This window comes from Lycium barbarum, chromosome 3 (assembly GCF_019175385.1).
Source record: "Lycium barbarum isolate Lr01 chromosome 3, ASM1917538v2, whole genome shotgun sequence".
NCBI classification, from domain to species: Eukaryota; Viridiplantae; Streptophyta; class Magnoliopsida; order Solanales; family Solanaceae; genus Lycium; species Lycium barbarum.
In genome coordinates, this window is record NC_083339.1 from 59,656,764 (window position 1) to 59,945,121 (window position 288,358).

A 288,358-nucleotide genomic window follows, 5' to 3' on the forward strand; every position below is an offset into this window, starting at 1 on the left:
AGATGATATAGAATATGGGGAAAGTAGTATAAACAAAGGAAGTGCTCCCCAATTTTCCCTAGAAATAGTAACACGTTCTTGTAGTCGATTAATTAATGATAATGTGAATTCTCTCTTGAAGGTAAAAACGTGGCATTGAAGAAGATCGAGCAACCAATAGATTAGTTAAACGTAAAAGGTATGTGAGGCTAGTCCTTTCTTTCTATGGCATGAATCCGATGGTAGGATTCTCCTTTTTCTCCATGAATTCTCTATATATATTCCGAAAAGTCAAGGGTCTATGATCATGAATAGCTATATGAGATAAGAGCTATGTTATGAGTCCAATGATGATGATGATGATAAGCTTGAGTCTAAATATTCTAGAGTTCATGATATGACGTTCCTATAACGCTAATGATGTCGTATGCTGTAAACTCACCTCATACATTATTCCCTTCGAGGTGAGGCAGAATACCATTAAGTTAAGTATGTCATGTATTGTATACACTCACCTTATGTAGTATCCCTTCAAGGTGAGGCAGAGTATCATAGAGGAGATGATGATATGTATTGCACACACTCACCTTATATACTACTTCTTTCAAGGTGAGGCAGAATGCTCCATAATGAAATCGGGGGATCACGACCCTACGTCACCCCGATAAAGTATAGTTGTCCTTGAGTCTTCATGAATGTATTATGATGAGCATATTATGATGAGCATATGATATTGATATTACACCGTACCTATATGGTCGGGCAGATATACACACCACTATAGTCGGCAGCTTATACCCCGGACGCGGGAGGCCTGGACGCAAGTTACTTATTATTACACCGTACCTACATGGACAGGCAGCTTATATTTATACATTTATGCATATATGATATGATGACGAGTATGAGTAAGATAGCATGATTTATTTCTTCTATGATTCACAGTCAGTTACAGATTGCTCCTCATTTGATGCCTCTTCATTTCATTGATTTTCTATTATGGTTTATGCCTCTCATACTCAGTACAATGTTCGTACTGACGTCCATTTTCTTTGGAAGCTGTTTTCATGCCCATAGGTAGACAGGGAGGTGAGCTTGATCCGGACTCGTAGGAGCCAGCAGCTGATTTGAGAGCACTCTATTGTTCGGAGGTGCTTATGATTATTCTTTTGTGTACATGTATATTTTGGGCATCACGGGGTCTTTTCCTGTCCTTATGTCTAGCACTCCAGTAGAGGCTCGTAGATGCGTAGTGTGGGTTATATGATCTCACGAGATTGCTACTAGGTATATATATTATTTTGATGGCTGAAAGGCTTTTGTATATAAAAGTATTTATGTTTTCAAATGAAATATGACTTTCTGATGATTTGAGTATAAATTTGATAAAAAAGCGTTTAATAAGCATAATAAGTAGCAAAATGAGCGGTGTTCGGTGGTTAGCCCCGGGTACCCGTCGCGGCCCCTAGTCGGGTCGTGACAAAAATAGTAATACTTGAACCTACCAGGTTCAACCTTCGCCTCCAACAGTTTATAAAACAAAGGTAAACAAATCATGAATATATGAATTAATTCAGCGAAAGTCTTTAGTAATCAATATTTGTCAAACATAACAACGTGCCCGAGAGTTAATCAATAACTCAATAACTACCCACAAGACTATATACTGTGGAGATTCTAGGATAAAGAGATAGTAGTTTGACTCATCGGGACGCAGCCCAAAAGCTAATAATAAATGATCGAATAAATAGGGTGTCCCACGAATGAACGTGTGGGCTCACCAAATCAGCAACAACAGCAAGTCCTTCATAAGCCCCTGAAGTATCAAGAACCTGCTCTTCTCTGTTACCTAACATACCATAAAAACAACAATGGTATGCATGTGTACTTCATACACAGTGAGTTTCTCGGGACAATAAGTAATATGAAGATAAATTGTAATAATACATAAAGAAATCAGTCCAGAAAAGATAGTATAAAAACAGTTATTCCACTTTGTGATTCTTAATATCATTTGTCAAATAGTTTACAAGCCATTTCAAAATCCCAGTTTCCATTATGCTTTAAATCGATGAGGCATAAATACCAGTTCCATAATAAAGATAGATATCACGATCGCCCATATAGGCCCAACTCAATATCAACAACACTGCGCAATACACCAGAATATGGATTCACGGTGGCTACTCTTCCTCCCGAACAGCAAGGCCATTAATACACCCCAGGTAGCGAACCAGGAAGTGGTCACTCTTCCCCCCGAATGGCAAGGCAATTAATATACTAGGATCCACAGTGGCTACTCTTCCTCCCAAATAGCAAGGCAAACACAACAACAAAGTCCATGGTATAGAAGCCGATTCACAATTTTTCTCAAAGTAGTCACACCATCAATTACATTAAAGTTCATTATGCCATATCGAAAGAATAAGTCATTCCGATCAATGTTTTGAAAACGTATAACTCCTTTACAAAAGATTTCCATGTCTCAATTCATCAATAAGAATGTCATTACCAACCCTTAACCATCATTATTAAGCATCTCTCATAGAGGAAAACATTCATAATATCTTATACATATATAGGGTTTGTTACAATCTAGGTTTAACGTTGGCTTGTCCCCTCACACACATTAATCACCATTTAGACATGAATTAGTGTTAAAGAAACAGGAAAAGATTAATTTTCCTTTCATTCATTAAAGAACCTTGAAAAAAAATTATACTTCCAACAATAGTTTGAAAAAGTGATTTTCATTCAGAATAAGTTTTCAAAAGAGAGACATACAAATCACCTTTACAGTAAAAAATGATTTAAAAAGGGACATACCTTACTATGTTAAACAAAGTTTAATAATTCACTTCCTAATAAAGAACACCCAAAACCTAGCTTGAATCACTTTAGGAAGAATTATGCTGCAAACCCTAGGTTTTGATCACAAAAATCATGATAAGAGTCATGGGTTTGGTGTTAGAATAGATTAGTAATGTTAAGGGTGTTCTTACCTTTGATTTGAAGACATGGAGGGATGATTTTCGTGCTTAGGGTTTGGAAGGATAAAAAAAATGGGAACAAAATAAGACCATACCCATTTTAAACCCAAATTTTCTACCAGAAATGGTGAAAGTACGACCTACAAGTACGTCCCGTACTTTGAAGTACATCGCGTATTTGTAGCCCGTACTTAGGCTGCAAAAACCAGTGAGGAACGGAAGAAGTACGGCCAAAAGGACGTCCCGTACTTTCTGCGCGTACTTTGGGCGAAATCTCCAGCTTTTGTGCCCTTCAGTAAAACGGACATAACTTTTGGTACATAACTTTTCTCGGGCTAGGAGACCTACCATTGGAAATCTATTTCAAAGATCTACAACTTTCATCAAGGAAGTGTTTCCAAATTCGCAACGCATTTTCATGCAAATCGCCCAGAAGACAGACCCACCAAAACATAGACGAATTTAAGAGCCCTTAAGAACTTCAATTGTTGGTTTGACTTCAAAACGACAATCTTCCACCCGAATTCATCAAGAATGGATTCATATAGATATAATATCAAGTTAACACTAGGTTTTTACACATTCACACCTAACTCGAATTTACGGGATGTTACATTATCCCACCCTTAAGATCATTCGTCCCCGAATGAAAGTCATGGCCTAGGATTCCTTTCTAAACCTCAAATTTCAGAATTTCAAGAGTTCTTCTAGCAAGGTGAAACATCATCAGAGATAACATACGACTAAACATATAACGAATGCATCATTCAAGCCTAAACATAATTGTGAGATTTATACTTCACTTTAAACTTTCACAGAAAAAGACATCCGAAAGATTCAACACATACCTGTAGTAGGGAAAAAGTGAAGATATCTTTTCTTCATGTCCTCCTCTACTTCCGAAGTAGCTTCCTCTGTGTTATGAATTCTCCATAACACTTTAACTGACGCTACATCCTTTGTTCTCAACCTTCTAACTTGATGATCTAAAATCTGAACTGGCTCTTCTTCATAAGATAATGCCTAATTAATTTCAATCTGTTCATGATTCAACACATAGGAAGGATCAGGTTTTTACAATCTCAACATCAAAATGTGAAACACCGGATGAACCGTGGACATCTCAGCCGGTAATCTCAACTCGTACGCTACCTTTCTAACCCTTTTCGTAATCTCATAAGGACCAATATAGCGAGGACCAAGCTTTCTCTTTCTGCCAAAACGCATTACCCCCTTCATAGGTGACACTTTCAAGAAAATCTTGTTACCAATAGCAAATTCTAATTCCCTACGCCTCATGTCCGTACAAGACTTTTGTCTACTCTGTGCGGTCTTCAGTCGCTGCACAATAAGATTTACCTTCTTGATCGCCTCATGAACTGAATTAGGGCCCAACAATTCTACTTCCGTTGGTTCAAACAAACCAATTAGAGACCGACAACACCTCCCATAAAGAGCCTCATAAGGGGCAATCTGGATACTCGCCTATTGTTGTAAGTGAATTCCACCAAAGGTAGGTGTTCATCCCAACTTCCTCCAAAATCGATTGCAAAACTCGTAGTATATCTTCTGTAGTCTGGATAGTTCTCTCCGCCTGCCTGTCAGTTTGAGGATGAAAGGAAGTGCTCAATTTCACTCTAGTTCCCAACCCTTCCTGAAAGGATGTCCAAAAATTAGCAGTAAATTGCGTACCTCTGTCAGATATAATCGATGTCGGAACACCATGCAATCTAACTATCTATCACGACCCGATGAAGGGCCAGGACGAGTACCCGGAGTTAACTACCTAGCACCACTCATTATAATACTCATCAAACTTATCCTGCATACATTTATTATCTTCACACATCTAATCATAAGGAAAACCATTTTTCCATTTCAAGCATATCTGCCTTTATATACATAAGCCCTTCGGCTATCAAAATAATATATATACCATGAGGGAAATCATGAGACCATATCACCAACACATACGTATCTACGAGCCTCTACTAGAGTACTAGACATATGGACGGGACAGGACCCTGCCGTGCCCAAATATGTACACAAAATAATAAATCAAATAGCACCTCCGGAATAATTGAGTGCTCTCGAAAATCTGCTGGTCAGCTCCTATGAATCTGGGTCGCCTCCCTATCTACCTGTGGGCATGAGCACAACGTCCAAAGAAAAGGACGTCAGTACGAACATTGTATTGAGTATGTAAGGCATAAGCAATAACCACATATCAATAAATAAGAGACATCAAATGGAGAACAACCTGTAACTGACTGTCACTTAAGAAGGAAATAATGCATGCTAACTTACTTCATAAACATTATCAGTTCATGTATGCATATACACATATAAGCTGCCCGACCATATGGGTACGGTGTGATAATCATTATCCCGTGTCCAGGCCTCCTGCTTCTGGGGTAACCATCTCATGCCGCCCACTAGTAGTGTCTGCCCATGCCATCTAGACATGGTGTATACGCTACCCGCCTTAGCGGTGTCTGTCCGGCCATATAGGCATGGTGTAATATCATCATGATGTACTCATCATAATGCATGCATAGGAACTCAAAGATAACTATACTTTATCGGGGTGATATAAGGTCGTGAACCCCCGATTCCATTATGGAGTTTCATAAGCATTCTGTGTCACGACCCAACCCCGTAGGCATGACTAGTGCCCGATCTGGGCACCCAAACCCATCTATCAAATGCTATCTCTAATTTTTGTCAAACGCATTCAAGTATATAACAGAAGCCGACAAGGCTATATTCCAAATTTAGATAATTTCCAGAAAAATTTCGGCAGAGTTTCCTTTGTTTTACAGACTATCCAAAATAACCCTGCGCACAGAAAATACCAACAAAGGCCACACCGGCCAACAAGGCAACATGTAAACATATGCGGACCGGCCGCCGCGGCGAATGGGATCGCCCAAACATAACAATCACACATCCATACAGAAAGACCCCAACCCACAAACATGTCCACAGACCTCTAAACAGACCGACAGAATCATATGACGGGACAGGGCCCCGCCGTACCCAAATAGTAAAATATACAGAAATATATACATAGCAAAAGATGTAGGTACCAAAAGTGGACTCCGGATCAAAAGGGAGCCCTCTGAAATAGCAGAAAGTGGGGCCTACAGTGGTGGATCACCGGTATCTGTACCTGCGGGCATGAAACGCAGCCCCCGAAGAAAGGGGGTCAGTACGAAAGATGTACTGAGTATGTAAAGCATAGAGTACAGAAATATGAGCCACAACTGAAAACAAACAGGATACAAAGGGGAAATACCGAACAGTATATCAGAATCTGTATCAAAACCATATATACATAATGCAAACAAAATCATGCAAAGCTCAAGAACGTGGTCACCACTCCGACGCTGGTGCCATACACAGCATAACACCAGAAGGTTCAAATCTCCGTATATCCCCGAGCACACATATCAGCATAACATATCACCAGCCATATCACAGCATAACTCCAAATGGAACCCGGCCCTATGGCGAGGTCTCGAGAACCATAACACAACATATGGCCGAATTTATCATAGCGCGCACGAATCATAACCGGTCCGGGAACCGGTGAACGAAGTCATAATAAGGCACGAGTGGAGTCGTGAGCAAACAATGCAATTTATAAGTCAAAATATCTTTTGGAACTTAATAAAATCATTAGTCAATCCTTAGTCAAAATAGTCGAACAATTAGTTAGTACGGAGTTCGTTTCACAAAAGTGTTCCTAAAAGGATATTTATAGCCCAAAATATAGTTTAGCATATTGTTTTAATCGAAACATTATTTTATAATAGACAGTTTCATGAACAAAGGTCCCTTATGAGAATTTTACAAAAAGAGAGCCTAATAGAGCAAACGAAGGCATCTCGGAGTTAGCGGGCCCACCTCAGGTCAATTCGAGGTGGCGGATATGAATCACGGACATTTGGGGTCTATGGGATCATACATGAAGGTTTCGAAGTGGTCCGATTATGTTTGCATAAGTTTCAGACATTTGGTCACTTTCCAACAAAAATAAGAACTTTAAGGTTCAATGCGATTGAATGAATAGTGCGCATTTTTCTAATTCGGATTTCGAGGATCAGGATTTCTCCCGGGACCCCGATATTGACCTAGCATACTTAAGACATGCCAAAAGAAGGAGTGGGTAGCCTTACATACCTTAGATGCGCCTTACGCTCGCCCAAAACTCAAGTCCTATTTCGCTCAGAATCTGCAAATGGTCAAAGTTACCAATTAGAGATTTCAAGGCTTAAGAATTCACCTAACCTCATTTTTGTCTACCAAAATTTCGGCAGCACCTCCCCTATATATATAACACCCCGAGACTTAGCTCGGCTCCATATACAACAACAACAACCCACAATATCACAAACATCACAAGTCGTAACAAAGCCACTCTAACATCAATATTCTTTCTTTCTACATAAATCAACAACTTTCATCCAAACTTCACAACACTAAACTAACATCCACATTATCATATTCATTTACTCATTCAAAGTTATTCAAACACATTCCAATAATATTCCAAGCGATGCGCATGAATTCAAGTATGCCGTCAATTTCCATATTCTATCCAAAACTTCAACAAATGCGACAAACTACCAACTCGCATTATTTTCATCCAAATTCATTAACAACGACCATAATTCACATTTAGAATCTCACTTCAATAATTATATAAAAATTATATAAAATTCACATAATTTCCCATATCGCCATACAACCAACTTCAATGCCAATTCAACTCGTTAAACATTCATTTGAGTCATAAATGCCACAACGGCGCAACTAACAAACTAAACAAAATAAAATTCGTCTCCTTCACCATACATGGCTCACGGCCACCTCAACACACACACACACCCACGGTTTCACATACACCAAAACTATGAAATTCTCGTCTATTCTCAATCCTTATAATATTCATAAAATTTCCATAACACAAAAGTGGCAAAAATTCTTACCTTTTCTTGAAATTCCGACTTGCCGCCACCGTGATTCTTTCGCCAAACAAATGGTATCACGTCGGAGAGCGTCTTGAACTTACTACAATACAAGAAGGACACGATTTTTGGATTAAGATCAAAGCTAGAAAAAAAAATTCTTTCTTTCTTATGTTGGCCGAAACCCTCTCTCTTGGGTGTTCTTCAATTTACGATTTGCTTCTTTCTCTTGAATGTTCTAAGGCTAGCAATATATAGTACTCTCTTTATTAAGTTGTCACATGCTAATCACATGACAACTTGTTATGGGTTTGGGCCAAAGACATGGCCGGCCACCCTTAACATTTTGGGCCTCATTTCTCTTAAATTTTTGTTGAGCCCAAATCATTTAAACTCTCGTATTAACAATTCCCGAAACTAATTTCCGAAATCCCAATTTTGCCCCTTGGACTTCCTCCACATTTTCACACCAATATTTTTTCATAACCAACCTAGACATATTAACTAAAATCAAAATATTTCCTTATAACATACAAGTCTTAATTATTTCCAAGACCTTCCAATTATGCGAAATTACGGGACATAACATTCTCCCCCCCTTTAGGACATTCGTCCCCGAATGTTAAATTAATCTCATAAGGTCTTATGAGCATAACGGGGGAGTCCCTCTCTTATAAGTAGTACACATGATTCATCCATCGATTAATACAACAAGTTTAAAAGGTTTAGATTACTTGTGGGCGTAGGAAACAAGTGGGGATATTTCCTCCTCATCTCCTCCTCCGACTCCCAGGTCATCTCTTCCCGGTTGTTGTTGCGCCATAGGACTTTAACAGAAGGCACTTCCTTAGTGCGTAGTCCCCTGACCTGCCGATCCAGAATAGTTATAGGCTGCTCTTCATAAGACAAATGCTCCGTTACCTGAATATCATTTACGGGGAATATTCTGGAAGGATCACCAACACATTTGCGCAGCATAGACACATGAAATATCGGGTGTACGGCCTCCAAATCGGATGGTAAGTCCAGCTCATAGGCGACCTCGCCTATCATCCGAACGATCTGATATGGCCCAATATATCGCAGACTTAACTTACCCTTTTTACCGAATCTCATGACACCCTTCATAGGCGACACCTTCAGAAATACCCAATCGCCAATCTTAAACTCTAATGGTCGACATCGTCTGTCTGTATATGCTTTCTGTCGACTCTGAGCAGCCAATAATCGCTCCCGAATAAGTTTTACTTTATCCACTGCTTCCTGGATCACATCTGGTCCAATTAATCTGGTTTCGCCCACATCGAACCAACCAATAGGAGATCTGCATTTTCAGCCATAAAGAGCTTCGTACGGTGCCATCTGAATGCTGGAGTGATAACTGTTATTATAAGCAAATTCAATAAGCGGCAAATGATCATCCCAGCTACCTCTGAAATCAATAACGCAGGCCCAAAACATATCTTCCAACGTCTGAATAGTGCGCTCGGCCTGCCCGTCGGACTGAGGATGAAATGTTGTACTAAGGCTCACCTGAGTCCCTAATCCCTCCTGGAATGACCTCCAGAAATTTGCCGTAAACTGGGCACCTCGGTCGCTAATAATAGATACAGGGACTCCGTGAAGTCTGACTATCTCTCTGATGTATAATCTAGCATAGTCCTCGGCCGAATAAGTAGTCCGGACTGGAAGAAAATGGGGTGATTTCGTCAATCTGTCAACAATAACCCAAATAGAATCATACCTGCGTGGAGTGCGCGGTAACCCAACAACGAAATCCATATTAATCATCTCCCATTTCCAGGCTGGAATTTCCATCTCCTGTAATAATCCACCGGGCTTCTGATGTTCAATTTTCACTTGTTGACAATTCGAGCACTGGCCAACGAACTCAGCAATATCTTTCTTCATACCGTCCCACCAATACAAACACCTGAGATCATGATACATTTTAGTGGAACCAGGATGAACAGAATACCGTGCATTATGCGCCTCGCCCATAATTTATCGCCATAAGCCAGCAACATCTGGTACACAAGATCTGCCTTCATATAATAATACCCCTTCAGGCGAAATTTCAAACAGAGTCTTTTCTTTATTAAGGGCCACATCCCTGTACTGAACCAGAATAGGATCTTCAAACTGTCGCTGCTTTACTGCTTCTATGATAGATGATTCAGCAACCGCACGAACAGAAATCACAGAATCTCCAGAATCCGCCAAACGAACTCCAAGGCTGGCTAACTGATGAATTTCACGAACCAAATCTTTCTTACCAGATGGTACATCAGCCAAACTGCCCATAGACTTGCGGCTAAGTGCATCCGCTACCACATTGGCTTTTCCAGGATGGTACAGGATATCAACATCATAATCTTTCAATAATTCGAGCCATCTTCTCTGCCGCAAATTCAGTTCTTTCTGCTTGAAAATATACTGGAGACTCTTATGGTCCGTATAAATATCAACATGGACCCTATATAAATAATGCCGCCAAATCTTCAAAGCGTGAATCACCGTGGCCAACTCAAGATCATGAGTGGGATAATTCTTCTCATGCGGTCTGAGCTGCCGAGAAGCATAGGCTATGACTCGACCGTGCTGCATCAATACACAGCCTATCCCAATACCAGAGGCATCACAATAGACAACATACCCGTCTGATCCTTCTGGAAGAGATAAAACTGGAGCTGTAATTAATTTTTCTTTCAACATCTGAAAGCTGCGCTCGCAAGCATCAGTCCACTAAAATTTCGCTGCTTTCTGAGTAAGCTTCGTAAGTGGCGCTGCTATAGAAGAAACATTCTCCATGAACCTCCGATAATATCCGGCTAACCCCAGAAAACTGCGTACCTCTGTCGGTGTAGTAGGCCTGAGCCAATTCTGTACAGCCTCAATTTTCTGCGTATCGACCCGAATGCCATCTGCGCCGACAATATGCCCCAAGAATGCCACAGAAGTTAACCAGAATTCACATTTGGAGAATTTAGCATATAATTTCTGTTGACGAAGAACGCCAAGTACGGTCCTCAAATGATCCGAATGCTCCTCCGCCGATCGTGAATAAATCAAAATATCATCAATAAACACAATCACGAACATATCCAGGAAAGACCGAAATACCCGATTCATCAGATCCATAAATACCGCTGGAGCATTAGTGAACCCGAAAGACATCACTCTGAATTCATAATGCCCGTACCGGGTCCTGAAAGAAGTCTTTGGGATGTCTGATTCTCGCACTCGCACCTGATGATAATCCGAGCGCAAATCTATCTTCAAAAAATATTTAGAACCCTGCAATTGATCAAACAAATCATCAATCCAGGGGAGGGGATATTTATTCTTTATAGTCACCTTATTTAGTTGCCGTTAATCAATACACATTCGCAGTGACCCATCTTTCTTTCTTACAAATAATACCGGCGCTCCCCAGGGTGATGTACTGGGTCTGATAAAGCCTTTATCCAACAGATCTTTCAGCTGCTCTTTCAATTCCTTCAATTCAGCCGGTGCCATTCTGTACGGAGGAATAGATATAGGCTGCGTATCTGGCTACAAATCTATAGCGAAATCTATCTCCCGTTCAGGCGGAAGACCCGAAAGCTCATCTGGAAACACATCTGGGAATTCATTAACAACCGGAACAAACTGAAGAGTAGGTGTCTCGGCTGTAGTATCGTGCACACGAACCAGATGATAGATATAACCCTTCTGAATCATCTTCTTAGCCTTGAGGTACGAAATAAACTTACCCCTCGGCGATGCTGTAGACCCGAACCACTCTATAACTGGTTCCCCTGGAAACTGAAAACGGACCACCTTTTTCTGGCAGTCAACATTAGCATAACAGGAATCTAACCAGTCCATACCCATAATGACATCGAATTCCAGCATATCTAATTCTATCAAGTCAGCTTTAGTGCAACGATCACATATAGTCACAGAACAATCCCTATATATCTGCCTCGCTATAATACAATCCCCAACCGGTGTAGCTACCTCAAATGGATCTATGGGCTCAGACACTATCCCAATTTTACTAGCAACGAGCGGGGAAATATATGATAAAGTAGAACCAGGATCAATCAGTGTATATACAGATCTGGAGAAAACCAGTAATGTACCTGTGACGACATTCGGCGAAGCCTCCTGGTCCTGGCGACTGGCTAATGCATATATGCGGTTCGAGGGACCGCTAGAACCTGAAGCGCTGTCGCGGCCTCGACCGCGTCCCGCCGGTGCTGGCATACCTTGCCCCGCAGGGCGTGCAACTGATGGAGCAGATGATGAACCAGCGGCCGATCCCATCGGCTGAGCTACACTACCCGAATCGCTCGCCAACGGACAATCTCGCATAATATGGCCCTGACCTCCGCATGAAAAACAGGCTCCAGTAAGTCGGTAACACTCTCCCGGGTGCGATTTCCCGCATTGGGAACAACGGGGCCTGGGTGGTCTGGGCTGACTGGGACCTCTGGATGTCTGTGACCCCGACGCTCTGGAGCTCTGACCGGCCCCAGACTGTCCTGCACTGTCAAATCTCCTGCCGGCCGACTGAGTACCCCGGCCGGACGGAGGAAGATGCCTGCCTGTCTGCTGCTGCTGAGGCTGTCCGCCTCGAGAGTCTCCAGAATAGCCTGCGGATCTGGCCCTCTTGAGCGGCCACCTGTCCCGATCTCTGCTGGAATGTTCAGCTCTATGTCGGTCCTCCATACCCAGAGCATAAGCCTGTAGTCGGGCAATATCCATGTCTGTCTGCAATGCCACCGCCATACAGCCATCAATCAAGTAACGGTCTAACCCCATCACATATCTGTGCATCCGATCAGCCATATCTGCTACTATGGCAGGTGCGTACCGGGCCAGAGAATCAAACTCCATATTATACTCACGAACACTCCGACCCCTCTGCTGCAAATGTAAATATCGGTCAACCCGTGCCCGCCGTAACTCTGGGGGCAAAAAGTGGCGGGTAAAAGCAGCCACGAACTCGTCCCAAGTAGCTGGGGAAGCACCCTCACCCCTAGATAGCTCCCAGGACTCATACCAGTGAGCAGCAACATCCCGTAGCCTATGCGAAGCCAACTCAACAGACTCAGTCTCTGAAGCCCTGACCAAGTCTAGTGAGCGCCGTATCCCCCGAATAAAGTCATGGGGGTCCTCGTCGGGCTTAGACCCGTAAAACTCTGGAGGGCCACATAATAGGAACTCTCGAACCCTCAGGCTGTCACGTCTGTCGTCATCATCATCATCTCTCCGCCCGCGCCTGCGAGCCTGTCCCGCTACCAGAGTGGTCAATAACTGCACAGCCTCTCTCAGTGTCCTGTCCTCCGCCCCTGGCCGAGGACCTAGAGGCTCGGGTGCGGGTACGCGGACCCCTGGAGCTGCTGATGGACCTGCTCCAGGCTTCGCCATTGGTGTAGTGGATCCCTCTGAATGGGGCACAACCTCGGGCAAATCATAAACACGAGCCCGGGTAACTCGCTGTGCCTGACTAGTCCCTGCCATCCCTGCCTTGCCCTTCTGGGCCGCCGTTGCCTTCTTCGGAGGCATCACTGCAAACACAATAACGAATCAGATCAAAATCATCCTAATAGCACGGCTCTAACGCACGATCTAAGATTCCAAAGAAAAGTAACAACCTAAATGCCTTGTAGCCTCCTGTTTATAGATGTGGTGCACTACACACCGATAAACAAGACTCTACGAGACACGGCCTGTAGACATTCCGAGGACAAACCGCTCTGATACCACTTTTGTCACGACCCAACCCCGTAGGCCATGACTAGTGCCCGATCTGGGCACCCAAACCCGTCTATCAAATGCTATCTCTAATTTTGTCAAACGCATTCAAGTATATAACAGAAGCCGACAAGGCTATATTACAAATTTAGATAATTTCCAGAAAAATTTCGGCAGAGTTTCCTTTGTTTTACAGACTATCCAAAATAACCCTGCGCACAGAAAATACCAACAAAGGCCACACCGGCCAACAAGGCAACATGTAAACATATGTGGACCGGCCGCCGCGGCGAATGGGATCGCCCAAACACAACAATCACACATCCGTACAGAAAGACCCCAACCCACAAACATGTCCACAGACCTCTAAACAGACCGACAGAATCATATGGCGGGACAGGGCCCCGCCGTACCCAAATAGTCAAATATCCAGAAATATATACATAGCAAAAGATGTAGGTACCAAAAGTGGACTCCGGATCAAAAGGGAGCCCTCCGAAATAGCAGAAAGTGGGGCCTACAGTGGTGGATCACCGGTATCTGTACCTGCGAGCATGAAACGCAGCCCCCGAAGAAAGGGGGTCAGTACGAAAGATGTACTGAGTATGTAAAGCATAGAGTACAGAAATATGAGCCACAACTGAAAACAAACAGGATACAAAGGGGAAATACCGAACAGTATATCAAAATCTGTATCAAAACCATATATACATAATGCAAACAAAATCATGCTAAGCTCAGGAACGTGGTCACCACTCCGACGCTGGTGCCACACACAGCATAACACCAGAAGGTTCAAATCTCCGTATATCCCCGAGCACACATATCAGCATAACATATCACCAGCCATATCACAGCATAACTCCTAACGGAACCCGGCCCTATGGCGAGGTCTCGGGAACCGTAACACAGCATACAGCCGAATTTATCATAGCGCGCACGAATCATAACCGGCCCGGGAACCGGTGAACGAAGTCATAATAAGGCACGAGCGGAGTCGTGAGCAAACAATGCAATTTATAAGTCAAAATATCTTTTGGAACTTAATAAAATCATTAGTCAATCGTTAGTCAAAATAGTCGAACAATTAGTTAGTACGGAGTTCGTTTCACAAAAGTGTTCCTAAAAGGATATTTATAGCCCAAAATATAGTTTAGCATATTGTTTTAATCGAAACATTATTTTATATTAGACAGTTTCATGAACAAAGGTCCCGTATGAGAATTTTACAAAAAGAGAGCCTAATAGAGCAAACGAAGGCATCTCGGAGTTAGCGGGCCCACCTCGGGTCAATTCGAGGTGGCGGATATGAATCACGGACATTTGGGGTCTATGGGATCATACATGAAGGTTTCGAAGTGGTCCGACTATGTTTGCATAAGTTTCAGACATTAGGTCACTTTCCAACCAAAATAAGAACTTTAAGGTTCAATGCGATTAAATGAATAGTGCGCATTTTTCTAATTCGGATTTCGAGGATCAGGATTTCTCCCGGGACCCCGATATTGACCTAGCATACTTAAGACATGCCAAAAGAAGGAGTGGGTAGCCTTACATACCTTAGATGCGCCTTACGCTCGCCCAAAACTCAAGTCCCGTTTCGCTCAGAATCTGCAAATGGTAAAAGTTACCAATTAGGGATTTCAAGGCTTAAGAATTCACCTAACCTCATTTTTGTCTACTGAAATTTCGGCAGCACCTCCCCTATATATATAACACCCCTAGACTTAGCTCGGCTCCATATACAACAACAACAACAACCCACAATATCACAAACATCACAAGTCGTAACAAAGCCACTCTAACGTCAATATTCTTTCTTTCTACATAAATCAACAACTTTCATCCAAACTTCACAACACTAAACTAACATCCACATTATCATATTCATTTACTCATTCAAAATTATTCAAACACATTCCAATAATATTCCAAGCGATGCACATGAATTCAAGTATGCCGTCAATTTCCATATTCTATCCAAAACTTCAACAAATGCGACAAACTACCAACTCGCATTATTTTCATCCAAATTCATTAACAACGACCATAATTCACATTTAGAATCTCACTTCTATAATTATATAAAAATTATATAAAATTCACATAATTTCCCATATCGCCATACAACCAACTTCAATGCCAATTCAACTCGTTAAACATTCATTTGAGTCATAAATGCCACAACGACGCAACTAACAAACTAAACAAAATAAAATTCGTCTCCTTCACCATACATGGCTCACGGCCACCTCAACACACACACACACCCACGGTTTCACACACACACCAAAACTATGAAATTCTCGTCTATTCTCAATCCTTATAATATTCATACAATTTCCATAACACAAAAGTGGCAAAAATTCTTACCTTTTCTTGAAATTCCGACTTGCCGCCACCGTGATTCTTTCGCCAAACAAATGGTATCACGTCGGAGAGCGTCTTGAACTTACTACAATACAAGAAGGACAAGATTTTTAGATTAAGATCAAAGCTAGAAAAAAAAAATCTTTCTTTCTTATGTTGGCCGAAACCCTCTCTCTTGGGTGTTCTTCAATTTATGATTTGCTTCTTTCTCTTGAATGTTCTAAGGCTAGCAATATATAGTACTCTCTTTATTAAGTTGTCACATGCTAATCACATGACAACTTGTTATGGGTTTGGGCCAAAGACATGGCCGGCCACCCTTAACATTTTGTGCCTCATTTCTCTTAAATTTTTGTTGAGCCCAAATCGTTAAAACTCTCATTTTAACAATTCCCGAAACTAATTTCCGAAATCCCAATTTTGCCCCTTGGACCTCCTCCACATTTTCACACCAATATTTTTTCATAACCAACCTAGACATATTCACTAAAATCAAAATATTGCCTTATAACATACAAGTCTTAATTATTTCCAAGACCTTCCAATTATGCGAAATTACGGGACATAACATTCTGCCTCACCTTGAAGAAATTAGTACATAAGGTGAGTGTAGCACAAAGAACGACATCAATTAATCATAATTAGGATCATTAGCTTTGTAGAAGCATCATATCATGAACTTTAGAATCTTTATACTTAAGCTCATCATCATCATTATCATGCTCATAACGTATCTCTTATCTTTATCTCATATGAGGCTCTTCATGAACATAGACTCATAATTTCCGGAATGTAAGAAGGTCATGGAGAATAAGGGAAAATCATGTCATAAGATTCATGCCTTAGAAAGGAAGGGACTAGCCTCACATACCTTTTCGTTTAGCTACTCTATCACTTGAACGTTCCTCTCTAATATTCACATTTCTACCTTCAAGAGAGTTCATACTAATATTAGATAATCAATAGCGTAAACACACTTGAACTAAAGCTAGAGAAAATTGGGCAGTATCTCCTTTGTTTATAAAACATTCTCCATATCATATATCGACTCCCAATCATCAATGATAACATTCATAATATCTTAATCAATAACTTTTGTCAAGTTCATCATTATCCAACTCCCACAACTCCCTTTTAAGGTCATCCATAATCATGATCATAACACAACATTACATTCATACTCATCTAATGTTTCTCCTATGTTCTTAACATCAGTCATAACATAATTATAATCACAACATATCAAGAATCCTGATTCATATTAATCTACTACTCAACAATGTCACTATTCTCATGTTTGTAACCCATTTTCTACTTCCTTCCATAATCCAGGTCTTTCAAACTCTCAATACTTTAAACAACATGGAATGATCATAAAACTTACCTTTGATTGAGTAGGAATGAGTTTTGGATAGCAATACTCCACTTGAGGAAAAACCTAGTTCCACTTCCAAAGGGATTTATTGCCTTGGATGAACCCTGGTGAGCTTCTTGCATTTGATTCACTTGAATTTATGATATGAACCTTTGATTTCCTTTGTATTCTTAAAGATGAAATGTGTATAACCCTCTAGAAGGCTTGAGAAAGATGGAGAAGTGGAAAGAATGAGAAAATAAGAGTGGGAATATGTAGTTATACTTGTAACTTATTCGGCCCGTCGGGTATTATACGGACCACTTATACGGTTCGTATAACATTGTACGGTCGTATAAGTATCAGTGGTTCACCATCAGGGAAAACATCTTCCTATTGGGTGTTATACTGACCCTTATACGGACCGTATAATGTTATATGAACCGTATAAGCGGTCGTATAACCCCATTTCTCATAAATTGTTTCCGTTGTTCGTTTGATCTCCAATCCTTATGGAACCTTCTTGACACTTATTTGGCACGTTATTACCAATATAAGGAGCATTATAACTCTTCTTTAAGACATCATCAAGTTAACATTAACATGATACTTTCCACATCCTTCTTCAAAATACAACTTGTGCTCAACATTCTTTAACGAACTTTCTTCTCTTACTTCCAACGTCTTTGGAATCTTAATTAAAATCATTAAATAACATTTCTTACTTATAGAAAGATCGTATACTCCTTACCCTGCGTTAGCCTATTCACTAGGCAACGACATGAAATTTTCCGAGGTGTAACATCCTTCCCCCCTTTGAAAACATTCGTCCTCGAATATTAAGTTCTCGGGAATTCTACGAAAATTTTGCAAGAGTTTCCCCTGTAATATGGTTCTATAACCCTGCCACAACAGCCCACAATAAACATGCCTCACAGGTTCACAACATAATAGCTATATTTTTATGGCCACACACAACCAAAAGCATGAAAAGAAAGCATACATACCTCATAATGTTGATGTTTCATCTTGAATATCTTCCGGGGGTAGAAACAAGTGCAGGTACTTGGACTTCATATTTTCTTCCGCTTCCCAAGTCATTTCTTCTCTGTTATTATTCATCCATAATACTTTGACTGATGCTACTTCTTTATTCCTAAGTCTCCGTACTTGCTTGTCTAGTATAGTAATAGGTATCTCTTCATAGGCTAGCTTTTCTGTCACTTGAACATCATCTACTGCCATGATCCTAGTAGGATCTCCAACACATTTTTGAAGCATTAAGACATGGAAAACTGGATGGACTGATTCAAGTTCTAAGGGTAAATCCAATTCATAAGCTACTAGACCCACCTTCCGGACAATCTTGTAAGGGCCAATGTATCGAGGACTCAATTTCCCTTTCTTACCAAATCTCATCACCCTTTTCATCAGTGATACCTTCAGAAATACTCAATCATCAACTTGAAATTATAAGTCTCACCGACGATTGTCCGTATAGGATTTCGGGCGACTTTGGGCTGTCAATAATCGATCTCGGATAATCATTAACTTTTCCATTTCTTGTTGAACAAATTCTGGACCTATTAATTGTGTCTCCCTGACTTCAAACCACCCAATTGGGGATCTACACCTTTGTTACATCCCGTATTTTGCACATTCGGATGTTTCAAGATAATCGCGATAAGTTAAGGGCAAGGCTATTATTTTCCTTCCGATTTTATTTTATTACACAAGTTGTTTATTAATGGTATGGAAATATTGAGAAATGGTAGGGGTAAAAATGTAAAAAAATTCAAGAAGGTTCATGACAATAGCCACCATGGCCGTGTGGCACAAGTGGGACCCACCCATGGCTTGGCCAATTAACTCAAGCCATGAGTGGGGGCATGTGTTCACTTCATATTTGTAGGAGCAAGTATATATATAGATAGAGATGACCAAAGAAAGACATATTCTTCATCTTTGCAATTCAAGAAACTTCAAGAAAAAAAATATAGTAGTATTCGGCCATGGCTAAAAAAATTTGATGCCTTGGAGTTGATCAAGAAAAATAATTTTTTTCTAGCATTTCAACCAATTGGAAGGCCCTTATTAACGTGGAGTAGTTGTTCGAGCAAGCAAAGCATTCATTTGTGCAATTTGCAAGCCCTAGCCAAGTTGAGAAGTTAAAGGATAAAGGTAAGAATTAATCTCCTTTCTATGTGTTAGGGATGGTTTGTGAGTGTTGTAGTATGTAGAAATGGATGAAATTCATGAAATATGTGTGTGTTGGTTGTGGCCGAATAGGGGCTATGTTGTTAAGATGTGATGAATTGATTTTATTTAGTATTTATGGTTGTTGTTGTTGTGGATTCCATGATGAAAATGAAGGTTTGATGGCTTGAAATGAAGTTGTAATCGTTGTGGATTGTTGTAGAAGTTAATGTGATGCTAGCATGGTTTCTTATGTTTGTATGAATGATGTTGTTAACGTGTGGTTGTTGGTGTAATTCATGAACTTGGAAGCGAGGAATGTGTCGTTGTTGTTCTTATTGAGTTTGGAAGATTGTAAGTTGGGTTGTTGTGGTTAAATTGCATGTAAATGAAATGCCGTCGAATTAGGTAGAAAGGGTTGCTAACGTTGGAATGCATTTTGAATCAATTGTTGAAGTTGTTAATGCGGTTGTTGGTATTGTTGTTGATGATTTGGCCGAGTTGAATTCTCGGGGTTGGTTGAATTTACAGGGGAAATGCTGCCCAAATTTTTGTAGGTGTATTGCTAGCTTGGAATCGGATTCCTAAATACCTATAGCTAATGTTTGCTATCTTCTGATGTTGTTGTAGATCTTGGGAAAACCGAGACTTAAATTCAGATTTGCCTAGGAAGCAGGCAAGGTATGTAAGGCTTACCCTTTCTTTCTTTTGGCATGTCCAAGAGCTAAATAAGGTATGACATGCACCTTGGGGTAACTCTATTCTTGAATTCCGAGCTTGTTTACAATTCTTATTTAGTTCTTGACATGAGCATACTTGGTATAGTCGAGTCTATTGTATGATTGAGTAACGGGCAAAACATAAAGAGTCCCTGTTCCTAAAAGGGTTCTATAAGGATTAATGTCCCTAACTTTCATAGGCAGTCTCGGATTGCTCGGAAACGTTCATAGAGATTTCTCTAATGAATAACGTCCATAACTTTCTTATGCTAACTCGGATTGACTCGAAACGTGTTTATGATCCTTCAAGTGTCGATTATTGTACTTACCTATCGAGTCTTAAAAATTGATTTATATGCATATAGTTTCTCACTACTCTGCTCGTGCATGCCTCAATATATCTTTCACTGAGTCCCGGGCCAGGACACGTTCTCGTGCGTACTCCACTGCATTGTTCACCGAGTCCCTCAATAGAGGGCCGGGACACGTTATATGTATATACATTCTGGAGTATGATGTGTTATGGAGTTATGATGTGTTATGGCGTTATGATGGGTTACAGAGTTATTCCCTATTCTGGAGTATGATGTGTTATGGCGCCAACGACGGGGTGGCGACCATGTTTATTTCACCGAGTCCCATAAGGGGCCGGATATGACATATGACATTGACATGCATGCTTTGTGTTTTAAAAGTTAGCATTTTGGTATTCTGGATAGTGTACTTACTTTTATATTTCTTGTTCCGATTATGGCTCTGTTTACTGTACTTCATGCTTTACATACTCAGTACACATTCCGTACTGACCCCAGCTCTTCGGGGGCTGCGTTTCATGCCACGCAGGTGTATACAGATGCGTAGAGGACATTGGTAGGAGATGTACCAGTGGGATTGGCGAGCTCCATTCCCTTTCGGAGTGTTGCCGAGTCAGAGTATTCATGTTGTGGTATCTTGATTGATGTTAGAGACTTTGCAGACAGAGTCACGTGTATAGGATGTCAGTCTTGTAAGCGGCTCTGCAAGCCGACGTACCATTATGCATTATCTTACAAATTCCATATGATTACAGATTTTACTTGATTTGAGAACGACGAAAAGAATGGTTTTGGCAAATTTCTATTATGCATATCATTTCGTAACTTAAGAGTCCAGTGAGGTTATGAACATAACGAGAGTTAACGGGGTTCGCTCGGCTCTGAGTATGGGGTCGGGTGCCCATCATGCCCTATCAAGATAAGGGTGCGACAAATTGGTATCAGAGCAGTTCGTCCTAGGGGTTGTCTGCAAAGTCGTGTCTAGTAGAGTCCTGTTTATTGGTGTGAAGCCGGCCACACTTATAAACAGGAGGTTGCAGGGCATCTAGGAATCGTTGACCTTCGTTTTGTCTTAGATCGTGCGATAGAGCCAAGTCATAGGAAATGAGATTCCTTGCACTAACCTTTGATCTCAGCAGAAGCACAGTATCGACGGGAGAAGGTGAGTGATGATATGGGAAGTCACAAAGGTAATTTCTGATATTTTTGTTCTTTTACCTGAAATTGGAGGCCCTGTGTGGCTGGAATATGTCGTATATATATATGCCCTGTGAGGCATTGCTGGTAATTGCTGCATGCAGGTTTTGGGTAGTGAGAATTGTAAAGGAGACTGCCAGAATTTTTCAAAAATTAGGCCATTTAGTTAGGTACATCTAACAGGAAGAAGCGTGGAAAGGAAATATCGTAAACAGACAATAAGTGGGATGCGTTGTTTAGAGGAGTTATGGACTTGGCATGGCATGAAGAATAATTGCGAGAAAGACGATTGACAGTCCGAAGGATTTAAATGGGTTACATTCGAGGTTTAGTAGGAGCAAGGTCTGTTGGGGGATTCAGGGAAAGTCGATAAATGAGTTATATTGTAGATTATTATATAAGAGTGGCGAGCGGAAGTCCAAAGAGGTGGATAATCGGGTATTTATAAGTAACGGCGATGAAGGTGTGTTTTCTACCATCGGGAATATAGAAATCCAGGATGAAAGGTAGTCATACACACAGGTGAAAGGTGAATATTGAGGATTGAAAAGGTTAAAATAGTAATTCTTAAAGGAGGAAGATGTGTTACGAGAATGTTTTGGAGTCTGTTAAGACTTCAACTTGTTCCAGATTATGCGGTGAAGGTCATTTGGTGAGGTGGATGCGATTATAGCAGCATCAATGTACCGGATTTCATCGGAGTTTCAAGGTTAAGCGTGCTAAGGTGAGAGAAATCTTAGGATGGGTGACCCCCTGGGAAGTGTGCAAGAAATCCTATAAATCCAGACATGAGAGACAAATGAGAAGCTAGAGCATCCTAAAGGAAGTCAGAGTATGTGGAGTGGTTAGAAACCTTAAGGAGGTCGCGTAGGAAGAGGCGGACTAGACCGGTGAAGAGAAAGAAAGTGCATCACATCTCTAGAATTAGCATGAGCTTGAATAACGTTTGGAAATATTTTGTAGGCGAGATGGTAGTAATTATATATAGAAAGAAAGTGCATCACATCTCTAGAATTAGTATGAGCATGAATAACGTTTGGAAATATTTTGTAGGCGAGATGGTAGTAATTATATATACATATATATATATATATATATATATATGAATGCGTATGATATCCCATATGTGATTTTATCAACGGGTATGGGTACCCCAGCAACCGGCGTAGTGGTATATTGAAGGCATTAATCGAACAGGGTAACGGAGTTCAAGGGACAAAACAAAAGATATGGTACAAATGTTACAAGGTAAGCTGATGCTGTTTCCACTACTGGTTCAGATTGAAAAGTCCTAATACAATGATATTCGGAAAAGGACAAAGTGTGGTAATATGGAACAAAAGAGGAATGTGTGGGGTTCGAAAACCGATTTCAATAAGTGGGGCTAAAAGAATAGTGACCACGACAAGGAATGTGAAGTAAGAGAAAGAATGATTAAGCCTTGCGACGATGTTAGGAGATTTCGGCCCTTGAAAGGTATATAAAGGGATAAATGTGCAGCCATATTAATGTGGTTGCCTCGGACATGAAGGAGCTTTCCTGAAAGGACGACTTAAGAATAGGACGGATTTGCACGTTTAAAGAAATATTTCACGAACGTCAGAGCCGATACTACAAATAACAAGAGAAGAAAGGTGCTCGAGGAGGAACAAACCCAAGGAAGGTTAAAGATGAAAGTAGGAAAGGTGTACCAATGGGCTGATTGAAGGATAAGGAGAGTATTTAGAAGGAAAGTAACTAAAAATCTCTAATCACGAGAGTAAGGAGGATACTTTAACGAATTAGCGGTAGGAAACTGATTACTCACTGAGATAAGAACAAAGAGGGTGAGTCGACACGATTGATTGGAAAATTAATGGCATAGAATGAGAATTCATGTGAGGACCGAGGGATTTGATTATAGAGGAAATGGAATGAAATGCAAGGAACGTGCATGGGAGACCGCTCGGCCGTAGCATCATAAAGACAAATAAAGGTTCGATGAACGAGGACAGAGAGAGTGTAAACGACAAGAATTCTGTGCCAAGAGCGAAAGTAGCAGGACGCTCGAAAAACATGGATGCACCGCTACAACATAAACGCGTAGTTAAGAAGAATTATGAGTAAGTGAGCTAAATGGGTGAAAGGATTAATAGTGGATGGAATGATATGGGAATATTGACAAGAATGACGATATAGGCGCTAATGAAAGAAAAACTTATGGTAAGAAGTTTTCGATATGTTATACACAGAGAAAGACGAGGAGTAAGGTATAATCGAAGACTTCATAAAAGGACATAGTGAATCTTGACGTCCCCATGAACTTTTGAATCCAGGACACCGTTAGTCCTAAAAGACAGAGGTATGAAAAAAAACGAAAAAGAAGGCATCAGAATTGGATACCCTTATAAGTATTCTAGTTAAATACGAGAGTGTAAGTAGCAAGAAGATAGACAGGCCAGACCATACGATGACGGAACCCCGACCTTAAGAAGATAATGAAGGGCGGTAGATAATTATCGAAGACGAGGGTACTCGAAAACTATTGGAGTATAAGGATCTCCTTAATAAGCGGGGGGGGGGGGGGGGGGGGGCAGAACATATTATATTAGACTTAAAAGGAATCGCGACATTTTCAAGGTCCAGAGGAGGAAAAATTTATTAGTTCGGGGCCAGAGTTCAAAATATATCGGCACATCAGGAGGATACCTGAAAGAAGTAGAAACGAATTGACAATAAGTGTACCATGAGGCATACATAAGGGGAAAGTATGGAAGACATCTTAAGAGAATGTCCCATACCGACATGAGTTGCAATAATTCTAGATCATGGGTTGAATCCCCCGTATCGAGCAAAATTGCGCAGTACCTAAGTGGGCAGCGGCGTGTTCAAAAGGGTAATAAAGAGAGCAAGAAAAGGCTACAAACTAAGTTCACAAAGGATATTTCGGATGACAATGACCATTATAACGAAAGTACCAACGATTGGTAGTCTGGAAAAAATTTTGAAGGAAAGAAAGAGCGCTGCTCCCATGAATGGAAATAAAAGAGTTCACCAGATATTAAAGGTTCATGGACCATTAACTATATTTAAGATGAGAGTATACGCTATGGAATTTTATGAACCATCAACGTGAAGCTATGCCCAGTTATAATTGTAAGAAGTCCACGCCGGAGATCCAACAAGGAATAACGATTAACGAAACGATCGCCAATACAAAGAAATCAAAGACAAGTATACTGGTGTTGAGAGATGTGAGGGAAGGAAGTAAGGAAAAAGTTGCGAGCTAAGAAATTAAGTGAACTCAGATCAAAAGTTGCCATAAGTGTAACTAGACTGCGAAGAATAATAAATGGCGAAGAAACATTACGTATATACGTTTTGGACATTGATATAACTGGCCTTGGGAAGGAACATAACCATTATGCTCATTAACGACAAAGTCATGATTGGATAAATATTTAGAATGCAAGATGGAAAGGGACAGTGACAAAGAAGTAAAGGAACAGGGAGTCGATGCAGTGTACATCTAAGATCAATAGGTATAAAAAGGATAGCCCGAGATGGTACCGAAAAAGATAAACACAAAGAGTATGCTGTATATAAGAAAGGTAATTGCCCACTAGCAAGGAAACAAGGAGCGAAAAAAAAATACTTAAAGGACGATGAATATTTATAGCACGATAAGTCAACACTATAATAATGGAGACATATGAGAACAAGATGCTAGTTAATTTCCGACCATGTACATGAGGATGAAGAAGTGGAAGAAACGGACTGGAAGCAATGAAAGAGTTAAGAAAGGATGTTACACCCGCAGTCTGACGGATAGGCCGAGCATACTATTCAGACGCTAGAAGATATGCTGCGGGCCTGTGTTACTGACTTCAAGGGTAGCCGGGATGATCATTTACCACTTATTGAGTTTGCCTATAATAATAGTTACCATTCTGGCATCCAGATGGCGCCGTATGAGGCCCTGTATGGCAGGAAGTGCAGATCACCGATCGGTTGGTTCGATATTGGAGAAACTAAGTTAATCGACCCAGATATAATTCAGCAGGCAGTTGATAAAGTGAAACTCATTCAGGAACGGTTACGGGCAGCCCAGAGTCGGCAGAAATCATATGCCGATAATCGACGTCGACACTTAGAGTTCCAGGTTGGCGATTGGGTACTTTTGAAAGTGTCAGCCATGAAGGATATAATGAGATTCGGCAGGAAGGGAAAGCTCAGTCCAAGGAATATTGGACCTTATTAAATTGTCCGTAGGGTTGGCAAGGTCGCCTATGAATTAGAGTTACCACCTGATTTAGAAGCAGTGCATCCAGTCTTCCACGTGTCTATGCTTCGTAAATACATTGGGTACCCTTCCAGAGTGTTTCCCATAGATGATATCCAAGTACCAGAGAAGCTATCTTATGAGGAACGGTCTATAGCCATACTGGATCGTCAGGTGAGAAGATTACGTACCAGAGACGTGGCTTCTGTCAATGTATTGTGACGAAATAATAACAGAGAGGGATGACCTAGGAAGCCGAGGATGAGATGAAGAAGAAGTGCTCCTATTTATTTCCTGTGCCTACGAGTAATCTAAATTTCTAAAGCGAAGATATGGATTGATGAATGAACTGGATGTGATAGCTATAAAAGAGATCTCCCCGAAGTGTTATAAGACCCCATAAGACCAGTTCAACATTCGAGGATGAATGTTCAAAAGGGGGGGAGGATGTTATATCCCGTATTTTGCACATTCGGATGTTTCAAGGTAATCGCGATAAGTTAAGGGCAAGGCTATTATTTTCCTTCTGATTTTATTTTATTACACAAGTTATTTATTAATAGTATGGAAATATTGAGAAAGGCTAGGGGTAAAAAGGGAAAAAAATTCAAGAAGGGTCATGACAATAGCCACCATGGCTGTGTGGCTCAAGTGGGACCCACCAATGGCTTAACCAATTAACTCAAGCCATGAGTGGGGGCATGTGTTCACTTCATATTTGTAGGAGCAAGTATATATATAGATAGAGATGACCAAAGCAAGACATATTCTTCATCTTTACAATTCAAGAAACTTCAAGAAAAAAAAATATAGTAGTATTCGGCCACGGCTAGAAAAAATTGATGCCTTGGAGTTGATCAAGAAAAATATTTTTCTTCTATAATTTCAACCAATTGGGAGGCCCTTATTAACGTGGAGTAGTTGTTGGAGCAAGCAAAGCATTCATTTGTGCAATTTGCAAGCCCTAGCCAAGTTGAGAAGTTAAAGGATAAAGGTAAGAATTAATCTCCTTTCTATGTGTTAGGGATGGTTTGTGAGTGTTGTATTATGTAGAAATGGATGAAATTCATGAAATATGTGTGTGTTGGTTTTGGCCGAATAGGGGCTATGTTGGTAAGATGTGATGAATTGATTTTATTTAGTATTTATGGTTGTTGTTGTTGTGGTTTCCATGATGAAAATGAAGGTTTGATGGTTTGAAATGAAGTTTTAATCGTTGTGGATTGTTGTAGAAGTTAATGTGATGCTAGCAGAGTTTCTTATGTTTGTATGAATGATGTTGTTAACGTGTGGTTATTAGTGTAATTCATGAACTTGGAAGCGAGGAATGTGTCGTTGTTGTTCTTATTGAGTTTGGAAGATTGTAAGTTGGGTTGTTGTGGTTAAATTGCATGTAAATGAAATGCCGTCGAAGTAGGTAGAAAGGGTTGCTATCGTTGGAATGCATTTTGAATCAATTGTTGAAGTTGTTAATGTGGTTGTTGGTATTGTTGTTGATGATTTGGCCGAGTTGCATTCTCGGGGTTGGTTGAATTTACAGGGGAAATGCTGCCAAAATTTTTGTAGGTGGATTGCTAGCTTGGAATCGGATTCCTAAATACCTATAGCTAATGTTTGCTATCTTCTGACGTTGTTGTAGATCTTGGGAAAACCGAGACTTAAATTCAGATTTGCCTAGGAAGTGGGCAAGGTATGTAAGGCTTACCCTTTCTTTCTTTTGGCATGTCCTAGAGCTAAATAAGGTATGACATGCACCTTGGGGTAACTCTATTCTTGAATTCCGAGCTTGTTTACGATTCTTATTCACTTCTTGACATGAGCATACTTGGTATAGTCGAGTCTATTGTATGATTGAGTAACGGGCAAATCATAAAGTGTCCCTGTTCCTAAAAGGGTTCTATAAGGATTAATGTCCCTAACTTTCATAGGCAGTCTCGGATTGCTCGGAAACGTTCATAAAGATTTTTGTAATGAATAACGTCCATAACTTTCTTATGCTAACTCGGATTGACTCGAAACGTGTTTATGATCCTTCAAGTGTCGATTATTGTACTTACCTATCGAGTCTTAAAAATTGATTTATATGCATATAGTTTCTCACTACTCTGCTCGTGCATGACTCAATATATCGTTCACTGAGTCCCGGGCCAGGACACGTTCTCGTGCGTACTCCACTACATTGTTCACCGAGTCCCTCAATAGAGAGCCGGGACACGTTATATGTATATACATTCTGGAGTATGATGTGTTATGGCGTTATGATGTGTTATGGCGTTATGATGGGTTACGGAGTTATTCCCTATTCTGGAGTATGATGTGTTATGGCACCAACGACGGGGTGGCGACCATGTTTTGTGCACCGAGTCCCATAAGGGGCCGGATATGACATATGACATTGACATGCATGCTTTTTGTTTTAAAAGTAAGCATTTTGGTATTCTGGATAGTGTACTTACTTTTATATTTCTTGTTCCGATTATGGCTCTGTTTACTGTACTTCATGCTTTACATACTCAATACATATTCCATACTGACCCCCGCTCTTCGGGGGCTGCGTTTCATGCCACGCAGGTGTATACAGATGCGTAGAGGACATTTCTAGGAGATGTACCAGTGGGATTGGCGAGCGCCATTCCCTTCCGGAGTGTTGCCGAGTCAGAGTATTCATGTTATGGTATCTTTATTGATTGTAGAGACTTTGCAGACAGAGTCACGTGTATAGAATATCAGTCTTGTAAGAGGCTCTACAAGCCGACGTACCATTATGCATTATGTTACAAATTCCATATGATTACAGATTTTACTTGATTTGAGAATGACGAAAATAATGGTTTTGACAAATTTCTATTATGCATATCATTTCGTAACTTAAGAGTCCAGTGAGGTTATGAACATAACGAGAGTTAAAGGGGTTCGCTCGGCTCTGAGTATGGGGTCCGGAGCCCATCATGCCCTATCAAGATTAGGTTGTGACAACCTTCTTCCATATAGAGCTTCATATGGGGCCATTTGAATACTAGAAAGATAATTATTGTTGTGTGCAAACTCAATAAGAGGTAAGTGGTCATCCCAACTACCACTGAAATCTAGCACACATGCCCGTAACATATCATCAAGGGTCTGAATAGTGCGTTCGGCTTGCCCGTTAGTTTGTGGATGAAATGATGTGCTAAGCTTTACCTGAGTACCCAAACCTTCTTGAAATGACTTCCAGAATATGGCTGCAAATTATGCCCCTCTGTCCGTGATAATAGATATTGGAACACCATGAAGTCTCACAATCTCCATAAGGTACAACCTTGCATAATCTTCTGCAGAGTATATGGTTCTGATCGGAAGAAAATGAGCGGCTTTCGTGAGTCTGTCCACGATCACCTATATGGAGTCATACTTGCTTCAGGAACGAGGTAACCTTACAAGGAAATCCATGTTTATTGTTTCCCACTTCCAAGTTGGAATTTCCATTGCTTGCAATAATCCTCCTGGCTTTTGATGCTCAATTTTCACTTGTTGAAAATTTGGATATTGAGCCATAAAGTCTGCTATATCTTTCTTCATTCCATCCCACCAATACATTAGCTTAAGATCATGGTACATCTTTTTCGCTCGTGGGTTAATAGAATACCGAGAATAATGAGCATCTTCTAGAATTCGACGACGTAATTCCACAACGTTTGGGACACATAGCCTGTCTCGGTATCTAAGAACTCCATCTATAGAAATTTCAAATAGTGACTTTTCTTTCTCATGAAGTGTATCTCTATAATGGTCAACTGAGGATCTTCATATTGACGCTCTTTCACCTCCATATCTAAGGATGAAACAGTTGGATTATCAATACCAAAACCTGCACTGCCTGAGTCGATTAAGCGAACTCCAAGATTAGCTAGTTGGTGGAGCTCATGGATAAGTTCTTTCTTCTCCAAAGGAACTTCACATAAACTACCCATTGATTTGCGGCTAAGTGCATTAGCCACTACATTCGCCTTTTCGGGATGGTATAGAATACTCACATCATAATCTTTCAGTAGCTCTAACAACCGCCTCTGTCGTATATTTAACTCTTTCTGCTTAAAAATATATTGGAGACTCTTGTGATCTGTATATATATTGATATGTACACCATACAAGCAGTGTCTCCACATCTTTAGTGCGTGGATAACCGTAGCCAACTCAAGGTCATGGATCAGATAATTCTTCTCGTGTTTCTGCAACTGCCTTGAAGCATAAGCAATGACTTTACCGTGCTGCATCAATACAAATCCTAACCAAATGCCAGAGGCATCACAATATAAAACATAACTATCTGGCCCTTCTGGAAGTGTCAAGACTGGGGCCGAAGTCAGCCTGTCCTTCAATTATTGGAAACTGTGTTTATAAGCATCAGTCCATTGAAATTTTGCTAATTTCAGAGTTAGTTTTGTCAATGGTGCTAAAATAGAGAGTTTTGTCAATAGTGCTAAAATTCCACAAATCTTCTATAGTAACTTGCCAATCCCAGGAAACTACGAACTTCTGTAGGTGTTGTGGGCTTTGGCCAAGTCTTCACAGCTTCAATTTTCTGAGTATCAACTCGAATGCCACCAGCTGAAATAACATGTCCCAGAAAAGTCACAGAATTCAACCAAAATTTGCATTTTGAAAATTTTGCATACAATTCACGAGTATGAAGAATCCCAAGAATGATGCGTAAATGGTCTGCATGCTCGGATTCTGTCCGAGAATATACCAGAATATCGTGAATAAACACGATCACGAACAGATTTAAGAGTGGCCTTAATACATTATTCATCAAATTCATAAACACTGCCGGAGCATTTGTCACCAAAATGACATTACCCGAAATTCATAATGGCCATATCTTGTTCTGAAGGCTGTTTTGGGAATATCTTCTTCTCTAATTCTCACTTGGTGATAACCTGACCTCAGGTCTATTATGGAAAATCACTTGGCACCCTGTAATTTGTCAAACAAATCATCGATTCTTAGTAGAGGATATTTATTCTTTATCGTCACCTTATTCAGCTGCCTATAATCAATACACATCCGTAGGGAACCATCTGTCTTTCTCACAAATAGGATAGGTGCTCCCCATGGTGATGAACTGGGCCTAATAAACCCCTTCTCAACAAAATCCTTCAATTGTGCCTTTATATCTTTCAACTTGTCGGGAGCCATTCGGTACAGAGGAATAGAAATAGGCTTAGTGTCTAGTAGTGCATCAATAGCAAAATCAATCTCTCTTTCCGGAGGAAGGCCTGGAAGTTCATCTGGAAAAAATTCTAAAAATTTGTTCACTACCGGGACGGATTGAAAAGTCGGCGACTTTTCTTCGGTGTCACGAACTCGGACTAGGTGATAAATATAGCCTTTAGCTATCATCTTCTTCGCCTTAAGGTAGGAAATAAACCTACCTCTAAGAGACGTTGTATTACCTTTCCATCCAAGCGCGGGCTCTCCTAGAAACTGAAAACGAACTAGTTTCATTCAGCAATCGACATTGGCATAACAAGAGGCCAACCAATTCATACCTATAATCACATCAAAATCTAGCATTTCCAGCTCAAGTAGGATCAACTTTATTCTGACGATCACATACCACAATTATACAATTCTTATATACTTGTCTAGCTATCACGGGATCATCAACCGGGGTAGATACCTCAAAAGGTTTTATTAGCTCGGATCTCACCCCAATACGACCAGCAATATAAGGAGTAATGTAAGATAGCGTAGAACCCGGATCTATCAATGCATAAACCTCATGAGAGAATATAGATAGTATACCTGTAACCACATCCGGGGAGGACTCGAGATCCTGTCGTCCGGCTAAAGCATAGATACTTGGCTGGGTGCCACCTGAACTAGATGCTCCCCCTCTGCCTCTACCTCGACCTACTGGGGTTTGGAGAGTCTGCCCGAACAACCAGCCGCTGATCTTGAGGGATGAACCCACACTCTACCACTCATCGAGGGGTAATCTCGTATCATATGTCCAACCTGGACACAGGCATAACAAGCATCTGAACCTCGGTGACACTGAACAGAATGCAACTTAGCGCACTGGCTACATCGTGGTACTAGTGGTCTCCGCTGGCTAAAATCACCCCCAAATTGAGAACCTGAGGCTCTCGAACTTTAACCCTGTCCTGAATGAATGGAGCGATCAAATCTCTTTCCTGCAAACTGAGGAGGTGAAGTAGTCGCTGACCGGCCTGAATATCTAGAATGTGTCTGCCTCGATCCCCCTCTATAGTCGCTACCGCCACCCATAGATCTGCCCCTCTTAGTTTGCCCTGTATCAATATCGCACTCACCCCTTTGCAGATGTTGCTGCTCTTCTAAATTCTGGGCGGGGGCCTGAATACGGGAAATATCCATCCCCTCCTGTAATGAAGCTGTCAAGCAATCTTTGAAAAAATTTGGCCTTAGGCCTCTCACGAACTAAGCACTCTATCTCCCGAGCACTCATATTTTCTTGCTTCAAATTTAAGAATTTATCCGCTCTTGCCCGAGGAACCTCGGGTGAAAAATAGTGGCGGATGAAGGCATTTACAAATTCTTGCCAAACCAGGGGAGGCGCATTTTCTTTTCTTGAAGATATCCAATTATTATACCAAAGAATCGCCACATCCCGGAGTCTATAAGATGCCAACTCCGCATATTTCGTTTCGGAGGCATGAATAATTTTCAACGTTCTCAACATCTCATCAATAAAACCTTGTGAGTCTTCATCCGACTTTGACCCAAAAAACTCTGGATGGTTTAAACTCACGAAATCCCGGGCTCGAGTGCTAGTCGCCTTGTCACCTGAACCTGCACTCTGCCGCTGTGCCTGAGCGGCAACTAACTGTGTCAATAGATGAATAGCATCGGTCATTTTTGACCCGAAGCAGCCGGTGGAGGGACTATAGGCATAGGAGCTGGAACTGAAGCCCCCTCTTGTTCTTCTATAATGGGTGGAGTATGAGAGGTGTTTGATGGAGCCTCATTACGTGATTCACTTTCCTCTACATTAGTTGGTGGCTCTTTTTCTATCCGCCTTTCGGTCATTGCCTTGCCCTTCGGGGCGGCTGTAGCTTTTCTCTTTGGCGGCATCACTGAAATCATAACGAACAATTAGGGAGGAGAAAATATTATAACGTGGCTCTATCGCACAATCTAGTAAGGAGAAGAATGGTCATTTTTCCTAAATGCCTTGTAGCCTCCTGTTTATAGATGTGGCACACAACACACCATAAATAAGACTCTACTAGATACGGCTCGTAGACACTTCCTAGGACTGAACTGCTCCGATACCACTTTTGTCATGACCCGACAAGGGGCCATGACTGGTACCCAGAGCTAACTACCGAGCACCACTCATTCTAATACTCGTCAAACTTATCCTGCATACATTTATTGTCCTCACACATCTAATGATAAGGAAAACCATTTTTCCATTTCAAGCATATCTGCCTTTATATACATAAGCCCTTCGGCTATCAAAATAATACATATACATTGAGGGAAATCATGAGACCATATCACCCACACATACGTATCTACGAGCCTCTACTAGAGTACTAAACATAAGGACGGGACAGGACCCCGCCATGCCCAAATATGTACAAAAAATAATAAATAAAACAGTTCCTCTGGAATAATGGAGTGCTCTTATAAATCTATTGGTCCACTCCTATGAATCTGGGTCGCCTCCTTGTCTACCTGTGGGCATGAGCACAGCGTCCAAAGAAAAGGACGTTAGTACGAACATTGTACTAAATATGTAAGGCATAAGTAATAACCACATATCAATAAATAAGGAGACATCAAATTGAGAACAACTTGTAACTGACTGTCACTTAAGAAGGAAATAATGCATGCTAAATTACTTCATAAGCATCATCATGTCAGGTATGCATATACATATATAAGCTGCCCGACCATATGGGTATGGTGTGATAATCATTATCCCGCGTCCAGTCCTCCCGCGTCCGGGGTAACCATCTCATGCCGCCCACTAGTATTGTCTGCCCATGCCATCTAGACATGGTGTATACGCTGCCCGCCTTAGCGGTGTCTATTCGGCCATATAGGCACGGTGTAATATCATCATCATGCACTCATCATAATGAATGCATAGGAACTCAAAGATAACTATACTTTATCGGGGTGACATAAGGTCGTGAACCCCCGATTCCATTATGGAGTTTCTGTTACACCTTGGAAATTTCATGTCGTCGCGTAGTGAATGAACCAATGCGAGCTTAAGGGTAACAGGAAGTTCTTAAGACTAGAAGACGGATATTTTGTCGTCTTAGAATGCATACGTTAAGATTTTGAAGTCATATGAATTGACAAAAGTAACGATTGGTAAGGACAAGTGGAGTATAAGTGGGGTTTAGGAAAGGTTTCGTAAATTATTGCGTTATAAGGATGTTTAGATCATTAATGAAGTATTAAATAAGTGTTAAGAAGGTTGTATAAGGATTGGAGATCAAACGAAACGACGAGGAAACCTTCCGAAAAACTGTGAGTTACACGACCACATTACACGGACCGTGGAACTTTTTACGGACCATATAAAGGTCCGTATAACCCAACAGCAAGAATTCTTTCCATGGTGGTGAAACACGGACACTTATACGGGCCGTACAATGTTATACAGACCGTATAAGTGGTCCGTATAAGTCCCGACAGGCTGAGTATTTCCAAGTATTTAAATGCTTTCCCACCTCATTATATTCATTCTTCTCACTTCTTCACTTCTTTCCAAGCTTCTAAAATATTCCATACATTTGATTTTCAAGAATACAAGGGGAAATCAAAGGTTCATACCATAAATTCAAGTGAATAGGGTGCAAGGAAGCTCTTTGGGGTTGCTAGAGTCAAGAAATCCCTTGGAAGTTAAAGCTAGGGTTTTCTTCAAGTGAAGTATTGCCAACCAAAACCCATTCCTACACATTCAAATGTGAGTTTTATGATTATTCCATGTCGTTTAAGGTATTGAAAAGTTTAAACATTTGGATTATGGAAGAAGATGGAAAATGGGTTACAAAATATGAGATTAGTGGTATTTGTGAGTAGTAGATTAATATGAATCATGATTCTTGATACACTGTGATTGTAATTACATTATGAATGATGTTAGGAGCATGAGAGAAACATTAGATGAGAATGAATGTAACGTTGTATTATGATTATGATTATGGATGACCTTGAGAGGAAATTGTGGGGATTGGATAATGATGAATTTGACAAAATTTATTGATGATGATATTATGAATGTTATTATTGACGTTTGGGAGTTGATATATGATATGGAGAGAGTAGTAGAAACAAAGGAGATGCTGCTCAATTTTCTATAGCTTTAGTCCAAACACGCTTATGTTATCAATTATCTAATATGAGTATAAACTCTCTTGAAAGAGGAAACGTGAATATTTGTTACACCTCGGAAATTTCTCCATGAACGTAAAACGAGTAGACCAACGAAGTGTATGAGTGTGAGATGTTTTACTAAGTAGGGAATGACTATTTATGAAATTTGGAAATGAGAAAGTTACAGATTTGCACTTCGACCCAGTGAGTCGTAAAATAGAATTCGGCCCGTAAAGTGGTTTACGGACCGTAAACTGCCATCGTCCTTCAACATTCCAAAAACTTCAACTTTCTACCAAATGACGAAATGGTTAAATACGACTCATAATACGGACCGTAAATCGAAATACTGCCCGTAAACTGTGACCGTAAACCACCATGACTCCAGCAAACCTTTCTGTTTCTGATATGCTTAAATACGGTCGTGAAGGACGGACCGTAAACTAGAATACGGCCTGTAAACTGGGTTTACGGCCACTGTGCACCCGACTACTGTTCATTAAAGATCAGGTTTTGAGTTATTAAAAGGGACCCTAAGCTCATTTATTCATTTCTCATCTACACGACTCAAGAAGTTTCTAGAACACTCTAAACACTTCATTCACAAGAATTCAAGACGACTAAAGGAAAATCAAGGTCAATAACATCAAATCCATGAAATCAAGTGTAAGAATCACATCAAAGTTCATTTACACAATGAAATTGCAAAGAAGTGAAATAGGGTTTTTGGTATAGAAGAGTATTGCTACTCAAGGCTCGTTCCTACAACATCAAAGGTAAGCTTGATGACCTTCTCATGATGATTGAAGTATTAAAACGTTGAACCACTTGGATTATTGAAGAGTGTAGTAAATGGGTCATAAAACGTGAATAGTGCCATAATTGAATGATAGTTGGATTGAATTATGAATGTTTGGTAGTTGATATAGAATATGGGAAAAGTAGTATAACCAAAGGAAGTGCCGCCCAATTTTCCCTAGAAATAGTAGCGCGTTCTTATAGTCGATTAACTAACATAAATGCGAATTCTCTTTGAAGGTAGGAACGTGATATCGAAGGAGAACAAGCGAACGATAGCTTAGTTAAACATCAAAGGTATGTGAGGCTAGTCCCTTCTTTCTAATGGCATGAATCTTCTAGCATGAATTTCCTTCCTCTTCATGAGTTCCTATATTCAGGAAAGCTAAAAGCCTATATCTATGAATGGTAACTTAAGATAAGAAATATGATATGATGATCCTAAATGGCATAATGATATTTATTGCTCACACTCACCTTCTACATCAGTTCCTTCAAGGTGAGGCAGGATGTCGATAATTGCTACATAATGAAATTGGGGGAAATCACGACTTTACGTCACCCCGATAAAGTAAAGTTGTTTATAAACCTTATGCATGTATTATGATAAGTATGTTACGATAAGCATATTATGATGAGTATGTATGATGATGATATAACACCGCGCCTAGTTGGCCGGGCAGTCACCGCTAAAGCGGGCAGCTCTACGATACACCCTGGCCAAATAGCATGGTTAGACACCACTAGTGGGCGGCATGACATGATACCCCGGACGCGGGAGGCATGGACGAAGGCTAATGTTATGATTAGCACACCGATCCGATATGGACGGGCAGCTTATACATTACTACACCGCACCTAAATGAGCGGGCAGCTTATACATTATGCATACATGATATGATGACGAGTATGAGTAAGACAGCATGGCTTAATTCTTTTATACATGATTGTTAGATACAAATTTTCCATATTGATATTTCCTTTATGTCATTGTTCTATTTCATTGTTTATGCCTCTCATACTCAGTATAATATTCGTACTGACGTCCATTTTCTTTGGACGCTGTGATCAAGCCCACAGGTAGACAGGGAGGAGAGCTCGACCCAGACCGGCAATAGCCGTCAGCTAATTGAAAGCACTCCTTTGTTCGGAGGTGTTTATGACGATTCTTTTGTGTATATTCATGTATATGTATTTTTGGGCATGACGGAGTCTTGTCCCGTCCTTATGCTTAGCACTCCAGTAGAGGCTCGTAGACGCAGTGTGGGTTAGATGGTCTCACGAGATACTATTATATGTATATATTATTTTGATGGCCGCGAGGCAAATGTATTTATAAAGTATTTATATTTCCATTTAAAATATGATTTTCCTACAATTTGATTATAAAGCTGATAAAAGACCATTAAATGAGCAAGATGAGTAGTAGCACGAGTGGTGCTCGGTGGCTAGCCCCGGGTACCCGTCACGGCCCCTAGCCGGGTCGTGACAAAAGTGGTATCAGAGCGGTTCAGTCCTAGGAAGTGTCTACAAGTCGTGTCTAGTAGAGTCTTGTTTATGGTGTGTTGCGCGCCACATCAATAAACAGGAGGCTACAGGGCATTTAGGAAAAATGACCATCTTTGTTCTCATAAGATCGTGCGATAGAGCCGTGTGAAGATTTAATCCTTCCTAATAGTGTGTTATGATTTCAGAATGCCACCAAAGGGAAAGGCTACAGCTGCCCAGAAGGGCAAGACTACGGCAAAGAGGCGGGTAGAAAGAAAGCCTCCGATGAATATAGAAGAAGGCGAATCACATAATGAGGCCTTGTCTAACACTTCTTCCACCCCGCCTAATGTGGAAGAGCAAGGAGGAGCTCCAGCTCCAATTCCTCCACCGGTTGCTTCGGGTCAACAAATGACTGAGGCCATACATCTATTGACACAATTGGTCGCCGCACAGGCACAACGAAAAAATGCGAGCTCAAGTGATCGGGCAGCATGTACAAAAGCCCGTGATTTTATGAGTCTAAATCCTCCGGATTTCTTTGGGTCAAAGTCGGATGAAGACTCGCAGGGTTTCATAGATGAGATGTTGAGGACATTGAAGATTGTCCATGCCTCTGAAACTGAATCTGTGGAGTTGGCATCTTATAGACTCCGGGATGTGGAAGTTTTATGGTATAACAACTGGGTAATGTCACGAGGAGAGAATGCACCTCCTCCGGTTTGGCAAGAATTCGTGGATGCTTTTATTCGTCACTATTTGCCACCCGAGACTCGTCGAGCTAGAGCGGATAGATTTCTAAATCTGAGGCAAGGGAATATGAGTGCCCGGGAATATAGCATACAGTTTAATTCTTTGGCTAGATATGACCCGGCAATTGTGGCCGACATGGGAGATCGGGTACATAGATTTGTAAGTGGCCTAGGGCCACATTTATTCAAAGATTGTTTAACGGCTTCCTTGCAAGACGGGATGGATATTTCCCGAATACAGGCCCATGCTCAGAATTTAGAGGGGCGACAACAACCACCAAGGAATGACCGCGATAACGAAAGAAGGCAAGGCAAGAGGGCGAGATCTATGGGAGCAGGTAGTGGTTATAGAGGGGGATCAAGGCAGACATATTCTGGTTACTCAGGCAAGTCGGTGACCAGTGCACCTCATCGATTTACAGGTAGGAGATTTGATTGCTCCTTCCACTCAGGACAGGGCCAGAGTTCGAGGGCCCCTGATCCCAAATCAGGGAAGATTATAGCCAGAGAGGACCCCCAGTACCGCGATGCAGTCAGTGCGGTCGATTACATTCCGGACAATGTCGCCAGGGTTCAGACGCTTGCTATACTTGCGGCCAAGTTGGGCACATGATGAGGGATTTCCCGTCGATGAGTGGTAGAGTTTGAGTTCAGCCCACAGGTTCGGCAGATGGTTCTTCCTCAGCACGCCCGACAGGACAGATTCCCCAGATGACAGCAGGCCAAGGTAGAGGTAGAGGGGAAGCATCTACTTCAGGTGCCATTCAGCCCCGTGTATATGCTTTAGCCGGACGACAGGATCTTGATTCCTCCCCGGATGTGGTCACAAGTACATTGTCTATATTATCCCGTGATGTATATGCATTGATAGATCCGGGTTCTACCTTTTCTTATATTACTCCATATGTTGCTGGTTGTATTGGGGTGAAACCTGAGCCAATCAAACCTTTCGAGGTATCTACTCCGGTTGCTGATCCCATGATAGCAAGACAAGTGTATAAAAATTATGTAGTTGTGATATGTGATCGCCAGACCACAGCTGATTTGATTGAGTTGGAAATGATAGATTTCGATGTAATTATGGGCATGGATTGGCTGGCGTCATGCTATGCTAATGTTTATTACCGATTAAAAGTTGTTCGATTCCAATTTCCGGGAGAGCCCGTGCTGGAATGGAAGGGTAATACAACATCTCCAAAGGGTAGGTTTATTTCCTACCTTAAGGCAAGGAAGATGATAGCCAAGGGTTATATCTATCATTTAGTTCGAGTTCATGATACCGAGTCAAAGCCGCCAACTTTGCAATCAGTTCCGATAGTGATTGAATTCCCAGATGTGTTACCAAACGACCTTCCAGGTATTCCTCCAGAAAGAGAGATTGACTTCGCCATTGATGTGTTGCCGGACACCAAGCCTATTTCTATTCCTCCTTATCGGATGGCTCCGGCAGAGTTGAAAGAGTTAAAGGCACAGTTGAATGATTTGCTTGAAAAGGGGTTTATTAGACCCAGTTCATCACCGTGGGGAGCACTAGTCTTGTTTGTAAGGAAAAAAGACGGATCTCTACGAATGTGCATCTATTATAGGCAGTTGAACAAGGTGACGATAAAGAACAGATATCCTCTTCCGAGGATTGATGATTTATTTGATCAACTACTGGGTTCCAAATGGTTTTCAAAAATAGATTTGAGGTCGGGTTACCATCAAGTGAGAGTTAGAGAATCGGATATTCCCAAGATAGCCTTCAGAACGAGATATGGCCATTATGAGTTCAGAGTGATGTCGTTTGGATTAACTAATGCTCCAGCCAGGTTCATGAATTTAATTAATAATGTGTTCAGGCCACTCTTAGACTTATTTGTGATAGTATTTATTGATTATATTTTGGTGTATTCTCGCACGGAATCCGAACATGCAGATCATTTGCGAATTGTTCTTGGCATTCTTCGAGCCCTGGAGTTATATGCAAAATTTTCAAAGTGCGAGTTTTGGCTAAATTCTGTGACATTTTTGAGCCATGTTATCTCAGATGATGGCATTCGAGTCGACACTCAGAAAATTGAAGTTGTGATGACTTGGCCGAGCCCTATGACGCCTACAGAAGTTCGTAGCTTTCTGGGGTTGGCAGGTTATTATAGAAGATTCATAGAGGGCTTTTCATCTATTTCAGCCCCATTGATGAAGCTAACCCAGAAGTCAGCCAAATTCCAATGGAATGATGCTTGTGAACGTAGTTTCCAGGAGTTTAAAGGAAGATTGACCTCAGCCCCGGTCTTAACACTTCCAAAAGGGTCAGGTGGCTATGTTGTGTATTGTGACGCTTCCGGTGTCGGATTAGGATGCGTATTGATGCAGCATGGAAAGGTTATTGCATATGCTTCGAGACAATTACGGAAACATGAAAAGAATTACCCGACTCATGCTCTCGAATTGGCCGCGGTTATTCATGCTTTAAAAATATGAAGGTATTATTTGTATAGTGTGCATGTTGATATTTATACAGATCACAAAAGTCTTCAGTGCATTTTCAAGCAAAAGGATTTGAACCTGCGACAGAGGCGGTGGTTAGAATTGTTAAATGATTATGATGTGAACATTTTGTACTACCCCAGAAAAGCAAATGTAGTAGCCGATGCGCTTAGCCGCATATCATTGGGCAGTTTATGTGAAGTCCCTCCGGAAAAGAAAGAAATGGTTCTTGAGCTCTACCAACTAGCAAATCTTGGAGTACGTGTAATCGATTCGGGTAATGTGGGGGTTAGTATCAATGATCCCACAATTTCATCCTTGGAAATGGAAGTGAAAGAACGAAAATATGAAGATCCTAAATTGTGTCGTTACAAAGACGCATCTCATGGAAAAGGAAAGTCCTCATTTGAAGTCCCTATGGATGGAATTCTTAGATACCGAGGCAGGCTATGTGTGCCGAATGTAGCAGAATTGCACCGACGAATTCTAGAAGAAGCACATTGTTCCGGTATTCTATTCACCCAGGTGCAACTAAAATGTATCGTGATCTCAAGATGATGTATTGGTGGGATGGCATGAAGAGAGACATAGCCGAATTTGTAGCACAGTGCCCAAATTGCCAACAAGTAAAAGTTGAACATCAGAAGCCAGGAGGCTTATTGCAAGCAATAGAAAACCCTACTCGGAAATGGGAAGTGATTAACATGGATTTTATTGTGGGATTATCTCGTTCCCGTGACAAGTATGATTCCATATGGGTGATCGTGGACAGGTTGACGAAAGCAACCTATTTTCTCCCAGTTAAGACTACATACTCAGCTGAAGATTACGCAAGGTTATATCTCAAAAAAATTGTGCAACTTCATGGTATTCCATTATCCATTATCACAGCTAGAGGAGCACAGTTTACAGCCAGGTTTTGGAAGTCCTTCCAAGAAGGTCTAGGCACTCAAGTGAAGCTTAGCACGACATTTCATCCGCAGACTGACGGACAAGCCGAGCGTACTATTCAGACCTTGGAAGATATGCTACGAGCATGTGTGCTGGATTTCGGTGGAAGTTGGGATGATCATTTACCGTTAATCGAAGTTGCGTATAATAACATCTATCATTCCAGTACTCAAATGGCTCCGTATGAAGCTTTATATGGAAGGAAATGTAGATCCCCAATCGGGTGGTTTGAAATAGGAGAAGCATAACTAGTAGGCCCTGAATTAATTCAACAAGCGGTGGAAAAAGTTAAGGTGATCCGAGATCGGTTGCTGACAGCCCAAAGTCTCCAAAAGTCTTATGCGGACAATCGCCGACGAGACTTGGAATTCCAGGTTAATGATTGGGTATTTTTGAAAGTATCACCCATGAAAGGGGTGATGAGATTTGGCAAGAGAGGAAAGTTAAGTCCTAGATATATCGGACCCTATAGAATTATCCGCAAGGTGGGTCATGTAGCCTATGAACTGGATTTGCCTTCGGAGCTTGAATCAGTCCATCCAGTCTTTCACGTTTCGATACTCCGCAAGTGTAATGGAGATCCCACAAATATTGTCCCGATATATGATGTGCAAGTAACAAAAAAGCTAACCTATGAAGAGGTGCCTATCGCTATTTTAGACAGGAAAGTACGAAGACTCCGAAATAAAGAGGTAGCTTCAGTCAAAGTCTTATGGCGAAACAACAATCGGGAAGAAATGACTTGGGAGGAAGAAGGGAAGATGAAGTCCAAGTACCCGCATTTATTCCAACCCCCAGAGGAGATTCAAGATGAAACGCCAACGATATGAGGTACGTATGCTTATTTTTTTCATACTTTTGGTCGCGTGTGGCCATAGATATGTCGATGTTGTGATGTAGCCCTGTGAGGCGATGATATTATGGGTTGTTGTGACAAGTTGGTAGTGCCAAATTACAGGGGAAACTCTGGCGAAACGTTCGTAGAATCTCGAGTGTTTAACATTCGAGGACGAATGTTCCAAAAAGGGGGAAGAATGTTACACCTCGGAAATTTCTCCGTGACCGTACAACGAGTAGACCAACGAAGTGTATGAGTGTGCGATGTTTTACTAAGTAGGGAATGACTATTTATGAATTTTGGAAATGAGAAAGATACAGATTTGCAATTCGACCCTGTGGGTCGTAAACTAGAATATAGCCCGTAAAGTGGTTTACGGACCGTAAACTGCCATCGTCCTTCAGCATTCCAAAAACTTCGACTTTCTGCCAAATAACGAAATGGTTAAATACGACTCAGAATACGGACCGTGAATCGAAATACGGCCCGTAAACTGTGACCGTAAACCACCATGACTCCAGCAAACCTTAAAGTTTCTGATATGAATAAATACGATCGTGAAGGACGGACCGTAAACCAGAAAACGGCCCGTAAACTGGGTTTACGGCCACTGTGCACCCGACTACTGTTCATTAATGATCAGGTTTTGAGTTATTAAAAGGGACCCTAAGCTCATTTATTCATTTCTCATCTACACGACTCAAGAAGTCTCTAGAACACTCTAAACACTTCATTCACAAGAATTCAAGAGGACCAAAGAAAAATCAAGGTCAATAACATCAAATCCATAAAATCAAGTGTAAGAATCACATCAAAGTTCATTTACACAAAGAAATTGCAAAGAAGTGAAATAGGGTTTTTGGTATAGAAGAGTATTGCTACTCAAGGCTCGTTCCTACAATATCTAAGGTAAGTTTGATGACCTTCTCATGATGACTGAAGTTTTAAAACGTTGAAACACTTGGATTATGGAAGAGTGTAGTAAATGGGTCATAAAACGTGAATAGTGTCATAATTGAATGATAGTTGGATTGAATTATGAATGTTTGGTAGTTGATATAGAATATGGGGAAGTAGTATAACCAAAGGAAGGGCCGCCCAATTTTCCTTAGAAATAGTAGCGCGTTCTTATAGTCGATTAACTAATATAAATGCGAATTCTCTTTGAAGGTAGGAACGTGATATCGAAGGAGAACAAGCGAACGATAGCTTAGTTAAACGTCAAAGGTATGTGAGGCTAGTCCCTTCTTTCTGATGGCATGAATCTTCTAGCATGAATTTCCTTCCTCTTCAAGAGTTCCTATATTCCGAAAAGCCAAAAGCCTATATCTATGAATGGTAACATAAGATAAGAAATATTATATGATGATCCTTAAATGGCATGATGATATTTATTGCTCACGCTCACCTTCTACGTCAGTTCCTTCAAGGTGAGGCAGGATGTCGATAATTGCTCCATAATGAAATCGGGGGAAATCACGACATTACGTCACCCCGATAAAGTAAAGTTGTTTATAAAACTTATGCATGTATTATGATAAATATGTTACGATAAGCATATTATGATGAGTATGTATGATGATGATATAACACCATGCCTAGTTGGCCGGGCAGTCACCGCTAAGGCGGGCAGCTATGCGATACACCATGGCCAAATGGCATGGGCAGACACCGCTAGTAGGCGGCATGAGATGATACCCCGGACGCGGGAGGCCTGGACGCAGGCTAATGTTATGATTATCACACCGATCCGATATGGACGGGCCGCTTATACATTACTACTCCACACCTATATGAGCGAGCAACTTATACATTATGCATATATGATATGATAACGAGTATGAGTAAGACAACATGGCTTAATTCTTTTATACATGATAGTTAGATACAGATGTTCCATATTGATATTTCCTTTATGTCATTGTTCTGTTTCATTGTTTATGCCTCTCATACTCAGTACAATATTCATACTGACGTCAGTTTTCTTTGGACGCTGTGATCATGCCCACAGGTAGACAAGGAGGAGAGCTCGACCCAGACCTGCACTAGCCGTCAGCTGATTGAAAGCACTCCTTTGTTCGGAAGTGCTTATGACGATTCTTTTGTGTATATTAATGTATATGTATTTTTGAGCATGACGGGGTCTTGTCCCGTCCTTATGCTTAGCACTCCAGTAGAGGCTCGTGGATGTGCAGTGTGGGTTAGATGGTCTCACGAGATGCTATTATATGTATATATTATTTTGATGGCCGTGAGGCAAATGTATTTAAAAAGTATTTATGTTTCCATATAAAATATGATTTTCCTACAATTTGAGTATAAAGCTGATAAAAGACAATTAAATGAGCAAGATGAGTAGTAGCACGAGTGGTGCTCGGTGGCTAGCCCTCGATACCTGTCACGGCCCCTAGCCGGGTCGTACAATATTGGAGAGGAACGTTCAAGCGATAGAGTAGCTAAATGAAAAGTTATGTAAGGCTAGTCCTTGCTTTCTAAGGCTTGATTCTTATGACATGATATTCCTATCTCTTCATGACTTTCCTACATCCCGAAAATTATGAGTCAATCTTAGTAAATAGCTTCATATAAGATAAGATAAGAGATATGTTACGAGCACGATAATGATGAGTCTAAGTCTAAAGAGTCTAAGGCCCATGATATTATGTTTCTACAAGGCTAATGATTCTTATTATGATCCATTGATGTTGTTCATTGTATACACTCACCGTATATGCTAATTCATTCAAGGTGAGGCAGAATGCTTATGAATACTCCATAATGAAATCGGGGGTTCACGACCTTACGTCACCCCGATAGATGTATAGTTTGTTTCGAGTTTTATGCATGATTCATGATACGTATGTGATAATGATATTACACCGTGCCTACATGGCCGGGCAGACACCGCTAAGGCGGGCAGCGTATACACCATGTCAAGATGGCATGGGCAGACACCACTAGTGGGCAGCATGAGATGGTATCCCGGACGCGGGAGGCCTAGACGCGGGCTAATGATTATCACACCGTACCTACATGGTCGGACAGCTTATACATATATGCATACATGATATGATGACGATTATGAAGTAAGTTAGCATGCATTATTTCATTTTTAAGTGACAGTCAGCTATAGATCGTTCTTCACTCGATGTCTCCGTATTTCATTGATATATCATTATTGTTCATGCCTTACATACTCAGTACAATATTTGTACTGACGTCCGTTTTCTTTGGACGCTGTGTTTATGCCCACAGGTAGACAAGGAGACGGTGCAGATCCATAGGAGCCATCAGCAGATTTACAGGAGCACTCCATTATTTTGGAGATGTATTTGGTTTATTCTTTTATGTACATATACGTATTTTGGGCACGACGGGGTCCTGTCCCGTCTATATGTATAGTACTCTAGTAGAGGCTCATAGATACGCATGTGTGGGTAGTATGGTCTCACGATGTCCTTATTATATATATATATGTATTATTTTGATAGCCGAAGGGCTTATGTATATAAAAGTAATTATGTTCCAAATGAAAAATAGTTTTCCTATGATTTGAGTATGATGAGTAATAGAATGAGTGGTGCTCAGTGGTTAGCCCCGGTTACCCGTCATGGCCCCTAGTCGGGTCGTGACAAAAGTGGTATCAGAGCAGTTCAGTCCTAGGAAGTGTCTACGAGCCATGTCTAGTAGAGTCTTGTTTATGGTGTGCTACGCGCCACACTAATAAAGAGCAGGCTACAGGGCATTTAGGAACACTGACCATCTTTCATCTTAAGAGATCGTGCGATAGAGCTGTGTTATAAGATTATCTCCTCCTTAATAGTGTACTATGATTTCAGAAATGCCGCCAAAGGGAAAGCTATAGCTGCCCAGAAGGGCAAGACTACGATGAAAAGACGGGTAGAAAGAGAGCCGACAATGAATGTAGAAGAGGGTGAGTCACATAATGACGCCCTATATAATACTTCCTCCACCCCACCCAATGTAGAAGAACAAGGAGGAGCTTCACCTTCGATTCCTCCACCGGCTACTTCGGGTCAACAAGTGACCGAGGCTATTCATCTATTGACGCAGTTAGTTGCCGCCTAGGCACAGCGGCAGAATACGGGTCCAAGTGATCGGGAAACTAGTACCAGGGCCCGTGATTATATGAGTTTGAATCCTCTGGAGTTTTTCGGGTCAAAGCCGAATGAAGGCCCGCAAAGTTTTATTGATGCAATGTTAAGGACGTTGAAGATTATTCATGCCTCCGAAACTGAATCTGTGGAGTGGGCATCTTATAGACTCCGAGATGTGGCGGTATTATGGTACAATAATTGGCTATCATCAAGAAAAGAGAATGCGCCTCCTCCCGTTTGGCAAGAATTTGTAGATGCCTTCATCCGCCATTATTTGCCACCCGAGGTCCGCCGAGCTAGAGCAGATAGGCTTTTAAATTTGAAATAAGGAAATATGAGTGCCCAGGAGTATAGCCTTCAGTTCAATTCATTGGCTAGATATGCCCCGACTACGGTGGCCGATATGGGAGACAGAGTGCACAGGTTTGTGAGTGGCCTAGGACCACATTTATTCAAGGATTGTTTGACGGCTTCGTTGCAAGATGGGATGGATATTTCCCGTATTCAAGCCCATGCCCAGAATTTAGAAAGACAACAACATCAGCAAAGGGGTGATCATGATATTGATAGAGGGCAAAGTAAGAGGGCCCGATCTACGGGGGCTGGAAGCGATTATAGAGGGGGATCAAGCACTACTAAAAACCCAGCGTTTAGTGACGGAATATTAGCGATAGACCATATTCTGTCACTAATTAACGACGGATTAGCCACGGAATGCTCATTTTATCGCGAGAAAAGCAACTAAAATTTTATCTCATTATATAGTGACGGATTAGCAATGAAAACTGAATTTCGTCACTAATTATTAGCGCAAAATTTTGGCTCCTTAAATTTCACTACAGATTTAGCAACAGAAGAGGCGCGACAAATTTTATTTTTATGTAGTGACGGATTCAGCAACGAAAAATTCATTGCCAGACCTTTCAATTTTTCTCCAAAAAATATATATTCGCAGCAACGAAAAAATTCGTTGCAATATTAATTATTAAAAGAAGTCAATGTATTATTTAGCGACGGAATATAAAATTCGTCGCTAGTCCGTCGTTAAATATTAAAAAAAAGATATATCCGAGGGCACTCATTTATTTCCTCTCACTGCAAACACACCCAACATAGATAGAGAGAGAAAGAGAGAGAGAGAGAGAGAGAGAGAGAGAGAGAGAGAGAGCACAATATAGAGAGAGACAGTGTGCGAAATTGTGAATTTAGATCAAAATAATGTGGATCTAGGGTTTCTATTGTGTTTTTCTCTTCTTCTACTGCATCTTTTATCTAAAGGACAGGTATGTTTTGCTTTTTCTATGTTTTATAGGAAATTTCTTTCTTCTTTATTTCTTTCTTTGTGTTTTCTGACATTAAATTTGAAATAAAAGTTAAGAAATTTGTGTTTTTTTGCTTATTATCTAAAGGACAGAGCATTGTTAAGTGTTTTCTTGTTAAAATCGAAGTTGGGTGTCTTGAAAAACTGTTGGGTTATAATTTATTTGAAGGTTAAGTGTTGGGAATCTCTATTTGGGCCAAAATCTGATGAAATTGGAAATTCGACCTTTGTTTGTGCTAACCCTTGTAGGGTAATATTATTTGGTGCTTAAAGTTTGTTTTAATTCGTTGCATGTCGAGAAAAAGCTTGAAGAACTCAACATTTTTTATATTCTGTGATTGGAAATCAGTGTTAGTGAACTGGGTTTCTTACTCGATTCTTAAAACTCATCTTATTCACATCTAAATATTGTTATGATAGTGGCATTGATTGAATATTTTAAGATTTTGCTGTACTTTCTTCTCTTGTTCTTTGTTTATTTTCTCAGCCCTTTTTCTTGACTGGTAAGAATTCATTCTCTTTTAAAATTTTACTATGTTTGGTTCATTCTAGTGTGGCTGTAAATTGAAAGTTTTTTTTTGTGAGAATTAAAATTGGGGAAAAAGAATTTCGTTGGTGCTAGAATCTTAGTTTGGTTTTGCTGAAATTTTGTGTTTCAGTTAGATATGTGATTGATCTTTTCTTCATTTTGTAGTTTTTCATTGTATAGCAAGTGCAAAATAATTCACCGGGGGGAAGATTAAGGTTTCCAAAAGAATCATACATGTCAACTAATTTTTTTAAAAAAAAATTAAAGTCCACTAGGCATTTTGGTGCCTAGGGCTAATTTTATAAATTTTTCTCAAAGCAAATCTAAAAGTTATTTACAAATGTATCCAAAGGATAATAATAAGAGCACATTAAACTAATGACCAAATTAAGACTTATAGTTGTCTTAACTTGATACTACAAATTGCTAAAGAACTAATTAAAAGAAGTAGAATTAAAAGTGTAAAATGAAATGAATAACTTGATCTTGAACAGTTGATGATCAAATCAAGAAAAAATTACTGCTACTTGATGCAGCAGATGAAGTCTTGTGATCTTGACCAGAGGTGCAGCATGTAGAAATTGCTAAATTAACCAGCAATCATGATCATTAACAATAGAGTAGTAAATCCCTGAAGATCAACCAACAACTTTATCACCTCAACTTGCATTCTAAACTGATGTAAGTTTCATTGGCAACTGAATTTCCAATGTCATTGTAACAAAAATCCAGCTGCTTCCTGCAGTTTTGACAGTCCCTTGCAGAAAATACACCTGCTGAAAAATGCAAAAAACCAGCAATTTTCCTGAACTGCTACTGGTTGCAGTTTTCTTTTGAATCCTTATCTTGCATGTATGGCCCGGTCTTGAACTTTCATAGAACCAATAGTCTCCCCCTTAGTGGAATGAGTACCATAAGGTACTAATACCACCACTAAGGAAGATTCAATAAGTAGATCATGTATGGCCTTATTCTAAGATAGTAGCATCAGTGCCTTGCCTCTTTCTATTCTCAATACCTATTCAACACAGTCCCATATACTGTTCAAAATGGATTAAATCCATAGAACAATAAGAAAACTCAGCTGCAGTCAATATGTACTGAGTATATACAGCTGCATCATTTGATACTAATTAATCGGCATTGGAACTTAGAATGTTACAGAAAATCATGACTCAAAAACCGTAAAGTGCAGTTCTGTACCTGAACATGATTTAGGTCCACATCGTTCTCCCTGAGAAACAAATTGAAGTCTTGAAAGTTTTCTAGAGTAGGTCAATAATGTCCACTGTGAGGCCTCACAGCCTGCTTGAAAACAGCCAAAATAAGAAAAAGAGTTACTTAGCATTGAAAGAAAGATTTGTAGCGATTCAATACCTTCAAATCTCCTTGTTCCATAACTATCCTGCCAACAGTTAAAGTGGCGCCTCCGGCCAAGAAACTAGAATGTTGAAACGTTCCTTTCCTTTTCTTCCCAACATATAAGGTTTTAGAGGTGCTTAGGACAAATATCCATTTAGTGCCTTTTGTTTCACCAATGGTGTCAAGGAGCTTCCTAGTTTCTTTGTACAAGAGCTTTCCATCTATTTTCAAAGAAAATAAACCAATCTTGGTATGTAAAAGTTAAAAGTATCAAATATGCAAGAAATTATTTATGAGAAGACTGATAGATGGACTTAAGACATACAGGACCAAGGTACTTGATGTATTGCTGATGTAGTTTCCATCGCAGGCATTTCTCAACAAGATTAACTTCTTTGCCTTCTCCAATATCCAACATGCTTCAGAGTAAAATTATTAGCAAATGAAAAAGAATTTTATGTTATATGATCATTAAAAAGATTGTATAAATTTATTCAGACAATTACCAGTAGAAGAAAGGTTCTTTGCTTTGAGAATGCAATCATTGAACATAATGGAAATGCAAGTTGTGTCCATAATGATGTTGTGGATCGATCTATTAGACATATAACCACCTCCAAGTTAGTCCAAATGACATAAAATTGACCAAAAAGACAATCAAGATAGCATAAACAATTTACTTACAGCTTCAAGACAATGTTGTAAAGCAAGTTTTGGGGCTTTACCATTCTTAGATAAGCCTTTGCCTACCTGCATGAAGAAACAGAAAAGGTGTGTTTTTGGGCTTTACTTACCTAGGTTTTTGAAGATATGTCCTGAAGGTAAAGTTCCACTTATTAACCTTGATGAAAATGGGTTCCGGATTCAGATGTCATCACACAAGCACTGGAGGAGAAGTTTCCTGAACCTCCACTAACAACACCTCCTGAGAAGGCATCTATGTAGGGTCCACCAGTTGTAATCATTGATGTACAGTGTTCTATTCCAAATAAAGCATGCATTTATATATTGTCTCTTATTACTGAATCTGATTCGACAAGCTGTCTTTGAAACTCCTTTCAGAATTAAACTTTTTATGTTCATCTCCTGCAATTATATGACGACAAAATTTCTGAATTTTTCATCATCTTTCTTATGTTTTTAACCTTTCGGTGACATTTGTGTTTTTGTTCCATTAAATGTTAGATCTTGTGACAAAGAATTACCCCGACGACCCGACGCGACCCTTCATTTGCTCCTAATAAAATGATTGTTTTTCTGAATAAAGAGTAAAAGCTGGTCAGTCACAGACTTGAAAAATCAATTTGGAAATTTCACGGAAATTTCACTTCTGTGTGCTTCTTTTCCATTAGGATTTGAACATAATGGTACAAAAACCTCTTTACTAGCAGCCTGCTTGCATTTTACTAGTTACTTTTTTACTGATGGTTGCTTTAATTTCCTCATGGCCACATTTTTTCGTAGATATGGCTCGAGGCAGAGGTCGAGGTAGCGGAGGTCGTGTTGGAAAGTCCTCATTTAGGGGTGATTTTACGGGTCGTGCAAACATGCCTATCATTCCCATTCCCACCACAGTTAGTCCTCAACAAGGTGGCACGAGTTCCATAGGTGGGCCAGATCCTATAAACCAAGTTCAAACTCTAGGTACGCTATCGGTTCAAGCGTCAGGTCTGTTTATTGATCCTTGCATATAATATATTGATCCTTGTAATATAATATATTGGAATTCAACAATGTTTCTTGTAATATAATATATTGATCCTTGCATTGTTTTCAGCTAAAAACCAGTCACTAAATTTGCTTTTCCCTGCACATCTGTAAAGGACAATACATAGATCATGTATAAACTCTTATGATCATATCCAAATTCCAAAAACACACCAGTGACTTGTCTACACACTGATGACATTATGAGCAATTCTAGGTCCTGTACAATGGCTGAAATAAAAATAATCTTGATGGGCAGCATTGGAATCAGTCAATAAAGTTGCTTATCCCTGCACATCTGTAAACATTGGAATACTAAGGTAGTAACAAAGTATAGGAATTTCATTAGCAAAATTAAACAAAAAAGGATTAAGCCGGATTATGTTTCTGATAATGTGTGGGAACGTTGGTTGCAACTTTTGGCAGATCCTATGTGTGTTGAAAAATCAGAAATAAATGCAAAGAATCGTTGTGGAGAGAAAGAAGTTGCTGCTGGGACTCACACAGGTGGCTCTATTTGCATTGGGGAGCATCGCAAGAGACTTGTAAGTATATATTTTTTACTTACTACTTGAAAATTAGGTTTTCAAGTTGGTTTTTCCAGTTCTTGATTCTGGTTTAGGTATATTGCTATTTTCGTAATTACTATGTTGTTGTCTTTCTTGAATTATTTAGGTTTGTTTATTGTTGGTTATACTGTTGTTGTTCTTGGTGTACTTTCCCTTTGTCCTTTTTGGTTAATTACATTTTTTTTCAGTTCCAAAGATTGATCCTAGTAGATGGTTGAATTTAGGCCAAAAGGGTGTTAAAACAAATTGGAACTTTTTTTTAATACCCTTTTTTGGAACATGAATTTTTGGGATAATGCCAGTACTTTAGCTGATGAAGTTGAACAACCTCAAAAGACATTTAGCTAGGATTGTTACATGTTTTATTTATGTTTTGCCACTTTTGGGTACGACTGGTGTTGTTCCTGTTATACCCCGTATATTTATACGTCGAATTATTCACAAGCAAATCGACTCAAGTTAAAGGCGGAATTATTTTCGGACATGAAATAGAAACCTTTAATTTTAAATTTAATTATTACGTAAATTGTTTATAAATTTTATTTAGTATAGAAATATTAATGGAAATTAGTAACTAATTAACTATGATTAAATTATTAAGTGAGGATTAATGATTTTAAAAAAAAATATTAATTTAATTAATAGAGGTGGGCTCCACCCGAAAATTAAAAAAAAAAACAATTCATCAAAATGAGTTGGTGAGTCACAAGGGAGGAGCACGTGTCTTTCAATAAGCCACCATATATATATATATATATATATATATATATATATATATATATATATATATATATATATATATATATATATATATATATATGCATAAGAGTGAACAAATTTACAACTTTAATTTCATTTTCAAGAAAAGCCAAAGCTTAAGAAAATCACAAATCTTCCATGGCTGCTCTCGGCCAGCCATGGGGTTGAAGAAAAATTTTGATTCTTCAATGTTTTGATCAAGATTCAAATAAATTACAAGTTCAAGGAGGTGATACCAACATTGGATATTGAATTGAGGAAGAGGAAATTGCGAAATTGGAGCAATTAAGAGTAGAAATTCCTCCCAGAAAATTAAGGTAAGATTGTCTTGTTCTATGGTGTAATTGTGTTAATAGTGTTGTAATGGAATTACTAAAATTGGATTGGACGAAATTGGAAGTAAGAAAATGCATGAAATTGATGTTATAAGAAATAGTGGGTTGAAATGGATTTAGAGAAGTTGTTGGGTTGTTGGAATTGTTATGGGCTGAATTGTGAGAATTTTATATGTATATCTCTGTTGTTGGTGTTTCTGTGTTAACAGGAGAATAATTCGAAATTCGGGTTAGGCGAATATGTAGGGGAAATGCTGCCTGATTTTCGTTAAGTCCTTAATAATGGAAAACCCTTAACGAGAAAGTATAAGTTAAAGAATAAGTTCTATAAAATGATGGGCTGTGGTTTACGAACTAGAAAGTATGGTTACTGACGATAACGCTACTTTTATATTAAATAGGATAAAAGAGCGACGAAGCGAACGGGTTCGCCATTAATCGTTAACAGATATGTAAAGTCGTCCCTTCTTTCTTTTGGCATGTCTTAGTTTTAAGTGATGAATGATATGAGCTTTGGGGTAATCCTATTCATAAATATTGAGTGTGATTCATGATTCTTATTCACTTCTTGATGTTAGAACTCTTAAATGATTGAGCTTCCCTCTTCAGTTTCCTATACGTTGGATAATAGTCGATATATATAAGCTCCTATTCCTAGACACTCTACGATAACTGATGTCCTTGACTTCTATAAGTTGTTTCATACTATATTGGCATATGTCTATGGTTCCTAAGGGTCTTTTGATATGATCTATAATGACACTCGAGGGATACTTGATATGATTGTCGCTATTGATACTCAAGCGTTAATCTCTTCTTCTTATTCCGTTGAGTCTTGATAATGTTTTAAATTGCATATGGTTGCTCACTACTCTTCTCGTGCATGCCTCAATATGTCTTTCACCGAGTCCCAGGCCGGGTATGTTATCGTGCATAGTTTCACTGCATTGTTCACCGAGTCCCTCACTAGAAGGTCGGGTACGGTATATATATATATATGATGATATGATGATATGATGATATGATGAGATGATGACATGTTATGGCGGCCAGGAGGGCATATGATGACTTTATTCACCGAGGCCCTCACTAGAGGGCTGGGTACGGTATATATGTATATGATATATGATATTGACATGCATGATTTATGTTTCAAAGGCAAGTGTTTTGATATTCTGGACATTGTACTTGTTTCCTGTACTCCTTATTTTAGTTATGATCCTTTTTACTGTATTTCATGCTTATTATACTCAGTACATATTCCGTACTGACCCCCTTTCTTCGGGGGGCTGCGTTTCATGCCCGCAGGTACAGATCCTCGCTGCGGTGATCCGCCAGCTTAGGATTCCCTTTCTGCTGTCTTGGAGAGCTCCGTCGTTCCGGAGCCTAGATTTTGGTACAGACTTCCCGATATGTATATATATATATATATGTTTTTGTCCAGGGGTACGACGGGGCCCTGTCCCGTCATATGTTACTGTTGATACTCTTAGAGGTCTGTAGATATGTGTGTGGGTTGTGTATTAGTTCTGTTCAGCTGTGTCTATACGATGTGCTGTAGTATGATGATCGTCTATAGTGGCAGCCTTGTCGGCTTGCATATGATATTGATATGTGATGGCAGCCTTGTCGGCTTGCGTACCGTTTTATGATTTGATCAGTTGTGACTCCTCAGGAGACAGTTTATCTGAATATACACATATTATGACGTTATGAACCGTTGGAGTTCTTTTGCAAGTTTCCATATTATTCATAGATTCAGTTTGAATATATGTAACAGGTTCGTATACGGGTGTCCAGTTCGGGCACTAGTCATGGCCCACGGGGTTGGGTCGTGACAAAAGTGGTATCAGAGCAGTTCATCCTCGGAGTGTCTATAGACCGTGTCTAGTAGAGTCTTGTTTATCGGTGTGTTGTGCACCACATCTATAAACAAGAAGCTACAGGACATTTAGGATGTTACCTTTCCTTCTTACTCTAGATCGTGCGATAGAGCCCAGCCATAGAAAATGAAATTCCTTATACTAACCTTTGATTTCAGCGGAAGAACGACATCGATAGAAGAAAGTGACTAACAATATTGGAAGCTACACAGTACACAGTTAAGCAATGGTGCGAAGGAGGCATGTCGGATAAGGTAAGAATATTGAAATGTAAAGTTGGAGGATGAAAGAGAAGGTGGATAGGAAAGTATAACAGGACAGATTGTTAAAGGATCAGGTACGTCTCGAGGTGCGATATGTGAGGTACGTTCCGACACCTTTATACTTTTTACTGGAAATTGGGAGCCCTGTGTGGCTATGATACGATACGATATATGCGTATATATGTTGGCCCTGTGAGGCATTGTTGGTATTTCCTGCGTGCAGGTTTTGGGATAGTAAGAAATACAGAGGAAACTCTGCCAAAATTTTCCTAGAAATAAAAAGAAGACGAGATATAAGTTCGCAAAAGGTCTTGAAGGGTCATGTCAACAGTAATGATAAGATTTGACTAAGTTGCAAGTATGTCTGACTTCAAGGAATAAAGTTAACGGTCGAATTGATAGTAATAGTAATTCTGAGGTCGATATCAATATGGTAAATTTATCGTGTCAAATTAAAGCTTTAGGAGATACCCTCCATGTCATCCGTAAGAGGCATCATTCTTATTTGGGAAATTTGATTTCGAAGAAGCAAATATGAGCAGTAGAGTTTGGAATTCATTTGGACAGACAAGAATATTTTCCAACCACATTTTTACCTTAGAAAAGCTCATATTGGAGGGCAAAAACATCAAGCAATTAACTTTCATTTTTATTTGAAGAATACAAAGCGTACAACAAGTAGTTTATGAACTAAATAGTTCGTTCATGACCCAAGAACAAATCTGGAAGTAAACTATGTGAATCAAGCATTATAGTCCCGTGGTGCTTGTTGAATTCTAGCTCTTCTTGTGTGGTTTCGGAGGACGCTTCATGGTGACATAACCTTGGAGTGGGAGTGTTCTTGTGTTCTTTGAGTTTATTAGTTTTTAATCAACTGATTGGAACTAGAATTTGTGGAAGGAAAACTCAAACTTGTGGGCTGTTATGGATCAGGTGTTCCACGTGTTATTGATGAAATGTTAGGATGATTTGGAAGGGCTTGTGGCACTAAGGAATGATTTAGAAAAAGATGACAAATTATGAAGGTATTGATAAGGCAGCCTGTGAGATAATAAGGATAAGATTGATTAAAAAGGGTGAAGGGTTAAGTACGCCTAGTCCACATAGTGTAATTAAAACATAGTAAGAATTGTGAATAAGGTTAAGAAGTGTTACACTATAGGATGGATTACAAACAAGATGTAATGTGAATACCATAAGGATTGTTATAGGAATGAGTAAAGCCCGGTGAGAAAGTGACTAAAAGATATGACATGATCTATGCGACTAAGATATAAAGGCAAATATGAAATGGAAAGGCAGGGTACAGAATGAATAAGAAAGACCTACAAGTCCTATAGGGAAAATTCATAATAGAAGTCAAATGGTAACGAAAGTGCAAGCGAGCACAGGAAGAGAAAGAGTTAATAGAAGGAAGAAGATAAGAAGAAAGCGAGTGGGATTACAGTGTAGCGATATGTTGTGACGTGTATAGCTAAGAAAACGAGTAAAATAAGCGACAGAATTGTGAAAGACCAACCTAAAGGAAGATGAGCAACGAGACAGAATGAATGCCAGAATTGACTGGTATGATAAGAACAAACAAGGATGAACAGAATATGTTTTGAAAATGAGAAAGGGGTTATGTAGAAGTAATGTTTTCCGAAGGATACAGGAGTAGCATGAGATTCCTCGTGCACAAAATAAAAGATGAACATAGACTGGAGAAATGAAAGGAATACTAAAGACATCACCCAAGACAAACGTAATTAATTGAGTATGAGTATGGAATAAAAGGGAAATATAAAGCTATGAACTTAGAGGTATAGTATAACGACAAGGTGATAAGACAAGACGACTATTAAGACGAATTTGATACAATTTTTAGTAAGTTAGAAGTTATCGTTGGATATACAACAAGGGAGAAAGAGCATGAGGCATAAAGGAGTACTGCGTATATGTGATTTCATCTCGAAAATAGTGAAATCCTTAAGGGACAAGGATTGTGGATTTGCGAAACAACTGATGTATGGTAAGCTTATTAGTGGAAATAGGTGACATCCGTTGGGATAAAGATAGTGTTATAAGAAAGCTTGGGACACTTATCATTAGAACATAAGCGCTACCTAATGGAGAATTTGAAACGACTATAAGCACTAGCTAATCACTGGTCGGAATAAATGGAATGTGGCAATAGATAAATTGCTATATTAATTATATTACTCGAGTACCAACCATCAGATGAAATTTTTTACTATACATCGAGAGTTCTCATCGCCTCGTGATTGTGTTGGAGTTTCATACATGGGTAATCTAAATTATAGATGATATAGAGGAAGAGATGGATATGGTACAGTATACCAAATATATTGGAAAAGAATCATATGAATTTGCAGATTGGAAATGGGGACATAGAGTAGAATATAAATAGATAGAGAAATGAAAATGTAAGATGAAATCAACTGACACTGCAACATGTGTAATTTGGAAACTTAAAACTTTAAGTGAGATCCCTTGCTGAAACAAGTAGTGAGATTTGAAGGCCAGCAATAAACGGATAGAAGCCAAGATGGTATTTGAGACAGTGCTGAGAATTATTGGTAAGGACTTGGGATAATATGACCTCAGAAGGTGAATGCTTATAAAAAAAAAGGAAGAATACGACAAGAGAATGGTAACAAGTAACTTAAAAAGATATTATAAAGGACAGCAAGGCTATACTGGATTAAAGGTTAAGATGTTGACAGCGGAGTTATTGGCTAATGATATTGTGCACGAAAGTAGAAAAGGAGATAGGATAGGGAATCTCTCCTATAGTAGGATATGAGAAGACCAAATAGTGAATAGAGGAAGAGGAAGGAGTATGGCGAAATAGACAGCAAGTGAGTTTTAGTGCAATAAGACATGTAGAGCAGAATAAACCAGGAGAAGGAAATATTATGGTTGTACAAACTGTACAAGAATAGTTATGCAACTTACGAATAATTGTATGCTAAGGATGAGGCCAAGTGAGTACTTGATAAGAAGAATAAGGATTCAGTACTAACAACATGATTGTGACATTTTGGATACATTAAAGGAAGGTGTAAGATGGTTTAAGGCAAAACTACAGAGATATAATTAGTACTGGGGGCAAAATCCATAGTTGAGCCTTGATATCAATTGAAAGATGTAAGAGAAGAATATAGGGTCTGCATAAAGACTAGCGTGGCAACCCTAAGGTAATTTCCGGGCTGACTTGAGCAACTGCACATACTTGTGTAAAGATTACAATAGGATGCTATTTGAGTAGAGGGGCAATAGAAGAGTTTAAGTCAAAGAATAGAGAAACTACATGAGACAATATGCCCAAAGTATTACCAGTTAGGGTAAAGGAAATTACAAAATGACTTAACCGAAACAATAAGAACAAGCGGGTTGCTGGTTACTGGGTGACTGTAAATTTATAAAATGAGGGGACCCTAGCGCTATTTGATAGCCAACCCTAAAGATCGAGATCAAGAAGTAGGAGCAAGTAATAGTGAAGGACCTTTAAAGAAAGTCACAAAGTGACACATGATGCTGAGAATTCCAGAATACGGACTGTAACAGCGGGGTAAAGCAAGGATATTGGAGTACGAGAATGTTACCCTCTGGGAAATTTCGTTTTACTCGTAGAACCTGCAAAGGTTCTACAGGTTACCAGAGGCATGCAATACTCCAGGGATACTAAAGTCTAATGAATCGATGGAGGATGTCTGCGCGTTACAAGATCGTGTTTAAAGATTGAGAGGTAAGATGAAGGAAACGATATCTTAAGGGAGTAACTATAGGAGAAGAAGGAGTCGAGTTATTACTACGTGCACCATGACTACAAGTTCGAGTCAATCAGTGATAGTACAACTGAACCCTGTGCAGACCAGAGAGACAGTAACATTTCAGCAGAAGAGCCCGCAACACTACTGACAACCAACTGCGAAATAAAGAAAAGAGTAAAGGCAATGATGTGGAATTATTACCTCAGAAGCAACAAAAAGAGGAAATATCACAGGAATGACAATGTAGAGATCTGGGATGCATTATAATAAATTATAGCGAATCGACCAACGGAAAAGGTATGTGAAGGGCATGATTAAATAGGAGAACGCTTGAGAAAGTACTGAGAGTTCAGGACCAGTTTAACATTCGAGGACGAATGTTCAAAAGGGGGGAAGGATGTTATACCCCGTATATTTATACGTCGAATTATTCGCAAGCAAATCGACTCAAGTTAAAGGCGGAATTATTTTCGGACATGAAATAGAAACCTTTAATTTTCAATTTTAATTATTACGTAAATTGTTTATAAATTTTATTTAGTATAGAAATATTAATGGAAATTAGTAACTAATTAACTATGATTAAATTATTAAGTGAGGATTAATGATTCAAAAAAAAATTATTAATTTAATTAATCTATACGATGTGCTGTGGTATGATGTTCGTCTATAGTGGCAGCCTTGTCGGCTTGCATATGATATTGATATGTGATGGCAGCCTTGTCGGCTTGCGTACCGTTTTATGATTTGATCAGTTGTGACTCCTCAGGAGACAGTTTATCTGAATATACACATATGACGACATTATGAACCGTTGGAGTTATTTTGCAAGTTTCCATATTATTCATAGATTCAGTTTGATTATTTGTAGCAGGTTCGTCTATGGGTGTCCAGTTCGGGCACTAGTCATGGCCCACGGGGTTGGATCGTGATAGTTCCATTGGAGCAAAGTAAATGGACTGCTGGGACTCACACAGCTGATTTCTTTTAGGATATTACTTTTGTCTTTTGTGACTGAATTATTAGGAAACATTGTTTTTTTAGTAGTGTCATGGCTGCCTTGAAGAACTTGATGGTGTAGTTTTTTAAAATATTTTACTATTGGTGGTGTCATGTCCACCAGCTTCTTGCTTTCTTGAATTCATGATCAACTTGATTTCGTCATCATTGATCTACAGAAATTCAACAAAACGTTAACAAGAAGATAAATGATACCTGCTAGAGAGGGTAGTATAACACAAATTTAAAGAAGATTACACTACACAAATGAATATATTTTGGAAAAACAATGAAGTAGTTAGTTTGCTGGTTAATCTTAAGTATGATGCTATATTATTCTCAAATGAAGTCTTATATTAGCTTCTATTAATTCTTTGTACATTCCTCGTCCTTGACAAGTTACTTATTTTAAGCTAAGTTATGAATAAACAGGTCCATTTCAATGATTAAAGGATATCAACAGGGACTAGTATTTTCTTGTATGTTATTTTCAATCTCATTTTTACACAAAAATACAAAAAACTTCAGTTGCTAATTTTCTGAAACGAGTAACTTTTGCATACGTTGTTGAAAAGGGTCTAGATCCAACACCAGGTGAGGTACATTTGCACGTCCATACACATGATCATGATGGAGAATCTTTTGTTGATGAGCGTGCCCGAGCTGTCCATGTAAGTTTAAAATTTTATAATTTCAGAATTAAACTAATAAAAAACTTAAGCCTTATATTTCTACTTTAGTTGATACTACAAATTGCTAAGAAAATAACTATAAAAACTATGAACTTGAATAATGAAATGATAGTTAGCATTTGTTGATCAAAAAATGACCAAGGAACTGCTTCTGTGACTTGTGTTATTTCTATATTTCTCTGCATTTCCAGTAGCAGCACCATATCTGTACAACACTTCCAAAGTTCTGGTGGTGAAGTTCACCTAGCAGGTGTAAATTTCTCTCCCACACAACTCTCTCTCTCTCTCTGCACTAAAACACATCTGATGGTATTATGTAATACCAACTGCCTCACTTCACTTTATAAGTTAGATTTGAATATGCTTCTTCAGATACTAATAATTCCTTATTGTGTTTTAATGGTATTGTGTAAAGAAGTTAAAGGGTAGCCTGCAATGGATTAGGCAAATCTTGACTGTAGACTGCTTGTTCATGTGAGAATGGACAGTGAGTGAATGAGTGGGAAATAGCCTGAAATTGTCCTTTTATGTGTTATTTAGGAACTCTAATTGTCTTTATTTTCATGTTCTGTTACTTGACTATGAGACAATGTATATATGATCACTTATATCCAAGTTGTATGAAACTCTTTTTTGTTGGTCATCATGAGACTTCCAACAAAAAATGGATAAATATCTGCTCCCTTATCTTTGGAATTCATTTCTCTTTTTATTTTGTAAAATTGAATGGTTAGTATTCTTGATGTTTTAATTTCACTACTTATTACAGGAAAGATATCAAGAAATATTACAGGAAAAATCACAGTCTCAGACTGATATTGATCAATGTGAAGCATATTACGAAGCTGTTGGGGGAACAAGGAATAAAATAATATATGGTCTTGGATCTCAAGCACAAAGTTATTATGGGCGGAATCTTAGTGTCAATTCTAGCTTTAATGCTTCAGCATCAGCACCACCTTCAACGTCTAAATCAGCACCGACAGAAAATATGGAGGAGTTAGTGATGCGATTGATTCCTACACTGACCTGAACGCTTGCTTCTTTTATTTATTGAGAAGGCACGCGGAGTGATTTCTTCACCATCACATCATCCAAATACTCCTATCCATCAGTTGTGACACCCATAGTGCCCCCTACTACTGTTGCAAACGTTGACGATGCTGATCCTTTTGTTTCTGATGATGATCGTAGTCCTTCACCCATGCATTAGTTTTTTATGTTATCTATTTTTTTGTTTGAAAGAACAAAATTATGCACTAACAATACTTGGCGGATGTGGGTTCTTTTGGTAGTTGATAGCTTGGCCTTGTCGGTGTTTTGGACTTAACGATGAGGATTTCGATATCTATTTTGAATCTTTTTTGTAAATGTTATTTTCTGTGAATGTCAGTTATTTTTAAGGGTATTTGTTAATTTATATTTGGTATGTTTCAACAGGTGTATTTAAAATAAATAAATAAATAAAAAGATTTTTAGAACAAAAATATTTGTGACAGATTTGCGACAGATTTTGGTCGTTGCTAGAGGGAAAACAGTAGGCTACGGACTGCGACAAACATTGTATTGTCACTAAATGTCGGGCATAAATAATGCAAATATTTTGCAACGGATTACCGACAAAGGTTTTCGTCGCTAATTTACTAAAACGACAAGTGAAATATGAAATTAGTCACGGAATTCATAAAAATAGCGAAAAAATATTTCGTTGCTATAATGTGGAACGGATCTCATATGTCGCTACTCTGTCGCTAAGTTTGCTACGGATTTCATATTTCCATCGCTAAGAGGTTAGCAACGCGCAAAATCGTAACAGATGACTTTCCGTTGCTAATCTGTCGCAACACATGTTTAGCGACAGATATATGCTGATTAGTGACGGAATACGTCCGTCGCTAAACGCTATTTTTTTTGTAGTGAAGGCAGACATATCCCAGACATTCAGGCCAGTCGGCAACTAATGCGCCTCCACGATTTGAAGATAGGAGATTTTATCGCTCCTTTCCTTCAGGACAGGGTCAGAGTTCGAGGACTTCGGGTTCTTAGTTTGGGGGTGATCATAGTCAAAGGAGATCACCAGTGCCGTGATGTACTCAGTGCGGTAAATTACATTCGGGGCCATGTTCCCAGGGCACAGATGCTTTCTATGTTTGTTGACAGACTGGGCACTTGATGCGAGATTGTCCCTTGAGGTATGGTAAAGGTGGGGTTCAGCCCACAGGATCAGCGGCTGGTTCCTCTTCAGTGCGCCCGATAGGACAGACTCCCCATATTTCAGCAGGTCGAGGTAGAGGCAGAGTGGGAGCATCTACTTCAGGTGCCACTCAGCCCCGTATGTATGCTTTAGCCGGACGACAGGATCTTGAGTCCTCCCCGGATGTGGTTACAGGTACATTATCCGTATTTTCCCATGATGTGTATGCATTGATAGATCCGGGTTCTACCCTATCATAGATTACTCCGTATATTGCTGGTCGTAGTGGGGTGAAACCTGAGCCGATTAAACCTTTCGAGGTATCTAGTCTGGTTGGTAGTCCCGTGATAGCTAAACAAGTGTACAAAAATTGTATAATTGTGATATGCGAGCGCCAGACTAAAGCTTATTTAGTTGAGCTGGAAATGTTGGATTTCGATGTGATTATGGGTATGGATTGGTTGGCCTCATGTTATGCTAATGTGGATTGTTGAATGAAAGTAGTTCGATTTCAATTTCTGGGAGAGCCCCTGCTTGAATGGAAGGGTAATACAGCATCTCCAAGAGGTAGGTTTATTTCCTACCTTAACACAAGAAAGATGATAGCCAAGGGCTATATTTATCACTTAGTCTGAGTACATGACACCAAAGCAAAGTCGCCAACTTTTCAATCCGTTCCGGTAGTGAATCAATTTCCGGATGTATTTCCACATGAACTTCAAGGTCTTCCCTATAAAGAGAGATTGATTTCGCTATCGATGTGTTGCCGGACACCAAGCCTATTTCTATTCCTCCTTACCGAATGGCTTCGGTAGAATTGAAAGAGTAAAAGGCACAGTTGAAGGATTTGCTTGAGAAGGGGTTTATTAGACCCAGTTCGTCACCGTGGGGAGCACCAGTCTTATTTGTAAGAAAGAAAGATGGTTCCTTACGAATGTGTATCGATTATAGGCAGTTGAACAAGGTGACGATAAAGAACAAATATCCTCTCCCAAGGATTGATGATTTATTTGATCAACTACAGGGTGCCAAGTGGTTTTTCAAAATAGACTTGAGGTCAGGTTATCATCAAGTGAGAGTTAGAGAAGAAGATATTCCCAAAACGGCTTTCAAAACGAGATATGGCCATTATGAATTCCGGGTGATGTCATTTGGGTTAACCAATGCTCCGGCAATGTTCATGAATTTAATGAATAATGTATTCAGGCCTCTCTTGGATCTATTCGTAAAAGTATTCATTGACGATATTCTGGTATACTCTCGCACAGAATCAGAACATGCAGATCATTTACGCATTGTTCTTGGAATTCTTCGAACCCGAGAATTGTATGCAAAATCTTCAAAGTGCGAGTTTTGGCTGAATTCTGTAACATTTATGGGTCATGTTATATCGGATGATGGCATTCGAGTTGACACTCAGAAAATTTAAGTTGTGAAGAATTGGCTAAGGCCTACGATGCCCATAGAAGTTCGTAGTTTTCTGGGATTGGCATGGTATTATAGAAGGTTCCTAGAAGGATTTTCCTCTATTTCAGCCCCATTGACGAAGCTAACCTAAAAGTCAGTTAGATTACAATGGAATGATGCTTGTGAATGTAGTTTCCAAGAGTTGAAGGACAGATTAACCTCAGCCCCAGTCTTGACACTCCAGAAGGGCCAGAGGGCTATGTTATTTATTGTGATGCTTCCGGTGTTGGGTTAGGATGTGTGTTAATACAGCACGGTAAAGTCATCGCTTATGCTTCGAGGCAGCTGCGGAAACATGAAAAGAACTACCCAACTCATGATCTCGAATTGGCTGCAGCTATTCATGCATTAAAAATGTGGAGACATTACTTGTATGTTGTGCATGTTGACATCTATACAGATCACAAAAGTCTTCAATACATTTTCAAACAAAAGGAGTTACATCTGCGGCAGTGGCGGTGGTTGGAATTATTAAAAGATTATGATGTGAGCATTTTAGACCACCCTAGAAAGGCAAATGTAGTAGCTGATGCGCTTAGCCGCTGATCGATGGGTAGCCTATGTGAATTTCCTTCGGAAAAGAAAGAACTAATTCATGAGCTCCACCAACTAGCTAATCTTGGAGTACGTGTAATGGATTCAGGTAGTGCAGGGATTGGTATCAATGATCCCACAGTTTCGTCCCTGAATATAGAAGTAAAAGAGCGTCAATATGAAGATCATCAGTTGAGCCATTATAGGGACACATTTCATGAAAATGAGAAGTCTCCCTTTGAAACTTCTATGGATGGAATTCTTAGATACCGAGGCAGGCTATGTGTTCCGAATGTTGCAGAATTGTGCCGGCGAATTCTAGAAAAAGCCCATTATTCTCGGTATTCTTTTCACCCAAGTGCAACGAAGATGTATCGTGATCTCAAGTTGACATATTGGTGGGATGGCATGAAGAGAGACATAGCAGAATTTGTAGCCCAATGTCCAAATTGCTAGCAAGTGAAAATCGAACATCAAAAGCTAGGAGGATTATTGCAGGCCATGTAAATCCCTACTTGGAAATGGGAAGTGATCAACATGGATTTTATTATGGTATTACCCCGTTCCCGAGGCAAGTATGATTCTATATGGGTGATCGTGGAGAGACTCACAAAAGCAGCTCATTTTCTTATAGTCAGAACCGTATACTCGACAGAAGATTATGCAAGGTTATATCTCAAAGAAATTGTGCGACTCCATGGTATTCCTATATCCATTATCACAAATAGAGGAGTGCAATTTACAACCAAGTTCTGAAAATACTTCCAAGAAGGTCTAGGTACTGAAGTAAAGCTCAGCACGGCATTCCATCCGCAAACTGACTGGCAAGCCGAACGTACCATTCAGACCTTGGAGGATATGCTAAGAGCGTGTGTACTAGATTTCGGTGGTAGTTGGGATGACCACTTACCTCTAATCGAGTTTGCATACAACAATAGCTACCATTCCAGTATCCAAATAGCTCCGTATGAAGCTCTATATGGAAGGAAGTGCAGATCCCCAATTGGATGATTTGAAATAGGAGAAGTACAGCTAATAGGTCCTGAGTTGATTCAGCAAGCGCTAGAAAAAGTCAAAGTGATCCGAGATCGATTATTGACAGCCCAAAGTCGCTAAAAAATCTTATGTGGACAATCGCCGGAGAGACCTCGAATTTCAAGTTGATGATTGGGTATTCTTAAAGGTGTCACCAATGAAAGGTGTGATGAGATTTGGTAAGAAAGGAAAGTTAAGTCCTCGATATATTGTACCTTATAAGATTATCCGCAAGGTGGGTCAAGTGGCTTATGGATTGGACTTGCCTCCCGAACTTGAATCAGTCCATCCAGTTTTCCATGTCACAGTGCTCCACAAGAGTGTTGGAGATCATACAAGGATTGTTCCAATAAGTGATGTTTAAGTGACAGAAAAGCTAGTCTATGAAGAAGTGTCCATTACAATATTAGACAGGCAAGTACGAAGACTTCGAAATAAGGAAGTAGCATCAGGTAAAGTCTTATGGTAGAACGACAACCGAGAGGAAATGACTTGGGAAGCAGAAGAGAGTATGAAAATCCAAATACCCGCACTTATTCCAACCCCCAGAAGAGATCCAGGATGAAACGTTTACATTATGAGGTATGTATGTTTTCGTTGTATGCATATGGGCCGTGTGTGGCAAACTTATATTGTTGTTGTGTTGTGGCCCTATGAGGCAATATTATTTTGGGCTGTTGTAACAGGATGGTAATACCATATTACAGGGGAAACTCTGGTGAAATTTTCGTAAAATTCCCGAGTGCTTAACATTCGATGACGAATGTTCCAAAAGGGGGGGAAAGTGTTACACCTTGGAAATTTCATGTCGTTGTGTAGTGAATGAAACAATGCGAGCTTAAGGGTAACAGGAAGTTCTTAAGACTATAAGATGGATATTTAGTGGTCTTAGAATGCATACGTTAAGATTTTAAAGTCATATGAATTGACAAAAGTTAGGATTGGTAAGGGCAAGTGGAGTATAAGTGGGGTTTAGGAAAGGTTTCGTAAATTATTGCATTAAGAATTGTTTGGTAAGGCCTTGAGGGCGAGTTATAGGGATGTTTAGATCATTAATGAAGTATTAAACAAGTGTTAAAAAGGTTGTATACAGATTGGAAAACAAACGAAACGACGAGGACAACTTCGGAAAAACTGTGAGTTACACGACCACATTACACGGACCGTGGAACTTTATACGGATCGTATAATAGTCCGTATAACCCAACAACAAGAATGTTTTCCATGGTGGTAAACCACGGACACTTATACGAGCAAAATATGAATCATGATTCTTGATACGTTTTGATTGTAATTACATTATGAATGATGTTAGGAGCATGAGAGAAACATTAGATGAGAACGAATGTAAGGTTGTATTATGATTATGATTATGGATGACCTTCATAGGAAATTGTGGGGATTGGATAATGATGAATTTGACAAAAGTTATTGATGAAGATATTATGAATGTTACTATTGACGTTTGGGAGTTGATATATGATATGGAGAGAGTAGTAGAAACCAAGGAGATGCTGCTCAATTTTTTACAGCTTTAGTTCAAACACGCTTATGTTATCAATTATCTAATATGAGTATAAACTCTCTTGAAGGCGGAAACGTGAATATTGGAGAGGAACGCTCAAGCGATAGAGTAGCTAAACGAAAAGGTATGTAAGGCTACTCCCTTCTTCCTAAGGCATAATTCTTATGACATGAAACCCTATCTCTTCATGACTTTCCTACATCCCGAAAATTATGAGTCAATCTTAGTAAAAAGCTTCATATTAGATAAGATAAGAGATATGTTACGAGCATGATAATGATGTGTCTAAGTCTAAAGAGTCTAAGGCCTATGATATTATATTTCTACAAGGCTAATGATTCTTATTATGATCCATTGATGTTGTTCATTGTATACACTCACCTTATATGCTAATTCCTTCAAGGTGAGGCAGAATGCTTATGAATACTCCATAATGAAATCGGGGGTTCACGACCTTACGTCACCCCGATAGATGTATAGTTTGTTTTGATATGCATGATTCATGATAAGTATGTGATGATGATATTACACCGTGCCTACATGGCCGGGCAGACACCGCTAAGGCGGGCAGCGTATACACCATATCTAGATGGCATGGGAAGACACCACTAGTAGGCAGCATGAGATGGTACCCCGGACGCGGGCTAATGATTATCACACCGTACCTGCATGGTCGGGCAGCTTATACATATATGCATACATGATATGATGACGATTATGAAGTAAGTTAGCATGCATTATTTCAGTTTTAAGTGACAGTCAGTTACAGATCGCTCTTCACTCGATGTCTTCGTATTTCATTGATATATCATTATTGTTCATTCCTTACATACTCAGTACAATATTCGTACTGACGTCCGTTTTCTTTGGACGCTGTGTTCATGCCACGACCCAACCCCGTAGGCCGTGAATAGTGCCCGAACTGGACACCCGTACATGAACCTGGTAAAAATAATCAAACTGAAACTACGACAATACGGAAACTTATAAAGGAACTCCAAAGATCATATATATATATATTTCCAGATCAACTGTCTCCTGAGGAGTCACAACTAATCATATCATGAAATAATACACAAGCCGACGAGGCTGCCATCACATATCAATATCATATACGAGCCGACAAGGCTGCCACTATAAACGAACATCATACCACAGCACATCTTATAGACACAGCTGAACAGAACTCATACACAACCCACACATATGTCTACAGACCTCTAAGAGTACGAATAGCGAAATATGAAGGGACAGGGCCCCGCCGTACCCCTGGATCAACATATATACATATATCATAAGATTTATGCCAAAAGTCTAGGCTCCCGAACAACGAAGCTCTCCTAAAACATCTGAGTAGGAGTCCTATGCTGAGGGGTCACCAACCGGCTATCTATACCTGCGGGCATGAAACGCAGTCCCCCGGAGAAAGGGGGTCAGTACGGAATATGTACTGAGTATATAAAGCATGAAATAAAGTAAAAAGGCTCATAACTGAAATAAGGGGTACAGAAAACAAGTACAATGTCCAGAATACCAAAACACTTGCCTTGGAAACATAAATCATGCATGTCAATATCATATATCATACCCAGCCCGTTATAGGACTCGGTGACATAATCATATCATCATCATATACATATATACCGTACCCGGCCCTCTAGTGAGGGACTCGGTGAATAGAGTCATCATATGCCCTCCTGGCCGCCATAACATGTCATTGAGGGACTCGGTGAACAATGCAGTGAAACTGTGCACGATAACATACCCGGCCCGGGACACTGTGAAAGACATATTGAGGCATGCACAAGCAGAGTAGTGAGCAACCATATGCAATTTAAATAATTATCAAGGCTCACCAGAAAAAGAAGAGGAGATTAACACCTGAGTTGCAGTAGCGACAATTATAGCAAGTATCCCTCGAATGTCATTATAGTTCATATCAAAAGAGTCTTAGGAATTGTAGACGCATGTCAATGCAGTGTGAAATAGCTTATAGAAGTCCAGGACACTAATCATTATAGAATCCTTTAAGAATAGGAATTTTCACGCATCAACTACTATCCAACGTACAAAGGACTCGAGGGGAAAACCCAATCACTTAATAGTTCTAGCATCAAGAAGTGAATAAGAATCATGAATCATATTCGAAACTTATGAATAGAGTTACCCCAAAGTTCATATCATTCATCACTTACATCTAAGACATGCCAAGAGAAAGAAGGGATAGCTTTACATACCCGTTGACGACTAATCGCAAAACCGTTCGCTTTGTCGCTCTTTTAGCCTATTTAACATAAAAATAATGTTATCGTCAGTAGCTATACTTTTTAGCTCGTAAATCCGTAGCCCACTCTCAACAATTAAATTAATTAATCACTAATTCTTACTTAGTAATCTAATCACAATTAATTAATCCCTAATCTCCAATAATATTTTTACACTAAATAAAATTTATAAACAATTTATGTTTTAATTAAAATTGAAAATTAAAGATTTCTATTTCGTGTCCGAAAATAACTCCGCCTTTAACTTGAGTCGATTAGCTTGCGAATAATTCGACGTATAAATATACAGGGTATAACATTCTTCCCCCCTTTAGAACATTCGCCCTCGAATGTTAAACTGATCCTGAATTCCCAATACTTTCTCAAGTGTCCTCTTATTTAATTATGCCCTTCACGTACCTCTTCCACTGGTCGATTCGCTATAATTCGTTATAACGCATTCCAGGCCTCTACACAGTCATTCCTGTAATATTTCCTCCTTCTGTTGCTTCTCGAGGTATTTATTCCACGTCATTGCCTTTACTCTTCTCTTTGTTTCACAATTGGTTATCAGCTGTATTTCGAGCCGTTCTGCTGAAGTGTTACTGTCTCTCTTATCTGCATACTGTTCAGTTGTACTGTCATCGATTGATTCAGACTTGTATTCATGGTACACGTAGTCATGGCTCGACTCTTTAAATATGATTTTTATAACGTGAAGACGTCCCTCGTCGGTTCATTAGACTTTAATATCCCTGGAGTATCGCATGCCTCTGGTAACCTGTAGACCCATCGCAGGTTTTACGAGTAAAACTAAATTTCCTAGAGGATAATATTTGTGTACTCCAATATCCTTGCTTTACTATGCTGTTACATTCCGTATTCTCGAATCCTCAGCATCATGTGTCACTTTCTGACTTTCTTTTAAAGGTCTTTAACTATTACTTGCTTTTACTTCTTGATCTCGATCTTTAGGGTTGGCTATAAAATAGCGCTAGGGTTCCCTCATATTACAACTTACTGTCATCCAGTAACCAGTCACCCGCTTGTTCTGATTGTCTCGGTTAGATCATTTGGTAATTTTCCTTACCCATAATTGGCAATGCATTAGGCATATTATCTCGTGTCGTTTCTCTATTTTTGATTCAAACTCTCCCATTGCCTCTTTACTCAAATTTGCTCTTAGTTCTCTTATCACATATCCTATTTCAATATTTACAGGAGTATGTGTAGGTGCTCCAATCAGCCCAGAAAATACCTTAGCGACGCCTCGCCAGTCTTCATGTAGACCCTATATTCTTCCCTTATATTTTTCAATTGATACCAAGGCTCAACTATGGCTTTTGCCCTCAGTACTAATTATATCTCTGTAGTTTTGCCTCAAACCATCTTATACCTTTCCTTCATGTATCCAAAATATCGCACCTACATTGTTGTTACTGAATTCTTACTCTTCTTATCATCAGGTACTCACTTGGTCTCATTCTTAGTATACAAATATTCATAGGTTGCATAACTATTCTTGTACAATTCGTATAAAGTGCATCCAATCTTAGTCATAGTCTTTCCTTCTCCTGGTTTATTCTGCTCTACATATCTTATTGTACTAAAACTCAGTTGCTGTCTATTTCGCCATACTCCTTCCCCTTCCTCTATTTGCCATTTGTTTTTTTTCCTTATCCTACTATAGGAGAGATTTCCTATTCTTTCTCCTTTGCTACTTATGTGTCACAATATCATTAACCAATAACTCCGTTGTCAACATCTTATCCTCTAATCCAGTATAGTCTTGCTATACTTATAATATCGTTTTAAGTTACTTGTTACCATTCTCTTGTCGTATTCTTCATTTTTATAAGCATCCACCTTCTGATGTCATATTATCCAAAGTCTTTACCAATAATTCTCAGCACTGTCTCAAATACCATCTTGGCTTCTATCCATTTGTCGCTGGCTTTCAGATTTCACTAACTTGTTTCAGCATGGGATCTCACTTGAAGTTTAAGTATTCACATAACACATGTTGCAGTTTCAGTTGATTTCATCTTACACTTGCATTTCTCTCACCCGCTTCCCCCCTTTTGGATGTACTCACATCATTATTTATTTATATTCCACTCTATGTCCCCATTTCCAATTTGCAAATTCATATGATTCTTTTCCAATACATTTGGTATACTGCCCCATATCCATGTCTTCCTTTATATCATCTATAACTTAGATTACCCATGTATGAAACCCCAACACAATCCCGAGGCGATGAGAACTCTTGATATATAGTACAAAATCTAATCTGATGGTTGGTACTCGAGTATTGTAATTAATGTAGAAATTTATCGAAAGCCACATTCCACTCATTCCAACCAGTAACTAGCTAGTGCTTATAGTCATTTCAAATTCTCTATTCAGTAGCACTTATATTCTGATGACAAGTGTCTCAAGCTTTCTCATAACACTATCTTTATCCCAACGGATATCGTCTGTTTCTTCTAATAAATTTACAATACATCAGTTGTTTCGCAAATCCGCAATCCTTGTCCTTTAAGGATTTCACCATTTCCGAGGTGCAGTCATACACATGCAGTACTCCTTTATGCCTCTTGCTTTTTCATCCTTGTTGTATACCCAACGCTAACTTCTAACTTACTCAAAATCATATCAAATTCGTCTTAATAGAGGTCTTGTCTTATCACCTTATCGTCATACTACACCTTAAGTTCATAGCTATATATTTCCCTTTTGTCCTATACTCATGCTTAATTAATTACGTCCGTCTTGAGTGCTTCCTTTAGTATTCCTTTCATTTCTCCAGTCTATGTCCATCTTTTATTCTGTAGACGAGGATTCTTACGCTACTCCTGTATACTTCAGAAAACACTACTTCTACATAACCCCTTTCTTATTTTCATTGTATATTCTGTTCATCCCTATTTGTTCTTATAATACCAGTCATTTCTGGCATTCATTCTGTCCCATTGCTCATCTTCCTTTAGTTTGGGCTTTCAAAATTCTGTCGCTTATATTACTCGTTTTCTTAGCTGTACGTCATAACTCATCTCAATACTATAATCCCACTCGCTTTCTTCTTATCTTCTTCTTTCAATTAACTCCTTCTCTTCCTGTGCTCGCTTCCACTTTCGTTACCACTTGATCTCTATTCTGAACTTTCCCTGTAGAACTTTGTAAGTCTTTCTTATTTGTTATATATTTGTTTTTTTTTCTGTTTCACACTAATCACACCGTATTCTTTAGTTACTTCATTGCTAGGCTTTACTCATTTCTAGAGCAATCCTTATGGTATTCACATCACATCCTGTTCGTAATCCATCCTATAACGTAACACTTCTTAATCTTATTCGCGATTCTTACTATGTTTTAATTACATTCTGCGGACTAGGCGTGCTTAACCCTTCACCCTTTCTGATCGATCCTACCCTTAGTATCTCACAAGCTATCTTATCACTACCTTCATGACTTGTCATAACTCTTCCTTCTCCGTACTTTTATCTCACTCATACTATTACTCCTTTTAATTGTAAATTCGTCGTAATTTAACCCTACTTATCGGTCAACTCGATACCTCAGTAAAATATTCTGTTACGAGTTGCCACCTTTTTCTAAATCATCCCTTAGTATCACAGGCCCTTCCGAATCATCCTAGCATTTCGCCAACAACATATGAAATACATGATCCTAGACAGCCCACAAGTTTGAGTTTTCCCTCCACAAATTCCATCTTCAATTAGTTGATTAAGAACTAATAAAATGTTACCATGAAGCATTCTCCAACCACCACCAGAAGAAAACTAGAATCCGACAAGCACCACAGGATTTGTAGTCTTTGATTCACATAGTTTACCTCCATATTTGTTCTTGGGTCTTGAGCGAACCATTTAGTTCACAAATAACTTGTTGTATTCTTTGTACTCTTCCAATAAAGTGAAACTTAATTGCTGGACGTTTTGTTTTTCCTACAACATAAGCTTTTTCTAAGGCAAAATGTGGTTGGAACGTATTCTGGTCCGTTCAAATGAATTGAGAATTCGCTGCTCATATATGCTTCTTCAAAACAAGGTCTCCCAAATAAGAATGATGCCTCTTATGGATGACGTGGGGGTATTTCTTAAAGCTTTAGTCCAACATAATAAATTTACCTTGTCGGAATCAACCGTCAAAACATATTATGAACTTATATCTCATTCTCTTCCTTTTTCTTACTTCTGGGAAAATTTGGGCAGAGTTTCCCCTGTACTTCTTACTATCCCAGAACCTGCACGCAGGAAATAGCAACAATGCCTCACAGGGCCAACATATATACACATATATCCTATCGTATCATAGCCACATAGGGCTCCCAATTTCCAGTAAAAGTATAAAGGTGTCATGACTTACCTCACATATCACACCTCGAGACGTACCTGATCCTTTAACGACCTGTCCTGTTATACCATCCTATCTATCTTCTCTTTCATCCTTCAACTTTACATTTCAATCATATTTCAATATTCTTACCTTATCTGACATGCCTCCTTCGCACCATTGCTTACGGGCGTACTGTGTAGCTTCCAATATCATCGGTCGCTTTCTTCTGTCGATGTCATTCTTCAGCTGAAATCAAAGGTTAGTATAAGGAATTTCATTTCCTATGGCTGGGCTCTATCGCACGATCTTAGATATGAAAGAAATGTAACATCCTAAATGTCCTGTAGCTTCCTGTTTATAGATGTGGTGCACAACACACCGATAAACAAGACTCTACTAGACACGGTCTGTAGACACTCCGAGGATGAACTGCTCTGATACCACTTTTGTCACGACCCAACCCCGTAGGCCATGACTAGTGCCCGAACTGGACACCCGTACATGAACCTGTTAAAAATAATCAAACTGAAACTACGACAATACGAAAACTTATAAAGGAACTCCAAAGTTCGTAACATCGTCATATATATATATATATATATATATTTCCAGATCAACTGTCTCCTGAGGAGTCACAACTAATCATATCATGAATTAATACGCAAGCCGACAAGGCTGCCATCACATATCAATATCATACACGACCCGACAAGGCTACCACTATAGACGAACATCATACCACAACACATCGTATAGACACAGCTGAATAGAACTCATACACAACCCACACATATGTCTACAAACCTCTAAGAGTACGAATAGAGAAATATGACGGGATAGGGCCCCGCCGTACCCCTGGATAAACATATATACATATATCATAAGATTTATGCCAAAAGTGTAGGCTCCCGAAAAACGAAGCTCTCCCAAAACAGCTGAGTAGGAGTCCTATGCTCAGGGGTCACCAACCGGCTATCTATACCTGCGGGCATGAAACACAGCCCCCCGGAGAAAGGGGGTCAGTACGGAATATGTACTGAGTATATAAAGCATGAAATACAGTAAAAAGGATCATAACTGAAATAAGGGGTACAGAAAACAAGTACAATGTCCAAAATACCAAAACACTTGCCTTGGAAACATAAATCATGCATGTAAATATGATATATCATACCCGGCCCGTTATAGGACTCGGTGCCATAATCATATCATCATCATATACATATATACCGTACCCGGCCCTCTAGTGAGGGACTCGGTGAATAGAGTCATCATATGCCCTCCTGGCCGCCATAACATGTCATCATATCATCATATATATACCGTACCCGACCCTCTAGTGAGGGACTCGGTGAACAATGCAGTGAAACTGTGCACGATAACATACCTGGCCTGGGACTCGGTGAAAGACATATTGAGGCATGCACGAGCAGAGTAGTGAGCAACCATATGCAATTTAAATCGTTATCAAGGCTCAAACAGAATAAGAAGAGGAGATTAACACATGAGTTGTAGTAGCGACAATTATAGCAAGTGTCCCTCGAATGTCATTATAGTTCATATCAAAAGAGTGTTAGGAATCGTAGACGCATGTCAATGCAGTGTGAAATAGCTTATAGAAGTCCAGGACACTAATCTTTATAGAATCCTTTAAGAATAGGAATTTTCACGCATCAACTACTATCCAACGTACAAAGGACTCGAGGGGAAAACCCAATTACTTAATAGTTCTAGCATCAAGAAGTGAATAAGAATCATGAATCATATTCGGAACTTATGAATAGAGTTACCCCAAAGTTCATATCATTCATCACTTACATCTAAGACATGCCAAGAGAAAGAAGGGATAGCTTTACATACCTGTTGACGACTAATCGCAAAACCATTCGCTTTGTCACTCTTTTAGCCTATTTAACATTAAAGTAATGTTATCATCAGTAGCTATACTTTTTATCTCGTAAATCCGTAGCCCATCGCTTTATAGAACTTGTTCTTTAACCTATACATTCTCGTTTAGGGTTTTTCATTATTAAGGATTTAACGAAAATCGGACAGCATTTCCCCTATATATTCGCCTAACCCGAATTTCCGATTATTCTCCTGTTAACAAAAAAATACCAACAACAGAAATATATATATAAAATTCTCACAATTCAGCCCATAACAATTCTAACAACCCAACAACCTTTCTAAATCCATTTGAACCCACAATTCCCTATAACATCGATTTCATGCATTTTCTTAATTCCAATTTCATCCAATCCAATTTTAATAACTCCATCACAAAACTATTAACACAATTAAACCATAAAACAAGAAAATCTTACCTTAATGTTCTCGGAGGAATTTCTACTCTTAATTGCTCCAATTTCGCAATTTCTTCTTCTTCGATTCAATATCCAATGTTGTTATTACCTCCTTGAACTTGTAAATCACCTTGAAATTAAATCAAAGCAATTTTTTTTTTTAAAAAACAGCCATGGCTGGCCGTGAACAGTAACATCCATGGCTGCTCTTTCTTTTTTTTCTTAAGCAAAATTTTTTGCAAAAATGAAATCAAGTGTTGATTTCTTCACTTGCCAACAACCTATATATGGTTTCCCATGTGTAGACACGTGCCCCCCTCCTTGTGACTAATTAAATTATTTTCTTGACTTGTTTTATTTTATTTTTCATTTTTTTTATTTTTCGGGTGGGGCCCACTCTCAATAATTAAATTAATTAATCACTAATTCTTACTTAGTAATCTAATCACAATTAATTAATCCCTAATCTCCAATAATATTTTTACACTAAATAAAATTTATAAAAAATTTATGTTTTAATTAAAATTGAAAATTAAAGATTTCTATTTCGTGTCCGAAAATAACTCTGCCTTTAACTTGAGTCAATTTGCTTGCGAATAATTCGACGTATAAATATACGGGGTATAACAGTTCATGCCCACAGGTAGACAGGTAGACGGCGCAGATCCATTGGAGCCATCAGCAGATTTACAGGAGCACTCCATTATTCCGGAGGTGCTATTTGGTTTATTTTTTTGTGTACATATACGTATTTTGGGGGCGACGCAGTCCTGTCCCGTCCATATGTCTAGTACTCTCGTAGAGGCTCGTAGATACGCATGTGTGGGTAGTATGTGTCACGACCCGAATAGGGGCCACGACGGGTACCTGGGGCTAACCACTGAGCACCGCTCGTTCTATTACTCATCATACTCATTTAGCGCTCTTCTATCGCATTTATACACAAATCATAAGAACATCATCTTTCATGGAGCATACATTTGGATTTAAAGACAATATATGAGAATCGCATCGTATTCGTAGCATGAACTTCGTAATAATGTCACATAATAAACTTTATAATCTCTAACTCAGGCTCATCATTACTACCATCATATCTATGGCATATCTCTTTCCTTAATCTCATATGGAACCTCTTATGAACATAGACTCGTAACTTTTCGAAACATTGGTCATAGGACACGTATTAGAGTTTATAGACAACCTATAACAATATCGGGGTGACATAAGGTCAAGAGCCCCCGATTCCATCATGGAGCATTCATAAGCATTATACCTCACCTTGAAGGAATTAGCATATAAGGTGAGTGTAGTCAATGAACAACATCAATGGATCGTAATATGGATCATTAGCCTTGTAGAACCATAATATTATAGGCCTTAGAATCTTTAGACTTTGACTCATCATCGTCATTATCGTATTCGTAACATACCTCTTATCTTATCCCATATGGCTATTCATTAACATAGGCTCTTAGTGTTCCGGAAGGTAGGAAAGACATGGAGAGGTAAGGAAATAATATCATAGGAATCATATAGGGATCATTAGCTTCGTTGGAATACCATACCATGAACTTTATGACTACTAGACTTAAATTCATCATCGGTATTGTCATGTTCGTAACGTGTCTCTTTTCTTTATCTCATCTGAAGTTCTTTATACTCGTAGATTCATAGTTCCCAATGTGTAGGAAAATCATAGAGAGGTAGGAGGATTCATACCATAAGATTCATGCCTTTGAAAGGAAGGACTAGCCTTACATACCTCTTTCGTTTAACAATTTCCATCGCTCGGTTGTTCTCCTTCAATGCTCACGTTTCTACCTTCAAGAGAATTCGCATTTACATTAGCTAATCGATTACATGAACGTGCTTAGTAAAGATAGAGAAAATTGGGCAGAATTTCCTTTGTTTATACAACCTTTCCCATATTATATATCAACTCTCAAACATCCATAATAACGTTCACAATATCATAACCAACAATCTTCATTCATCTACATTACCCTCGTTTCACAATTCCACTTCAATTCATCCATAATCATGGTCATAGTACACATGACTACGTTCATTCACATACATTGCCTATCCTGTGTTCTCAACATCATTTATAACACATTTATATCACAACACATTAAGAATCATGACTAAATTCAAGCTATTACTCAAAATGGCACTATTTCACTTTCATGACCCATTTTTCTATATCCCTCTGCAATCCAAGTATTTCAACTTTCAAATACCTTAAAAAACATAGAAATACCATAAATATTACCTTAGATGTTGTAGGAACAAGCCTTGGTTGGTAACACTCCACTTGAGCAAAAACCCTAGTTCATTTCCAATGAGATTTCTTGACTTGAATGATCTTTAATGGGTTTTCTTACACTTGATGCACTTAATTTATGTTGTTGATCACTAATAACCATTGAATTCTTGTGTAATAAATGTAGAGAGATGTTTTAGAGAGAAGGGGAGTGAAGGGAAAATGAAATGAAATGAAACTTTGTCCCTTATTTAATACACAAATCTGTCCCGACAGCTTTATACGGACACACATACGGTCCGTATGTGTGACCGTATAATGGTTCCAGTGAACACTGCCCATCTTGGCTAAATATATGGCCATACCTATGGTCCGTATCTTTTGTACGGTCCGTATAATGGACCGTACGATTCACAGTTTTTCGAAAATCATTGTCGTCGACTCTTTTGATCTCCAATCCTTATGGAACCTTCTTGACACTTGTTTATCACTTTATTAACAATCTAGGGGTCGTTATAAGTCTTCTCCAAAGCATCATTCAGTCATCGTTAATTCGTTTTTCGTAAATCCTTTCCGATACATCTCGTATGTCTTGCCTCCTCTTGGCAACTTTCTTCTCTCACTTCGAATATCTTTGAAATCTCATTTAGAATCATCGAATGTTATTTCTTACACATCAAAACATCGCATACATCGTACCCTTCGTCAGTCTATTCACTGTGCATGAACGGAAAATTTTCCGAGGTGTAACATTCTTCCCCCCTTGGGAACATTCGTCCTCGAATGTTAAACTATCCGGGATTCTACGAAAATTTCGCCAAATATTTTCCTTCAACTGACCCGGAGTATCATGACCACACTATTCTTGCTTACCTCTTTCTCCTCTTTTTAAGTACTCATTTGGTTTCATTGGCGACGCATAAGTACTTGCAAGTTACATAATTGTTCTTGCGTGATTCGAGTATATACACATCTACACATACACATGTATTCATATCCGTATCTGTATTCATAATCGTACTCATTCACATATCATATCCATAGTCATATTCATATGCATATCATTTACATAGCATGCCCGACCACGAAGGTTCGGTGTTTCGCATGCCCGACCATGGCTAGGGTCGGTGATTACATATACTAAAACTCTTTTTTCTATCCATAGCAACTTATCTCGTCATACTATCTTTCTTCCTTTATTTTTCCCTTGATTATCATATCTTATGTTCTACTATAGATACTTTAAGTCTCTTCCTTCATTGTCACTTATAAATAGCAATATCATTAACAACGACTCTATCGTTAGTGCCTTTGCCTCCATTCTAGTATCACATCGCCATCCTTTGCAATACCCCTTGAGTTATTTGCTCTCAATGTCACGTGGTTCAAGGTCTTCATGAATTATCTCCCGTACAGTCTCAGATGCTTGCTCAATTCGTGTTCGTTTATTTACTCGTTATTAGACTCATTTCTATGTAACTCTCACTCCTTGTTCTAGAGTCTATATCTATCACATTTTTGGGTCCATCGTTTCAGTCTCTACACTTGTATTCTCTTTACTAACTTCCCCCCTTTAAGGGTTTTACTTGTACCATTCTCAAATGCGTTGCCTCACCTTCAAATCTTGAATTCATATATCCCTTACTATACTACATCTCATTTATGCTGTTTCCAATCATTTATAACTACGATAATTCATGTGGGAGGTCTTAACATACTCATCTTGCAGTTTTGTAATCAAGTAATACAACCGGCATAGCAATCCGAACAAGGATGTGTTTTACTTAGCTAATTTGGTAGTTATAAGTCAATGTGTAAATCCGCTCCAATTCGCAACTTTTTTTCCCCATAGGGATGCCCACAAGAGTAGTAGGTATAGTTATCCACACCCTCCATATAATGTCACTTGTAACGTCATCTTTGTTTTCCAGGACCTAAGCCTCATGCACAACTAATACTCCTTATGCCTCATACTCTTTTACTATTGTTTTGCACTCAACATTGGTTTCAAAAACCAATCATAATCATATTGCGTTTGTCATTGGTGATAGCTTTATTCTATCGTTTTATCGTCGTACGGTAAACTTCATAACTCATGATCATCTTTACTTTTCAACTTATTACTTCATATACTCTACTCGTTCTAACTTGGTATAGGATATTCGTAGGAGATTCATCTTCTTTTAATCATAACACGACTACTTCTTAAGCGAGCGTACTTGGCGGTGCATTTCCTTCTCTTTCTAATCCCATTCTTGTTCCTTTACATTCCTTCCTTCTTAATTTATCTTATTTCCTTCCGTTTTATAATCAATCCTTGATTCTTCGCATGAGGAACCTTATTCTCAACTTCGCACCGCTTTTTCCTTTAGATTATACTACCTCTGTACAATCCATTCTTCGCATCAAAACTTATCCTATTCATTCTGATCATCCTCTCTCATCCTTATTGTGTTGATCCTTTTCTAACAATCGTCCTATTTCGTTATTCATCTTTCTATAGTCTTGGTCTTTTACATCCAGCTAAAGATATCACTTATACCCTTGATTATACAAATCACAAACTACTACTACTTTACCATATCACATTTCCCTAATTTCCTTTCAAGTTGACTTCCCCCCTTTGTCATTGCTTGCTATCATTTCTGTCATTGAGGAACCTCTATGCTGGACTTCCCCTTAACAAGGTCTTATAAGCTTTCTCATCTACTGCTCCATGGCTCGCTTGTTGGTTTCACACTTGCATTCACTCTTTATTCAAACAGAACATGTCACATCTCTAGGCATTTCCTCGTTACACTTTGTATTGCATTTCTTGTTACATTCTCATTAAACCTTGATCATAATAAATTTTATAGGGTGACACTTCTTGATCTCATTCGCAATTCCGCTTATGACATAGAATAAACCTCGTGAAGTAGGCATACTCAACTTATCACTCTTTCTGATTATCCCTATTTCACTTACCACATAAGTCATCTCACCAATGTATTCACATTCATTATAACCCTTCATATTCGTATCTCTGTCACTAGGTACTGTTACATTATTTGCTAGTAAACTTATCGTATCTTACTCGTGCTTATCCATCCAATCAATACTTCCATATCACACTCTATTGGAGTTACCCTTCCTCTTTTATGTCATATTTTAGTGCTACCAAGCATTTCTCTTTACCATATCAATGTCGATCTTATAACTATTGTTACTATCAATTCAATAGTATTTAACTTATCTCTCGTAATTGGTAACGATACTCTTAACTTAATCTTGCCTTGCCATTACCTTTTTTTCACATCATATTTTCTTGTTAGGACATATTACAAGCTTATATCTTATCTCCTTTGGATTCTAGGAAAATTTCGGCAGAGTTTCCTCTATATTTCTTACTATCCCAAAACCTGCACGCAGCAATTACCAACAATGCCTCACAGGGACAATATATATATATATATATATATATATATATATATACGACATATCTCGGCCACACAGGGCTCCCACTTTCAAGTAAAAGCACAAAGATGTCGAAACTTACCTCATATATCGCACGCTTCAAGATGTGTCTGATCCTTTAGCGATCTGCCCTGTTACCTCTTCCTATTTACTTTATCTTTCCTTCTTCGGCTTTACATTTCGATCATATCTAAATATTCTTACTTTATTCGACACACATCTTTTGTACCGTTGCTTACCTTTGTTCTGATTCATTCAATTTGCTTAGTTCTCAACTTATAGTTGAACTTATCATCAAGAGACACATTTAATCAATTTCTTTGTCATATGAGCACCGATTTATTTTCACGACAGTCAATTTATCATCATATAATTACACATTTCGATAACGTAGCCTCAACGAAGGGGCTTACCTCCGCAACTTTCAATGTCATCCATCACTTTCTTCTATCATTACCATTCTTCTGCTGCAATCAAGGGTTAGTATAAGGAATCTCATTTCCTATGGCTTAGCCCTATCGCACGATCTTAGGGATGAAAGAAGAGTAACCATGCTAAATGCCCTGTAGCCTCATGTTTATAGATGTGGCGCGCAACACACCATAAATAAGACTCTTCTAGACACGGCACGTAGACACTTCCTAGGACTGAACTGCTCTGATACCACTTTTGTCATGACGCGACGGGTACCCGGGGCTAACCACCGAGCACCGCTCGTTCTATTAGAGTTTATAGACAACCTATAACAATATCGGGGTGACGTAAGGTCGAGCCCCCGATTCCATCATGGAGCATTCATAAGCATTATGCCTCACCTTGAAGGAATTAGCATATAAGGTGAGTTTAGTCAATGAACAACATCAATGGATTGTAATATGGATCATTAGCCTTGTAGAACAATAATATTATAGGCCTTAGAATCTTTAGACTTTGACTCATCATCATCATTATCGTATTCGTAACATACCTCTTATCTTATCCCATATGGCTATTCATAAACATAGGCTCTTAGTTTTCCGGAAGGTAGGAAAGTCATGGAGAGGTAAGCAAATAATATCATAGGAATCATATAGGGATCATTAGCTTCGTAGGAATACCATACCATGAACTTTATGACTACTAGACTTAAATTCATCATCAGTATTGTCATGTTCGTAACGTGTCTCTTTTCTTTATCTTATCTGAAGTTCTTTATACTCGTAGATTCATAGTTCCCAATGTGTAGGAAAATCATAGAGAGATAGGAGTATTCATACCATAAGATTCATGCCTTAGAAAGGAAGGACTAGCCTTACATACCTCCTTCGTTTAACAATTTCCATCGCTTGGTTGTTCTCCTTCAATGCTCACGTTTCTACCTTCAAGAGAATTTGCATTCACATTAGCTAATCGATTACATGAACGTGCTTACTAGAAATGGAGAAAATTGGGCAGCATTTACTTTGTTTATACAACCTTTCCCATATTTTATATCAACTCTCAAACATCCATAATAACGTTCACAATATCATAACCAACAATCTTCATTCATCTACATTACCCTCGTTTCACAATTCCACTTCAATTCATCCATAATCATGGTCATAGTATACATGACTATGTTCATTCACATACATTTCCTATCCCATGTTCTCAACATCATTTATAACACATTTATATCACAACACAATAAGAATCATGACTCAATTCAAGCTATTACTCAAAATGGCACTATTCCACTTTAATGACCCATTTTTCTATATCCCTCTACAATCCAAGTATTTTAACTTTAAAATACCTTAAAAAACATAGAAATACCATAAATCTTACCTTAGATGTTGTTGGAACAAGAATTAGTTGGTAACACTCCACTTGTGCAAAAACCCTAGTTCATCTCCAGTGAGATTTCTTGACTTGAATGATCTTTAATGGGTTTTCTTACACTTGATGCACTTAATTTATGTTGTTGATCACTAATAACCCTTGAATTCTTGTGGAATAAATGTAGAGAGATGTTTTAGATAGAAGGGGAGTGAAGGGAAAATGAATTGAAATGAAACTTGGTCCCTTATTTAATTCACAAATCTGTCCCGACACCTTTATACAGACACATATACGATCCGTATGTGTGACTGTTATGTTTGTCTGTATAATGGTTCCAGTCAACACTGCCCATCTTGGCTAAATATACGGCCATACCTATAGTTCGTGTCTTTTGTACGGTCCGTATAATGGACCGTACAATTCACAGTTTTCCGAAAATCATTTTTGTCGACTCGTTTGATCTCCAATCCTTATGGAACCTTCTTGACACTTGTTTATCAATTCATTAACAATCTAGGGGTCGTTATAACTCTTCTCCAAAGCATCATTAAGTCATCGTTAATTCGTTATTCATAAATCATTTCCGGTACATCTCGTATGTCTTGCCTCCTCTTGGCAACTTTCTTCTCTCACTTCGAATGTCTTTGAAATCTCATTTAGAATCATCGAATGTTATTTCTTACTCATCAAAACATCACATATGTCGTACCCTTCGTCAGTCTATTCACTGTGCATGAACGAAAAATTTTCTGAGATGTAACAGTATGGTCTCACGATGTTGATAGCCGAAGGGCTTATGTATATAAAAGTAATTACGTTCCAAATGAAAAATATTTTTCCTATGATTTGAGTATGATGAGTAATAGAATGAGTGTTGCTCGGTGGTTAGCTCCGGGTACCCGTCATCGCCCCTAGTCGCGTCGTGACAGTTTCATAAGCATTCTGCCTCACGTTGAAGGAATTAGCATATAAGGTGAGTATAGCACAAAGAACGACATCAATTAATCATAATTCGGATTGTTAGCTTTGTAGAAGCATCATATCATGAACTTTAGAATATTTAGTCTTAAGCTCATCATCATCATTATCATACTCATAACGTATCTCTTATATTTTTCTCATATGAGGCTCTTCATTAACATAGACTCATAATTTCCAGAATGTAAGAAGGTCATGGAGAATAAGGGAAAATCATGTCATAAGATTAATGCCTTAGAAATGAAGGGACTAGCTTCACATACCTTTTCGTTTAGCTACTCTATCACTTGAATGTCCTCTCCAATATTCACGTTTCTACCTACAAAAGAGTTCATACTAATATTAGATAATCGATAGCGTAAACACGCTTGAACTAAAGCTAGAGAAAATTGGGCAGCATCTCCTTTGCTTTTACAACTTTCTCCATATCATATATCAACTCCCAATCATCAATGATAACATTCATAATATCTTAATCAGTAACTTTTGTCAAGTTCATCATTGTCAAACTCCTACAACTCCCCTCAAGGTCATCCATAATCATGATCATAATACAACATTACATTCATCCTCATCTAATGTTTCTCCTATGTTCTTAACATCAGTCATAACATAATTATAATCACAACATATCAAGAATCGTGATTCATATTAATCTACTACTCAACAATTTCACTATTCTCATGTTTGTAACCCATTTTCTACTTCCTTCCATAATCCAAGTCTTTCAACCTCTCAATACTTTAAACAACATGGAATGATCATAAAACTTACCTTTGATTGAGTAGGAACGAGTTTTGGATAGCAATACTCCACTTGAGGAAAACCCTAGCTCCACTTCCAAAGGGATTTCTTGCCTTGGATGTACCCTACAAAGCTTCTTGCACTTGATTCACTTGAATTTATGATATGAACCTTTGATTTCCTTTGTATTCTTAAAGAGGAAATGTGTAAACCCTCTAGAAGTCTTGAGAAAGATGGAGAAGTGGAAAGAATGAGAAAATAAGGGTGGGAACATGTATTTATACTTGCAACTTATTCAGCCCGTCGGGTATTATACGGACCACTTATATGGTCCACATAACATTGTACGGTCCGTATAAGTGTCCGTGATTCACCATCAGGGAAAACATCTTCCTGTTTGGTGTTATACGGACCGTAGGTCGTATAACCCCATTTCTCAGAAATTGTTTCCGTCGTTCGTTTGATCTCCAATCCTTATGGAGCCTTCTTGACACTTGTTTAACACTTCATTACCAATATAAGGAGCATTATAACTCTTCTTTAAGACATCATCATGTCGACATTAACTCAATACTTTACACATCCTTCTTCAAAATACAACTTGTGCTCAACATTCTTTAACGAAATTTCTTCTCTTACTTCCAATGTCTTTGGAATTTTAATTAAAATCGTTAAATAACCTTTCTTAGTTATAGAAACATCGTATACTCCTTACCCTGCGTTAGCCTATTCACTAGGCAACGACATGAAATTTTCCGAGGTGTAACACTATCTCTTTTAGATATAACTTGGCATACTCCGCCACCGTATATGACATCTTCACAGGGAGAAAATGGGCAGACTTTGTGAGTCTATCCACGATAACCCAAATCGAGTCAAACTTGGCCTTTGTCCGGGGTAACCCCACGACGAAATCCATGTTGATCTCCTCCTACTTCTACTGCGGAATCTCAATATTCTGAGCCAGGACTTTAGGCCTTTGATGTTCAGCCTTCACCTGTTGACAGTTCAAACACATAGCGACAAAGTTAGAAATATCAACCTTCATTCTCTTCCACCAGTAGTGTTGTTTCAAATCCTTATACATTTTGGTGGATCCCGGGTGAACCGAATACTTGGAACTATGAGCTTCCATCATTAATTCTTGTCGAAGACCATCAACATCAGGAACACACAATTGTCCTTGCAACTGCATAAAACTATCACCAGTACCCACAGTAAAGGAAGTGTACTCACCCCTTCCACTCCATCTCTCAGCTTTGCCAAAAGTTCATCATCATATTGCTTGGATTATATCCTTTCTACAATGTCAGACCGTGATGGAGTGATTCCCACGAACTCTCCATCTTCAGTTTCATCAAGCCTAACCCCAAGACTGGCAAGCCTTCGAATCTCCTTCCCCATGGGCATGTCATGAGCACGCAAATAAGCCAACGTGCCCATAGATTTCCTTCGCAAAGCATCAGCAACTACATTAGCCTTACCAGGATGATACGAAATATTCAGGTCGTAGTCTTTTAACAACTCCAACCACCTCCTCTGTCTGAGGTTCAACTCTTGCTGCTTGAAGATATATTGCGGACTCTTGTAATTAGTAAAAACATCACAATGCTCACCATACAGATAATGACCCAAAATTTTCAAAGCAAATACCACAGCAGCTAACTCCAAGTCATGAGTCGGATAATTCTTCTCATGCTTCTTCAACTGACGCGAAGCATAAATAATCACCTTACCATTCTGCATCAACACACAACCAAAACCAATTCTAGAAGCATCACAATATACCACATATCAACCAGACCTAGAAGGTAACGTCAAAATAGGAGCAGAAACTTAGCAGCCTTCTGTGTCAATTTAGTCAGTAGAAAGGCTATTGACGAAAAACCTTCCATAAACTTTCGGTAATAATTTGCCAAACCCAAGAAACTACGAATTTCAGTCGCACTAGTAGGTCTTGGCCAATCCTTCACCGCTGAAATTTTCTGAGGGTCTACTTTACTGTCGTCACCAGTCACCACATGACTTAAGAAAACCACAGAATCAAGCCAGTATTCACACTTAGAGAATTTTGCATACAACTCGTTCGCCTCAAGTGTTGTCAAAGTTATCCTCAAATGATTTGCATGATCCTCACGATTCTTAGAGTACACCAAAATGTCATCAATAAACACAATAATGAAGCGGTCTAGATACGGCTTAAACATATGGTTCATTAACTCCATGAATGCAGCAGGCGCATTACTCAACCCAAAGGACACGACTAGAAACTCAAAGTGCCCATAATGTGTACGGAAAATAGTTTTCGGGATATCCTCCTCCTTTATCGTCAATTGACGATACCCAGACCTCAGGTCAATCTTTGAAAAGAACTAAGCACCTTGAAGTTGGAAAAACAAATCATCTACCCTAGGCAAAGGATATTTATTCTTAATGGTCATTTCATTAAGCTAACGGTAGTGAACACACATTCTAAGGGAACCATCCTACTTCCTAACAAACAAGACTGGAGCAGCCCAAGGTGAGGAACTTGGTCGGATGAAACCCTTATCCAACAACTCCTTCAATTGATCCTTTAATTTCCTTAGTTCCGTTGGAGCCATACGATAAGGTAGAATAGAAATAGGTTGGGTGTTCGGGAAACCATCAATCCCAAAATCAATAACTCTATAAGGAGAAATACCAGGAAGTTCTTCGGGAAATACTTTGGGATAATCACTAACTATGGGAACAGATGCAAATTCGGGTACTACGGCTTTTGTATTATTGACAGCAACCAAATGGTAAATACACCCCTTAGTAATCATCTTATGAGCCTTAAGATAGGAAATAAATCTTCCCCTTGGCTTAGCAATTTCACCGTCCCACACAATAACAGGCTCCTCAGGACAGGCAAAGCGAACTAACTTATTGCGACAATCCACATTAGCATAACATGCGGACAATCAGTCCATCCCCATAATTACATCAAAATCCACCATCTCAAGTTCATACAAATCAGCCATGGTCTCACATCCCTTGATCACAACAACATAATATCTATACACTCTAGAAGCAATAACAGAAACACCAGAAGGCGTATCAACAGCAAAAGGTTCACACAAAGGTTCGGGTTTCATTCCTAAATCAAGAGCAAAATAAGGGGTCACATAGGATAAATTTTAACTCGGATCAATCAATGTGTAAGCATCATGAGAACAGATGGTAAGGATACCTGTAACCATAGCACCAGAAGCGTCAGCTGCCTCTCTATGAGTCAGCCCATAAAGTCGAGTTGTCCCTCCACCAGAAGTATTAGCAACTTCCTTTCCCTTGCCATTGTTACGAGCATTCTGATTATAATTGTTAGCATTACCAGCAGGTTGATTTTTAGCAGATGCAGAAGCAGACGAATCATTCTTTTGTTTATTCATAACAGCCATCTCATATAGCCACTTTTTGTAGTCCCTCTTAAGATGCCCCCTAATACCACAGTGATGACAGATACGATCCTCCCATACAGCGGACCGACTAGTACCTTGGGAGAACCTGCTTTGATTGTTATTCTTCTGACCTTGCCTACCAGAAGGTACACTAGCATTCCAATACGCGCCAGGCTGAACAGGTGCCGAATACCCTTTACTTTGACCTCCCTTATAATTATTACCACTAAAACCACCTGCCGATCGGGTCATCTTGTTCTGATCTCGATCCATCCTCTCCTTATTTTTCCAACTCTCTTGTTGTTTAGCAAACCCAACCAGAGATGAGAAAGTGCAAGTAGGAGACATAGCCACAGCAGCACATGCAGACTTGATTCGTGGTACCAAGCCTTTCACAAAACGAGCCAACTTATGCTTTTCAGTCGGAATCATGTATAAAGCATACCTTGACAGACGGGTGAACTCCAAACTATACTCACGAACAGACTTGTTACCTTGCTCTAGCTTTTCAAATTTCGTAGCCATAGGAATTATTTCCTCATCAGACAAGAACCTTCCCACGAACGCCTCTTTAAATTCAGCCCATGTCGGAGCTAAAGCAATGTCACCCCTCTCAGATTCCCACATCTCAAACCATAGGTGAGCAACATCCTTCAACTAATAAGAAGCAAGCCTTACAGCTTTGGAATGTCGGGCATTCATTGCCCTCAATGCCTTGAAGGTATCATCTAAAAAGTGTTGGGGGTCATCCATCTCTCGTGACCAAAAAAACTCTGGTGACTTCAAGTAGAGGAATTGCTTAAGTCTGCCTCAACCGTGAGGTCCCACACCTCCACGCTGCTGCTGAGTAGCAACCAATGTAGTCAACATTTGAATATTCGTTTGCATAGTACCAATCTCAGGTACACTCGCAACAGGAACAACAGGAGCAGGCGGTGCTGGAGGTGCTAGAGATGGTGCTTGATTTCCAGCATCATTTCCATTACTAGCATTCGTGCCCCCAAGATTTTGGTTAACTCCCACAGGACATCCTCGGTTACCTTTTTTGGATCGCCTTAGAGCCATTTCTGCAAGGCACGAATTAACGAGCAAATTAGAACGATCCTAAAAGAACTTTAAGCTCTACAGCACAATCTATAATCAAGAAGAATAGGAAAAACCTATAAATGTCTTGGGAGTTTCTCGGTCAGGCAGGTGATCAGGCTGCACAAGGAAAACTCCGCTAGACACAGCTCCACAGACACCGACAATAATCCTAGGACGTATTTAAACCTAGGCTCTGATACCAAGCTTGTCACGCCCCAAAACTCACCCTAGACGTGACCGGCATCCGACGTCATGAATAACATCAGAAGAACCTAAACAACACAATAATAATACTTGAACCCGTCAGGTTCAACATTCGCCTCCAACAGTTTATAAAATAAAGGCAAACAAATCATGCATATATGAATTAATTCAGCGGAAATCTTTAGTAATCAATATTTGTCAAACATAACAACGTGCCCGAGAGTTAATCAATAACTCAACAACTACCCACAAGAATGTATACTTTGGAGCTTCTAGGATAAAGAGATAGTAGTTTGACTCATCGGGACGCAGCCCAAAAGCTAATAATAACTGAACGAATAAATACAGTTTCCCACGAATGTACGTGTGGGCTCACCAAATCAGCAACAACAGCAAGTCCTTCCTAAGTGCCTGAAGTATCAAGAACCTTCTCTTCTCCGTTACCTAACATACCATAACAAACAACAATGGTATGCATGAGTACTTCGTACTAAGTGAGTGTCTCGGGGACAACAAGTAATATGAAGATAAATTATAATAATACATAAAGAAATCAGTCCAGAAAAGATAGTATAAAAACAGTTATTCCACTTTGTGATTCTTAATATCATTTGTCAAACAGTTTACAAGCCATTTCAAAATCCCAGTTTCCATTATTCTTTAAATCGATCAGGCATAAATTCCAGTTCCATAATAAAGATGGATATCACGATCGCCCATATAGGCCCAACTCAATATCAACAACACTGCGCAATACACCAGAATATGGATTCACGGTGGCTACTCTTCCTCCAGAATAGCAAGGCCATTAATACACCCCAGGTAGCGAACCCGGAAGTGGCCACTCTTCCCCCCGAATGGCAAGGAAATTAATACACTAGGATCCATAGTGGCTACTCTTCCTCCCGAATAGCAAGACAAACACAACAACAAAGTCCATGGCGTAGAAGCCGATTCACAATTTGTCTCAAAGTAGTCACACCATCAATAACATTAAAGTTCATTATGCCATATCGAAAGAATAAGTCATCCCAATCAATGTTTTGAAAACGTATAACTCCTTTACAAAAGATTTCCATGTCTCAATTCATCAATAAGAATGTCATTACCAACTCTTAACTATCATTATTAAGCATCTCTCATTGTAGAAAACATTCATAATATCTTATACATATATGGGGTTTGTTACAATCTAGGTTTAATGTGGGTTTGTCCCCTCACACACATTAACCACAATTTAGCCATGAATTCGGGTTCAAGAAACATGAAAAGATTACTTTTCCTTTCATTCATTAAAGAATCTTGAATAAAATTTATACTTCCAACAATAGTTTCAAAAAGTGATTTTCATTTAGAATAAGTTTTCAAAAGAGAGACATAAAAGTCACCTTTCAAATAGATTAGTAATGTTAAGGGTGTTCTTACCTTTGATTTGAAGACTTGGAGGGATGATTTTCGTGCTTAGGGTTTGGAAGGATGAAAAAAAAATGGGAACAATGTAAGACCATAAACATTTTAAAGCCAAATTTTCTGCCAGAAACGGTGAAAGTACGGCCTACAAGTACGTCCCGTATTTGTAGCCCGTACTTAGGCTACAAAAACTAGTGAGGAATGGAAGAAGTATGTCCAAAAGGACGTCCCATACTTTCTGGACGTACTTTGGGCGAAATCTCCAGCTTTTGTGCCCTTCAGTAAAACGGATATAAATTTTTGTACATACCTTTTCGAGAGCTGGGCGACATACCATTGGAAAAATATTTCAAAGATCTACTACTTTCATCAAGAAAAGTTTTCCAAATTCGCAACACATTTTCATGAAAATCTCCTAGAAGACATACCCACCAAAACTTAGGCGAATTTAAAAGCCTTTAAGAACTTCAATTGTCGGTTTGACTTCAAAACGACCATCCCAAATTCAACAAGAATGGATTATTATAGATATAATACCATGTTAACACTAGGATTTTACACATTCACACCTAACTCGGTTTTACGGGATGTTACAGTCAAATTATGATTATGACTTGTTACCACCTTACATACTCAGTACATTTTCCGTATTGACGTCCTTTTGCCTGGGAACGCTGCGTTTATGCCCCAGCCCCAGATTTTTTGGCAGGTTAAGTGTATCGCTAGGATGCTTGGACGTCAGCTGGGATTGGCAAGTTCCACCTCATTCTGGATCTGTGTTAAGTCATGCATAGATATGTATGATTTTGGGTATGTTAGGGCCTTGTCCTGACTCATAATGTTCAGTTTACTTCTTAGAGACTTCTGTAGACAGTGTCCTATAGTATTCTTGTCCAGATGTTGACAAAGTGATGTCAGTAGAGTCACTTGTGGATTTTGAAAGAGTATGTATTTTAGATGATTTCAATTGGTTTAAAGTACTTATTTGATTGAAAGTTTCATAATCATTGTAAAGATAATGATTTCTATTTCGAAAAATTTTATGTTTTTAAAAGTTTTTCAAATGAAAAGTTTTGATAGAGCGAATGTCTAAGGGTTCGCTAGACTCTGATGAGAGTCGGGTGCCCGTCATGCCCTACCATTGCTAGGGTGTGACAAAGTTGTATCAGAGCAGTTCTTTCTAGGGGTTGTTTGCAAAGTCGTGTCGGGTAGAGTCTTGTTCATGGGTGTGTTGTCGACCACACTTATGAATAGGAGGCTACAGAGCATCTAGGATGGACTCCCTTCATTCAGATCATAGATTATGCTATATAGCAGTGTTATAGGCCTTGAATCCTTGCCACTAAATTTAAGATTTGAATTTTGATTAAGTGATTATAAAGTGCAGATATGATTGCGAAATTCGAATTGCTCGTAAGAAATGTAAGTTCTCTGATGATTAATGATTGCTATTTGAGGTAAGTGTTGTAGGTTAAGGATTGCAGCAAAAAAGGTATGCTTCTTATCGAATTGAGAATGCCATTGTGAAGAGCATTTGTACAGGTATGTGTAGGGTGTTGTAATATGATTGTGGCCCTGTGAGTGTCACGACCCAACGGGAGGGCCGCGACGGGCACCTGGAGCTAGCCCACCCGGGTACCTCTTAACATACCTTTACATTTACATCTAGGTGAGCCACATATTAAATCATACACTTCTATTCGTCAATCATACTAATCCCATTGGACAACAATACCTTTATATCAACATTACCAACTATGCCCATATCAATGTACATAAGCCGACGAGGCTAACAAAATGATATCAAAAATATAGGCCGACAAGGCCAAACACATCTAACTATATACACATGTCTACGAGCCTCTAAGGAGAGTATGTCATATTATATAGGCGGGACAGGACCCCGCTAGGCCCATAAATATTTACACAAAAGAATCAATACCCAAAAGCTATAGCTTCGAATGAAGTGGACCTCCGCTATGTAGTCCCTGAGAAATATAGCTATGGATCAAGCCTGTCTCCCTGGCCAACTACGGGCATGACGCAGCGTCCACAAACAAAAGGACGTCAATACGAAGAATGTACTGAGTATGTAAAGCATGATCAAAATCAATATAGAAGCATAATAAGCAACATAAGAAATAGCATAAGATGGGAGATAGTAGAATTATCGTCATAAGCACTTACTTGATACTCGTTTACATTCGTATCCATATACATATCCTTATTCATATTCATATCATATACATATTCTTATTCGTATTTGTATCATATTCGTATTCATACTCATATCTATATCATATACATATTCACATCATATACATAACATTTAAATAGCATACCCGACCACGAGAGTTCAGTGTTTCACGTACCGGACTATGTCTAGGCTCGGTTATCACACATACCTGGCCAACCAAGGCTTCAGGGTTGCACATACCTAGCCCTACCAAGGCTTTAGGGTTATCCATACCCAACTGCAGAGGTGCGCGCGCGTTACATAAATATATACATTAAGCTTGGGGTTCCATAACAGTCATACATAGGCACATATACATAATAGCTCATAAGCATCTTTAGCATCATTACTATTATCATCGTTATCATCATCATCATTACCATTATCGTTATTCATTACATCTACCCTTGTAGGATTATTTGCCATATGAGGAATTTAGTACAATTGTAGTACATATCGAGAATTGTAAGCTTTGTAGCTTTTCGAAGATTGAATCATTTGGAGAGCATCATAGGATCATAGAAGAGTAGATATTTGGCCAAAGAACCATTTTTTATGAAAGAAGGGTTAGCCTTACATAACTTTGCGTTCAACTATTTTATCACTTACACATTCTCCTTCAATGCTCACGTTTATACCTTCATTAGAGTTATACTATCATTAGAAAATCGATAGCTAGCATACATGACTAAGGCTAGAGAAAATTGGACAGCATCTCCTTTATTTATACGACATTCCTCTATATCGTAAATCAACTCCCAAACCTCAATAATACATTCACAATATCATAACAATAGTCTTTATTTATCCACATTATCTATATTTCTCAATTCACTTCCAATCACCCATATCCATGGTCATAACACACGACTACGTTCATTCATATACAATGTCTATCCAATATTATTTACATCATTTATAATGTATCCATATCACAACACATCAAGAATCATAACTCAATTAAAGCTATTACTCAAAATGGTACTATTCTACATTCATGACCCATTTTTTCTATATCCTTCTACAATCCGAGTGTTTTAACTTTCAAATACCTTAAACAACATGGAAATACCATAAATCTTACCCTAGATGGTGTAGGGATGAACCTTGGGTGAAAACACCTCACTTGAGCAAAACCCTAGTTTCAGCTTCACTTGGATTCCTTGCCTTGGATGAACTTTAATGGGTTTCTTACACTTGATTCACTTAGATTGATGTTGTTGGTCACTAATATCTCTCTTATTCTTGTGGGATATGTGTAGAGAGATGTTTTAGAGAGAAGGGTTGTGAAAGGAAATGAAATGAAATAAGACTTGGATCCCTTATTAAATACACCAAATTTGTCCCGACCAGTTCTACGGACCAACATACGGTCCGTATAAATTATACTGACCGTATGTCTGGCCGTAGATTTGGTCCAGAGAGGAATACCAATCTAGGCTGATTTTACGGTCCAACATACGGTCCGTATGTTTTATACGGCCAGTATGTTTGGTCGTATAATCCCCAGTTTTCCGAAGTTCGTCCTCGTCGACTCGTTTGATCTCCAATCCTTATGGAACATTCTTAGCACTTGTTTACCACCTCATTAACAATCTAAGGGACATTATAACTCTTCTCCAAAACATTATTAAATCCTCGTTAACTTGTTACGCGTAATTCCTTTTCGATACCTATCATAAGCCTTGCCTTCTTTTGGCAAACTTTCTTCCCTTATCTCAAACGTCTTTGAAATTTTAAGTAGGGTCATCAAATGTCATTCCTTACTTATCGAGATACCGTATACTTTGTGCTATTCGTTAGTCTATTCACTGTGCATCAACAGAAAATTTTCCGAGGTGTAACATTCTTCCCCCCTTAAGAATATTCGTACTCGAATGTTAGGTTCTCGGGGATTTTATAATAATTTCGCTAGAGTTTCCCCTATAATATGGCACTAATATCCTGTCACAACAGCCCATAATAACAATGCCTCACAGGGCCACAACATAATAGCAATAGAGTTTGGCCACACACGACCCAAAAGCATAAATGGAAGACATACATACCTTATGATCTTGATGTCTCACCTTGGATCTCTTCTAGGGGCTGAAATAAATGCGGATACTTGGATCTCATTATTTCTTCCACTTCCCATGTCATTTCTTCTCGTTTATTGTTTCTCCATAAAACCTTAATTGAGGCCACTTCTTTGTTTCTAAGCCTCCGTACTTGCTTATCTAGTATGGCAATGGGTACCTCTTCATAAGTCAACTTTTCTGTCACTTGAACATTATTTACTGGCACGATCCTAGTAGGATCTCCCACACATTTACGAAGCATCGAGACATGGAAAACTGGGTGCACTGACTCTAAATCAGGAGGTAGATCTAACTCATAGGCCACTTTACCTACTTTGCGCACAATCTCATAAGGCCCAATGTACCGGGGACTAAGCTTCCCCTTTTTTGCCAAATCTCATTACACACTTCATTGGTGACACTTTTAAGAATAACCAATCTTTCACTTGGAACTCTAAGTCCCTTCATTGATTATTCGCATAGGACTTTTGACGACTTTGAGCTGCTAATAACCGATCTTGTATGAGCTTGATTTTCTCTATGGCTAGCTGGACCAAGTCTTGCCCTATCAATTTAGTCTCTCCTACCTCGAACCACCCAATTGGGGATCTACACTTTCGCCCATATAAAGCCTCATACGATGCCATTTGAATGCTAGAATGATAACTATTGTTATAAGCAAATTCAATGAGTGGCAAGTGATCATCCCAATTACCTCCAAAATCTATCATACATGCCCGTAACATATCCTCAAGAGTCTGAATGGTGCGTTCAGCTTGTCCATCAGTCTGCGGATGAAATGTCGTGCTAAGGCTCACTTGGGTCCCTAAACCCTCTTGGAAGGACTTCCAAAAATTAGCTGTAAACTGAGTCCCTCTATCAGAGATAATAGACGCTGGGACACCATGGAGCCGCACTATCTCTTTAACATAAAGCTTTGCATAATCTTCTGCCACATATGTCGTTTTGACTGGTAAGAAATGAGCTGATTTCGTGAGTCTATCCACAATCACCCATATAGAATCATATCTACGTCTATAACGGGGTAAGCCTGTAATGAAGCCCACGTTAATTACTTCCCACTTCCAAGTTGGAATTTCTAAAGCTTGTAGCAATCTGCTCGGCTTTTGGTGCTCGATTTTAACTTGTTGACAGTTGGGACATTGAGCTATGAATTCTGCTATATCTTTCTTCATCCCATTCCACCAGTATATAGACTTAAGATCACGGTACATTTTCGTTGCTCCGGGGTGGACAGAATAACGGGAGCAATGGGCTTCTCTCAATATTTGGTGGCGTAAACCTGCCACATTAGGAACACATAATCTGCCTTGATATCGAAGAACTCCGTCTTCTAAAATCTCAAATGATGACTCCTCCTTCTGAGGGAGTGTATCTTTGTAATGCATTAGCATGGAATCTTCGTACTGTCGCTCTTTCACTTCCGCTACAAGCGACGAGACTGTTGAATTATAAATGGTAGTTCCCCTGCTACCTAAGTCCACTACTCGAACTCCTAGGCTAGCTAACTACTGGAGCTCACGAGCCATTTCTCTTTTCTCGGGTCGTACATCATACAAACTTCCCATAGATCTACGGCTAAAAGCATCAGCCACAACATTTGTTTTTCCGGGGTGATATAGGATATCAACATCATAGTCTTTTAGCAATTCCAACCAATGTCATTGCCATATATTCAACTCTTTCTATTTAAAGATATACTGAAGGCTCTTATGATCGGTATAAATATCCACATGGACACCATATAAATAATGTCTCCACATCATTAATGCATGAAGCACTGCAGCCAATTCTAGATCATGGGTTGGATAATTTTTCTCATGTTTCCGTAATTGCCTTTAAGCATACACAATCACCTTACCATGTTGCATCAACACACAGCCTAGCCCAATGCCTGAAGTATCACAATAAACAACATAACCTTCCAATCCCTCTGGAAGTGTCAGGACTAGGGCAGAAGTCAATCTATCTTTTAACTCCTGGAAACAACGTTCATAAGCATCTGTCCATTGAAACTTTGTTGATTTCTGGGTCAGCTTCGTGTGTGGTGCAGAAATAGAAGAAAAACCATCAACAAATCTCCTGTAATAACCTACTAAGCCCAGAAAGCTACGAACCTTCGTAGGAGTTGTGGACCTTGGCCCAGTCTTCACGACCTCGATCTTTTGGCTATATACCCGAATACCATCGGCTAAAACGATGTGCCACAAAAATGTCACTGAGTTTAACCAAAACACACACTTAGAAAATTTGGCGAATAGCTCTCGAGTCTGAAGAAATCTAAGGACGGTACGCAAATGTTCCGCATGTTCTGCCTCGGATCTAGAACACACCAAGATATCGTCGATGAATACAATCACAAATAGATATAGGAAGGGCCTGAACACATTGTTCATCAAATCCATAAATACTGCTGGTGCATTAGTTAGTCCAAATGACATTACCCGGAACTCAAAATGGCCATATCTTGTTCTGAAGGCTGTCCTAGGGATATTTTTCTCCCTAACTCTCACTTGATGATACCCGAACCTCAAATCTATCTTTGAAAACCATTTGGAACCTTGTAATTTATCAAATAAGTCATCAATCCTCGGAAGAGGATATTTGTTCTTAATCGTCACCTTATTCAATTGTCGATATTCAATGCATATTCTCAAGGAGCCATCTTTCTTTCGGACAAACAATACGGGTGCTCCCCTTGGGGATGAACTAGGCCTAATAAAGCCTTTCTCAAGCAAGTTTTTCAATTGCTCCTTCAACTCTTTCAATTCTGCGGGAGGCATTATATAAGGAGGAATAGATATAGGCTTAGTGTCTGGCAACACATCAATAGCAAAATCAATTTCCCGCTCGGGAGGAAGGCCTGGAAGCTCTTCCGGGAACACATCCGGAAACTCATTTACTATAGGAACTGACTGAAGAGTCGGTGGTTCAGCTTCTACATCTTGAACCCGAACTAGATGATAAATGCATCCTTTTGTGATCATTTTCCTTACTTTTAGATAGGAAATAAACCTATCGTTTGGTGACGCAGTATCCCCTTTCCATTCTAAAACTGGTTCTCCCAGAAATCGGAAACGAACCATTTTCATTCTACAATCAACATTGGCATAGCACGAAGCCAACCAATAATAAGATCAAAGTCTACCATGTTTAACTCATACAAGTCAATCATAGTACAACGGTCACAAACCATAACTATACAGTTTCTATATACTCGGCTAGCTATTACCGATTCACCAACAGGTGTAGACACCTCAAAAGGTTTGATTGACTCGAGTTCGACTCTAAACCGACTCGAAATATACGGAGTAACATATGACAATGTGGAGCCCGGATCTATCAAAGCATATACATCATTAGAAAATATCGATAATATACCTGTGACCACATCAGGAGAAGACTCGAGATCTTGGCGTCTAGCCAAAGCATAAATATGGTGCTGAGGACCGCTAGAACTGGGAACTCTCCCTCTGCCTCTACCATGGCCGACTGGCGCATGTGAACCTAGCCCCATAGGGCGTACATGTTACACCTCGGAAAATCTTCCGTTGGTACGCAAGCGAAAGAACTAGTGATGAGTGCAAGGGTACGATGTTCCATGAGTAAGGGATGACGTTTCGTGACCCTAAGAGAGAGTTCGAAGGCATCTGATGTAAGGCGAGAAATTTGGATAAGATAAGGCAATGTATGATGTGAGCAATGCATGTGAATGGATGAGGATGATTAGAACGAAGTGTCGAGAGATGTGAAAAATTGCAGGTTTGCAAACTGGCCAGTTGGTCGTAAAGTGAAATACGGACCGTAAAATAGTATACGGTCCGTAAACTGGCCTGTCGTATTTTGGCATTCAAAACTTCAACTTTCTGCCAATAGATCAAATGGTAAAATACGACTTGGAATACGGACCGTAAAGTGATTTACGGCCCGTAAACCATGGTAGTAAATCACCATGTTGCAGCCTGAGTTTCTGGTTCTGTTATGGTTAAATACGACCATGAAGGACGGTCCGTAAACTGGAATACGGACCGTAAACCATATTTACGACCACTGTGCACTTGAAAATCAGATTTTCAAGTCATTAAATAAGGGGACCAAGGCTTATTTTATTTCACTTCTACAACACACCCCTTCTCTCTAAAACATCTCCCTACATTTATTATACAAGTTTCCAAGGATTATTAGTCATCAACAACATAAAACAAGTAAATCAAGAGTAAGGAAATCATCAAAGATCATCCAAGGTCAAGAAATCCAAAAGGAGATAAACTAGGGTTTTGATCAAACTGGAGTATTATCAACAAAGGCTCGTTCCTACAAGATCTAAGGTAAGATTCATGATATTTATACATTTTTTAAGATATTGGAGAGTTGAAATACATGGATTGTAGAAACATATGGTAAAATGGGTCATGAATGTTGAATAGTACCATATAGAGAATTAGTCGGAATCGAATCATGATTGTTGTTATATTGTGACATGAATGGGTTATAAATAACGTTGAAAGACCATGAAATAGATATTGTATTTGAATGGACGAAATCATGTGTTATAGCCATAGGTATGGGCAAATGAAAGTAAATTGAGAAATATGGCTAATGTGAATGACTAATGGCCATTGTTATGATATTGTGAATGTATTGTTGACATTTGGGAGTTGAATCATGATATGGACAAACGTTGTATGAATAAAGGAGATGTTGTCCGATTTTCTCTTGCTTTAGCCATGTGTGCTAGTTATCGATTCTAATGATAGCATGACCTTAATGAAGGTAGAAACGTGAGCATCAGAGGAGTACGTGCAAGTGTAGAATAGTTCAATGAAAAGGTATGTAAGGATAACCCTTCTTTCATAAGGCATGGTTCTTTGGCCAATCATTTACCCTTCTATGAGCTCATGATGTGCTCCATATGATTCTATTCTCAAAACCTACTGAGCCTACGATCCTTGATGTGTACTACGTTCCTCACACGACGAGTAAGCCTATAATGCAGACGTAACGATAATAATGATAATAATAATGATGCTAAAGGTGCCTATGGGCTATTATACTTATGTGTGCCTATGAAGGGCTGTAATGAAACCCCGAGCTTATAACGCCGGGTAGAATATATGTATATGATTACGTAACGCGCGCACACATCTACAGATGGTACGGATAACCCTGATGCCTTGGTAAGGACAGGTAGATGTAACCTTGAGCCTTGGTTGGCCAAGTATGTATGAAACACCGAACCTTCATGGTCAGATATGCTATGTATATCTACATATATGTGTATATGCTATGAAAATGACATCACTAAGAGTACGACTATGTTATGTATATGAGATGTAAATGATTATGAGGGTAATTAAGTACGGATATGGATGTATGTATGTGGATACGCAATAGGAACGGAATGTCTCTATGGAAAGTAAGTAAGTGCCATGATGATGATATTATTGTCTCCCCTCCTATGCTACTTCCCATGTTGTTCATTATGCTTCTATATCAATATTGATCATGCTTTACATACTCAGTACATTCTTCGTACTAACGTCCTTTTGTTTGTGGACGCTGCGTCATGCCCGCAGGTGCACAGGGAGACAGACTTGATCCATAGCTGCTTTCTCACAGATTTCATAGCAAAGCTCCAATTCATTCGGAGCCGTAGCTTTTGGGTACTTATTCTTTTGTGTATATAATTATGGGCATAGCGGGGTCCTGTCCCGCTCATGTGATATGCTATACTCTTCTTAGAGGCTCGTTGTCACGTGTATATGGTTAGATATGTCTGGGCTTGTTGGCCCGTGTTTTGTATATTATTCTGTCGGCCACGTCGGCCCATGTAAATTTGATGTGGCATAGATGCCTATGATGTTATATAGGAAATGTTGTCGCCCAAATGGGACTAGTATGATTGAGGACTAGAATGCATGATTTGATTTATGGCTCACCTAGACGTTATGTGAAAGTATTGTCCTGAAGGGACGCAGTCAAGCACCTATCCATCAAATGTGGCCCTAGGCCTTTCACAAATCGGTGCACTCGGTCACCCATATCCGCTACCATGGCTGAAGCATACCTAGCCAAAGAATTAAAGCGGAGACTATACTCTAAAACACTCATGCTACCTTGCTTCAAATTCAAGAACATATCGGCTCTGGTTCACCGAACTTCTGGAGGCAAATAATGTCGGAGGAAAGCATCAACAAACTCTTGCCATACCGGGGGAGGCGCATTGGCTCTCTACGAAGCCATCCAAATCGTGTACCAATGGATCGAGACATCCCTCAATCTATAGGACGCTAAGTCCACTGATTCGATGTCCGAAGCGTGTATCAAACGAAGCGTCCTTAACATTCTATCAATAAAATTCTGAGGGTCCTCATCCGACTTTGATCCAAAGAATTCCGGAGTGTTCAAGCTAATGAAGTCACGGGCCCTTGCACTAACAACCATATCACCTAGCCCTGTACTTTGCCGCTGAGTCCGGGCAGCAACCAATTGAGTAAGCAAATGAATGGCCTTTTTTACATCTTGGCCTGAAGCATCCGGTGGAGGAGCCGGAGGTGCTGGAGCTGGAGTTGAGGCTCCCTCATGCTCGTCAGAAATAGGCACTGACTGGGAGGACTAAGATTGAGTCGCATTCTAGGACTCACTTTTCTCTACAACTGTTGGCGGTGCTCTTTCAGCCCGCTTTTCTGCCACTGTCTCGCCCTTTTGGGCTGCTGTAGCCTTTCTCTTTACAGGCATCTCTGAAATACACAATACACGGTTAAGGAGAAGGAAGTTCTTATATCATAGCTCTATCGCACGATGTTATGAAGAAAGAAGGTCAATCATTCCTAAAAATCCCCGCTGCCTCTTGTTTATAAGTGTGGCGCGCAACACACCCATAACCAAAACTCTACTGGACACGGCTCATAGGCACACCCTAGGACAGAACTGCACTGATACAACTTTTGTCACGATCCAACAAGAGGGCCGCGACGGGCCCCCGGTGCTAGCCCACTCGGGCACCTCTTAACATATCTTTACATTTACATCTACGTGAGCCACATATTAAATCATACACTTCTATTCGTCAATCATACTAATCCCATTGGACAACAATACCTTTATAGCAACATTATCAACTATGCCCATATCAATGTACATAAGCCGACGAGGCTAACAAAATGATATCCAAAATATAGGCCAACAAGGCCAAACACATCTAATTATATACACATGTCTACGAACCTCTAAGGAGAGTATGTCATATCATATAGGCGGGACAGGACCCCGCTATGCCCATAAATATGTACACAAAATAATCAATAACCAAAAGCTATAGCTCCGAATGAAGTGGAGCTCCGCTATGTAGTCCCTGAGAAATATAGCTATGGATCAAGCCTGTCTCCCTGGCCACCTTCGGGAATGATGCAACGTCCACAAACAAAAGGACGTCAGTACGAAGAATGTACTGAGTATGTAAAGCATGATCAATATCAATATAGAAGCATAATAAGCAACATAAGAAATAGCATAATATGGGAGATAGTAGAATCATCGTCATAAGCACTTACTTGCTTTTCATATGGACTTTCCATTTCTAATGCGAGGTTGTGTACATACATCCGTATTCATATTCATACTCGTTTACATTCGTATCCATAGTCGTAATCATATACATATCCTTAATCCTATTCATATCATATACATATTCTTATTCGTATTTGTATCATATTCGTATTCATACTCATATCTATATCGTATACATATTCACATCATATACATAACATTTATATAGCATACCCGACCACGAGGGTTCAGTGTTTCACGTACCCGACCATGGTTAGGCTCGGTTATCACACATAACTGGCCAACCAAAGCTTCAGGGTTGCACATTCGTGGCCCTAGCAAGGCTTCAGGGTTATCCGTACCCAACTGCGGAGGTGCGCGCGCGTTACATAAATATATACATTCTACCCGGCCTTATAAGCTCGGGGTTCCATAATAGTCACACATAGGCACATATACGTAATAGCTCATAAGCATCTTTAGCATCATTACTATTATCATCGTTATCATCATCGTCATTACCATTATCGTTAATCATTACATCTATCCTTATAGGATTATTCGTCATATGAGGAATTTATTACAATCATAGTACATATCGAGAATTGTAAGCTTTGTAGCTTTTTGAAGATGGAATCATTTGGAGAGCGTCATAGGCTCATAGAAGAGTAGATATTTGGGCAAATAACCATGCCTTATAAAAGAAGGGTTAGACTTACATACATTTCCATTCAACTATTTTATCACTTGCACATTCTCCTTCAATGCTCACGTTTATACCTTCATTAGAGTTATACTATCATTAGAAAACCGATAGCTAGCATACATGACTAAGGCTAGAGAATATTAGACAGCATCTCCTTTATTTATACGACATTCCTCCATATCGTAAATCAACTCCCAAACGTCAATAATGCATTCACAATATCATAACAATAGTCTTTATTTATCCGCATTATCTATATTTCTCAATTCACTTCCAATCGCCCATATCCATGGTCATAACACACGACTACGTTCATTCATATACAATGTCTATCCCATATTCTTAACAACATTTATAACGTATCCATATCAGAACACATCAAGAATCATGACTCAATTCAAGCTATTACTCAAAATGGCACTATTCCACATTCATGACCCATTTTTTCTATATCCTTCTACAATCCAAGTATTTCAACTTTAAAATACCTTAAACAACATGGAAATACCATAAATCTTACCTTAGATGGTGTAGGGATGAACCTTGGGTGAAAACACCTCACTTGAGCAAAACCCTAGTTTCACCTTCACTTGGATTCCTTGCCTTGGATGAACTTTAATGGGTTTCTTACACTTGATTCACTTAGATTGATGTTGTTGGTCACTAATATCTCTTGAATTCTTGTGGGAGATTTGTAGAGAGATGTTTTAGAGAAAAGGGGTGTGCAAGGAAATAAAATGAAATAAGACTTGGATCCCTTATTAAATACACCAAATCTGTCCCGACCAGTTCTACGGACCAACATACAGTCCGTATAAATTATACTGACCGTATGTCTAGCCGTAGATTTGGTCCAGAGAGGATTACCAATCTAGGATGATTTTACGGTCCAACATACGGTCCGTATGTTTTACACGGTCTGTATGTTTGGTCGTATAATCCCCAGTTTTTCGAAGTTCGTTCTCGTCAACTCGTTTGATCTCCAATCCTTATGGGACCTTCTTAACACCTGTTTACCACCTCATTAACTATCTAAGGGACGTTATAACTCCTCTTCAAAACATTATTAAATCCTCATTAACTTGTTACTCATAATTCCTTTTCAATACCTATCGTAAGCCTTGACTTCTCTTGGCAAACTTTCTTCCCTTATCTCGAACGTCTTTGAAATTTTAAGTAGGGTCATCAAATGTCATTCCTTACTAATCGAGATACCGTATACTTCGTGCTCTTTGTTATTCTATTCACTGTGCATCAACGGAAAAAATTTCGAGGTGTAACAGTGAGGCATGTTGATATATTTTGATTGTTGCCTTGTGAGGCTTGTTGGTTAGCTGTGTACAGGTGGGTAGTACAAATTACAAAGGAGATTCTGCAATTTTTTTTTAAAATTGATTATGATCAGTATATATATGTGTACTATGTACACAAGTGTAAATTGAAGAACGAAAGGTTAATAATAGTTGTAAATTGACTGAAAGGAGGGTTAAAAGATGCGTTCAGAATAAGTTTGAGAGTTAGGTTGAAATTACTCGAGGATATAAAAGTGAGTCGAGGGTTAAGTTAAGTTATCTCAGGGATTAGAAGTAAGGTTGATAAACTAAGCTTAATGTGATTCGACTAATGTGATAAGATTATGATAAAATATTTACGAGGGGAAGAAATGATAAGCAAGGAGTCATCTGAGAGGTAAGTTAGTATAAAAAAAGTGTAAGATTAAATGAGTAAAGAATAAAACAAGTAAGAGAAAGGAGCATGATTATATGTGTTTGAGGAAAGGGAGTTTTGTGTCCCTCATAGAAATCAATATAACTGAAAGCATCAATGAGGTTAATGGAAGTTGAAGCTTATAGAGGAAAGATAAGTATCGAAAAGGACCTTAGGAATTGTGAAGGGTTGAGTGATATTAGTAAGTGTTGGAATTGGATACGAGTATTAGTCTTCATTAAACATTCGAGGACGAATATTTCTAAGAGGGGAAGGATGTTACGCCCGGAAAATTTCGCATTAATGTGAGCTCAAGGAGGAGCAAATATTAAATTTATAAAGGATGAAATTCTACTGTATTAGCATGAGTATGATATTTGGAATTCGTACAATATGATTGGAATGATACGTTAAAAGATATATAGTCCTCGTAACTGTAAGCTGAGGTGGGCCCCACATGATGGAGTTTTTATAAAGGACGTATGACAAGTTATATGGACAATATATGTGAAGTTAAACAAAACTCAAGAATGGCCCTTGAGCCAAATCCAAGTGTAAGCCTTCCAAAAAGATGTTTTTAAGTTACGTTTTCGAGTGATCTGACTTCGGGAGGCCATAACCCCATCATTATTTGGGCATTTGGGAGAACTCCAAAATATTAAAGTTGTAGATGATGGAAATACCTTTCCAACCATAGGTTTTGGGCTTTCACACGATATAGGAATAAAAAGTTATAGACGTTTTAAGGCAGAAAGGTCAAGCTGGGCAGTGGGCTCGGCTCAACCCAACTCAAGGTCGGTGGGAACCGACCCAAGACCCCTATATAAGGGCCAAATTCGTGAAATTTCTTCACATTTAACCCCAAAAGACCTGAACATTTTAGAGAGAGGGAAGAGAGCCCTTAGAGAGAGAAACCAAGTTTTGATCAAGTTCGAGGTCCCGAATTTCGAGCCTCGTGAAGAGTAAAGTGTAGTACAAGTTGTTGCCGTCGTTTTAAGCTAAAAGTTGAACTTGGGGGATGTTGGTTTCATGGTGGCTGCTCATATAAGGTATTTGTAAGACTTTAATGATGTTCTTACCATGATCATTGATAGATTTGACGGGTTACAATAGGGAAAATGACGCTGAAAGTTCGGTTATCATTTTTTCATATCAAATAACTTGGGAGCTGTTTTGGTATGATTTAATAGATAGAATTAGTTGGATATTGATATAAAATGATTGTTGATATTGTTGTTGATGTTGTTGAAAAGTTTTTCTTCTTGAATTTGCGAGAATAAAGTGTATGAGGATATCGTATACAAAGCGTGTACCGGACTGTTTTGGTGTATATCTTTGGGAGTTGATGCTTTGAGTTTAAAGAGGTTTATATGAGATGGTTCTTGTTGTTTTTGGTTGGTGATTGTGTTGTTAAATTGAATTGGAATTAGAGGAAAGCAAAGATTATAGGGAAAATGCTGCCCGAATCTACAGAAGTTAATTACGAGCTTAGAGAAGTATGAACCTCTTTCAAGTTGTCTACGGTTTCCTTTACCTTTATTGTAGATTGGCCAGTGTTTGGAAGCATAAGTTAAGCTAATCAAGTAAGAGACAAGTTATATAAGTGTTACACCCCTCGTGTTCATAGTAGTTGAACCTATGGTTTCCTAGTCGGGTATGCCCTTGGAATAGAGACCCGAGCCCAAGTTGGAGTACAAAGTTCCTTACCCCGTGTACGAGGGTACCAGCAGATATTCCTAGCAATTTACAGAGTTAGAAGTTGAGTGAATTGAATCAGAAAATCTGCAGGACACCAGTTGTTACAACCCAACCCCGTAGGCCATGACTAGTGCCCGACCTGGACACTCGTATACGTACCAGTTGGATATAATCACACTGAATCTAAGAACAATATGGAGACTTGCAAAAGAACTCCAAAGGTTCATAACGTCATCACATATATATATCCAGATAAACTGTCTCCTGAGGAGTCACAACTAATCAAATCATCAAATGATACGAGCCGACAAGGCTGCCACGACATATCAATATCATATGCAAGCCGACAAGGGTGCCACTACAGACGAACATCATATCATAGCACATCGTATAGACACAGCTGAACAGAACTTATACACAACCCACACATATGTCCACAGACCTTTAAGAATATCGATTGCGAAATATGACGGGACAGGGCCCCGTCGTACCCTTGGATAAACATATACATATACATCATAAGATTTGTACCAAAAGTCTAGGACCCGGAACAACGGAGCTCTCCAAGACAGCTGAATAGAAGTCCTACGCTGAAGGGTCACCAAACCGACTATCTGTACCTGCGGGCATGAAACGCAGCCCCCCGAAGAAAAGGGGGTCAGTACGGAATATGTACTGAGTATATAAGGCATGAAATATAGTAAAGAGGATCATAACTAAAATAGAGATTACCAGGAACAAGTATGACTTTTAAAATATCAATACACTTGCCTTATGAAATGAAAATCATGCATATCAATATCATATATCATATCCGGCCCATTATGGGACTCGGTTAATAAGGTCGCCACATACCATCCTTGGCGCCATAAACACATCATAACACCGTCACATCATAACGCCATCACATCATAACGCCATCACATCATAACACCATCATATATATATATATACCGTACCCGGCCCTCTAGTGAGGGACTCGGTGAATAATGCAGTGAAACCGTGCATGAAAACGTATCCTGGCCCGGGACTCAGTGAAAGACATATTGAGGCATGCACGAGCAGAGTAGTGAGAAACCATATGCAAGTTAAAACACATCTGAGACTCGATAGAATAATCAAAATGAGCTATCATTTGAAAATCAAGACAATAATCATATCAAATACCTTTCGAATGTCACCATGGATTATATTAAAATAGAACTTCCGGAATCATATACACATAGCAAGACATAATGAAATAGCTTCTGGAAATCAAGAACATCGGCCATTCTAGTGGCTCTAAGAATAGGAACTTCTTTGGAGTCATATATATATATACGTTTTCTATTCGTTTCACAAAGATCATGCCAAAAAAAAAGGGATAGCTTTACATACCTATTAAAGTTTAATCGTAATCATGTTTGCTTCATCGCCCCTTTAGCCTATTTAATATGAAAGTAACGTTATCGTTATTAAACTATACTTCCTAGCTTATAAATCTGTAACCAATCGCTTACAGGATTCATTCTTTAATTTATACTTTCTTAACTAGGATTTTCGTTAGTTATGAACTTAACGGAAATCGGGCAGCATTTCCCTTAAATACTCGCCTAACCCGAACTTTCAATTAACCTCCTGTTATCACAGAAATACCAACAATGACAGTAATAGAGATATGCATATAAAACCCTTACAATTCATCCCATAAACAACTCTAACAATCCAATAACCCTTCTTAATCCTTTTCCAATCCAAATCGTTAACGTTTCAAGATTATACACCGAACAAACCAACACACGCTTCGTATACGATACATTATACAATCTTTCTTCCAAATTTAGAATCTACATCAACAACAACATGACCACAACACGAATAACAACATATGAACATAAATTATACTTTTAATCCTTTCAACCCACAATTTCATATAACAACAATTTCATGCAATTTCTTACTTCCAATTTCACCCAATTCAATTTTATTCCTTCCCTTACAACACCATTAATACAATTATACCACAAAATAAGAAAATCTTACCTTAATTTTCTCGGAGGAATTTCTACACTTCATTGCTCCAATTTCACAATTTCTTCTTCCTCAATTCAATATCCAATGTTGCTATCTCCCTTGCACGTCCACCGCACCTTAGAGATTCATTTTATTTTATTTTAAATGGGGGCTGCCATGGCCGAAGCTTGGCAGCCATGGCCATGTATTTTTCTACTTCAATTAGGTCACAATTTGCAAATGAAATGAAATGACTAACATTAGTCATCAATATGACTATATAGGTTATCCACCCATAGGACACGTGCCCCTCTAATGACTCATCAATTTTTGTTGTTTTGAATAGTTTATTATTATTTTTTTAAATTAATGAATTGGGTGGGGCCCACCTTAATAATATACTTAGCTAACTTAACTAATCTTAATCCTCGCTTAATAATCTAATCATAGTTAATTAGTCCTTAATCTCCAATAATATTTCTATACTAATTGAAATTTATAAACAAATTGTGCATTAATTAAAATCAAGAATTAAAGGCACTTATTTTATATTTCAAAATAATCTCGTCCTTAACATATGTCGATTAGCTTACGAATAATTCGACGTATAAACATTTGGGATATAACACTAGTCATCGTCGACGGGTCATCGACATGTTCGATGGGCCGTCGATGTGCCGCGTCGATGGAATCCCACAGCCATACATCTAAAGCCGCAGGTCGACGGGCTGTCGACCCGCTCGTCGAACCGGACACTGTAGCCTTTTTGGCTTCCAAGTATAAATAGGTGGTCCACGACCCTATTTCATATTTTCCTCATTCAAAAATTAGAGACAACCCTAATATATTCTCTCCAAATATTTTTCATCATATTAGTATAGATTTGACAAGACCTGGACCCCGTAAACCCGAGATGGTGAAAAAGAAGTTTCTTCTAGGGTTTCTTCAAGGTTGTGAAGTTAGGGAGTTGAAGTTGAAGTGATTCTTGACCCCTAAAGGTTTGTAAAGGATTTCTACCCTTATATTTAAGTTGAATATCAAGGGTTTTAGTGATTTTAAGTGAAGAGAAGGTAATTGTGGAAGTGTTAAGTTGATGAAGGGCAATGTAGTGATATAGGGTTATAGTAAGAGATGACTAGAAGTGGTTTACGTACATCTTGATACATCTATGTGTTGGCAGTGTTGATGTGAGTATTGTAGTTGATGTGGGATCGAATAAGAAATTGGAGAGTTGTAAGCTTACAAAGGACATTATTATCTATAGTTCGTTGAGCTTTATACGTATTTGATGATGGTAAGTAAGCGAAGTAAATGGTCTAATTAAGCCCTGTGTTATCTTAATTGTAGACTTGCAAGTTCGAGAGGTAGGAGTTGGACAATATATTATACTTCTAGGTATGTTAAGGTCATTCCTTTCTTCTTTTGGCATGTTCCTGTGATATGATCCAACAAGCGAGTAAGCGAGTTTCCATATTGTTCTACTCTTAGAAGTATTTGGAGTACTTCAGTCTTTGATGTTCATTTACCCCATTTATGAGTAATCCTTCTGTTCATGGGTCCAGTCTTGTGTAGCCGGTTCTGTTCATACAGTTTATTCATGCATACATTCATTATATATTTATGTACATTGACCCGTGACTAGAAGGCGTTATATACGAAGATATATCAGGCGTTATATACGCATTAATACTATGATGATGATATTGATTATGGCCACAGAGGAGCCAATATGATATGATGAGATGCCATATAGGCTTACAGGCGTTATATACACACATACATCAGGCGTTATATACGCGCACACATCAGGAGTTATACACGCACTCATATAGATGCACGACCATCATTGGTAGGTATGAGTATGCATATTATGTGCCCACAGAGGCATTGTCAGTTATGCAGATTATGTGCCCACAGAGGCATTGTCAGTTACGCAATTTTTTGCAGGTTTAGGCAGATACTAGTTCAGACAAGTATATGCAGTCAATCATTTCAGTTATGAGTTCAGATCTTATCCCTGATTCTTATGTATATATATTGTTCTTATGCCTTACATACTCAATACATTTTTCATACTGACTCCCCGTTGCTAGGGGGGATGCGTTCATGCCCGCAGGTACAGGGAGATAGACAGGTGGTCCATCTCAGTAGGACCTCTAGATCTAGCAGTGGTCAGTACGCTCAATTTGATCCGGAGCTACAGTCAGTTTTGGTATGCCTTTCTGGATGTGTAAGCATATGGGTATGACGGGGCTCTGTCCTGTCTTTTCTACAACTTTTATTCCAGTAGAGGTCAGTAGACAGTTGTATGTAGTAGTTAGATGATGTAGCCTTGTCGGCTTCTATTATTTTGTGTACAGTATATGTAGCAGCCTAGCGGGCTTGCACTGTTCTTCCGCATGTCGTGTATATATATGCAGATTGTACAGAGTTCTGATGTCTCTCTCTTATGAGATCAGTTTATGCCATTTATGGGCTTTGATGTTCAGTATGTTCCGGATACGTATTTAGGGGTGTTTGGTCACTAGAGGTCAGACTCCCGTCACGGCTCATCGGTTTGGGTCGTGACAGAAATGGTATAAAAGCGGTTTCGTCCTGGGGTTGTCTACAGACCGTGTCTAGTAGAGTCTTGTTTATGAACGTGTTGTGCACCACACTCATAAACAGTAGGCTACAGGACATTTAGGATGATGTCATTCTTTGTCTCTTAGATTGTGCGATAGAGCCCTGTGTTAAGTGTTCACTTCTGATGAATTGTTCTGATTTCAGCAATGCTCCGCGAGAAGGCTACAGCCGCACAGAAGGGCAAGAAAGCGGCTGGCGAGGCCACTAGTCGTACTCAACAGGCCACGAGGGCCCATGATGAGATTCAGAGTGAGGGGCCGTTTGAGACATCACACACCCCGCCTCCAGTACCAGCCCAGTTCCTCAGCCGGATGTAGAGGGCCAGGATGTACGGGATGTTGCACGATTGTTGTACGGTTGTTGACCAGATTATGTGCCGCCCAGGCACAGCGGCAGGGAGTTGGTGTTGACCTAGCAGACAGGGCCAGTAGTTCGAGGGTTAAGCCCTTCCTTGGGTTAGGTCCTCCTAAGTTTTTTATGGTTAAGCAAAACATGGACCCCCAAGATTTTATTGATGGTATGCAAAGGACTTTGAGGGTTATGCACGCGGATAAGTTTGAGTCATGGGAGTTATCTAGGGGAGAAAAGGCCCCTCCAGCTGTGTGGCGAGAGTTCTCAGATGTTTTCCTTCGCCGTTACATACCTCCAGAGGTCCGACGGGCCCGAGCAGATAGGTTCCTACGTATTGAGTTTGGCCGTATAAATGTGCAAGAATATTGTGTACATTTCGATTCCTTGGCTAGATATGCCCCAGCTATGGTGGCTGAGATAGAGGATAGAGTTCATCGCTTTATGGTCGGTCTAGGGCCACACTTGATAGATGATTGCACGACTGCTGCACTACAGCTAGGCATGGACATCTCCCGTATATAGGCGTATGCATAGAATTTGGAGGATCATAAACGCCAGCAGAGGACAGAGCGTGAGCGTGTCCAGAGCCGTGGTAAGAGGTCTAGATTTTTTGATATGGTTAGTGAGTTCAGGGAAGGACAGAGATAGCAGCATCCCAAGTATTCTTATCAGTAGGCAGGGAGTGCACCTTCGTGGTTCCCATATCTGAGATTTGACCGGTCTTCTTATTTAGGAGCGAGCTAGAGTTCTAGAGCGTAAGGTTCTCAGTACCAACCAGAGTCAGGCCAGATGAGGCCCTCTTTACCGCGATGTACGCAGTGTGGCAAGTTACATGTAGGTCAGTGTCGGTTGGGTTCAGATGTTTGCTATGCTTGTGGACAACCAAGCCACAGGATGAGGGACTGCCCGATGGGGGTTGGTTCATGTATGGTTCAGCCTACAGGGTCTGTGGCTGGCTCATCTTTTGCAGTACGCCCATTAGGGCAAGTTTTTCAGACGCCAGCAGGGTGAGGTAGGGGGAGGTGTGGAGCATCTAGCTTGAGCGGTCCTCAGCACTGCGTGTATGCATTGGCTGGTAGACAAGATCGTGAGACGTCTTCTGATGTTGTTACCGGTATATTATCAGTTTCCTCCCAAGATGTTTATGCACTGATTGATCCAGATTCCACTTTATCATATGTTACGCCCTTTGTTGCCGAAACGTTTGGGATGGAGCCCGAGTTGAATAAACTTTTTGAGGTGTCTATGCCAGTTGGTGATCCGATTATAGCTAGGCAGGTATACCGAGACTGTGTTGTTAGAGTTTGTGACCGCCATACCGTAGTAGACCTGATTGAGTTAGATATGGTTGATTTTGATGTTATTATGGGCATGGACTGGTTTACTTCTTGTTATGCTAATGTTGATTGTAGAGCTAAGATGGTTCGATTCCAGTTTCCAGGCGGGTCAGTCCTAGAATGGAAGGGCAATGCTCCTAGAGGTAGGTTTATTTCCTACCTTAAGGCAAAGAAGATGATCAAAAAAGGGTATGTTTTTCACCTAGTTCGAGTTCAAGATGTGCAAGCAGAGTCGCCGACTCTTAGGCCTGTTACTATGGTTAATGAGTTCCCAGAATTATTTCCAGATGAGCTTTCAGGCATTCCCCCAGAGAGGGAGATTGATTTTACTATTGACCTATTGTCAGACACTCAGCCAATATCTATTCCTCCTTATAGGATGGCACCTGCGGAGTTGAAAGAATTGAAAGAGCAGTTGAAAGATTTGCTCGAGAAGGGCTTTATTAGGCCTAGTACATCACCACGGGGAGCACCGTTGTTATTTGTAAGAAAGAAGGATGGCTCTTTGCGAATGTGTATTGATTATAGGAAATTGAATAGGGTGACTGTAAAGAATAAGTATCCACTCCCAAGGGTTGATGATTTATTCGATCAGTTGCAAGGCGCTAAATATTTCGCGAAGATAGACTTGAGATCAGGATATCACCAGGTCAGGGTCAAGGAAGAGGACATTCCGAAGATGACATTCCGAACTAGATACGGCCACTACGAGATCGTGTTATGTCGTTCGGGCTAACTAATGCCCCAGCTATATTCATGGATTTGATGAATCATGTATTCATGCCCTTTCTAGATTTGTTCGTGATTGTGTTCATAGATGATATTCTTGTTTATTCGCCATCAGAGGCCGATCATGCAGAGCACCTGCGGATAGTGCTTGGAATTCTTCGAGGTAAAGAGCGGTATGCCAAGTTTTCTAAGTGTGAGTTTTGGTTGAACTCTGTGGCTTTTCTGGGTCACATTATTTCAGAGGAAGGCATTAGAGTGGATGCCCAGAAGATTAAGGATGTGAAGAATTGGCCAAGGCCCATGGCACCAACGGAGATACGTAGTTTCTTTGGCTTGGCAGGTTATTATAGAAGGTTTGTAGAAGGATTTTCCTCTTTTTTCAGCCCCATTAATCAAATTGACTCAGAAATAAGCTAAGTTCCAATGGACAGATGCTTGTGAGCAGAACTTTCAGACGTTGAAGGATAAGTTAACTTCAGCACCGGTTTTGACTCTTCCAGAAGGAGCAGATGGCTATGTGGTATATTGTGATGCTTCAGGTGTTGGGTTGGGCTGTGTGTTGATGCAGCACGGTAAAGTTGTCGCTTATGCTTCTAGGCAGTTGAAGAAGCACGAGAAGAATTATCCAACCCGTGATCTTTAGTTAGCGGCAGTGATTCATGCCTTGAAGAAATGGAGGCACTATTTATACAGTGTCCATGTTGATATCTATACTGATCATAAGAGTCTCCAGTACATCTTTAAGCAGAAGGACTTGAACTTGCGCCAGAGGCGATGGTTGGAGAGGTTAAAAGATTATTCTGTATGATCCCGGGAACGCTAATGTAGTAGCCGATGCCCTCAATCGTAAATCTATAGGCAGCTTGTCTCACGTGTTACCAGAAAGAAAAGAAATGGTCCGTGAGGTTCATCGATTAGCTAGCCTCGGAGTTCGATTGATAGATTCAGGTGATGCAGGAGTTACCGTTCAAGGCACAGCAGTTACATCTTTGGTAGTAGAGATAAAGGAGCGTCAGTATGAAATCATGTTTTAGTTCATTACCGAGATACAACCCCTCAGAAAGAAAAGACACCCTTTGTGATCACAGGTGATGGAGTACTCAGGTATCGGGGTAGATTGTGCGTCCCTAATATTGCAGGACTCCGTCAGCATATTATGGAGGAGGCACATTACTCCCGCTGTTCTATTCATCCAGGCTCAACAAAGATGTACCATGATCTCAAGGAAGTTTATTGGTGGGATGGTATGAAAAGAGATATAGCAGAATTTGTCGCTCGGTGTTCAAATTGTCAGCATGTCAAAATAGAGCACCAAAAGCCTGGAGGTCTATTGCAGGCAATGGAGATTCTGATATGGAAGCGGGAGGTAATTAATATGGACATTATTAAAGGGTTGCCCCGCACTCAGCGGAAGTGTGATTCGATATGGGTCATAGTTGATAGGCTCACAAAGTCAGTTCACTTTCTGCCTGTCAGAACTACTTATACAGCCGAGGATTATGCAAAGCTTTATCTTAAGGAGATTTTACGACCTGATGGTGTTCCTTCAGCCATTATTTCAGATAGGGGAGCACAGTTCACAGCCAAATTCTGGAAGTCTTTTCAGCAAGGATTGGGGACTCAGGTGAGTCTCAGTACTGCATTTCATCCCCAGATAGATGGACAAGCAGAGCGTACTATATAGACCCTTGAGGATATTCTTAGAGCATGTGCACTTGACTTACAAGGCCGTTGGGATGATCATTTGCCTCTTATCGAGTTCGCGTATAACAACAATTACCATTCCAGTATTCAGATGGCTCCTTATGAGGCCTTATATGGGCAGAGATGCAGATCACCCATAAGGTGTTTCGATGCCGGGGAAAATCAGTTACTAGGAACAAACCTAATTCAGTGAGCAGTTGATAAGGTGAAAGTGATTAGAGAGAGGTTGCTAACAACTCAGAGCCGACAGAAATCCTATGCGGATAATTGGCAACGTAAGCTAGAGTTCGAGATAGGCGACTGGGTGTTCCTGAAAGTTTCGCCTATGAAGGGAGTGATGAGGTTTGGTAAGAAGGGTAAGTTAAGCCCTCGATATATTGAGCCATATAGGATCATTCGTATAATGGGTACAGTGGCATATGAGCTAGAATTGCCTTCTGAATTAGAATTGGTACATCGAGTAATAAGGTAGAAACACATCTTGTCAAACTAGTCCCCATGCATTTGCACCATTAATTCAAGCCTAAGATGATAGATAATCATAACATGAGGCAAGGGAACTCCCCCCCAGAAGAAATAAATTCAAATTAAAAACACAGACTACTATTTCCCGTCGACCGCTGCAGCGGTCTCGCTATGGCGGTCCATGATCCGCTATAGCGACGTCGCCATAGCGGGACATGGCCGGCCACGGCGGACACATTGAACAATGATCGACCGCTGGCAGTGAGGGGCTCACCGCTACAGCGGTACTGCCGCAGCGGTATACCCTCAGCCACAGCGGTACTACCGAGGCAGTAGTTTGCAATTTTTTCCCCTAGTTTTTCACTCTATCATCCATCATTTCATCCGAGGCCTCACAAACATAAACAAACACGCACATAGATATAAAAACACCATACCAGCTCACCCGTGGCCTCTGAATTCCCAACGGAGGTCTAATTTTATGTGTCACCCTCCAAATGGACTCAATACAACCAAACAATACTCACAAACAAGCCAAGTTTTCAGTTCTTGGACTTCTACATCTGAGTTTTTATTAGCTCATTCTACTGTCGGATAGGTGTTATCGGCTAAGGTGGTCAAGGTTTCTATAACGATCGGGACAGTCAGATACCAATTATTCCCTTCCTAATAGTGGAGATTAATCTATCCAATGTTCTTCTTCTTTACAAGATTATGCAAACACAGTAAACAGGTCTAAATTACAACCCATACAACTAAACTTCAAGTGACAACTGGAAACTGAACTTGGATCATGCGTCCGAATCAGGATGACAGATTTAGTACCATACCGGGCCATGCTATAACACAAATCGCTCGCATAAGAATTTAGCAAAAGGGTTTCCACCATTCGGGGAAGAATAAGACAAGGAAGTGCAGATACCGATTGGAATCGTCTAGATACCAATTTGAATGAAGTAGCACGTAAGAATGAAAGAAGTATAAGTTTCCTAAATGTTCCATAACCTCTCGCAGATAGGTACGGAGCTCTTCGTACCGATCCGCAAGACTCTACTAGACATGTCCTTGTACAACTAGATTCATGAACCTAATGCTCTGATACCAACTGTCACGACCCTAATTACCGATCGTGCGGGAACCTACCTTATTATCACTAGTAGGCGAACCCTTACCCGTTCACCCATTAATCATTAGCCAATTTTAACTTCTTTAATGATTTATACTTAATCAATCAATGATTACGTGAATAAATAAAGAACTAAACAATTCATAATTAATAGATAATATAAGTGCGGAAGTCTAACTATTACACCCCCAAGATCTGAAAGTCATCGTACAAGGACCCTAAGCAACAACATTTAAAGAATGAAGTATATCTCAATTATAATAACAATTAATGTCTAGAATTAAAGTGGGCATCTGGAAAGAGAGATGTTCAGGTGGCATGGCATGGGTAGAAGCTCACCCTCGAGTTTGATCGAGCAAACTAGCTTCAAGATAGAGATGTAGTCTGGATGAAATCCCTGGACACAATCTGCACTCAAAAAGGGTGCAGCAAGGTAGTATCAGTACAAACACTATGTACTGATAAGCATCATAGGCCGACTAATATTAGTTCGCGCATATAAGTATAAAATCAACAAAATAAAAAGATAGGCACTTAATACTCAAATCCAAGTCACAGAATATCCCATAACAGAGTCACAACCAAAGATAAAGCTTCTAACCCACAAGTCTGTCAAATTTCAATAATCTCTCCTGATAATCACAAGTCCAAGTTTCTTCCCTAGGTAGAGTCACTAATCGACAATTTAACTCAGTCAATGATCATACAAATACCACAACAGTCGTTTCAGCAAACACACCCAAATCAGAACTAAACGAGCCATATAATAATACAGAATAAAATGTAATTATATGCAATGCAAAATAGGATGATATGCAATGCAATGCACTAGCTAAATACACACTATACACACATGCTACTGATGTCATAGCTCAGTAGTCATGACCTGCAGGTGACCCATGTACTACTCATTCCGGAACACTCTTCGGACCCGAGCCATAAATCTTCCACCCCGGAAAGAACCTCGGTCACGGATCCACATCATGTATCACTCGTTCCAGAACACTCCTCGGACCCGAGTCACTTATTTCCCTCTGCCCGAAATTTACCTCGGACTTGAGCTTATACACCATCCGTTTCGGAAAGAGCCTCGGACCCGGAGCCACTCGATTATACAAGAACCACTATCACATCCCTCTTAAGGAGCAATTATCATGTGGTATATTATTTTCGTCTAGAATATCATATTAGCTTCTCACCACAATTGTCATCAATTTGTATCATGTTATGTCCCGTGTTTTCGCATAATTGGAAATCGCGAAATAATTAAGAGTTGTGTGTTATAAGGAAATATTTTGATTCTAGTTGATATGACCATGTTGGTTGTGAAATGAATGGTGTAAATACATTGGGGAAGGCCGAGGGTAAATTTGGAATTTCGGAAATTAGTTTCGGGAATTTCAAAACGGGATTTCTAATGAATTGGGCCAAGAAACTTGAACAAAAATTTAGGCCCAAAGTCTATGGGGTGGCCGGCCATATGGCTAGTCCAAGCCCTTTTTTTTTTTTTTTTTGCAAGTCATGTGATATGCATGTGCCAACTTATTTGGATATATATCAATGAACCTTTGGAATTATCTAGACAAAAATCACAAACTCAACTTTCAGCTTATATTGCACCTCTCGGCCGAACCATTTAGAGAGAAAGAAAGAAAATTCTCTTGCTTTGTTTGTGGCTTAAAAATCTTGGTTTTCCCATATTTGTAGAGTACTCAAGACGCTCTTCAACGGGATACAATTAGTTTGGTGAAAGGAGTACGTTTGCGACAAGTCGGAAATTCAAGAAAAGGTATGAATTTTGTTACTTTAATGTTGTGGAATTGGTATGAATGTGTTAAGGATTGAGAATGGACGAGAATCCCGAAATTTTGATGTGTGTATGAAGCCGTGTGTGCATGTGTGTTTAGTGAAGTGGCTGTGAGCCACAAGGTGTGTAAGGCAAGGTGAAATTGATTTGTTAGTTTGTTAGTTCGTTAGTTGCGTCGTTGTGACATTTATGACGTAAATGAATGTTTAACGAATTGAATTGGCGTTGAAAAATGGTTGCGGATGATTATGGGAAAGTATATATCTTTGGTATATTTGTGTATATTGTTGTATAATTATGATATTAAGATTTTAAATGTGACTTATGGTTGTGGTTAATGAATTTGGAATTAAACAATGTAAGTTAGTATGTTCGTCGGAATTGTTGATGTTTCGGATGAAATATGGAAAGTAATGAACTCCTTGAATTTGTGTACATTGGTTGGAATATAATTGGGATGTGCTTGAATAACCTTTAATGGGTGAATGAATACAATAAGGTGAACATTAGTTTGGTATTGTGAAGTTTGAATGAAAGTTGTCAACTTATAGGGTAAGGAAGAATATTGAAGTTAAAGTGCTTTAGTTGTGGTTTGTGTTGTTTGTGATGTTTGGGTTGTTGTTGTTGATGTATTTTGAGCCGAGCTATGTCTCGGGGGTGTTAGATATCTAGGGGAAGTGTTGCCGAAATTTCGGTAGACAAAAATGAAGTTAATGGGACTTTTAAGCTTAAGAATTTCTAATAGGTAACTTTGACCATTTGCAGATTCTGGACGAAACGGGATTTGATTTTGGAGTGAGCATAAGACGTTTCTAAGGTATGTAAAGCTTCCCACTCCTTCGTTTGGCATGTCTTAGTATGTTAGGTTGATATCGGAACCCCCGGAGTAATTCTGCTCCTCGAAATCCGATCTATAGAACGGCTACTATTCATTCAATCCGATTGAAGCCCTATGACCTTATTTTAGCTAGAAAGCAACCTTTCGTCCGAAACTTATGCAAATGCAATCAGATTACTTTGAAATCTTTATGTGTGATCTTATAGACCCGAAATGTTCGTAAATTATGTTCGCCACCTCAACTTGACCCGAGGTGGGCCCGCTAACCCCGAGATGCCTTATTGTCCTACTAGGCTCTTTTTTTTTTTTTTGATAAGCTTCGATAAAGAATCTTAGAATTTGGAATTTATCCTTTATAAAATAATGTTTTGAACACCATAGGATACTAAGTTATGTTTCGAGCCATATGTACCACTTTGGAAATATTTTGTGAAATAGACTTTCGTACTAATTAATTATTTGACTAATCTGGTTAATGAATTGACTTATGAAGTAATCAAGTTTTGAAAGGCTATTTTAATATACAAAGTGCATTGTTTGCTCACGACTCCGCTCGTGCCTTACTATGACTTCGTTCACCGGTTCCCGGGCCGGTTATGATTCGTGCGCTCTATGATGATTCGGCCGTATGCTGTGTTACGGTTCCCCGAGGCCTCGCCATAGGGTCGGGTTCCGTTTGGAGTTATGTTGTCATATGGCTGTGATGTGATACGCTCATATGTGTGTGTTCGGGGATGTACGGAGATTTGAACCTTCTGGTGTTATGCTGTGTGTGGCACCAGCGTCGGAGTGGTGACCACGTTCCTGAGCTTTGCATGATTTTGTTTGCATTATGTATATATGTTTTTGATAAACATTTGATATATTGTTCGGCGTTTCTCTCCTTTGTATTCTGTTTGCTTTCAGTTGTGGCCTATATTTTTGTACTCCATGCTTTACATACTCAGTACATCTTTCGTACTGACCCCCTTTCTTCGGGGGCTGCGTTTCATGCCCGCAGGTACAGACGCCGGTGATCCACCACTGTAGGCCCCACTTCTGCTATTTCGGAGTACTCCTTTGATTCGGAGTCCACTTTTGGTATATATATCTTTCACCATGTATATATTTCTGCATATCTGACTATTTGGGTACGGCGGGGCCCTGTCCCGTCATATGATTCTGTCGGTTAGTTTGGAGGTCTGTGGACACGTCTGTGGGTTATGGTCAGTCTGTATGCTTATGTGTATATGTTGTTTGGGCGATCCCATACGCCGAGGCGGCCGGTCCGCATATGTTTGTGCATTGCTTTGATTAGCCCTGTGTGGCCTCTGTTGGTGTTTGCTGTGTACAGGGTTATTCTGGTTAGTACGAAAAACAAAGGAAACTCTGCCGAAATTTTTCTGGAAATTATCTGTATTTAGAATATAAACATGACGGCTTCTGTTATACATTTGAATACGTTTGATAGATGGGTTTGGGTGCCCAGATCGGGCACTAGTCACGGCCTACGGGGTTGGGTCGTGAAAAAAGTGGTATCAGAGCAGTTTGTCCTCGGAGTGTCTACAGGTCGTGTCTCGTAGAGTCTTGTTTATCGATGTGTTGTGCACCACATCTATAAACAGGAGGCTACAGGGCATTTAGGATGTTACTTTCTTCGGAATCTTAGATCGTGCGATAGAGCTGTGCTATTAGGATGATTCTGATCTGACCCGTTCTTGTGTTTGCAGTGATGCCTCCGAAGAAGCCAACGGCGGCCCAGAAGGGCAAGGCAAGGATGGGAGAGACTAGTCAGGCACAGCGAGCTACCCGGGCTCGTGTCTATGATTTGCCTGAGGTTGTGCCTCGTTCTGAGGGGTCCGCTACACCACCATTGGTACGGCCTGGAGCAGGTCCTTCAGCCGCTCCAGAGGCCTGAGTACCCGCTCCCGAGACTCCAGCTCCTCAGCCAGGACCCTGAGGGAGGCTATACAGTTGCTGACCACATTGGTAGCAGGGCAGGCTCGCAAACGCGGGCGGAGGGACGATGATGATGATGATAGGCGAGACAGCCTAAGAGTTCGGGAGTTCTTACTGTGTGGCCCTCCAGAGTTTTTCGGGTCTAAGCTCGATGAGGACCCCCATGACTTTATTCGGGGGATGCGGCGCTCACTAGACTTGGTCAGGGCTTCAGAGACCGAGTCGGTCGAGTTGGCCTCGTAGACTTCGGGATGTTGCTGCTTACTGGTATGAGTCCTGGGAGCTATCTAGGGGCGAGGGTGCTCCTCCAGCTACTTGGGACGAGTTTGTGACTGCTTTCACCCGCCACTTTCTGCCCCCAGAGTTGCGACGGGCGCGGGCTGATCGATTTTTACATCTGCAGCAGAGGGGTCGGAGCGTTCGTGAGTATAATCTGGAGTTTGATTCCCTGGCCCGGTATGCACCTGCCGTAGTAGAAGATATGTCCGATCGGATGCACAGATATGTTATGGGGTTGGATCGCTATTTGATCGACGGCTGTATGGCAGTGTCATTGCAGACAGATATGGATATTGCCCGACTTCAGGATTATGCGATGGGTATGGAGGACCGTCACAGGTCTGATTATTCTAGCAGAGATCGGGACAGGAGGCCGCCCAAGAGGGCTAGGTCCGCGGGATATTCTGGAGATTCTCGAGGCGGGCAGCCTCAGCAGCAGCAGACAGGCAGACAGCTTCCTCCGTCCGGCCGGAGTACTCAGTCTGGCGGCAGGAGGTTTGATAGCGCAGGACTGCCTGGAGCCGGTCAGGGCTCCAGGGCGGCAGGTTCACAGGTGTCTAGAGGCCCCAGCCAGGCCAGACCACCCAGACCCCGTTGTTCTTATTGCGGGAAGTCTCATCCTGGGGAATGCTATCGAGCTACTGGAGCTTGTTTTTCGTGCGGTGGTCAGGGCCGTTTTATGCGAGATTGTCCGCTGGCTAGCGGTTCTGGTAGTGTGGCTCAGCCGACAGGGTTAGCCGCCGGTTCATCATCTGCTCCATCTGTTGCACGCCCTGCAGGGCGAGGTGCGCCGACACCGGCGGGACGCGTTCGAGGCCGCGGTGGCGTTTCAGGTTCTAGCGGTCCCTCGAACCGCATATATGCATTGGCCAGCCGCCAGGATCAGGAGGCTTCGCCAAACGTTGTCACAGGTACATTACTGGTTTTCTCCAGATCTGTATATGCATTGATTGACCCTGGTTCTACTTTATCGTATATTTCCCCGCTTGTTGCTAGTAAAATCGGGATAGTGTCTGAGCCTATAGAGCCATTTGAGGTAGCCACGCCGGTTGGGGATTTTGTTATAGCGAGGCAGGTCTATAGAGATTGTTCTGTGACTATATATGATCGTTGCACCAAAGCTGATTTGATAGAATTAGATATGCTGGAATTCGACGTTATTATGGGTATGGACTGGTTATCTTCCTGTTATGCTAATGTTGACTGCCAGAAGAAGGTAGTCTGTTTTCAGTTTCCAGGGGAACCAGTTATAGAGTGGTTCGGGTCTACAGCATCACCGAGGGGTAAGTTTATTTCATACCTCAAGGCTAAGAAGATGATCCAGAAAGGTTATATCTATCATTTGGTTCGTGTGCACGATACTGCAGCCGAGACCCCTACCCTTCAGTCTGTTCCAGTCGTTAATGAATTCCCAGATGTATTTCCTGACGAGCTTCCTGGCCTTCAGTTGATTTTACTATAAAGTTGATGCCGGATACGCAGCCTATATTTATTACTCCGAACAGGATGGCACCGGCTGAATTGAAGGAGTTGAAGGAGCAGCTAAAAGATTTGTTGGATAAGGGCTTTGTTAGACCCAGCACATCACCCTGGGGAGCGCCGGTATTATTTGTGAGAAAGAAAGATGGGTCACTGCGCATGTGTATCGATTACCGGCAATTAAATAAGGTGACTATTAAGAATAAATATCCCCTCCCCCGGATTGATGATTTGTTTGATCAGTTGCAGGGTGCTAAATATTTTTCGAAGGTAGATCTGCGCTCAGGTTATCATCAGGTGCGAGTGCGAGAATCAGATATCCCGAAGACTGCTTTCAGGACCCGGTACGGGCATTATGAATTCAGAGTTATGTCTTTCGGGTTGACTAATGCTCCAGCGGTATTTATGGACCTGATGAATCGGGTATTTCGGCCTTTTCTTGATATGTTCGTTATTGTGTTTATTGATGATATTTTGATTTATTCGCGATCGGCCGAGGAGCATTCAGATCATTTGAGGACGGTGCTTGGTATTCTCCGTCAGCAGAAGTTATATGCTAAATTCTCCAAATGTGAATTCTGGTTAACTTCTGTGGCATTCTTGGGCCATATTGTCGGCGCAAACGGTATTCGGGTCGATACGCAGAAGATTGAGGCTGTACAGAATTGGCCCAGGCCTACTACACTGTCACGACCCGACTAGGGGGCCACGACGAGCACCCGGTGCTACCCCACCCGGGCACCCCCTTATCATGCATATCATAACATCTAGGTGAACCATAATTCATTTCATGCATTTTAAATCATTAATCAAGCTAGTCCCATTGGACGACCATCATCAATTGACATATCATGAGCGGGACAGGACCCCGCTATGCCCATAATTATATACACAAAAGAATGAGTACCCAAAAGATATGGCTCCGAAGGAAATGGAGCTCTCTATGAAATCTTCAAATAGGCAGCTATGGGTCAAGTCTGTCTCCCTGAGCACCTGCGGGCATGACGCAGCGTCCACAAACAAAAGGACGTCAGTACGAAGAATGTACTGAGTATGTAAAGCATGATTAACATTGATATACAACATAATGAACAATATATGGAATAGCATAGGAGGGGAGACAATAATATCATCATCATCATGTCGCTTACTTACTCACATCGTCATTCGTGCCCCATAATAAAACTCGTACCATGCTTGTGCTCGTATTAGTGTACATGTCCTCATTCGTATTCTTATACATAGTCTCATCACATTCTTTTACATAATATATACATACATAATCATTTCGTATACATGGCATTTACATAGCGTACCCGACCTCATTGGATCAGTATTTCATATACATACTTGGCCAACCAAGGCTCAATGTTACTCATACCTGGCCCTACCAAGGCTTCAGGGTTATCCGTACCATCTGCAGATGTGTGCGCGCGTTTCGAAATCGTATACATATTCTATACATATTCATACACATATATTCTACCCGGCGTTATAAGCTCGGGGTTTCATTATAGCCCTTCATGGGCACGTATGAGCATAACAGCCCGTAGGCACTTTTAGCATCATTATTATCACCATCATCATTACTATCATTATCGTTATTGTTACTTCTATATCGTAGTCCTACTCGTCACCTGAGGTGCGTAGCGCATTCGTAGTACCAATCAAGGATAGTGAGCTTATGAGCTCGGAATGTGAAACAATTGTAGTCAACATGCTCATATAGAGGGATTTGGGAGTTTGGCCAAAGAACCACGCCTTATGAAAGAAGGGTTAGCCTTACATACCTCTTTGTCGAATTATTCTACACTTGCACGTACTCCTTCGATGCTCACGTTTCTACCTTCATTAAGGCCATACTATCATTAGTATCGATAACTAGTGCACATGGCTAGAACTAGAGAAAATTGGACAGTATCTCCTTTATCTATACAACATTTGTCCATATCATAATTCAACCCCAAACGTCAACAACACATTTATAATATCATTTCCATGGCCATTAATCATCTACATTATCCACATTCTCAATTCACTTCCATTTGTCCCTATTTATGGTCACAACACCCAACTTCGTTCATCCATATACAATGTCTATTTCATGATCTTAACGTCATTTATAACACACTCATATCACAATACAACAACAATCATGATTCAATTCAAACTATGTCTCAAAAACGTCACTATTCATCATTCATGTCCTAATGGACCATGTTTTCTACAATCCATGCATTTTAATTCTCCAATACCGTAAACATCATATAAAAATCATGAATCTTACCTTAGAAGTTATAGGGACAAGCTTTTGTTAATAATACTCCACTTTGAGTAAAACCCTAGTTTTTTCACCATTTGGGTTTCTTGACTTTAGATGATCCTTGATGGGTTTCTACCTTGGATTTACTTGTTTAATGTGGTTGATGGATTAATACCCTTGAAAACTTGTACAAAAGTTGTAGAGAGATGTTTTAGAGAGAGAGAGGAAATGTGGAAATGATTTTCATGAACTTGGTCTTTATTTATTAAATCATCACCGAACTGTCGGGTTCCATTATACGGTCCATTATACGGTCCGTATAATGGTTATACGGTCCGTATAATAGACCGTGAAATGGGTCTGCCCAGCACCCCTTCACTGTGACTACTTGACGGTCCGGTATACGGTCCGTAAAACAGTTTTACGGTCCGTATAACTGACCGTAAAACGTTACCAGTGAGCAACCTTTCACTGTGACCATTCGACGGTTCGTTATACGGTCCGTATAAATTTTATACGGTCCGTATAACTGACCGTAAAATTCCACCAGCAACCAACCTTCACTGTGATGGTTTTACGGTCCACTATACGGTCCGTATAACATTATACGGTCCGTATAATGAGCCGTAGAACTCATCAGTCACTGAACTTAGTTTCGCCACTTCGTTTGATCTCCGATCCTCATGGAACCTTCTTAACACTTGTTTAACACTTCAATACCAATCTAAGGGACGTTATAACTCTTTCCCAAAATGCCCTTAAGTCATCATTAACCCGATACTCGTATTTCGCTAGTTCATTCACTTGCGTACCAACGGAAGATTTTTCCGAGGTGTAACATTCTCCCCCCCTTAAGAACATTCGTCCTCGAATGTTGAGAACACACGGGATTTTATAAAAATTTCGCCAGAGTTTCCCCTATAACATGGCACTAACAACCTGTCACAACAACCCATAATATCGATGCCACACAGGGCCACATCATAACAACATGAAAATTTTGGCCACACACGACCCAGAAGCATAAAAGGAAAACATCCATACCTTATGATTTTGACGTCTCATCTTGGACTTCTCCCAAGGGCTGAAATAAATGGGGGTACTTGGATTGCATATTTTCTTCCGCTTCCGATGTCATTTCCTCTCGATTATTATTTTTCCACAAAACTTTGACTGAGGCCACTTCTTTGTTTCTAAGCCTCCGTACTTGCCTATCTAATATGGCAATGGGTATTTCATCATAAGTTAACTTTTCTGTCACTTGAATATCATTCACTGGGACGACCCTCGTAGGATCTCCAACACACTTCCGAAGCATCGAGACATGGAAAACCGGGTGAACTGACTCCAAGTCTGGAGGTAAGTCTAATTCATAGGCCACTTTGCCTATCTTTCGCACAATTTCATAAGGCCCTATATACCGGGGACTAAGCTTCCCCTTTTTGCCAAATCTCATAACGCCCTTCATCGGCGACACTTTCAAAAACACCCAATCCTTAACTTGAAACTCTAAGTCCCTTCGACGATTATCCGCATAAGACTTTTGGCGACTTTGAGCCGCCAACAACCGATCTTCTATGAGCTTGACTTTCTCTATGGCATGTTGGACCAAATCGGGCCCCATTAACTTGGCCTCTCCCGTTTCAAACCACCCAATCGGGGATCTACACTTTCGCCCATATAAAGCTTCATATGGTGCCATTAGGATGCTGGAGTGATAACTATTATTGTAAGCAAACTCAATGAGTGGCAAATGGTCATCCCAATTTCCCCCAAAATCTATCATGCATGCCCGTAACATATCTTCAAGAGTCTGGATGGTGCGTTCAGCTTGCCCATCGGTCTGTGGGTGAAATTCCGTGCTAAGGCGCACTTGGGTCCCTAGACCCTCTTGAAAGGACTCCCAAAATTTGGCCGTAAACTGAGTTCCTCTATCGGAGATAATAGACACTGGGACACCATGGACTCTCACTATTTCTTTAACATAAAGCCTTGCATAATCTTCTGCCACATAGGTCGTCCTGACCGGTAAGAAATGAGCTGATTTAGTGAGTCTATCCACAATCACCCATATGGAATCATACTTGCGTCGAGAACGAGGTAGCCCTGTAATGAAATCCATATTAATCACTTCCCACTTCCAAGTTGGGATTTCTATATCTTGCAATAAGCCACCCGGCTTTTGGTGTTCTATTTTTACCTGTTGGCAATTGGGACATTGGGCTACAAACTCCGCTACATCTTTCTTCATCCCATTCCACCAATATATAGACTTAAGATCATGATACATCTTCGGCGTTCCAGGGTGAACGGAGTAACGGGAACAACGAGCCTCTTTCAAAATCTGGTGGCGTAAGTCTGCCACATCGGGGACACATAGCTTGCCTCGGCATCGGAGGGCTCCGTCTCCCGAAATATCAAATGGTGACCCCTCTTTCTGAGCGAGCGTATCTCTGTACTGCATTAGCCTGGAATCCTCACCTTGCCGCTCTTTTACTTCCGCTACTAGCGACGGAACTGCCGAATTCTGAATGGTAGCTCTGCTGCTACCCGAGTCCACTACTCGGACCCCTAGGCTGGCTAGCTGCTGAAGCTCACGGGTCATTTCTCTCTTTTCTTGTCGCACATCGCATAAGCTTCCCATAGACCTGCGGCTAAGAGCATCGGCCACAACATTTGCCTTTCCGGGGTGGTACAGGATTTCGACGTCATAGTCTTTTAGCAACTCTAGCCATCGTCGTTGCCGCAAATTTAACTCTTTCTGCTTGAAGATGTACTGGACACTCTTATGATCTGTATAAATATCCACGTGGACACCATATAAGTAATGTCTCCATATCTTTAAAGCATGGACCACCGCGGCCAATTCTAAGTCATGGGTAGGATAATTCTGTTCATGTTTCCGTAATTGTCTAGAAGCATACGCGATCACCTTACCATTTTGCATCAATACACAGCCTAGCCCGACGCCTGAAGCATCACAATAAACAACATACCCTTCCACTCCCTCTGGAAGTGTCAAGACTGGGGCAGAAGTCAATCTGTCTTTCAACTTTTGGAAACTACGTTCACAAGCATCTGTCCATTGAAACTTAGCTGACTTCTGAGTCAACTTTGTGAGCGGTGCAGAAATAGAAGAGAAACCCTCAACAAATCTTCTGTAATACCCGGCTAAGCCCAAAAAGCTACGAACCTCTGTAGGGGTTGTGGGCCTTGGCCAAGTTTTCACTGCCTCGATCTTTTGACTATCCACTCGAATACCATCAGCTGCAACAATATGGCCCAGGAATGATACCGAGTTCAACCAAAACTCACATTTGGAGAATTTTGCAAACAACTCTCGAGCTCGAAGAACTCCAAGGGCGGTTCGCAAATGCTCCGCATGCTCAGCCTCGGATCTAGAGTACACTAGGATATCGTCGATGAATACAATCACGAATAGGTCCAGAAAAGGGCTGAATACATTGTTCATTAAGTCCATAAACACTGCCGGTGCATTTGTTAGCCCAAACGACATTACTCGGAACTCGAAATGGCCATATCTTGCTCTGAAAGCTGTCTTAGGGATATCTTTCTCCCTAACTCTTACTTGGTGATACCCGGACCTCAAATCAATCTTTGAAAACCATTTGGCACCATGCAATTGATCAAATAAATCATCAATCCTCGGGAGGGGATACTTGTTCTTAATTGTCACTTTATTCAATTGTCGATAATCAATGCACATGCTCAAGGAGCCATCCTTCTTCCGGACGAACAATACGGGTGCTCCCCACGGGGATGAACTAGGCCGAATGAAGCCTTTTTCAAGCAAGTCTTTCAATTGCTCCTTCAACTCTTTCAACTCTGCGGGTGCCTTCCTATAGGGAGGAATAGATATGGGATTAGTGTCTGGCAACACATCAATCGCAAAATCTATCTCTCGCTCGGGAGGAAGGCCTGGAAGCTCTTCCGGGAACACATCCGGAAATTCGTTCACTACCGGAACTGATTGAAGAGTCGGCGACTCAACTTCTACATCTCGAACTCGCACTAGGTGATAAATACACCCTTTAGTGATCATCTTCCTCGCTTTTAGATAGGAAATAAACCTACCCTTTGGTGACGCCGTATTCCCTTTCCATTCTAAGACTGGTTCGCCCGGGAACTGGAAACGAACCATCTTCGTTCTACAATCAAAATTGGCGTAGCAAGAAGCCAACCAATCCATGCCCATAATAACATCAAAATCTACCATTTTTAGTTCATGCAAATCAGCTACTGTACGGCGGTCACATATCACCACTACGAAATCTCTATACACTCGGCTAGCTATCACCGATTCGCCAACGGGCGTAAACACCTCAAAAGGCTTAATAGACTCCGGCTCAATTATAGATCGACCCGCAATATATGGAGTAACATAAGACAATGTGGAGCCCGGATCAATCAAAGCATATACATCATGAGAGAATACCGATAATATACCTGTGACCACATCAGCAGAAGACTCAAGATCTTGGCGTCCAGCCAAAGCATAAATACGGTGCTGAGGACCGCTGGAACTGGGAGCTCTGCCTCTACCTCTACCATGGCCAACCTGCGCATGTGAACCTGGCCCCATAGGGCGTGCAGATGCTGAAGACCCGGCTATCGACCCTGATGGCTGGGCCCTACCTCTACCCTGTACTGAGGGGCAATCACGCATAATGTGGCCTGGTCGACCACAAGAATAGCAAGCATCTGAACCTGATCGGCACTGACCCCAATGCAACTTCCCACACTGGGAACATCGTGGCACGGGTGGTCTAGACTGGCCTGAATCATCTCTATACTGAGGCCCTGAATAACTCGGGCTCGGCCCTGAATGAGCAGATCTATCCAATCTCTGGCCTGAAAACTGTGGGAGCGCACTGGTCATAGAGTAGCCTGCATGCCTAGGGGGCTGCTGCCGGTGCCCACCTCTGGACTCACTCATCGGCCCCGAAGATCTATCCCTCTTGCTATGTCCCCTATCCTGTTCACGTTCATTCCTCCGCTGTTGTAGGTGTTCCTCCAATTCCTGAGCATGCGCCTGAATACGTGCAATATCCATGCCATCCTGAAGAGATGCAGTCAAGCATTTATCCATCAAATGTGGCCCTAGGCCCTTCACAAACCGGTGCACCCGATCGCCCATATCCGCTACCATGGCCGAAGCATACCTAGCCAAGGAATTGAAGCGGAGACTATACTCTGTAGCACTCATGCTACCTTGCCTCAGATTCAAGAATTTATCGGCCCTAGCTCGCCGAACTTCTGGAGGCATGTAGTGACGGAGAAAAGCATCGACAAACTCTTGCCATACCGGCGGAGGTGCATTGGCTCCCCGCGAAGCCATCCAAATCGTGTACCACTTGATTGAGACATCCCTCAATCTGTATGACGCTAGCTCCACCGATTCGGTGTCTGAAGCATGTATCAATCGGAGCGTCCTTAGCATACCATCAACAAAGTCCTGGGGATCCTCCTCCAGTTTCGACCCAAAGAATTCCGGGGGTTTCAAAGCAATGAAGTCACGGGCCCTTGCGCTAACAGTCCTGTCACCTTGCCCCGCGCTTGGCCTCTGAGTCTGGGCCGCAACCAACTGAGTCAACAAATTAATGGCCTCTCTTACGTCTTGGCCTGAAGCATTCGGCGGAGGAGCTGGAGCTGGGGCTGAGGCTCCCACGTGCTCCTCAGTAATAGGCACTGTCTGGGAGGACTGAGATTGAGCCGCACTCTGGGACTCATCTTCCTCTACTACTGGTGGCGGTGCTCTTTCAGCCCGCTTTTCTGCCACCGTCTTGCCCCTTTGGGCTGCTGTAGTCTTTTTCTTTTTAGGCATCTCTGAAATACACAACACACGATTTAAGAACAAGAATTTCTTACATCATAGCTTTATCGCACGATTCATATGAAGAAAGAGGGTCATATATTCCTAAGATGTCCGCAGCTTCTCGTTTATAAGTGTGGCGCGCAACACACCCATAACCAAGACTCTACTAGACACGGCTCGTAGACACATCCTAGGACTGAACTGCTCTGATACCACTTTTGTCACGACCCGACTAGGGGGCCACGACGAGCACCCGGTGCTACCCCACCCGGGCACCCCCTTATCATGCATATCATAACATCTAGGTGAACCATAATTCATTTCATGCATTTTAAATCATTAATCAAGCTAGTCCCATTGGACGACCATCATCAATTGACATATCATGAGCGGGACAGGACCCCGCTATGCCCACAATTATATACACAAAAGAATGAGTACCCAAAAGATATGGCTCCGAAGGAAATGGAGCTCTCTATGAAATCTTCAAATAGGCAGCTATGGGTCAAGTCTGTCTCCCTGAGCACCTGCGGGCATGACGCAGCGTCCACAAACAAAAGGACGTCAGTACGAAGAATGTACTGAGTATGTAAAGCATGATTAACATTGATATACAAGAATAGCATAGGAGGGGAGACAATAATATCATCATCATCATGTCGCTTACTTACTCACATCGTCATTCGTGCCCCATAATAAAACTCGTACCATGCTTGTGCTCGTATTAGTGTACATGTCCTCATTCGTATTCTTATACATAGTCTCATCACATTCTTTTACATAATATATACATACATAATCATTTCGTATACATGGCATTTACATAGCGTACCCGACCTCATTGGATCAGTATTTCATATACATACTTGGCCAACCAAGGCTCAATGTTACTCATACCTGGCCCTACCAAGGCTTCAGGGTTATCCGTACCATCTGCAGATATGTGCGCGCGTTTCGAAATCGTATACATATTCTATACATATTCATACACATATATTCTACCCGGCGTTATAAGCTCGGGGTTTCATTATAGCCCTTCATGGGCACGTATGAGCATAACAGCCCGTAGGCACTTTTAGCATCATTATTATCACCATCATCATTACTATCATTATCGTTATTGTTACTTCTATATCGTAGTCCTACTCGTCACCTGAGGTGCGTAGCGCATTCGTAGTACCAATCAAGGATAGTGAGCTTATGAGCTCGGAATGTGAAACAATTGTAGTCAACATGCTCATATAGAGGGATTTGGGAGTTTGGCCAAAGAACCACGCCTTATGAAAGAAGGGTTAGCCTTACATACCTCTTTGTCGAATTATTCTACACTTGCACGTACTCCTTCGATGCTCACGTTTCTACCTTCATTAAGGCCATACTATCATTAGTATCGATAACTAGTGCACATGGCTAGAACTAGAGAAAATTGGACAGTATCTCCTTTATCTATACAACATTTGTCCATATCATAATTCAACCCCAAACGTCAACAACACATTTATAATATCATTTCCATGGCCATTAATCATCTACATTATCCACATTCTCAATTCACTTCCATTTGTCCCTATTTATGGTCACAACACCCAACTTCGTTCATCCATATACAATGTCTATTTCATGATCTTAACGTCATTTATAACACACTCATATCACAATACAACAACAATCATGATTCAATTCAAACTATGTCTCAAAAACGTCACTATTCATCATTCATGTCCTAATGGACCATGTTTTCTACAATCCATGCATTTTAATTCTCCAATACCGTAAACATCATATAAAAATCATGAATCTTACCTTAGAAGTTATAGGGACAAGCTTTTGTTGATAATACTCCACTTTGAGTAAAACCCTAGTTTTTTCACCATTTGGGTTTCTTGACTTTAGATGATCCTTGATGGGTTTCTACCTTGGATTTACTTGTTTAATGTGGTTGATGGATTAATACCCTTGAAAACTTGTACAAAAGTTGTAGAGAGATGTTTTAGAGAGAGAGAGAGGAAATGTGGAAATGATTTTCATGAACTTGGTCTTTATGTATTAAATCATCACCGAACTGTCGGGTTCCATTATACGGTCCATTATACGGTCCGTATAATGGTTATACGGTCCGTATAATAGACCGTGAAATGGGTCTGCCCAGCACCCCTTCACTGTGACTACTTGACGGTCCGTTATACGGTCCGTAAAACAGTTGTACGGTCCGTATAACTGACCGTAAAACGTTACCAGTGAGCAACCTTTCACTGTGACCATTCGACGGTTCGTTATACGGTCCGTATAAATTTTATACGGTCCGTATAACTGACCGTAAAATTCCACCAGCAACCAACCTTCACTGTGATGGTTTTACGGTCCACTATACGGTCCGTATAACATTATACGGTCCGTATAATGAGCCGTAGAACTCATCAGTCACTGAACTTAGTTTCGCCACTTCGTTTGATCTCCGATCCTCATGGAACCTTCTTAACACTTGTTTAACACTTCAATACCAATCTAAGGGATGTTATAACTCTTTCCCAAAATGCCCTTAAGTCATCATTAACCCGATACTCGTATTTCGCTAGTTCATTCACTTGCGTACCAACGGAAGATTTTTCCGAGGTGTAACATACACCGACAGAGGTACGCAGTTTTCTGGGATTAGCCGGATATTATCGCAGGTTCGTGGAGGAGTTTTCTTCTATGGTAGCACCACTAACGAAGCTTACTCAGAAAGCAGCAAAATTTTAGTGGACTGATGCCTGCGAGCGCAGCTTTCAGATGTTGAAAGAAAGACTAGTTACGTCCCCAGTTTTAGCTCTTCCCGAGGGATCAGACGAGTATGTTGTCTATTGTGACGCCTCTGGTATTGGGATAGGTTGTGTGTTGATGCAGCACGGTCGAGTCATAGCCTATGCTTCCCGGCAGCTCAGACCGCACGAGAAGAATTATCCCACTCATGATCTCGAGTTGGCCGCGGTGATTCATGCTTTGAAAATTTGGCGGCATTATTTATATGGGGTCCATGTCGATATTTATACGGACCATAAGAGTCTCCAGTATATTTTTAAGCAGAAAGAATTGAATTTGCGGCAGAGAAGATGGCTTGAGTTACTGAAGGATTATGACGTTGATATTCTGTACCATCCGGGGAAAGCCAATGTGGTAGCGGATGCACTTAGCCGCAAGTCTATGGGCAGCTTAGCTGATGTACCATATGGTAAGAAAGATTTGGTTCGTGATATTCATCAGCTGGCCAGCCTTGGAGTTCGTCTGGCAGATTCTGGACATTCTGGGATTTCTGTTCGCGCAGTTGCTGAATCATATATTATAGCAGAAGTAAAGCAGCGTCAGTTCGAAGATCCTATTCTGGTTCAGTACAGAGATGTGGCCCTTACTAAAGACAAGACTCCGTTTGAAATTTCACCTGAAGGGGTATTATTATATGAAGGCAGATTCTGTTCCGGATGTTGCAGGCTTACGTCGACAAATCATGGGCGAGACGCATAATGCACGGTATTCTGTTCATCCTGGTTCCACTAAAATGTATCATGATCTCAGGTGTTTGTATTGGTGGGACGGTATGAAGAAAGATATTGCCGAATTCGTTAGTCAGTGCCCGAATTGTCAGCAAGTTAAAATTGAACACAAGAAGCCCGGTGGGTTATTACAGGAGATGGAAATTCCAGCCTGGAAATGGGAGATGATTAATATGGATTTCGTTGTTGGGTTACCGCGCACTCCACGCAGGTATGATTCTATTTGGGTTATTGTTGATAGATTGATGAAATCGGCCCACTTTCTCCCAGTCCGGACTACTTATTCGGCTGAGGACTACGCTAGATTGCACATCAGAGAGATAGTCAGACTTCACGGAGTCCCTGTATCTATTATTACTGACCGAGGTGCCCAGTTTACGGCAAATTTCTGGAGGTCATTTCAGGAGGGATTAGGGACTCAGGTGAGCCTCAGTACAGCTTTTCACCCTCAGTCCGACGGGCAGGCCGAGTGCACTATTCAGACTCTGGAAGATATGTTACGGGCCTGCGTTATTGATTTCAGGGGCACCTGGGATGATCATTTGCCGCTTATTGAGTTTGCATATAATAACAGTTATCACTCCAGCATTCAGATGGCACCGTATGAAGCCCTTTATGGCAGAAAATGCAGATCTCCTATTGGTTGGTTCGACGTGGGCGAGACTAAGTTAATCGGGCCAGATGTGATCCAGGAAGCAGTAGATAAGGTAAAGCTTATTCGGGAACGATTATTGGCTGCTCAGAGTCGACAGAAAGCTTATGCAGATAGACGACATCGACCGTTAGAGTTCCAGATTGGCGACTGGTTATTCCTGAAGGTATCGCCCATGAAGGGTGTCATGAGATTCGGTAGAAAGGGTAAGTTGAGCCCGCGGTATATTGGGTTGTATCAGATCGTTCGGAAGATAGGCGAGGTTGCCTATGAGCTAGACTTACCATCCGACTTGGAGGCCGTACACCCGGTATTTCATGTGTCTATGCTGCGGAATTGTATCGGTGACCCTTCCAGGATATTCCCAGTGGATGACATTCAGGTAACGGAGCAGTTGTCTTATGACGAGCAGCCTGTAACTATTCTGTATTGACAGGTAAGGAGATTGCGCACTAAGGAAGTGCCTTCTGTCAAAGTCCTGTGGCGCAACAACAATCGGGAGGAGATGACTTGGGAGGCGGAGGACGAGATGAAGAAGAAATATGCCCACTTGTTTCCTACGCCCACAGGTAATCTAAACTTTTAAGTTTGTTGCATTAATTGACGAATAAATCATGTGTGCTAGTTTTAAAGAGAGACTCCCCCGTTATGCTCATAAGACTAATCTAACATTCGGGGACGAATGTTCTTAAGGGGGGGAGAATGTTATGTCCCGTGTTTTCGCATAATTGGAAATCGCGAAATAATTAAGACTTGTGTGTTATAAGGAAATATTTTGATTCTAGTTGATATGACCATGTTGGTTGTGAAATGAATGGTGTAAATACATTGGGGAAGGCCGAGGGTAAATTTGGAATTTTGGAAATTAGTTTCGGGAATTACAAAACGGGATTTCTAATGAATTGGGCCAAGAAACTTGAACAAATATTTAGGCCCAAAGTCTATGGGGTGGCCGGCCATATGGCTAGGTCCAAGCCCATATTTTTTTTTTTTGCAAGTCATGTGATATGCATGTGCCAACTTATTTGGATATATAAATCAATGAACCTTTTGAATTATCTAGACAAAAATCACAAACTCAACTTTGAGCTTATATTGCACCTCTCGGCCGAACCATTTAGAGAGAAAGAAAGAAAATTCTCTAGCTTTGTTTGTGGCTTAAAAATCTTGGTTTTCCCATATTTGTAGAGTACTCAAGACGCTCTTCAACGGGATACAATTAGTTTGGTGAAAGGAGTACGTTTGCGACAAGTCGGAAATTCAAGAAAAGGTATGAATTTTGTTACTTTAATGTTGTGGAATTGGTATGAATGTGTTAAGGATTGAGAATGGACGAGAATCCCGAAATTTTGATGTGTGTATGAAGCCGTGTGTGCATGTGTGTTTAGTGAAGTGGCCGTGAGCCACAAGGTGTGTAAGGCAAGGTGAAATTGATTTGTTAGTTCGTTAGTTGCGTCGTTGTGACATTTATGACGTAAATGAATGTTTAACGAATTGAATTGGCGTTGAAAAATGGTTGCGGATGATTATGGGAAAGTACATATCTTTGGTATATTTGTGTATATTGTTGTATAATTATAATATTAAGATTTTAAATGTGACTTATGGTTGTGGTTAATGAATTTGGAATGAAACAATGTAAGTTAGTATGTTCGTCGGAATTGTTGATGTTTCGGATGAAATATGGAAAGTAATGAACTCCTTGAATTTGTGTACATTGGTTGGAATATAATTGGGATGTGCTTGAATAACCTTGAATGGGTGAATGAATACAATAAGGTGAACATTACTTTGGTATTGTGAAGTTTGAATGAAAGTTGTCAACTTATAGGGTAAGGAAGAATATTGAAGTTAAAGTGCTTTAGTTGTGGTTTGTGTTGTTTGTGATGTTTGGGTTGTTGTTGTTGATGTATTTTGAGCCGAGCTAAGTCTCGGGGGTGTTAGATATCTAGGGGAAGTGCTGCCGAAATTTTGGTAGACAAAAATGAAGTTAATGGGACTTTTATGCTTAAGATTTTCTAATAGGTAACTTTGACCATTTGCAGATTCTGGACGAAACGGGATTTGATTTTGAGGTGAGCATAAGACGTTTCTAAGGTATGTAAAGCTTCCCACTCCTTCGTTTGGCATGTCTTAGTATGTTAGGTTGATATCGGAACCCCCGGAGTAATTCTGCTCCTCGAAATCCGATCCATAGAACGGCTACTATTCATTCAATCCGATTGAAGCCCTATGACCTTATTTTAGCTAGAAAGCAACCTTTCGTCCGAAACTTATGCAAATACAATAAGATTACTTTGAAATCTTTATGTGTGATCTTATAGACCCGAAATGTTCGTAAATTATGTTCGCCACCTCAACTTGACCCGAGGTGGGCCCGCTAACCCCGAGATGCCTTATTGTCCTACTAGGCTCTTTTTTTTTTTATAAGCTTCGATACAGAATCTTCGAATTTGGAATTTATCCTTTATAAAATAATGTTTTGAACACCATAGGATACTAAGTTATGTTTCGAGCCATATGTACCACTTTGGAAATATTTTGTGAAATAGACTTTCGTACTAATTAATTATTTGACTATTTTGGTTAATGAATTGACTTATGAAGTAATCAAGTTTTGAAAGGCTATTTTAATATACAAAGTGCATTGTTTGCTCACGACTCCGCTCGTGCCTTACTATGACTTCGTTCACCAGTTCCCGGGCCGGTTATGATTCGTGCGCTCTATGATGATTCGGCCGTATGCTGTGTTACGGTTCCCCGAGGCCTCGCCATAGGGACGGGTTCCATTTGGAGTTATGTTGTGATATGGCTGTGATGTGATACGCTCATATGTGTGTGTTCGGGGATGTACGGAGATTTGAACCTTCTGGTGTTATGCTGTGTGTGGCACCAGCGTCGGAGTGGTGACCACATTCCTGAGCTTTGCATGATTTTGTTTGCATTATGTATATATGTTTTTGATAAACATTTGATATACTGTTCGGCGTTTCTCTCCTTTGTATTCTGTTTGCTTTCAGTTGTGGCCTATATTTTTGTACTCCATGCTTTACATACTCAGTACATCTTTCGTACTGACCCCCTTTCTTCGGGGGCTGCGTTTCATGCTCGCAGGTACAGACGCCGGTGATCCACCACTGTAGGCCCCACTTCTGCTATTTCGGAGTACTCCTTTGATTCGGAGTCCACTTTTGGTATATATATCTTTCACCATGTATATATTTCTGCATATCTGACTATTTGGGTACGGCGGGGCCCTGTCCCGTCATATGATTCTGTCGGTCAGTTTGGAGGTCTGTGGACACGTATGTGGGTTATGGTTAGTCTGTATGCTTATGTGTATATGTTGTTTGGGCGATCCCATACGCCGAGGCGGCCGGTCCGCATATGTTTGTGCATTGCTTTGATTAGCCCTGTGTGGCCTCTGTTGGTGTTTGTTGTGTACAGCGTTATTCTGGTTAGTCCGAAAAACAAAGGAAACTCTGCCGAAATTTTTCTGGAAATTATCTGTATTTAGAATATAACCTTGACGGCTTCTGTTATACATTTGAATACGTTTGATAGATGGGTTTGGGTGCCCAGATCGGGCACTAGTCACGGCCTACGGGGTTGGGTCGTGACATATCACAAGTTCATCAAGAAGATTATATTAACTTTTGCACAATTTCACATCAAAATGTATGTCTCAATGTATTTAAGTTCATTAGTATGTATGGACTATGAACAATCAGCAATATCAATGTCAAACACAAGGCATCATGCCACAAGTCTTCCAAACCATTTCCGATGATATGTGTCACAATAAGAGAGAATAGAGTAAAACACAACAGTTCAGGTAATAAGTCTACTCACAATAACGGGGCAACGAGCCACCACAAAAAATAATCAACCTAATAGAAATCCATCCCGAATAGCCACAGTATGAATACAACTACACCTCATATTTCAGTACATAAGTAATGGCGATGAGCCCACAAAATCAGAAGTCATACCAACCTCCTAATGTCCAACCAAACACCATGTCCAATGACCTAATCTTGCTTTCTCCCATCAATTCTACACAATACATATGTTTCGCTAATCAACGTCTAACTAAAGTAAGCCATAACCTACCTGGAATGCAGAACCGAAGCCACGAACTACTCAACACGAGCCTTCTATTTCTGAAGCGCCTCATAACGGTCAAAGTCTAACAATATGATGTTAAGTAAGCAACAATTCATGTATTCAAACAAAAACGATAATTTGGGGAAGAAGACCCACTTACTTCTACCCTCTTCAATGGATGAAACCATCCTTTAATGGTGAATTTGTCATAACTTCTATCTGTACAATCATTAACCTTCGATTCAAGGGTTTCTAATCAATTTTATCCTTTCCAACAGATTTTAGAATAGTGATTCCATTTTTATTATAACCCTAAGTCCCAACATGCAATTTCAACCATAAAAAATCTAATTTCTTTCCTAAAAAGTGATAATATATACTCGTAGATGAATAATCAATAGCAAAATCAACAACCCACCAATTATTTAAGGGTTTACTAATTCTAGGATTTTCACCCACCATTGATGGACCTCTTAAAATAATCATGGAACTTTAAGAACAAAGGAAAAAGGAACAAATAAAGATGGGAACTTACCCTCCAAGATGTTTTCACCAATGAATGAAATGAAGTTTGCCTCTTTCTCTCTTGAAAACTGACTTTCGGGTCTTGGGAATAAGGGTTCGAAGTTGGGATATTAAAATAAGAGATTCTGGCCCCGTTGGCTGCGGCGGCGGTCTCCAGACCGCTGCAGCGGTACCACTGTAGCGGCCAGTTGGAACAGTCCGTACTAAAATGGGCATAACTCCCTCATACGGTGGACAACCGGGTCGATTCTTTTTCCTATAGTTTCATAATTTCGATACGGATCTAATGGTTCAAAACTCACTAAAAAAAAGGTCGGATACTCAATATGGTGCAGTTTCTATCCACAGACCTCCGGCGAAAACACCGAATATGAGCGCGACAAAACCCAAACGCATCTGAAACTCTTTGGAACTTCACCAAAACTTGTGGACGAGTTAATAATCATCATATTAACATGTTGGAACTTCTTAGACATTAACACAGGGTCATCCTAACCTGGCGTTGACCGTGGTCAACTCTAACTCATTAACTTAACTAGTTTCTCCATCAATGACTCAATTACACTCGAACCTTGCGGCAAGCAGCCCAATGACTTCATTAAGTCATATATCATACTAACGGGACTTGGGGAAAGGTTCAACAAGATTAAATGGGTCAAAAGACTATAACGACTAAACGGGTCGTTACAGAAAATCCTCAGAAAAGACAAATCACTGAAGGTGAAGCTGAAAATTTTGGAGCAAAAGTCGGTCAAGGATTATTCAATTGTAGAGCACTTGCATAAGCCTCCTGCCAGGATATCAGTAATTTCATTATGACTCAGTTCATCTCAACATCGCTTAGCCTTAATGAAAGTTTTGGATGAAGTCCAAGTACCCGCCCGCACTACAAGTCAAACATTAGCCGAGATTGTAGGGTATGTTGCACGAGTGCATAGGCTATTATTTTCTGATGACGAATTACCAATAGAGGGTAAGACCCACAATAAGGCCTTACACATAATAGTCAAATGCCGTGATAAGATTATCCCTCAAGTTCTGATTGATGGAGGGGCCAGATTTAATGTATGTCCTGTGACGACTTTGAAATAGTTTGGATATGATATTGGCAAAATCCGCCAGAGTCGAACAAACATAAAAACTTATGATGGCGCAACCAGTGATCCAATTGGAGAAATAGATCTGCACATACAAATAGGCCCCGCAGAGTTCGTTGTGGAGTTCATTATCATGGATATTAAAACAAGTTATAACTTATTGTTGGGATGACCTTGGTCGCACGCCGCTGGGGTTGTGGCGTCCTCATTGCATTAATCTCTCCAATTCATCCAGGATGAGCAAGATGTCATGATTCACGGTAAAGGAAGTATCCATAACTAGCCGGACAATTCAGTACCAGTCATAGAAAAATCGCCAAGCGATATTGATTTTCACATCGTTGAATTAGCCATGTTAAATCGCAGGGGGGATGATGAGGATATCCCTATGCTACTGGTCTACAAAATGGTTGCCATGACTATGATAAGAAACAGGTTCGAGCTCGGGAAAAGTTGCTGATATACCAACAAAGGAAAGATCACTAAACTAATTTCTTGAACCCATGAAGTTTTGAACTGGAACGTCATCTAAACTAAAATCATATTCAAATTTTTGGAAGCCAAGCAAATCTAACAGTAGACTTGGAAAGAAAACAGTGTCCCAATCGTTCGAATGCATATTAACTTATGAGAGATTTCTACACTTACCAGTGGCTACTATGAAAAAGTAAACTAGGACAGAAATGGATTTTTTCTTAATTCTCTAAATCAGTTTTAGACGTGAGAAATCCATGAACTACTTTCCAAATTTCTATGTTGATTAGTAGAATGGGTCAGGAGTGTATATTTTCTTACAGAAATAAAATTTTAGGCTTCTTCAATGTTTTGACAAACTTTAAACAAAATACTTAGCTATTAGATGAAACAAAGCTCTACTCAAACTAGCAGAATCATATCTTAAATTCGAAAAAGGTACAACCAAGGCAAGAATCAGATGAAGAAAATCAACCCCTTACTAGCAACACTTTAGACTGAGCCTTATTAAAGATAGGCAGAACTGAAACAGAATTTGAACACCAAAAGCAGAAAAATGTTACACATGCTATCAATCATTATTTTTTTTATTCAAAACTTCACCTTGATTTTTAAACATACTTTTCCTCAATCATGATACACAAACAAGATTTTCTCGTAAGTTACCTACAACAGACAAACAAAACCAGCAGCTATCTCAACACAGCTACAGTTCAACTATAGAGCGGCATATACTTAATTACTAGAGCAAGCTTATAAGAGAAATATTCATGCTTGGTCATGGATTCAAAGCATCCAGAGCGAACATATTACTCAGGTAAAGATTAGATGCATTTTCAACAGCCAGCGGGAGTTTAAACACTACTCCTATGATAATTTCTCTAAACGAAACAAGAAAAAGGAGCTTGTTAAACCTGTAACCTCGTTTATCTAATGCCAACAACTGAAACATGATAATGGAATAAGAATGTTATACCAAAAATAAATATATAATAAACATACTCTTACACACAAAATAAACTAAAGATAGCAAATGCAAAACTAATGTAAAACTGGAACAAACATAAAATATGCCGATGATGAGAATATTACCGTTTGGCGAGCAGCGATGGGGGAGACGAGTGTATCATCTTCGTCTTTCACCAACGACCACCAAACTATTACGATGAATTGGAAAAAACTCACAAATTTAACTATGAGCAAGAAATTCCTCGAAACTCAAGGCATAGCTGAGTTTCTAAGGGTTCAAGCTCTTTGGGTTATTAAATCCCATTGAAGGTGTAAAAACCTCTTTTGTTGTTGTCAAAAACCAATTTTGTGGTGTCAAAAACCTAACTGTTGGTGTCCCCCCCCCCCCCCCAAAAAAAAAAAAAACCTCCCGTGAATGAAGAAATGGGGTTCTATAAATAGAACCCCAAATGACTACGTTTGATAGAAAAACCACGATGTGGGACATTGCCCATTTTTTAAATTCGTTTTGGATTATTTGAAATCCGCACTTGAAATTTGAAATTAGTTTGTTTTGAGTTGAAATCTAAATCTTTTTACGAAAACTAAAGAAAAATCAAAAAACTCAATTGAAGAAAAGCAAAAAGATCAGCCTATTAATGTTAGGGAGGAGAAGAAGACAAAATTCATTAACTCCATTACCCGAAATGGTGAATCAAATGCTGCGAAGCTGGGGAACGTTTGAAAACTAATCCAAAAATGTCCATGCCAACTGGGTTTTGTTTTTTCAACGTTGAGAAATTTAGTGGTCATTTGGTAGGTAGTCAAAATTATCGCCGGATTATAATCCCGAGACTAATTTATTTCAAATATCATGGGACTATTTTATTTCATCTAGGAGATGGGATAAAATAGTCCCAGAATAAGTGGGATAAAAAAATTAGTGATAGAATATCCCAGCTTATACCATGCACCAAACGACCCCTTAGGGATTAAGGGTTGACTGTATGCCTTGTTTTTTTGTGTTTTGCTGAACTGCAATTTTGGGTTTTACTTGAAGCGGGTCGGGTTGTAGCATTTAGGCCACGGGTTTTGGGCCTATTTGGGATTAAATGGTCTGAAAATCTGAACTAAAAATCAGAATTAAAAGTGGCTAATATTGAACTTAAATTATAACCCTTTAGTATTGTAAATGTAACCAAAACGTTAGCAATGTAGCCAAATTAAAACCATTCTTTCGAACAAGTTTGAAATAAAATTGAAATGAAATTAATATTCAATTAATTAATTAAGCTTCTTGACTTAATAGAGTAAAAAATATTCATTTGTGATAATGTACTAATTATAGTTATTAAAAACACATACTTAATTAAAAAAAAATACTTGTTTTGTGTAAATTGATTTTCAAACTTATAAAATAGACATAATTGATACTTGAAATTATACGTAAAAATATGGATAGTATATATTAGGGTATTTTCCCAAATAAAATGGAAAAATAACTTCAAAACTAGTTTAGGAAGTATTTTTTGATTTTTGACTAATTCTTTTCTCCGTTTGAAATTAAGAAGCTTGACTAGTTAATTTGAATTTTTGGAGGTAAAAAATTGGGTGTCAACATTGGGCTCACCTCTTCTCAGCATATTTCACTTATGATTTAACATATTTCCATCTGATGACCCTCGAGGCCCATTCTTGTTTATGATTATGATATGAAAGCATGATTAGTGGTGCTCGGCAAGTCGGGCCTGGGTGCCCATCATGGCCCTCCGGTTTCATTCATGACAGGGCATGGTGTGGAGGTGAAATCTAACTAGGTTGGTATTGCCATTTGTTATGTGGGTTGTCGCCATATTTGCTATATTTGTGACATGTGTTTGCATTCATCTCTCTCGTGATTTCTCACTTATTATCTAGAAAAAGAGGAATATGAAAATGATATGAATTGTGATGTGCACTTCACGACAAGTAACTAATGAGATTTAATATGATTTACAGTTGATGTTGACATCATGCATGGCATGCATTCTTATCACATATGATTGTAATGACCTGTCCGGTCGTTATTTAATACTTCGCGAAACCACACCCAATCTAGGTCTATAATCGTAAATTGTAAGCCCCATTGAGTCTTTTACGGATTAATAGTGAGAAAAATTAGTTTAAGAAAGAGTTAGAAGTCGTGGGCCCAGGGCAGGAATTGGACCGCTATAGCGAGACCTCATTCGCGGGGCAGTAGGTGCGTTTTTGATATTCAGTTTATATTTCACCCTCCTTTTCAATAAAAGACCCTATAAGGCTGCTATTAGGTTTCCATCATTCTCCACATCGTTCCCCACAACTATCATCTCTTATGGATTCAGACAAAGGCTAGGAAGGCGAAAAGTTCATGAAAATTCAAATAGTTGTTCGTCATCGAGGTAGGTTATGATTTACTTGAGTTAGACTTTGATTAGTAAATCGTATATACATTTAGAGTTGACGGGAGATTTCATTATTAGGTCTTCGGATACGGAGTTTAGATTGATATATTAAAAACTAATGAAAATTATGTGTAAATAGTAACTAGGATAACAACGAGTAATTATTTGAGTGGTGAATTACTAACGTTGAGGGTGATGTGTCACGACACTGAAAGTGATTATTTGTCATGACTAAGAAGTGGTATTTCGTTGTTCAGAACATGTATTCATAGGTATATTTGATTTCCTGTCTTTATTTCCAAGTATACTGAAATATTCATATGATCGTCATTCTTGTTAACAAGAGGTTGTATTGGGAGACTGAAGGAAATCGTAGTTGTGCTACGCCTATCAAGGGCATGATTCATGACATTCTTTCATTCATTGGAATCATTGCATGTGGTTATGAGGTAATACATGGAGCAGAAATTCTGAGTAAGTGCCAGTTGTGTTACCCGATCATATGGCCGAGTTGGGTTGAATGAGGTACGATTTGACAGCCAATAAATGGTAGTAATGTAAAGGCAAGTATATCTATATGATGTGGATCCGCGACCGAGGTTCTTTCCAGAGCGGAGGATTTGTGGCTCGGGTTCGATGAGTATCCGGAACGAGTGGTACATGGACATTATGCGTCCCTGACAGGTCATGACTACTGAGCAATGACATCAGTTAGCATGTATGTACGGCACGATTGGGCCCTTGCATTGCATTACATTTCATACTGCTATGTCCTTTTGTTTGCAAACTGTCAGTCTATTATATTGCTTTGTGCATCTTTTATGATTTGTATGAGGTTGTGTGAGGTGGTGATTATTATAAAGGTAAGTGTAAGAACGAATTCTAAATGGTAAGTTTGTCCTATGGGTACATCATATCATAGTAAATGAATTGGGTAGAGAAGCTCTACGACTAAAATTTAGGAATTAGATGTAGTGTAAATGAGGAGATGAGACTTAATTGATTGGCTTAAAGGAAGGTGGAATGGGATTTCAATGACTAGTTAGATGACCGGGAATGATATGGGGATAAGAGAAGTGAATAATTGGGAGTAGAAAGGTAAGTTCGTGACGATATAATAATCTATGTTGAGAGTCTTGAGGGTTGCTGACTTATCTGCTTACCTTATTCACTTTATATTGTATTGCGTGAACTAATCTTAGTCGACCTATGATGCTTACCAGTATGTGTGGTATATTGTTACTACTCTTGCTACATCCTTTTTGGGTGTAGGTATGTTGAAGGTTTAAGTTGGAGTTTCTTCGTGTGGATTACTAGGCATTCTCCTACAGCCTCGCTCATCTCACTCCAGGCAGAGGTTCGGTCACTTATTTTTGTTTTTCCTTGTGTAGTAGGAGCTCTGATACCTGTCTAGACTAGATCCCAGGATTTTTAGTTTTCTTGTATCAATAATAGAGTCTTTATGAGCATTTACTTTTAAATATTGTGATCATTAAGTAATTCTTACCCATACAACTATCTTAATATTGTGTTGGTTGGTAAGGGTTCGCCTACTAGTTAGTAATTTGGTAGGTGGCCACACGACCCGTAAGTTGAGGTCGTGACAGTAGGTATTAGAGCATAGGTTACCGGTATCATAAGTACAAGGTCAAATGTCCGGTAGAGTCTTTTGGAATGGCTTGATGACGTCCGTACCCGTCCGCAAGAGGCTATAGGACATCTAGAAATTTCCCTTCGGTCATTCTATCGTGCTACCCCAAATACGCCGTCTCCTAGATAAATCCAATTGGTATTTTGACGGGCTAATTGGTATCTGTCGATTCCAAATGGTGTCTCTCTATATAGACTCAAGGAAGACCTTCCATGAGTTGGCGCGTGTTAATTATGTGAACGAACGAAAATCCCGTGCTAGTATAAAGTGTTACGGATTGTGTGCTTATTTTAGGCAGATTAGAAGGCAAATAGTGCATTCATAATCGTTCGGTGAAAACCGTGTTAGTACGCGCCAAGCAAATGAGTGAGCCCTATGCGACCTGAACTAGTGGGCAAAAATTTCCGCCCACTGGCACTGTAGCACCGCTGCAATGGTAAGGGGACCGCTACAGCGAGCATAGGTCTGCTATAGCGGATCCAAGATTTTGCAGAGTCCCGCTATAGCAAGACTCCCATCGCCATAGCGGTACAGCCGCAACGATCAAGTGACCGCCACAGCGGTACCATGACCCAGTAGCCCCTCTCTTTGCCCCTGTTTTCCCAACCTGTGTAATTCATCAACAAGTCAAGAAGAAGCAATTTTCAAAGCAATTACCTACATAAAAACATCAGCCCAACTATTGCAATTGTCTTACGAGTGCCCTTAAACCGGGGCACCCACACCAAAAATAACAGAAAGAAAATTATCCAAACATTACAAAACAAACCAAAAGCAAGAAATTGTCCGCACATAAATCCCTGCTAGGGCAAGGGATAACCAAAGCTGATATAAAGGGGGGGGGGGGGGGGGAGATCTCTAAGCCACTCCTCGACTAGTTGCCTCATCACCACCATCCTTGGAGTCACTAAAGTACTTGCTACCTAGGCCGGACACACTATGGAAGGAGAACTGGGGGTCCTCTCTGATGGTCACCTTGGTATGCTTTGCCTTCGGGATTAGGGTCTTCAAGAGGCTTTTGACGCGTTTCCACATTCTCACGAACAGCTTGTCCCTAGCCCGACTTTTCTTCTTCTCCAAGTCTAAGTCCTCTCAGAAATCCACATGGTCCTGGGCCAAAGATTCATAGACGCCCTGCAAGGCATCCACAGCGTCCCCCATCTTGGCCTGGGCATCCGTATAGCCCTTCATCTGATCAGCAGTGAAATAGCCCATTCCAGTAGCACCGCTAGACGATCTGGACTACATGGAAGGCCGGGCAAACCCCATAATGGCCGCCTTCACCGCAGCCATATCTGCCTCCATGCGCTCCAAGGTACTCGGGGCCTTTAAGTGACCAATCCCATCACCGCCCTGATGGCCATCGTTGTCCTCCTCGTCGTCTGAGTCAACCCTCCTTCTCTTGCCCCTGCCTATGCTTTATTGACCTTCAATGGGTCAAAAGGGACATCCCCCTCAACATAGTGGTCCCCAGGCTTCATAGGTACCCTAGCATTACGGCATTGATGGGTAATCAAGGAGGGAAACATCAAACTCGAGCCAGCCATGGCCATAAAACTCCGCCACTCCTCAATCACCTATATCCCCACAATCATGGGGACGCAATCCAAAATATAAGAAACCATAAAGTATCGGGGGTAAGTGACATTAGTAGTATTGCTCGAAGGGCTAACTCATCGGGAAATGAGGTTCAGCCACCTCGGAGCCTCTGGAGTAAAATGATGGCTCTTAATGCCCCACGCAGCCTTTTTTCTATTAGATTGTTTCACTAGCATCTTCACCAACCATGGCCCGTTGCCTTCATGGTCCCTCGCCCAAAGCTCAGCCTATGAAAGGTTGGGTAGCCCATGAACAACATTAATAGCCTCAGCACCCACCTTTATGTTGAACCCCCTGATAGTAATCTCCGGCTCTAGGGCAGTCCAATCAATAGTAGAGAGCATATCATAGAATTTCCTAACCCAGTTTCAAACATTTCCCGGCTCCTCGACTAGCGGACGCCAACCCATGTAATGTATAAGCGGATAGAACTCTGGGGCTAGCTCCTCCACCCAGTCCATAAGGAAGGCCCGCTCGTGGAGGAGGCTCTTAGTTTGTTGTTCCATATAACGCCTCCTATAAGCATGAAAGGCAAACCTAGTGTATGTAGGGAGAGCTGGTAGTTGTTGTCATTGTTGTTGTTCTTGTTGTTGTTGTAAGTTCTTCATAGCAGAATGAGAGAATTAGCCTAAAAAGGAAAGACCGAGTTAGAATAATATGGTACCAAGATTCAGTAGTGGTAGGGCATACATCAAGTAGTTGAAAATCCAAAATTTTCGTTTATGTCTCAGGCAGCTTCGCTTCGGCAGTGGAATGGCCACTGCAGCGAAGCCGCTATAGCGACCAAAGGGCTGCTACAGCGGACAAGGCTCCGCCATGGCGTTGACCCGTCGCTATAGCCGGCTCGCTATAGCGAGCAGGGTCCCACTACAGTGGATACCTCCCAACAGAAAGGTCCGCTCCCAGCGACCAACCATCGCTACAGCGGGACTGCTGTAGCGATGGAACGTCCACCGCAGCGGACCCGTCATCCCCAGAACGAAACCCTTACAAACCTCAATTTTCACCATAGTTTCCTCATTTTATTCAAGGATAAAGTACTATGATAGCATGCATGTCTTTTACAACCTATAACACCCTATTCCAACTACAATGGGCACCAAAACATTGAGCAAGAATATCGAAAAATTGCACCACTACAAAACATCCCCACCCCAACATGAACTACCCCATTTTTAAGTATATCTTTAGTATAAAGTGATGCTAGAGCAATATCAACGACGAAATAACCCTCCATGATCCAAGAAACTTTCCATCCCAAGGTATCAAACCCTTGTTCAAGGAAACCAAAATTTTCTCTAATCTAGCAAGTTAAGCATGGAAATTTCAAAATAGAAGGCCATAACCAAGTTGTAGAAAAGAGAAAGAGAGCACATACCTCAAAATAGCAAGAGATCTGTAAGCTTTGCCACCAAAAATGGACCTTGGTGTGCAGAGAAATTCATCTCTTTTCTTTAGAATATGAGTAGTGTTTAAGAAAATGAAGAGGGGAAGAGTGGTTAGAAGGGGAATTGGGAGGGAGATGAGGGGACTAGGTGGTTGAATGGGGGGAGAAAATTTCATAGGAGGGGAGGGGATATATTTTTTTCCAGCTATGGGGAATGTATGGGAAGTGGGAGGGGTGAACTAAATTCACCCCATTTTTTTAAATCTGTACGATAACCGCTATAGCAGGCTGCGTTTTTCCAACTTCGTTGAGATTTTTCCTTTTTCGTAACGATAACTCGAAATCCTGCCTCCTATGGTGTAAGGCCAGGAGTGTGACCATTACCTCACCCCACGCCGTTTGGGGATGAACAGTGGTTTAATTGGTATCTGGTGTAACGGCCCGTCCGAATGTTAGTTAATACTTTGCAAAACCATGCCTAATTTAGGTCTATGATCATAAATTGTAAGCCCCAAAGGGTGTCTTAAGGATTAATAGTGAGAAAAATCAGTTTTGGAAAGAGTTAGAAGTCGTAGGCCCAGGGCAGGAATTGGACTGCTATAGCGGCAAAGGGACTGCCACACCGGTCCCGTTATAGCGAGTCCTCGTCAGCCGCAGGATGAGGTAGGGCAGTAGCCGCGTTTTTGATACTGAGTTTATATTTCACCCTCCTTTTTAATAAAAGACCCTATAAGGCTTCTATTAGGTTTTCACAAGAAGAAAGACCCTTGACACCAAGAGAAGAGGTTTTTTCCAACATTCTCTACATCTTTCCTCATAGCTATCATCTCTCATGGATTCAGACAAGGGCTAGGAAGGCGAGAAATTCATGAAAATTCAAATAGTTGTTCGTCATCGAGGTAGGTTATGGTTTACTTGACTTAGACTTTGATTAGTGAATCGTATATACATTTAGAGTTGATGGGAGATTTCATCATTAGGTCTTTAAACACGGAGTTTGGATGGATATATTTGTCACGACCCGACTAGGGGCCGCGACGGTTACCCGGGGCTAACCACCGAGCACCACTCATTTCCTTACTCGTCATGGTTATTATACATTTCTTTACCATTCATATACTCATAATCATAAGACAACCGTTTTTCATTTGAAAACATAATTGATTTTATATACATAAGCCCTTCGGCTATCAAAATAATAACATATACATACAATCATAGCATCGTGAGACCATACTACCCACACATGCGTATCTACGAGCCTCTACTAGAGTACTAGACATATGGATAGGATAAGACCCCGTCGTGCCCAAAATACATATATACACACACACATCTATATATACACACAAAAGAATGATCAAACACCTCCGGAACAATGGAGTGCTCTCAACGGCTAACAGCTCCTACAAGTCTGGATCGAGCTCACCTCCCTGTTTACCTGTGGGCATGAACACAGCGTCCAAAGAAAACAGACGTCAGTACGAACATTGTACTGAGTATGTAAGACATGAATGAAATAAGCATAGTAGAAGAATCATAAACCATAGGAGAAGGATATAACCTGCATGAGTTCTATAGATGAGTACATTTCATACATATATCGTATTTTACATAATCATGGAACACGTATATCATCATAGCACGTACACCATCACATCATCATCATCATCGTTAACCCACGTCCGGGTAACCATCATATGCCGCCCACTAGTGGTATCATGTCCGGCCCTCTAGGCACGGTGTAGTCATAGCAGCCCGTATTAGCGGTGACATGTCCGCCCATCTAGGCACGGTGTAATCATAAGTAGCCCGCATTAGCGGTGACATGTCCGGCCATCTCGGCACGGTGTAATCATAAGTAGCCCGCATTAGCGGTGACATGTCCGGCCATCTCGGCACGGTGTAATCACATCGTCATATAACCATCGTAATTCAACATTTTCATACATACCATAGGCATACTATAAACTTACATTATTGATCATTTCATAGACGTATCATGACTTAGTATCTTTATACATTTATCGTTAAGACGTACATTAGAACTTGAAGACAACTGTGGCTATGACAGGGTGACATAAGGTCGTGAACCCCCGATTATCTTATGGAGTAATTATTAACATCATATCTCACCTTGAAGGAACTAACAAATTAAGGTGAGTGTACGCAAAGAGAAGCATCGATGAAAACATACTTAGAATTATTAGGTTCATGGATATCTTGTATTACACTAAGATTACTCATACTTATATTCGTCATCACCATCATCACGCTCATATCGTATTTCCATTCTTAATCATATGCGTACGTAGCTTTGTATTTTCATGGACTAATAGTCTTCATCATATAGGAAGATCATGGAAAATTTGAAAGATTCATGCCTTAGAAGAAAAGGGTTAGCCTTACATACCTTTTTGTCTAGCTACTCTATCGCTTGAACGCTCCTCTTCAATAATCACATTTCTACCTTCAAGAGAATTCGCATTATCATTAGCTAAGCGATTATAAGAACGTGCTTACTAAGGCTAGAGAAAATTGGGCAGCATTTCCTTTGTTCATGTGACTTCCTCCATATTCCATATCAACCCCCAAACATCCGTAACATCATTCATAATATCATAATTAACAATCATCATTTATCTACATTATCCACATTTCACAATTTCACTTCAATTTCCCCATAATCATGGTCATAATTCACTATTACTTTCTTGCACGTATAATGCTCATTCCATGTTCTAAATATAATTCATGATCTACCTACAATCACAACATATCCATACTCATGATTCGTTCCAAACTACTACTCAACAATAGCACTATTCCCACATTTATGACCCATACTCTATATTCTCCTACAATCCAAGTGTTTCAACTTCTCAATATCTTAAATATCATGAAAATATCATAAAAGTTACCTTAGATATTGTAGAAACAAGCCTTGAGTGGTATTACTCTTCTTGCACCAAAACCCTAGTTCACTTCTCTTGAACTTTCTTGGCTTAGATGACTCTAATGTGCTTCACACTCTTGATTTTTGTTGGTTTGATGAAGTTGATCATCAATTTCCTTTGGTTTCTTATGGATGAAGAGTGGAGAATATTCTAGAGAGTTCTTGACTTGTATAGGAGAGAAATGAAATAAAATGAACTTGGGTCTCCTTTTAAAAACTTAAAATCTGATCCCGTCAAACAATTATACGGACACTTATACGGTCTGTATAAATTTATACGCTCCGTGTAAGTGACCGTAAAACTGCTCCAGTGACCATCCCATTATGTGTCAATTTGACAGCACATTATACGGGTCGTATAATTTTATACGGTCCGTATAAGTGACCGTGAAATCAATCCCTCAACAACTTCATTCTGTGTCAATCCTACATTATACGGGCCGCATAACATTATACGGTCCGTATAATCGACCGTATAACATATCTTTTCATTGATCTTTTTCTTGTCACTTTTTTTGATCTCCAATCCATAAGGAACCTTCTTAGCACTTGTTTATCACCTCGTTAACAATCTAAGGGACGTTATAACTCTTCTCCAAAACACCATTTAGTTATCATTAACTCGTTACTCGTAATTTTTTTCTGATACACATCGTATGCCTTGCCTTTCTCTCGGTAAACATTCTTCTCTTATCTCAATTGCATTTGAAATCGTAATTAGGATCCTCAAATGCTATTTCTTACATATCGAAACAACGTATACGTCATGCCTTTTGCTAGTCTATTCACTGTACGTTAATGGGGAATTTTCCGAGGTGTAACATTTTTCTCCCCTTTTGGAACATTCGTCCTCGAATGTTAAACACCTGTGGATTCTACGAAAATTTTGCTAGAGTTTCCCATGTAATATGACACTACCATCCTGTCACAAAAACCAACAATAATACTTCCTCACAGGGCCACAACATAATAGAACTAAAATTTGGCCACACACGACAAAAAACATGAAAAGAAAGCATACATACCTTATATTATTGGCGTTTCATCTTGAATCTCTCTTGGGGGTTGGAATAATTGCGGATACTTAGATTTCATACTCTTTTCTGCTTCCCAGGTCATTTCGTCTCGGTTGTTGTTTCGCCACAACACTTTGACTGAAGCTACTTTCTTATTTCGAAGTCTTCGTACTTGCCTGTCTAAGATGGCCATGGGCACTTCTTCATAGGTTAGCTTTTCTGTCACTTGAACATCATCTATTGGAAAAAATTTCGTGGGATCTCCAACACACTTGCGGAGCATTGAGACATGAAAGACTAGATGAACTGATTCAAGCTCTGAAGGCAAGTCCAACTCGTAGGCTACATGACCCACCTTGCGGATAATTTTATAGGGTCCAATGTATCGAGGACTTAATTTCTCTTTCTTGCCAAATCTCATTACCCCTTTCATTGGCGACACCTTCAAAAATACCCAATCATCAATCTGAAATTTCAAGTCTCGCCGGCGGTTGTCCGCAAAAGATTTTTGGCGACTTTAGGCTGTCAATAATCGATCTCGGATCACCTTGACTTTTTCTACCGCTTGCTGAATTAATTCAGGGCCTATTAACTGTGCTTCTCCCGTTTCAAACCATCCAATTGGGGATATGCACTTCCTTCCATATAAAGCTTCATACAGAGCCATTTAATACTGGAATGGTAACTATTTTTGTATGAAAATTCGATTAGGGGCAAATGATCATCCCAACTACCACCGAAATCTAGCACACATGCCCTTAACATATCCTCCAAGGTCTGAATAGTACGTTCGGCTTGTCCATCCGTCTGCGGATGAAATGCTATGCTAAGCTTCACTTGAGTACCTAGTCCTTCTTGGAAGGATTTCTAGAACTTGGCTGTAAATTGTGCTCCTCTATCTGTGATAATGGATATTGGAATACCATGGAGTCGCATAATTTCTTTGAGATACAACCTTGCATAGTCTTCCGCTGAGTATGTGGTTCTGACTGGAAGAAAATGAGCTGCTTTCGTGAGTCTGTCCACGATCACCCATATGGAATCATACTTGCCTCGAGAACGAGGTAACCCCACAATAAAATCCATGTTGATCACCTCCCATTTCTAAGTAGGGATTTCCATTGCTTGCAATAATCTTCCGGGCTTTTGATGTTCGATTTTTACTTGCTGGCAATTTAGACATTGAGCTACAAATTCTACTATGTCTCTCTTCATGCCATCCCACCAATATATCAACTTGAGATCATGATACATCTTTGTTGCACCCGGGTAAATAGAATATCGAGAATAATGAGCTTCTTCTAGAATTCGACGGCGCAATTCTGCGACATTCGGGACACATAGCTTGCCTCGATATCTAAGAATTCCATCCATGGAAACATCAAACGGGGACTTCTCTTTTTCATGAACTTCGTCTCTATAATGGCCCAACTGAGGATCTTCATACTGACGCTCTTTTACTTCCATATTCAGGGACGAAGCTGTGGGATCACTAATGCTAATCCCTGTACTACCCGAATCAATCACACGTACTCCAAGATTAGCTAATTAGTGGAGCTCATGAATCAGCTCTTTCTTTTCCGGAGGTACTTCGCATAAACTGCCCATTGATCGGCAGCTAAGTGCATCAGCCACTACATTTGCTTTTCCGGGATGGTATAAAATACTCACATCATAGTCTTTCAACAATTCTAACCACCGCCGCTGCCGCATATTTAACTCCTTCTGCTTGAAAATGTACTGAAGACTCTTGTGATCTGTATAGATATCAACATGCACACCATACAAGTAATGTCTTCACATCTTTAATGCATGAATAACTACAGCTAATTCGAGGTCATGAGTTGGATAGTTCTTTTCATGTTTCCGCAACTGTCTCGAAGCATATGCAACAACTTTACTGTGTTGCATTAGCACGCATCCTAACCCAACGCCGGAAGCATCACAATACACCAAATAGCCATCTGGCCCTTCTGGAAGTGTTAAGACTGGAGCTGAGGTTAATCTATCCTTCAACTCATGGAAGCTGCGTTCACATGCATCATTCCATTGAAATGTAACTGACTTTTGAGTTAGCTTCGTTAATGGTGCTGAAATAGAAGAGAATCCCTCTACGAATTTTCTGTAGTAGCCTACCAATCCCAGAAAATTGCGAACTTCTGTAGGCGTCGTAGGCCTTGGCCGAGTCTTCACAACTTCAATTTTCTGGGTGTCGATTCGAATGCTATTATCTGAAATAACATGGCCCAGAAATGTTACAGAATTCAGCCAAAACTCGCACTTTGAGAATTTTTCATATAATTCTCGGGCTCGAAGGATTCTAAGAACAATTCGTAAGTGATCGACATGTTCTGATTCTGTGCGAGAATACACCAGAATATCATCAATGAATACTATCACGAATAAATCCAAGAGAGGCCTGAATATTTTATTCATCAAATTCATGAACACTGCCGGAGCATTAGTCAACCCAAACGACATTACTCGAAACTCATAGTGACCATATCTCGTTCTGAAAGCTGTTTTGGGAATATCTGCTTCTCTAACTCTCACTTGATGATAACCCGACCTCATGTCTATTTTAGAGAACCACTTGTCACCCTGTAGTTGATCAAACAAATTATCAATCCTTGGGAGAGGATATTTGTTCTTTATTGTCACCTTGTTCAATTGCCTATAATCAATGCACATTCGTAGGGAACCATCTTTCGTTCTCACAAACAAGACTGGTGCTCCCCACGGTGATGAACTGGGTCTAATAAACCCCTTCTCAAGCAAATCTTTCAACTGTGCCTTTAGCACTTTAAATTCTGCCGGAGCCATTCGATACGGCGGAATTGAAATAGGCTTGGTGTCCGGCAACACATCAATAGCGAAGTCAATTTCTCTTTCTGGAGGAAGGCCAGGAAGTTCATGTGGAAATACATCCGGAAATTCATTCACTACCGGAACGGATTGAAAAGTTGGCGACGTTGCTTCGGTTTCATGTACTCGGACTAGATGATAAATATAACCTTTAGCTATCATCTTTCTCGCCTTAAGGTAGGAAATAAATGTCACGACCCATCTAGAGGGCCGCAATGAGCGCCCGGTGCAAGCCCACCCGGGCACCCCTTGGCTTACACTTATAGTTACATCTAGGTGAGCCACATAATAAAACATATACATATATACTCATTCAGCATGCTAGTCCCATTGGACAACGATAACTCTTATATCAGCCTTGGCATCTGTGCCATACACAAGTACATAAGCCGACAAGACTAACAAAATGATGTACAAAATATAGGCCGACGAGGCCAAACATATCTAACTATATACACATGTCTACGAGCCTCTAAAGAGAGTATAACATATCATATAGGCGGGACAGGACCCCGCTATGCCCATACTTATGTACACAAAAGAATAAGTACCCAAAAGCTATGACTCAGAATGAAATGGAGCTCTGCTATGTAGTCCATGGGAATGTAGCTATGGATCAATCCTGTCTCCCTGTGCACCTGCGGGCATGACGCAGCGTCCACAAACAAAAGGACGTCAGTACGAAGAATGTACTGAGTATGTAAAGCATGATCAATATCAATGTAGAAGCATAATAAGTAACCTGAAAGATAACACAGGATGGGAGATAGTAATATCATCGTCATAAGCACTTACTTGCCTTTCATAGGGACTTTCCATTTCTAATGCGTATTTGTGTACATATATCCATATCCGTATCTATTCCATATTTGTACTCCTATTCGTATACATACCCTTATTCACATTCATCTCGTATCATATTTGTATCCATACTCGTGTCTATATCATATACACAGTCATATCATACACATAGCATTTACATAGCATACCCGACCATGCAAGATCGGTGTTTCATACATACTTGGCCAACCAAGGCTCAAGGTTACACATACCTGGCCCTACCAAGGCTTCAGGGTTACCCGTACCATCTGCAGAGGTGTGCGCGCGTTACATAATCATATTACATATTTACTTACATATCCTACCCGGCCTCATAAGCTCGGGGCTCCACAATAATCATACATAGATACATATACATACTAGCTCATAAGCATCTTTACTATTGTAATTACTATTATCATCGTCATCGTTATCGTCATCTCTATTACCATCATAGTCGTCATCAATATCATTTTCACTATTATCGTCATTCATCACATCTATCTTTATAGGCATACTCGTCATACGAGGAACTTAGTACAATCGTAGCGTATCAAGAATCGTGAGCTTACAAGCTCGGAAGATCAAATCATTTGAAAGATATCATAATCTTATAGAAGATTTAGACGTTTGTCAATAGAACCATGCCTTATGGAAGAAGGGTTAGCCTTACATACCTTTCCGTTCAACTATCTACCACTTGCACGTTCTCCTTCAACGCTCGCGTTTCTACCTTCATTAAGGTCATACCATCACTAGAAATCAATAGCTAGCATACATGACTGAAACTAAAGAAAATCGGACAGCACCTCCTTTATTTATACGATATTCCTCCATAGCGTATATCCACTCCCAAACGGCAATAATACATTCACAATATTATAACGATAGTCATTATTCATCCACATTATCCATATTTCTAGACTTACTTTCAATCACCCATATCCATGACCATAACACACGACGACGTCCATTCACATACATTGCTCATCTCATGTTCTCAACATCATTTATAACATATTTACATCACAACCCATCAAGAATCATAACTCAATTCAAGCTATTTCTCAAAATGGCACTATTCCACATTCCTGACCCATTTTTCTATACCATTCTACAATCCAAGTGTTTCAACTCTCAAATAGCTTAAACAACATAGAAATATCATAAATCTTACCTTAGATGTTGTAGGATCACGCCTTTGTTGATAATATTCCACTTGAGCAAAAACCCTAGTTCACCTCCATTGGGATTTCTTGACTTGAATGATCTTTAATGAGTTTCATACACTTGATTCTCTTGAATTCTTGATATTGATCTTTGATTTCCTTTGTTTTCTTATAGATGAAGAGTGGAGAATATTCTAGAGGTTTCTAGAGAGAAGTGGTGTGTAAATGAAATGAATTAATGAGCTTGGGTCTCCTTTTTAATGACTTAAAATCTAATTTGAAATTAACAGTATTTGAAAGTGCAACAGTGGTCGTAAACTCAGTTTACGGTCCGTATTCTAGTTTACGGTCCGTATTCTGTGGGCGTATTAAAGGATGACAGAACCAGAAAGTCAGGCTGAGGACATGGTGGTTTACGAACTCACTTTACGGTCCGTATTCCAGTTTACGGTCCGTATTTCAAGTCGTCTTTAACCATTCGAGCATTAGACAGAAAGTTGAGGTTTTGGGACTTGAAATACGATATGGCAGTTTACGGCCCGTAAACTACTTTACGGTCTTCAGAACCTATAATTAGTCATTATGGAACATAACCTATCTCTTATTGCAATTGCCTTTGGAATCTTACTTAGGGTCGTCAAACGTCGTTCCCTTCTTATTAAAACATTGTATATGCTATGCCCTTTGGTAGCCTATCCACTGTACGTTCGCGGGGAAATTTTCAAGTTGTAACATTCTTCCGCCCTTTTGGATCATTCGTCCTCCAATGTTAAATACTCGGGATCCTGCGAAAATTTCGCCATAGTTTCCCCTATAATTTGGCACTACGAACCTGTCACAACAACCCATAATATCATCGCCTCACAAGGCTACGTCACATTATCAACATATCTATGGCCACACACGATCAAAAGCATGAAACGTAAGCATATATACCTTATATCATTGGTGTTTCATCTTGAATCTCTTATGGGGATTGAAATAAATGTGGATACGTGGAATTTATCTTCTCTTCCGCCTCCCAAGTCATTTTTTCCCAGTTGTTGTTTCGCCATAAGACCTTGACTGAGGCTACTTCCTTATTTCGAAGTCTTCGCACTTGCCTGTCTTGAATAGCAATAGGCACTTCTTCATAAGTTAGCTTTTCTGTTATTTGCACATCATCTATCGGGACAATCTTTGTAGGATCTCCAACAAACTTGTGGAGCATCGAAACATGAAAGACTGGATGGACTGATTCAAGCTCCAAAGGAAAGTCCATTTCATAGGCTACCTGACCCACCTTGCGGATAATTTTATAGGGTCCAACATATCTAGGACTTAACTTCCCTTTCTTGCCAAATCTCATCACCCCTTTCATTGGCGACACTTTCAAAAATACCGAATCATCGACCTGAAATTCTAAGTCTCATCGGCGATTGTCCGCATAAGACTTTTGGCGACTTTGGGCTGTCAACAATCGATCTCGGATCACATTGACTTTCTCTATGGCTTGCTGGACCAAGTCTGGCCCTATCAATTTAGTCTCTCCTATCTCGGACCACCCAATTGGGGATCTACACTTTTGCCCATATAAACTTCATACGGTGCCATTTGAATGCTAGAATGATAACTATTATTGTAAGCAAATTCAATGAGTGGCAAATGATCATCCCAATTACCTCCAAAATCTAACATACATGCCCGTAACATATCTTCAAGGGTCGAATGGTACGCTCAGCTTGTCCATCGGTCTGCGGGTGAAATGTCGTGCTAAGGCTCACTTGGGTCCCTAAACCCTCTTGGAAAGACTTCTATAAATTGGCTATAAACTGAGTCCCTCTACGAGAGATAATAGATACTGGAACCCTATGAATTCACACTATCTCCTTAACATAAAGCTTTGCATAATCTTCTGCCACATATGTCGTTCTGACCGGTAAGAAATGAGCCGACTTTGTGAGTCTATCCACAATCACCCATATAGAATCATACTTACGTCGAGAATGGGGTAAGCCTGCAATGAAGTCCGTGTTAATTACTTCCCACTTCCAAGTTGGAATTTCTATGTCTTGCAACAATCCACCAGGCTTTTCGTGCTCGATTTTCACTTGCTGACAGTTGGAACATTGAGCTACGAATTCCGCTATATCTTTCTTCATTCCATTCCACCAAAATAGAGACTTAAGATCATCATACATTTTCATTGCTCTGAGGTGGATAGAATAGCGGAAACAATGAGCTTCTCTCAATATCTGGTGGCATAAACTTGCCACATCAGGGACGCATAATCTGCCTCGGCATCGGAGAACTCTGTCTCCTGAAAGCTCAAATGATGACTCCTCTTTCTGAGGCAGTGTATCTCTGTAATGCATTAGCATGGGATCTTCGTATTGCCGCTCTTTCACTTCAGCTACTAGCGACGAGACTGCAGGATTCTGAATAGTAGTTCCCATGCTACCTGAGTCCACTACTCGAACTCCTAGTCTAGCTAACTGCTGGAGCTCACGGGCCATTTCTTTCTTCTCTAGTTGAACATCACACAAACTTCCCATAGATTTACGGCTGAGACCATCAGCCACAACATTCTCCTTTCCAGGGTGATACAAGATATCAACGTCGTAATCTTTTAGCAATTCCAGCCATCGTCGTTGCCGCAAATTCAACTCTTTCTGCTTGAAGATATACTGAAGACTCTTATGATCTGTATAAATAACCTCATGGACACCATATAAATAATGTCTCCATATCTTTAATGCGTGAACCACTGCAGCCAATTCTAGATCATGGGTTGGATAATTCTTCTCGTGTTTCGGCAATCCCCAAGAAGCATACGCAATTACGTTACCACGTTCCATCAATACACAGCCTAGCACAACACCTAAAGAATCGCAATAAACAACATATCCTTCTAATCCCTCTGGAAGTGTCAAGACTGGGGCGGAAGTCAATCTATCTTTCAACACTTGGAAGCTACGTTCACAAGCATCTGTCCACTGAAACTTTGCTGATTTCTGGGTCAACTTTGTGAGTGGTGCAGAAATAGAAGAAAAGCTCTCAATGAATCTCCTGTAATAACCTGCTAAGCCTAGAAAGCTGCGAACCTTCGTAGGAGTTGTGGGCCTTGGCCAAGTCTTCACGGCCTCAATCTTTTGACTATCCACTCGAATACCATCGGCTGCAATAATGTACCCCAGAAATGCCACTGAGTTCAACCCAAACTCGCACCTGGAGAATTTCTCAAACAATTCTCGAGTTCGAAGAACTCCAAGGACAGTACACAAATGATCCGCATGTTCTGCCTCAGATCTAGAATACACCAAGATATCATCGATGAATACAATCACAAATAAATTCAAGAAGGGCCTGAACACATTGTTCATCAAATCCATAAACACTGCCGGTGCATTAGTTAGCCCAAATGACATTACCCGGAACTCAAAATGACCATATCTTGTTCTGAAAGTTGTCTTAGGGATATCTTTTTCCCTAACTCTCACTTGGTGTTACCCGGACCTCAAATCGATCTTTGAAAACCATTTGGCGCCTTGCAATTGATCAAATAAGTCATCAATACTCGGAAGAGGATATTTGTTCTTAATCGTCACCTTATTCAATTTCCGATAATCAATGTACATTCTCAAGGATCCATCTTTCTTTCGGACGAACAATACGGGTGCTCCCCACGGGGACGAACTAGGCCTAATAAAGCCTTTAGCAAGCACGTCTTTCAACTGCTCCTTCAACTCTTTCAATTCTGCGGGATCCATTCTATAAGGAGGAATAGATATAGGCTTAGTGCCTGGCAACACATCCATAGCAAAATCAATCTCCCGCTCGGGAGGAAGGCCTGGGAGCTCTTCCGGGATAACATCCGGAAATTCATTCACAACGGGGACGGACTGAAGATTTGGCGATTCAGCTCCTACATCCTGAACCCGAACTAGATGATAAATGCATCCTTTCATGATCATTTTCCTTGCCTTTAGATAGGAAATAAAACTACCTTTTGGTGACGCCGTATTCCCTTTCCATTCTAAAACTGGTTCTCCCAGAAATTGGAAACGAACCATTTTCATTCTACAATCAACATTGGCATAGCAAGAAGCCAACCAATCCATGCCCATAATAACATCAAAGTCTACCATTTGTAACTCATGCAAGTCAATCATTGTACGACAATCACAAATCACAATTACACAATTTCTATACACTCGGCTAGCTATTACCGATTCACCCACGGGCGTAGACACCTCAAAAGGTTTGATCGACTCCGGTTCGACTCTAAATCGACCAGCAATATATGGAGTAACATATGACAATGTGGAACCCGGATCAATCAAAGCATATACATCATGAGAAAATACCGATAATATACCTGTGACCACATCAGGAGAAGACTCAAGATATTGGCGTCCAGCCTAAGCATAAACACGGTGCTGAGGACCGCTAGAACTGGGAACTCTCCCTCTGCCTCTACAATGGCTGACTGGTGCCTGTGATCTTGGCCCCATAGGGTGTACAGATGCTGAAGATCCGGCTACCGACACTGAATGCTGGGCCTACCTCTACCATGAACTCAGGGGAAATCACACATAATATGGTCTGGTCGACCACATGAATAGCAAACATCTGAACCCAATCGGCATCGACCCCAATACAACTTCCCACACTGGGAACACCGTGGTATGGGTGGCCTTGACTGACCTGAATCATCTCTGAACTGAGACCCGGAATAACTCTGACTCGGCCCAGAACGAGTAGATCTATCGAATCTCTGGCCGGAAAACCGTGGAGGTGCGCTGGCCATAGAACAACCTAAATACCTGGAAAACTGCTGCATGTGCCCACCTCTGAACTCGCTCATCGAACCTGAAGATCTCGCCCTCTTTCCATGTACCCTATCATTCTCGCGCTCACTTCTTTACTGTTGCAGACTTTCTTCTAAGTTCTTAGCATGAGCCTGAATGCGTGCAATATCCATATTGTCCTGAAGGGACGCAATTAAGCACCCATCCATCAAATGCGGCCCTAGGCCCTTCACGAATCGGTGTACCCTGTCACCCATATCCGCTTCCGGAGGCATATAATGTCGGAGGAAAGCAACAACAAACTCTTGCCATACCGGGGGAGGTGCATTGGCTCCCCGTGAAGCCATCCAAACCGTGTACCATTGGATCGAGACATCTCTCAATCTATACGACGCTAACTCCACCGATTCGGTGTCTGAAGCATGTATCAATCGAAGCATTCTCAACATACCATCAATGAAGTCCTGAGGGTCCTCCTCTGGCTTTGACCCAAAGAATTCCGGAGGGTTTAAGGTAATGAAGTCACGGGCCTTGCACTAACAGCCCTGTCACCTTGCCCCGCACTTTGCCGCTGAGTTTGGGCAGCCACCAATTGAGTAAGAAAATGTATGGCCTCTTTTACATCTTGTCCTGAAGCATCTGGTGGACGAGCCAGAGGTGCTGGAGCTGGGGCTGAGGCTCCCTCACGCTCCTCTAATATAGGTACTGAATGGGAGGACTGAGATTGAGCCGCACTCTGGGACTCACTTTCCTCTACTACCGGTGGCGGTGCTCTTTCAGCCTGCTATTCTGCCACCGTCTTGCCCTTTTGTGCTGCTGTAGCCTTTCTCTTTACGGGCATTTCTGAAATACACAACACACGGTTAAGGAACAGGAAATTCTTATACCATAGCTCTATCGCACGATTATTATGAAGAAAGAAGGTCAATCATTCAAAAAATGTCCGTAGCCACTTGTTTATAAGTGTGGCGCGCAACACACCCCTAACCAAGACTCTACTAGACACGGCTTGTAGACACACCCTAGGACTGAACTGCTCTGATACCAATTTGTCACGACCCGTCTAGAGGGCCGCAACGAGGGCCCGGTGCTAGCCCACCCGAGCACCCCTTGGCTTACACTTACACTTAGATCTAGGTGAGCCACATAATAAAACATATACATATATACTCATCCAGCATGCTAGTCCCATTGTACAACGATAACTCTTATATCAACCTTGGCATCTGTGCCATACCTAAGTACATAAGCCGACAAGGCTAACAAAATGATGTACAAAATATAGGCCGACGAGGCCAAACATATCTAAACATATACACATGGTTACGAGCCTCTAAGGAGAGTATAACATATCATATAGGCGGGACAGAACCCCGCTATGCCCATAATTATGTACACAATAGAATAAGTACCCAAAAGCTATGGCTCCGAATGAAATGGAGCTCTGTTATGTAATCCCTGGGAATGTAGCTATGGATCAATCCTGTCTCTCTGCGCACCTGTGGGCATGACGCAGCTTTCACAAACAAAAGGACGTCAGTACGAAGAATTTACTTAGTATGTAAAGCATGATCAATATCAATGTAGAAGCATAATAAGCAACCTGAAAGATAACACAGGATGGGAGATAGTAATATCATCGTCATAAGCACTTACTTGCCTTTCATAGGGACTTTCCATTTCTAATGCGTATTTGTGTACATATATCCATATCCGTATCCGTTCCATATTTTTACTCGTATTCGTATACATACCCTTATTCACATTCATCTCGTATCATATTGTATCCATACTCGTGCCTATATCATACACACAATCATATCATATACATAGCATTTACATAGCATACCTGACCATGCAGGATCAGTGTTTCATACATACTTGGCCAACCAAGGCTCAAGGTTACACATACCTGGCCCTACCAAGGCTTCAGGGTTACCCGTACCATCTGTAGAGGTGTGCGCGCGTTACATAATCATATACATATTTACTTACATATCCTACCCGACCTCATAAGCTCGGGGTTCCATAATAGTCATACATAGATACATATACATACTAGCTCATAAGCATCCTTACTATTATAATTACTATCATCATCGTCATCGTTATCGTCATCGCTATTACCATCATAGTCGTCATCCAAATCATTTTCACTATTATCGTCATTCATCACATCTATATTTATAGGCTTACTCGTTATACGAGAAACTTAGTACAATCGTAGCGTATCAAGAATCGTGAGCTTACAAGCTCGGAAGATCAAATCATTTGAAAGATATCATAATCTTATAGAAGATTTAGACGTTTGGCCAAAAAACCATGCCTTATGGAAGAAGGGTTAGCCTTACATACCTTTCTGTTCAACTATTTACCACTTGCACGTTCTCCTTCAACGCTCGCGTTTCTACCTTCATTAAGGTCATACCATCATTAGAAATCGATAGCTAGCATACATGAATGAAACTAAATAAAATCGGACAGCACCTCTATTTTTTATACGTCATTCCCCCATATCCACTCCCAAACGTCAATAATACATTCCCAATATTATAACGACAGTATTATTCATCCACATTATCCATATTTCTAGACTTACTTTCAATCACCTATGTCCATGACCATAACGCACAACGACGTCCATTCACATACATTGCTCATCTCATGTTCTCAACGTCATTTATAATATATTTACATGACAACCCATCAAGAATCATAACTCAATTCAAGCTATTTCTCAAAATGGCTTTATTCCACATTGATGACCCATTTTTCTATACCCTTCTACAATCCAAGTATTTCAACTCTCAAATACCTTAAACAACATAGAAATATCATAAATCTTACCTTAGATGTCGTAGGATCAAGCCTTGGTTGATAATACTCCACTTGAGCAAAAACCCTGGTTCACCTCCATTGGGATTTCTTGACTTGAATGATCTTTAATGAGTTTCATACACTTTATTCTCTTGAATTCTTGATATTAATCTTTGATTTCCTTTGTTTTCTTGTAGATGAAGAGTGGAGAATATTCTAGAGGTTTCTAGAGAGAAGTTGTGTGGAAATGAAATGAATTAATGAGCTTGCGTCTCCTTTTTATTGACGTAAAATCTGATTTGAAATGAACAGTAGTTAAAAGTGCAACAGTGGTCGTAAACTTAGTTTACGGTCCGTATTCCAGTTTACGGTCCGTATTCTATGGCCGTATTAAAGGATGACAGAACTAGAAAGTCAGGCTGAGGATATGGTGGTTTACGAACTCACATTACGGTCCGTATTCCAGTTTACGGTCCGTATTTCAAGTCGTCTTTAACCATTCGAGCATTAGACAGAAAGTTGAGGTTTTGGGACTTGAAATACGATATGGCAGTTTACGGCTCGTAAACTACTTTACGGTCCGTATTTCATTTTACGATCGACTGGGCCGAAGTGAAAATTTGTTGCTTTCACGTCTTCAGAACCTATAATTAGTTATTATGGAGCATAACCTATCTCTTATTGCAATTGCCTTTTGAATCTTACTTAGGGTTGTCAAACGTCGTTCCCTTCTTATTAAAACATCGTATACGCTATGCCCTTGGTTAGCCTATCCACTGTACGTTCGCGGGGAAATTTTCAAGGTGTAACAATACACCTACCTTTCGGAGATGCTGTATTACCCTTCCATTCAAGCACGGGCTCTCCCGGAAATTGAAATAGAACTACTTTCATCCGGCAGTCAACGCTAGCATAACACGATGCCAACAAATCCATACCCATAATGACATCGAAATCTAACATTTCCAGCTCAATTAAATCAGCTTTGGTCTGGCGATCACATATCACAACTACATAATTTTTATACACTTGTCTAGCTATCACGGGATCACCAACCGGAGTAGATATCTCAAAAGGTTTAATTGGCTCGGGTTTCACCCCAATGCGACCAACAACATATGGAGTAATATTATTACACCTAGGAAATTTCCCCGTGAACGTACAACGAATAGACTAACGAAGAATACGAGTATATGATGTTTTAATGAGAAGGGAATGACGTTTGACGACCTTAAGTAAGATTTCAAAGGCAATGGGAACAAGGGATAAGGTTATGCTCCACAATGACTAATTATAGGTTTTGAAGACTTGAAAGTCGTAGATTTGCATTTTTGCCCAGTCGACCGTAAAGTGAAATACGGAACGTAAAGTGGTATACGGCCTAAACCACCATGTCGTATTCCAACTCACAAAACTTCAACTTTCTGTCAAATGTTCAAATGGTTAAATACGACTTGGAATACGGACCGTAAATTGAAATACGGCCTATAAACTGCGATCGTAAATCGCCATGATCCTCAACATACCATTCTGGTTTGGATATGCTTAAATACGACCACGATATACGGCCCGTAAACTGGAATACGGACCGTAAACTGGGTTTACAACCACTGTACATTTCAGCCACTGTTCATTCCGGATTAGATTTTAAGTCATTAAAAGGAGACCTAACTTCATTCAATTCATTTCAACTCCACGATATTTCTCTCTAGAAACCTCTAAAATACTCTTTACTCTTCATCACAAGAAAACCAAAGGAAATTAGTGATCAACTACATGAAACCCACGAAATCAAGTGTAAGAATCACACTAAAGTTCATATTTCTGAAGAAATCCCAAAAGAAGTAAAGTAGGGTTTTGGTGCTAAAGGAGTAATTCCATTCAAGGCTTGTTCAACCATCATCTAAGGTAAGTTTCATGACTAAAACATATTTTTTAAGGTATTGGAAGGTTAAGATACTTGAATTGTAAAAAGACATAGAAAATGGGTCATTTGTGAGTGAATAGTGTCATGGTTGGATAGTAGTTGGGTTGGATTATGACTGTTGGAGTGTTGTGATTATGAATACATTATAAACGACATTTAGGCCATGAAATAAGTATTAGATATGAGGAAACACAATAGTAAGCTATAGCCATAAATGTTGAGAAATTGAAAAGAAATGGTGGGTTGTGGTCAATGTATATAAATGATGATTGTTGATTGCGATATTGTGAATGTTGTTGTGAGCGTGTGGGAGTTGATATAGCATATGGGAAAGGTAGTATAAACCAAGGAAATGCCGCCCAATTTTCCTTAGAATTAGTAGCGCGTTCTTACAGTTGATTAACTAACGTAAATGCGAATTCTCTTTTGAAGGTTAAAACGTGATATCGAAGGAGAACAAGCGAACGATAGCTTAGTTAAACGTCAAAGGTATGTGAGGCTAGTCCCTTCTTTATAATGGCATGAATCTTCTATCATGATTTTCCTTCCTCCTCATGAGTTCCTACATTCCATAAAGCTAAGAGCCTATGTCTATGAATAGCTATATAAGATAAAAGATATGACATGATGATTCTATAATGTTAAAGATGTTATTTATTGCTTACACTCACCTTATATGCTAATTCCTTCAAGGTGAGGCAGAATGTCAATGATTACTCCATAATGGAATCGGGGGATCACGACCTTACGTCACCCCGATCGAGCAAAGTTGTCCATAAGCCTTATACATGTATTATGATAAGTATGTTACGATAAGCATATTATGATGAGCATGTATGATGATGATATAACACCGCGCCTAGTTGGCCGGGCAGTCACCGCTAAGGCGGGCAGCTACACGATACACCATGGCCAAATGGCATGGGTAGACACCACTAGTGGGCGGCATGAGGTGATACCCCGGACGCGGGAGGCCTGGACGCAGGATAATGTTGTGATTATCACACCGATCCGATATGGACGGGCAGCTTATATATTTATGCACACATGACCTGATGATGACTATGAGTAAGCCAGCATGCATTATTTCTTATACACTTGATTGTCAGATACAGCTATTCCATGTTGATACTTCTTTTATATCATTGCCTTATTTCCTTGTTTATGCCTCTCAAAATCAGTACAATATTCGTACTGACGTCCATTTTCTGTGGATGTTGTGATCATGCCCACAGGTAGACAGGGAGGAGAGCTCGACCCAGACCAGCAGTAGCTGTCAGCTGATTGAAAGCACTACTTTGTTCAGATGTGCTTATGACGATTCTTTTGTGTATATTCATGTATATGTATTTTTGGGCATGACGGGGTCTTGTCCCGTCTTTATATTTAGCACTCTAGTAGAGGCTCGTAGATGTGCAGTGTGGGTTAGATGGTCTCATGAGATGCTATTAAATGTATATATTATTTTTATGGCCGAGAGGAAAATGTATATAAAAGTATTTATGTTCCCATATAAAATATGATTTTCCTACAATTTGAGTATAAAGTTGATAAAAAACCATTAAATGAGCAAGATGAGTAGTAGCACGAGTGGTGCTCGGTGGCTATCCCCGGGTACCTGTCACGGCCCCTAGCTGGGTCGTGACAAAAGTGGTATCAGAGCTGTTCAGTCCTAGGAAGTGTCTACGAGCCGTGTCTAGTAGAGTCTTGTTTATGGTGTGTTGCGTGCCACATCAATAAATAAGAGGCTACAGGGCATTTAGGAAAAATGACCATCTTTCGTCTTATGAGGTCGTGCGATAGAGCTGTGTATAAGATTTTATCCTCCCTAATAATGTGTTACGATTTCAGAATGCCGCCACAGGGCAAGAGTACGGCAAAGAGACGGGTAGAAAGAGAGCCTCCGATGAATATAGAAGAAGGCGAATCACATAATGAGGCCTTGTCTAATACTTCTTCTACCCCGCCTAATGTGGAAGAACAAGGAGGAGCTCCGGCTCCAATTCCTCCACCGGTCGCTTCGGGTCAACAAATGACCGAGGCCATTCATTTATTAACGCAATTGGTCCCCGCACAGACACAATGACAAAATGCAAGTTCAAGTGATCGGGCAGCAAGTACCAAAGCCCGTGATTTTATGAGTCTAAATCCTCCGGAGTTCTTTGGGGTTAAAGCCGGATGAATACCCGCAAGGTTTCATAGATGAGGTGTTGAGGACATTGAAGATTGTCCATGCCTCCGAAACTGAATCCGTGGAGTTGGCATCTTATAGACTCCGAGATGTGGCTGTTTAGTGGTACAACAATTGGGTATTATCAAGAGGAGAGAATACGCCTCCTCCGGTTTGGCAAGAATTCGTGGATGCATTTATTTGTCACTATTTGCCACCCGAGGTCCGCCGAGCTAGAGCTGATAGATTTCTAAATCTGAGGCAAGGAAATATGAGTGCCCGGGAGTATAACATGCAATTTAATTCTTTGTCTAGATATGCCCCGGCTATTGTGGCCGACATGGGAGATCGGGTACATAGATTTGTAAGTGGCCTAAGGCCACATTTATTCAGAGATTGTTTGGCGGCTTCCTTGCAAGACGGGATGGATATTTCCCGAATACAGGCCCATGCCCAGAACATAGAGGGACGGCAACAACCACAAAGGGGTGATCGCGATAGTGATAGAAGGCAAGGCAAGAGGGCTAGATCTATAGGAGCAGGTAGTGATTATAGAGGGGGATCAGGATAGACATATTCTAGGTACTCAGGCCAGTCGGTGACTAGTGCACCTCCTCGATTTATAGGTAGGAGATTTGATCGCTCCTTCCGCTCCGGACAGGGCCAGAGTTCGAGGGCCCCAGACTCCCAAATCAGGTAAGATTATAGCCAGAGGAGACCCCCAGTACTGCGATGCAGCCAGTGCGATAGATTGCATTCCAGACAGTATCGCCAGGGTTCGGACGCTTGCTATACTTGTGGCCAAGTTGGGCACATGATGAGATATTGCCCGTCGATGAGTGGTAGAGTTGGAGTTCAGCCCACAGGTTCAACGGTTGGTTCTTCCTCAGCACGCCCGGTAGGACAGATTCCCCAGGTGTCAGCAGGCCGAGGTAGAGGCCGAGGGGCAGTATCTACTTCAGGTGCCACTCAGCCCCGTGTATATGCTTTAGCCGGACGACAGGATCTTGAGTCCTCCCCGGATATAGTTACAGGTACATTTTCTATATTCTCCCAAGATGTATATGCACTGATAGATCCGGGTTCTAATCTTTCTTATATTACTCCCTATGTTGCTGGTTGTATTGGGGTGAAACCTGAGCCAATCAAACCATTTGAGGTGTCTAGTCCGGTCGGTGATCCCGTGATAGCAAGACAAGTGTATAAAATTGTGTAGTGGTGCTATGTGATCACCAGACCACAACCGATTTGATTGAGCTGATGATGTTAGACTTCGATGTAATTATGGGTATGGATTGGTTGGCCTCGTGCTATGCTAATGTTGATTGCCGATTGAAAGTGGTGCGATTTCAATTCCCGAGAGAGCCCGTGCTTGAATGGAAGGGTAATGCAGCATCTCCAAATGGTAGGTTTATTTCCTACCTTAAGGCAAGGAAGATGATAGCCAAGGGTTATATTTATCATCTAGTTCGAGTCCATGACACCGAGGCAAAGTCACCAACTTTCAAATTCGTTCCGGTAGAGAATGAATTTCTAGATGAACTTCCAGGATGTTACACCTCGGAAAATTTTCCGTTGGTACGCAAGAGAATAAACTAGTGATGAATATGAGTGCATGATGTCTATGAGCAAGAAACGACGTTGATAACCGTAGGCGAGATTTCGAAAGTATCCGATGTGAGACGAAGAAGTTGGCTAAGTTAAGATGAGATACAAGGTGAGCAATGCATGTGCATGGACGGGGGTGATTAAAATGAGAAGTCTAAGAAATATGGGAAGTTGCAGAATTGCAACTGCCCAGTGGTCGTATATTGCAAAATACGGACCGTGAAGTGCAATACGGTCCGTAAACTGGCAGTCGTAAACTGCCATGCAAGGCTTCGACTTTCTGCCAGTCGAGGAAATGGTTAAATACGACCTGGTGGACGGACCGTAAAGTGATTTACGGCCCGTAAACCATGGTCGTAAACCACCATGAAGGCAACCCAGCTTCTGGTTCTGGAAATGGCTAAATACGCCCATGGAGGACGAGCCGTATAGTGGAATACGGTCCGTAAACCTCCATGGACGACCACTGTTCACCCAGCACAGATTTCATAAGTCATTAAATAAAGGGACCAACACTTGTTTTATTTCATTACAACATTACACCACTTCTCTCTAAAACTTCTCTCTACATTTATTATATGAGTTTTCAAGGATTATAAGCCATCAATAACATTAAGACAAGTGAATCAAGGATAAGGGAATCATCAAGGATCATCCAAGTCAAAAATCCAAATGAAGAAAAGCTAGGGTTTTGCTCAAAGAGGAGTATTATCAACTAAAGATTGTTCCTACAACTTCTAAGGTAAGATTCATGATTTTTACATGATGTTTAAGGTGTTGGAGGATTAAAATACATGGATTGTAGAAAATGTGGTCAACTAGGTCATGAATGATGAATAGTGGCATTTTGAAAAAATGTTTGAATTGAGTTATGAATGTTGTTGTGTTGTGATATGAATGTGTTATAAATGGTATTAAGATCATGAACTAGACACTATAGACGAATGGACGAAGTTGGGTGTTATGACCATGAATGTGGGTGAATTAGAGGCAAATTGAGGAATCTAGATAATGTGGATAATATAAATGACTAATGACCATTGTTATGATATTAATGAAGGTATAAACGCTAGCATTGGAAGGAAACATGCAAGTGTAGAATATTCCGACGAAAAGGTATGTAAGGCTAACCCTTCTTTCATAAGGCATGGTTCTTGGCCAAATTCCTAATTCCTCTGTGTGAGTATGTTGTCTTCACATGGTTGACATTCCGAGCTCATAAGCTCACGACCCTTGATATGTACTATGATTATACTATGTTCCTCGTATGACGAGTAAGTCTATAATGTAGATGTAACGATAATGATGAGGATAGTAATGATGATGAGAGTAAAATGAGATTAGAGATGCTTACGAGCTATGATATATGTATATGTATGCCTATGAAGGGCTATGATAAGACCCCGAGCTTATGATGCCGGGTAAGACTATATGTATATAACTATGTATAAAGTATGTATACGATTACAAAATGCGCGCACACCTCTGCAGATGGTACGGATAACCCTGACGCCTTGGTAGGGCCAGGTATGTATGATCTTGAGCCTTGGTTGGCCAAGTATGTAAGACACACCAATCCTACGAGGTTGGGTATGCTATGTAAATACTATGTATATGATATGACCATGTATATAATATGAATATGAGTGTGATAGGACTTAGTAAGGGCATGTATACGAACATGAACAGAAAGTGGTATGGCTATTATTATGGGATACGAACGACGATGTAGGCAAGTAAGCGACATGATGATGATGATATTACTGTCTCCCCTCCTATGCTATTTCATATGATATCTATTATGCTTCTATATTGATGTTGATCATGCTTTACATACTTAGTACATTCTTCGTACTGACGTCCTTTTGTTTGTGGACGCTGCGTCATGCCCGCAGGTGCACAGGGAGACAGACTTGATCCATAGCTGCTTATTCAGATATTGCATAGCAGAGCTCCATTTCTTTCGGAGCCGTAGCTTTTGGGTAATTATTCTTTTGTGTATATAATTATGGGCATAGCGGGGTCCTGTCCCGCTCATACGATATGTCATACTCTTAGAGGCTCGTAGTCATGTGTATGTGGGTAGAGATGTTCGGCCATGTCGGCCCATGTTTTGTATATCTTTTGTTGGCCTCGTCGGCCTTGTACTCATGATGTGGCATAGATGCCTATGATATGTTAAATGATGATTGTCGTCTAATGGGATCAATACGATTAACGATAAAAGAAAAAGCACGAATTGACTTATGGTTCACCTAGATGTTATGTTATGAACGATTAGGGGGTGCCCGGGTGGGGTAGCACCGGGTGCTCGCCGCGGCCCCCTAGCCGGGTCATGACAAAAGTGGTATCAGAGTAGTTCAGTCATAGGATGTGTCTACGAGCCGTGTCTAGTAGAGTCTTGGTTATGGGTGTGTTGCGCGCCACACTTATAAACGAGAATCTGCGGACATTTTAGGAATATATGACCTTCTTTCTTCATAGGAATCGTGCGATAGAGCTATGATGTAAGAAATTCTTATTCCTTAATCGTGTGTTGTGTATTTCAGAGATGCCTAAAAAGAAAAATGCTACAGCAGCCCAAAAGGGCAAGACAGTGGTAGAATTCCGGGCATGGTGACAGGGCATGGTGACAGAGTTCAGGGCATGGTGACAGGGCTGTTAGTGCCACTAGGATGGCTAATATTCTTGACCTCCATAACCTATTTCATATGGCTTTGATGCGTATCTATGATGTCCAAAGATCTATTTGATATGTTTCCGAATGGCATTCGAGAGATAATTGATATGATTAATGTCTTGATTTTCAAATGATAGCATGTTTGATTATTCCATTGAGTCCTTGATGTATTTTGATACGTACATATGGTTCCAAAAGCTCTATCTTATTTGATCCATAACGATATTCGAAAGGTACCTAACATGATTGTTGCTTTGATTTTCCAAAAATGGCTTCTGAAACGTTCGTAGAAGGTTCTGTACTTCAAACGCTCATAACTTTCTTATACTAAATCGGAATGACCCGAAACTAGTTTTTGAGCCTTCAGGTGTCGATAAGTATACTTGTCTATCGAGTCTTGATTTATGTGCATATGGTTTCGCACTACTCTGTTCGTGCAAGCCTCAGTATGTCCTTCACTGAGCCCGGGCCAGGATACGTTCTCGTGCGTACTCCACTGCATTGTTCACCGAGTCCCTCTCACTTGCGGGCCGGGACACGTTATATGTATATGTATATGATGATATAATGATACGGGGATGGCAGCAAGGATGACATATGATGAATTCATTCACTGAGACCCGCAATAGAGGGTCGGGACACGTTATGTATATATGGTACATGATGTTAACATGCATGATTCTATCCACCGAGTCCCTGAATAGAGGGCCGGGACACGTTATATGTACACATGATATATGATGTTGACATGCATGACCTTATCCACCGAGTCCCTCACTTGAGGGTCGGGACACGTTACACATATATGATATATGATGTGGACATGTATGATTTTATCCACCGAGTCCCTCACTGGAGGGTCGGGACACGTTATCTGTATATATGATATATGATGTGGATATGCATGATTTTCATTTAAAAAGGGCAAGTGCTTGATGTTTTAAAAGGTCATACTTGATTCTGGTAAATCTCTGTTTCAGTTATGATCCTCTTTTCTGTATTCCATGCCTTACATGCTCAGTACATATTCCGTACTGACCCCCTTTCTTCGGGGGCTGCGTTTCATGCCACGCAGGTACACCCAGATGAATAGAAGTCTTGCTAGAAGGTGTTCCAGCGGAAATGACAAGCTCCATCTGTTCCTGGAGTGTTGCCGAGTCAGAGTATATGTGCTATGATTTCTGATTGATGCTAGAGACTTTGCAGACAGAGTCGTGGGTATAAAATGTCAATTCTGTAAGCGGCTCCCTCAGCCCATGTGTCATTTTGTGTTATGATATGAACTCCATATGATTACAGATTTTGTTTGATTGAGAACAACGAAAAAGAATATTTCTGAAATTTGTACTATGTATTTCATTTTTGTTTGATTCAAGGAGTCCAAAAGATTATGTATGTAATAATAGTCAGCGGGTTCGCTCGGCTCTGAATATGGGGTCGGGTGCCCATCACACCCTAGCAAGATCGGGGTGTGACAAGGTGCCCAGTCTGTCCACAAACATAGCAAGCATCTATGCCTTGGCGACATGGCCCTGAGTGTAATTGTTTGCACTGGCTACATCGTGGAACTGGTTACAGGGCTGTTAGTGCAAGGGCATGGTGACAGGGCATGGTGACAGAGTTCTGGGCATGGTGACAGGGATGTTAGTGCAAGGGCCCGTGACTTCATTGCTTTGAAACCCCCGGAATTCTTTGGGTCGAAACTGGAGGAGGATCCCTAGGACTTTATTGATGTATGCTAAGGACGCTCCGATTGATACATGCTTCAGACACCGAATCGGTGGAGCTAGCGTCATATAGATTGAGGGATGTCTCAATCCAATGGTATACGGTTTGGATGGCTTCGCGGGGAGCCAATGTACCTCCACCGGTATGAAAAGAGTTTGTTGATGCTTTTCTCCGTCATTATATGTCCCCAGAAGTTCGGCGAGCTAGGGCCGATAAATTCTTGAATCTGAGGCAAGGTAGCATGAGTGCTACAGAGTATAGTCTCCGCTTCAATGCCTTGGCTAGGTATGCTTCGGCCATGGTAGCGGATAAGGGCGATCGAGTGCACCGGTTTGTGAAAGGCCTAAGGGCCACACTTGATGGATAAATGCTTAACTGCGTCCCTTCAGGATGGCATGGACATTGCACGCATTCAGGTACATGCTCAGGAATTAGAGGAACACCTACAGCAGCGGAGAAATGAACGTGAGCAAGATAGGGGACATAGCAAGAGAGCTAGACCTTCGGGTTAGAGGAGCGAGTCCAGGGGTGGAGACAGACAGCAGCTTCCCAGCCATTCAGGCTATTCTATGACCAGTCCACCTCCACGGTTTTCAAGCCAGGGCGTTGATAGATCTGCTCGTTCAGGGCCGAGTCTGAGTTATACAGGACCTCAGTTCATAGGTGATTTGGGCCAGTCAAGGCCACCCGTACCACCGTATTCCCAGTGTGGGAAGATGCATTGGGGTCGATGCCGGTTTGGTTCAGATGATTGCTATTCATGTGGTCGGCCAGGCCATATTATGCGTGATTGCCCCTCAGTAAATGGTAGAGGTAGGACCCAGCCATCAGGGTCGGTAGCCGGATCTTCGGCATCTGTACGCCCTACGAGGCCAGTTTCACATGTGCCAGCTGGCCATGGTAGAGGCAGAGGGAGAGCTCCCAGTACTAGCGGTTCTCAGCACCGTATTTATGCTTTGGCTGGACGCCAAGATCTTGAGTCTTCTCCTGACGTAGTCACAGGTATATTATCGGTATTCTCTCATGATGTATATGCTTTTATTGACCCGAGCTCCACATTGTCTTATGTTACTCCATATATTGCGGGCCGGTTTATAGTCGAGCCGGAGTCGATCAAACCTTTTGAGGTGTCTACGCCCGTTGGCAAATCGGTGATAGCTAGCCAAGTGTATAGAGATTGTGTAGTCGTGATATGTGACCACCGTACTATAGCTGACTTGCATGAACTAAAGATGGTAGATTTTGATGTCATTCTGGGCATGGATTGGTTGGCTTCTTGCTACGCCAATGTTGATTGTAGAATGAAAATGGTTCGCTTCCAATTTCCGGGAGAACCAATCTTAGAATGGAAAGGAAATACGGCGTCACCAAAAGGTAGGTTTATTTCCTATCTAAAGGCAAGGAAGATGATCACGAAAGGGTGCATTTATCACCTAGTACGAGTTCAAGATGTAGAAGCTGAGTCGCCGACTCTTCAGTCAGTTCCGGTAGTGAACGAATTTCCGGATGTGTTCCCGGATGAGCTTCCAGGCCTTCCCCCCAGCGAGAGATCGATTTTGCGATTGATGTGTTGCCAAACACTAATCCCATATCTATTCCTCCCTATAGTATGGCACCCGCAGAGTTGAAAGAGTTGAAGGAGCAATTAAAAGACTTGCTTGAAAAATGCTTCATTAGGCCTAGTTCATCCCCGTGGGGAGCACCCGTATTGTTCGTCCGGAAGAAGGATGGCTCCTTGAGAATGTGCATTGATTATCGACAATTGAATAAAGTGACGATTAAGAACAAGTATCCCCTCCCGAGGATTGATGATTTATTTGATCAATTGCAAGGTGCCAAATGGTTTTCAAAGATTTATTTGAGGTCCGGGTATCACCAAGTAAGAGTTAGGGAGACAGATATTCCTAAGACAGCTTTCCGAAAAAGATATGGCCATTTCGAGTTCCGAGTAATGTCGTTTGGGCTATCTAATGCACCGACAGTGTTTATGGACTTAATGAACAATTTATTCAGGCCTTTTCTGGATCTATTCGTGATTGTATTCATCGATGATATCCTAGTGTATTCTAGATCCGAGGCGGAACATGCGGATCACTTGCGTATTGTCCTAGGAGTTCTTCGAACCCGAGAGTTATTCGCGAAGTTTTCCAAATGCGAGTTTTGGTTGAACTCAGTGGCATTTCTGGGCCACATTGTTGCAGCTGACGGTATTCGAGAGGATAGCCAAAAGATTGAGGCAGTGAAGACTTGGCCAAGGCCCACGACTCCTACGGAGGTTCGTAGCTTTTTGGGATTAGCAGGTTATTACAGAAGATTTGTTGAGGGTTTCTCTTCTATTTATGCACCGCTCACCAAGTTGACTCAGAAGTCAGCTAAGTTTCAATGGATAGATGCTTGCGAGCATAGTTTCCAAGAGTTGAAAGACCGATTGACTTCAGCCCCAGTCTTGACACTTCCAGAGGGATTGGAAGGATATGTTATTTATTGTGATGCTTCAGGCGTCGGGCTAGGCTGTGTATTGATGCAAAATGGTAAGGTGATTGCGTATGCTTCTAGACAATTACGGAAACATGAGCAGAATTATCCTACCCATGACTTAGAATTGGCCGCGGTGGTCCATGCTTTAAAGATATGGAGACATTACTTATATGGTGTCCACGTGGATGTTTATACAGAACATAAGAGTCTCCAGTACATGTTCAAGTAGAAAGAGTTGAATTTGCGGCAACGACGATGGCTAGAGTTGCTAAAAGACTATGATGTTGAAATCATGTACCACCCCGGAAAGGCAAATGTTGTGGCTGATGCTCTTAACCGTAGGTCGATGGGAAGTCTAAGTGATGTACGACCAGAAAAGAAAGAGATGGCCCATGATCTTCAGCAGTTAGCTAGCCTAGGAGTCCAAGTGGTGGAATCAGGTAGCAGCGGAGCTACTATTCAGAATTCAGCAGTTTGATCGCTAGTAGCGGAAGTAAAAGCGCGACAATATGAGGATTCCATGCTAATGCAGTACAGAGATACACTCCCTCAGAAGGAGGAGTCATCATTTGATATTTCGGAAGACAGAGTTCTCTGATGTCGAGGCAGGTTATGTGTTCCCGATGTGGTAGGTCTACGTCACCAAATATTGAGGGAAGCTCATTATTCCCGTTACTCCGTTCATCCCGGAGCGACGAAAATGTATCATGATCTTAAGACTATATATTGGTGGAATGGGATGAAGAAAGACGTAGCAGAATTCGTAGCTTAGTGTCTTAATTGCCAACAAGTGAAGATAGAACACCAAAAGCCGGGTGGCTTATTGCAAGCTATAGAAATCCCAACTTGAAAGTGGGAAGTGATTAATATGGATTTCATTACAGGGTTACCCCGTTCTCGTCATAAATATGATTCTATATAGGTGATCGTGGATAGACTCACAAAGTCAGCGCATTTCTTACCGGTCAGAACGACCTATATGGCAGAAGATTATGCCAAGCTTTATCTTAAAGAAATAGTGAGACTCCATGGCGTTCCGGTATCTATTATCTCCGATAGAGGAACTCAGTTTACAGCAAAGTTTTGGGGGTCTTTCCAAGAGGGTTTAGGGACCCAAGTGCGCCTAAGCACGACATTTCACCCACAGACCGATGGGCAAGCTAAACGTACTATTCAGACTCTTGAAGATATGTTACGGGCATGTATGATAGATTTTGGAGGAAATTGGGATGACCATTTGCCACTCATTGAGTTTGCTTACAATAACAGTTATCATTCTAGCATCCAAATGGCGTCCTATGAGGCTCTATATGGGCGAAAGTGTATATCCCCAATTAGGTGGTTTGAAACCAGAGAAGCTAAGTTGATAGGGCCAGACTTGGTCCAGCAAGCAATAGGGAAAGTCATGCTCATACAAGATCGGCTGTTAGGGGCCCAAAGTCGCCAGAAGTCCTATGCGGATAATCGTCGAAGGGACTTAGAGTTCCAAGTTAAGGATTGGGTATTCTTGAAAGTGTCGCCAATGAAAGGCGTTATGAGATTTGGCAAAAAGGGGAAGCTCAGTCCCCGGTATATCGGACCCTATGAGATTGTGCGCAAAATAGGCAAAGTGGCCTATGAGTTAGAACTACCTCTAGATTTGGAGTCAGTCCATCCAGTATTTCATGTCTCGATGCTTCAGAAGTGTGTTGGAGATCCCACGAGGATCGTCCCAGTGAATGATATTCAAGTGACAGAAAAGTTAACTTATGATGAAATGCCCATTGCCATATTAGATAGGCAAGTACGGAGGCTTAGAAACAAAGAAGTGGCTTCAATTAAAGTTCTGTGGAGAAATAACAATCGAGAGGAAATGACATGGGAAGCAGAAGAGAATATGCGATCCAAATACCCACATTTATTTTAGCCCTTGGAAGAAGTCCAAGATGAGACGTCAAAATCATAAGGTATGCATGTTTTCCTTTTATACATTCAGGTCGTGTGTGGCCAAATTTCTAGTGCTGTTGTATTATTGCCCTGCGAGGCATTGTTATTGTGGGTTGTTGTGACAGGGTGGTCGTGCCACATTACAGAGGAAACTCTGGCGAAATTTTTATAGAATTCCCCAAGCCTTTAACATTCGAGGATGAATGTTCCTAAGGGGGGTAGAATGTTACACCTCAGAAAATTTTCCGTTGGTACGTGAGAGAATAAACTAGTGATGAATATGAGTGCATGATGTCTATGAGCAAGAACGACTTTGATAACCTTAGGCGAGATTTCGAAAGTATCCGATGTGAGACGAAGAAGTTGGCTAAGTTAAGATGAGATACAAGGGGAGCAATGCATGTGCATGGACGGGGGTGATTAAAATGAGAAGTCTAAGAAATATGGGAAGTTGCAGAATTGCAACTGCCCAGTGGTCGTATATTGCAAAATACAGACCGTAAAGTGCAATACGGTCCGTAAACTGGCAGTCGTAAACTGCCATGCAAGGCTTCGACTTAAACTGGCAGTCGTAAACTGCCATGCAAGGCTTCGACTTTCTGCCAGCCGAGGAAATGGTTAAATACGACCTGGTGGACGGACCGTAAAGTGATTTACGGCCCGTAAACCGTGGTCGTAAACCACCATGAAGGCAGCCCAGCTTCTGGTTCTGGAAATGGCTAAATACGCCCATGGAGGATGAGTCGTATAGTGGAATACGGTCCGTAAACCTTCATGGACGACCACTGTTCACCCAGCACAGATTTCACAAGTCATTAAATAAAGGGACCAACACTTGTTTTATTTCATTACAACATTACACCACTTCTCTCTAAAACTTCTCTCTACATTTATTATATGAGTTTTCAAGGATTATAAGCCATCAATAACATTAAGACAAGTGAATCAAGGATAAGGGAATCATCAAGGATCATCCAAGTCAAAAATCCAAATGGAGAAAAACTAGGGTTTTGCTCAAAGAGGAGTATTATCAACCAAAGCTTGTTCCTACAACTTCTAAGGTAAGATTCATGATTTTTACATGATGTTTAAGGTGTTGGAGGATTAAAATACATGGATTGTAGAAAATGTGGTCAACTAGGTCATGAATGATGAATAGTGGCATTTTGAAAAAACGTTTAAATTGAGTTATAAATGTTGTTGTGTTGTGATATAAATGTGTTATAAATGGTATTAAGATCATGAACTAGACACTTTAGATGAATGGATGAAGTTGGGTGTTATGACCATGAATGTGGGTGAATTAGAGGCAAATTGAGGAATCTAGATAATGTGGATAATGTAAATGACTAATGACCATTGTTATGATATTAATGAAGGTATAAACGCTAGCATTGGAAGGAAACGTGCAAGTGTAGAATAGTCCGACGAAAAGGTATGTAAGGCTAACCCTTCTTTCATAAGGCATGGTTCTTGGCCAAATTCCTAATTCCTCTATGTGAGTATGTTGTCTTCACATTGTTGACATTCCGAGCTCATAAGCTCACGACCCTTGATATGTACTATGATTATACTATGTTCCTCGTATGACGAGTAAGTCTATAATGTAGATGTAACGATAATGATGAGGATAGTAATGATGATGAGAGTAAAATGATATTAGAGATGCTTACGAGCTATGATATATGTATATGTATGCCTATGAAGGGCTATGATAAGACCCCGAGCTTATGGTTCCGGGTAAGACTATATGTATATGACTATGTATAAAGTATGTATACAATTACGAAACGCGCGCACACCTTTGCAGATGGTACGGATAACCCTGACGCCTTGGTAGGGCCAGGTATGTATGATCTTGAGCCTTGGTTGGCCAAGTATGTATGACACACCGATCCTACGAGGTTGGGTATGCTATGTAAATACTATGTATATGATATGACCATGTATATAATATGAATATGAGTGTGATAAGACTTAGTAAGGGCATGTATACGAACATGAACAGAAAGTGGTATGGCTATTATTATGGGATACGAACGACGATGTAGGCAAGTAAGCGACATGATGATGATGATATTACTGTCTCCCCTCCTATGCTATTTCATATGATATCTATTATGCTTCTATATTGATGTTGATCATGCTTTACTTACCCGGTACATTCTTCATACTGACGTCCTTTTGTTTGTGGACGCTGCGTCATGCCCGCAGGTGCACAGGGAGACAGACTTGATCCATAGCTGCTTATTCAGAGATTGCATAGCAGAGCTCCATTTCTTTCGGAGCCGTAGCTTTTCGGTAATTATTCTTTTGTGTATATAATTATGGGCATAGCGGGGTCCTGTCCCGCTCATACGATATGTCATACTCTTAGAGGCTCGTAGTCATGTGTATGTGGGTAGAGAAGTGTATTGGGGATCCCACAAAGATTGTCCTGATAGTGGATGTGCAAGTGATAGAAAGGCTAACCTATGAAGAGGTGCCTACTGCGATTTTAGACAGGCAAGTGCGAAGACACCGAAATAAAGAGGTAGCTTCAGTTAAAGTCATGTGGCGAAACATTAATCGGGATGAAATGACTTAGGAAGCAGAAGAGAGTATGATGTCTAAGTATCCGTATTTATTTCGACCCCCAGAGGAGATTCAAGATGAAACGCCAACGATATGAGGTATGTATGCTGATTGTTCATGCTTTTGGTCGTGTGTGGCCATAGATATGTCATTGTTGTGATGTAGCCCTATGAGGTGATGATATTATTTGTTGTTGTGACAGGTCGGTAGTGCCAAATTATAGGGGAAACCCTGGCAAAATTTTCGTAGAATCCCGAGTGTTTAACATTCGAGAACGAATTTTCCAAAAGGGGGGAAGAGTGTTACACCTCGAAAATTTCCCCGTGAACGTACAACAAATAGACTAACGAAGAATACGAGTATACGATGTTTTAATGAGAGGGGAACGACGTTTGACGACCGTAAGTAAGATTTCAAAGGCAATGGGAACAAGGGATAAGGTTATTGTCACGACCCAACCCCGTGGGCCGCGACTGGTATCCTAACTGGATACCCATACGTACCTACCTGACAGAATCAGCGTACCAGACAGAACATTTCAAATAGGTGTTTACAGATTCAAGCCAATACAGATACGGCGCGTGCGAAAATATATATATATATATATATATGCATACTGAAACTTTTGCATAAGCCGATGAGGCTAACATAACAGACAGAGTCGCAAAATCATACGCACCTACCTGAACAGATGTAACCCGTAACCCACATACATATCTACAGGCCTCTAACAGACATACAGAGTCATATGACGGGACAGGGCCCCGCCGTATCCAGAGTTACCATACGTACAGAATATACAGATGTCAGAAGATATATATACCAAAAGAACACGCTCCGGATCAAAGGAGCTCTCCAAAATAGCAGAATCTGTGCCCTAGACTGGCGGGTTATCACCGGGTGCGTCTGTACCTGCGAGCATGTAACGCAGCCCCTGAAGAACCGGGGGTCAGTAAGAAAAATGTACCGAGTATGTAAAGCGGAAATATAACAAACATAATCATAGTCTGAAGCAGAAGCACGGAAGTATAGCCAACAGAATCATAATCCAACGAACAGACAGAGGTATACCAGACAGAGTCGTAATTCAGACAGACAGGCGGAAGAATACCGGACAGAATCATAATCCGAACGGACAGACAGAAATGTACCGGACATAATCACAACCCAGACGGACAGACAGAATCATAGTACAGACGGACGGATAGAATCATAGTCCATGCGAACAGACAGAATCATAATTCATACGGACAGACAAAAGTATGATCCAAACGGACGGACAGAATCATGCATGCAGAGTCATACAGAGTCATATGCTTATACAGATATAGATAGCATATACATACATACATACATACAGATCCCGACCCTCTCATGAGGGACGCGGTAACAGAACCCGGCCCTCTTAGTACGGGACGAGGTGGACAGACAGAATCAGATCATATGCCATCCTGGCTGCCATCCCCATACACAAATCATAATATCATACAGATATAAACAGATCCCGGCCCGCACACCGAGGGACGCGGTGAACAATGCAGAGGAGTATGCACGATAACAGAACCTGGCCCGGGCGCAGTGAAGGAAGCATTGAGACATCCACGAACAGATTAATGAGAAACCACATACATACAGATCATTATACAGACTCAATCAAACTGAAGTATGCCAAACGGCGAGTCAAATCAGAGTAATCGGATAGTGTTCATAATACGCGCCTATATCCTACTTGGGAAGGCACGACAGATTATTACCAGAGTAAGACTTTCAGATGTCAAAATCATTTTGTAATATTTATAGAAAAATATCGTCATATCATGATTAGAATGTTAATCCAGATGTTGTCTGAGAAAGGCGGATAGAAACAAAGTAGTTAAAGTTATACAGAAAGTATCGGGCCTTGTGGGCCCCCCTCGGACCAACCCGAGGAGGCGTACGTAAATTACAGATAGTAGACCTTATGAGGTCGTCCATAATGATTTGGAAGTATTCAGACTCCGTTTAGGAAGGTTGCATACTTAAGGTTCACTTTGAAGACAAGTTATAAGGAAATGGATTCAATCTTACTGAAGGAATTGGAGCGGATTTCCATCTCGAATTCCGAGGAACGGAGTCGTATTTAAGGTTCGCGGCCGAGCCTATTATGTTTAGAACATGCCTAAGAATGAAGGGGTGGGCTTTACATACCTCAGTTGCGCCTTATGCTCGCTTAGCTTCAATCCCAATTTCGTCCAGAATCTACAAATGGTCATGTTTACCAATTGTCAAATTCAAGCCTTTAAGATTCCAAATTTCATTGCATACTTGCCTACCGAAATTTCGGCAGCATTTCCCCTATATATATATAACATCCCCGAGACTTAGCTCGGCTTAATATATCAACACAGCACCCAACAACAACATCAATAACAACAACAAGTATTACAAAATATGCAATATGGCATTACTAGCCATCTTTCCGACATAGCACAATATCTTTCATTCCGACCTTACACTTCCAACCCAATCTTACCATTTTCATATTCATCACTCATCAAGATCAGTACAACATGAATCGGAGGCATATCATATCGTTTTCACCAAATATACATAAGATATACGCAATATACAATTTTCATACTAAGGGCATATTTCACCCGCAACCTCCAATCTTTAGCATAAACATCCATAGCATATTCTTACAATTTCATTCCCATAATCACATAAACTATACTAAAATCATCTACTTTCCGACAACCAATTAATTAACAACACTTTTTCTCATTTTCATCACAAGATTACCACACAATTAACATACTAATTATAACAAATCCATGTTCTCTCCAACATATAGCACTACACGGCCACACACACATATTTATACATCCACACGGCCATGCACTAAAATTTCCAACTTTCATTAATTCATTCAACTTTCATTTTCAATACAAATTTCATCATCACCACAACTAGATTATAACATAAATTCGACTCATCATAAGTATACAACACACACACACACACGGTCAAAACCTCCCACACGGCCAACACATATTCATACACATAACACACAAGTTTCATACTCCTTACTCAATTCCACACTCTACAACATGCATACACCTTCCATAACATAACAAAGGCATGAAATTCTTACCTTTTCTTCAAATTCTTCACTTGCCACTAGAGTTGTCCTCTTGCCAAAATAATTATACCAAGTTGTAGAGAATCTTGAGCTTGGTAATAATCCCACAAGAAATGAATTTTTTGAACCCAAGATTAGGCTCCAAGATTTTTTTTTTCTTTCTTTCCTTTTCTTTCTTTCTAGCCGTGAGCCTCTCTCTTTTTTTGTTCTTGATTTTTCTTGAAGCTTCTAATTGATAAAGATGACTTGCATATAATATGGTCCCTTATCCTTAATTATCACATGGAAATTAATTCCATGGACTTGGGCCAACCTATGGCCGGTTGGGCTCTCCCATTTTGGGCCTCATTTCTCTTATATTTGTTTGAGTCCAAATGGTTACATTTTGTAATTCATGAAGCAAATTTTCAAAATTCCAATTTTTGCCCTTGGCCTCCTTTCGTTATTCCACACCAATATATATTCATAGCCGACACATTCATACCAAGTAAGGTCCAAATATGGCCTTATTCATTACAAGTCAAGTTATCTCAATTTTTTTCGAACATGCAAAAATGCCGGATGTAACATCCTCCTCCCCTTTAAAACATTCGTCCTCGAATGTTAAATTGACCTCATGGGGCGTCATACTATTTCAGGAGGGTCCTTTTTATAATCGTCCTTTGTCGACTTTTCGATACGGACTCTTTACCAATATGGCGGAGTAATTCTTCACATTACTGACTCATATGCTCTCATAACGTGTTTTCTTATATCCCATATAATCGCTGGGCCATGAATTGTATTCTAGTAACAGATGAATGCTTTTCGCTCTTTCACAGACATTGTGTCCCTTCTTCCTTTCCGTCCAAGCTTTTCAGATATCATAATCCATATCCCTTCTTGTTACACTCCTCGGTTCCTTACCACATCATAGTATCCCCATGTCATACCAATCAGATTCACAACTGGGATCGAGCGCATAGAAGCATATCGGACGGATTCGCAATCGGAGGCAGACGTACTAATCTATGGCGGACAGCTTCGTAGTCAGAATCAGACGTATGGGAGTATGTTAGACAGATCCGTGTTCAGAGTCAGACGGACAGAAATGTATCAGACAGATTCGTGATCAAAGTCAGACGTACAGAGATATATCAGACGGATTCGTTATCAGAGTCGGACATACAGAGATGTGTTAGACAGACTCGTAATCAGGGTTAGACATACAGAGATATATCAGACAGATTCATATCCAGAGTCAGTCGGACAGAGGCATATCAGACGGAAACGTAATCGGATTCAGAAGTACAGAGGCGTAATAGACAGAGCCTCATCAGAATCAGAGGTGCAGAAATACAGCAAACAGAGTTTTGATTAGGACCAGACCACTCCTATTAAGGCTCCAGTGATTTACGAGAATTTCCCGTTGTCGACATTTCGTTATTCGCCCCGACCATTGTATCACAGGTTATCTCATCGAAACCTGTTCACTCATTCATAAACTTGTTCGTCAAATTGTCATATAAATCGTCTTACGTGTCGCTTATCGACTCTTTCGAAAGTTTTGCTTAATCACATCTCTTATCCTTCATCTTTCCTACTATCCATACTCATTTTTTTTTCAGATATCGTCGCACTAAACCGAGTTGTAAGGTAATCGGGGTTTTTCTATTCTTTGACAACATTCGTGTCCTCACCTCCGCTTCGTTTCATGTATTCGGTTTAGTAAGACCTTTCGTTTAGCACTATATTAGTCGCCGGGACTCGGCTCTTGATCCATATGGGTATCAGACGAAAATCACACACATACATATACATTTACTAATATATTACTTACGAACGTCTCCGACCATTATTCAAATTCGCTCAATTTCCGAGCGGTATTGCACCCTTTGGTCTTGCTTGTTTAAGTCAGTTTCTCAGACCCCACACACTTTTCCCTCATTTCATATAACCATACTCCATCCTTTTCCGGAGGTTCAACTCGGTCATATTTCCTACCCTTCGTCTCCTCCTAATGTTTGACCTTTTTGCTTTTGCTTCCCTTAGTCTCTTTCCTTTCCAATATCATTATACTGGAACATTCCAAACTTAACAGATAGAGGGGATGACAACAGCCTACCTGATAACATTTGTACCATTTACCTTTGTTGTGGTTACTTGGAGCTCGGTACCCTTATTCAATTGGTGTCTTTCGCATTCTAGCACCGGTCGCGGGGACACACGTATTCACTAGTACGATCACAGATAAAGCATCATACACATTCATATGTGCATACATATTTATTTTCAACTAGGCCACACATTATCCCCAAACATCGTTCAAACCTATTCTAATTCCCAAGCCGTAGCGTTCTTTCTGTTACTTCTCTAATCTATCTGATCGCGTACTGTGTGGCCTTTTATGATCTTCAACCATCTCGCATATTCTAACCCCACTCGGGCTATCTTAACTTTCCATTCGTCTCTTATATCGGAATATATAAAATTCTTGCATACTTCCCAGGGGGTCACCCATCCCAGAATTGCTCTAGCCTTAGCACGCTTAACCTCGAAACTTTCACGCGTTTTGACGCGTTAAGGCTAGTGTAATTTCGTCGACTGCCCCGCACGACCTTTGCCACGTAATTTAGGGTAGATCGGGATCTTAGTAAATTTTCGAAAAATTCTCGTAGTGGGTCCCACCCCGGGCTATACCATACAATTACCATGTTGTCTTTCTGAATCTTCAATATTCACCTTCATCTGGGGTTTCTAGATTCACACTAATAGTGGAGACATCTCAGTCACCCTTGCTTTTAACCACTAGGTCTTTAATCCTTTTAAACTTTCCGTCGTCGTTATCGAATACTATTTTACAGATATCATACACACATCGGAAATTCTAGGAAACTTATGTACTCGTAAATGATTAATCTTGGGTCTAACCTGGGGAGCTGCCGTGGGAACTGTGTCCATCATCATCATCATTTGTCTGGCCCCCACTCGCCTGGCCCCCGCTATTACCTGCGTCCGAATCAGAGGAGTATAGGTAGCCCGGCAATTCCTGATTCACTGATGGCCAGGACAATGGACTGGAATAGGGCATAACACTCTCCGGGGAAGCCTGTCTAACATAGTGCTCTATCACAGGAGTTGCTGGCACATCCCCGGAAACCTCCTCCTCCGGCGTCCCAGAGGAATGCTCGGGGGGATCTGCATCATGGCCATCCTCCTCCCTAGGAGTAAGAAGCTCTGGAGGTATCATCGCCGGATCCTCCGAAGGGTCAGTATCATAACTATCTTCTCTGGGATCCTCTGCTCGGGGAATCAGAAGCTCTGGAGGAATTGTCTCTGGATCCTCCGAAGGGTCTGTCTCAATCGAGTAGCTGGGGATCTGCCTACTCGGTCCTGGTGATATCCTAGGGGCCTTCTTAGCACCCCCATCATCAGAAGCAGTCCTCTTCATTCTTGTCAATCTACAATCACCTGCAGGAAGAGGGTCAGAAATATTTTCCCCAAATACTGACACTGATGCTCTTTTGGAGCCCCGCTGTAGATACAGCAATTCGTAGGGAAGCAACATCCTAACCATACAGCTTTATCACACGATCTAAGATCCAAAGAAGGGTAACATCCTAGATGCCCTGTAGCCTCCTGTTTATAGATGTGGTGCACAACTGCTATGTCCCGTGTTTTCGTATAATTGGAAATCGAGAAATAATTACGATTTGTGTGTTAAAAAGGAAAGGATTTAATTTTTGTGAATATGACTATGTTGGTTGTGAAATCTTTAAATGCTAAGACCTCGGGAAAGGCCGAGGGTAAATTTGGAATTTCGGAAATTAGTTTCGGGAATTACAAAACGGGACTTTAGCTAATTGGGCCAAGGAAAAAATGCAACAAATTGAGGCCCAAACCATGGAAGGGTGGCCGGCCTTGTGTAGGCCCAAACCCATAGTATTAATGTCATGTGCATAGCACATGACTCATAGTAGGATATATATCCACAACACTTTGTATTTTTCATTAAATCAACAAAAAAATCAAGAACACCCCATAAGAGAGGTTCGGCCGAACCTAGAAAAAAAAAAAAAAAAGAAAATTCCCAAGCTTGGTTAGTGATCCAAAATTCAAAGTTTTCACATATTTGTGGAGTACTCAAGACGCTCTCCGACGTGGTATAAATAGTTTGTCACGAGGACGACGTTTTCGACAAGTCGGGTTTTCAAGGAAAGGTAAGAATTTTGCCCTTTTATGTTATAGAATTAATGTGAATGTGTTAAGCATTGGAAGTAGATGGAGATCCCGTAATTTTAACGTAAATAGAAAGTCGTGGGTGTGTGTGTGTAGTGTGTTTGGCCGTGAGTTATGGAAGGAAAGAAATGGTTTGAATTGATCTTGTTCAAGTTGGTATAATGTGTTGTTGTGACCCTTATGTCGTAAATGATTAATTGGTGAATGAAATTGGCGTTGAAAAATGAGTTTTGGATATTATCGGAAAGCGTATACCCTTGGTATCATTATGTATATCATTGTATATTTAGGGTGCTAGATACTTTAGATATGAACTTATAATGATGTTAATGAATTCGGAATGAAACGACGTGAGTTAGAATGTTCGTCGTGCACTTTTGATTGTTTTGAAGGATTATGGAACATAATGGATTTTGGTGTAATTTCGGGTATGGCTTGAATTGTAGTTAGGTTGTGATTGTATAAGTTTGAATGTGGAAATGAATACAATTATGTAGATGTAGAATTGGAGTTTTGAAAGTTTGAATGGAAGTTGCCAATTTAGATAACAAAGTGGAATTTTGAAGCTAGAATGGCTTGATTGTTGTTTGTGTTGTTTGTTGATGTGTGGGCTGTTGTTGTTGTTGTATTTTGAGCCGAGCTAAGTCTCGGGGATGTTAGATTTATAGGGGAAGTGCTGCCGAAATTTCGGTAGGCAAATATGGAGTTAAAGGCATTTTTGAGCCTAAGAATCTCAATTGGTAACTTTGACCATTTGCAGATTTTTGACGAAACGGGGCGGGACTTTTGGAAGGGCTTACGACGTCTGTGAGGTATGTAAAGCTTCCCAATTCTTTATTTGGCATATCTTAGTGTGTTAGTTGAATATGAGACCTTCCGGAGCATTTCTGCTCCTCGAAACCCGATCCACAGGAAAGTTACTATTCATTCAATCCTATTGAAGCCTAAAGGCTCCCTTTTGGCTAGAATGCCATTATTCGTCCGAAACCTGTCGAAATGTGGTCGGGTAACCTAGAAATGATTGTGTATGACCCTTGGCATATTACTGCTCGAAAGAGAATATGTACGCCACCTCACTTCGACTCGAGGTGGGTCCGTTACCCCAAAATGCCCGATTTGCCCTTCGGGCCATCTTTGAGAATTGAGTTGAACGTACCACTTCTGATCTCTGAAACATCCTTCCACGGGGTATGTTTGGACTATTCGATGCACTAATCCAGGTTTTGAACTATATGGACCATTTTGGAATCGTTTTGCAAAATGAAACCTTATGTCGACTAAGTATTCGACTATTTTGTAATAGGATATGATTTATGAGTTTACTTTGTTTTGAAACACTATTTTGAAATACGATTTGCATTTGTTTGCTCACGACTCCGCTCGTGCCTTATTATGACTTCGTTCACCGGTTCCCGGGCCGGTTTTGATTCGTGCGCCTTATGTCAATTCGGCCGTATGCTGTGTTACGGTTCCCGAGGCTTCGCCATAGGGCCGGGTTCCGTTTGGAGTTATGCTGTGATATGGCTCGTGATGCGATACGCTCACCGATGATTATGATTATGTTCGGGGATGTACGGAGATTTGAAACCTTCTGGTGTTATGCTGTGTGTGGCGCCAGCGTCGGAGTGGCGACCACGTTCTTAAGCGTCTGCATGATTTTGTTTGCATAAAATACATGTATATTATTTCGATACAGATTTTGACATACCAGTTTGTACCCCACTTTGACATTTGATTTGCTTTCGGTTTTGATCTATAATTCTGTACTCCATGCTTTACATACTCGGTACATATTTCGTACTGACCCCCTTTCTTCGGGGGCTGCGTTTTATGCCCGCAGGTGCAGATATCGGTGATCCTCCGCAGTAGGCTTCACTTCTTGCTATTCCGGAGTACTCTTATCCGACCCGGAGTCCACTTTTGGTACAGACTCTTTTGCTTTGTATATATTCAGGTATATCTGACTATTTGGGTACGGCGGGGCCCTGTCTCGCCATATGTTTTTGTTTGAGTTTGTAGAGGTCTGTAGTCATATATGTGGGGCGAGGGTCCTATGTGTCCATTGTCTGATTTTGCTTTCGGGTCTTAAAGCGGTCTGTTTGATGTGATGGCCCCAAATGGCCCTTTGTATATATTTGTATTTTGACCGGCGATGTCTATTCCGCCGCTTTGTTTGAGTTTGATTTGATATGACCGCTTAAGACATATTTTCGATATAAATTATGTTTGATATAACTTCTTGAAAATTCTGAAATAAGTTTGGATTCGGAAATGAATATGCGATTTGGTCTGGGCACCCAGGTATGGTGCCAGTCGCGGCCCACGGGGCTGGGTCGTGACAAAAGTGGTATCAGAGCGGTTTGTCCTCGGAATGTCTACAGGCCGTGTCTCGTAGAGTCTTGTTTATCGATGTGCTGTGCACCACATCTATAAACGGGAAGCTACAGGGCATTTAGGATGTCACTTTCTTTGAAATCTTAGATCGTGCGATAGAGCTGTGCTATTAGGATGATTATGATCTGACTCGCCTTTGTGTTTGCAGTGATGCCTCCGAAGAAGGCAACGGCGGCCCAGAAGGGCAAGGCGAGGATTGGAGAGACTAGCCAGGCACAGCGAGCTACCCGGGCTCGTGTCTATGATTTACCTGAGGATGTACCTCATTCTGAGGGGTCTGCTACACCCCCACTAGTACAGCCTGGAGCAGGACCTTCAGCAGCTCCAGAGGTCCGTGTACCCGCACCTGAGACTCCAGCTCCTCAGCCAGGGGCGGAGGATAGGACCCTGAGGGAGGCTGTACAGCTGTTGACTACACTGGTAGCAGGACAGGCTCGCAGGCGCGGGCGGAGGGACGACGATGATGAAGACAGGCGGGACAGCCTGAGAGTTCGGGAGTTTCTGCTATGTGGCCCTCCAGAGTTCTTCGGGTCTAAGCCCGACGAGGACCCCCACGACTTTATTCGGGGGATGCGACGCTCACTGGACTTGGTCAGGGCTTCAGAGACCGAGTCAGTTGAGCTGGCTTCGCACCGGCTTCGAGATGTGGCTACCCACTGGTACGAGACTTGGGAGCTGTCTAGGGGAGAGGGTGCCCCTCCAGCCACTTGGGATCAGTTTGTGACAGCATTCACCCGCCACTTTTTGCCACCAGGGTTACGGCGGGCTCGGGCTGATCGATTCTTACGTCTGCAGCAGAGGGGTCGGAGTGTTCGCGAGTATAACCTTGAGTTTGATTCTCTGGCCCGATATGCACCGGCCGTGGTAGCAGATATGTCCGATCGGATGCACAGATATGTTATGGGATTGGACCGGTATTTGGTTGATAGTTGTATGGCAGTGTCATTGCAGGCAGACATGGACATTTCCCGGCTTCAGGCCTATGCGATGGGTATGGAGGACCGTCGCAGATCTGATCCTGCTGGCAGAGATCGAGACAGGAGGCCGCCCAAGAGGGCTAGATCCGTGGGTTATTCAAGGGATTCTCGAGGCGGACAGCCTCAGCAGCAGCAGCAGTCTGACAGATATTTTCCTCCTTCCGGCCGGGGTACTCAGTTAGGTAGCCGGAGATTCGACAGTACGGGACCGTCTGGGGCCGGTCAGAGCTCCAGAGCGGCAGGATCGCAGGTATCCAGGGGTCCCAGTCAGGCCAGACCACCTAGACCCCGTTGTCCACATTGCGGGAAGTCACATCCCAGGGAGTGTTACCGAGCGACGGGAGCTTGTTTTTCTTGTGGCGGTCAGGGCCACTTTATGAGAGATTGTCCATTGGCTAGCGGTTCTGGTAGTGCTGCTCAGTAGACAGGGTCAGCCGCCGGTTCCTCTTCTGCTCCATCAGCTGCACGCCCTGGAGGGCGAGGTATTTCAGCACCGGCAGGACGCGGTCGAGGCCGCGGTGGCACTTCAGGTTCTAGCGGTCCCTCGAACCGCATATATGCTTTGGCCAGCCGCCAGGATCAGGAGGCTTCGCCAAACGTCGTCACAGGTACATTGCTGGTTTTCTCCAGAACTGTATATGCATTGATTGACCCTGGTTCTACTTTATCGTATATTTCCCCGCTCGTTGCTAGTAAGATTGGGATAGTGTCTGAGCCTATAGAACCGTTTGAGGTAGCTACGCCAATTGGGGATTTTATTGTAGCAAGACAGATTTATAAGGATTGTTCTGTGACCATTTATGATCGTAGCACTAAGGCTGACTTGATAGAGTTAGACATGCTCGAGTTTGATGTCATTATGGGTATGGACTGGTTGTCTTCCTGTTATGCTAATGTCGACTGCCAGAAAAAGGTAGTCCGTTTTCAGTTTCCCGGGGAACCAGTCATAGAGTGGTTCGGATCTACTGCATCGCCGAGGGGTAAGTTTATTTCATACCTCAAGGCTAAGAAGATGATCCAGAAGGGGTATATCTATCATTTGGTTCGTGTGCACGATACTGCCGCGGAGGTACCTACCCTTCAGTCTGTTCCGGTCGTCAGCGAGTTTCCAGATGTCTTTCCTGAAGAGCTTCCTGGCCTTCCGCCTGAGCGGGAGATTGATTTTACTATTGAGTTGATGTCGGATACACAGCCTATATCCATTCCTCCGTACAGGATGGCACCAGCTGAGTTGAAGGAGTTGAAGGAGCAGCTGAAAGATTTGCTGGATAAGGGTTTTATCAGGCCCAGCACATCACCCTGGGGAGCGCCGGTATTGTTTGTCAGAAAGAAGGATGGGTCGTTGCGGATGTGTATCGACTACCGGCAGCTGAATAAGGTGACTATTAAGAACAAATATCCCCTCCCCCGGATTGATGATTTGTTTGACCAGCTGCAGGGTGCTAGACATTTTTCAAAGATAGATCTGCGTTCTGGTTACCATCAGGTGCGAGTACGGGAGTCAGATATCCCGAAGACTGCTTTCAGGACTCGGTACGGGCATTATGAGTTCAGAGTTATGTCTTTCGGGCTGACTAATGCTCCAGCAGTATTTATGGATCTGATGAACCGGGTATTTCGGCCTTTCCTGGATATGTTTGTTATTGTGTTTATTGACGATATTCTGATTTACTCGCGATCAGTCGAGGAGCATTCAGATCATTTGAGGACGGTACTTGGCATCCTCCGTCAGCAGAAGTTATATGCTAAATTCTCTAAGTGTGAGTTCTGGTTGACTTCTGTGGCATTCTTGGGCCATATTGTCGGCGCAGATGGTATTCGGGTTGACACGCAGAAGATTGAGGCTGTGCAGAATTGGCCCAGGCCTACTACACCGACAGAGGTGCGTAGTTTTCTTGGATTGGCTGGGTATTACCACAGGTTCGTGGAGGATTTCTCTTCTATTTCAGCACCACTGACGAAGCTTACCCAGAAAGCAGCAAAATTCCAGTGGTCGGATGCCTGCGAGCGCAGCTTTCAGATGCTGAAGGAGAGATTGATTACAGCACCAGTTTTGGCTCTTCCAGAGGGATCTGACGGGTATGTTGTCTATTGTGACGCCTCTGGTATTGGGATAGGATGTGTATTGATGCAGCACGGTCGAGTTATAGCCTATGCTTCCCGACAGCTCAGACCGCACGAGAAGAACTATCCCACTCATGATCTTGAGTTGGCCGCGGTGATTCATACTTTGAAGATTTGGCGGCATTATTTATATGGGGTCCATGTTGATATCTATACGGACCATAAGAGTCTTCAGTATATTTTTAGGCAGAAGGAACTAAATTTGCGGCAGCGGCGATGGCTTGAGTTACTAAAGGACTACGACGTTGATATTCTGTACCATCCGGGGAAAGCCAACGTGGTAGCTGATGCGCTTAGCCGCAAGTCCGTGGGCAGTCTGGCTGATGTTCCATCTGATAAGAGAGATTTGGTTCGTGATATTCATCAGCTGGCCAGCCTCGGAGTTCGTTTGGTGGATTCTGGAGATTCTGGGATTTCTGTCCGTCCAGTTGCTGAGTCATCTATTATTCAGGAGGTAAAGCAGCGCCAGTTTGAGGATCCTCTTTTGATTCAGTACAGAGATGTGGCCCTTAGTAAATCAAAGACTCAGTTTGAGATCTCGCCTGACGGAGTATTATTATATGACGGCAGATTCTGTGTACCGGACGTTGCGGGCTTACGGCGGCAGATTATGGGCGAGGCCCATAATGCACGATATTCTGTCCATCCTGGTTCCACTAAAATGTACCGGGACCTCAGGTGTTTGTATTGGTGGGACGGCATGAAGAAAGATATTGCTGAGTTTGTTAGTCAGTGCCCGAACTGCCAGCAAGTTAAGATCGAGCATCAGAAGCCCGGTGGATTATTACAGGAGATGGAAATTCCAGCCTGGAAGTGGGAGATGATTAATATGGATTTTGTTGTTGGATGACCGCGCACTCCACGCAGGTACGACTCTATCTGGGTTGTTGTTGACAGGCTAACGAAATCAGCCCATTTCCTTCCGGTTCGGACTACTTATTCGGCTGAGGACTATGCCAGATTGTACATCAGAGAGATAGTCAGACTTCACGGAGTCCCGATATCTATTATTACTGACCGGGGTACCCAGTTTACAGCAAATTTCTGGAGGTCATTTCAGGAGGGATTAGGGACTCAGGTGAGTCTCAGTACAACTTTTCACCCTCAGTCCGACGGGCAGGCCGAGCGCACTATTTAGACGCTCGAAGATACGTTGCGGGCCTGCGTTATTGATTTCAGGGGCAGCTGGGATGATCATTTGCCGCTTATTGAGTTTGCCTATAATAACAGTTATCACTCCAGCATCCAGATGGCTCCGTACGAAGCCCTGTATGGCAGGAAATGCAGATCTCCTATTGGTTGGTTTGACGTGGTCGAAACTAAGCTGATTGGGCCAGATGTGATCCAGGAAGCTGTAGATAAGGTAAAGCTTATTCGAGAGCGATTATTGGCTGCTCAGAGTCGACAGAAAGCTTATGCAGATAGACGACGTCGACCGTTAGAGTTCCGGATTGGCGACTGGGTATTCCTGAAGGTGTCGCCCATGAAGGGTGTCATGAGATTCGGTAAAAACGGTAAGCTGAGCCCCCGGTACATTGGACCGTATCAGATCGTGCGAAAGATAGGCGAGGTCGCCTATGAGCTAGACTTACCATCCGACTTGGAGGCCGTACACCCGGTGTTTCATGTGTCTATGTTGCGGAAATGTATTGGTGATCCTGCCAGGATATTCCCAGTAGATGACATTCAGGTGACGGAGCAGTTATCTTATGACGAGCAGCCTATATCTATTCTGGATCGACAGGTGCGGAGACTACGCACTAAAGAAGTGCCCTCCGTCAAAGTCCTATGGCGCAACAATAATCGGGAGGAGATGACTTGGGAGGCGGAGGACGAGATGAAGAAGAAATATCCCCACCTGTTTCCGACATCCACAGGTAATCTAATTTCTTTTTCAGTTTGTTGTGTTGATTGATAAAATGAACTATGTATGTCATTATTAAAAAGGGACACTCCTGCCTTGATCATAAGACCTTATAAGATTAATCTAACATTCGGGGACGAATGTTCTTAAGGGGGGGAGAATGCTATGTCCCGTGTTTTCGTATAATTGGAAATCGAGAAATAATTACGATTTGTGTGTTAAAAAGGAAAGGATTTAATTTTTGTGAATATGACTATGTTGGTTGTGAAATCTTTAAATGCTAAGACCTCGGGAAAGGCCGAGGGTAAATTTGGAATTTCGGAAATTAGTTTCGGGAATTACAAAACGGGACTTTAGCTAATTGGGCCAAGGAAAAAATGCAACAAATTGAGGCCCAAACCATGGAAGGGTGGCCGGCCTTGTGTAGGCCCAAACCCATAGTATTAATGTCATGTGCATAGCACATGACTCATAGTAGGATATATATCCACAACACTTTGTATTTTTCATTAAATCAACAAAAAAATCAAGAACACCCCATAAGAGAGGTTCGGCCGAACCTAGAAAAAAAAAAGAAAGAAAATTCCCAAGCTTGGTTAGTGATCCAAAATTCAAAGTTTTCACATATTTGTGGAGTACTCAAGACGCTCTCCGACGTGGTATAAATAGTTTGGCACGAGGACGACGTTTTCGACAAGTCGGGTTTTCAAGGAAAGGTAAGAATTTTGCCCTTTTATGTTATAGAATTAATGTGAATGTGTTAAGCATTGGAAGTAGATGGAGATCCCGTAATTTTAACGTAAATAGAAAGTCGTGGGTGTGTGTGTGTAGTGTGTTTGGCCGTGAGTTATGGAAGGAAAGAAATGGTTTGAATTGATCTTGTTCAAGTTGGTATAATGTGTTGTTGTGACCCTTATGTCGTAAATGATTAATTGGTGAATGAAATTGGCGTTGAAAAATGAGTTTTGGATATTATCGGAAAGCGTATACCCTTGGTATCATTATGTATATCATTGTATATTTAGGGTGCTAGATACTTTAGATATGAACTTATAATGATGTTAATGAATTCGGAATGAAACGACGTGAGTTAGAATGTTCGTCGTGCACTTTTGATTGTTTTGAAGGATTATGGAACATAATGGATTTTGGTGTAATTTCGGGTATGGCTTGAATTGTAGTTAGGTTGTGATTGTATAAGTTTGAATGTGGAAATGAATACAATTATGTAGATGTAGAATTGGAGTTTTGAAAGTTTGAATGGAAGTTGCCAATTTAGATAACAAAGTGGAATTTTGAAGCTAGAATGGCTTGATTGTTGTTTGTGTTGTTTGTTGATGTGTGGGCTGTTGTTGTTGTTGTATTTTGAGCCGAGCTAAGTCTCGGGGATGTTAGATTTATAGGGGAAGTGCTGCCGAAATTTCGGTAGGCAAATATGGAGTTAAAGGCATTTTTGAGCCTAAGAATCTCAATTGGTAACTTTGACCATTTGCAGATTTTTGACGAAACGGGGCGGGACTTTTGGAAGGGCTTACGACGTCTGTGAGGTATGTAAAGCTTCCCAATTCTTTATTTGGCATATCTTAGTGTGTTAGTTGAATATGAGACCTTCCGGAGCATTTCTGCTCCTCGAAACTCGATCCACAGGAAAGTTACTATTCATTCAATCCTATTGAAGCCTAAAGGCTCCCTTTTGGCTAGAATGCCATTATTCGTCCGAAACCTGTCGAAATGTGGTCGGGTAACCTAGAAATGATTGTGTATGACCCTTGGCATATTACTGCTCGAAAGAGAATATGTACGCCACCTCACTTCGACTCGAGGTGGGTCCGTTACCCCAAAATGCCCGATTTGCCCTTCGGGCCATCTTTGAGAATTGAGTTGAACGTACCACTTCTGATCTCTGGAACATCCTTCCACGGGGTATGTTTGGACTATTCGATGCACTAATCCAGGTTTTGAACTATATGGACCATTTTGGAATCGTTTTGCAAAATGAAACCTTATGTCGACTAAGTATTCGACTATTTTGTAATAGGATATGATTTATGAGTTTACTTTGTTTTGAAACACTATTTTAAAATACGATTTGCATTTGTTTGCTCACGACTCCGCTCGTGCCTTATTATGACTTCGTTCACCGGTTCCCGGGCCGGTTTTGATTCGTGCGCCTTATGTCAATTCGGCCGTATGCTGTGTTACGGTTCCCGAGGCTTCGCCATAGGGCCGGGTTCCGTTTGGAGTTATGCTGTGATATGGCTCGTGATGCGATACGCTCACCGATGATTATGATTATGTTCGGGGATGTACGGAGATTTGAAACCTTCTGGTGTTATGCTGTGTGTGGCGCCAGCGTCGGAGTGGCGACCACGTTCTTAAGCGTCTGCATGATTTTGTTTGCATAAAATACATGTATATTATTTCGATACAGATTTTGACATACCAGTTTGTACCCCACTTTGACATTTGATTTGCTTTCGGTTTTGATCTATAATTCTGTACTCCGTGCTTTACATACTCGGTACATATTTCGTACTGACCCCCTTTCTTCGGGGGCTGCGTTTTATGCCCGCAGGTGCAGATATCGGTGATCCTCCGCAGTAGGCTTCACTTCTTGCTATTCCGGAGTACTCTTATCCGACCCGGAGTCCACTTTTGGTACAGACTCTTTTGCTTTGTATATATTCGGGTATATCTGACTATTTGGGTACGGCGGGGCCCTGTCTCGCCATATGTTTTTGTTTGAGTTTGTAGAGGCCTGTAGTCATATATGTGGGGCGAGGGTCCTATGTGTCCATTGTCTGATTTTGCTTTCGGGTCTTAAAGCGGTCTGTTTGATATGATGGCCCCAAATGGCCCTTTGTATATATTTGTATTTTGACCGGCGATGTCTATTCCGCCGCTTTGTTTGAGTTTGATTTGATATGACCGCTTAAGACATATTTTCGATATAAATTATGTTTGATATAACTTCTTGAAAATTCTGAAATAAGTTTGGATTCGGAAATGAATATGCGATTTGGTCTGGGCACCCAGGTAGGGTGCCAGTCGCGGCCCACGGGGCTGGGGCGTGACAACAACACACCGATAAACAAGACTCTACTAGACACGGCCTGTAGACATTCCGAGGACAAACCGCTCTGATACCACTTCTGTCAAACCCAACCCCGTGGGCCGCGACTGGTATCCTAACTGGATACCCATACGTACCTACCAGACAGAACATTTCAAATAGGTGTTTACAGATTCAAGCCAATACAGATACGGCGCGCGCGAAAATATATATATATATATGCATACTGAAACTTTTGCATAAGCCGACGAGGCTAACATAACAGACAGAGTCGCAAAATCGTACGCACCTACCTGAACAGATATAACCCGTAACCCACATACATATCTACAGGCCTCTAACAGACATACAAAGTCATATGACGGGACAGGGCCCCGCCGTACCCAGAGTTACCATACGTACAGAATATACAGATGTCAGAAGATATATATACGAAAAGAACACGCTCCGGATCAAAGGAGCTCTCTAAAATAGCAGAATCTGTGCCCTAGACTGGCGGCGTATCACCGGGTGCGTCTGTACCTGCGGGCATGTAACGCAGCCCCCGAAGAACCGGTGGTCAGTACGAAAAATGTACCGAGTATGTAAAGCGGAAATATAACAAACATAATCATAGTCTGAATCAGAAGCACGGAAGTATAGCTAACGGAATCATAATCCAACGAACAGACAGAGGTATACCGGACAGAGTCGTAATTCAGACAGACAGGCGGAAGAATACCGGACAGAATCATAATCCGAACGGACAGACAGAAATGTACCGGACATAATCACAACCCAGATGGACAGACAGAATCATAGTACAGACGGACGGATAGAATCATAGTCCAGGCGAACAGACAGAATCATAATTCATACGGACAGACAAAAGTATGATCTAAACGGACGGACAGAATCATGCATGCAGAGTCATACAGAGTCATATGCTTATACAAATATAGATAGCATATACATACATACATACATACAGATCCCGGCCCTCTCATAAGGGACGCGGTAACAGAACCCGGCCCTCTTAGTACGGGACGCGGTGGACAGACAGAATCAGATCATATGCCATCCTGGCTGCCATCCCCATACACAAATCATAATATCATACAGATATAAACAGATCCCGGCCCGCACACCGAGGGACGCGGTGAACAATGCAGAGGAGTATGCACGATAACAGAACCTGGCCCGGGCGCAGTGAAGGAAGCATTGAGACATCCACGAACAGATTAATGAGAAACCACATACATACAGATCATTATACAGACTCAATCAAACTGAAGTATGCCAAACGGCGAGTCAAATCAGAGTAATCGGATAGTGTTCATAATACGCGCCTATATCCTACTTGGGAAGGCACGACAGATTATTACCAGAGTAAGACTTTCAGATGTCAAAATCATTTTGTAATATTTATAGAAACATATCGTCATATCATGATTAGAATGTTAATCCAGATGTTGTCTGAGAAAGGCGGATAGAAACAAAGTAGTTAAAGTTATACAGAAAGTATCGGGCCTTGTGGGCCCCCCTCGGACCAACCCGAGGAGGCGTACGTAAATTACAGATAGTAGACCTTATGAGGTCGTCCATAATGATTTGGAAGTATTCCGACTCCATTTAGGAAGGTTGCATACTTAAGGTTCACTTTGAAGACAAGTTATAAGGAAATGGATTCAATCTTACTGAAGGAATTGGAGCGGATTTCCATCTCGAATTCCGAGGAACGGAGTCGTATTTAAGGCTCGCGGCCGAGCCTATTATGTTCAGAACATGCCTAAGAATGAAGGGGTAGGCTTTACATACCTCAGTTGTGCCTTATGCTCGCTTAGCTTCAATCCTAATTTCGTCCAGAATCTACAAATGGTCATGTTTACCAATTGTCAAATTCAAGCCTTTAAGATTCCAAATTTCATTGCATACTTGCCTACCGAAATTTCGGCAGCATTTCCCCTATATATATAACATCCCCGAGACTTAGCTCGGCTTAATATATCAACACAGCACCCAACAACAACATCAATAACAATAACAAGTATTACAAAATATGCAATATGGCATTACTAGCCATCTTTCCGACATAGCACAATATCTTTCATTCCGACCTTACACTTCCAACCCAATCTTACCATTTTCATATTCATTACTCATCAAGATCATTACAACATGAATCGGAGGCATATCATATCGTTTTGACCAAATATACATAAGATATACGCAATATACAAGTTTCCTACTAAGGGCATATTTCACCCGCAACCTCCAATCTTTAGCATAAACATCCATAGCATATTCTTACAATTTCATTCCCATAATCACATAAACTATACTAAAATCATCTACTTTCCGACAACCAATTAACAACACTTTTTCTCATTTTCATCACAAGATTACCACACAATTAACATACTAATTATAACAAATCCATGTTCTCTCCAACATATAGCACTACACGGCCACACACACATATTTATACATCCACACGGCCATGCACTAAAATTTCCAACTTTCATTAATTCATTCAACTTTCATTTCCAATACAAATTCCATCATCACCACAACTAGATTATAACATAAATTCGACTCATCATAAGTATACAACACACACACACACACGGTCAAAACCTCCCACACGGCCAACACATATTCATACACATAACACACAAGTTTCATACTCCTTACTCAATTCCACACTCTACAACATTCAAACACCTTCCATAACATAACAAAGGCATGAAATTCTTACCTTTTCTTCAAATTCTTCACTTGCCACTAGAGTTGTCCTCTTGCCAAAATAATTATACCAAGTTGTAGAGAATCTTGAGCTTGGTAATAATCCCACAAGAAATGAATTTTTTGAACCCAAGATTAGGCTCCAAGATTTTTTTTTTCTTTCTTTCCTTTTCTTTCTTTCTAGCCGTGAGCCTCTCTCTTTTTTTGTTCTTGATTTTTCTTGAAGCTTCTAATTGATAAAGATGACTTGCATATAATATGGTCCCTTATCCTTAATTATCACATGGAAATTAATTCCATAGACTTGGGCCAACCTATGGCCGGTTGGGCTCTCCCATTTTGGGCCTCATTTCTCTTATATTTTTTTGAGTCCAAATGGTTACATTTTGTAATTCATGAAGCAAATTTTCAAAAATTCCAATATTTGCCCTTGGCCTCCTTTCGTTATTCCACACCAATATATATTCATAGCCGACACATTCATACCAAGTAAGGTTCAAATATGGCCTTATTCATTACAAGTCAAGTTATCTCAATTTTTTTCGAACATGCAAAAATGCCGGATGTAACAGTTATGCTCCACAATGACTAATTATAGGTTTTGAAGACTTGAAAGTCGCAGATTTGCATTTTGGCCCAGTCGACCATAAAGTGGTATACGGCCCGTAAACCACTATGTCATATTCCGACTCACAAAACTTCAACTTTCTGCCAAATGTTCAAATGGTTAAATATGACTTGGAATACGAACCGTAAAATGAAATACGGCCCGTAAACTGCCATCGTAAATCGCTATGATCCTTAACATACCTTTCTGGTTTTGATATGCTTAAATACGACCACGATATACGGCCCGTAAACTGGAATACGGACCCTAAACTGGGTTTACGACCACTGTACACTTCAGCCACTGTACATTCCGGATTAGATTTTAAGTCATTAAAAGGAGACCTAACCTCATTCAATACATTTCAACTCCACGATATTTCTCTCTAGAAGACTCTAGAATACTCTCGACTCTTCATCACAAGAAAACCAAAGGAAATTAGTGATCAACTACACGAAACCCATGAAATCAAGTGTAAGAATCACACTAAAGTTCATCTTTCTCAAGAAAACCCAAAAGAAGTAAAGTAAGGTTTTGTTGCTAAAGGAGTAATTCCATTCAAGGCTTGTTCAACCATCATCTAAGGTAAGTTTCATGACTAAAACATGTTGTTTAAGGTATTGGAAGGTTACGATACATGAATTGTAAAAAGACATAGGAAATGGATCATTTGTGAGTGAATAGTGTCATGGTTGGATAGTAGTTAGGTTGGATTATGAATGTTGGAGTGTTGTGATTATGAATACGTTATAAATGACATTTAGGCCATGAAATAAGTATTACATATGAGGAAACGTTATAGTAAGCTATAACCATGAATGTGGAGAAATTGAAGAGAAATGGTGGGTTGTGGTCAATGTATATAAATGATGATTGTTGATAGCGATATTGTGCATGTTGTTGTGAGCATGTGGGAGTTGATATAGAATATGGGTAATGTATTATAAACAAAGGAAGTGCCGCCCAATTTTCCTTAGAATTAGTAGCCCGTTCTTATAGTTGATTAACTAACGTAAATGCGAATTCTCTTTTGAATGTAGAAACGTGATATCGAAGGAGAACAAGCGAACGATAGCTTAGTTAAACGTCAAAGGTATGTGAGGCTAGTCCCTTATTTCTAATGGCATGAATCTTCTAGCATGATTTTCCTTCCTCCTCATGAGTTCCTACATTCCAGAAAGCTAAGACCCTATGTCTATGAATAGCTATATAAGATAAAAGATATGACATGATGATTCTGTAATGTTAAAGATGTTATTTATTGCTTACACTCACCTTATATGCTAATTCCTTCAAGGTGAGGCAGAATGTCAATGATTACTCTATAATGAAATCGGGGGATCACGACCTTACGTCACCCCGATCGAGCAAAGTTGTCCATAAGCCTTATGCATGTATTATGATAAGTATGTTACGATAGGCATATTATGATGAGCATGTATGATGATGATATAACACCGCGCCTAGTTGGCCGGGCAGTCACCACTAAGGCGGGCAGCTACACGATACTCCATGGCCAAATGGCATGGGCAGACACCACTAGTGGGCGGCATGAGGTGATACCCCGGACGCGGGAGGCCTGGACGCATGCTAATGTTATGATTATCTCACCGATCTGATATGCACGGGAAGCTTATACATTATTACACCGTACCTATATGGGCGGGCAGCTTATATATTTATGCACACATGACCTGATGATGACTATGAGTAAGCCAGCATGCATTATTTCTTGTACACTTGATAGTCAGATACAGTTATTCCATGTTGATACTTCTTGTATATAATTGCCTTATTTCCTTATTTATGCCTCTCATACTCAGTACAATATTTGTACTGACGTCCGTTTTCTTTGGACGCTGTGATCATGCCCACAGGTTGACACGGAGGAGAGCTCGACCCAGACTAGCAGTAGCTGTCAGCTGATTGAAAGCACTCCCTTGTTCGGAGGTGCTTATGACGATTCTTTTATGTATATTCATGTATATGTATTTTTGGGCATGACGGGGACTTGTACCGTCCTTATGTTTAGCACTCCAGTAGAGGCTCGTAGATGCGCAGTGTTGGTTAGATGGTCTCCCGAGATGATATTATATGTATATATTATTTTGATAGCCGAGAGGAAAATGTATATAAAAGTATTTATGTTTCCATATAAAATATGATTTTCCTACAATTTGAGTATAAAGATGATAAAAGACTATTAAATGAGCAAGATGAGTAGTAGCACGAGTGGTGCTCGGTGGCTAGCCCCGGGTACCCGTCACGGCCCCTAGCTGGGTCGTGACAAATATAGGAAAAAGTAGAACCCGGATCTATCAATGCATACACATCATGGGAAAATAGGGATAATGTACCTGTAACCACATCTGGGGAGGACTCCAGATCCTGTCATCCGGCTAAAGCATACACACGGGGCTGAGTGGCACCTGAAGTAGATGCTAACCCTCTGCCTCTATCTCGACCTGCTGACATCTGGGGAGTCTGCCCTATCGGGCGCACTGAAGATGAACCCACTGCTGACCCTGTGGGCTGAACCCCACTTCTGCCATAACTCGAGTGAAAATCTCGCATCAAATTCCCAGTCTGTCCGCAAATATAGCAAGCTCCTGTGCCCTGGCAACATGGCCCCGAGTGTAATTTTGTGCACTGGCTACATCGTGCAACTGGTGGTCTCCTCTGACTGTAGTCAGCCACAAACTGAGAACTGAAAGCTCTCGGACTCTGACCCTGTCCTGAAGGAAAGGAGCTATCAAATCTCTTATCTGCGAATCGTGGAGGCGCACTAGTCACTGACTGGCCTGAATGTCGGGAATAGATCTTCCTCGATCCCCCTGTATAATCGGTACCAGTCTCCATATATCTGGCTCTCTTGCTTGGCCTTTTATCAATGTCACGATCACCCCTTGGCGGATGTCGTTGTCCTTCTAAGTTCTGAGCATGGGCTTGTATTTGGGAAATATCCATCCCATCTTGCAACGAAGCCGTCAAACAATCCTTGAACAAATGTGGCCCTAAGACACTCACAAATCTATGTACCCGATCTCCCATATCGGCCACCATAGTCGGAGCATATCTAGCCAAGGAATTAAATTGAAGGCTATATTCCCGGGCACTCATATTTCCTTGCTTCAAATTTAGAAATCTATCGCTCTAGCTCGGTGGACCTCGGGTGGCAAATAATGGCGAATGAAAGCATCTACGAATTCTTGCCACACGGGAGGAGGCGCATTCTCTTTTCTCGATGCTATCCAATTATTATACCATAATACCGCCACATCTCGGAGTCTATAAGATGTCAACTCCACAGATTCAGTCTCGGAGGGATGAATAATGTTCAATGTCCTCAACATCTCATCAATGAAACCTTGCGGGTCTTTATCCGGCTTTGACCCGAAAAACTCCGGAGGATTCAAACTCATAAAGTCACGGGCTCGGGTACTAGTAGACCAATCACTTGGGCCCGTATTCTGCCGCTGTGCCTGGGCAGAAACCAACTGTGTCAATAAGTGAATAGCTTCGGTCATTTGTTGACCCGAAGTAGTCGGTGGAGGAACTGGAGGCATAGGAGCTGGAGCTGAAGCCCCTTCTTGTTCCTTGGTAATAGGTGGAGTAGAAGAAGTATTAGATGGAGCCTCATTATGTGATTCACCCTCATCTACATTCATTGGCGTCTCTCTTTCTGCCCGCCTTTTCATCGTAGTCATGCCCTTCTGGGCAGCTTTATCCTTTCCCTTTGGCGGCATTTCTGAAATCACAACACACTATTAGGGAGGATAAAATCTTATACACGGCTTTATCGCACGATCTCATAAGAAGAAAGATGGTCATTTTTCCTAAATGTCCTGTAGCCTCTTGTTTATTAGCATGGTGCGAACCACACCATAAACAAGACTCTACTAGACACGGCTCGTAGACAGTTCCTAGGACTGAACTGCTCTGATACCACTTTTGTCAGTTGAAACATTTGGATTGTAGGAGAATGTAGAGAATGGGTCATAAATGTGGGAATATTGCTATTGTTGAGTAGTAGGTTGGAATGAATCATGAATATGGATATGTTGTGATTGTAAGTAGATCATGAATGATATTTAGAACATTGAATGAGCATTATACGTGCAAGAACGTAATAGTGAATTATGACCATTATTTTGGGGAAATTGAAGTGAAATTGTGAAATGTGGATAATGTAGATAAATGATGACCGTTAATTATGATATTATGAATGATGTTATGGATGTTTGGGGGTTGATATGGAATATGGAGGAAGTCACATAAACAAAGGAAATGCTGCCCAATTTTCTCTAGCCTTAGTAAGCACATTCTTATAATCGCATAGCTAATGATAATGCGAATTCTCTTGAAGGTAGAAACGTGATTATTGAAGAGGAGCGTTCAAGCAACCCTTTCCCTCTAAGGCATGAATCTTTCAAATTTTCCATGATCTTCCTATACGATGGAGACTATGAGTCCATGAGAATACAAATCTACGTACGCATATGATTAAGAATGGAAATACGATACGAGCGTGATGATGGTGATGAAGAATATAAGTATGAGTAATCTTAGTGTAATACAAGATGTCCATGAAGCTAATAATTCTAAGTATGTTTTCATCGATGCTTCTCTTTGCGTAAAATCACCTTAATTTGTTAGTTCCTTCAAGGTGAGATATGATGTTAATAATTACTCCATAAGATAATCGGGGTTCACGACCTTATGTCACCCCGACATAGCCATAGTTGTCTTCAAGTTCTAATGTACGTCTTAACGATAAATGTATAAGGATACTAAGTCATGATATGTCTATGAAATGATCAATAATGTAAGTTTATAGTATGCCTATGCTATGTATGAAAATGTTGAATTACGATGGTTATATGACGATGTGATTACACCGTGCCGAGATGGCCGGACATGTCACCGCTAATGCGGGCTGCTTATGATTACACATTGCCTAGATGGCCGGACATGTCACCGCTAATGCGGGCTGCTATGAATATACCGTGCTTAGAGGGCCGGACATGACACCACTAGTGGGTTGCATATGATGGTTACCCGGACGCGGGTTAACGATGATGTGATGATGTACGTGCTATGATGATATACGTGTTCCGTGATTATGTAAAAATACGATATATGTATGAAATGTACTCATCTATAGAACTCATGCAGGTTATATCCTTCTCCTATGGTTTAAGATTCTTCTACTATGCTTATTTCATTCATGTCTTACATACTCAGTACAATGTTGCACTGACGTCCGTTTTCTTTGGACTCTGTGTTCATGCCCACAGGTAGACAGGGAGGTGAGCTCGATCCAGACTCGTAGAAATTGTTAGCCGTTGAGAGCACTCCATTGTTCCGGAGGTGCTTGATCATTCTTTTGTGTATATATATATATATATATATGTGTGTGTGTGTGTGTATATGTATTTTGGCACGATGGGGTCTTGTCCCATCCATATGTCTAGTACTCTAGTAGAGGCTCGTAGATACGCATGTCTGGGTAGTATGGTCTCACGATGCTATGATTGTATATATATGTTATTATTTTGATAGCCGAAGGGCTTATGTATATAAAATCAATTTTGTTTTCAAATGAAAAACGGTTGTCTTATGATTATGACTATATGAATAGTAAAGAAGTGTATAATAACCATGACGAGTAAGGAAATGAGTGGTGCTCGGTGGTTAGCCCCGGGTACCCGTCGCGGCCCCTAGTCGGGTCGTGACAATATTCGAAACTAATGAAAATTATGTGTAAATAGTAACAAGGATAACAACGAGTGATTATTTGAGTGGCGAATTACTATTGTTAAGGGTTATGTGTCATGGGATTGAAAGTGATTATTTGTCATGACTAAGAAGTGGTAATCCGTTGTTCAGAACATGTATTCCTAGGTATATTTGATTTCCCATCTTTATCTCCAAGTATATTGAAATATTCATATGATCATCATTCTTGTTAACAAGAGGTTGTATTGGGAGGACTGAAGGAAATCATAGTAGTGCTAAGCCCATCAAGGGCATGATTCATGACATTATTTAAGTCATTGGCATCATTGCATGTGGTTATGAGGTAATACATGGAGTAGAAAGTCTGAGTAAGTGCCAGTTATGTTACCCGATCATATGGTCGAGTTGGGTTGAATGTGGTACGATTTGACAGCCAATCAATGGCAGTAATGTAAAGGCAAGTATATTTATATGATGTGGATCCGCGACCGAGGTTATTTCCAGAGCGGAGGATTTATGGCGCGGGTCCAATGAGTATCCGGAACGAGTGGTACATGGACACCATGGGTCCCTGTAGGTCATGACTACTGAGCAATTACATCAGTTAGCATGTACGTACAACATGATTGGGCCTTTGCATTACATTTCATACTGCTATGTCCTTATGTTTGCGTATTGTCAGTCTGTTATTTTGCATTGTGCATCTTTTATGATTTGTTTAAGGTTGTGTGATGTGGTGATTATTATGAAGGTTAGTGTAAGAGTGAATTCTAAATGGTAAGTTTGTCCCATGGGTACATCATATTGTAGTAAATGAATTAGGTAGAAAAGCTCTATGTCTAAAAGTTAGGAATTAGATGTAGTGTAAATGAGGAGATGGGACTTAATTAGTAAATGAGGAGATGAGACTTAATTAATTGGCTTAAGGGAAGGTGGAATAGGATTTCAATGACTAGTTAGATGACCGATAATGCTATGGGGATAAGAGAAGTGAATAATTGAGAGTAGAAAGGTAAATTTGTGATGATATAATAATCTATGTTGAGAGTCTTGAGGGTCGTTGACTTATCTGCTTAACTTATTGACTTTATATTGTGTTGCGTGAGCTAATATTTGTCGACTTATGATGCTTACCAGTATGTGTGGTATACTGTTTGTACTCTTGCTATATCCTTTTTGGGTGTAGGTATGTTGCAGGTTTAAGTTGGAGTTTCTTCGTGTGGATTACTAGGCATTCTCCTATAGCCTAGCTCATCTCACTCCAGGCAGAGGCTGGGTCATTTATTTTTTATTTTTCTTGTGTAGTAAGAGCTCTTGTACCTGCCTAGATTAGCTCCCGGGGATTTATCAGTTTTCTTGTATCAATAACATAGTCTATATGAGCATTTACTTTTAAATTTTGTGATTATTAAGAAATTGTTATTCATAAAACTGGTTGAGTATTTGGTTGGTTGGTAAGGAGAATGCCTATTAGTTAGTAATTTGTTAGGTGCCCGCATGGCCCATAAGTTGGGGTCGTGGCAATGATGATTTGATATGAATAGTAATTAGAGATGATGATAAGTCAGAGAGTGTAGCCTCTGAGGTCTTTGTCGGAGAGTGCAAAAGAGAAATGAGAGTCCGTGATCCGAGGTTTTAATCGGAGCGAATATGTGTGCTCGTGATCTGAGGTTATTTATCGGAGCAAGGGAGTGCTTGTGCCCCAGGAAATTTGCGGGACAAGGGGTACATGGACTTTGCGGGTCTCCTATGGGTAGTGGCTACGAGGCATTGCCCTTACAATTTGTGTATGGTTTGGAAAATTGGCCAGTGCATGCATTGCCTTGCATATACATTCATTTATTTATCTTTGACTGTGTACATGGCATCTTATACATTTGGTTGATCTTATACATTGATTGATATTACACTTTTGACTGATCTTATACTTGAGACTATTCATTGACTGTACTTGATTGCTTATCTGTCTACCTCTTAGCTTGTTTCCTTTATATAGGTGAACTAATCGTTGTCGACCAATGATGCTTACCAATACTAGTGTTGTAATGATACTACTATTACTGTACTTTTTCCTTGAGTGCTGAGTTTGTTGTTTGTTCTACCACTCAGCCCCACGAGTGATCAGGAGGCCTGCTTACCAGAGTTTCTAGGGTGAGATACTTGATGGATCTGCAGCTCGGAGACTCCTCTTTATTTATGTCTTTCCTTTTACTCTTGAGACAGTTATTATCATGTCTTTATAAGACTAGTTCTAGTATTCAGATATTGTACTAGTGATAGTGGCTCTTGTACTAGTATTCAGACTAGATCCTTGGGTTCTAGTATTCCTTATTTCCACACTTACATTATTATTTGATATATATCTATTGAGACATAGTTTATTCCTATTTTTCAATTCCGCATTTGATTCATGGCATGATATGAGGGAAATGTTAGCCCACCCGGGGTGTGGCTGCCGTACGATTCACGAAATGGGTCATGATAAGTTAGTATCAGAGCCCTCGGTTACCGGTCAAGTACAAGAGCGATGTCTCTTAGAGTCTTGCGGATTGGTACAATAAGCTCTGTACTTATTTGCGAGGGGCTATAGGACATTTAGAAATTTTCCAATTGTTTCATTCCTTTCGTGCTGCTTTATTCAAATTGGTATCTGGAAGGTTCAAATTGGCATCTGACGTCACTTCTATTCTCTCACGGATGGTAAGGACACATGTGATTATTTCGAGGGACGAGGTACCCGCACCCGCTGCTAGGACCAGAGCATGAGGTCCAGGTTAAGCAAGAGGCTGTGTTGCAGCGCCGGCAAGAGCCTCTGTGATTTGTGCAACCTGAGCTAGATCAGTATCTCCCGAGCCTATGAATGAGGAGGGGTTGGGACCTGCCGAGGCATTGCCCAAGGTGATTGCTACTCATGAACTCCAGGATGCCATGGTTCATATATTGAGTCTTCTTGAGAGGTTTACCTTGGTGGGTGGCCTTCCAGCTGCTCCAGGATGTTTTCTGACTAAAGCGGGAGGACAGACCCCTAAGGAGTATCAGACCCAAGGGGTACGGCCTTCTACTGTGGTGTCATGGTTCATATATTGAGTCTTCTTGAGGGTTTGACCTAGGTGGGTGGCCTTCCAGCTACTTAGGGATGATCTCTGACTGGAGCGGGAGGACAAACTTCTAAGCAGTATCAGACCCAAGGTTCAAATTGCTATCTGACTTCACTTCTATTCTTTAATGGATAGTGAGTACATATGAGACTTTTGCGAGGGACGAGGAGCCTGCTACTAGGGCTAGAGCACTAGGTCATGGCCGAGTAAGAGGCCATGGTGCAACACTGCCAGGGGCAGAGCCACTGTGGTTGGTCTGACTCGACCTAAATCAGTATCTCCTGAGCGAAAAGTTCATCATGAGCATAAGCCCATGGATGAGGAGGAGCCGGGACCAGCCCAAGCTCGCCCAAGGTGATTGCTACTCCTGTACTCAAGGATGCCATAATTCATATATTGAGTCTTCTTGAGGGTTTGACCAGGGTAATTGGCGTTCCAGCTACTCCAGGAGGATCTCAGACTCGAGCAGAAAGACGGACTCCTGAGCAGTATCAAACCCACGGGGCTCAGCCTACTGTTGCGGTGGCTCTCTGTATTGACGAGATCCTAACACCTTAATTCTCGCATAGACCTATTGCCGGTCTGACTACGACCATTGAGGAGCAAGATTTCATTGGTAGGTTTATGAAGATGAAGCCGCAAGAATTCTGTGGTACTCCTGGAGAGGATGCTTATGAGTTTATTGTTGATAGTCATGACAGGCTTCACAAGCTGGGTATAGTTGATTTGTAGAAGGTTTATTATGTTTCTTTCTAGTTGCGTGGGGACACAAAGATGTGGTGGAGGTCCTATGTTGAGTGTCGACTAGCTGGATCACCTCCTTTGACTTGGACCCAGTTGTATCATGTGTTCTATGAGAAGTATGTCCCCCGTACTTTGAGAGATAGGAGGAGAGTGAGTTCAATGACTTGGAGCAGAGAGGTATGTCTGTCACAGAATATGAGGCCCAATTTATTTCCTTGGCTCGTTATGCTGTTCAGTTGATTCCCAACCGACAGAGAGGATGAGGAGGTTCATCAAGAGATTAGTGCTTTCTTTGAAGCTAGCCACTCTACAGCTAGTGACTATGGGTTCTTAGTTTTAGTCTGTCGTTGATCAGGCAACAGAGGTAGACTCTACTAGGATTCGAGCTCATGGTCGGGGAAGCGATGAGAGGATTCTCTGGTTTGGTAGTTTCAGTGGTTCGACTTCGAGAGGTGGGGGCCAGTCGAGCAAGATTCATCAGCACTATTCTGGACACCCCATTCAGTCAGCGCTGTAGATATCAGCAGGCGGCCCTTCTGGGCAGAGTGGACTTAGCACTGGGCAGACTTCTTGAGGTTCCTATTGCGACCTTCATCTCACGACCCAAATTGGAGGGCCATGACGGGCACCGGGGACCGACCTGCCTAGCAGCACAAATCATACATTCATATCATAATCATGAATAAGAGTGGACATCAAGGGTCATTAGATAAAACTCTCCAAGGTCATAAGAGAGGTATGCTGAAAAAGAGATGAGCTAAAAAAGACATACTGTATGACTATGCTGGACAAAAACTGTGCAACTCGACAAGGCCATCATGAAATACTATACAGCAAAAATATAGGCCGAAGGGGCTATACAACGTCTAACTAACCCATGACTGTCTACAAGCCTCTACTGGAGTATATGACAAAATAAGGTCGGGAAAGGGCCACGCCATACCCGTATATGCGCAAAGTATAACGTACAAAAATACAACAACAACTCCGGAACAATAGGAGTGCTCCAATATCAGCTGAACAACAACCTACAGTAGCAGATAGTCAACTTGTCTGCTGAACCTGCGGACATGAAACACAGCGCCCCAGAAAAGGGACGTCAGTACGAACAAAGTACTGAGTATGTAAGGCATGAAAGTAACATGAAAGAGACATAAGAGTACATAGGATGAAATGAATTCAACCTGTATGCTTGAACTGCTTCTGTGGGCCAGTGATATACATAAATACTGTGTATGCATACATGCATGCATGAGGTCATACATATGTATATGCGTATATAACACATGTCAAGCCTCTGTGGACATCCCATCATATCATATCGGCCTCTTTGGGCATCATCATAATCATCATGTGACCAGCTGATCAGGTAGTAGTGTGTATATAATAACGTCACCTTCCCTATACCCCATATATATAATACATATAATACGCGTATATGACGCCAGAGGGGTCATAGGCCTGTATATATATATATATATATATATATATATATATATATATATATATATATATATAATGCAATGCATGAATATGATAAGAGTACATCCTAAACCAGTCGGAGTGACGTAAGGTCGTTGTACCTCTGAACATCGTTATGAGATAGTATTTTGATCAACAGTGAATATATATATATATATATATATATATATATATATATATATATATATATATATATGTATGATAAGAGTACATCCTGAACCAGTCGGAGTGACGTAAGGTCGTTATACCTCTCAACATCGTTATGAGATAGCATTTTAATCAACAAGTGACTCTATGAATCATACTGAATCTGTAGAAAGTCTTACTGGAAACAACATTATAGAACCTTACAGGAAAAAACATTATAGAACATGAATCAACATGGAATATCCTTAGCTACTACGAATAGAATCATTATGGATTGGCATTATGTTTATGTCTTGTTCGTAATGATCATGCAAAAAGAAGGAAAGTTAGCCTTAACATACCTCAGGTCGTCCAAGTAATCCAATAACGAGCTTATCACAACTAGAGCGCCAATCCTATAACAAAGGAATACATATACAAATTAGATGGCGCTAGTATATCATGTATAAATGATGACTTGATTCTAAAGTGAAAAGGGCAGCTTCCCCTATTTCTTAATCATCACCACAAATCCCACAACCAAAAATCAACACAACAACCTCATAGGATCTTCTTTACTCATATCTACAACATTTGAAGATATGCAATTGAGCAGCCTGATATACGCTTGTATACAAGACTTATACACTTTCTTTTTGAAATTACACCAAGTATAACAACCTCAACACATTCTCAACATCAACTATACTGTGATGCGTCACGTACAGGCCTGGGGTGTGTACTGATGCAAAATGGTAAGGTGATTGCTTAAGCCTCTCGACAGTTACCAAAACATAAGCAAAATTATCCAACCCACGATCTGGAATTGGCCGCGGTGATTCACTGTTACACCTCAGAAAATATCATGTCGTCATATGGTAGATAGACTAACGTAAGGTAAGATATATATGATGTCCCTAAAAGTAAGAAGGGGTACTTAACGATTCTAATTAAGATTCCAAAGACATTCGAGGAAAGAGAAGAAAGTTGGTTGAAGAATGTAAAGTATGAGTCATGTTTTGAAAAGGGTTTGCAAAGTACCGAGCTAATGTTGATTTAATAATGTCTTGAGGAAAATTTATAATGCTCCTTAGATGGTTAACGAAGTGTTAAACAAGTGCTAAGAAGGCTCCATAATGATTGGAGATCAAATGAATCGACGAGATTAAATTAAAAAAAATGGAGTTATACAACCACTTATACAGTCCGTGTAACTTTATACGATCCGTATAAGGGGTCTTTATAACCTTACAGAGAAAGGAATTTCCCTGATAGTGAAATACGGTCACTTATACGGACCGTATAAGGGTCTGTATAACTCCTATCGGGCTGAGTATTTTCCAAGTATAAATATATGTTCCCACTTCTAATTTCTCATTTTTCCAACTTCTCTACTTCTCTCAATACCTCTAGAAGGTTCCACACATTTCACTAGCATAAATTCAAGGGAAATCAAAGATCAAATGCCAAAACTAGTAGAATCAAGTGCAAGAATGCTAGCTAGGTTCTAATGGAAGCTAGAAATCCCTTTGGAGTTGAAGTTAGGGTTTTCTCCAAGTGAAGCATTTTCACCCAAAGCCCATTTCTACATAATCAAAGGTGATTTTTATGATCATTTCTGGTTATTAAGAATATTGAATGGTTGAAATACTTGGATTATGGAAGAAAGTGGAATATGGAAGCTCAAATATGAAAATAATGGTGTGCTTGAATACTAACTTGACTTGAATCATATTTCTTGACATGTTATGAGTATAAAATTGTTGTGAATGACATTAAGAGTGTTGAAGAAACATTATATGTGAATGAATACGATGTAGTGTGGAAATAATGGTTATGGATGACCTTGAAATGAAATTGTGAGAATTAAATATTGTCCAGCTTGATGAAGTTGTTGATTATGATGTCTTGGTTGTTGTTAATAATGTTTGGGAGTTGCTTATTATATGGAGAAAGTTGTAGAAACAAAGGAAATGCTGCCCAATTTTCGTTAACTCTTAGTCGCTCTAGTTTAAGCTCAAGTATGTTTTCGAATATCTAATCATAGTGCGAATTCTCTTGAATGTAGAATCGCAAGCTTGGAAGAAGAGCGTTTAGGGTTAAGGAGACATAAAGGTATGTAAGGCTGGTCTTTTCTTTTTCTAAGGCATGACTCCTATAATATGACTTCCTTTAACTTTTCATGACTTTCTCATATTCCGGAAATTACGAGTCTATGATTATTAGGAGCTTTTCATGAAACAAAGAGAAGAGATGCATTGTGAATATGACAATGATGATGATGATGAGTCTAAGTCTAGAGATTCCAAAGCTTATGATACGATATTCTTATGGAGCTAACGATCCTTATATGATTCCTTGACATTATTCATTGTTGCTAGTCTCACATTATAATGCTAGTTCCTTCAAGGTGAGACATGATGATCATGACTACTCCATAAAGGAATTGGGGGTTCTCGACCTTACATCACCACGATAGATTTGTAGCTTTTAATTGATTTCTATTACACGCTTTATGATAAGTATAAAATGATGAGGTTACACCGTGCCTAGATAGCCGGACATGACATCGCTAAGGCGGGAGGCTTATGATTACACAGTGCCTAAAGGGCCGTACATGACACCAGTAGTGGGCCGGCGTGCAATGATTACCCGGACGCGGGTTAATGATGATGGTATATTTGATATGTATAACATGTGTCTTCCTTTAAAAGTTAAGCAGGCATAGTATTCGCCCTAAGAGGCAATTGACATACAGGTTATATCTTCGCCTCATGTTTCGTTATTTCTTTATTATGCTAGTATTATTCATACCTTACATACTCAGTACATTTTTCGTACTGACGTCCTTCTCCTTGGACGTTGTGTTCATGCCCACAGGTAGACAGGGAGACGGACCAGCTTCCGAAGAGCCTCTTCAGCATATATATACAAGAGCATTCCATTACTTCGGAGTTGCAGATTTTGGGTATATCCTTTTGTGTACATGTATTGGGTATGGTGGGGCCCTGTCCCGCCCTTGTTTTATCCCGATTTTCGTAATACACGATTGCTTGTAAAGTTCAATTGGTGTGAAAATATTAGTGGAGATTAGGGATTAATTAACCATGATTACATTATTAAGTGGGGATTAATGATTAATTAAGCTAATTAGACCACTAAGCGGGCCCCACAACACATGGCGGAATTTGATTGGTGGTTAATTGAGTGGGACACATGTCAAAAGGGTGGACACGTGTCCCATGGAGGGGCTGTCTATATAAGACTTTATAATGACTCATAAATCACCTTGCCATTTACAATTCATTCCAACCTCAATTTGAATTAGAGATAAACAAAATTGAAAGAGAAGAGAGCTTCCATGCGATGGGAGATTTGGAGTAGCTCACGGTCAGCTGCTATGGTGAACCAAAAAATTTATAATCTCCTAAGGTGTTTTACACGTCAAGAAGGCAGCCACCTAAGGGTGTCGAAGTGCGGGAAATGGAAGTGGTGCAAATCGAGCAAGTTATTATAGGATCTGTCCTAATCAATTCAAGGTAAGATTTCTTCATCTTGAAATGTAATTGGAGTTAAAGATGTTTTAATGGAGAGATTAATTTGTATTAGATGGAATTGTTGAAATATGAATTGGATTAAATGTTCATAAATTTGTGGGCTGTTCTTGTTGAGTTGAAAGATTAAAAGCGTGGTATTATGTTCGTATGTTGTTGTTGTGTTGTCATTGATATGGCTCTAATTTGGAAAAAGAAGTGTATAACGTGTCGTATACAAAGCGTATGTTGGTCTGTTTGGTGTATAATCTTAAATATTAGTGATTTGGATTGGAAAAAGGATTAAGAAAGGTTATTGGGTTGTTTGAGTTGTTTATGGGCTGGATCTTAAGGATTTGATATGAATATTTCTATTACTATTGTTGTTAGTATTGCTGTGATAACTGGAGATTAATTGGAAGTTTGGGTTAGGCGAGTTATGTAGGGGAAATGCTACCCGATTTCCGTTAAGTTCTTAACTAAAGAATGATTCCTATAAGCGAATTGTTGTAGATTTATAAGCTAGAAAGTATAGTTTACTAACGATAGCGTTACTTTCATATTAAATAGGCTAAAGGGGCGACGAAGCGAACTTGGTTACGGTCAACCTATAACAGGTATGTAAAGCTAACCCTTCCTTTTTTTTGGCATGATCTTTATGAAACAAGCAAACGACATATGTATAACTTCAAAGAAATTCCTATTCATATAGCTACTAGGATGGCTAATGTTCTTGATTTCCAGAAGCTATTTCATTGTGTCTTGATACATGTCTATGATTTCTGAAGTTCTATTTGATATGTTCCATCGTGACATTCGAAGGATACTTGATATGACTATTGTCTTGATTTCCAAATGATAGTTCGTTTGAATATTCCATTGAGTCTCAGATGTGATTTAGTTTGCATATGATTGCTTACTGCTCTGCTCGTGCATGCCTCAATATATCTTTCACCGAGTCCTGGGCCGGGTATGTTTTCGTGCACAGTTTCACTGCATTGTTCACCGAGTCCCTCACTAGAGGGCTGGGTACGGTATATATATATATATATATATATATATATATGATGATATGATGATGTGATGATATGATGATATGATGATGTGATTATGGCGCCAAGGATGACTTTATTCACCGAGTCCCATAATGGGCCGGGTATGATATATGATATTGATAAGCATGATTTACATTTCATAAGGCAAATGTATTGGTATTTTGAATGTCATACTTGTCTCATGTGACCTCTGTTTCAGTTATGATCCTCTTTACTGTATCACATGCTTAATATACTCAGTACATATTCCGTACTGACCCCCTTTCTTCGGGGGGCTACGTTTCATACCCGCAGGTACAGATACTCGATCTGGTGAAGCTCCAGCTTAGGATATCTACTCAGCTGTCTTGGAAAGCTCCATTGTTTCGGAGCCTAGACTTTTGGTACAGATCTTTCGATGTATATGTATATATGTTTATCCAGGGGTACGGTGGGGTCCTGTCCCGTCATATTTCACCATTGATACTCTTAGAGGTTTGTAGACATATGTGTGGGTTGTGTATAAGTTGGTTCAGTTGATTCTATACGATGTGCTATGGATATAGATATGTTGTGGCAGCCTTGTCGGCTTGCGTATGATATTGATATGTTGCGACAGCCTTGTCGGCTTGCGTATGATATTGATATGTAGTGGCAGCCTTGTCGGCTTGCATATCATAGTATGTTCTGATTAGTTATGACTCCACAGGAGACAGGTTATTTGAGTATGTATATATATGATGACGTTATGAACCTTTGGAGTTCTTATGCAAGTTTCCATATTGTTTCATAGATTCGGTTTGACTATACCTAACAGGTACGTATGTGAGTGTCCAGCTTGGGCACTAGTCATGGCCTATGGGGTTGGGTCGTGACAAAAGTGGTATCAGAGCAGTTCATCCTCGGAGTGTCTACAGACCGTGTCTAGTAGAGTCTTGTTTATCGGTGTGTTGTGCACCACATCTATAAACAGGAAGCTACGGGACATTTAGGATGTTACTTTTCCTTCTTACTATAGATCGTGCGATAGAGCCAATAGATAGGAAATGATATCCCTTATATACTGACCTTTGATTTCAGCAGGAGAGTGGTGTCGACAAGAAAAGGTAAATGATGCTACTGGGAGTTACAGAGGTAAGATATTTCATCGAGGTTATGTTATCAGAAATTGTATATACAGAATGGCAAACTGGCCATCATCAAGGTAATTTATTGAAGTATAGTAAGAAAATGGATTGATTGTATATATATTGTTGATAAGTTCAAGGTGTGAACAGAAGAAGCTAAACGAATCAGTAAAAATATAAGTAAGCAGGGTACGTGTCAGATACGGTATGAATGTTACAGGTATGATTGAAACCTGCTGTTAAAGATCGAAAGGGAAAGTAAACAGGAAAGTGTAACAGGTACAGTTCGAGTTGGACATACGAGGTAAGTTCATCATTTTCATACTGTTATTGATATGAGGAGCCTCGTGCGGCTATGATATGATATAATATATACATATATATGTTGGCCCTATGAGGCATTGTTGGTATTCCCTGCGTGCAGGTTTTGAGATAGTCAGAAACACAGAGGAAACTCTGCCAAAATTTTTCTAGAAACAAAAAGAGAATGAGATTCAAGTTCGTAATATTCTTGAAAGGTCGTGTCAATAGTAATAAGAAGATCTGACTAAGTGATGAGTACAACTGACTTTGAGAAATAAAGTTAACGGTTGAATTGATAGTAATAGTAATTATGAGGTCAATATCGATATGGTAAATTTATCATGTTGGACTAAAGCTTTAAGAGATACCCTCCATGTCATCCGTAAGAAGTATATATGAGCAGCAAGTTTGCAATTCCTTTGAACGGACCAGAATACTTTCCAGCCACATTTTGCCTTAGAAAAAGCTCGTGTTGAAGAGCAAAAACGTCCAGCAATTAAGTTTCACTTTTATTTGAAGAGTACAAAGTATACAACAAGTAGTTTATGAACTAAATAGTTCGTTTATGATCCAAGAACAAATCTGAAGGTAAACAATGTGAATCAAGCATTAGGAGTCCCATGATGCCTGTCGGATTCTAGTTCTTCTTCTTGTGGTGGTTTTGGAGGATGCTTCATGGTGACGTAATCTTGGAATTGAAGCGTTCTTGTGTTCTTGAGGTAACATTTCATCATAGCTTTATGTCCTTGAGTGTATTAGTTCTTAATCAACTAATTGGAGATGGAATTTGTAGAAGGAAAACTAAACTTGTGGGCTGTCTTAGATCATGTGTTTCAGGCGTTGTTGATGAAATGCTAGGATCAATTTGAAAGAGCTTGTGACACTAAGGGATGATGTAGAAAAAGGTGGCAAATCCTAACAGAACGCTTTATTGAGGTATCGAGTGAACTGATAAGTAGGGATAAATTACGACGAGTTTGCAGTTAAAAGGAGTAATAGTATGATTGAGATAAAAGTACGGAGAAGGAAGAATTACGACAAATATGACGATATTGATAAGACAGCTTGTGAGACAGTAAGGATAAGATTTACCAGAAAGGGTGAAAGGTTAAGTACTCCTACTCCACATAGTGTAATTAAATCATATATAGTAAGAATCGCGAACAAAGATTATGCGATAACGGGAACGAAAGCGAGCACAAAAAAAAGAAATGAAAAGGGAGTTAATTAAAAGAAGGAAATAAGAAGGAAGCAAGCGAGGCAATAGTGCAGTAATAGGTTATAACATGTATGGCCGAGGACACGAGTAATATAAGTGGCGGAACAGTGAAGGATTAAACTAAAGAGACGAGCAACGAAGCGGAATGAGTGCCAGAAAATGACTGGGATTGTAAGAATAAATAAGGGATGAACAAAATATGTTTCGAGAATGAGAAAGGGATTATGCAGAAATAGTGTTTTCTAAAGGATACAGAGATAGCATGAGATTCCTCGTGCACAGAATGAGAGTTGGACATAGACTGGAGAAATGGTAAGGGAATACTAAAGGAAGCACCTAGTTAGACAAAATTAATTGAGTATGAGTATAAGATAAAAGGGAAATATAAGGCTACGAACTTAAAGGTGTAATATGACGACAAGGCGATAAGATAAGACTATCATTAAGACGAACTTGATATGATTTTGAGTAAGTTAGAAGTTAGCGTTGGGTACACAACAAGGGTGACAGAGCATAAGACATAAAGGAGTACTGCGCGTATACGACTTCACCTGTGAAATCCTTAAGGGACAGGGACTGTAGGTTGAGGAACAAATGATGTATTGTAAATTCATTAGAGGAAACATATGATACAGGTTGGGATATAGATAATGTTACAAGAGAGCTTTGAACATTTATCATCAGAATATAAGTGCAACCTACTTGAGAATTTGGAACGACTATAAGTACTAATTAATTACTGTTTGGAGTAAGTGGAATGTGGCCTTGGACGAGTTGCTACATGGGTTGCATTACTTGAGTACAGATGATTAGATGGGATTTTGTACTATACATAGAAGAGTTCTCATCGCTTCGATATTTTGTTAAGATTTCGTACCCGGATAATCAAAGTTAGAGATTATAAAGGAAGGGCACAGATATGGCACAGTTGGGATCAAATGAATTTGAGATTGGAAATAGGTACATAAAGCAGAATATAAACAGATAATGGTATAAGTACAACCCCCAAAGGGGGGAAGCGGGTGAGAGCAAAGTAAGTATAAATGGAAACAATTGACACTATAATATATCTGATATAGATACTCAAACTTTAAGTGAGATCCCTCACTGAGACAAGTTAGTAAGATCTGAAAGCCAACAATGAATGGATAGAAGTCAGGATGGTATTTGAGATGGTGCGGAGAAGCATCTGTAAAGATCTTGGATAATATGACATTAGAAAGTGGATGCTTATAAAAAGGAAGAATACGATAAGAGAATGGTAACGAGTAACTTAAGAAATATTAGAAGGGATAGCAATGCTATACTGGATTAGAAGTTATGATGTTGGCAACGGAGTTGTTTGCTCATGATATTGTGACTTATAAGTAGCAAAGAAGAAGGGATAGGAAATCTCCTATAGTAGGACATCAGAAAATCAAATAGGGAATAAAGGAAGGGAAAGGAGTATGACAAGATAGATAGCAAGTGAGTTTTAGTACAAATAAGATATGTAAAGCAGAATGAACCAGGAGAAGGAAAGACTACGACTAAGATTGGATGTACTTTGTACAAGTTATACAAGAATAGTTATGCGATCTACGCATATTTGTATGTTAAGAATGAGACCAAGTGAATACTTGATAAGAAGAGTAAGGATTCAGTAATAACAATGTGGTTACGATATTTTGGATACATTAGGGAAAGGTGTAAGATGGTTTGAACCAAGTACCGAGATAGGATAGGACTGAGGGCAAAAGCCATAGTTGAGCCCCGATATCAACTGAATGATATAAGAAAAGAATGTAAGGTCTGCATAAAGACTAGCGATACGACGCTAAGGTATTTCTCGGGCTAATTTGAGCACTTTCACATATTTGCATAAAGATTGCAACATAATGTGTGACAGTAAAACTAAAAGAAATATTTGGGTAAAGGGGCAATATAATACGCCTAAAGTGTTACAAGTTGGGTTAAGAGAAATTTTGAATTAGCCTAAGCGAGACGATTATGACGAGCTGATCATTTTCGTACAATATGACAGTGAATTTATATGTCAAATCAAGAACTCTTTCGGAGTTATACCTGTCGATAATAGACAGATCACAGAGCGACTATGTGAAGTTATAAGATGAGGGAACTCTAGCGCTACTTGATAGCCAACCCTAAAGACCCAGATCAAGAGCTAAAAGCAAAGTAACAGTTAAAGACCATTTAAGGAAAGTCGAAAAATGACACATGATGCTGAAGCTTCCAGAATATGAACAGTAACAGTAGAGAAAAGCAAGGTTATTGGAGTAAAATAATGTTACACCCTGGGAAATGTCGTTTTATTCGTGGAGCCTGTGAAGGGTCTACAAGTTACCGGAGGTATGAAATACTCCAAGAATTGTAAAGTCTAATAAATCGATGAGGGATGTCTGCGCGTTACAAGATCTTATTTAAAGATTAGAAGGTAAAGTGAAGTGAACGATACATCATCTTAAGGGAGTAACTATAGAAAAGAGAGAGTCAAGTTATGACTAAGAGCACCATGAATACAAGTACGAATCAATCAGTGACAGCACAACTGAACAGTATGCAGACAATAGAAGGAGTAACATTTCAGCAGAAGAGCTCGCAATACAACTGACAACCGACTGCGAAATAAAGAAGAGAGTAAAGACAACGACGTGGAATAATTACCTCGAGAAGCAACAGAAGGAGGAAAATTACGGGAATTAGAGATCTAAAATGCATTATAATAGATTGAAGGAAATCGACCAACGAAAGGGTCATGTGAAAAGTATAATTCAGTAAAAGAACGTTTAAGGAAGTATTGGGAGCACAGGATTAGTTTAACATTCGAGGACGAATGTTCCAAAGGGGGGAAGGATGTTATATCCCGATTTTCATAATACACGATTTCTTGTAAAGTTCAATTGGTGTGGACATATTAGTGGAGATTAGGGATTAATTAACCATGATTATATTATTAAGTGGGGATTAATGATTAATTAAGCTAATTAGACCACTAAGGGAGCCCCACAACACATGGCGGAATTTGATTGGTGGTTAATTGAGTGGGACACATGTCAAAAGGGTGGACACGTGTCCCATGGAGGGGTTGCCTATATAAGGCTTTATAATGACTCATAAATCACCTTGCCATTTACAATTCATTCCAACCTCAATTTGAATTAGAGATAAACAAAATTGAAAGAGAAAAGAGCTTCCATGCGATGGGAGATTTGGAGCAGCTCACAGCCAGCTGCTATGGTGAACAAAAAAATTTATAATCTCCTAAGGTGTTTTACACGTCAAGAAGGCAGCCACCTAAGGATGTCAAAGTGCGGGAAATGGAAGTGGTGCGAATCGAGCAAGGTATTATAGGATCTGTCCTAATCAATTCAAGGTAAGATTTCTTCATCTTGAAATGTAATTGGAGTTAAATATGTTGTAATGGAGAGATTAATTTGTATTAGATGGAATTGTTGAAATACGAATTGGATTAAATGTTCATAAAGTTGTGGGATGTTCTTGTTGAGTTGATTAAAAGCGTGGTCTTATGTTCGTATGTTGTTGTTCGTGTTGTTGTTGTGTTATCATGGATATGGCTCTAATTTGGAAAAAGAAGTTTATAACGTGTCGTATACAAAGCGTATGTTGGCCTGTTTGGTGTATAATCTTAAATATTAGTGATTTGGATTGGAAAAAGGATTAAGAAAGGTTATTGGGTTGTTTGAGTTGTTTATGGGCTGGATCTTAAGGATTTGATATGAATATTTCTATTACTGTTGTTGTTGGTATTGCTGTGATAATAGGAGATTAATTGGAAGTTTGGGTTAGGCGAGTTATATAGGGGAAATGCTGCCCGATTTCCGTTAAGTTCTTAACTAAAGAATGATTCCTATAAGCGATTGGTTGTAGATTTATAAGCTAGAAAGTATAGTTTACTAACGATAGCATTACTTTCATATTAAATAGGCTAAAGGGGCGACGAAGCGAACTTGGTTACGGTCAACCTATAACAAGTATGTAAAGCTAACCCTTCCTTCTTTTTGGCATGATCTTTATGAAACAAGCAGACGACATATGTATAACTTCAAAGAAATTCCTATTCATAGAGCTACTAGGATGGCTAATGTTCTTGATTTCCAGAAGCTATTTCATTGTGTCTTGATACATGTCTATGATTTCTGAAGTTCTATTTGATATGTTCCATCATGACATTTGAAGGATACTTGATATGACTATTGTCTTGATTTCCAAATGATAGTTCATTTGAATATTCCATTGAGTCTCAGATGTGATTTAGTTTGCATATGGTTGCTCACTACTCTGCTCGTGCATGCCTCAATATATCTTTCACCGAGTCCCTCACTAGAGGGCCGGGTACGGTATATATATATATATATGATATGATGATGTGATTATGGCGCCAAGGATGACTTTATTCACCGAGTCCCATAATGGGCCGGGTATGATATATGATATTTATATGCATGATTTACATTTCATAAGGCAAATGTATTGGTATTTTGAATGTCCTACTTGTCTCCTGTGACCTCTATTTAAGTTATGATCCTTTTTACTGTATCACATGCTTAATATACTCAGTACATATTCCGTACTGACCCCCTTTCTTCTGGGGGTTGCGTTTTATGCCCGCATGTACAGATACTCGATCTGGTGATCCTCCAGCTTAGGATTTCTACTCATCTGTCTTGGAAAGCTCCATTGTTTCGGAGCGTAGACTTTTGGTACAGATCTTTCGATGTATATGTATATATGTTTAGCCAGGGGTACGGCGGGGCCCTGTCCTGTCATATTTCACCATTGATACTCTTAGAGGTCTGTAGACATATGTGTGGGTTGTGTATTAGTTGGTTCAGTTGTGTCTATACGATGTGCTATGGATATGGATATGTTGTGGCAGCCTTGTCGGCTTACGTATGATATTGATATGTTGCGACAGCCTTGTTGGCTTGCGTATGATATTGATATGTAGTGGCAGCTTTGTCGGCTTGCGTATCATAGTATATTCTGATTAGTTGTGACTCCTCAGGAGACAGGTTATTTGAGTATGTATATATATGATGTCATTATAAACCTTTGGAGTTCTTATGCAAGATTCCATATTGTTTCATAGATTCGGTTTGACTATACCTAACAGGTACGTATGTGAGTGTCCAGCTCGGGCACTAGTCATGGCCCATGGGGTTGGGTCGTGACAACCCTTATGGCTCAATATTCTTGTAGAGGCTCGTAGATACTTATGTGTGGGTAATAGATGTCTCGTGATTACTATAATGTATATTTGTATATCATTTTTGATAGCCTCATAGGCTTATGTGCACAAAGGTAGATGTATTTTGGAAATGATAACGATTGTATTATGACAAGTTCCGTGCTGAGAGAAATGTATATTCAGGAAGAGTTTGACGACAAGTATGATGGGTGGTGCTCGGTAGGGTAGATCTAGATACCCGTCATGGCCCCCAGTTGGGTCGTGACATTTACACTCTGAAAATACAGTGACATTACTTATATGGAGTCCATGTTGAAATCAATATAGACCATAAAAGCCTTCAATGTATATTCAAGCAAAAAGAACTGAATTTGAGACAACGAAGGTGGCTCGAATTGCTAAAGGATTATGATGCTGAGATTTTGTATCACCCTAGCAAGGCTAATGTTGTTGCTGATGCTCTAAGTCGTAAGTTAATGGGTGGCCTATTGTATGTGTCAGCAGAAAAGTTGGAAATGACTAGAGAGTTTTATCGCTTGGTGAATTTGGGAGTTCGCATGCTGGATTTAGAAGACACTGGGATTACCTTATAGAATATATCCCAATCGACTCTTGCCTCGGATGGAAAGGCTCAGCAGAATGAAGATCCAGTTTTAGCTAGCATTAAGGAATGGGTGCAACAAAATTGGATCTCAGCCTTTAAACTAGATTCAAATGGGATTCTCAAATATCGAGGCCGTTTGTGCCTTCTAAATGTAATCGGACTTCGAGACAGGATCATGCTAGAATTTCATTACTCCCGGTATTCAATTCATCCCAGATCTACCAAGATGTATTATGACCTCAAGGGCTTTTATTGGTGGAATGGTATGAAGAAAGATATTGCTAACTTTGTAGCTCAATGCCTCACCTACCAGTAGGTAAAGATCGAACATCAGAAACCCAATGGCTTACTACAAGAAATGGAGAACCCAACGTGGAAATGAGAAGTGATTAATATGGATTTCATCGCAGGATTGCCCCGTTCTCGTCGCAAATTCGATTCTATTTGGGTGATTGTTAACAAGTTAACCAAATCAGCCCGTTTCTTGCCTATAAAGACCACCTATGCTGCTAAAGACTATGCTAAGTTCTATCTTAAGGAGATTGTGAGTCTTCACGGCATTCCTATGTCTATTATTTCAGACATAGGCGCTTAGTTCACGGCAATGTTTTGGAAATCTTGGTACTTGAGTAAACCTTAGTACGTCCTACCATCCGTAGTCAGACGGGCAAGCTGAGCGGACTGTTCAGACATAGGAAGATATGTTACGAGCCTATGTACTGGATTTCCAAGAAAGTTGGGATGATCATTTTCCTCTGATAGAGTTTGCTTATAATAATAACTACCATGCCAGTATCAAAATGGCTCTGTATGAGGCTTTATATGGCAAAAAGTGTAGGTCTCCTGCCAGTTGGTTTGAATTCGGAGAAGCAAACTTATTAGGGCCAGACCTTGTTCATCAGGCTATTGAAAAGGTAAAGCTTATTTAGGGACGGTTGCACACAACTCAGAGCCGCCAGAAATCTTATGCGGATGTATGACGGCGAGAATTGGAGTTTCAGATAGGTGATTAGGTATTTCTGAAAATATCACCTATGAAGGGCGTGATGCGATTTGGTAAGAAGGGGAAGCTCAATCCCCAATATTTCGTACCTTATAGGATCGTTCGAAAGGTAGGCCAAGTAGCTTATGAACTGAAGTTACCATTAGAACTGCAAGCAGTTCATCCAGTTTTTCATGTATCCATGCTGGGAAAATGTATTGGAGATCACTCCAGAATCATACCTGTTGACGATATATAGGTTATAGAAAATCTTACATATGAGGAAGAGGTGGCTTCAGTAAAGGTTCTATGGAGGAGTAAAAATAGGGAAGAGATGACGTGGGAAGCTGAAGCAGAAACGGAGACCATGTATCCCCATTTATTCCCTGCCACAGATGATACTACTCCAGAGGAATCCTTGCAAGATTCGACTTTACCTGCAATTAACTTATAAGGTAAAAGTCATATTTAAACCCTTGAGAGTCAATGTGATTATTCTAATTACTGCATGTTTATGTGTCGTTGAGCACGGTAGACATATTAATTGGAAGTTGGGGTAGGCAAGAAATTAGCAACGCTACAATGGCAAAAGATACTTTACTGAAGTTCCGTAGAATTTGAAATGTATGATTTTACCTTAAGTATTCCAACATTTGAGGACGAATGTTTCTATAGGGGGAAAATGTTACACCCCGTAGTTTTGTATGTTAAAATTCCTAGGTGTTGGCTATTTTAAGTATGGACATTGGAGTTATCTCCAAGGATGCATGAGATTAGATGAATTTATCTTATGTGATGAGGGTTTAAGTTTATATAATTAGTTACGGAAGGATCGGAAAGCAAGTGAATCAAGAAAATTAAGTTTGTTAGATTTTAGAGAAAGTTTGAGGGGTAATTTTGGCCCTATTTGAGGCAAGGATATCTTTTAATATATGAGGAGTTTTGGAGCGAAAAAATGCCTAAATTGAAGTTCGGGAAGTCTAGTTTTGCAACGCAACAAACCGCGTGTCAATCCGACATCAAAATAGAGAATTATGAGCATTTTAAGACGGACTACCAGTGCAGGGCTTAACCCTGCGCGAACACGCCAAAGGGTTGCGTGAACGCACAGAGTAGCACTGGGCAACTCTGTGCAAACGCACCCCAGGGCAGCGCGAATGCGCAGAAGCATTTTAGAGTCGGTGCCAACCGACTCTAATCCACTATATAAGGGTTAAAACCCCCATTTCTCTTCATAATATATCCCCTAAATATTCTAGAAAGGTCAGAAACATATGAGAGCTTATATATAACACAAAATTGAGGATTTTGAATAATTTTGAGTAGAGGAGTATTTATCGAGGTCTGGGTAACGTATAGCCGTGATTATAGCTTTGTCTTGCGTTGGAGCTGGCTTGGTTTCAAAGTGAATATTGAAGATTTACTATTCTATTAAAGGTAAGGTATTAATCTCGCTTTATTAATATTGATTTAAGAAATTTACGAGAATAAGAGTTATAGTTTGTTGTGTTGATGTTGTTGGGCTATGGATTGAGGTTTGAAGAAAGTTCTGGATGGAATTGTGCAAAATTGTCTTGTAGGAACTTGATGATATTGTTATTGATGTTGTTGGTATTTTTGGGAGTTGTTTTAGTATTTGGAGGAAGTAGATAATGTAAGGGAGATGCTACCCAAATTTTTGTAACCCAAATTAGTCTTCGATAACTAGTACGAATAAATGAGTGGGAAGATACGATTAAAAATGTATTTCTCATTATATAGGTTCGGGTGAAGGGAGAGCATCGGGGTAATGGATTCCTTGAGTGGTAGCTTGGCGAATAAGATATGTAAGATGTTCGTTTCTCTCTTTATTTGGCATGAAACCAACTAGAATATGAACATGAGTGTTCCATAAAAAATTCACTCCACTCCTATGCTTTGTATTTCCAATCTTAAAGCCTTAATTATTTGATTGATTTTGGAAATGTTATCATGTCTATCGTCATTAAGTTGTTTCTTTGATGTGACACAAATTCCATAAATTGTTCGGAGGTTACCGACCTTATGTCACTCCGAAAGGCCGTTGTTAGTTCATTGGCTCATTATGCATTGTATATATATGTATGTATGCACTATTTTACTACACCGAGCCGCGCTATAGTCGGCCAGGTACAACACCTATTGTGCAACCACTGATCAGTTGGTATTACACATCGAGTCCCGAAAGGGCCAGGTATGTTACACACCGAGTCCCAAAAAGGGTCGGGTACATTACACACCGAGTCTCGAAAGGGCCGGGTACATTACACACTGATTCTTGAAAAGGCATGGTACGTTATAATGATGAAACTATTTATATATATGTACGTATATACTTGCATATGATTTTTAAACTCATGCATTATATGTTATACGTTCTCAGATGGCAGGTTACCTCTATTCTCTTTATATCTCTGTCCTACTTATATTATTTATTCCAGCCTTACATACTCAGTACTTATACCCGTACGGACATCCCATTTCACGGGACGCTGCATTTCGTGCTGCAGGCTCTGATAGAGTTATTGGAGAGCAACCGCAGCAGGACTTCCAGCTTCAGCAGTGTCAGCAAGTGCCACTACTCCAGACTTGCTATCTTTGGTACTTTTCTACTAGTGTAATATATGTTCATATGTACACTCTGAGAGGCTCATAGACATAGTGGGGTATGTAAATATTGTGTATGGTCTTGTTGGCCTTGTTTTGGTCTGTGATACTTTCCTGTTAGCCTTGCTGGCTTTATGATACTCGTGATGTTGTAGCGACCTTATCGGTTCGCATATGTACATACGTGTTGAGTTATCCGATATTTCTATGTTGGGACTTTTTTGTTTGCAGGTGTTCCTTGAGTTACGGTATATAATGTTCGAAGTAACTATTAAGTCAGGTGGTTCCCGGCCTATGGGTCGGAGCCCGTTAAACTCCTTGTCGGGGTGTGACACATACCCTAGCGAGTGAACCGAATAGAAAAATCTAGGGCTAATAATCAAAAGGTAGACATTAATGGAATTGATGAGATAAAGAATAATTATTTGGCCCTAAAAAATACGAAGTAGGACTACACTTTAACTAGTCGGGTAGCTGGTGTTATTGTGGAAACAAGGGAATCGGAGTAACTAGGAGTTAGAGAGGTGAGTTCGTACTGGTGTAGTTGTCTATATTGGGAGTCTTGAGGGTGTACGTTGACTTATTTATGTATCTTGTTGATTTTATATTGTGTTGCGTGAACTAATCTTAGTCAACCTATGATGCTTACCAGTACGTGTGGTGTACTGATACTACTTTTAATACATCCTTTTTGGGTGTATATGTGTTGCAGGTTATTACTTGAAGTTTCTCTTAGTGGAGTACCAGACATCTTCCTACAACCTTGCTCATCTCAAACCAGGCAGAGGTTGTATCATTTATTTTGGTTTATTCTTGTGTAATAGGAGCTCTTGTACCTGTCTAGACTAGATCCCAGGAACTTTTCAGTTTCCTTATATTGATAACAGAGTCCTTATGAATATTTATTTTGAGTTGTGATCAACAAATACATTACTAATATTTTTTTTTTTTTTAATATTGGGTTGGTTGGTAAGGGTTCGCCTACTAGGTACTAATACGGTAGGTGCCCGCACTACCCGTAAATTGGGTCATGACAATTTTGCTCAAAACACACTAACAATTATAGCTCAAGTTAGATTAAAACTCAAAACAACATCAAGTTCGTGTTTGAACCTTTCCTCCAATTTTGTTTTCTCTCAAACCCTAGCATAACTATCACAGAAACTCATAAACATGGACATAAGATGAAATCTGCTCAAGAAAACTTTAATTCTAAGATTACTTCACCTTGAAGTATCCTCCAAATCATCTACAAGAAGGAGAAACAAGCCTCAACAATATTTTGCAAACCTTTAGCACTTGATTCTCACTTTGTTCTTCGATTTTTATGTGGGGAGTGATTGAATATGATGGGAGAGCGTTTCTAGTTTTATATGAACTTAGGTTTGAGTTAAAATGACTTAAAAATGAGGAGAGGTCGTAATATAAACAAACAACAAAATCCACTGACACCATTTTTCTCAACTTCAAAATATGCCTTCTCTGTTCAATTATAATATCCTTAAATACGTCAGTATCTCAAGAGTTGGTCTGTATCCCAAAAATACAGTCTGTACAAAAAAAATTTAGAACGAAACTTTGTTTAAATATATTCTTTTCGATTCACTTAATCTCTAATCCTTCCATAAATTACAAACATAAATTTAAACCCTTATAAACATAAGATAGGCCTATCCAACCTCGTGTAACCTTGGAGACAGCCCCGGTGTCCAAGACTACGACAACTAACATACTACGAATCTCAACGTATAAAACTACAAGGTGTAACACTTCAGACCGTAGTGGATATTCTCGTTCTTTAGTTTTAGTGGTGCAACCCAGGTTGGTTACAATTGTTTTGGGTATGGTGATCCAGACACTTCGCTAGAGAGTGTCCCGAACTAGACAGAGTGGATCCCAGTAGAGGGTTCCAGGTTTTAGACCCCCAAGACTATAGTACTTTCAATTATCCGAGGTGGATCTTCATGCAAAGATGGGTCGTAGCCTAGCAGAGGCAGATATCAGTCGGGGCGAGGAAGTCATCGGCCCGGCAGGGGGGGTTCACAGTCCATGAGAGGGGGAGCTAAGTTTGGCCGGGAAGGGGCACAGTCCGATGGCAGATGAGTTTATTGATATGCCTTCCCAGGAAGACCAGAGGCGGAGGCTTCTAATGCAGTCATTACAATTACTATTTCAATTTGTGATTGGGTAGCTTCAGTATTATTTGATCCGAGTTCTATCTTCTCATATGTGTCTTCATATTTCTCTACTGGTTTGGATGTGACTTGTGATATTCTTTATCTGATCAGTTAGTTTCTTTCTTTTATATATGTAAACTAATCATTGTCAGCCTATGATGCTTACCTGTACTAGTGTTGTAGTATACTACTCTTATAGCACTTTTTCCTTGAGTGCAGAGTTCGTCGCTGGTTCTACCTCTCAGCCTCGCGAGTGATCCTGAGTCCTACTTACTAGATTTTTTGGGGTGAGCTACTTGATGGATCTGTAGTCCAGAGACTCCTCCTTATTCCTGTCTTTCGTTTTACTGTTGAGACAGTTATTATCATGTATTTATGAGACTAGTTCTAGTATTCAGATATTGTTCTAATGATACTGGCTCTTGTACTAGTATCCAGACTAGATCCTTGGGTTGTATTATTCCTTATTTCCGCACATTATTATCTGATATATCTATTGAGATTTTGTTTATTCCTATTCTTCACTTTTGCATTTGATTCATGGCATGATATGAGGGAAGGGTTCGCAAATTCAAGTTCTAGACCAAGAAACATTTATATTTTATCCCCTTTTTTCATGCAACAGACAAAACATACACATATATTTGCTAAAAAATATTAAACAAGATATTTGAATTCCAATAACAAAGAGAATATCACAGCTCAATAATCATGCTTGAATAAATATATACACTTAGACTAAAAAATTGGAGAAGAAGCAGTAAAGAAATGACATAAAAAAAAAAAGGGGAATGAACAGATTCTTAACACAAAAAAAAAAAAAACAAAAGCAAACTAAACTCTAACCCAACAACACTTATCATACCATCACAACATCCCAAAATGAACAAAAAAAATTGGAAAGAAAACAAATGAAATCCTAAGAGTGAAAGAGGGAATGACATTCCAAAATTCCTTAATAGTCTTACTACGATTCTTGCCAGGAAACTTTAGGGAAAAACAAGATTCGAGTTCATACTAATGTTAGAAACTGATAGTTCCAAGTACATTCTTGTTTTATGATTGTCAAACTGTTTTAAAACAAAATAGAGACCTGGTCTGTAATCTACTCTTTGTGCACCTTACACTATCTGCAGAGACAGCTGTAAAGCCGAGCCACTTGTTGCACACAAGTATAGCTGTGAGTTGGCCCGTGCTTTAGGTCAAAATTGAAGAGCGATCTCTTTTCACCCCACATGCTCCCACTATATATACAACATGAAGGAAACATATTGGGTAGACTTGAAAACCTAATAAAAATTGTGCAAATCCTTTCCGTCACAAGTTCTCGAGTTCTCTCAAGAACAAGTCACTTGCAAAACTGAAGAACTCAATCCGGACACAGATTTAGTCTAAGTTATTTATGTTGTTGTAAGTCTTTGTTTGTTTGTGCTTAAACTGTAAACCTACTCTTCTTGTTTAGAAGTTGTTTGTAGGTGTTTGAAATTCTCAAAGTATGCTAGTTAGAAGTATGCTTCCGCAAGCTTTTTAGTAGTACACTAGGCTAGATTTAGTCTACGTGTATTAGTTTCCTTGGCTTGAGTTAGTCAAGTGGAGGTGCTTACAATCAGTGTATTGTAAGGTTGGAGGGACTATGAGAGTTAATTCCTAGGTTACAACTATTATAAGGGTGAGGGATTAAGGGAGTTATTTCCTAGTTTGCAATAGGTTGTAGTCAGAAGTTGCTCGTATAGTGGAGTTGAAATTCGGTAGGTCGTGGTTCTTAATTCCTTGAGCAAGGAGTTTTCCACGGTAACATCCTGTGTCCTTTACATGCTGCATTACATGAGGGAACTATTCATGCATTATATGGTGGATGCATAGCCTGCATCAATTGGTATTAGGGTTGGTGCTTTCTAAAAGGTTAACACCTAGAAAGAATCTGTAAATGGCAGCCCCACCAAATATGGAAAAAGGACAGTCTTTCACCAGGCTGCCAAGATCTAACGGAAAATATTATGCATGGTGGAAGACAAGACTGCACGACTTCATCATGGCCGAAGATTCAGAGCTTTGGGATATCATATGTGATGGTCCCTATATCCTAGTTCACACCAGTGAAGACGGTAAAAAGACCACTGTAAAAAAAATACAATGAAGCAGACAAAAAGGAAGTGGAGAAGAATTATTGTCATATCTCGCACCATTCATACAAGTCGCCCCCTTGATAGTCAGTTGGAGAGGGCTAGAAGAGAAAACAATTTTGCTTAAAGTTATAAGTAAGATTATTCAAGATCGGTGATGTACAGTTCAAAGTCCTTGTAAAACCTGGTTAGACATATGGCGAAAAGAATTAGGAATATTGTCTATAAGGAATATTAAAAGGTTGGATGAAGAGAAGAAAATTAGTAACTCTCATAAGACCCTTCGAGGAATGGGTCAAGGTAACTTTCAAACTAGAATTTCCGTTAGAGCCAAAAGCAGTCTATCCCGTCCTTTATGTGTCGATACAAAGCAGATATTCCGAAAACCCTCTGATAATTGTGTCCATTGATGAGGTATATTTCACAAATATTCTACTCCACTAGGAAAAATGAATTTCCATCTTTGACCAACAAACTAGGGACCTAGCATCAAGGTACAACTTCAATAAAAAGTTTTGTAGAGAAGTGAAGACAAGGAAGAGACGACTTCGGAAGTTGAAACAAAGATGAGGCCCAAAATATTCTCATTTATACCTCTATCAGGAATATTTAAGAATTATTTTCATCAATGTGCTGAAAATTTCTGGCAGGCAGCAAGAAAGTGAAGTTGTCGTAGAGGATAAAGGAGTTGGAAGGGGTCAAGTTGCTATACAATCATATTATACCACATAATTTCAATACATAAACACATTGACAAGCTTGGAGTAACTTTTAGCATTCGAGGACGAATGTTCTTAAGGGGGGAAAGATGTTATGCCCCGTACTTCTGGAAGAGCATTCGTCAAATCTGGACACCAATACGTTAAGTGTGGTCAAGAAAGTCGACCTTTGAATCAAGGAATAAGACCTCTGTTAAGTATATTTAGTAGTTAAGACCATATATGGGGAGTATCGGGAGGATTGAAGGTCAAATGGATGAAAAACAATTAAATGACGTTACACCTTGGCAGAATTTCGCACTTCCAAATCTGGTGAGGTATATATCCTAGCATATAAGGATTTATAGAGTGAATAAACTATCTAAATTGAATTACATCGAGTCTAGTTACCAACACAACTAACCGTTTGTCGATACGACATCGGAGTAGGGAGTTATGGGCATTTTAAGACAGACTGCCAGAAGCCTACAAATCTACGAGAATTTTCTAGAAACTCACTTAAGACCTACTAATTCGGCCCAATGGAGACCTACCCGACTTGTACCACTATATATACCCCATCCAACCACATTTTGCTTCATTTTTAACCACTACAAACCTTTGGAAACTCCTAGATACACCACTCACTATCCAAATAATAGTTTAATCTTAATTTAGGAAGGTTCAACCTCGAGTTAGGCTCGGAAAGTACGCATAAGCTCGTAGATCGCAAGTTCCGCCAACGGGTCATTGTGGGAAGAGTGGAATCGTCAAGCTCGGGTTGGAATTTCGCGCATACAAACTCAATCAAGGTAATCCTTTTCCTATCTTTACATAGATCACACAAATCAGAAGTAAATATTGTAAAATTTAGCTACTATTACATTAAATTTGCGGAACTACACAATGGGTCTATGGTAGTTGTCATGGATGGATTAAAATGGACATTTTGGATAGAATTAGCATGAAAATTTGAGTTATATTATGGCAGATGATGTTGGGTTGTTTTTTATATCATTGTTGGCATTGGGTTATGTTAAATTCAAAGATAAATTCTTGAATTATGGAGTTTTGGCAAAATTAACGAAATTAATCCCATGACGGAAATTATTGGCAAAAAGTCCATGGAAATCGATATGGGTTAATATGGGTATAGTTGTATTGTTGTTGTTGGTTCTATTGTCGACACTTGGGATGTCACAAAAAATAGAGGAAATGCTACCCGATCTTCCATAACTCCGAACTAGTTGGGAAATAACACTTAAGATTTTGCATGCAGGAAAAACAAGAGTTAACTCAGATCTTATATCTGTATTTAGGTGCGGGGAAAAGGACCAGCGTTGGAATAGGGAGTTCCTCCAGATTACGTTTTTGGAAGAAAGGTATGTAAGGTTTTCGTTACCTTCACTTCTTTGGCATGAATCCGATAAGCATACTACAAATTTTCCTTTATAACACATGTTCCACTCCATAACTCCAAAATGAATAGATTCGTATCAATTCCTTTAGAACATAGTTGACTTTCTCCGGGATACCATATTTACAAAATAAGATGTTATGTTAAAATAGTCACTTTCATTGCACTCTTCTATTGACGCTATTATTGTTATCTTGAAAAGGCCCACATGTCATTCTATTGATCTGCATTCATGCATTTATATTTATATATACATATATATGTATTGCATTATTTTACTACACCGAGCCGCGCTATAGTCAGCCGGGTATGGCACGTAGATGTGCAACCACTGATCAGTTTGGTATTTCACTCCGAGTCCCAAAAGGGCCGGGTACGTTATCACACCGAATCCCGTAAGGGCCGGATATGTTTCACACCGAGTCCTGAAAAGGCTAGGTACGTTATGATGGTATTATTATATATATATATATATATATATATATATATATATATATATATATATATATATATATATATATATACTGCATATGATTTTCAAAACTCATGCTTTATATATTGTATGTTTCCCGTTGATTCATGCTACCATTACTTCCTCTGCTTATATCATGTTTATATTGTTATTTCCTGCCTTACATACTCAGTACTCTCTCCCGTAGTGGCATCCCATCCTACGGGACGCTACATTTCGTGCTGCAGGTCCTGATAGAGTTATAGGAGGACCACCACAGAAGGGGTACAACTTCAGCAAGGGTCAGCAAGCACCATTACTCCGAGTTTGCTATATTTTTGTATATTTATGCTATTATTATTTTTGTCCTTATGTTATGGGTACGTCAGGGCCCTGTCCCGACGCTTATGTTTGTACGTATACTCCTAGAGGCTCATAGGCATTGTAGCATGTGTATGCATTGTCTGTTGATCTGGTCAGTCTTCGATAGTCGAAGCATGCTTTTGGACAGCCTTGTCGGCTAACTTATGTATACCATCATTCACAAAGATGTTACGTTAAATTTGTGTTGGGCCTTTCTGTATGCAGGTGCTCTTATATAAATATGATGATAATTGCTATCATAATAATTGTATTAAGGTTATATTGTGTCACGTCAGGTGGTACCCAGCTGTTAGGGTCGGTGCCCGTCATGCCCCTCATTGGGGTATGAAAAAGTGGTATCAGAGCTGATCAGTCCTAGGGATGTCTATGAGTCGTGTCTAGTACAATCTTGTTTATGGGTATGAAGAGCGCCATACTTATAAACAGGAAGCTACAAGACATTTAGGACTGTATCCTTTCTTCATGATCTAGATCATCCAATAGAGCCAAAAACGTAAGAAAGTTCGCTACTGATTCCATTGTTCCGTTTTCAGTGTTGCTGATGAAGAGAAAAGCTTCAGTTAGTAAGAGTGTGGGGAAGTCCCCAAGGTTTGATACTAGACTAGCACTACCAATCTGTGCAGGTCCGAGGATAATGGAAGAAAGAATAAGTATAAGTTATACCATCGAGTCAGACCCCTCAGATATGCTTATTAAGACGGACCCTGTGGAGATTAGTATTAAGTCGGATCCTTCAGAGCATATGACTTCTATTGAGGAAGATCCATCTGAGGGCTCCTATGAGACTCCTGATCGAGCACTTTCCGGTATGGCCCCACCACAGGTTTTAGTCTCACCTTTAGGTCCTATTAAGTAGGGTGAGAGAGGGACTGTACAGGAGTTAACACATCCAGTTTCTCCTATGGTCCAGCACTATGTTAGGCCCGCTACGGACGTTAATGTTATAGTGGTACCGGATAGTCCTCAGTCTTTGGTATCTGTTAATCAGGGGTAGCTAGTGTATGTTATGAGGTATGTGTAGGCTGAAGAGGATAATCAGGCTAAGAGTAGGGGGTAGCTGAGGAAGATAGAAGGGTGTCGCTCCATAGTGCATCCGATCGAAGCTCTCGCATACAAGACCAAGGCAGGCTGCTTACAGGTTACACTAAATTACTCTATTGAAATTATTCCCTTAGTTTGATGATGTCGTTTGATGATGTCGGAGTTAGGCACATGGATTTATGTTATGCCAAACTACCCGGTCAAAAGAAACTCGAAAGTAATGTCGAGTTGCTTGTGGTAAGATACACATGGTACGTAAGTGAGTAACAACCCATAAAGAGTAAGTAAAATAAAGGAGAAAGGTAGCATAACATCCCAAGTATGCAATGGGAATTTCGACACAAGTCAGGTATGGAATTAGTACTACTAGACAAGCAGGGGTAAATCGGAAAGAGATATTGGCACTAATAATGTCTTGGAAAAGTCTCATGAACGATGATGTAATAGGATGTTAATGAGTATGTGGTATAGCATATAAGACAAATAAGTATGAAGGAATGCTGAAGGAGAAACGGGAGTGCAACAATGACAAAAAAGTCTCGGCCGAAAGGAGCTAACAAATGAATTATACAAACATAGGAATCCTATGGATATTATGTGAAGATAATTATGGGAACGGAACCTTGACTTAAAATGTAACGACTTTCTTAGTCGTTATAGTCTTTGCGGCACTTTTGACCCTTTTCTAAGCTTGGTTAGCTCACTTTTGACCCGAGGGGACCGCTGACACGCTTCCAGAGGTGTTAGATTTGATTCGGATGATCTTTTTTTGAAATTTTGGCTTAAAGCGAGAAAGAGTTTATTAAAAGTTCACTTTATGATAAACGAAGCTTTTTCGAAAATTCATCGATTCTGCGAGGTCCGGATGGTCTTTTAGAACTTGTATGTATATCTGGTTTGGTTCCTAATCCACTGAGATGCATTTTGGGACTTGTGTTGGGAAGTTAGAATTAAGGTATCGGGGGTTGACTCAGTCAACGAGACCTCCATTGGGAATTACGATGCCACGAGCGCTTTCGTAGTGTGGTTTTATATGTTATATATGTGGTTTGTAAGCAGATGGCCTTGGGAGTTAGTCAAAAATTTGGGTTGGGTTGTGAAATGGGAATTGTTTTTTGGTGTCTGGTGCCCGCTTTGGCGGAACCAGTATCGCTGCAGTGGTACCGCTCTGGCGGTTACCCTACCGCTGAAGCAACCTGTGCCATATGGGTATGACCGCCATAGCGGTCATGGGACTACTGGGGCAGCACCGCTGGAGCGGTAATATTATCGCTGAAGCGGGTGACAGATAGTTAGTTCATTAAATGAAGTATTAAAAGCTTTAAGTCCCTCATTTATTACCATTTCGAAAATTGAGCTCTTGGAACTATTCTGGAGGATTATTGGAGAAGATTCTCGGTGGTAAGTCCTTCTAATCTCTTTACTATCCCATTATTCCTAATAATCTCAGAATCCCTTTTCCTTGCTAGTTCATTATTAATGGGAGACTAAAGTGGGTTTAATGGATATTTTATCTCGGCTTCTAAATCAAGATTTGTTGGTTGAGTTTATCCGAGATTAGGATGTATCTAAGGTTGTTAATAAAATACCTTCCATTAATATTGTTGAATTCTTGAATTTAAGAGTTAGGGTTTATACCCAAAATTGGGGGTTTTGGTTGGACTTCGAAATTGGATGAATCCTTGAGTTAGTTTAGTAATTTGTCGATGAGTTTTGATCACCTAGTGCTTAATTGGATAATTTAACCCCAAATTTCCCATTTTGATCTTGTGGGCCTCGTTTCCCAAAATTCTAGGGTTGGTTTTGTAGCCAATTTGAATGATAGAAATATAGGAATCGATCTTCGTGATTTCTAATCTAGATTTCAAATATTCTTAGACTTTCTTGATTCTGAGGCTCAGCGAAAAGAAAAAGCTAAGGAGTGATCATTGGTGCTATGGTTGTTCGGCCTTCCAAGTAGGTTTGGCTTACCCTATGGCGAGACTTCATTTAGCGAAGCATATATTTAAATGATATTATCAGAGAAATCATATAACCTTTGAGTATGACGTTGGGTTGGATATTGTCTTTGGTTGGGGCCTTTTGTGTGATTGGGGCTAGCCACCCCGTTGTGTTGTGATTTGATTTGTTTTATTGTTGTTGGCTTGATGCCACGTAGTGATGGTAACATTAGAGACTATTGATCCATCTTATTCATGATATAGTAGTATCTTACTTGTTAATATTTGATACGAGGGTAGTGTTCTATAGGACTTGTGTAGTCTTTCATGATATTGTTGGCATCCCCGTGCTAGGTACTTGTGATATTGATCTGATTATTGATGTTGACTCATACATTACATGCATTCTCATCCTTCATGATATACTGTTGATACATTGTTGATACTTGAGGAAACATTGTGATAAGCTGGGCTCGATTTGGATGTGAGTGACGTGAGGTCTGATATCCGATGGTTGTCCTGAAATCATGGTTATGTAGTAGCGATATCCGAGGTTGTTACCAGACCGTGAGGTAGATGGACCCCGCGGGTGCCCCTGGGTTGTACTGATGAATATCCTCCGTGCGCAAAGATTCGGAGTCTCGTTTGTCTATTGGGAAAAGATCCAGGACTAGTAGTACTTAGCCTTCGCTAGTCACCTTGGGTTGTGCTACCGAAACGTCAATACTTCCGTCTGGAGTACATGTGTACACAACATTGCATTGTATTTGCATTCATACATAATTGCATTATGGCTTATATTGTAATGATCTGGTGGCTTACTTGTGTTGTTTGGTTTCAGATTGGATATATTGAGACTTGGCACACTTGGGTTTAGATTCTTCAACCTATGTTACCTGATATATAATATAAGAGCGTGTGTAGTAGAGTCTCGTGAATCGGTACGATGAGCTGCGTACTTATCTACGAGAGGCTATGGGACATTTAGGAAATCTCACTTTCTTTCCTTCTTTCGTGCTACTTTATTCTAATTGGTATCTTGAACAATCAAATTGGTATGTGACTCTTATTTCTTCTGTAGCAGATAGTGAGGACTCGAGCTACTATAGCCCGAGGTCAGGTGCTAGAGCCCGTAGCTACGGCTAGCACCAGAAGGCGAGCGACAACAAGAGGGCGCGGCAGAGCTAGAGGCCATGGGGCTACCCCATCCAGGAGCAGGGCTCCTGCGGTAGGACAGTGGCATGAGAGAACTCCGTCTCCAGAGCTTGAGGACCAGCAGGATCGAGACCAGGCCACCGAGGAGGGTGTGGCCCCAGCACTGACATAGCCCAAGATTACTTCTGATCAGACTATGCAGGATACTATGGCCCATGTTTTACTCCATCTAGATGCCCAGAAAGCTGTCGCTGGTGTTATTACTCCTGGCGAAGGTTCACAGACCAGAGTTGGGGCGCAGACTCCTGAGCAGAGACCTACTAGGGTAGCACACCCCCTACAACTTTTGCTCTCCGTATTAATGCAATGCCAGCCCCGAGTGATGATCTTAGGTCCTTGGAGGGCGCTGTTATGACTGTTCTGATCAGGATCTTGTTGGGAGGTTTAGGAAGTTGGAGCCGCCGAGATTTTCGGGTACTTCTGTAGAGGATGCTTATGCGTTCATCCTGGATATAAAGGAGTTGCTATATAGGATGGGGATCGTAGAGACCCAAGGAGTTGATTATGTGTCCTACCAGTTTTGCGGCGATGCGAAGACTTGGTAGAGGTATTTTGGTTCTTGCAGACTTGAGGGTTCTCCTCCCCTGACTTGGACTCAGTTCTACCGAGCCTTCCTTGAGAAGAATGTCCCCCGGTCTTTGAGAAAGGTGCTTAGGGAGGAGTTTCTACATCTTCAGCTGAAGGGTATGTCGGTGGAGGCCTATGTGACCCGTTATTTGTATCTGGCCCGTTATTCCAGTCCTTTGCCTTCAGATGGAGGCTATGGGGGCTTCCTTCCAGTGCATCGTTGAGAATGCTTCTTTGGTTGAGGCCGCCAAGGCCCTTGTATTTGGAGGTGGTGGTGAAAAGTGGCAGCGTTAGATTGGGAGTTATGGTGGCTCTAGTTCTGTCACACCCCGACATTTCGAGGGTGTGATGGGCACCCGACCCTTACTTAGGGCCGAGCGAACCCTCAGACTCCTGCTACACAGAAAATCACATCGAACTTTCTAAATCGGATAAGGTAAAATGCATAGTAAATTTTTTTTTCAGAAATATTCTTTCAGATCGAACAAATGCAAATAATCATACAGAATCCAGTACATAACTCAGACCTACATATCGGCTGATGGAGCCGCTTACATACAAACAACCAATACTCACGACACTGTCTGCAAAGTCTCTAACATAATCCAGAACCATAACATACGGACTCTAACTCGGCCAGACTCCAGAAGCAAATGGAGTTTGCTGACCCCGCTGGATCGTCTTCCGTAATAACTTTAGGTCACCTGGGAGTACCTGCGCGGCATGAAACGCAGCCCCCGAAGAACAGGGGGTCAGTACGAAAGTGTACCGAGTATGTAAAGCAAAAATATCACAAATATAATAACAGCCCGGACCAGAAGCACAGAAATATATACAAAAATATAACAGGCATAATCGAATCCAAATCCAAGACAGACATACCGAGTTTAACTGACAGAATCATCGCACAGAGCTGGGGCACAGATGTAACTGATACCATCGTAATCAGAGACAGAGGTACAGAACGGAACAGACTGAGTCGTGGTCCGGATCAGACTACCAGAAGTATAACATACAAAAACGTAATTTAGCCGGACAGACAGAAGGGTAGCGGACAGAACCATAATCTTATCAGACAGACCGAAATGTACGAATAGAATCATAATCGTATCGGACAGATCGAGGCGTAACGGACCGAATCGAAATCCAGACGGACAGACAAAATCACACTCCAGGCGGGCAAACAAAATCATATTTCAGACGAACAGACAGAATCAGATTCCAGACGGATAGACAGAACCATAATCCAGAGTTATACAGAGTCATATGCCATATCAGAACGCCGTAGCGTATCGGATCAGATGTTGCCACAGGTGAATCATATGATGTTTACAAAGAGTGTGCCAGCTCGAGCTCAACCCAGTACAGTGGTCACACCATACACAAACATATCGTATCAGATCATAGCACATCATATCATCTCAAAGTACGCATCTACAAGGGGTATGCCACCTCGAGCTCGGCCCAGTACAGTGGTCATCCCATGCGAAAACTGCCCGTCTTTCCCGCTCGAGCTCTGCCCAGTACACGGGTCACGGACCAGTCTCGGGAGCTCGAGCTCCGCCCAGTACACTCCTAACGCGTCTGCCTGGATTCAAATCACACAGCGCAGATACTATCCGCTTTGGGGATCGAGCTCAGCCCAGACCACCCCTCACGGTTTTATTTCAGCACACCATAGGCAACATAGGGAAATAGCGCACGACAGCATAGCTTGGTCCGGCTCAGTGAATAGACATGGTAGGGCTTGCACGAACGGAGTAGTGAGAGACCAGATACACATATTTTCAGACTCGATAGATACAAACACTTATTGACATTTGAGGATTATAGACGTAATTCGGAACGATCAGAATTGATACGTGATATTTACGGACACGTTTACCACAAAATCGTTACGAACGTTTCAAAACGGATTTTGATCGACGAAGCAGTTCAAGGAATCAGACAGTAGTCATAAGGCACATACATAACATTTTGGAAGGCACGATGGAATGTATCAACACAGAACGTCTGGGTCATTTCACGTGTCCAAGCATTTTATAAGACCTGTGCAAGTGATTGAACATACTATCGGAATATTCGTAACGGATTACTCGAACAGATTACTCATATCCGAATACTTATCTCAAAATAATTCTAGCAGAGTACTTGTAGCGGAGCACCTATGCCCGGATACTCGTGTCAACGGAAGGGCATGCAGTCGAATTGTAATAGTGCGCACGGTCAATAACCCGGCCCGGAGGACCGGTGAACAATATCATAATAATGGGCACGAGCGGAGTAATGAACGACTGATACAATGTACGAATCGGAAGAGCTATAGGGCCCCACATAGTCATATGTCGGCCCGTTAATCCAACTAGTCTGTACAAGTGGTCATCACGGGGTTTATTTTGCAAAAGTTCTTCAAAAATTATGTTTATAGTTCAAAATGTAAGTTAGAATGTCGAAATACTTTTGTAAGCTTGATAAAATCATAGGTTGACCCAATAGTCAAAATAATTCGGGTAATTAATCAACGGGGTTCATTTCACAAAAATATTTCCAAAATGTTCGTTGTGGTTCAAAATATAGTTTAAGATATCGTGGCGACCAAAACATTATTTTATGATAGTCAAAATTCATAAACGAAAGCCCTTTACCGGCGTTATGCCAAGGTGAACCTTATAGGGCAAACAAAAGGGTTTCGGACTTAGCGGGCCCACCTCGGGTGAAGTCGAGGTGGCGGACATGATTTACGGACATTTGAGGTCTATGGAATCAAACATAAAGGTTTCGAAGTGATCCGACTATGTTTGCACAAGTTTCGGACGTTTGGTTACTTTCTAGCCAAAATGGGGTCCTTAAGCTTCAATGGAATTGAATGAATAGTAGTCATTTTCTAATTCGGATTTCAAGGAGCAGAATTGCTCCCGGGATTCCGATATCAACCTGACATACTAAGACATGCCAAAAGAAGAAGTGGGGAGCCTTACATACCTTTCTTACTTCGTATGCTCGATCAAACTCGATTTCCGTTTCGTCCAAAATCTGCAATTGGTCATTGTTACCAATTAGAATTTTCAAGACTTAAGAATGCACTTATCTTCATATTGTCTATCGAAATTTCGGCAGCACCTCCCCTATAAATATAACACCCCCGAGAAACATCTCGGCTCAAATAATAGCGACAACAACCCAACAGTATCAACAAAGTCAACAACCATTACAATATAGCACAATATAAGGCAACTAGTTCTACTTCCCGACATAATGCAATAACGTTCATTCCGACTTCACACTTCCAAACTAAGCTCAATATTTTCATGTTCATCATTAATCAAGATCGTCACCATATAGTTTAGAAGCATTTCATATCGTTTCCACCAAATATTCACACAATATACAAAATATACAATTTTCCACCAAGATCATATTTCATCCAAAACTTCTACGAATTCAACAAAACTTCCCGAATCACATTGTCTTCCTTCCAAATTCCTCACAACAACATTAGTTCCCATTCTAGCATCGTACTTTCACACTTACACAAAAATCATATGAAATCCACCTAATTCCTCATAATCACATACAAGTAATTTCAATGCCAATTCAATTCATAAAACCTTCATTTGCATTGCAAGGATTACAACAACACAACTAACATACTAAACAAACTTAATTCATTTCTATAACACTCCACTCCATACCACACGGCCAACCACCTATATTTCAACTTCAACCAAATTTATTCAACTTCCATCTCCAATGTGAATTCCACCATAACCACAACTAAAATACAACATAAAATTTAACACACTATAGGTGTACACAAACATATATACACGGCCACATGCATATATATATACCCATTTGGTAAACTTCCATATTCCCATAGTTTCTACTCATTCCTACATACTACAACATAAACAAAGGCTTTACAACATATAAAAGGGAATCAAATCTTACCTTTTCTCTTCAACTTCTTCAAACTTCCACTTGCCAATCACAAGTACTTTCTTGCCTTAAAAATTATGCCATCTTGAAGAGCACCCTTGAGTTAATAATATTGCTAGAAAATTATGATTTTTGGATCACAACTAAGGGACTTGGAAATTTTTGTTTTCTTTCTTGGAGGGGCCGAAACCCCCCCCTTGTTCTTGCTCCCCCTCTCTTGCTTTATTTTTTTTCTTGAATATTCTTGAATACCAATAAGTGCTTATCCCTTCTTATAATAATTTGTCACATGTTTAGTCACATGACAAATTATTTGGACTTGGGCCAAGACCAATACCATGGCCGGTCATCCCCTCTCATTTTGGGCCAAGGTTTTATTTATTATTTTGTGAGCCCAATTGGCTATTATTTTCGTTTTGTAATTCCCGAAACTAGTTTCCGAAATTCTAATTTAATTTTTTTTCCTTGGCCTCCCTCCGTGTTTCCACACCAATATTTTTCATGAACAACACACAATATGTGAATTCAAATCAACATATGGCCTTATTCCTTGCAAATAAAAATCATTCGAATTTTCCCGAACATGCGAAAGTACGGGATATAACAAGTTCGAGGGGCACCGGCTAGTATTTTAGGCTCTATCAGCCATATTCTGACCACCCTGTGCATTCAGCTTTGCAGGCTTCCTTCAGTGAGCCACCCAAGCTGAGAATTCCTGAGAGTTTATTTTCTCGACCGGTAGACAGGGTTGATTCATCTGGGTCCTCAGCTTCCGTTTATCAGCCTCCGACCTCTCTGACCTATTTTTCATATGGATATATTGGGCATATTGCTAGGAGATGTCCCTTATCCAAGCAGGATTATCAGCCACCGAGGACTCCGACATTATATGGTGGTCGAGATGGTGCTTCTCAGAGAGGGGTGCTCAGTCAGGCCATGGTGGTTCTCAAGGTTTTAGTGGTGTATCCCATGACGTTAGAGGTGGGTTCCAGAGTGTGAGAGGGAGATCTCAGATTTGGACATGGTGGGGCCTATTGTTACTTCTTTCTGGTTAGGCCCAAAGCAGAGGCCTCAAATACTGTGTTATTTGATCCTGGATCCACTTATTCGTATGTGTCTGCATACAATGCCATTGATTGGGATTTGCTTTTTGATAGCATAGCTGTACCTATTCATGTGTCTACTCCTGTTGGAGATTCTATTGTGGTTGATCGATTTTATGGGTCGTGTTTGGTTACTTTTATGGGGTATGACACTTGGGTCGATTTGGTGATTCTCGATATGGTGGATTTTAACGTTATCTTGGGTATGACCTGGCTTTCTCCTTATCACGCGATCTTGGACTGTAACGCCAAGACAGTTAAATTACCCATGCCGGACATTCTTAGACTCAAGTGGAGGGGTAGTCCTAGCCCCGCTCCAAAAAAGATCATTTCCTTCTTTCGGGCGAAGAAATTAGTCAATAAGGGGTGTTTAGCTTATCTGGCTCAAATGCGTGACACGAAAGCTGCATCTCCACCTCTCGAGTCCATTCCTATTATGAGCTAGTTCGCGGAGGTATTCCCGTTTGATTTGCTGGGTATGCCACCCGATCGTGACGTTGACTGCTATATTGGCTGAGACCTGGCCCTCGCCCTATTTCTGTTCCACCGTATCGGATGGAACCTGTCAAGTTAGGAGAGCTTAAGGAGCAGTTGCAGGATTTATTGAGCAAGGGGTTCATTAGACCGAGTGTCTCCCCTTGGGGTACTCGTGTGTTATTTGTGAAGAAGAAAGATAGAACCATGAGGATATGCATTAATTATCTCTAGCTGAACAAGGTTATTATTCGGAACAAGTGTCCTATTCCTCGTATTGATTACTTATTTGACCAACTTCAGGGCGCTTCAGTGTTTTCGACGATTGACTTGCGTTCAGGCTACTACCAGTTGAGGATCAAGGCTGAGGATATTCCGACGATAACCTTTCGGACGAGATATGGACACTGTGTGCTTGTTTGGTTGGGAAATAACTTATCCTGGGATAACTAATCTCGGGATAAATTATCTAGGGATTAGTTATTCCACTATCAAGGTGGGATAAAATAAGGCTGCAATCTCGGGATTACTAATCCCGGGATTTGTTATCCCAAATTTTTATCCCAACCAAACATGGGATAAGGAGGCATTAAAATTTTATCACGGGACTATTTTTGCTTATCCTTCACACCAACCGACCTCTATGAATTTCTGGTGATGTCTTTTGGGCTTACCAATGCCCCGGCTGCATTTATGACTTTGATGAATGGCATCTTTACGCCATTCCTTAACTCCTTCGTGATTGTGTTTATTGATAATATCTTGGTTTGTTCCAAGAGTAGAGAGGAGCATGAGAGCCATCTTCATACTATTCTTGGGCTGTTGAAGGAGCATAGCATGCTTGCTAAGTTTTCGAAGTGTGACTTTTGGTTGGAGTCTGTGGCATTCTTGGGTCATGTTGTGTCTAAGGATGGGATTATGGTTGACCCATAGAAGATTGAGGCTGTGAGGGGTTGGGCGAGGCCCACTACTGTTACCGAGGTTTGTAGTTTGTGTGTTTGGCCAACTATTACCGCCGCTTTATGAAGGGTTTTTCCGCTATTGCTTTGTCTTTGACCAGATTGACTCATGGGGATTTTCACTTCCAGTGGTCTAATGATTGTGAGGAGAGAATTCAAAAGCTTAGGATTCTTTTGACTTCAGCCCCGATCTTAGCATTACCCGTGGATGGTAAGGATTTCACGGTCTATTGTGATGCATCCTGTATGGGTTTGGGTGCTGTGCTGATGCAGGCGGGTAGAGTGATAGCTTATGCTTCCCACCCGTTGAAGATTCATGAGAAGAATTACCCTACCCATGATTTGGAGTTATTGGCCCTAGTCCTTGCTTTGAAGATTTGGAGGAATTATTTGTACTGTGTCCATTGTGGGGTTTTCACTGATCACCATAGCCTTCAACATGCGTTTACCTAGAGAGATCTTAATTCCAGGCAGTGCTGATGGATGGAGCTCTTGAAGGACTATGACATCTCTATTCTTTATCACCCCGGGAAAGTCAATGTTGTGGCTGATGCCTTCTGTCGCAAGGCAGTTAGTATGGGGAGTTTAGCTCGTTTGATTGTTTCTAAGCATTTGTTGGCCATGGAAGTTCATACTTTGGTCAATAGTTTCGTTCGTCTTGATATTTCAGCCCAGGTAGGGTTTTCTGTTGTGTAGAGGTGAGGTCATCTTTATTGGATCAGATTATGACTCATTAGTTTGGGGATGCTCAGTTGAGTATAATTCAAGATGGGGTTTTGAGGGGTAAGGCCAAGGAGGCCATGATTGATTCTGAGGGCGTTTTAAGGATTAAGGGGCGTGTGTGCATTCCTCGTGTTGGTGATTTGATTCAATTGATCTTGATAGTGGCTCATAGTCTTCGATATTCATTCATCCGGGGGCGACTAATATGTATCGTGATTTGAGGCAGCACTATTGGTGGCATTGGATGAAGAGAGATATAGTTGATTTCGTCGCGAAGTGTGGGAATTGTCACCAAGTTAAGTATGAGCACTAGGGACCCGGCGGTATACTTTAGAGGATGTCCATTCCCTAGTAGAAGTGGGAGAGGATTTCCATGGATTTTTTTGTGGGTTTTTCAAACACCCTAGGAAAGTTTGATTCTATTTAGGTGATAGTTGATCGGTTGACTAAGTCCACTCATTTTGTTCCGGTTAAGATTTTTTATACCGCGGAGAAGTTAGCCAAGTTAAACATTCGGGATATTATGAGGTTGCATAGGGTTCCTATTTCCATCATATCTGATCGGGGCACTATCTTCACTTCTCGTTTCTAGAGGGCATTTCATGAGGAGTTGGGTGCCCGATTGGATCTTAGTACAACTTTTCATCCCCAGATCGATAGGCAGTCCAAGCGGACCATTCAGGTGCTCGAGGACATGTTGAGAGCTTGTGTTATTGATTTTGGTGGTCATTGGGATCAACGCTTACCCTTGGCAGAGTTTACATACAACAACAGTTATCATTCGAGTATTGGCATGACGCCTTTTGAGGCTTTATATGTCACGACCCAACCCCGTGGGCCATGACTGGTGCCCGACCTGGACACCCGTATACATACTTGTCAGATATAGTCAAACTGAAACTACGAACGATATGGAACTTTACAAAAGAACTATGAAGGTTCATAGCGTCATCATATATGTATATTCAGATACACTGTCTCTGAGGAGTCACAACTGATCATATCATGAAATAATACGCAAGCCGACAAGGCTGCCATCACATATCAATATCATATGCAAGCCGACAAGGCTGCCACCGTAGACGAACATCATACCACAACACATCGTATAGACACAGCTGAACAGACCCTATACACAACCCACACATATGTCTACAGACCTTTAAGATTATCGATAGCGAAATATGACGGGACAGTGCCCCGCCGTACCCCTGGATAAACATATACATATACATCATAAGATCTGAACCAAAGGTCTAGACTCCGGAACAACGGAGCTCTCCAAAATAGCTGAGTAGAAGTCCTATGCTGAAGGGTCGCCAAACCGACTATTGGTACCTGCGGGCATGAAACGCAGCCCCCCGAAGAAAGGGGGTCAGTACGGAATATGTACTGAGTATATAAAGCATGAAATACAGTAAAAAGGATCATAACTGAAATAGGGATTACCATAAACAAATATGACTTTTAAAACATCAATACACTTGCCTTATGAAATGCAAATCATGCATATCAATATCATATATCATATATATAACGTGTCCCGGCCCTCTAGTGAGGGACTCGGTGAATAAAGTCGTCATATGCCCTCCTGGCCGCCATAACATATCATCATATCATCACATCATCGTGTCATCATGTATATATATAACGTGTCTCGGCCCTCTAGTGAGGGACTCGGTGAACAATGCAGTGAAACTGTGCACGAAAACGTGTTCTGGCCTAGGACTCAGTGAAAGACATATTGAGGCACGCACGAGCAGAGTAGTGAGCTACTATACGCAATTTAAATCATATCTGAGACTCAATGGAATTATCAAAACGAACCATCATTTGAAAATCAAGACAATAGTCATATCAAATACCTTTCGAATGTCACTGTGAATTATATCAAAATAGAACTCTGGAACCATATGTACGTATCAAAACATAATAAAGTAAGTTCTGGAAATCCAGAACATTAGCCATCTTAGTGGCTCTAAGAATAGGAATTTCTTTGGAACCATATACACATCGTCTGTTCGTTTCATAAAGATCATGCCAAAAAGAAAGAAGGGTTAACTTTACATACCTCAATTCCTTCCTAGGCTAACGAGAGTGCCACGAGTTCCAGATGACCCAACGAACATTAATCTACACCATATAAATCTTTTACGTCACAATCGAACAAAAATTTCAAGAATGGGGTCACTACTACAGTTCACCGAATATCTAGTGGGCTTAAAGATTAACTACGTTCAACTGTGGTCTTTCAACACTTAATAACCATTATGCTTTCCAACATAAGATACCATTTTTTTTAGATATATAGCAATCTGTTTCATCACATAGGAGTCAAACAATTTACTCCAACCCATAACCTATTTATACAATTACTATGGCTTAAACTCACGGTTTCCGATCACCGTCCCGTGAGTTCTTAACAAATACATGCCCAAATAGAATTAAATCCGTTCTTAAATCACTTCCAAAACAGCCCAATATAAATTCCTATACCGATGCTTGTATACACTTCTTTATTTCCGTATATACATAGTATAACAACAAACACGACAACAACAACTATAGTCTATCCCACCATATTCCCACACACCAAAAAATTTATAACAACCACCAAACAGTCCACATGATGACAATAGCAATTTATCCGATTTCCCGCAATTAATTTCGTAGTTCGCGTCTCTCAATTTAACTATGACCTGGACGAATTTAAATATATCTAGTAGAGGAGAATTCTTACCTTGTATTCCAAGAAATAATATTCTTCCACCTTCACTACGAAGAAAACCCGAATTCAACAACACCACAAAATGGAATAACGAGATAAAAGCACTATGCGAAAATTCCATGTCGTTCTTTGTATTTGCATTAGCCGTAGAATTTAACATCATTGTTGTTGAAAATCAATACGATTCTTCTTCTTTAAAATATGAACCACGTTGCTGCTCCATGGAATGAGGCTTCCTCCCCTTTCTTATGTGAAATACAATGGAATGTAAAATATCAATTTAAGGGATTCTTTGCCCTTTTCTACATGTCACATGGCTGGCCAATGTTTGTATTAGTCATCACTACATAATGAAAGTATGTGCATGTGTAAATTGCAGCCCACCTATACATAGTACATGTGGACTAGGTCCACTTTTAGCCATTCAATGTTCTCAATTAATTCCATGTCTTCAATTATAATTTTCCCACTTAATCAATTACACACATAATTACTTTCTTAATCTCAATTCACTTAATCATGAACAACTTTTAACATACTCCACATACTCATTATTATGCTCATATGACATGGCTCTAGTCCATAGTTTCATTTTCCACACATAAAATATTATTCTCAATCATCGTCGTCACACTTTTCCCATCTTAAATTATTTTGGGACTTCATCCCTTGTATACACCAAGTTATTCGCTTTATGCTTGAGTATGATCAAATTCTCTGGGCTCGAGTAAATTTACTCATGTTGGACGGTCCAATTTCCTAGTCCAAATATACGGGTTATTATAGCTTGGACCGTATTTCATTCGAATAAATTTCGAACCTTGACGAAACTTATTTTCTCTGAGTCGAGTAACCTTTAACCTTCACGACACTTGGTTAAATACTTATAACCTCAAAAAAAAATATTAATCTTGCCCTTGAACTTATGTCGATTAACTTACGACAAATTAAACGTACAAAAGTATGGGATATAACATTCTTCCCCCCTTTGGAACATTCGTCCTCGAATGTTAAACCAGTCTTGTGCTCTCAATACTTCATTGAATGTGCTTTTACTGAATTATGCTCCTCATATGACTCTTTCGTTGGTCGATTCCCTTCAATCTATTATAATGTATTTCAGATCTCTACGTAACCATTCTCGTAATATCTCCTCCTTCTGTTGCTTCTGAAGGTAATTATTTCACGTCGTTGTCTTTTCTTTCCTCTCTATTTCGCAGTTGGTTGTCAGTTGTATTGCGAGCTCTTCTGCTGAAGTGTTACTCTTTCTCTTGCCTGCATACTGTCACTGATTGATTCGGACTTGTATTCATGGTGCACTTAGTTATAATTCGTCTATTTCCTTTTCTATAGTTACTCACTTAAGATGATACATCGTTCACTTCACTTTACCTTCTAATCTTTAAATAAGATCTTGTAAACGTGCAGACATCCCTCATCGATTTATTAGACTTTACAATTTTTGGAGTATTTCATACCTCTTGTGCTTATAGACCCTTCACAGACTCTGCGGGTAAAACGACCTTTCCCAGGGTATAATATTATTTTACTCCGATAACCTTGCTTTATCCTGCTGTTATAGCCCGTAAGGAAGCTTCAGCATCATGTGTCACTTTTCGACTTTCTTTTTTAAAGATTTTTAATTGTCACTTTTGCTTTTAGTTCTTGATCTCGATCTTTAGGGTTGGCTATCAAATAGCGCTAGGGTTCCCTCATATTACCCGCTTGTTCTGATCGTCTCGGTTAAACCATTTCACAACTTTCCTTAATCCAACTTGTAACATTTTAGGCATATTATCTCGGGCCGTTTCTTTATTTTTACTTCAAACTCTTCTATTGCCCCTTTACTTAAATTTGCTCTTAGTTCTCCTATCACGCATCATATTGCAATCTTTACAAGAGTATGTGTAGGTGCTCAAATCAGCTAGGGAAATACCTTAGCGTCGCCTCACTAATCTTTATATTCTTTATATCTTTCAATTGATATCAAGGCTCAACTATGGCTATGTCCTATCTGTCCTCAGTATTAATTCAGTCCCGGTAATTTGGCTTAAACCGTTTTTCACCTTTCCTTAATGTGTCTAGAATGTCACACCTACATTGTTCTTACTAAATCCTTACTCTTCTTATCAAGTACTCACTTGGTCTCATTCTTAACATACAAATATGCGTAGATTGCATAACTATTCTTGTATAGCTTGTAGAAAGTACATCCAATCTTAGTCATAGTCTTTCCTTCTCTTGGTTTATTCTGCTTTACATATATTATTTGTACTAAAACTCACTTGTTGTCTATCTTGTCGTACTCCTTTCCCTTCCTTTACTGACCATTCAATTTTCTCATATTCTACTATAGGAGATTCCATATCCCTTCCTCTTTGCTACTTATAAGTCATTTTGTCATTAGCAAGCAACTCCGTTGCCAACGTCTCAACCTCTAATCCAGTATAGCGTTGCTATCTCGTTACCATTTTCTTGTCGTATTCTTCCTTTTCATAAGCATCCACTTTCTAATGTCATATTATCCAAGATCTTTACGAATAATTCTCAGCATTGTCTCAAATACCATCTTGACTACTATCCGTTTATCGCTGGCTTTCAGATCTTACCAACTTGTCTCAGCCAGGGATCTCACTTGAAGTTTAAGTATCCACATCAAATATATTGCAGTGCCAATTGTTTCCAGCTTACACTTGCATTTCTCTCACCCGCTTCCCCCCTTAAGGGTGTACTTATATCATTATCTGTTTATATTCTGCTCTATCTCTATTTCCAATCTCAAATTCATCTGATCTCTTTTCTAATTCACTTGGTATACTGTACCATACTCATGTCTTTCTTTATAATATATAACTTTGATTATCCACGCACGAAACCTTAACAAAATCGTGAAGCGATGAGAACCTTTCGATATACAGTACAAAATCTTACCTGATGGTTGGTACTCGGGTAATGCAATTAATGTAGCAATTTATCCGAAGCCACATTCCATTCATTCCAATCAATGATTAGCTAGTGCTTATAGTCGTTTCAAATTCTCCATTAGGTAGCGCTTATATTCTAATGATGAGTGTCCCAAGTTTTCTTATAACACCATCTTTATCCCAACGGACATCATCTGTTTCCTTTAATAAACTCACAATACATCAGTTGTTTCGCAATCCACATTCCTTGTCCTTTAAGGATTTACTATTTTCGAGGTGAGGTCACATATACACAGTACTCCTTTATGCCTCATGCTCTTTCTCCCTTGTCATATATCCACGCTAGCTTTTAACTTACTCAAAATCATATCAAATTCGTTTTAATAATGGCCTTGTCTCATCACTTCTTCGTCGTACTACACCTTAAGTTTGTAGCTATACATTTCCCTTTTATCCTATACTCATACTTAATTAATTACATCTGTCTTGAGTGCTTCCTTTAGTATCCCTTCCATTTTTTTCAGTCTATTTCCATCTTTTATATTGTGCGTGAGCAATCTCATGGTACCCTCTATATCCTTCGGAAAACACTACTTTTACATAATCCCTCTTTCGTTTTCAAAACATATTCTGTTCATTTCTATTTGTCCTTATCATACCAGTCTTTTCTGGCATTCATTCTGTCTCGTTGCTCGTCTTTCTTTAGGTTGGTCTTTCACAGTTCTGTCACTTGTATTACTCGTTTTCCAAGCTATACGTGTCATAACGCATCGCTACACTGTAATCCCACTCGCTTTCTTTCTATCTTCTCCTTTCAATTACTTCTTCTCTTCCTGTGCCTGTGTCAACTTTCGTTACCACTTGATCTCTATTCTGAACTTTCCCTATAGGACTTGGTAGGTCTTCCTTATTCGTTCTACATTTGCTTTTCCGTTTCACACTAATTATATCATCTCCTTTAGTTACTTCCTTGCTAGGCTTTACCCAGTCCTATGGCAATCCTTATGGTATTCACATTACATCTTGTTCGTAAGCCATTCCATAACGTAACACTTCTTAATCTTATTCACGACTCTTACTATGTTTTAATTACACTCTATGGACTAGGCATACTTAGCCCTTCACCCTTTCTGATCGATCGTACCCTTAGCATCTCACAAGCTGTCTTATCATTACCTTCGTAATTTGTCATAACTCTTCCTCCTCCGTATTTTTATCTCAATCATACTACTACTCCTTTTAACTGTAAACTCGTCATAATTTATCCCTACTTGTCGGTTCACTCGATACCTCAATAAAATGTTCTGTTACGAGTTGCCACCTTTTTCTAAATCATCCCTTAGTATCACCAGCCCTTCCGAATCATCCTAGCATTTCACCAACAACATATAAAATACATGATCCTAGATAGCCCACAATTTTAAGTTTTCCTTCCACACATTCCATCTCAAATTAATTGATTGAGAACTAATAAAATGTTACTATGAAGCATTCTCCAACCACTAGCAACAAAAAACTAGAATCCAACAAGCACCACAGGACTTCTTAGTGCTTGATTAACATAGTTTACCTCCATATTTGTCCTTGGGTCGTGAGCGAACTATTTAATTCACAAACTACTTGTTGTATGCTTGTACTCTTCCAATAAAATGAAATTTAATTGTTGGACGTTTTTGCCCTATAACCTGAGCTTTTTCTAAGGCAAAATGTGGTTGGGACGTATTCTGGTCCATTCAAATGAACTGTGAATTCGCTGCTTATATTCGCTTCTTCAAAGCAAGGCCTCCTAAATAAGAATGATGTCGCTTATGGGTGACTTGGGGGGTATCTCTTAAAGCTTTTATCCAACATAATAAATATACCCTGTCAGTATCAACTTTCAAGACATATTATGAACTTATATCTCATTCTCTTCTTTTTCTATTTTTGGAAAAATTTGGGCAGAATTTCCTCTGTACTTCTTACTATCCCAAAACCTGCACGCAGGAAATACCAACAATGCCTCACAGGGCCATCATATAGACGCATATATCATATCGTATCATAGCCACACAGGGCTCCCAATTTCCAGTAAAAGTATAAAGGTGTCGGGACTTACCTCAAATATCGCACCTCGAGTTGTACCTGATCCTTTAACGATTTGTTCTATTACACTTTCCTATGTACCTTCTCTTCATTCTTCAACTTTACATTTCAATCATATTTCAATATTCTTACCTTATCCAACATACCTCTTTCGCACCGTTACTTACCTGTGTACTTTGTAACTGCCAATATCATCAGTCGCTTTCTTCTGTCGAAGTCGTTCTTCAGCTGAAATCAAAGGTTAGTATAAGGAATTTCATTTCCTATGGCTGGGCTCTATCGAACGATCTAGGATAAGAAGAAAATAAGACATCCTAAATGTCCTGTAGCTTCCTGTTTATAGATGTGATGCATAACACACCGATAAACAAGATTCTACTAGACACGGTCTGTAGACACTCCGAGCATGAACTGCTCTGATACCACTTTTGTCACGACCCAACCACATGGGCCGTGACTGGTGCTCGACCTGGACACCCGTATACATAATTGTCAGATATAGTCAAACTGAAACTACGAATGATATGGAACTTTACAAAAGAACTATGAAGGTTCATAGCGTCATCATATATGAATATTCAGATACACTGTCTCTGAGGAGTCACAACTGATCATATCATGAAATAATACGCAAGCCGACAAGGCTGCCATCAAATATCAATATCATATGCAAGCCGACAAGGCTGCCACCGTAGACGAACGTCATACCACATCACATCGTATAGACACAGCTGAACAGACCCTATACACAACCCACACATATGTCTACAGACCTTTAAGAGTATCGATAGCGAAATATGACGGGAAAGGGCCCCGCCGTACCCCTGGATAAACATATACTTATACATCATAAGATCTGAACCAAAGGTCTAGACTCCGGAACAACGGAGCTCTCCAAAACACCTGAGTAGAAGTCCTATGCTGAAGGGTCACCAAACTGACTATCGGTACCTGCGGGCATGAAACGCAGCCCGCCGAAGAAAGGGGGTCAGTACGGAATATGTACTGAGTATATAAAGCATGAAATACAGTAAAAAGGATCATAACTGAAATAGGGATTACCAGAAACAAATATGACTTTTAAAAAATCAATACACTTGCCTTATGAAATGAAAATCATGCATATCAATATCATATATCATATATATAACGTATCCCGGCCCTCTAGTGAGGGACTCGGTGAATAAAGTCATCATATGCCCTCCTGGCCGCCAAAACATATCATCATATCATCATATCATCACATCATCGTATCATCATGTATATATATATAACGTGTCCCGGCCCTCTAGTGAGGGACTCGGTGAACAATGCAGTGAAACTGTGCACGAAAACGTGTCCTGGCCCGGGACTCAGTGAAAGACATATTGAGGCACGCACGAGCAGAGTAGTGAGCAACTATATGCAATTTAAATCATATCTGAGACTCAATGGAATTATCAAAACGAACCATCATTTGAAAATCAAGACAATAGTCATATCAAATACCTTTCGAATGTCACTGTGAATTATATCAAAATAGAACTCTAGAACCATATGTACGTATCAAAACATAATAAAGTAAGTTCTGAAAATCCAGAACATTAGCCATCCTAGTGGCTCTAAGAATAGGAATTTCTTTGGAACCATATACACATCGTCTGTTCGTTTCATAAAGATCATGCCAAAAAGAAAGAAGGGTTAACTTTACATACCTCAATTCCTTCCTGGGCTAACGAGAGTGCCACGAGTTCCAGATTACCCAATGAACATTAATCTACACCATATAAATCTTTTACGTCACAATCGAACCGAAATTTCAAGAATGGGGTCACTACTACAGTTCACCGAATATCTAGTGGGCTTAAAGATTAACTACGTTCAATAGTGGTCTTTCAACACTTAATAACCATTATGCTTTCCAACATAAGATACCATTTTTTTTAGATATATAGCAATCTGTTTCATCACTTAGGAGTCAAACAATTTACTCCAACCCATAACCTATTTATACAATTACTATGGCTTAAACTCACGACTTCCGATCACCGTCCCGTGAGTTCTTAACAAATACATGCCCAAATAGAATTAAATCCATTCTTAAATCACTTCCAAACAGACCAATATAAATTCCTATACCGATGCTTGTATACACTTCTTTATTTCCGTATATACATAGTATAACAATAAACACGACAACAACAACTACAGTCAATCCCACCATATTCCCACACACCAAAAAAATTATAACCACCAAACAGTCCACATGATGACAATAACAATTTATCCGATTTCCCGCAATTAAGTTCGTAGTTCCCGTCTCTCAATTTAACTATGACCTGGACGAATTTAAATATACCTAGTAGAGGAGAATTCTTACCTTGTATTCCAAGAAATAATATTTCTTGGTATAGATTTTTGTAGAAATAGAGAGAGAGTTTTAGAGGGTTCTAGAGGGATATAGGGTCTTTTCTTGGGAGAAATAATGAAATAAAATGTGGGAGCTTATATTTATAATCAGGGCTGGAAGCTTCCAGATCTGCGGGTCAATGATCAGGGTCGACGGCTCGTGGACGTGCGCCGTTGATTCTTCGCCTGAGATGTCTGATCGCAGAACCTCGTCGACGATGCCAGGCGACAGCTCATCGACGTGTTGACGGTCCGTCCCTTGGGACGTCGACGCTAATTGGTGTCAGCAGTTTTCCTGAACTACTTCACTTTGCTCCGATTCGATTCGTTTCACTTCCAATTTCCTCGAAATGTCAAGAACACATACTTATACACCCGTACACATACCAAGCAGTATATCTCATAATCAAAACTCTGGTACGGACTACCGTACCGAAGGTATACACAACCATTAAGCCGAAATCTCCTCGAAATAAAATGGGAGGTGTAACACTTTCAACCATTCCATATTCTAAATAACATGGAATGATCATAAACATCACCTTTTATTGTGTAGGAATGGGCTTTTGATTAAGGTAGTCCACTTGGAGAAAACCCTAGTTCTACTTACGAAGAATTTCTTGACTTCTAGCAACTCTAGAGAGCTTCCTTGCAGTTGATTCCCATGGATTGATGAAGTTGATATTTGATTTGTCTTGAATTTATGTTAAGGAAATATATAGAAACTTCTAGAGGTTTTGAGAGAGGTAGAGAAGTGGAAAGAATGAAAAATTAGAAGTAGGAACATGTATTTATACTTGGAAATTATTCGGCCCGTCGGGACTTATACAGACCCTTATAAGTGTCTGTGTTTCTCTATCAAGGAAAACATCTTTTCTGTTGGGTTATACAGACCCTTATACGGACTGTATAAAGTTATACGAACCGTATAAGTGGTCGCATAACTCCAGGTTTCTGAAATTTTTTCCGTCGTTTCGTTTGATCTCCAATCCTTATGGAACCTTCTTAGCACTTGTTCAACACTTCATTAGCAATCTAAGGGGAATCATAACTCTGTCTCAAGACATTACTGAGTTGACATTAGCTCGGTACTTTACAAAACCTTTCCGAAACACAATGTATATTTCACCTTTCTTAACGAACTTTCTTCTCTTGCTTCAAACGTCTTTGGAATCTTAATTAGAACCGTTAAGTGCTACTTCTTACTTGTAGAAACATCATATACTTCTCACCCTACGTTAGTCTATCTATCATACGACAATATGAAATTTTTCGAAGTGTAACACATGCATAGCCAATATCCCTAGTTGTTCGCTAATTCAGGTACTTCCCCGCTCGTTTCCCTTCTACTCTCGATGCCGAGCAATGGTTTAATTGGTATCTGATGTAACGACACGCTTGGTCGTTATAGTCTTTCCGGGAGTTTTGACCCTTTTTCGAGCTTGATTAGCTCACTTTTGACCTGAGGAGACCGTTGACATACTTCCCGAGGTGTTTAGATTTGATTCGGGCGACTTATTGTGAAATTTGGGATTTAAGCAAAAAAGAGTTGACTCAAAGTTAACTTTTGGGTAAACGGACTGTTTTCAGAAATCCGTCGATTCCAAGAGGTCCGGAAGGTCTTTTAGAACTGGTATGTATATCTGGATCAGTTCCCAATGCACTCGAATACATTTTAAGACTTGGGTTGGGAAGTTGGAATTGAGGTATCGGGGGTCGACTCGGTCAACGAGACCTCCGTTGGAAATTCCGAGGCCACGAGTGCATTCATAGCGTGTTTTCATGTGTGTCTGTGTATGTGTTTTCTGAGCAGATGTCCTCGGGAGTTAGTCAGAAATTCGGGTTGAGTTGTGAAATGGGAATAGTTTTCTGGTGTTTAAGGCCTGCTTTGGCAGCACCAGCATCGCAGCAGTGATACCGCTGTAGCGGTCACCCTGCCGCTGAAGCGGCCTGTACCATTTGGACATGACCGCTGAAGTGGTCTGTACCATTTGGGAATGACCACTGGGGCGGCACCGCTAGAGCGGTAATATTGTCGGGGAAGCGGGTGACGGGTAGTTAGTTCATTGATGAAGTGTTAAATGCCTTAAGTCCCTAATTTATTACCATTCTGAAAATTGAGCTCTTGGGAACTATTCTAGAGGATTATTGGAGAAGATTCTTGGTGTTAAGTTCTTCTAATCTCTTTGATATCCCATTATTCCTAATCATCTTAGAATCTCTTTTCCTTGTTAGTTCATTAGTAATGGGAGACTAAAGTGGGATTAGTGGATATTTTATCTAGGCTTCTCAATCACGATTTGTTGGTTGGGTTTATGCTAGATTATGATGTATCTAAGGTTGTTAATTAAGTACCTTCCTTGATTAGTGTTGAATTCTTGAATTTAAGAGTTAGGGTTTATACCGAAAATTGGGGGTTTTGCTTGGATTTCGAAATTGGATGAATCCTTGAATTAATTTAGCAATTAGTTGATATGTTTTGATCACCTAGTGCTTAATTGCATAATTTAATCCCACATTTCCCATTTTGACCTTGTGGGCCCTGTTTCCCAAATTCTAAGGTTGATTTTTGACCCAATTTGAATGATAGCAATATAGGTATCGATCTTCATGATTTCTAATCTAGATGTCGAATATGCTTAGACTTTCCTGATTTCGAGGCTCAGCGGACGAGAAAGGCTAAGGAGTGATCGTCGGTGTTTGTTGTTCGGCTTTCCAGGTAGGTTATGGCTTACCCTATGGTGAGACTTCGTTTAGCGATGCATATATTTAGATGATATTGTCGGATAAAGCATGTAAACCTTCGAGTATGAAGTTGGGTTAGATATTGTATTAGGTTGACCCTCCCCCCCCCCCCCCCCCAACTTAAGCTTTTGCTTGTCCTCAAACAACTACAACAAGACTCACAACTAACACACGACATCTAGCAAAATAAGAATGCCTACAGTGGTTTTGGCACGTATTTCTAGCACAGACTCTTCAATCCAAGAAAAATATTTGGCTCTTATCCACGTCCTATTTGTGAAACAAGACGCATATTTTAGAACAATTGCAATTCACTATGAAACCTCAATTAATGACACAGTCATAGTATGGGAGTCTCTATGAACATGAACTTCAATTTGCGGAAAGCCAGTTACTTCGCAATCTACAATCCTTACGCCCTCACATAGACCAAAGAATGTCCCACACACATATTTACAAAATAAATGGGACAAGTGACTACAGACACAGAAGGACACTCACACTCACAACGAAATTTGCATACCATACTTGCACATACTATAGGCTTGCCTTTATTTTCAATGCCTTCAACTTTGAACAGTTCGATTGTGATCACATTAGGACTTTTTTGGCTTGTAACATTGGCTTAGGGACGGGTAGGATAAATATTTGGATAGTGGTAACTCATCCTCCTTGACACTACATTTTGACTTCATTCACCTTTCTTCCTTTTGTTGTTGACCCTACAGCTCCGGTGTGGATTTATTTAGGACTTATATAACTATATAACTGTACATATATATATATATATATATATATATATATATATATATATATATATATATATATATATGTTATTTTTTTTAATATCTATTCTAACCACACCGAATCATGCTCCGCAATACTCGCGATCACCCTCAACAGGCTTTTGGCCTCATTTTCCGCATTTTGCACTTATCACCCCCAACTTAGGCTTTTAGCCTCATTTTCTGCATATTTCTCCTATCACCCCTAACTTAGGCTTTTAGCCTCTTTTTTCATTCTTTAGTGTCAAGGAGGGACTTGGTGCCAAATGGTTTTATTCACAGAAGGGATGGAGGTTAGTTATGGCTAATCAAATAAAAAGTCTATAGGCTCAAAATGGGAGACTAGGGATCATTTTCTCTACATGCTAGGCTCATTTAAGATAAACATGCTCTGGAGTCAATACAAAGAAAGCCTAAGATCACTTCACAATCAAACTCTCCTTAGAATTGACGCATGACCAACCGGGCAAGTTCTAGATTATAAGCATCATACACAAATAGAAACTAAGAACTCACAACACAATGGCATAAGGATTATTTTAATACTCTAACTTGACTTCCGTTTGAAGATTTCACACACATGGACACCCTTTATTTGCAATGTCATTAAAAGAACCATACATGTCAATATCAACAACCCATTCTTGATGTACATCACAATTTTTTCTTTTTCGGAGGTATATCATTGACTTGTAAAACACTTTTATATATGCTAGAAAACACGGACCACCACCACTTAAGTCATCCTTACTTTACTTTAACTACACAACCTAAGCATGCCAAGTTCAACATAAAATAACACCCCTCGGGAAAAGAACACATGGCAAAGAACAGCCGAGGAGGGTCCTAAACACATACTTAATATCACAATTTAACACAAAAACAATACTAATAAAAACAAAAACAATATCCGATACCAAAACAATACCAACGATTACCCTACACCCCCAACTTAGAAACACGCATTGCCCTCAAGGCATCCATATAATCCATCAATAGAATGTAGGACCATCCTGGAGTGCACTAGGCGCTTGGATCTGTTGCAGCATCATGAGGTTGGATAACCTCGGAGGTAGGGGCAATGGTGGTGTGCTCAGTCGGGGACACCGTATCAGGCTTGCCAACACTAGCAGTCCCAGTCTTAGTCAGTGGAGCAGAAGTATGGTGAGCCAGCTAAATGCGATGGGCTGAGCTAGAAGTCGCTTCAGTGGCGTCAGAACTCAACCGGGATTCATGTTGGATCTTTTTCAATGTTCGCCGCTCCTCCTCCTCATTCTTTAGGTGCATGGCATCAAACGGATCAAGACTCTTGAGAATGGGATCAAGGTTTTCATCATCGATCGCGACTGTCTTGTGCTTCCCTTTAGCCGAAGAGTGGGTATCCTCTTCCAACTCCTCCCTATGCTCCTCGTTGACCGTTTCCTCAATCTCATCATCCCCAAGTAAACTCTCAACCGACTAATACAAGCTCTGCACCAGCTCTGTGTGTACTTTCAGAATCTGGTCCTTCACCCCAACCAATTCCTGTGCCTTCAATTTCTGCAACTCACTCCGAACAGTCCCCAATTTCACAGCGTGGTGTGTCTTAGTCAGCTCCGTCATTCTATTCTCAATACCATCTATCCGAGAGTGGATATGTAGGTGGTCATCAGCCATCTACTCTTTTATCGGCCTTAAAGCTGCATCAATAGCCTTTTTTGGGTACAACTTCAGCTTGGTCATGATCTGCTTGACCTGCCTATCTGTTCTATCTGCTTGCAGGACCATTGCCCAAACATTTCCTCAGTTGAAAATTATCTTTCTCGCAAGTTCTGGTGGGACTCCCGGTATGGGCTGAGCCGGTGCTGGGCTCGCTCCAGTGGAAGAGGCGGGACCACCCGAAGTAGGAGGACCTGGAGCTGGCATGGGCTGTGGAGCATAGTCAGTCGGTGGAGCAACAGAATCTGTGGGCTGACCCGTATCAGTTGCCTCAGCACCCATAATAGCTAAAGGTAGAACATCTGATCCCGTTGGCCCCTCCGGCACATCAGAAGACGAGGTAGATGGCATTGTACCTTGGCACAACATATCATCTCTGTCCTTTGTGATGTCATAGATATTCTTAGCGATCACACTGTGGTCAATAAAAGGGAAGGGTTCTGGTCCCCTCACAAGCATAAGAGCGTCAGCAAAAATTGATGAATTAGGGAAGTGGCTGGTTGTGTGCCTCTCTTCCGGAGGTCTGCGGCTACCAGTCTTTCGATGTTGATCTTATACCTCGACATAAGGGCAGCCACAAGAACAACTCTATCCGGGGTAAAATAATTATCTGCCGAGGTAGGACGGATGCTGAACAGAACAATCTGCCACCAAAACTTTGCCTCAGGTGTGAGGGTGTTTTTCCAAATCCTCGTACTGGCTGTCAACTTTGGCACTATTGCCCATTCAGGATCTGTCGACCGTGCAATCACTGAGGCCACCCATTTTCGGACCGGGACTGTATCTTTTTGTGCAATTTTGTAGACAAACTCTCCTTCTTCCGCCACTGTAGGCACATAATAATCCTCCTCGATTAGTACTTTATTGATGGCCATCGGAGAAACATCAATCTTCTTTTTGCGCACTACTACCTCATTCATGGCTGACACTTGAGTTGCGCGCTACCCTTTTTTTCTATGCTTTGAATACAGCAGCCCCATAAGAAGCGTAGAATTCCCTAACAAGATCTGGCATGTAGGACCCCACAGGTTTTTCAAAAACTCTAACTTGTCAAAGCAGAGAGTGTCACGTATGCCCGGATACCCATTGAGACCATCGAAGCTGACATTCCGTTCCTCGAAAATACTTCTCTTCGGGCCCTGCCCCTTATGCTTTGCTATCTCACACCCTTTGTTGTACAATTCTTCAGACCCCTCTACAGAAATCGGAGGTCCTTCTCATACACAGCCCTCATCCGGATGTCAGTCTCTCTTCTTTCCTGTTCGCGCTCCCCCGCAGTACGCTGTCTAATGGGTTGTTGTGGCCGGTGTGGTGGTGTGACAGCGTCCCTAGGTCTACTATGGCTCGATGAACTAGAAGAACCCTCCTTATCAGACGAGGAGGAACTTTCGGATGGTGAGGCTGGCCTGCTTGGTGCAGCAGGCTTCTTTGTAGCACTTGTGTCTTTGAGTTGATCTTCATCGCGCAACCGTGAGGTTACCTTTCTTGCACCGTTACCTTTTTGTCACGACCCGAATACGGGCCGCAACGGGCACCCGGTGCTACCCCACCCGGGCACCCCTTAGCGTACCTTTACACTTACATCTAGGTGAGCCACATATTTTAAACATACATTTCTATTCATCAATCATACTAGTCCTATTGGACAACAATACCTTTTATATCATCATTGACATCTATGCCCATATCAATGTACATAAGCCGACGAGGCTAACAAAACGAAATCTAAAATATAGGCCGTCAAGGCCAAACATATCTATCCATACACACATGTCTACGAGCATCTAGGGAGAGTATAACATATCATATAGGCGAGACAGGACCCCGCTATGCCCATAATTATGTACACAAAAGAATAATTACCCAAAAGCTATAGCTCCGAATGAAATGGAGCTCTGCTATGTAGTCTCTGGGAATATAGCTATGAATCAAGTCTGTCTCCCTGGGCACCTGCGGCCATGACGCAGCGACCACAAACAAAAGGACGTCCGTACGAAGAATTTACTGAGTATGTAAAGCATGATCAACATCAATATAGAAGCATAATAAGCAATATGAGAAATAGCATAGGAAGGTAGATAGCAGTATCAATGTCATAAGCACTTACTTGCCTTTCATAGAGACTTTCCATTTCTAGTACGTAATTGTGTACATACATCCGTATCCGTATCCGTACTCATTTACATATACGTATCCTTATTCGTATTCATATCATATCTAAATCATACTTATATCCATATCATACACATAACATTTACATAGCATGCCCGACCGCGAAGGTTCGGTGTTTCATACATACTTGGCCAACTAAGGCTCAAGGTTACACATACCTGGCCCTACCAAGGCATCAGGGTTATCCGTACCATCTGCAGAGGTGTGCGCGTGTTACGTAAATAGATACATATCCTACCCGGCCTCATAAGCTCGGGGTTCCATAATAATCATACATAGATACACATATATATATTAGCTCAAAAGCATCTTTTTATTATCATCACTATCATTATCGTTATCACTATCACCGTTGTTCATCACATCAATCCTTATAGGATTACTAGTCACATGAGAAACTTAGTACAATCGTAATACATATCGAGGATCATGAGCTCAATAGCTCGAAAGATAGAATCATTTGAAGGATGTCATTATCTTATAGAAGATTTAGATTATTGGCCAAAGAACCATGCCTTATGAAAGACGGGTTAGCCTTACGTACCTTTCCGTTCAACTATTTACCACTTGCACGTTCTCCTCCGAAGCTCAAGTTTCTACCTTCATTAAAGTCATACTATCATTAGAATCGACAGCTAGCATACACGACTAAAACTAGGGAAAATCGGACAGCATATCCTTTATTTATACGACATTCCTCCATTTCGTATATCAACTCCCAAACATCAATAATACATTCACAATATCATAACAATAATATTTATTCATCCACATTATCTATATTTCTCACTCGCTTCCATTCACCCATATCCATGGTCATAACACATGACTACGTTCATTCACATACATTGCCAATCCCATGTTCTCAACGTCATTTGTAACATATTTATATCACAACACATCAAGAATCATGACTCGATTCAAACTATTACTCAAAATGGCACTATTCCACATTCATGACCCATTTTTCTATACCCTTCTACAATCCAAGTATTTCAACTCTCAAATACCTTAAAAAACATAGAAATACCACAAATATTACCTTATATATTGTAGGAACAAGCCTAGGATGGTAGTACTTCACTTGAGCAAAAACCCTAGTTCATCTCCAATGAGATTTCTTGACTTGAATGATCTTTAATGGGTTTTCTTACACATGATTCACTTAGTTTATGTTGTTGATCTCTAATACCTCTTGAATTCTTGTGAAATAAATGTAGAGAGATGTTTTTGAGAGAAGGGGTGTGAAATCGAAGTGAAATGAAATGAAACTTGGTCCCTTATTTAATGATCCAAAACTAATCCCGACCAGGTATACGGACCAACATACGGTTCGTACATTTTATACGGGCCGTATGTTTGGTCTAGAGAAGTATGCCATTCTGGGCTGATTATACGGTCCCAACATACGGACCGTATAACTTATACGGCCAGTATGTTTGGCCGTATAATCCCCGGTGATTCCGAAGCTCGTTTTCGTCGACTCGTTTATCTCCCACGCTTATGGAACCTTCTTAGCACTTTCTTAACACCTCATTGCCAATCTAAGGGATGTTATCACTCTTCTCCAAGACATCATTAAATCCTCGTTAACTCGATACTCGTAATTCCTTTCCGATACCTATCATATGCCTTGCCTTCTCTTGGCCAACTTTCTCCCCCTTTCTCGAACATCTTTGAAATCTCAACTAGGGTCGTCGAGTGTCATTTCTTACTTATTGAAATACCGTACACTCGTACTCTTCACTAGTCTATTCACTTGTGCATCAATGGAAAAATTTTCGAGGTGTAAAATTCTTCCCCCCTTAAGAACATTCGTCCTCGAATGTTATGCACTCGGGGATTCTACGAAAGTTTCACTAGAGTTTCCCTAATAATATGGCACTACCATCCTGTCACAACAACCCATAATAACAATCCCTCACAGGGCCACAACATAATAGCAATGGAATTTGGCCACACACGACCCAAATACATAAAAAGGAAAACATACATACCTTATGATCTTGATGTCTCATCTTGGCCCTCTTCCGGGGGCTGAAATAAGTGCGGGTACTTGGATCGCATAATTTATTCCGCTTCCCATGTCATTTCTTCTCGTTTACTGCTTCTCCATAAAACCTTAACTGAGGCCACTTCTTTGTTTCTAAGCCTCCGTACTTGCCTATCTAGTATGGCAATGGGTACCTCTTTATAAGTCAACTTCTTTGTCACATTAACATCATTTATTGGCACGATCCTAGTAAGATCTCCAACACATTTTCGAAGCATCGAGACATGGAAAACTGGGTGGACTGACTCTAAATCAGGAGGTAGATCTAGTTCATAGGCCACTTTGCCTACTTTGCGCACAATCTCATACGACCCAATGTACCGGGGACTAAGCTTCCCCTTTTTGCCAAATCTCATTACACCCTTCATTGGTGACACTTTCAAGAATACCCAATCTTTCACTTGGAACTCTAAGTCCCTTCGACGATTATCCGCATAGGACTTTTGACGACTTTGGGCTGCTAACAATCGATCTTGTATGAGCTTAACCTTCTTTATGGCTTGCTGGACCAAGTCTGGCCCTATCAATTTAGTCTCTCCTACCTCGAACCACCCAATTGGGGATCTACACTTTCGCCCATATAGAGCCTCATACGGTGCAATTTGAATGCTAGAATGATAACTATTGTTATAAGCAAACTCAATGAGTGGTTAGTGATCATCCCAGTTACCTCCAAAATCTAACATACATGCCCGTAACATATCCTCAAGAGTCTGAATGGTACGTTCAGCTTGTCCATCAGTCTGCGGGTGAAATGTCGTGCTAAGGCTCACTTGGGTCCCTAAACCCTTTTGGAAGGACTTCCAAAAATTATCCGTAAACTGGGTTCCTCTGTATGAGATAATAGATACTGTAACACCATGAAGTCGCACTATCTCTTTAACATAGAGCTTTGCATAGTCGTCTGCCACATACGTCGTTCGGACTGGTAAGAAATGAGCTGACTTATTGAGTCTATCCACAATCACCCATATGGAATCATACTTACGTTGAGAGCGGGGTAAGCCTGTAATGAAGTCCATTTTAATCACTTCCCACTTCCAAGTTTGGATTTCTATAGGTTGCAACAATCCGCCCGGTGTTATATCCCGCATTTTCGCGTATTCGGAAAAAATTGGGAATGATTGTGACTTGTAAAGAATAAGGCCATATGTTGATTTGAATTCACATATGGGTGTGTTGTTCATGAAAAATAGTGGTGTGGAAACACGGAGGAAGGCCAAGGGCAAAAATCGGAATTTTGAAAATTAGTTTCGGGAATTGCAAAACGAGCTTTCAACGAATTGGGCCAAGAGAAAAATTGAAAGAAAATTAAGGCCCAAATCCAAGGGTGGCCGGCCAAACCATGGCCCAAAACCAATAAATAGGTCATGTGAATTGCATGTGATCACTAGATCAAGACAAGCATATTATATATACACTTATCCATTAGAAAGATCAAGAAGCAAAACAAAGCAAAAGATGGAGAGCAAGAGAGGGGAGTTTCGGCCAGCCCCTCTCAATTTGCACCCCAAAAATCTTGCATCCAAAATTGTTTTCTTGTGGTATTTATACCAATTCAAGGTCCCTCTACAACATGGTGCAATTATTTGGGAAGAAAGGGCACTAGTTTCTTCAATGGGACAACATATTTGAGTGAAGAAGTTGAAGAGAAAAGGTAAGAATTCACTCCATATTATTATGTTATAAAGGTTTGTTTGTGTTGTAGTATGTAGAAATGAGTTGAGAGTATGGAAAAAATGGAAGATTTCAAAGTGGGTGTGGAATATAGTTTAGGGCCGTGTGTGTGTATACAATGTGTGTTTGTGGTGAATTGAATATATGTTAAATTCTAGTTGTGTATAGCATGGAATGTATATTGGAAATGAAAGTGGAATGAAATTGGATGAAGTTGGAAAATTCCCATGTTGGCCGTGAGTTAGGCTATGGTGAAATAATGATGGAGTTATTTTGTCTAACATGTTAGTTGTGTTGTTGTAATCCCTATAATGTAGATGAAGGTTTAATGAATTGAATTGGCATTGAATTTGTTTGTATGTGATTATGAGAAATTATATGAATTTTATATGATTTTTGTGTAAGTGTGAAAGTAAGATGCTGGAATGGGAACTAATGTTGTCGTAATGAATTTGGAAGGAAGATAATGTGATTTGGGAAGTTTTGTTGAATTCGTAGAAGTTTTGGAGGGAATCTGATCTTGGTGGAAGATTGTATATTTTGTATATCGTGTTAATATTTTGTGAGAACGATATGAAATGCTTTTAAACTATATGGTCATGACCTTGATTAATGATGAATATGAAAATTTGAGATTAGTTTGGAAATGTGAAGTCGGAATGAGCGTTATCGCATTATGTCGAAAAGTAGGACTACTTGCCCTATATTATGCTATATTGTGACTTTGTTGATGTTGTTGGGTTGCTGTTGCTATTATTTGAGCCGAGATGTTTCTCGGGGGTGCTATATTTATAGGGGAGGTGCTGCCGAAATTTCGGTAGACAAAAATGAAGTTAAGTGCATTCTTAAGTCTTGAAGGTTCTAATTGGTAACAATGACCAATTGCAGATTTTGGACGAAACGGGAATCGAGCCTAAGCGAGCGTATGAAGTAAGAAAGGTATGTAAGGCTCCCTACTTCTTCATTTGGCATGTCTTAGTATGTTAGGTCGATATCGGAACCCCGGGAGTAATTCTGCTCCTCGAAATCCGATTTAGAAAATGACTACTATTCACTCAATTCAATTGAAGCTTAAGGACTCTATTTTGGCTAGAAAGTAACCTAACGTTCGAAACTTGTGCAAACATGGTCATATCACTTCGAAACCTCTATGTATGATTCCGTAGACCTCAAATGTCCGTAAATCATGTCCGCCACCTCGACTTGACCCGAGGTGGGCCCGCTAAGTCCGAAACCCTTCTGTTTGCCCTATAAGGTTTATTTTGGCATAACGTTGGAAAAAGGCTTTCACTTATGAATTTGACCACTATAAAATAATGTTTTGGTCGCCGCGGTATTTTTAAACTATATTTTGAACCACAACGACCATTTTAGAAATATTTTTGTGAAATGGACCCCGTCTGATTAATTATCCAAATTATTTTGACCATTGGGTCAACTTATGATTTTAGCAAACTTATAAAAGTATTTCGACATTCTAACTTACATTTTGACTACAAACATAATTTTGGAAGAACGTTTGTGGAATAACCCCGTGTTGACCACTTGTTCAGACTAGTTGGATTAACGGGCCGACATATGACTATATTGGACCCTATAACTATTCCAATTTGTAAATTGCATCAGTCGTTCATGACTCCGCTCGTGCCCATTATTATGACATCGTTCACTGGTCCTCCGGGCCGGGTTATTGATCGTGCGCACTATTACAATTCGACTGTATGCCCTTTTTGCTGACATGAGTATCCGAGTATGGGCATTCCGATACAAGTACCCCGCTAGGGCTATTTTTGATATAATTATTCGGATATGGATATTTTGATCGAACAATCCGTACGAATATTCCGATAGTATGTTCAATCACTCTCGCGAGTCCTATGAAACGCTTGGATACGTAAAATGACTCTGAACGTTCTGTGTTGATATATTCCATCGTGCCATCCAAAAGGTTATGTTTGTGCCTTATGACTACTGTTCGATTTCTTGAACTGATCCGTCGATCGAAATCTGTTTCGAAACGTTCGTAACGATTTTGTGGTAAACGTATCCGTAAATATCATGTATCAATTCTGATCGTTCCGAAATACGTTTATAATCCTCCGATGTCAATAAGTGTTTGTATCTGTCGAGTCTGAGAATATGTGTATCTGGTCTCTCACTACTCCGTTCGTGCAAGCCTTACCATGTATATTCACTGAGCCGGACAAAGCTATCCTGTCGTGCGCTATTTCCCTTTGTTGTCCATGATGTCCTGAAATAAAACCGTGAGGGGTGGTCTGGGCTGAGCTCGATCCCCAAAGCAGATAGTATCTGCGCTGTGTGATTTGATACCAGGCAGACGCGTTGGGAGTGTACTGGGCGGAGCTCGAGCTCCCGAGACTAGTCCGTGACCCGTGTACAGGGTAGAGCTCGAGCGGGAAAAACGGGTAGTCTCTGTATGGGATGACCAGTGTACTGGGCTGAGCTCGAGGTGGCATACCCCTTGTAGACGAGTACTTTGATATGATATGATATGCTACGATCTGATACGATATGTTTGTGTATGGTGTGACCACTGTACTGGGCTGAGCTCGAGGTGGCACACTCTCTGTAAACATCATATGATTCACAGGTGGCAACACCTGATCCGATACGCTACAACATTCTGTTATGGCAAATGACTCTATATGACTATGAATTATGATTCTGTCTGTCCATCTGAAATGAGATTCTCTCTATCCGTCGGGAATCTGACTCTGTCTGTTCGTCTGAAACATGATTCTATCTGCCCGTCTGGAATATGATTTTGTCTGTCCGTCTGGACTTCGATTCTGTCTGTTACGCCTCGGTCTGTCCGATACGGTTATGATTCTATTCGTATATTTTGGTCTGTCTGATAAGATTATGGTTCTGTCTGCTACCCTTCTGTCTGTCCGGATAAATTACGTTTATGTATGTTGTACTTCTGGTAATCTGATTTGGACCACGACTCAGTCTGTTCCATTCTGTACCTCTGTCTCTGATTATGATGGTATCAGTTACATCTGTGCCCCAGCTCTGTGCGATGATTCTGTCAGTTGAACTCGGTATGTCTGTCTTGGATTTAGATTCGGTTATGCCTGTTATACTTCCGTATATATTTCTGTGCTTCTGGTCCGGGCTATGACTATACTTGTGATATTTTCTCTTTACATACTCGGTACATTTTTGTACTGACCCCCTGTTCTTCGGGGGCTGCGTTTCATGCCGCGCAGGTACTCCCAGATGAGCTAAAGTTATTACAGGAGATGATCCAGCGGGGTTAGCCAACTCCATTTGCTTCTAGAGTGTTGCCGAGTCAGAGTCTGTATGTTATGGTTCTGGATTATGTTAGAGACTTTGCAGACAGTGTCGTGAGTATTGGTTGTTCGTCTGTAAGCGGCTCCATCAGCCGATATGTGGGTCTGAGTTATGTACTGGATTCTGTATGTTTATATGTGCTTGTTTGATTTGAAAGAATATTTCAAAAAAAAAAAAATTACTCTGCATTTTACCTTATCCAATTTAGAAAGTTTGATGTGATTTTCTGTATAGTTGGAATCTGAGGGTTCGCTCGGCCCTAAGTAAGGGTCGAGTGCCCATCACACCCTCGAAATGTCGGGGTGTGACACCCGGCTTTTGGTGCTCGATTTTTACTTGTTGACAGTTGGGACATTGAGCTACAAATTCTGCCATATCCTTCTTCATCCGATTCCACCAGTATATAGACTTAAGCTCGTGATACATTTTCGTTGCTCCGGGGTGGATAGGATAACTGGAACAATGAGCTTCTCTCAATATTTGGTGGCGTAGACCTGCCACATCGGGGACACATAATCTGCCATGGCATCGAAGAACTCTGTCTTCTGAAAGCTCAAATAATGACTCCTCCTTTTGAGGGAGTGTATATCTATAATGCATTAGCATGGAATCTTCGTATTGCCGCTACTAGCGACGAGACTGCTGAATTCTGAATAGTAGTTCCCCTGTTACCTGAGTCCACTACTCGAACTCCTAGGCTAGCTAAATGCTGGAGCTCACGAGCCATTTCTCTTTTCTCTAGTCGAACATCACACAAACTTCCCATAGATCTAGGGCTAAGAGCATCAGCCACAACATTCGCTTTTCCGGGGTGATACAAGATATCAACATCATAATACTTTAGCAGTTCCAACCATCGTCGTTGCCGCAAATTCAACTCTTTCTGCTTGAAGATATTGAAGACTCTTATGATCTGTATAAATATCCACATGGAAACCGTATAAATAATGTCTCCATATCTTTAACGCATGAACCAGGACAACCAATTATAGATCATGGGTTGGATAATTCCTCTCATGTTTCCGTAATTGCCTTGAAGCAAATGAAATCACCTTACCATGTTGCCTCAATACATAGCCTAGCCCAACGCTTGAAGTATCGCAATACACAACATATCCCTCCAATCCCTCTGGAAGTGTCAGGACGAGGGCAGAAGTCAATCTACCTTTCAACTCTTGGAAACTACATTCACAAGCATCCGTCCATTGAAACTTTGCTGACTTCTGGGTCAGCTTTGTGAGTGGTTCAGAGATAGAAGGAAAACCTTCCACAAATCTCCTATAATAACCTGCTAAGCCCAGAAAGCTACGAACCTCCGTAGGGGTTGTGGGCCTTGGCCAAGTCTACACGGCCTCAATCTTTTGGCTATCTACCCGAATACCATCGCCTGCAACAATGTGTCCCAGAAATGTCACTGAGTTCAACCAAAACTCACACTTAGAAAATTTTCAAACAACTCTCGAGTTTGAAGAACTCTAAAGATAGTATGTAAATGATCCGCATGTTCTGCCTCGGATATAGAGTACACCAAGATATCGTCGATAAATACAATCACAAAGAGATCTAGGAAGGGCCTGAACACATTGTTCATCAAATGCATAAATACTGCCGGTGCTTTAGTTAGCACAAACGACATCACCCGAAACTCGAAATGGTCATATCTTGTTCTGAAGGATGTCTTAGGGATATCTTTCTCCCTAACTCTCACCTGATGATACCCGGATCTCAAATCTATCTTTGAAAACCATTTGGCGCATTGTAATTGATCAAACAAGTCATCAATCCTCGGGAGAGGATATTTGTTCTTAATCGTCACCTTATTCAATTTCTGATAGTCAATGCACATTCTCAAGGAGCCATCTTTCTTTCGGACGAACAATATGGGTGCTCCCCATGGGGACGAACTAGGCCTAATAAAGCCTTTCTCAAGCAAGCCTTTCAATTACTCCTTCAACTCTTTCAATTCTACGGGAGCCATTCTATATGGGGGAATAGATATAAGCTTGGTGTCCGGCAACACATCAATAGCGAAATCAATCTCCCGCTCAGGAGGGAGGCCTGGAAGCTCTTCCGGGAAGACATCCGAAAATTCATTTACTACAGGAACTGACTGAAGAGTTGGCGATTCAGCTTCTACATCTTGAACCCGAACTAGATGATAAATACATCCTTTCATGATCATTTTCCTTGCCTTTAGATAGGAAATGAACCTACCTTTTGGTGACGCCGTATTCCCTTTCCATTCTAAAAATGGTTCTCCCGGAAATTAGAAACGAACCATTTTCATTCTACAATCAACATTGGCATAGCAAGAAGCCAACCAATCCATGCCTATAATAACATCAAAATCCACCATTTTTAACTCATGCAGGTCAATCATGGTACGACGATCACAAATCACAATTACACAGTTTCTATATACCCGGCTAGCTATTGCCGATTCACCAACGAGTGTAGCCACCTCAAAAGGTTTGATCGACTCCGGTTCGATCACGCATAATATGACCTGGTCGACCACATGAATAGCAAACATCTAAACCCAATCGGCATGGACCCCAATGTAACTTCCCAAACTGGGAACATCGTGGCATGTGTGGCCTTGCCTGACCCGAATCACCTCTAAACTGAGACCCCAAAAAACTCTGACTCGGCCCGGAGTGAGTGGATCTATCAAATCTCTGGCCTGAAAACCGTGGAGGCACACTAATCATAGAATGGCCGGAATGTCTAGAAACCTGCAGTCAGTGCCCGCCTCCAAACTCACTCATCGGACCCGAAGATCTAGCCCTTTTTCTATGTCCCTTATCATGCTCACGTTCACTTCTTTGCTATTGCAGACTTTCTTCTAAGTTCTGAGCATGAGCCTGAATGCGTGCAATATACATATTGTACTGAAGGGACACAGTCAAGCACCTATCCATCAAATGTGGCCCTAGCCCTTCACAAATCGGTGCACTCGGTCACCCATATCCGCTACCATGGCCGAAGCATACCTAGCTAAATAATAGAAGCGTAGACTATACTCTAAAGCACTCATGCTACCGTGCCTCAGATTCAAGAACTTATCAGCTCTAGCTCGCCGAACTTCTGGAGGCATATAATGTCGGAGGAAAGCATCAACAAACTCTTGCCATACCGGGGGAGGTGCATTGGCTCCCCGTGAAGCCATCCAAACTTTGTACCAATGGATCGAGACATCTCTCAATCTATATGACACTAGCTCCACCGATTCGGTGTCCGAAGCATATATCAAACGAAGCGTCCTCAATATCCCATCAATAAAGTTTTGAGGGTCCTCATCCAGCTTTGATCCAAAGAATTCCGGAGGGTTCAAGCTAATGAAGTCACGGGCCCTTGCACTAACAACCCTATCACCTTGCCCTGTACTTTGCCGCTGAGTGTGGGCAGCAACCAATTGAGTAAGCAAATGAATGGCCTCTTTTACATCTTAGCCTGAAGCATCCGGTGGAGGAGCCGGAGGCGCTGGAGCTGGGGCTCACGCTACTCTAATATAGGTACTGAACGAGAGGACTGAGATTGAGCCGCACTCTGGGACTCACTTTCCTCAACTATCGGTGGCGGTGCTCTTTCAGCCTACTTTTCTGCCACCGCCTTTCCCTTTTGGGCTGCTGTAGCCTTTCTCTTTATAGGTATTTCTGAAATACACAACACACGGTTAACGAACAAGAAGTTCTTATATCATAGCTCTATCGCACGATTCTTATGAAGAAAGAAGGTCATTTATTCCTAAAATACATGCAGCCTCTTGTTTATAAGTGTGGGATGCAACACACCCATAACCAAGACTCTAGTAGACACGGCTTGTAGACACACCCTAGGACTAAACCTGGCTCTGATACAACTTTTGTCACGACCTGACTAAGGGCCGTGACGGGCACCCGCTGCTAGCCCACCCGGGCACCCCTTAGCATACCTTTACACTTACATCTAGGTGAGCCACATATTTTAAACATACATTTCTATTCATCAATCATACTAGTCCCATTGGACAACAATACCTTTTATATCATCATTGACATCTATGCCCATATCAATGTACATAAGCCGACGAGGCTAACAAAATGAAATCCAAAATATAGGTCGTCAAGGCCAAACATATCTAACCATACACACATGTCTACGAGCCTCTAGGGAAAGTATAACATATCTTATAGGCGGGACAGGACCCCGCTATGCCCATAATTATGTACATAAAAGAATAAGTACCCAAAAGCTATAGCTCCGAATGAAATGAAGCTCTGCTATGTAGTCTCTGGGAATGTAGCTATGGATCAAGTCTGTCTCCCTGGGCACCTGGGGGCATGACGCAGCGTCCACAAACAAAAGGAAGTTCGTACGAAGAATGTACTGAGTATGTAAAGCATGATCAACATCAATATAGAAGAATAATAAGCAATATGAGAAATAGCATAGGAGGGGAGATAGCAGTATCAACGTCATAAGCACTTACTTGCCTTTCATAGAGACTTTCCATTTCTAGTACGTAATTGTGTACATACATCTGTATCCGTATCCGTACTAATATCCGTACACATTTACATATACGTATCCTTATTCGTATTCATATCGTATCTAAATCATACATATATCCATATCATATACATAACATTTACATAGCATGCCCGACCGCGAAGGTTCAGTGTTTCATACAGACTTGGCCGACCAAGGCATCAGGGTTATCCGTACCATTTGCAGAGGTCTGCACGCGTTACGTAAATAGATACATATCCTACCCGGCCTCATAAGATCAGGGTTGCATAATAATCATACATAGATACACATATATATTAGCTCATAAGCATCTTATCATTATCATCACTATCGTTATCGTTATCACTATCACTGTTGTTCATCACATGAATCCTTATAGGATTACACGTCATATGAGGAACTTAGTACAATCGTAATACATATCGAGGATCATGAACTCAATAGCTCGAAAGATAGAATCATTTGAAGGATATCATAATCATATAAAAGATTTAGATGCTTGGCCAAAGAACCATGCCTTATGAAAGAAGGGTTAGCCTTACATACCTTTACGTTCAACTATTTACCACTTGCATGTTCTCCTCCGAAGCTCACGTTTCTACCTTCAATAAAGTCATACTATCATTTGAATCGATAGCTAGCATACACGACTAAAACTAGGGAAAATCGGACAGCATCTCCTTTATTTATACGACATTACTCCATGTCGTATATCAACTCCCAAACATCAATAATACATTCACAATATCATAACAATAATCTTTATTCATCCACATTATCTATATTTCTCACTCGCTTCCATTCACCCATATCCATGGTCATAACACATGACTACGTTCATTCACATACATTGCCTATCCCATGTTCTCAACGTCATTTGTAACATATTTATATCACAACACATCAAGAATCATGAATCGATTCAAACTATTACTCAAAATGGCACTATTCCACATTCATGACTCATTTTTCTATACCCTTCTACAATCCAAGTATTTCAACTCTCAAATACCTTAAACAACATAGAAATATCATAAATCTTACCTTAGATGTTGTAGGAACAACCCTTGGATGGTAATACTTCACTTGAGCATAAACCCTAGTTCATCTCCAATGAGATTTCTTGACTTGAATGATCTTTAATGGGTTTTCCTACACTTGATTCACTTAGTTTATTTTGTTGATCTCTAATACCTCTTGAATTCTTGTGAAATAAATATAGAGAGATGTTTTGGAGAGAAGGGGTGTGATATGAAAGTGAAATGAAATGAAACTTGGTCCCTTATTTAATGATCCAAAACTGATCCCGACCAGGTATACGGACCAAAATACGGTTCGTACATTTTATACGGGCCGTATGTTTGGTCCAAAGAAGTATGCCATTCATGGATGATTATACGGTCCCAACATACGGACCGTATAATTTATACGGCCAGTATGTTTGGCCGTATAATCCCCAGTGATTCCGAAGCTCGTATTCGTCGACTCGTTGATCTCCCATCCTTATGGAACCTTCTTAGCACTTGCTTAATACCTCAATGCCAATATAAGGGACGTTATCACTATTCTCCAAGACATCATTAAATCCTCGTTAACTCGATACTCGTAATTCCTTTCCGATACCTATCGTATGCCTTGCCTTCTCTTGGCCAAGTTTCTCCCCCTTTCTCGAACATCTTTGAAATCTCAACTAGGGTCGTCGAATGTCATTTCTTAGTTATTGAAATACCGTATACTCGTACTCTTCACTAGTCTATTCACTTGTGCAACAACGAAATTGTTTTTGAGGTGTAACACTTTTCCTCTGCCAGTAACCTTGGGTGCAACCTTCTTTCCTTGCCTTGGGTTACCCATACCTGGTGAAGCAAAAGTTAGCTATGATACATAAGAAGCTTTTCAATTATACAACTTATTGGTTGAAGTTCAGGACTCCAATTAGCTCATGTACCGTAACACGGTCGACAGACCGTCGACTATGTTACAGGCCATATCTTCAACCGTAACTCATTTTATTTATTTACAACACCAGGACTGTAACATGTTCGACGGACCGTCAAATGTGTTACAGTCCGTAACATCTTACCGTAATGTGACCCAAATTTCTAGAAAGTTATGTGGAAATCATAGGTGTTACGGTATGATGTTACGGTCCGTCAAACGTGTTACGGTCCATAAAACCTTACGGTAACGTCACCCAAATTTCCAGAAAGTTTTCATGGAATCTAAGTGTTATGATGGGGTGTTATGGTCTGTAACACACATTACAGCCCGGAACACTGAACGTCGGGAAACATTGCAACAAATTCTCAGTGTAGCCAAACTTTTCCATTTAAGCACGAGGCCAAGATTTTCAACATTATGCTCATAAGGGTATGGTATAAAACACCAGTTGATCCCCTCACATACCTCGGGTTACTCAGATTTCACCAGGTGTTATCCAAGTTTTCTTGGAAACCTTTTATCGTACAGTTGGCGGGAAAACCAATTTAGTAGTTTCACAAATGAAACTTTCAATCGGGAAGCCCTCCGACTCAGTGGAAAACATTTTCCTTGTGCCCACGAGTCTCTCAAACAGCAATCATACCAAACCCAACCCCCACCTTTGTCAAATCCCACACAATTATTCAATGGGGATTCAAGATCAGAAGTACATTGCATGGTATACAAATTTAATCATGGAAGATCATACCAATCCTGTCGATAGATGGAAGACTAGAGAGAGTCAACACATTGTCATACCTGATCGTTGATGAAAATTGGATGAAAAACTTGAGACTAAACCAAAACAGCGATGGACTTCACGAGAACAAATCAACAACAATGGTAGGGTAATAGTGGAGAGATTGTTAGGGAGAGAGGAAGAGAGAATGGGGGGGGGGGGGGGGGGGTTATAAGGGAGAGGAGGAGTTAAAAAGAGGTAAAGGTGTTGTTTGAATTGGAATGTAACCGTCGGGTGATGTATTTAAACGTTCCTGACGGTTACGCTTCGAGTTACGGACCGTAACCCAAGGTACGAGCCGAAACTCGTGTTACGGTCTACCCAAACGACCCTGTTTTCATGTTTCATTAATGACATGGCAATACAGCCGACGGACCGTAACTCATGTTACGGTCCGTAATACCTTGCGTAACGGGTGCAAATTTTCCAATGGTTGCCCAGATTTCTGTCAATGTTACGCTCATGCGTTATGATCCGTAACGCGAATCGACGGTCCGTAACTCAGACCGTAAAACTTGTCCCTCATCTTTCAGTGATTTCTACATTTTTTTTATCTAGTTACGCTCCATTATACGAACCGTAATGGGGCGTAACGTGGAGCGTCCTTTCATTGCAAACTTTAGCACGTACTTTCTTTTTCTGTCATCAGAATCCTAACACATCAGGAAACACCAAAAACATAAAAGAAAACAAAGGAAATATGATATTTAAAGTACTCGTAAAGCAGTAAATGTGGGTTGCCTCCCGCACAGCACTTGGTTTAACGTCACGGCTCGACGTGATACCTTAATTCCCAGTTCAGGAATAGTATTTCAAATGACACCGATCAACCACTTTACCATCATCGATGCACCAATGATAGTGTTTCACTCTTTGTGCATTCACTTTAAAAGTCCGAGTGCCATCCTCAGTTTTCACCTTAATGACCCTTCCATTTGGCGAAACACTTACAATTTCAAATGGACAGGACCATCGAGACTTTAGCTTGCCCGGAAAGAACTTTAGGCGCGAATTGTACGACAGGACCAATTCCTTTGGCTGAAAATCCTTTTTGAGGATCTTCGAGTCATGATAGTATTTCATCTTTTCCTTGCACAACGTTGCACTTTCATAGGCGTTGTACCTAAATTCATCCATCTCGTTGATTTGAAACAACCTCAGCTTGGTTGCTTCATGCCAATCCATGTTCAGCTTTTTAAATGCCCAAAGGGCCTTATGCTCAAGCTCAATAGGAAAATGACATGCCTTCCCAAATACCAACTTATACGGTGAAGTCCCAATAGGCGTTTTGAACGCTGTACGATATGCCTATAGAGCATCATCCAACTTTTTGAACAAGTCAGTACGTATCACATTGACCGTCTTTCCCAAGATGCTCTTTATCTCTTTGTTGGAGACTTCAACCTGACCACTCGTTTGAGGATGATATGGAGTGGCAGCCCTGTGATGCACGCCATATTTTTCAAGAAGATCAGTGAATGGTTTGTTGCAGAAATGAGAACCACCATCACTAATAATGGCTCTAGGAGTGCAAAATCTAGTAAAGATGTTCTTCTTTAGAAATGCAATGACTCTCCTCCCATCATTGCTAGGCAAGGCCACCGCCTCCACCCACTTGGAGACATAATCCATCGCAACAAGAATATATTTAAGGCCATATGAGCTCACAAAGGGCCACATAAAATCAATGCCCCACACATCAAAGAGCTCCACCTCAAGCACATAATTCATCGGTGTTTCATGCTTCTGACCTATTATGCCTTGGCACTGGCATTTATCACAAGAACGTGCCAACATATTCGCATCACGATAGATGGCTGGCCAATAGTAGCCACACTCTAGCACCTTGGCTGCAGTTCTATTTCCACTGTGATGCCCACCAACCGGAGAATCATGACAAGCCTTCAAAATATCCATCACCTCAGATTCATCCACACATCTTCTAATCATATTGTCTGCACAAGTTCTGAATAAGTAAGGCTCATCCCAATAATACTGTCGGCAATCTCTCCAGAATTTCTTCTTTTGATATGCCTTCAAATCTTCAAGAACAATGCTAGTTACAAAATAATTGGCAATGCCGGCATACCTTGGTGCCACATCATTAGAGACTGCCAAGAATCTTTCATCCGAAAAAGTGTCATCAATATCCAGCGCATCAATCGGTCTTCTTGCTGCTTCAAGTCTGGAGAGATGGTCAGCCACTTGATTTTCTGACCCTTTTCGGTCTTTGACTTCAAAGTCAAATTCTTGTAGTAACAACACCCATTTTATCAACCGTGGCTTAGCATCCTTTTTAGCCATTAAGTACCGCAGGGCAGCATGGTCAGCGTGAACCACTACCTTGGCACCCAATAAATAAGCTCGGAACCTTTCAAAGGCATAAACAATAGCAAGAAGCTCCTGCTCTGTTACTGTATAGTTCATTTGAGCTCCATTTAGTGTTTTTCTTGCATAATAAATTGGGTGCAAGATTTTGTTGAGCCGTTGACCAAGCACAATGCCAAATCAAGACAACTGGCATCACACATCAATTCAAAAGGTAAAGACCAATCCAGGGACACAACAATAGGGGCTGAGGTCAATTTTAACTTCAACTCGTCAAACGCCTTGATGCACTTCTCATCAAAATTGAATTTGTACTCCTTTTCCAAGAGTTTGCACATTGGATTTGAAATTTGGAGAAGTCTTTGATAAATCTTCTATAGAATCTGGCGTGCCCCAAGAAACTCCGAACCCCTTTTACTGAGATGGGTGGAGGGAGTTTTGAAATCACATCAATTTTGGCTTGGTCAACTTCGATCCCCCTTTCGGAAATCTTATGGCCAAGGACAATTCCCTCATTTACCATAAAATGACACTTTTCCCAGTTGAGAATGAGGTTTGTCTCCTCACACCTTTGTAGCACCCGATCAAGATGGTCTAAACATTCATCGAATGAATCTCCCACCATAGAGAAATCATCCATGAAGACTTCAAGAAAGTTTCCAACCATGTTAGAGAATATGGACTTCATGCATCGTTGGAAAGTAGCTGGGGCATTGCAAACACCAAATGCCATTCGGCTGAAAGCGAATGTCCCACAGGGACAAGTGAAAGTAGTTTTTCTTGGGCTTCCAATGCAATGTTGATTTGGTTGTAACCTGAGTACCCATCTAAGAAACAATAATATGACCTTCCAGCTAGCCGATCAAGCATTTGATCAATAAAAGGCATAGGGAAATGATCCTTGCAAGATGCAGTGTTCAACTTTCTGTAGTCCATACAAACCCTCCAACCGGTGACAGTTCTTGTAGGAATTAACTCATTTTTAGAATTAGGGACAACAGTGATGCCTCCCTCTTTGGCACACATTGGACTGGACTTACCCATGGACTATTAGCAATCAGGTAAACCACCCCAGCATCTAGCCACTTAATAATCTCTTTCTTTACCACCTCTTGCATCGGTGGATTCAATCTTCTCTGATGCTCAACACTTGGTGAACTTTCCTCTTCCAACTGAATTTGGTGCTCACAAAAATTCCGGAGGGAATCCCCCGGATGTCTGCAATAGTAAAACCCAAAGCTCTCAAATGTTTCCTCAAAACTGCGATGTGTCTTTGAGTTTGGCCCTCATTCAGAAGTGAT